This window comes from Xiphophorus maculatus, chromosome 17 (assembly GCF_002775205.1).
Source record: "Xiphophorus maculatus strain JP 163 A chromosome 17, X_maculatus-5.0-male, whole genome shotgun sequence".
Classification (NCBI taxonomy): Eukaryota; Metazoa; Chordata; class Actinopteri; order Cyprinodontiformes; family Poeciliidae; genus Xiphophorus; species Xiphophorus maculatus.
The window spans coordinates 7,293,318-7,535,550 of record NC_036459.1 but is presented as its reverse complement, the minus strand read 5'-3'; the positions used below and the strand labels follow the sequence as shown (position 1 = coordinate 7,535,550).

At 36.2% G+C, this 242,233-nt stretch overlaps 7 protein-coding genes and 1 long non-coding RNA gene across 11 annotated transcripts; 5 read left to right on the top strand and 3 right to left on the bottom strand.

Annotated features, from left to right (window-relative positions):
- The first annotated feature begins 7,049 nt into the window (after positions 1-7,049).
- Positions 7,050-78,642, top strand: LOC102231869 (diacylglycerol kinase iota). Of its 4 annotated transcripts, none has more exons than XM_023350234.1 (34): positions 7,050-7,507; positions 41,443-41,551; positions 44,854-44,949; positions 47,209-47,280; positions 47,441-47,497; positions 47,580-47,645; positions 47,726-47,794; positions 48,804-48,920; positions 49,223-49,297; positions 50,499-50,594; positions 50,684-50,766; positions 50,997-51,057; positions 52,337-52,450; positions 54,816-54,941; positions 55,187-55,265; positions 55,583-55,638; positions 56,208-56,270; positions 57,803-57,876; positions 59,371-59,482; positions 59,565-59,651; positions 60,668-60,780; positions 62,408-62,470; positions 65,904-66,004; positions 66,856-66,935; positions 67,184-67,228; positions 68,622-68,691; positions 68,766-68,806; positions 68,880-69,004; positions 69,854-69,879; positions 70,856-70,893; positions 73,237-73,357; positions 73,453-73,489; positions 73,830-73,929; positions 75,405-78,642. In XM_023350234.1, exons 1-34 carry the CDS (start codon positions 7,275-7,277, stop codon positions 75,513-75,515), a joined length of 2,916 nt encoding a protein of 971 aa, XP_023206002.1. In that variant the 5' UTR covers positions 7,050-7,274; the 3' UTR covers positions 75,516-78,642. The 4 variants fall into 4 exon arrangements, with proteins under 4 accessions (XP_023206002.1, XP_023206001.1, XP_023206004.1 ...); XM_023350233.1 differs by having other exon boundaries at positions 47,206-47,280; XM_023350236.1 differs by lacking the exon at positions 62,408-62,470 and having other exon boundaries at positions 47,206-47,280.
- On the bottom strand, positions 68,908-75,426 carry LOC111611838. The gene is made up of 3 exons (XR_002754266.1): positions 75,341-75,426; positions 73,214-73,347; positions 68,908-68,997 (listed from the first exon to the last, which is right to left on the bottom strand). It is a non-coding gene; the product is annotated as an uncharacterized LOC111611838 (long non-coding RNA).
- A 6,235-nt stretch (positions 78,643-84,877) lies between the features above and the next one.
- Positions 84,878-89,841, top strand: LOC102226257 (apoptosis facilitator Bcl-2-like protein 14). Its single transcript, XM_023349875.1, has 7 exons — positions 84,878-84,956; positions 86,207-86,612; positions 87,812-87,913; positions 87,990-88,060; positions 88,654-88,812; positions 88,918-89,031; positions 89,756-89,841. Exons 2-7 carry the CDS (start codon positions 86,207-86,209, stop codon positions 89,789-89,791), a joined length of 888 nt encoding a protein of 295 aa, XP_023205643.1. The 5' UTR covers positions 84,878-84,956; the 3' UTR covers positions 89,792-89,841.
- A 1,976-nt stretch (positions 89,842-91,817) lies between these two features.
- Positions 91,818-148,223, top strand: LOC102225999 (ras association domain-containing protein 5). The gene is made up of 7 exons (XM_014471716.2): positions 91,818-92,418; positions 103,946-104,058; positions 141,589-141,696; positions 143,689-143,862; positions 145,093-145,180; positions 146,769-146,884; positions 147,756-148,223. Exons 1-7 carry the CDS (start codon positions 91,899-91,901, stop codon positions 147,903-147,905), a joined length of 1,269 nt encoding a protein of 422 aa, XP_014327202.1. The 5' UTR covers positions 91,818-91,898; the 3' UTR covers positions 147,906-148,223.
- Positions 148,224-195,106: 46,883 nt separating this feature from the next.
- On the top strand, positions 195,107-212,170 carry LOC102225733 (G1/S-specific cyclin-D2-like). The gene is made up of 5 exons (XM_023350212.1): positions 195,107-195,499; positions 197,088-197,303; positions 201,580-201,739; positions 205,340-205,488; positions 209,676-212,170. The coding sequence occupies exons 1-5, from the start codon at positions 195,305-195,307 to the stop codon at positions 209,838-209,840; spliced, it is 885 nt and encodes a 294-aa protein (XP_023205980.1). The 5' UTR covers positions 195,107-195,304; the 3' UTR covers positions 209,841-212,170.
- Positions 212,171-213,169: 999 nt separating this feature from the next.
- On the top strand, positions 213,170-218,179 carry LOC102231607 (fructose-2,6-bisphosphatase TIGAR B). The gene is made up of 6 exons (XM_005806904.2): positions 213,170-213,225; positions 213,426-213,463; positions 214,613-214,734; positions 215,797-215,874; positions 215,974-216,084; positions 217,451-218,179. The coding sequence occupies exons 1-6, from the start codon at positions 213,194-213,196 to the stop codon at positions 217,808-217,810; spliced, it is 741 nt and encodes a 246-aa protein (XP_005806961.1). The 5' UTR covers positions 213,170-213,193; the 3' UTR covers positions 217,811-218,179.
- A 3,340-nt stretch (positions 218,180-221,519) lies between these two features.
- Positions 221,520-224,399, bottom strand: LOC102231344 (fibroblast growth factor 23). The gene is made up of 3 exons (XM_005806903.2): positions 224,113-224,399; positions 223,920-224,023; positions 221,520-222,047 (listed from the first exon to the last, which is right to left on the bottom strand). Exons 1-3 carry the CDS (start codon positions 224,345-224,347, stop codon positions 221,589-221,591), a joined length of 798 nt encoding a protein of 265 aa, XP_005806960.1. The 5' UTR covers positions 224,348-224,399; the 3' UTR covers positions 221,520-221,588.
- A 1,761-nt stretch (positions 224,400-226,160) lies between these two features.
- On the bottom strand, positions 226,161-235,958 carry LOC102225472 (fibroblast growth factor 6). Its single transcript, XM_023350366.1, has 3 exons — positions 235,219-235,958; positions 234,730-234,833; positions 226,161-230,065 (listed from the first exon to the last, which is right to left on the bottom strand). The coding sequence occupies exons 1-3, from the start codon at positions 235,559-235,561 to the stop codon at positions 229,889-229,891; spliced, it is 624 nt and encodes a 207-aa protein (XP_023206134.1). The 5' UTR covers positions 235,562-235,958; the 3' UTR covers positions 226,161-229,888.
- Between the last annotated feature and the right edge of the window lie 6,275 nt (positions 235,959-242,233).

The window sequence follows — 242,233 nt, the reverse complement described above, 5'->3', positions numbered from 1 at the left end:
TAATATTTTATTTGTATTCTTTTATATTATATATGTATGTATTTACGTTTCTGGGGAATTTGTATTTAGTCCCGTTGAGAAAAACAAAACCAAGATTAATATTAAGGATGTTTTCTCATGTTCAGTTTTGGCTTGTTTGTGTCTTTTGACAGTATTTTCCTCAATAAATGCAAAGAAAAGTGGGGGAAACACTATTTTAGCTCGTCTGCAGCTTTAGGCTCCTTTTTTATTCAGTGTCCTTCTGAGGTATTTAGGTTTGTATTTGATTAAATTTGTCTTTCTTAAAGTAAAAAGACATTTAATCATCGTAATTCAGCGTTGACCAAAAGTACATCTTGTAAACTTGGAAAAAAGTTTCTATTTTTGTAAATGTGGGTTGTTAAATGAGGAAAATGTAAATGTGTCGGGACGATCTATAATTCATCCCTGCTCTCTATTTTTGGCTCTGTTCTGTTGATAAATTATGAACGCTGGCTTTTTGAGCATTAAAGCAACATTTTCTCCCTCTCAGATGTCCTGTTGTCCTGTTTAGCTTAGCCAGTTCATCAATAAAGATATTGATGTGAAGCACTGATGATCAGTCGTGTACAGTACATTCCTCACAGTCAGTGCCTTTGGAAACAAACTGGTTCCACTTTGTAAAAAGAACTTCTGTGTTTTTGTGGCTCCCATGTAAAGTCAATCTGAACTAGTCTCTTTCTTCTTGCTTTGGAAGTGAATAAAGTATTTTCCGTAGTAAAAGCATGTTGATTGTGGCTGAGAGTTTGTTTTTTTAAAAGCTCCGACTGCTCTTTGAGGTTACTTTATTTTGTAGGAAACAAAACGTGGTGGTGGTTTTGCGATGGTCTGCTGCTGCTTTGGTGCGTCAGGATCTGAACAGCTTGCTGTAATAAATTCTGCTTTCTACCAATAACTTAAAGCTGCAAGTAGCTTTTTCTCTTTTTTTCTTTACATATTTGTTAAAATGATCACGTTGTGACAGATAATCCGTGAAAAACAAAGTTTCCTGTAACTACAGAAATACACCAGAAACAACCAATCATAGCCAGGAGGATGGTCTTAGTGCTGTCAATCATCCTCACCTTGCTTTCTTCTAAGCTACAGCTTTTTCATCATAGCTAGCATGCCAAAAATGCTAAGGCTTGTTAGCATAGCCACTGATGACAGTAGATAATCGGCTTTTCCTGAACAGTATATAATTTCTCCACCATTAGTGTGATGGATTGAAATGTGTTCATTTACATTCACTATAAGTTTGAAGTTCATTTACTATTTTGGTCTTATCTACATATTATATGCATTACAAACTTTAATTTTATTACTTACACTTGCAATGTTTGCCAGCGGTTTGGGCGAATTATTTTCCGGTTTTGACTTGGTTGATGTAGCGGCAGGATGCAACCAGCAGGGGGAGTCTAGCGCTGGCGCCGGAACTTCCTCTTCAGATACACGCTGGAGAAGAAGGAAAGTCTCTGTTATTCTTTTATTGAAATATTCCCTTTTTTCAGGTACGAGTTTTTATATAAACACACCTGTACGGTTGTAAGTTAGCTTATTAACTGTAGGAAAGCTTGTGGTGCGTTTCTGACTATACACACTCCGTTGTTAGCTACCATACTGTTGTTTCAATTTGGGATCGTTGTGTAGGTGTGTAAGCTAACTCGGACAATACACGCTGGAGCAGAAGAAACGTGTCTGTGATTGTTTATTGAAATATTCCCTTATTTCAGGTACGAGTTTTTATATAAACACACCTGTACGGTTGCACGTCAGTTTATTAACTGTAGGAAAGCTGGTGAGTATGTTTCGTTGTTTGCTACCATATTGTTGTTTCAAGTCTGGGATTGTTGTTGTGTATGTGCGTAAGCTAACTGAGACAAAACAAGCTGTATCATAAGGAACGTGTCTGTGACCTTATTGTTGAAATATTGCCCTTCTTCAGGGCTTTTACATTGGCACATTTAGCAGTGACTACACAAAACGATTGATAGCCAGAGCCATTTCTCCTTCTCTGATTGGTTGTTTTTGACCGGGAGCGGTTAATTTATTCAGACTGCAATAGTAGCTCAGGGAGGAATGAGAGAAGATGGATCTTTTCACAGATTATCTGTCTAATATTAACCTGACATGACATAGTGAGAGTTTTAACATCGGTCATTTGAAAACTGCGCTTTGTAATTACTTAACAAATGGGAAAATTGTTTCTGTAAAATTAGTCATCTGCTTTTGAGATTTGAGATTTTATTCCACCTTCTTCCCGTGCTGCATGTCAATGTGCCCTTGAGCAACACTTGGCATCAAGATATCCACTGATTTGTGTATTGTTGCACAAAATGGCTTTAAGTGGTTGTTATGGGGAGAAAGTTTATTTATTTATTTGTTCATAATGCAAAATATGACTTGAAACGTTTCTCTACAATCAGCAGCTTTGAACGTTTTATTCTCAGACTCTGAAAATGACATTAAAATGGCTCCAAAAATAAAATTTAGATAAATTATTTTTAAGACGCAAGTTAGAACTTTTTCTGCATCCTTTTTCTTCAACTTTTAGGATAATTCAGCCTACAGCTGATGGATTGCAACACATTTTAACTTTTATTTTAGCCCATACACTTTATATAACTATAATTCAGTTTATTTGCTGCCACCTCTAAGCATTTTTCTCCCGTTTTTTGAATTAAATTAGGCCCAAACTTCGTTAGACAGGCCTGAGTTTCTTGGTTTACACGCTGGCAGATAGTGGAGCTTTTATTTTCCCAAAATAGGTCAACAGTTTCATAATGAGACGTGTGAATTGCTAAGACAGTCCCAGGATAATACGAAGTCCCAAAGCGTCATAAACAATTCCCTCACATAGTAACACAGCGAACAATGAGCTGCAGCAGCAGAGCTTTGTTTGAATGCAGCCTGCTGCCATGAGGCTGATAAAAATAGCTGGAAACAAAACATGCAATGAAACAGTTAAAGTTACAGTAAAGGCAAGTTGTTAATTATAGATCCCATCACCATCCAGTTGTGTCTGACCAAATCTGAAGAGCAATAATCCATAAAAACGATTCTTTCTTTTACTTTTGTTTAATGCAACAATGAACTCAAGGCAAAAATAATATAGATGTAGAGCACAATATGTCATGTTTTGATTTAAAAATTGCACATCATGTTTCAATCAAAGTAAAATGTAGAGTTTGTAACTGTTGGACACGGCGGTGGCAGTGCCATGGTTTTTAATGCTTTCTCATTTTGGAACAGTTGAGAAAAATATACAGTTTATGTTGCTTTAGCAAAGGTTTTATAGCAAAATAAACAGAAATTTTGCAGAAAACAATGCAACAAGAATATCTACCAAGGCGAAGTTTAATCTGATTAACTAAATCCAGGAAAAACATTGATTGATGAGCTTTATGATATGAAACCTGCAGCTTTTATTGTATCCCAACAGTCAAATATTCTGGTTAGATTTCCATAACTGTGTCTTGGCTTTAATAAAAACTAATTTTATCCCTTCGATGCTGATAAAACAAGTTGAATACAAGAGAAAGATGTTTTCAAACTTAAAAACACTTAGCTGTCAAGTATGGTGGTGGCAGCATTATGCTATTGGTTTTTGTTGTTTTGCTAATGTGGTCCTGGTGGATCATTCAAAGTTTATGGCTTAATGATGGAAGAGGAAAGCCTCTAAATTGTTTAACTTTACCTCAAATGTGTGGTTTTTGAAACCTCAAACCTTCATTCAAGTTATTCATTTAGACAGAAACCAAACCAGTAACTCTTTGCAAGTGCATGTTGTACACCTAACGTCTTTGTCCACCATAATTTGATCTTCTATTAAATCTCCAATCATTTCTCCACCCTTTAGCAGAGAATTCATACATTTCCGCTTCTACAAGTTAAATATTAGAAAATCTTCCACAAACATGGCATTATTGGTACATTTGGATCCTCAAAAATATTGTTATCTTCCCTCTTCCTTCCAGTTATTATCTAATTTCATTATATTCAAGAGGAATACAGCAGGTTTTGGATCCAAGCTCTGCTGTGTGGACATCGGGGGAGTTCGCGCTGTGCAGGCTAAACACAGATTCAGCAGCTGACGGACAGACGAGTGTTTGGACCTGAATGTCAAGACTGAATTTAGCTCAGACACGATGGCATCCTGACCAACAAACAAACCTCTCAAAACAGACGCTTCATGCTTTGTTTAATCTTTCAGTCCGGCAGCAGAAGTGATGGATAACTTGTGTACATCAGAGTTTATTTGTTCCGGAAATTCCCTGGAAATTCGATGCATTTCAGACGAGAAACACTTGGAAAATAAAACTCTTTTGTTTGAAATAGCCATGCCCAATAGTTGTAAAAAGTTGTAAAATTAAATGTTTTTTACTGGTAACATTTAAAAACATGTACAAAACATGGTAAAATCACACATGAAACTCTGTATACAACTACATTTGTCTAAAAAACACAGTTATAGACGGCAACAGGAAAAAGGGGGAGGAGCTGTCAGTTACCGGTTGCTATGGTAACCACCAACCGTCAAGAGGAGCGTAGCAGAACTTATAAAGCCATAAATGTCAGGAGAAAATATCTTTTTGGCTAAAGAAAAAAATGAATTTGAAGAATAAATAAACCAATTTTGACACACTTTATGTCCATGTAAAGTTAAAAGAAAACCTTTTTATGCATATAAGGTCCATCAACAGGGTTCAGCATGTTGCCAAAACACTTGAGACAAAAGAGAAATTGCAAAAAACTCCAAGGTATATAGTATCAAGACATAAGCAGAAGTTACATTAAAATGAAGGACAGCGTTTTATTATAAAGTCTTGGGGCAGAAGAGACTAAAGTAGAAATGTAGGGTTAATGCAGCGTTTTTATGGTCATTTAGCAGTGGCGCACCCTAAGGGGGGGGCCTTTGGGGGCTGTGGACCTCTCAAATAAAATGCTGGCCCCCCAGAGAATCATATTTATGTCATAGAAGGCCATGCAGAGTCATTTTTCTTCAAGAAGACATAAATGTAAAACCCAATAAATAAATAAAATTATATATTTATTTTATGTTTAGTTGTGCACCACTGTTTACTAGATTTGTTTGGTCATCCTTATGAAAATCGTTTGTTAAACAATACCAAAGTATTGTAGAGTTAAAATGATTTTGACAGAAGCAGCATTCAGCTTCTATTCACCTCAAATCTGGAATAAACTGAAAAAACAGCTGAAAGTTCCTTTAAATCAAGGATAAAGACCCACCTGTTTAGAGATGCTTTTGAACCATAGTAATTGTAACATCGACCAACATATTTGATGTATATTGATGATTTTTAAAAGTAATTTTATTTATATATCACGTTTTCAGCAACAAGGCAATACAAAGTGCTTTACAGGATTTAAAAGGAAGTACAAACAAAATAAACCAAAAGAAAGAGCAAAAGCAGAAAAAGCCAATAATGTTGATGCAAAGTAAATAAACTAGATACTCTTATTCAGGGATAGTAGATGGGTATAAGTAAGTACCCTCTGGACTTCTGGGATGCTAGATAAGTATAAGTATTCTCTGGACTTCCTAAGTGTGCTCTAAATTTGTCAAAGTAATGAGTCCTCCACAGTTTCTAAGTAATAATAAAAACTAAAGCAAACCCGATTGATTAATTGATTGATAGAAAGCCTGAAAAGAAAAGAATCAATTGTGGTCCAGTGAAAATATGGATGTCAACCTGATTGAAATGTTGTTTTAGAGGAACGAAGTTATTAACATTTGAGGTTGTACAAGCATTGATTGTGTCTTCTTTTCCAACTATAAAATGTACAAATAGAAAAAAAAAAATTCTAGTAGGGGTTACAGATCCATGTCAACATGAATGACTGAGAGGAAAATCTCTTTAGGTCAGTGGTGATTTAGTGACCCTGATGCTTAAAAAAAACTCCACAGCCTGCCAGATGTGGCTGATGGCTGCAACATGTTGCGGGACTTGTATGGTGGAGGACGAGAGATGTTAACATGATGGCAGAGATAATGACATGCAGACTCAACAGATTTCTCTCTCTGAGTCTTTTCAGAGGCAGATACTGACAGCAGGCATGTGGTGGTGGGAGTACTCTCACTCTCTGCCCTACTTTCTGACTGATGAAGCAGCACAAAACCAGGAGAGAGAATACTCCACACTGCTGGATGGATGGATGGATGGATAGATGGATGGATGGATGCCTGTAAAGCTGGGTGGATGTTGGATTTAGAAATATTAACTGAACACGCTTTTTGACGCGCTGCTCTCAGCTTGAAACACTTGTCATGCCACAAGGAATAAAGTAGCAAACTTCCTGTCTGTTTACGTTTCAAATTAAAAGTTTTAATTTGATGACTGTCGAACTAGGTTGCCAAGTTATAAATTCTGAGAACATCTCGTTTTGCTTTAGAATAATTTTGAAACTGAATACCTAGATAAGTATCTTGATATTATAAAACACAAAGATTGGACAGAAAGTAAGAGAAATGTTTGAACAAAATAGTCAGTCATTACACTTAGTGTGGAGAATACTTGATTACAACAAGAAACCCTTTAGAAAAAAAAAGAGAAAACAATAGAGTTAGTTGACAAATAGATTAATTAAGATAAAATATGTGTAAATAAATACATAACAGTAGATTCTAATAGTTTGAGTTAGGAGTAATTATCCGTAGTCCAGTTGTATAAATTTATATTGTAGGTTTATAATTTTATAGATTATTTTTGTATTTTTATCTGAGAGTGATTTTGTTATTACTCACAAACTGGTGTTCAGGCCTTTATTTCTATTAATTGGGATGATTTTTCTCTCAATATTTAAAATTGGAATTTTACCTCCAACAAATAAAATAACTATATAGAGATATTTTTTATTACCATAATAAATAAATGAAAAATTTGCGGATGTTTGAAATTATATAGAAACACTACTTTTTTTAAACAATAAAAATGCTGGAGCTTGTTTTATTTTGTGACCGATTCGGTCTTATTTTGAAAGGGCTTTACTCCTTTTCCGTTCTGAACGTAGCAACTTGACGTACGGATCTCGCTTGCCAGTTGGTCCAGGGGCTCGTGAGTGTAGCTCTCTCCGTCCTGCCGCATATAAAGGCGGTCAACGGTCGGAGACCTCCGCGTTAAGGCAACTCCAAAGGAGACCGTCAGGTTATTTTATTCCCGCTGACATTTCAGTTCCCGCTTCCTTCTCACCACCCGCCTCCGTGTCCCGTCACAGACTGGCGAGAAAAGAGGGGGGTCCATCACGGAGTGACCAGCATGGACCCCCAAGCGAAGAGCCGCACTGGTCCGGCGGCGATGGCGGCGGGAGGGAGCTTCGGCGGTCGCCCGGCCTCTCTCGGAGCCGACGGGGGTGACTCAGAGTCCGGAGCGGGATCCGAGGAGGCTGCCATGGGCTGCAGCGACACATTCAGCAGTCTGCCGGACATGGAACAGGAGTCTCTGGAGGAGAAATTACGCGGACTGGCGTTCAGAAAGCAGACCTCGTATCGGTGAGTGGAGAGCAGAGGGAGGATGCTGTGGCAGGATGTCGCTCAGAGCAGGATGTGTTTAGGGATTTATGCGTTTTTCCTGCATTTAAGTATATTTTTTATGTACCTGCACGCAAGAAATTCACAGTGAAGCCTATAAATAGTAAAAGAACATAAAAGGTGAGGCTGTATTGTTGGTTATAAAGCAGATTTCTGACATGGGAATGCTCTGGCTCGTTCAGGCAAGCCACGCTACGCTACGCTGCTGCTAACTGTCACAACATAAATCCATGCAGAGCACGAACATTTGAGCCCAAATCAAAACATTTCTGCATGCACACAGTCGCAGTACGTGTGCGGATGCGAGTGCATGTCACGGTGGTGTAGTCCTGTTTTTGTAGCACCCTGTGAAGGGGGAGGGAGAGAACCTGTATTGATTCGTGAGCAATGTGTGTTTATGTGAATGCCAGCAGCAGCCTGACACCCCAGTGTGACTGACAGCTGCTGCTGATAGCACACAATCACATATCTCCCAAACTGTATCTAATCTGAAAGAATCAGTACAAAACAATGGGATTTAGAGGTCAAATCTGGGGGGAAAAACTCCAATATTCCTGCATATTTATGTTTATTATTTCTGCATGTCACGACTAGCTGCCTTCCTTCTAATTATTAACTACATTTTTATTTCCTTATTTGTGGATAAAAGCGTCAGACAAAAGCGTAAACATAAACATATAATTCATAAAATGCATTAAAGTCAAGAACTTCAACTGTTTACAGTCATGAAAGCATCAACACGTACTTTAAAGCACTTTGGGTAGGAACATTTGCTTTCGAGATCATTTTGTATTTTATTTCCAGATGGATTCAAAACTACCACATCAAAGTACCTATGAAGCATTTTTTCTCTTTGATGTTTTTCATACCTTAGGGAAAAAACATTGAGCATCTGTGTTTTCCTTATTTGTAAGCACAGAAAACTGCAATAGTTTGAGTTGTTTTCCTCTGAATAAGTGATATTTTCTTGAAAATGGAGACCCCAGATCAAGTATCTGCTGTAATTTCAGCCCTAATCAATCATTTAGTTTCTTTTTTGTTTCTGATTTACTTAAACAGCTTCTTAAATTATAGAAACAACCTAAATCTGGATCAGATACCTAAAAAATTAAAAGGTTGTGAATGAATTTAATGAACACCAAAACGTAGTGGTTTTTTAAATGCTTGATATAATTAGATTAATTTAGTTTGTGAAGGGGTTTTGTTTTTTAATCCTCTTTGAAGACATTTACCAGAAGACAAAGTTGTGTATTTTTTATTTTTCTGGGAGTATTTGTTGTTTTTTATTTGGTGGATTTACTGTAATTCAGACGTTTTCAGAGCTCTTTCACTTTTTGTTTTCGTTGTTAGTTTTTCTTCCTCTGGGTGTTTCCTCAGCTTTAGAAGAAGAAAAAAGAAAATAAACATTGTTTATGTTCTTCTTTTTTCAGTTTTATGAGTTGGCCAATGGCAGGAGTTTTGTTTGCTTTAACAAATCGGTTTCTAACTCAAAAATACCTATAAAGCCAATAAAAGCTGTTAAAAAATAGAGCATTCAACAAACTCCACATGTTTACGTTTGTCATGGTAGGAGAGTACGTTCAGGTCAAATGGTTGCTAGGGTTCCTCACTGTGTTGTGATGAGATTAACTCAAAACCTCATCCAGCCTTGCTTGACTCAGATGTTTTACATATGTAAATATGGGCAAATTACGGCAGTCGTTATTTTGTTGTAAACATTTTTCTGTTTTACAAAGTTCAACTCCAAGGTTTCTGTTGTGGCTTTGAAATGTCTTTAATCTAAATTTTAGGTCTTGAAAGTATTTGAATATGTCCAAATTTTCCAGATTAGGTCTTAAATTACACTTAATTACATAGTAAAGTTTTTGCTGAAGCTGGTTTATTGCATGTTAGAGTAGATGTAGAAAGTGCATTTTAATGAGGTTTGACTTGAAAGTAGAGAATTCAGTATTTTGTTAAATGCATAATGAATTACAAAGCTTACTAAAGGTAAGAAAGCTTTAAACTGTAAAAGTCTTCCTTGTATGAGAAAAACGTAAAGTTCTTGCAGTTATGTTTAACTAACTTAAGTTAATATGCGTGTGACAAAAAATCTCTAAAGCTACTAAAGTCAATTTACTCAGTTTATGGTACTGGACTTTTGTAAAAATAAAAACTTAAATTAATTTGTAGGAACCTTTTCATACACCTGCTTTGGCCGAAAAGTATGTTCTCTTGTCTTTTTCCCATTATTTTCCTTTATTTATTTTCCTTTATTTAACCAGGTAAACCCCGTTGAGATCTAGATCTCATTTTCAAGAGGGACCTGGGAATGTTGAAGTGTGGTTGAGAGATTTTCAAGCTATTTCAATAAAATGGAAATAAACATCAATATGTTAAAAAGTGGCCAGTATACCAATACTGATGTCAGTGGTGATTAAGACTGAAACGATTAATCGCGATTAATCGATTATTGAACTAATCGTCAACTAATTTATTAATCGATTAATCGCTAGTTACACAAAAATAACATATTCAGAGCAGTAGTTAAGCCAAAACAGTTAAAAATTATATACATTTTGCACTTTCTCTAAATCTGTTCTACTCAGAACTCCTCAAGTGGCATAGTTTTAGCATTACCTGGTTAAAATGTAATATTAAGCACATTTTACTATCCAATTAATAAGCTGTTAATGCAATTAATGTACAAATTGGTAGATAAAACATTAAATGATAAAAAAAGCTATTATATTGAAATTTAGGCAATAAAACTTTTACTTTATTTGCATCTTTTGATGTATTTTTAATATTGTATAAAAAAACTTTAAAAAAATTTCAGAATGTACCAATTTTTAATCGTCAGATTAATCGACTAGTTGTCCAAATAATCATTAGTTTCAGCCCTAATGCTGATGCATCATGTATCTCTAGTTAAAATGTGATCATTTTTGCTCTCATCTTGTTCTCTGTTTCCTATCACAACATCCAGTGTGTGTATTTAGTCTACAGCGAGAGTGTTTTCCCTTGCTGGATTAATTTCATTTGGAAAGAGGAACATTTGGCTCGTGTCGCAGCAGAGACGGTTTGTTACCGCTGACTATTCTGCTGAAAGAGGAATGTGGAAATAACTGCTCAGATGGTTAGAGAAGATACCACTTTTTTTTCTTCTTTTAATAATGTTTCACAGTTTAACTTCGTTGGATTTTGTATTTTTAGCCCTCAACTGTAGATACCTATGAATGCGTGACAAAATAAAAACAGATGAATGTATGTTTGTGTTGTTGCTGTTGGATCTTGAATTGTAGCGGCATTATTTTTGGTTCAGGTGATCTGTGAACCCCCTACCTCCCTCCTCACTGAGGAGGAATCAGTCAGCCGGTCAGAGGAGGAAGGTAGTTTACATAGCTTTGAAGTGGCCAATGCTAAGAAATGAATCACCATATGTGGCTATATGAGGGAGAGAGAAAGCTGATCAAAGACGGGGTTTGGACGAGTTTTTCTGCTGTATTGTGTGCTAGCAGCAGCGTGAGGCACGTGAAACTTATCTGCCAGAACTTCGTCACACTTTATGTGTGTGTGTGTGTGTTTTTCCTTTTATCTATTCTTAGATGTCTCACCCATCTGGCTGCATGGTAACCCTCACTGGCTGAGGAACACTCTACCTTTGTCTGTCTGAGGCAATATGGCAACTTACGAGTTCTGGAGAAATCTGGAAGTTTATACGTTTATTATGGATTAATAAGAAAACAAGAGAAATACTGGGATTTCACGTCCGTCCGTCCATCCATCCATCCATCATTCCATCCATCATTCCATCCATCCATGTCTACGTTTGTTTCCTGCAGTCCACCAACAGGTCATCAATTGAGGCCGAGATAATGAGAAACTTTTTAACGTTGCCTACATTATTGCAAAAATAAGAACTTCCTTTCACTTTTGAAACATTTCTTCATAAGAAAAATTGTTTGAACGGCACTGGATAAAGATCAGACAACTTTGCCAAAGGGTTAATTCTGTAAAAGTGTAATTTGGAAACATGAGGAATATTTATGAACCTTGACCAATGAATCTGTAGGAAATTGCTGTAATTAACTGGTCAATCAGCCTGCTGGACCCACAGTTGGTAATTGAACTTCCTGCCTCTCTGTGACAGCCGGTCATCTCTGTTGTTCATTTAATCTCATAACAAATGATAAACATCTAAAGTTCTCACAGCTCAGAAACACAACGAGCCTCCTGTTGTGTTTCTGAGCTGCAAAACAAAACCAACAGTGAAATAACAGTAAAACACTCCTCTGTATTCTTCCTGCTGTCCAAACCTAAAAGCTTTTACGTACACAGTACTAGAAAATTTTAGTCATAGCTGATTGATGTCTACATTTAAATGAATGCATGAAATATTCAGCCCAGCTAAGAGCTACACTTCATGTGGAATTACTCATGGAAAATAGGGGATATATTAATTTTATGAAGTAAGATTGAAGAAAATAATCCTTTATTTGTCTGTAGGTTGGTAAACCAAAAGACCAAATAAAGGAGAAAGCAACAAGAGAAAATTAAAAGTGGCTGAAAAAGAATAATTTACTAAGAGAGATGCTAGTTTTTATCCACTACATGTACACTTTATAATAGAAAAAAATGCACAAAAAAGCAAGAATTATGTAGCAGATAGTGTTATTCTATAGTTTATAGCATATGTAGTTTATTTGAAAATAATGATTTCTCAGCATTGAATCTGCCTTACTATTGCTTTGCATATTGACATATTGATTAGAAGCCACAACTCCTGCAGTCTGGAAAAGTTAAGTAATTTTTTGAATTTAAGTTTTTGTAGTATTCTGGAAAAATATGTCAACAGGTTTACCGCAGTGTATTATAAGCCTGGTGGGCCACCAGGCTTTACTTCTGTCTCCACCAGGCTTAGCATTGTTAATTTATTGGAGTTTTAAAAAATCATTTCCTCTTTTAAAGACTTTATAGTTGGTGTTTCGGTATTAATTTTCAAGTCTTCCAATAGTGCAGACTAGTGATATTTTCAGGTTTCCTGTCAATTTTATACACTTTTTAACTCAAAAACATGGCAGGCGACTGGATGACTGCCCTAGAATCCCAAGCACTGGGCTTAGCATGTTTTCTGGGATCTTCTAGAAAATCTCGTTTCATTTTCGCATTTGATGCCTTCCTACCAGTCTGTGGTTTTTCAAGGCTCTATAGAAAGTCTGAGAGTTTATAAATTTACTGAAAGTTCTGAGAAAAATTGTGAATTTTGACATGAAATGTGTTTGAATCCTGTTATCAGGTTCTATGTTTGCAGGAAAACCAGTTATCCAAAACACTGGTAAATCTCTGTGACTTTTTGGTAATGCTTTTAGCTGCTGCTAAAGAAATAAAAGCCATGTTTTATGATTGGGTTTGGACACCTTCATGATAATTTAGATTCTGAGAAAAACGGATACTCATCCATGGTGGGTGTTGCTGTGGTTCACGTCTTTTTTTTGAGTATAGAGGTGGAATAAATGCATTCTGTCCATTCTAATGTGGTGTTTGTTACCCAAAAGTGAAATGTTTGTCTCATTTCAACACAGCACAAAGTTCTGGTTAAAGTTCCAGTTGCGTTTACCAAAGTCCAGATGTTTGTGTTTGTGATTGTAGGACACAAATCAGATTTTATTGAAAGAATTCAGGTGTTTCAAGATTGTAGAATTGCCATAAAAGACTGACCCAGTTTTCATGGCGTTTAGAGGGGAAGCAGGCCCACAGCATTACAGATTCTCCACTGTACTTACCACTTTTTTACATATTTCTCAGTCGTTTTGACATTTTGTTGCCAGTTTTCTGAGAAACAAGAAGTAGCTCTTTGTTTTTGTTCAGTTTTTAAAGCCCTAAATAGGAAAATTGTTGCATTTCTGTCATGTTTTAAGCTGAAAATATAGATTATTAATCATGGTTTGATTTGCTAACTTTTTCTTTCTATAAATTATTTGACTCAATAGATAGATTCCCCTTGAACTCCCTTCTTTCACTCTTGTATTTATATTAACATAGAGGACTTGCTCAAACCACAAAGAATTACACGTTTTGCTTCGTCACCAGACTTCTCGTGTGGTCAGACTTTACTTCAGCCTTCTAGGGAAATGTTGCAAAACGAGCTTCCACACAACGGGATTTCGCAACGTTATCCTTCCACTATTTACAGCCCACTTTGCAAACAATAGATGTGTCCACGTGCTGGCGTTTACTGCAGTTTCATCATGTAATCTAACAGACCGTGAGACAGCGTTCAGCATGCAAAGAGAGAAATGCGGAAAAGACAAGAGGAGAGGAGAAACGGTAAAGAGACGTGAATGTATCTGGTATGGCTGCTGCTGCTGTGCACCACCTGCAGGGGTAAACAGTGATCAAAGCACTTTCATCATATGATGCTGGCAGAATATAAAACTGTATTCAGCTTTCAATTAAGCCAGAGCACTGAGGAGACTGGGAGAACAGAGAGATGAAAAAGACGACCAGGGAGGGTGAGAAGAGGAAAAAAGGCTGAAGGCTTGATTCAGAGTCAAAGGAGAGTCATTACTCAAGAAATATAAAAGAGTGAAATGGGTAATAGTGAAACATTATATTGTAATTGCTATATTACTCTTGCATAAGGTGAAAATTTACAAGTCAACCTGCTGTAAGAGTGAAGGAAGATTGCTGAGTGGTATAAAAACATAAAAAATCTTATTCAGAGCCGTCGGAGTTGCAGTTTGATTTGTGGCGAAGCTTGTGGCCGATTCTATAACATGCTTACCTTTTAGCTCTTGGAGGCTTTCATGAATTTTTAAACTTTGTAATCTGCAGCTAGTTTTGTACGAACAATGAAACAGCCTGAAGGAAAGAGAGATTTCAGATTGAGAAACCGACGTAATGTCTCTCTATTTACAGTAATTGTGTAAGCAGCACACCACAGTGCAGCACAATGGCCCCAGCTTTCCCCTGGGAAATTATATCTGAAAGGGCAAAATGAAGAGAAATACCTGGTGCACACAATAGGGTGTGCAACGCAGTTCAAAACGGACACAAGTAACAGCAAAATAACATTTTATCCCATTATATTTGTTTGGCATGACACAAATATGCAAAGGTATTGTGATCCCGGGTCACGTTGGATGAATTTGTTCCCAAACCTAACATCTCCACTCCTTAACTTCTGCCTTTTATTTTTATTTCAGTGCTGTTCTCTGAACACTACATGTGGCTTTTGTTGCGACGATGATCAAAGTTTAAAAAACATTCCTCAGAGTCTTTATGACTCAACATCTCTCAGTGCACCAAAGCTGCACCGTGTATTGAATTGCAGTGGTCATCACATAATGAGTGCATGCAATTTTGCAGTTTCAAAGGACTGCTTTGGTGGCTATAATATTTCAGCTGCTTGCAAATAATACATTTAGTCATGTGGATGGATTTACAATGTGGCGAATGCACTCAGTAGACATGGATCTTGGTGAACAATATCATAGAGCGAAGGCAGAACAACGAGTAAGAGTGAGGAAAACATGGTTTAAGTAATTTATATCATGATTGTGATACCAAACAGTAAGATAATAGCATTTCCTACCACCCTGCTACTGTACTGCATAAAGTTAGAGCCGTAAAAACACAAATATTGACCTAAAGTATCAATATTTCTCCTATTGAAGAGTTGACAAACTGTTAAATGTTTACTTTACATAAAATAATCAGATTTATAATCTTACATGGGGGTTCACTTTTTCCTAACTGACCGGAACCTTCAACGACACATAAAGACAGTTAAAAAGTCAGCCTTTTAGCATCTGAAGAACATTTTCAGGATTGAAGATCTAATGTTCTAGCAAAATCTAGAGAAACTCATGCATTCGTTGATAATATAGTCAAACTGATTAATGCAACAATGTTTTCACAGGTCTGCATTAAAGTGGTATTCGATTGATAATAACTGGAACATTAATCAACATATTTGATGTATAATTGTGCAATGATTTTGATGGAATTTGACAAAATGTAATGTTGATTTCTTTTTCACATTAGATCACTCTATGTTGTTTTTATATCATAGAGTGATATAAAATGTATCAGCAGTTCACTGAGTAGCTGTTCAATCAGTTTCTGTTTGAACTGCTTTTTTGCTGTTCAATCAGAAACGTTTTAATATTCTTAAACAATTTCACAATTAAATTTGTTTTAGTCACACCTTTGTTTGTCTCTACTGCTCCTCTACTGCTTGCAACCAGATGTGGTTTATAAAAAGTTTAAAAATTGATGTTAGATATGTGCTGCAGAGGATTACCCATTCATTTTTCTTTTGGCCATCTCTTCTTTTACTTAATTTTGTGTGTTTTTTTTTTAAAATTTATTTTGCTTTCTCGTAATTTCATGAAATATTTCAGCAAGCGCTTGATGGATGGACTCAGGCGAACACACCTTTCACCTCCATCTCCATTATCCCTGATGGCTGAAGAGCATGCCGAATAAAATCGATGTAAAATCAGAGCTGTAACCTGAAAACACCTGCAGAAGGAGCTTCTCTTTTATGTTTTTCACAGCCAGAATATGAGCTGGTTTAACAGAGAAGCTTGTGATATAATCCAATGAAACGCTTGTCGCACAGTCCGAACAGCTTAAAGATACTCATGAATTTTTAAACAGATGATCAGAGCAGCAATTGTTGATGAAACGTGAGGCTTACTGACACAATTTCCTCTCTTTTCTTGTCCTCAGATCAACAGACGTACATCCATATTTATGATTTTCTCTCCTGAGTACACTGAGCTCATGCAAGATATGTATAATTTCTGCCAAAATGAGTATAAGAAAGTCAGTGGAAAAAATCTGCCATGAAGTTGTAAACATTGACTTTAGAGATGATAAAATGGAATGGCGTGCCGATCTATTACCCACTAATTATCACTTATTAGCATTATTTTTGGCATGCAGAAGTGGTTGAGAATTGGTACAGTTTGTTTTGTTTTGTTTTGCAATACCAGTTGCTGTTTTTGAGTTTAAAAATGTTTAAAGTTGACAAGAAATTTGAAAATATCACTTGATATTAATGCTCTATTGGAAGACTGGAAGATTAATGCTTAAACACCAACTATAAAGTCTTAAAAAAGGCAATAATTAAAAATAACTAAAATAAACCAATGATATCATGCCTGGTGGGCGCACTAGTAAAACCTGGTGGCCCGCCAGGCTTATAATACACTGAAGGTAATCCCTCAGTGTATTAACATAGATAATGACATAAATAATGACACTGTTTTTGATGCAGGAGGGACTAGTGCACTTAAAAAAATAAATGGCATGTGAAAATATCAAAGAAACATCTCCAGGACATCAGCCACAGAGTTAAAGTTTGAGCAAAAAAGGGTCTTCCCTACGTATAAATGACTTAAGGACCCAAAGTCATTGTTTTGATATGTTCATATAAAACATTTTTGTTAGGAAGAATGTAGCAAGTGTCCAGCAAACTATGAAAATTGTGAAATAATATCAAAATACTAAAATTTTTAAGATATTAGGTTAAAAATTCAATGAAAATTTGTTTCTCATTTTTCTGATTTTGAAGCACTTTGTATTGCCTTGTTGCTGAAAATGTGCTATATAAATATAATTATCTTTACCTTTGATTTTGGGCAAACAAAAATAATTTTGCGAATTCTATCTGAAAAACTTAATCGGATTTCAATTGATATACTTTATCTAGAAATAAACAAATTCCACAAAATTACAATTTTTAAGTGGATTTCTCCTGCCACATTTCATGAGTTTTCAGATGTAAGATTTGCTGAACTTCAATCTTTCACAATTTACTGCAAAATCACAAAACTAAAAATAGAAACCGCTGAATTTTTCTTTTTTTCTTTCCACTAATACATTAATTATTTTTACTTTCTGTTTCTAAAATAGTCGTCATTTTGTAATAATTTACAAAACGAGGAACAAAAACCCAGCAGCTTCCCAGAAGCTCACCAGTTTCACGTTAATACATCGCTTTTTCATGTAATTCTCTACGTTTCGTACCGTTACAGTCTTCGTTTCTGTACGTATGCTGGCGCTATGTGAGCCTCTTAATCACAGTGAAGTGTTACTCGTCTACATTGACTCACTCCTCCCGTCTCTTGTCATATTTACTACAGCCAAGCAGGGCATTACTACATTCCCCCCACCCCCTGCTCTCTGTGTTCCAGTTGGCTGATGATGTGTAAGTGTTCGCTTATTCATATCTATCTAAAAACACCTCTGACAATGTCTTTTTTTGGAATGGCAGGTTTCTCTTTTCTTTCCTGGCCTTTTCGGGAGTGTTTCAGAGCTCGGGTGTGTTGGCGTTGGGGTATTTTACCCATAATACAGCGTGCTGAAGCATTAAGAGGGATTGGCTAACAAGAGCTGCTCCTTATTAGTCGTCTGGCTAGCTGTAAGAGGCTTTTCCTGCTTGGAAATGGGGTTAAAAAAAGAGGGCAAAAGCAAAAACAGAAAAGAGAAGTAAGTCTTAGCTGGTTTCAGAGAGAAGATGAGGAACCTGGCAGAAAAAAAAACTTGTTTTGAGAGATTAGTCAATTACTTTGTTTCCCCATCAGTTATCTGATTGTAGCAGGAGGTTTGGTTTCACATGTTTTTAACAAAAGACAGTCAATACTGGTGTGAAGTAGTGGACTCTTTAATCTGAACATGTTAAAAAAGAAGAAAATATTTCATTTTCACCTACAGAGTAAAGCTGATTGTATAGAATTATTACTAAAACTGCAACCAGAGTGGAAGTAAACCTACAACATCAGTTATCTGAACATGCTAGATTAACTTTAAAGGGACTAAAATAAAAAATACAGCAGGACAGAACAGACTGCCTGGCTGCCTTTTCTGCTGTGGGTGCCTGTTTACATTCGTCAGACGTAAAGGAAAGAAATACAAGCTCATAAATTGATTAATTTCTTAAACCTTGAAGTTGGATGTGTCTTTTATTTTATATAATCAGCAAAATGATTACATGTTTGAAAACAGCTTTTAATGATGAGATTTTTTAATTTTTTGATACTTTTGGTTTGTTTCAATCCAAAGAGTTTTTCAAACGATAATTTACAAATAGCTGTCTCATAGTTTTGTGAAATTGGCAAGAATATCTTCCTTCAGAATAATTTACTATCCTGTAAAAGTTTCCATAAGAGGCAGCTACTCTGTCTGAAAATGTGATAATCTGGGTCAGATTCTAGAGTCACTTTTTGTTTCATTTTCTTCATTTCTGTCTCACCTAATGACTTAAAGTCTGGGTGAAACAACATATAAATAGCCAGACCCTGAAATCATGGTTTTCATGCTTTCCCCCCCCCCATCTTACTCTGTTTATTTGAGTGTTTCAACACCAGAATAATCACCCATAAATAACAGTGACGGAAAGGGTTCAGATGAAATGAAACAGAACTTTGCAAACCAAACAAACCGGGATCAAATATGATCGAGGAACTGAGAGGAAACCAGAGGCTGGAAGTGTTTTCTTTGTACGCTTTTCTACTTGAAAGTAGCACCTCGTCTCTTTTCCAACAAGCCCATCTGTCTCGATAATGAACCTGTGGAGTCGGCTGATGAGGTGACAGTGACTCCATCACTGGTTGCTACATAATTCCTATACAGTCCAGACAAATCTGGATTTTTGTTCATTCCACGTCTAAATAAGGGCAGAAGATCAATCCAAGCTAACAGGCAATTAATCAAGTATTTATTCTCATTGGTATGGTCGTCTATAAAGCTATTTTTAGTGGTTTAGCGATCTGCAGTTCTGTTGCCAAATGATTCTGCTGACTAATTTGGTGGAGCGCTCAGCCAGATGCTTCATGCTTTCATTTCTGCAACCGCTCCGTTTTATTTCCTGTTTTTTTTCTCTCTCTCTTTCTCTTCGTTTATCATCCCAAACCAGTCGGTTTCTGTCATCCTAAACTGCTGTTTATCGGTTCCAGTTGGGACACACACACAAACATACTTTCCCATGTCTACAAACGAGTTTGTGCCGCATGGATTAAAAGCCCTGTGGTTAGTCTCTTGTTTGTGTGGTGTGTGTCTATGCAGGCAGGATTACCCAGCTCTGATCATCTCTCAGCACTCAGAAAGATGAGTCCCCACTCAAAGCTCTTTGTCTGCTTCACACACACACACACACCCCCACCCCCCCACACACAAACACACATTATCTTAATGTGACTCTCTCTAAATAATAATGCTTTTCATTTAACATTCCCTCTTTTCTCTTGACTTAGATGCTTCTGTTGCCTTGTGTGTGTTTTTTTATGTAGTTCTAGTCTATGATGCACACACACCCACACACACACACACACACATGCTCCAACACACACTCATGTCCCTGCAGACCTCAGCTGCAGAGACATGCTATAATTAGTGAGACAGCATCTTTATCTCGCTCTCGCTTTCTGTGTGTTTGGGAGCGCTAATTGCTCAGGTTAAAGAGCCATCAGTAAATGATTAATTTTATTAGCCAGTTGAGCCCTCAGGTTATACAGGCTGTAAACTTTATCTCTTTTTGCTGCAAGTGTTTCACTTTAAATTCTCTGCTTTCCAGTTCAGTACATTAGCAGTATTACGGTTCAGGAGCACAATAAAATACAAAACCTAAAACGGTTTATAGAAACATTGGCCCAAATATTAGGCGTTGCAGTGAAAGTGCTAAATGTATTTTTAGCTTAATTCATCTTTTGGTTGCTAATTTTTAACCATTTAGTCTTCCTATGTCCAGCAAGACAGCAAAAATTTAAAAAAATAAAATATAGTGGTAGTAATTGGTAGTTACAGTGACCCGACGATTTAATTTACTGTTTTTCTAATTCCTGGGCTTATTTGTATCATGATATTTTGTGGTGCTCTTGCAATACCAATAAAAATTATGATAAAAAAATCTATCTTTCTGTTTTTTAGGTAACTGTATTTCTGCGAACCGAAGACACAGAAATCATATCACCAAAACACAAATTCTGCTTTTGAGAACTGAGTGTGATCATATTTTCAAATTTATCGCTATTTATTGATGCTGTCTTTGAACAAAAGTTGGAGAGAATAGTAAAAATAACAGTCATGACTGTATGGACAGTTTTTAAAAACATAACTGGAATTAATTGGAATCAATTTTGGAATTGATAATGCTTCATAAAGCCAGACTTTAATGACTTAAAGTCATTAAAGTGAAACTGCAACAAGCACAAAATATAAAATAGCCAGACCCTGGAATCGTGGTTTTCAAGCTTTTTTCCACTTTAGTCTGTTTATTTGAGTGTTTCAACACCTGAATATATCAGAACAATTAAAATCAAAATTAACATTTTAATTATTATTATTCAAAATGATTATTTAATTCTTCAAAATGATTACCATGATAGGAAATTTGTCCCGGTAAATAATAAATAATATAAGAATTTATTTTCCTATAATTCAGGTGAATCGTCAAATTTTCTATGAATAATTTGGAGTTACGTGAATAAATAGTTGGTCCTCTGTATTGTAACTAGCTGGATCGAGTACTAACAAAAGGATTTATATTTCTGTTAATCCAGACAGGTAGTTTAGTTATTTACATCTCAAACTCTTGATTAAAATCTTCATTCTACTGCTACTGCCTTGTTCTCCACATGTTTTATCTCCTCTCATATCATTCTTCACCGTCGTCTTTGTGTGTGTGTGTGTGTGTGTGTGTGTGTGTCTATTCGCCGTGGTAAAGGTCAGATACAGATGCGCAGCGGGAATCTAACGCCACCCACACATTACACGCTCGCTTTCACACGCACACAGGCGCCCTGGCAGACTCTATAATTACGTAGGAGGAAGAGGAGGATGGGTGAGGAGAGGAAAACGGTAGTATCGCTGCCATCATCTGGCTCAGGTTCATGACACGTTTTAATTGACTGTAAGCACCAGAGCAGATACTGTATCATCATCTGACTGTGTAGAAATGTGTCGTCTTTCAGCATCACTAAATCAAATCTTAATAAGTTGGGGGAAGAAAAGTGACACTTAATTTTGTATAATAACTTGTAGATGAGGTTGGTTTAAAACCTTTAGAGTTGGTCGTTGTTAGGCCTGTCATGATGATAAATCAATTATGAGAGTTCACCTTCTCAAAGACTAATGAACTTTAATTTTGTGCAGAACACTCCACTCTGTAACTGGAAAATATTGTAAATATCTAAAGTAACACACATCTACCATAAACGATAAACAAAAAGGAAATGAAACACAATTAAAACCATAAATAAAACAGATTATTAAGTGTCTGTAAACAAAATTGCCCTTCAAAAACTATACTAGTCATCAGAAAGGAATTAATTGAGCTCATTTTAATTTATCATGCAACTAATTGATTAATTGCTTATTGTGACAAACTTAGCTGCAATTTTTTATTTTTTTTTTATTTTTATTTTTTTACCAAGTTTCTAGTTCTTAGTACATTTGAAATAAGACTTTAAGCAAGATATAGCAACTTGTTTTAAGTAAATAATTTCTTAATATTGGTTAAAAAGTACTAGTTGCACTGGAAGATTATTTCACTTATAACAAGATTTTGCCCATGTTATAAGTGATTATTTTATAACAATGATATTATACAATTCAGTCTTGTTTGTCACTCCAGTATAAAAATACCAGCTTGATCTCATAAGTAAGGATCATTTTGAAAGTTTGCGTTAGATGTGATAATTCATTCAAAATGTTGGTTTCCTGGTGATGATTAGGTTAATTTTAACAGCTTTGTGTTTTTATTTGGGACGTTTATTCAGCGAGCTTCTCTCTCCATGAACCAACCTGTGAGTAAATACAGTAGACTTAATTTTTATCTGTTCAGATCAATTTGCATCGATTTGTATTTCTTCTTTTTGCATACTCTCTGCCTCTCTAGTAGATTTCTCCTAAATGGTTAAAATATGTGAAATCAGCATCCAGTAAGGGGTCTGGTCTGCTTTCTGTTATAGACTCTAATCAGTTTATAATCATTCGGAGGTTTTGCTTCATGGAAGTATGTGTGTGAAGGGTTTCTGGAAGCTCAGTCGGTGTGTGTGTGTGTGTTCACACTGTGCTGTCACCTGCAGTTCTGCCATCACCTGTAGGGATTACCTGCCTGTCATGCTGCTGTGCTGAAGTGCAGCTTGTATCAAGCTCAGTGTTTTGTTATTTTAGGTTCATATCAGTTTTAGTTCAGTTTGTGGGAAAAACATTTCAGGCTTTCTGAGATCTGCAGCGCCGCCTTCACCATCATGGTGTCACTTCAGAGGCGAGGAGGCATGTTGGATGTTCATCCGTCCATCCACGGAAGTCTGTCGTCCAACCATCTGTCCAGATGATAGACTTTCATTGAGATGGACGGAAGCCGTCCTTCCATCCATCCATCCATCCATCCAGCCATCCGAAATTTATCCTTTCATCCATCCATCCACCGATCCATCCATCCATCCGAAATTTGTCCTTTCACCCATCCATACATAAATATGTAAATCCATCTGAAATTTGTCCATCCACCCACCCACCCACCCATCCATCCATTCATCCATCTGAAATTTGTCCTTTCATCTATCCATCCATCCATCCATCCATCCATCCATCCATCCATCCGAAATTTGTCCTTTCACCCATCCAACCATCCGAAGTTCTTTCTGCCATCCATACATACATATATACAGTATATATAAATCCATCTGAAATTTGTCCATCCATCCATCCATCCATCCATCCATCCATCCATCCATCCATCCATCCATCCATCCATCCATCCATCCATCCATCCACCCATCCATCCATCCATCCATCCATCCATCATGTCTGTCATAAGATGATGTAGAAACTCTGTTTTGGTTGTTGCTGTTTTTAGTTGCTGGTCTGCTGAATTGATGACTGTTAGCTGTCAGTTCAGACAATCATTCTCCCTCTGCTTTTAGAAACAGAGTGGGTTTTCTGAGTGGGCCGTTGGAGAAAGAGACTTCGCTGACAAACACAAAACAGGGAGATGCTTCCAGTGCTTGGATCTAATATTAGTTAGGAAATTAAAGTTTGAACGCAATTTATTCGAAATGTACCAAGAACATAACACTGTAAAACAGTAATTTTATTAGTCCAGCTGGTCTGTGAGCTATTTTTGATTTTGAATAAAGAAAAAAGCTGAGGTTTGCAAAGAAAAATGTTTATATTGGCAACCTTTGCATTTCCATGATGTTTAAATTGTTTTATTGGACAATAAGGGATATGTAATGCTTTGGTTTTAATTGAATAAACCCGTGTTGCATCCCAATTTAAACTAATGTTGCAATAAAGAGCAGGGAAGAGTGTGAAAGTGTGAAGGAGAGATGATGAGGATGAAGAGGAAGAGGAGGAGGAAAGCCAAGGCCTCTGGGCGAAGCCAAGACCGCCCACAGACTCACTCTCTCTCTCTCCTTCTCCTTCTTTGTTTCTCTCTATTTTCACACTGTGTCCCTCTCTCTCTGTCTCACTCTTCATGTGTCCTCCTGTCTCTCTTCGTCGTTTTATCCCCCAGCCCATGTTTCCCGCTCCTCCTCCTCCTCATCTACTCACCCAGGAGATGTAATGTAGGGCAATGAAGGAGTGAACTGAAGGACAGACTCAACCTTCAGCGTATCCAGAGAAAGACGTGCGTTCTCCTAATAACCTGCTAGAAATCATAAGAAATATTTATAAACTACATTCTGACTGGAATAACAAAGGAAGAAGGCTGATGGTGGCTATTATTTGAACTTTTTAGTTATTGAAGTTAAGGCAGTTGTAGCCTTAACCCACATCTGGCTTAGTGGAAAGGCATATTCTCACATATTTCCCAGTTTGAAAATTGGGGTTTTGTGCCACATCGTATTTATACCCCTAGTTGTTCAGTGCGACTAAAAAACTTCATTTGAAAACTATTTACAGCACTGGTGTCAAACTCATTGTGCCAGATTGTACAGATAAAATCTATTAATTTGCTACATTATCAATAAATAGCTGTTTTAGCATTCAATAAGTGTTTCTTAAAATTAAATAATATTGAATGTCTTTTCACGCTGATCAGTCCATCCAGGATTTTAATTGTTTTTGTGGGGTTTTTTGCAATCAAAATCACAGATTTTGATGTGCTAATTAAAAAATATTTGTAAGGAATTTTTATGATATTTGCACTAATGTATGATGTTAAATGTGACTTTTTATTAATCGCTGTATCAGTCACTGATAGTCACTTTCAGTAGAATCTAAAAAAATTTGGGCATCTGTTGATTTTGTGTGAATTTTGCTGATTTGTGAAAAACTGGAGGGATTTATTGATGTAATTTGGAGTCGAGGGCCACATAAAAAGTTATGGCGGGCCACATTTGGCCCCCGGGCCTCAAGTTTGACACATGTGAATTACAGGGTTCTGGAATATGTTTAAACTTCGATGTCTGGAAGAGTAAGGAAGATTAAAATTAGAATTTCCAGACTTTATTCTCACTCGAAATGTGGAAATATTTGTAGACTTCCTTCATTTATTATTTCCTTTCGTCCTTACCTCTATCTTTCCTTTCTTGTATCCTCGCTCCTTCAACGTGTCCTACCTCCTTTTCTTTCTCTCTCCTACCGTTTCGTTCCTCTGTTGCCGTTTCCTTCCTTTTTTCTCTCCCCCGTTGCTTCCAGTTTCTTATTTAATTTAAAGCCCTAAAACCTTTCTTTCCATAAACTTAATTTTAAGTTGAGCATCTGGAAAGGTACATCTAACCTTAAGAATTTGAGTTAAAGTAAAAAATATATATTATTCTCTGGGCCAGATTCCTTTTTAGGTAGTTGATATGAAGGAAAATGAAAAAAAAAAACAACATTTTTATACCTCTATTTTTCTTTGTTTTAATTCATATTTATGTTCTAATTTGATCCTAAAACAGTGTTTGACACAGAATAGTTGACATTACTTCTGTTAAATAAACACTCATTGACTTGTTTATAACAAATATTAAGAGACTTGGCATCTTGTCACATGTTAAAATTAAAACCAAGCAGATATTCAAATGAAATGCTTTGATTTGTAGCTTTGAAGGAGAAAGTAGAATTGGATGAAGTGCAACCGGTGGATCTTTACTTTGCGGCCAAATGAGGTAGGAATAACATCAGTTTATGTCTAAAAATTAATTTCAAATAGAGTTAGAACAACTCTGTCAAAAAGTTTCTTCTCTGAAAATAATTGTTTATAAAATGTTTTTAGCTCCTGCTAGTAAAACAATGCAAACTATTATAGCAAAGCAAATAACCATACACAAAGTGGTGTAAAATATTTATTAGGCATGTGGATAATAGGGACACAGAGTGTGGAGAGGCTGAAGTTGACATGCGTATTACTGAGACAGACAATGCTTATAAATAGAGGGAGGAAGGTCAGAGGGAAAGAGGCATGCTTCCTGTACCAAGCCTTATAAACGGATACACACACACATACACACACGTGGACAAAAGATATGACGACACAATTATACATAAAATTTGAGTGGATAAATCACCAAATGGTAATTAATTCTTTTCCTCCACGTTTCTTCTTTGTGCTTCCAGGTTTTTAAAGTGTTTAAGGTCCTTTTCTTGTTTCAATAAATAGTTCAATTAGTAGAAAAGACTCAGTGTGGTGCAGCTAATAAAATCCTCACAGCTCAGATTGAGGACACAACCTGCAGAGAAAGAGAAAAACACAAACACATGCAAATCAGCTTGTGTGCTGCAAGTTGTCCCAAACCAAATTCTCTCAAATTCATAATGAAATGATAAAGGCAAATGTCCACTGTACAGGTTAGGTAGTTTATTAACTTATTATTATTTAATTTAGTGCTTTCTGATTTTTGACGCTGTTTAAATTGATCCATAGAAAATGTAAGAGGAGGAAATCTGAAAAAAGTATTTTCTCCTCAGATTTTTTTTTTATATCCAAATTCTGTCATTTTATTTTCTTTGGTGTTATTTAATTATATTTTATTAGAATTACATCTTTTGGTAAAGTATAGACCATATATTTTCTATGTTTTATATATATATATATATATATATATATATTTTTTTTTTTTAGATTTTTTCTGACACTTTATAAAAAGTGTCCGAAAAAATATATCTTAGTTAAAATAAATGCCATTTATCTTTAAAATTTAGCATCCTAATAGTAAAGCAGCCAAAAAACAGTATTAATTACTACGATTTGGCTTTTGATATGTAAATAGTAACAAGTGGCTAATTTATTTGTCATTTAAAATATATTTAATTGTACAATGAAATAAGATTTCTGTTCTCCAGCGGGCATTAATGATATGATTCAGATGTAAAGATCAAGCAGGACCTGAGAGGATTTGCTGATGTCAGCAGCATCTCGCTAACACTGGCCTGCATTTTAAAGTTGCCATGGTAACGGCATTGTTAGGGGGGTGAAAACGCTTCGATTTTCCAATCTGTTAAATGTTAGATTACTCCTACATATGAAATAATTCCAATAATATTGAGGATTCCCGTCATATTTCCAACTCTTGGCTTTTATTTTGAGCTCCGGGGGAAATTTACAAAGCTTTGCAGTTGCTCCTTCTTTTGCACAAGTTTTCTGCTGCATCTCTGGTTGAAGATTACATGCAAACAACCGCTAAGTCCCATACAAGTGAGCAATTTGCATGGTTTCAATGCAACGCTGCAGATTTTACACTATCTCCTTACCATTTTCATTTATTTTTGGTTGTTCAACGGATGTTAATTTATTTATACATTCTTTTCCTCCAACAACAATTCAAAATTGGTGCAGAAAGGGAAAAAAAAGCATGTTAGTCAGCTAACAGACTGTTTATAATCCATCATCTCTACTTTCTGCTTTGCTTCCTGCTGCTGTTTGGACACATGATCTTCTGTGAAATTGTTCGTATGAATTTCTTCAGCTTGATTGTGACGTTTCTGCCTCTTTTTCTCGGCATATTTGTGCATGCTTGTTACTGGCCAGTGCATTTGCAAGAGCGGAGTGTTTTCCAGAAGTGGCTTCATGTTAACTTAGCTTTGTGTGAAGGCTGTGATCTAATAAGAGTTGATGGTGTACCAAACTGCAGCTGCTCTCACACACCCACTTGCTGTCAGAGACACACAGAGAAGAGAGCACGCTGCAATTAAATATACTTATTAGTGGGAATAGAACTAGATGAGTCAAAATCAACCATGAGTGCAGGAGGAGAACGCTAGGAACCAATTATTTAAAGTGATTAAAAACATGTGAAAAACATTTTTAGCACTTGCAGTCAAACTCCTGATCTTTTACGGCATTTAGCCTAAATCTGAAAATACTCTGAAAGTTTTAAAACCAAACACCCGTTACTATTCAGGTAAGCAGCTGCTTCCCTCATGGCGAATCTGAGACTGTTTTAATTGATCTGCATGTTGCAGCCGGCCTTTGCAATGCAGCAGTTCCTGTTTTAAAAAACCTGAACCTTGATACGCTCGACTCTTTCAAAACATGACATGCAGTAAGCGCTTATGTTGTGGTGTGGTGCTGGATGTTGTTTTATATTTAAATCCTCTCTTGCTGATTTATTTTCATGTGTGCTCAATTTAACAATTTTCACAAATCTAGCAAAACTTGGACAAATTCAACATACTTCCTTAAATTTTATTAATGTTTTGGTAAACAATAAAGAGAGAGAGCAGCACCTAGTGAGCTATTTGCACATGCAGCGCTGTTTTAATTAGGGCTACAACTATCAATTATTTTAGTAATCAATTTTAGATATCAATTATTGTGATGATTACTCGATCAGTCGTATAAAGAAATGGCGAACTCCACCAAATTTTTTTGTTTTTTAACCACTTTTTATACAATATTAGAATTGCATTAAAAGATGCAAATAGACTAATAATTTAACTCTTTTTTTAAATAAGAAAATAAAAATGTTATTGCCTAAGATGCAATAACATGCATCTACAGACAAATGTGATTTTATCTTAAATGCAAAATGTATAGATTTGTTCCACAGTTTTGCCTTATTTGCTGCTCTGAATATGTTATTTTTTGTCAAATGATCTGTTTTTAACGATTACTAAATTAGTTGACAATTATTTCAATAATCAATTAATTGTAATTAATCTGATTAATTGTTTCAGTGCCTGTTTTAATGTTTGTTGCAAAACAATTCAGAAGTTTCAATGTTTTTTTTGTATCAGTTGCATCAGATTTAGTAAAGAGTTGATACTGTTATTGTAAACCCATATGGCTGCGCTAAAGACCAAAAGTCACCACATGTTGCCCCTCTAAAATCAAACTTTATAATTTGACTTATTTTTAAGTCTAAAGCATGCCTATTTATTTTTGCACAGGTTCTTAATAAAGCTCCATGTTTGCTTGCTCACGTCTTATTCAGGTCACAGTGGGAGCATGACAATCTAATCTGACATAGGGACCATCTGGAAGGACATGTTATGTAATGTGATCCAGGCGTGAGCTTGCCAATTGTGCCAACAGTGCAGGTTTATTGGTGGTCTGCAGGTGTGTTGAGCATTTCATTCTGCAGATAATCAGTTCGGCTCTGCAGGATGGAGGAGCAGTCAGGTTAAATCACTTTGGCTTGTCCTCCTCTGCCTGGTAGCGATGCCTCCAAAGCTAAACTTTCTTTCCTCCACTACTGGACTCAGGTCCTTCTTGTGATAAAAGTACAGACATTCAGGGAGGAAGACAGACAGACATAGAGAAGAATGCTGCATGCTTGAATAAAAGTGGGAAGGAAGTCTGAGTTTCCAAGTCAACAACAAATTTCACTGCCTACCCCCAATACACAGTCACAAAAATACACCAAAAAGTCCCAAAGTAGAAGATAGTTAATAGTTTGAGTGTGGAGATAAGGAGCGTTTTTGCAGATTGATTAATTACTCCACACCAAATACGGTTGTTCACAATCTAACTTCATTCTTTGCGTCTGTGTGTTGATTTCTTCCTGCTATTGTCGGTTTTGTGTGTGTGCAAAAATGTTTTTGTGTCTATTTTAGAGAGCATGAGGTCAAACTGAGGCTGAAATAAGAAGTCAAACTGTGTTATGAAACACCTGCTGGCTTTGACAGAGATTGCTTGTCGCAAGAATTTAAAATAGAAAAGAAACATTTATAATATCTGTACTCATTTGAAAACATTTCAGTGATAAGACTTTATGTCAATACTTATGTAGTCATTTAAGTTTTATCTTGAAGATTACAAGATAAATAGCTGAATCCACCAGAAACCATTCAAAGCTTTGCATTGCACAAATGTTTAGCACCACATTACCTTTAGTTTGTAACTTTACTCCTCTACTTCAGAACGCCTCGCTGTTATGCCTGTGGTGCTGCTGAAATGATGCAGGGCTCTTGTGCTGAATAAAGCCTTTTCAATCTTTTATAAACTACTTTAGCCTGCCTACAGTGTCTGAACAGTTTTTCAGCTATGGTATTGAATTTAAGGCACCTGTTTTGTGGTGTTTGGTCACAGTCAGAGACTATATGTGCCCACCTTATTGAACACTGAATGTCACTGATGTACAGTAAGAAACAAGTGGGAAGAAGTTGAAGTTGAGAAATACCAGACTATGGGGTTTGAAAAAGCCTTGTAAAGATGTGATTTTTCAACCTAAATGTCACTAAGAACACCTGTCTGCAGGTTCAGGTACATAATTCTGCCAATGTCAGTAAGACACACTTTATATGGGTGGGCGATCCTAGACAAGCCCCCTCTTTGTTATGCTTTGACTCAGAGATATTAAGAACCAGATTAAAGCAGTTGAAATTGCTTCCTCTGTAGTGTGGTCAGACTTAACTTTAGTAGTCTTGAGTAGCGCTGTCATTTGGAGTTTGGAGAATAGTTAGTTGAGGTGGTTTTGGTGCCTATATGTTCTTTCTAACCTGGAAATATCTTGGGATCGGCCACAATAAACTGAAGAGTGTCACTAGGAAGTGGAAACTTAAGTTATTAAGTAAGAGCTCCTCAGGTTCAGATCCCGGACGAGCCCCCATTTTCCAAGGTTTTGTCACAGGAATACACGTGAGAAACTCTACAAAATGAATGTATTTCATGGATAACAAGAGAAAGAGAAACAAAAAGGATGTGGACAGCTCCCAGAAAGAATCAGTTCTTACAAGTTTTCCTCCAGTTTTAATAAACATCTACTAATCTGAACCACTGAACTGCAAAAATGCACACAACTTAGGAATACTTGTGAATAATACTTCAATTTCCAATTGATCTTTTAGAATGATTAAGAAAAATATGTACGATACCTTTTTCTAGTTTGAATTTGAATAAAAATGTGACTTATTTCAACAGAAAAAATACAATAAAAAGTCTGCACACCTATGAAAAAGACTAGTTTATTTGAGAAAAATATAATTGGTACAAACCAATCTAACATAACTTGTAGAAAAACGTAATGGTGACAGAGTGACAAAAAGCTGTGGTCCGGGACAACTTCAATTAATTATCTCAATTTCAGTTCTTTTGCTACAACTTCCTCTGGGGCTCTTGACCATTATTACATTTAATATTTGTATATTCTAAGGTTTGAATACTCTGAAAGGCTTAAAGATTATGCATATGCGGTGGAGAAACCACAACCCTATTGTTGCTCCTCCTCCTGATATGTTTGCATGTAGGCTGAGAACAGCCGCTGTCTGTCATACATCATTACTTGAGGCCCGTAGAGACACTAACTTATCTTCTGTCTCCTGTGTCTTGCACAAATACATGCATGCATACTCTCTCTGAGTGTGCTCTGTCACCAGGGGCAACGAACAAGCCTTTTCTTCCTGACCCACATACAAGCAGAAAGGAGGGAAAAAATTTGGAGATTGAAAAGAGCAGATGAAGAAACTAAGGTGTAGCAGTAGACAAATAAAAAAGGACAATTGCAGGGCTCTACTGAATAAAAAACAAGCTAAATGCGTCTGCCAACATCCATTAAAGCATTCATTTGTCTGCATAAGTGGTGTCTCTACAGTATATAAGAATTAATTCTTGATGCAACATTTGTTTTGATAAGCTTCTGCATTTTTATGATGCATAGGTGAAGTACTAAGTATGCTGAGTCATGGGACGTCTGGTAATAATAAACAAATGGGTTTTATAAATTAATTTTGTAGTATTTTAAATTGGTAAAGCTTCATCTCAACCCAGCCTGAATTATTACTTTATATGCAGATGACATCATGGTTAAGATGCTTCTTCATTCCAGTAAATACAACTGAATATATATATTTTTATAAGTTCTGTTGCAAAATCAAACTGATATAACTAAATTTGAAAAGTGTTATTTATGGTTGTTTTAAAAAGTTGTGGTCAACCACTAAAGTTTTCCATAATTTTCTGTTTTCATGGTGTACTGCCAGTCGGACACTGTAGATATTTGTTTACATGTTTTGTGTAAATATCATGATGGTATTTTACTCTAGGCTGTTAGATCAAAGTATTTCATCAGTTATATATTTGGATTTTTATAAAATCCAGTTGGTGGTGCTATCACCGCTACTACAGTCTATGATGGATTTTTGTTCAATTCTATGGTACCTGTTAGTGTCTAGAATTTACAGGGTTTCCGTTACGCGCAATGACCCACAGTCACTCGCCGTTCGTGATTCATTAATTTTAGACTTTTATGCTATCTCAGGTGAACTTTAATATGAAAATTTATTAGGATGGGATTCAAAATGAATTTCTCCAACTTTCCTGCTGTAAGTGGTGATTAAATATTTAGATCAGGAGCAGAGGAGATGTAGCACAGTGACTGCAGTTGCTGTGAAACAGTACTTTACAGTTTAAGATGTTGAAAAATTGGTAATGAAGTTGACATTTGAAGCTGTCTTGCATCTTAGCAATTAGCACAGTTGGCATGACTATCATTTCTAAAACAGTTTTCTTTGTGCACATTCTATAAAAAACTGATTCTTACCTTAACTTTGAGATTTTCAAAAGGTTGTGTTTTGCTTGAAATGATAAAACTTTATTGTAATACATTTGTCTTTCCTGATATTTGTTGAAAGTTTAGCTCTCTCTCACCCTTTCACAGCTTTTATAAATCACAGTTATACGGCTTTCTTTTATTTTACTTTAAACACAGAAAAGACTAACATTTAGTTGTTTTCACTCAGTAACAACCTTCACACAGAAGAGTGTTGTTTTAGTTTTTAGTGCTTAGATATAGATGCCTTCAGAATTTTTTTAATTTATTACATTCAGGGAATGTGATGTGAGAGTTTTTTGCTTTAGACTATCATTTTCTGTACCCAGTTAATCCTTGTTGGGTCATATTTGGGTTGATATTTATCTCCAGTAATTAAGGGCTTTGCTGGAATTGAACCCATGACCTTTCACCTTTGAAAACAATAGAGCTTTGGAATGTGACGTCACTGCTCTAGACATGGGGTATGAGCGCCATCTTCAGGGGCCATAAATATTACAGACTAAAACGACTGTCTCACAGATATTTTGAATCTAAGTTACTTAAATTATTTAGCAATGGTTCGAACTTGCTGCGTTATTGGATGTAATGTCCGATCACACGACTGAACCGGTCAAAAGATGGAAAACAGACTTTCGTTTCACTGTTTTCCTGCCTGTAAACAATGGAGGGGGCTGAGCTAACGGAGCTAACGAAAAGGAGACGAATAGCATGGGTATCAGCGGTGAGACGTCCTGATGTTGCGTTCTCCAACATCTCAAGATATCTACAAGTTTGCTCCAGACATGTCCATTCTGGTGAGTGTCTAAATTCGCTTTGTTGATGTTGTGTCATAATTTTTTGCTATGATTTTGTCCAGGTGCACTCATGTTCAGTTATGTTGAGTTCATTTAAGTGGGTCAACCTTGTTTAGGCCGGGCTTATATTTTTTATGTACCATAGTCCGAGTTTTGTCAGTGGACATCAAGGTTATTCCATTATTGTGAAGTAAACTATTTAAGTTTTCAAGTGTTATCAAATTTACAGTATTAATACTGATGTGTGTTCTAATATGTCCTCATCAAGGCAAACCGAGGTATGAAATGGATTAGATCAATCCAGACTGAATCTGGGTCACTGCGAGGTAAACGCCACAACATCGGACCGGCATGCACGTCAATTAAAGAGGCAATGCAGCAAGACCGTGGTGGATCAACAAGTGGGGGAGCAAGTTACAAGGACTGTGTTTTCATTATTTACCCCAGAAGAGGTAAATTATGAAAACACAGTGGAGGCTATAGAAGAGGAGCAAGTTCGAGAGGCTGAGGAGGAAACCCAAGGAGAGGAGCTCAGCAAGGCTCTGAAGAGGAACATGAACCATTTGTGTTGAAATATATGTACAGTTGGAAGTGGCTGTTTTCTCTCATTTAATGATTTAATGTGGTAAACATTCATGAAACGTTTGTTTCAAGCACTTCAAGTTGCACGTAAACAGGGGATGAAATGAATCACATTTTAAGTAAAAATTTGATATTTAAAATATTTCAGGTAATAAACATACATGTAATAAAAGATTATATTTTTAAATAAACATTTTATGTGATTAAAGTAAACAATTATATAAAAAGACATTTTGCAGTAAACATTTAATGTAAACAATCAAACCAGATGAAAGAACCCATCTTTAAACATTTAATGTGTAATTGAACAGTTCAGAGTAAACAATAAAGGTGACAAGTAAATGTAATGAAATAGATCACACTTTAAGTAAATATTTGTTGTATTTAACATATTTCAGATAAGAAGTGAACATGTAATGAAATAGATCTTGTCCTAAAATTGTATGTAATTGAACATTACAGGTAACAAATGTGATGATCATCTGAGGTAATACATTTTATGAACATTTTTAAAAATATGTTTTAAATATAAAATTAGTTTAAAAATTAAAAGGGGTCAAAATGTAATAAAGATGAGTGTGCTTCATCTGTACAGTCTAGTAGAACAATTTTACACGCACAGGATTTGGAAGCTATTGAAGAAAACATATTGTTTAATATTAAAATTATTTAAAATATTGAATATGACTTAAAATCTTAATAGAGGATAGTGTGCCTCATGTAATAGTATGAATGACCACTTTTTTGTATTAGTTGGTCACAAGGCATTTATCTACAGGAGTGTTTTCTATTTCTTTCTTTGAATAAATTCTCCTTTTGTTTTAAATACTTTATGTATTTTTCCTCCCTTACATTTTAATCATTTATAGCAGGCTGCCAAGGCTTGCTGTTAAGGTACTAAAATCATCTTTAAATCTCCACAAGTCTTGAAGATTTTTTCCCTTCAGCCTGAAATTCGGGGATTATGTTCTTGTCTGCCTCCTGTTACCACCGTCAGGTTATTTCTTACATAATGTCCTAAAAATAGATTGTTCTCACCTGTAAGGTAGTCGAGAGGGGAGGGAAAATGGTAAATGGAAAAGGAGAAGAAGAAGAACATGAGTTTTTTTCCAGCTTAAATTTTGACATGTAGATCATAACAAAAACTTTAGTGTTGCCTCATTATTCTGTGTTTTACTTCATTGAAATAATTTATATTCAGTTTAACAGAAAAGAATTGGACAAAAGAAACGCTGATGATTGATTAGACGTGTAGAGAGATTCAGTGTCACTGGACTGGGCTACGTTGACGCTCGTTTGTGTTTCTTTGAATATTTTAACAATCGTTACTTCTTAATCTAACTGTCTTTTTTGTGTGGAAACAAGTCGTTGCTATAAATAACTTTAATCTCAATCAGCTGGTTATAAATTAAACTAAATAAACACACACACACGCATTGCTGTGTAGGACAGAGCTCAGGTGTCTGGTGTCAGGTGTCTGTAGCTCGTCCCGCTGATTGACATAATTACCTGAGCCGTGCTGCGAGTTTGGAAGCACACGACTGCTTAGATTTGAATTTAATGCTTAAAAACACCAACGATGGCTTAAAACAGAAAATCTTTAAGAATAAGGATGATAAATATTGAAGCTAGTGGACCAGCAGGGAGGAGGAGGAAGGGGAAAAAAGTGCGATGGTTTCACCGGCTTTTCGGCTACAGGTGAGTGAAACCAGAGATAAGTTTGAATCTGGACTGAAACAGGTGTTGTCTTTTTTAACATGCTATAAGAAAAAAGAAATCCTGAGAAGTCAAACTACCATGCTGTAAGCAGTCACTGACCTTTTCCATGATGCTATCCAAATTGTATTGAATAGTTTACTGGCAAAAATACCAGCAAACTCATACAGTTTAGAAGGTTATTCCAGCAAATCCAGCCGTCCAGTCACTGTTTTTCCTGGTTCCAAATGTAAAGCTCCCATCAGCGCATTTGAACTTTTGTATCTATAAATTATGCAATAAAATCCGGGTGTTTGCACAGCCTTAAAAAGTCTTAAATTCATGTATCTAAAAACAAAGGCTTAAAAATACTTAAATTCATTTTTTAAAAGTAAGTTGACATAAATACGTTAATCAAAGATCTTACATTTTATCACTCAGATAGCTTCATCATGCTTTGTTGCAGCTACCGCTAACTCACCGCTAACATACCCTTGCTAGCTAGCTTTTTTGCGTTTATCGTGGATAAGTGCAGATTTATTGAGAGTTGGCTATACATACTGTAGGTATATGTAGGTCTTAAATTCCTTTCATACTGGTCTTAAAAAGTCTTAAATGTGAGTTTGGTGGAACTTACAGAAACCCTGTAAAATGATTCCTGGGAATTTGAGGAAGAAAAAATGTCTGGAATTTTGCCTTGAAATTCTGTAGGACCCCTGTATCGCCTTCAGCAACCGGCTTCTCCCACGTAATCACATCTTCTCGAGTCAGAAGATGTTAAATTCGATCCCTCCCACTTGCAGCTGCCTTTTTATTTTTGTAGCTATTACTTTTGTTCTATCAGCCTTGACTATATCCACAGTTGTTGCGCTCGGCGCGAGAGAGTTTTAGAAACAAGTTAAAGTAACTGTAGCATAATATTTCAATCACCCGAAATGTCCCAAACAGTTGACCTCTGAAGATCTCTATTTAGACAATATCTGAAGAATTATTCTGCATGCGTAGGAGGTGAAATAAAGATATGAACCCGCTGACTTTTCTTTCCCAAGTACACGCGATCATCCCACAGAGTGTGATAAGTGTAACTGCTTTCAGTGTAAAGTCGCTGAAACACACGAGACATGTACACTAAAGCAGATTCTCTGGCAGGATAATTAGTGGACAAGCTGCCGATGCTCCCACTGTGTGGTCGTGATGGCAACGCTGACAACCCACCTCTGCAGGAGGAGTAGGAGGGGAAGGCTGAAAATAAGGAAAGGAGACAAGGGGGCGGATGAGTAAGAAGAGCAGGGGATGAAAGGGAGCGCAAGGGAGGAAGATTAGGAGGAGCAAGGGTGGGAGATTCAGTGATGTGGAGAAGATCAGGGAGAAGTCAGTGTGATGTGTGGTTGTGGCGAGAAGACATGCAGCAGGGAAAATGGAGGACGGGAGTGATTATTTCTTTAAAATGCAGAGGAAGAAGAGCAAACATATTTAAATTGTGAAGATGGGAACTACGGGAGCAGCTGTATCAACTCCACCATGCTGGGCCCAGTTTAATCTCTTTACTTTAGGGTTTAAAATCCTGCTGCTTCATCTGTCTTATTCAAACAGCCCACATCGTGCTCATTAGTGGTCCAGCGCCGCCAAGCAAAAAACAGCAGCAACTCAAAATATTACCAAGTGTTTCTGGTCTAGTTCCTAATGCAAATACCTTACTACACTTAAAATAAGACAAAACTGACTTATCAGCAAAATATATGAGCTTGTTAAAGGTCAGGCGTGTTAAACTCATTTTCCTTTTGGGCCAAATCAAGATCATGAATGCTCTTAAAGGGCCGGTTGTGCCAGAATGTATTGATAAAACTTGTTCACAAATTGTTAAAATATCAATCAATTCTTAAAATTAAATATTATTTATGCTTATTGGTAAATGCAACCTTTATTGCTCTCTGTATAGATCATGGAGTACAATCTGACGTCATTTATGGCTGAGGCAGTTGTTTAGTACAAGTAAAGTTTTTGACAATTTTTGAGAAAAATCTGCAATAAACACCCAATTGTGTATTAGCGCAAAAAAGGGCAGGGATTTGTTGATTTTGTGTGAATTTCCACCGTAATTCTAAAGAAACTGGAGGGACTGATTGATATAATTTGCCAGTAAACGGATAAAAACTGCATTGACTTGATTGATAACATAATTTTTAAGCTCACTTAGTGTTTAGTCTAGAATCTATAGGGCCACATTAAAAGCTATGGCGGGCCGGATTTGGCCCACGGGCCTTGAGTTTGACACGTGATTTAAGTCAATAATTCCTTAATATGGATGAAAAAGTTGTTGTTTAATTAGCAGATTATTTCACTTATAATATGACAATCTGCAAATGGTACAAGTGCCTTTTCTGAAGTTTTAAAATAATTATTTATTTAAAACAAGCTCCTATATTTTGCTGAAAAGTTACTTATAAGTTAGTTTTACCTTATTTTAAGTGTAGTAAGATGTTTGCACCGGAAACTAGACTAAAATGACTTGGTGAGATTTTGTTTTTGCAGTGTTATTGTTGAATTCGTCTACGATAAATCTCGTACTGCATCCTGTGGGAATATCTCCAGGATCCAAGCCTCGTATTCGGGCCTGCATGCTGTTTCTGTTCCAGTTCTGATCCACAGACAGGCTCAAACAAGAGAAGAATGCGTTAAGATGAAGGCGTTGACCTCATCTTAGACCAATTACCCCAATGTTTGCGATTCAAGTTTGGACAAAATGCCACGTCTTTGTTTGTAATGCCAGGATTGTGTTTTTCCGTGCTTGCTGTGGGTAAAATATAACATTGCAGCTCAGTTTTTTAAAAAGAAAATCAGCTTTTCTCAGTTCTGATTGTTCATCTCTGATTCTGAATAACATAAATTTGCAACTTTGTCTCTACTTTTCAAGTTTTTTAAACTACATGTTCATGAAGTGTGTTTCATCAGTTTAGAGCAGTCCTCGCCTCTCGGATCTACAGTAGTAAATAAATCCTTTATTTTTTTAAGCTGTCAGATGTTCTTTAAGGATAGATGGGGACAATAAGTCATTCTTCATGTTCTCCACACTTTAAAAGCAGAAAAAGTAGTGAAGCCTTATTCAGGAGGAAGTCAGAGTTCCTTGGAAAATTATGAATCCAGAAGTATGGAAACATTTTTTAATTTAATATCCAAATACCCATCCATCCTTTTGTACATTTACTTTAGCATTTTTAAAATTTGTTAATGAATAAAAAGCTGGGATATTTTGTGTGTGAAAAGTCAAGGTTTTTTTTTTAACAGAAGTGTTTTTTCTATTTTTTTTAAAAAAAGCACTAAACCTTACATTTAGTCAAATTTTATCAAGAAAATTTACATAACCTATGGAAAAAATACAAAACCTTTTTAAAGATTTGTGAACCTTAATTATGTTATCTAGATGCATTTCTTGCCCCAAATATTTAAACATAAGGGCATTTTCAAGTCATATTTGTCACGATGTGCACTAACCCCACTCCACCCGCTTTTATTTTAATTTTCTTTTATTTATTTATTTATTCTTGTGAAAGGGGATTGGGTTCGTCTTAAGTATTGTTGACTTGTTTTTTATCTGTTCTGTATATGTGTTATTCTGTACAACATTATAAATAAAATAACCTAAAAAAAAAGGTAAAATTGACATAATATATTGATTAATGTTCCAGTTACTGCTAATCAAAGGCAGGTGGGGTTTTAGCCTTATTTAGATCAACTCAGTGTTTCGGCTGTTTTGCAGATTTCTAGAAGTTTGTCCCAGATTGGAGGAAGTTATTTTTATAAATATTTAAACCTGTTTATGTTGTACGGTTTCAGCAGAAGCCGGCTCTTAAACAAGTTGTGTGATTAGTAATCATTTATGATTTTAATTTTTTAGATTTCCTGGACTGAATTTGTGTTGTTAGGGTTGGGGTGTGTCTCTGTGAGTGTAGCCCACAGGTTTCTGTGGCTTGTGTCCAGTCACCATGCGTCCTTGCGTTTGTTCTGTTGTTGCCCACGCAAAGCTATTTTTAGCTCCAGGGTCGTGAGTACATGTGTGTGTGAGTGTGTTTAGGTGCGATCAGGTTGCACGGTGTGTAAGTAGACTCCTCTTTGTCCTGTGTGATCATTTTGGAGAGACGGCCACTAAAACTTTCAGCAGCGGGGTCAGATGCGTCGGACTTTTCCACTCGTTTGTTTTTCATCTGGAGTCCAGAGAGTCGTCTTTAATTTCAGGAAACCTTCAGACCTTTGAAGGTTTGTGCTGCCAGAAATTTATGTGGAAACACTTTAACTGTGTTGCACATGCAAATAATTCAGTTCATATTCAATTAATTTTGATATAAATTACATTTAGTTCAATTAAGCTCAAATAACAGTTAAAAATAAACTATTAATTCCTTTGTGAATTAGAAGTAATTATAGTAGATATAAGATGTGAACACAATGTTATTAGAGCATAGTAATTAATTAAAAAACGTTTCCTCCTTAAATTTGATATATATATTGTATCTTATATATTATCATAAATCTATTTTGAATTTTAGCTTCATAAATGCAAATTCTGTGTTATGTAGGCCATTATTAAACTTGAAAACTGTCCTGACCACAAAATCCTTTAAGTAGATGTGGGAATTTATTGTATCGTTTATGATTTATCGTGGTAAATGTATTTTTATAAGAATTTTGATTTGTTGTTGTTACAATAATGATGTTTTAAAAAAACAACCTTGAAACTGTCCTTATTGTCAGGATAATTGATAGTTTTACTATTTTCTGCACCGTTTGCGCAATGATAGTTGATAAATACTAATACATTTGAAAATACAGTTACCATGCGCAGGTTAGTGATACAAATCACACTTCTTTATGTCCTAAGGCAGTGTATTACAAATGGGAATGTTTTTCAATAGCAGTATTTGTATCAGTGGGGCTATAATTGATGTTGCAGCCACACTGTTGTCACTTTTACTGGTATCTAGGCCTGTCGTAATAATCAATAAATCAGTTAATTGCATGATAAATTAAAGCAAGCACAATAATTTCCATTTATATGACTTATCGTTTTTGTCTTTTCTGTATTTGGTCTCAACTAGCCCTTAATAATTTTGTTTGTAGAAACTTCAACATTTATTTTGTTATTTAAATTGTTTTGTTTATTTATTTGGTGTTTTTTTTTATGTTTATCAGAGTTTTAAGTTTATTGTTCTTTGATAATCTGTTCCTCCATTGCATAATATTACTTGAAATTGGACTCAAAGCAACAATATTATCGTTTATCGCAATAACTTGGGACAATTCACCATCCAGCAATATTTATCGTGACATATCATTATCACAATAGTGCTGCAAAATATTTTGATACAATTTTAAGTCCATACTGCTTAAAGTAAAAAAGACAAAATATAGAAATGGGCAAAACTTGTTACTGTCTTTTTCAATTGTTGGTTTATAGAAAAATATATTTTTCCAATATTAGGACCAAAATATCAGCATCATGCATAAGTAGAGTTTATCATAGTTTTATTTTATCACTGCAGGAGAGACAAACGTATAAAGATGAACTAAACCTGAGCGGGTAAAAAGAGGAAGAGACGCGTGCTGAGTCATCCGTCTTCGACTCTTTTTCTCGTCACCATGAAGTGCTGCTGGCAGTCTCTCCACCAAGCTGTTCCCAGTCCGCCTCAAACAAATATCTGCAGCTGAGCCGGAAAATTATGAATAAATAATTTACGGACTAAATCACGCTGAAACCCTTCAAGTCCTCACAGTTATTCATCTACTCTGTGTCATTATGCGAGCGTGACAGTTCACTTCTGCATTGCCATCAGTGCAGCTTTTCCCATTATTATTATTATAAAAATGATAATATTTTAAAGTGTTAATTTATGGTTGTCTTTCTTGACTGCAGGAAAGCCATCTCCAGATCAGGTCTCCATTACCTCGGCCCGCCTCAGCCTTCGCTCCCTCCAGCATCCAACGGACCAAACAAGGATCTACGAACCTGCGTGGACTGGACGGTCAGACACTCAGCATCACAAATCTGCTTAGCAACATGCATTTATTCTGTTCATTGTGCAAAAAGCTTGTCTAGGTTTAAGTTTCTCCTTTGAGTCACTGCCTGACATTTACAATCTCAATTTATCAGCATACTGTATGTTTCTGTGGAGACAAAAAAAACCCCAGCGGTTTCTCTCCTCTTCTTTATTAATAATGCAGGACGATGTGTAAGCAGCGTGGGAGAGAAAGTTTTATGTGTCACCGTTTCTCAAGATATGACTTTTCCAGCATCTGTTTTTTTCCAGAGTTTAATGGATTTTATTTACAAAACATGAATCACGACGCTGCAAAGCTGCTTTAAAACGAAAAAATGTCAAGAGGCAAAGAAAAGCACTCGAAACACAACACATTAAACCGTCCAAAAGTTAAGAAAAAGTTTGAGCTGATATTTTTAGTTGCAGGTAAATCCCATTAGCTTTCACTTTCTAGAAAGACGACGCTCTAAAATCTGAAGTGTGTGTTTCAGCTGTGATGGCAGTAATCATGAGGTTTTGTCATATTACAATTTAAATGTGTTAAATCTTGTCTGAAATCATATTTTCTATAATTAATATCAATGAAATGTTGAATCTACCCTGGTGTTTATTCACTGTAAAACATTTGAAGGTGGTTTAACTTGGAAAACGCAATTTAAGTCAACAAGAAAATTGTTTTGGTTTTACCTCAGAAGTTAAAGTTCATGAAGTTGATTTAACAACAAGAGACAAGTTGTCTTTAAGTTCATTAATATTGAATTATGAGTTTTAACTTAATGCTGCAATTTAAACCAAATAATTAGTTAAATAGCCACTTTTCTGTATTATGTTCACTCACAATTTCAAGTGAAAATAACAACTTATTTTACTTTAGAATAATTAAAATTCTTACTTCAAACTGCAGGAAGAAAAATTCAGATCTGATAAGGAATTTTACTAAACATCACAATGAATTCAGCTCAGAAACAATTAGTGTGAACAGGACATTAAAATAAACACAAGAGTCAGATCAGTGTAATGAACTTCCAACTCAGGATACAACAACATGCTGCTAAGCATTCTGGGAAATAGTTCCCACTCCTGTCTTTTTTTTCTTCCTGTTTTTTTTTTTTAAAGCCATAGTTTACCCTTGGAGGTCTGACAAAATTAATAGATAAACTTTTTACTGTAAGTTTATCTTTCACAAACTCACACATTTAGGTTCAAAATCTGAAACTTGCTAAATTTATTTGACATAAAGAGTAGAAGATAGTAGACACAACTAAATGCCGCTCAAATGTTTTACAGTGTTTTACTTCCTCCTTACAAAGTGATTGATTGTTGATTAAAAGTTTCAGAAAAGTGTAAGAAATTTGGAAAAAATAAAGCATGAATATCTAAAATGCTTCAGTGATGCAGGAGGATGAAAACGCCACAAACTCCATGATGAATTTCTAGAGTTTTACTTGTATTTGTCGCCCTTCTGTAATCTGTCCCTTCCTGACTAAACTATTAAAAATAAAGAATTTTCTCTCTTTGATGACGTCAGGAAACAAATTTCCCCAAAATAATATAAGCATTTAAGGTGTAAAGCCATTTTTAAATATGTTTTGCAGTGAATAATTCAAATCTCAAGGTGTTATATATCATTAATAAACTGTAAATACAAAGTGGTTTATTATTGATGAGAATGTGTAAACTGTTATGGGCTCACATGGAGCGTCCTGCAGAGACACTTCAGCACATCCTCACTAACCTTTAAATCCCTGCATGATGCACACACACACACACACACACACACACACACACACACAGCATTACATAACTATAAATACATATATAATTACCTTTTATATGATCAATGAAACTGATTGGACAGCTTTACAGGACACAACTTTCAACAGTGAAGAATTGGTAAAATGTTATTTTCTTGTAAACAAATCGGGAAAAAAATTGAGGACTAAAAATAATTTAAAAGAAAAAAATCAACTCTTATATGGAGTGGATGCAAAATGAATCAATTTATTGGGTAAAACAAATTGGCATTTTTTTTCCCATATTTTCATTTTAGCCTTTTTTTATACATTAGAAACAGATTAAAATGTGTAAAAAAGCAAGTAATTTAATTCCTTTTTCAAGTAAGAAAATAAACAATAAATCAGAATAACTATAGTCGACAACTAATTTATTAATCGATTAATCTTTTTTAATTGTAAAAAAGACAATTTGCCAAAACTGTACAAAAATAAATAGATTTTCCTTTTAGAATAAGAAAAAAACGTTGTAAATATGTTTTACCCAGAACTACTCAAGTGGCAGTTTTAGCTTCACCTGGTTCAAATTCTGTTTAAAAACATAATAAAATAAAATAAATGTCTCCCATTTAGCAACTTTTGCTCTCCAATTATTAATCTGCAAATCCAAAAAATAACCAACAGGTCAGCCCGACACAGATGCGTTCATTAAAGGAATGCTGCTATTGCATTTTAGGCAATAAAATGTTTATTTTCTTCTTTAATAAAATAAACATAGTTGTTTATTTGCATCTTTTAATGAGTTTTTTTCTATTTTTGTGTAAAAAAGTCTTAAAAAATAAGCAGAATGTGTGTTTTTTTTTTTTTTTACCAATTAATTGATTACTAAAACAATCGTTAGTTGCAACAGTTGCTTCAACCAACAAGGACTTTTCAGTTCAAATTCAATTTAAAAATATTTTAAAGGGAAAATAAATGTTTTTGTAACTTATATCATCAGTGAGCAGGAAGATCCTTACACTGTTGCTGGAAGACTCTCCAGTAGCAGTCAGAATAGCAGCATATGTGAAGAAGCTTCTGACTGAAGACTTGCTGTTTACCAGAGTCATGACTGTCTGAATATGCAGACAACAGAGACGATATTTCACAGTAAAATGTCCTGTTGTTGCCATGCATTGCTAATCCACCTCATTTGCTTTTGCCATTCCTTGGACGTCTACTTTTTAACTCCTCTGGGATTGAATCCAAGTCTTTTCTGTTAAATTCCCACCATCACAGGTTTGTACAGGGCCGCTCTCTGAGTGCTGGACGTTAACCGCCACTTCTGGAGTGTTTTGATTAACACCTCAGATTTCCAGACGCCGTGAATTACCCGCCTACTCAGCAGCAGCAGCGTTTATGCACTCGACACACTCACTGGCCGTAATCTCCTCCGAGGGTTTCTGTGCAGTTTTATATACGACCAAACAACAATCGCTTAAAGAGGGAGACGTGCAGACGGACGGCGGCGCCTTATTAAGTGATAATTCAACCCTCTTTCTTCTCCTCCTGCAGGAAAACGCAGGGAACGGAGATCACTTGTGGATGGAGACGAGTTGCTCAGGAGAGCTGTGTTACCTCGGGGAGGATGCGTGTCTCCTGAAGACTGCGGTGAGTAGAGACTGATCACGTCTCTGCAGGAGAGAAACAGGAACGAAGGAGCAGGTGCTTCTCCTAGGATTATATTTCTGCTGCTATCTGGTCCGTTAGCCGCCTCTTTTTCTTAAAGGAAACATTCCACTCTCACTAAATTATAAATAATTTCAACTTGGAAACCGTCTGAACTGAATACTAATGCTGGGAATACATGAACATTAAATCTGCTCTGAGCTTAAAGAACTGTTTTATCTTTATCGCAGTTTTACTTTTTGGAGCAGAAACAACAAAACGTCTGAGATTTGATTTAAATATTATTATGAACCGGATCAAGATGGAGAAAGAAATTTATTTTCAAGTTTTTTGAAAAAAGCTTGTTTGAATTAGAGTTAAGTAACACTTTATTTGAAGGGCTGTGCATAAGACTGACATGACACAGCATGAACATAAGGGAGTCTTCATGAAAGTTTATGACTGTTGTAATGAAAGTAAATAATGACAGTTTTAATACAACTTCTAGTAAAACTTTGCATTAGGTGTCATTATTTATCAAATAATAACAATTTTAATACAAAGTTTACACTTTTAATGGACTTTAAATGCAGGTTTTAATACATCTTTGCATTGGAAGTGTCATTGTTTACAAAATAATGACACTTCCAATGCAAGTTTGAGTAAAACTTTGCATTCAGTGTCATTATTTACCAAATAATAACAATTTTAATACAAAGTTTACACTTTTAATGGACTTTTAATGCACGTTTTATTGTAACTTTGAATTTAAAGAGTCATTATTTGGAGAATAATGACTCTTTAAATGCAATTTTGCATTAAAAGTCCATTAAAAGCATCATTACCTTCACCACAACAATCTTAAACATTTTGAAGACTCCTTCATGTTTGTGACAAGTGTTAAGTCAGTCTTATGCGCAGCATTTAAAATAAAGTGCTACCAATACTTCTCACTGTTTAATGGTTTAATTTTCATTCACATCATTGACAAACTGCGCTTTAGAGGATCCCTGACAGCAGTGAAACATTCCTGCTGAGACGTTTACGTTTAAATTATAGGCCTTGTGAACTCTGTCCTCTGGCAGAGAATAGCAGCTATTAGCATGAAGAGCAGAGAAATAACCTTCACTTTTCACAATAAAATAATAACACATGAGCATTACAGCACGGTACTTACAGTATGATTAGAAGAAAATGCTGTGGCTCACTGTGAGATTTCTCTGACATCCAGGTGGATTTGTGTTTGTGGTTTAAATAAGTTAAATAAGATGAAAACTAAATGTGAACGTGAATGAAACTATCCTTTTTTCAAATGTGCAACAAGTTTAACAGGCTGTGGTAGGAACTATAAAATGTTCTCAGGTATGTTTGTAGTTAATTCGGAAAGCAGCTCAGGCAGCGGTGTCCAAACTTTTTGCCACATTGACCACAAAGTTTTCTAAGTAAAAACTCAGACATGTTTTGTTCCTGTGTAACAATAAACCACAAAACTGCGTTTTAGTGAAACAAGTTGCCATTTTTAAGGGAATAACATGGGAATAATATGCTTATTAAAAGAAATGCACACAGTTCACACATTTTTGAGGCGTTTAACTGACCTTTAATGTTTCCAACACGAGAACAGAGCTTGAGTCACTATTTTTTTTGATAATGTATTTGTCCAAGTTTAGTAAATCAATTAAATACAGCTGTTCTGTTTATTATGAAATTAAAAAGAGAGAAACAAGGCTGATTATTAAAAGTTTAATACTTCGCACACAAAATCTTACCAAGTATTTTTAGTCTAGTTTCCTGAAATAAGACAAAACTAATATAAAAGTAACTTTCCAGCATAATTTTAAGTCAATAATTCCTGATGAAAATGTATTAGCAATAAGTGAAATAATCTGCCAGTTAAACAAGCTGTTTTTCTCTTTATTATGAGTTAAAATGTCTGATTCCTCTGGTGGTTTATTTCACCAATAACTAAGGTGTTTTTATTAATATTAAGGAATTAATGATAATTAATAATTAATTTTTTGCTGAAGAGTTTGTATTATTTCAAGTGCAGTGAGATACTTGCATTGGAAACTAGAGTAAAAATGCTTTTATTGTACCCAGGTAGTACTAGTTAATGAAGGCAACTTGGCCTCTGACATCTGAAGTGTTTGTGTTTTACCAGACACACCAGGTGATAAATGACTCGTTTTTTCCTCACTGTTTGTATTTTCAGTGGCTTTGTGTCTCACTCTGCTCTATGCTCCCTGTGTTTCCTTTAAGAAGTCGGCCCCCAGGAGGAAATGCGCCGCCTGCAAAATCGTAGTCCACACCGGCTGCATAGAGCAGCTAGAAAAGGTGCGGCACACAAACACCAACACGCTTCAGCGGCTCATCCTTCAAGGCCGACGTTTATTTCCTTTGAATTAAATTCAATCCAACCTTGTTCCCGTCAAATTCTGTCGAGCCGCAGATGAATGCTTTCAGACTCACGATCACGGTTTGTGTCTCTGTTAAGATTAACTTCAGATGCAAGCCGACCTTCAGGGAGGGGGGGTCCCGATGCCTCAGAGACGTGAGTGTTTCTTGATGTCAACATGTGTGTATGGCTGTAAAAATGAGGAATCGCAGCTCTGAGCGCCGTTATCTGCCAACAGAACGTACTGAGACACCACTGGGTCCACAGGCGGCGGCAGGAGGGGAAATGTAAACAGTGTGGGAAGGTGGGCTCACTCACACACAGAAATGTTCCTGGAGTCCTTATAAAGAACCAAAAACCTACTGTCAATGTTTGTTTTTTCAGAGTTTTCAGCAGAAGTTCTTCCACAGCAAAGAAATAATCGCCATCAGTTGTTCTTGGTGTAAACAGGCGGTAAGGAAACTCATCATTCGTCTTCAACAAAACTGAATAAAAATGAAGTAGATGAGAAACAATAGGCCTCACTGTTGTGAAATTTACAATTCCTAAAGAATATTCCTACTTTAAATGGAACCTATCATGCATCATTTACATTTTGCATGTTTTTATTCTTCCATTAGAGTCTCTGCTGCTACCAAAAACAGCGCAAGCGCTTTAAAAAAACACCCAAACGTTTTTCGGCAATAAGTTTATATTTTTTGATGTCTGAAAAATTTGCCATTTTAAAATCCTCCTGAATATTCAATGACATTCAACTGATACTGCATCGTTACCTAGCAACCCCAGCAAAACCCAGCCCGTCACCTAGCAACCCAAGCTGAGCTCCAAAATGATTGGCCCGCTGGTTTTACTGTACAAAGAAAAGAGCGGAAAAGACAAGTGCTTTATTGTTGACTTGCCTTCCAGAAACAACTTGTTACATACTCGTTTGTTGTGCAGCAGGCTCCATTTCTGCTTTTCAAAGCTGTATGTTTGTATAGTTGGGTGTCTGTTTGCAGCTGTTTTCACATGCAAGTGTAAACGTTGAGTGAAAAAAACCAATAAAAAGCTTTTTAGGATTTAAAGTGACCAAAAACTCACTGTCAATGTTTGTCAAGACACACTAATACAAATCAAATTAGGCAAATCTAAGAATAATTTTGTGCAAAGAATGTGACCTGTTCAAGGAAGCTTAACAGGTCACCTTTTGGCATTAAGTTTATGTTTTTTGGTGTCTGGACAAGTCGTTTCAAAAACCTCTCAACTGTTAAGTCACTATGGACGGGCACTGTGCTGTTGCCTAGCAACCCCTAATAATTTAATAACGTCGTTCTTTGCTAATGTCTATTTGTTCCAGACTTGAGGCAGGTGATGCATGCAAGTGTTAAGATTTAATTACGCTGATCTATTCGTCTAATACTCAGATGAAATGAGTTTTTTTTTGTTAGAGATAAATAAAAGCTAACGTCCGTTTGTCTTCCAGTTCCACAACAAGGTGACGTGCTTCATGCTGCACCAGATCGAGGAGCCGTGTTCGCTGGGGGCCCACGCCGGAGTCATCGTCCCTCCCTCCTGGATCATCAAAGTCAGGAAGCCACAGGTGAGAAAGAATCCCTCCCTCCAGTTGATCAAGTTCACCCGGTGACGATGATGCAAAGCGACCTCGTCGGGGCTAAATTTGAAAAGCGGCCTCTCAGAGGCTGGTGGGTGTGATGCGATGTGATCCGACGTACGTCTGATCTCCGAGGGAAGCCTGAGTTTAGGCCTCAGTTTGAGTCTCCCTCACGCACCAGTGCAGAAAAATGTCTCCCGCAGACACGTCGCACGCTTCATTGCTCCTCTAATCAGCGTCAGCGTGGATGCGGTGACAGCGAACTAACATCTGAACTCTCCGTGTCCCAGAGCTCGCTGAAGAACTCAGCCAGGAGGAAAAAACGGACGTCTTTCAAACGAAGGGCGAGCAAGAAAGGACTGGATGTGAGTGAGAAAACGCTCCTATTGATCCAGTGACTTTTAGCAAACAAGCAAAGAAAATGTGTTTATGGTTTTAAAGTGTGTGTGATTACACAGAAACAGGTTTTTTTAAATCTTATTTCAGTTTAGAAAATGATTTAATGTCTCTTTAAATCAGTTTCTTTCTTCTCACACATTTTTTCTCCGTTTAGTTTTAGATTTAATGTTAAAATATAATTTCATCAGGTTTAAATATGTTCTTTTTAAGTTTTTAAATTGTTGTGTAAGGTTAACATTTTCTCCGCTTTCACTGAATATTTTAGGGCTGAAATTATTAATCCGGTTAAGCGTGATTAATTGGATTAATTGTGATTAATCGATTATTAAAAATAAGCAACTAATTTCGTCATTGAGTATACAGAATTAAAAAAGGTTTTTTACTGGAAGAACAACACACTCATTAACACAGTAATTAATCAAAACTATACAAAAACTTACTTACATTTCTCATTTAAGATAAAAACAAACTAATTTGTCTGTAGATACATTTTAACCCGAACTCTTCAAGCCACAGTTTTAGCTTCACTCGGTTCAAATTATGTAAATATAATCTTTTTTATGCACATTTTGCTACTCAGTTATTAAAATTAGCTAATAGAAAAAATTGTCTTACTTTTTCACATGTTCATGTTAGACATATTTTTTTTAAGTGTAGATTAATTTTTTGCTACAAATGATCAAACATTCACTAAAGGAATGTTGTGTTATCGTCTTTTAGACAATAACATGTTTATTTTCTTAATTTAAAAAGAAATATAACTGTTTATTTGCATCTTAAATGTATTTCTAATATTACTTAATATTTTTAAAATACAATTAATTGATACATTAATCGACAACTAAAATAATCGTAGTATTATTTTTATATCTGATGTATTTATATCGATGTTTTGGTGAAAGTAATTGAAATACTAACAACTAATAATAATATAAGTGCAACTCAGCTGTGTTCACAATCAATGCATCACCTGAATCAGCGATTGGAGGTTTCATAAAACTTTCAAACTTTTAAAAGTGACAGTATGTAGTTATTGATTAAGGTGAAAAAACCCATAGAAACCTTTTTAGTTTTTTTCTTAATCCAGATGTGGTGAATTAACAGGGATTTCCCTCTTTCTCCTTACCTGGACTTCTTTTATTTTTAAACTTTTCTCTCTGTCTGCAGGACTCTAAATGGCGTCCGTTCATATTGAAACCGCTTCCTTCTCCTCTCATGAAACCCGTCTTGGTTTTTGTCAATCCCAAGAGCGGAGGCAACCAGGTGGGTGAATCTTCTTACACCTGTCGCTCGCTAGCAGCACCTGAAACGCTGCTGTTAGCCTTCATTGTTTCATACGTCTGCATCTTCAGGGTGCCAAGCTGTTGCACATGTTCATGTGGATCTTAAACCCCAGACAAGTGTTCGACTTGTCACAAGGTGGACTAAGAGAAGCGTGAGTAATCTTTTCTTATCTCTAGAAAGAAGATCTGAATCTCCTACACTGAAACAGTGGCCTGAATTCAGATTTTTTTTATTAAATGAGTGGAAATCTGTGGTATATTTTAAACACCAGCTGGACAGGATTTTAGGTTTTTGAGTCTGCAGAGGAATTCAATCTCGACACGGAAAGGAACCATTTTTTTCTGCAGCCGTCTCTCATTCAGCTGCTGTTTCAATTCTCAGGTTGGAATTGTATCGCAAAGTGCCAAACCTGCGGATCCTGGCCTGCGGTGGAGACGGCACAGTAAGACTCTATGCTCATTTTTTAACCAGTTCTTATTATTTACCAAGATCCTGGAGATTTCTTTACCTCTCTATAGGCAGAGGTCGGTAAAGTATCCAGAAATAATATTTTTTTTACATATTTTTACTCAAGTAAAAGTAAAAACGTTAAAAGGCAGTTGAGTCATGAGTAACTGATCGAAACATCTGATTTAATATTTGAAAATGATGTAATCAGACAGACAAAAATGTAAAATTAAGGCCACAATCTGGTATTTTAAAGACTGAAATAATATATATATATTTATATATATACATAACATGATTACAAATTACCAGATTTAGGCAGCACATTTAGAAATCATCAAAAATTATGAAACGGCTAATTATGATGAACCAATTATTGAAATAGTCGTCAACTAATTCCAGTAACTGATTAATCGTTAACTGGAGCAGACAGACCAATTGGTGAAAAAAAGAAAACGTATTCATAGCTGTAATTATGCCAAAATGTACAAAAATATATACGTCTTGCATTTAAGACGTGAATATGTTTTAGCCAAAACGCCTCAAGTTGTATAATTTTATTTTCACATGGTTCAAATTCACTAAATTAATGCTGTGTTTTTAAATTTCAGGCAATAAAATATTTATTTTCTTATTTAAAAAAAAAAAAAATTAAAGCAAAAAAGAAATGAATTGTTGGTTTATTTGCATCTTTTAATGCGTTTCTAATCTTGTATAAATATTAAGTGTTTTAATAAGAAATCTGTAGAATTTATCTACATCTTTTATCCAATTAATCAATTAATTGACTGAGTAATTGCTAGAATAATAGATTACGATATATACTTAACAGCAAAAACACAAAATTGCAAAGTTATAAATTAAACTCCCTACAACCAACAATTGAACAAACATTACATTTTGATGAGTGACATCACCAAAATTATACATATTAAATAAAATAAAGCAATAAACTAATACTTACAGTCAGTAATAGATACTGCATGTTAGAACAAAATAAAGTTATTCCAAATGGCTCAGCCAGTGGAAAATAACGTTAGAAAAACAAAATTTTAGCGCAAGGGTGAGTTTGTATCTCATTCATTTTTTGTTTTATCTTAATTTAGTGAAGTTACTCACAGTGAGTAGAGTATCCACTGTAAAAAGTACTACACTTTTAGTGTAGTTTTTGCACTAGAAATACACTAAAAGTATTTTTTTTTTTTTTTTTAAGAAAAAGTTACTCAGGTAACTGTAACTAAGTGTAGGTATTTACTACCCACCTCTGTCCATAGGTGGGGTGGATCCTCTCCGCTCTCGATGAGCTGCAGATGAATCCCCAGCCTCCGGTCGCTGTACTTCCTCTGGGAACAGGAAATGACCTCGCCAGGACGCTCAACTGGGGCGGGGTGAGTTTCCAGTCTTGACTCATGTTGCAGAGTAGACGGCAGACGGGGTTTTATTTTATCCTCCAGTTATTTCAGTACTTTTTTTTTTCACACAGCAGGTGAAGTTCGTCTGTTTTTGTCTCGCGTTCTGAAAATAAATGAGGTGTTTGTGTCTCCAACGCCTCTGGGAGTTTCAGGGAAACCCACATTCCAGGATGTCTGAGCGCTCTTCCGGAGCATTTCAAGCCTTGACCTCTGTTTGACCTCCTCGAAGCCGCTGACACATCGAGCACAGACGATTTAGTTACAGTTGATCTTTTACCTGTTTCCTTTCGAAATATTCCGCTTGTTCTGAATGAAATCCCCAGAAGTCAAAAATAATTTAAGAATGTTAAATAAACAAAACAAAAAGTATTCTTCAGTGGTGAAATTAAAGACACCATGATGGTAAGATCTGTCAAATCAGATTCAGAAACCGTCTTCCCACAGGTTGCTAATTGGATTTCTGAACTTTGACTAGGCCATTTTACAGCATTTGTACAGGTGGTTCAAATTCTTGAAAATACTTGAGTTTCAATTAGATTTGGAAAGTGCTTGATATTCTTACTGCACAATTTTAGAATAAAGTTCAATCTAAATTTGGAAAATACTTACAGTTTGAGTTAGATACTTTCATACGCCTCATAAAGACACAGACACATTTTTTTTCTCACTGTCTGAAGTTAAATCAGACCAAAATGTTCTTATTTTAGCTTAATTAGAACTACCTCAATTATTTCTGTTTGCAAAATGCCAGAAAACTTGGCGAAAACAATTTTTATTTTATTTTTGAATGTTTATTATTTCTAACTGCTCAGTGACTTATAAATCTGTGTAGTTAAAATAGAGGTTGGCGTATATTTTAGGCATTACATGTGACTGAAATTGAGGATTTTTTTTTTTGTTAAATTATTTTTTTGTTCAGGTTTATAGAGTGGGTGAGAGGAACATTTCAGAAACATTGAAATTTTGCAATATTTTAGTTTACTTTGTCTCTGCTGTATATTATAAAATATTATCACAAACATTATTAATAACAATGATAAATTATATTATACAATAGCGAATTTAAAGTGTTTTTTTAGTTAATTTGTTTTGTTTTTATCTGAAAATTGTGATGCTGGAAAAGTTGGGAAACTTACATAGGAAGTCCTTGAAAAATGCTTGACTTTTACAATTGGAAAAGTATACACATCCTTCCCTTAGCATGATGCTGCCACCACCATGTGTTCAGGGTACAGTAACAGCTTTCCTCCACACACAATGCTTCAAAATTTGGTCTAATCTGACCAGAGCATTCGTTAAACAATTGACTTAGTTTTTGTCAATCTTCCACTTAATCTGGATTTGTGGGACTATTAAAACTCCTTTCAACGCCTGAGCTGTGGCTCTCTGCAGCTCCTCCAAAGTTACTCTGAGCCTCTTGGTTGATGCAAAAGTACAGATGAGACAGTTTCTGCAGTTTAACTGATTTGTTTTACAAAAGTCCTCTACCTTTATCCATTCTTTATTTTTATTTTTTAATAAATCCACTGGAAGCGTAGCAGTGCTTTATTTGTCATACTTTCTCAAATGAAAAGGCAAAACATGGAACATATCGCTGCATAAGTAGACATATTAGTCAGTAACTAGGAAGCATTAGTCAGCAGTACAGATGAGTTTTAATGATGGCCTGTGAGCAGAGTTTAATTTCTAAAGATTCAGCTCAATAAGAGCGAAGCTGTTTGATCTGAAGTGACGCAGCGAGGTCGTCCAGATGACTTTGAGATACTTCTGATCCACGGAGAGATTGACGCTTCCAGAGAAGATTAGACCGAGACAATTTCTAGCTACCATATGTGCAAGAGCTCTGCCCTTTTCATTCTCTGCACACGCCTGACTGCTGTTCTTTCTTTTTTGTCTCTTTTTATCTTTTTCCATTTCCTAATCCCTCCTTGCTTCATTTTCTTCATATTTTTTTTCTCCTATCCTCTTTCAGACGTCTGGTTTAATGCTCTCGTCTTTATCTTTTCTGCAGGTCTGTGTTAAAGTGAGGTTGTCCTTTTTAGCTCTCTGCAATCAGTGTGTCTGAGGAAATCAGAAAAAATTGACACATTTTGCATTTAAGCTCATCTTATATTAGAAAAGATGCAAACGATCAGTTTATTTCTTTTTTAAATAAGAAAATCAACATTTTACTTCCTAAAATGCAATAACTTAGCACTCCTTTAATGAACGCTAAATCATTTCTAGTTCTTTCTGCTTGGGGATGCAACTAACATTTATTCATATTTAAATTTAAATTCAGATGAGAAGAAACCAAGTTCAAACATCCTGATTTCTTCCTGTTGTTTCTGTTTTGCTGCAGGGTTACACAGACGAGCCCGTGTCAAAGGTTTTGTGTCACGTTGAGGACGGTTCGGTGGTGCAGCTCGACAGGTGGAACCTGCTGGTGGAGAAAACTGCGGTCCAGCCAGAAGAAGGCACTCAGAAGGTCAGGGGTCAAGGGTCAAGCCAGAAAATGGGCTGAATTTATTCCTAAACATGTTTTTCAGAACAAGGAATCTATAAAACTGTTTTGTTTTTGTTCTAAATGTTTTTATTTTTGCATATTTTATGTGTAAATACTGATTATGTGTTGCACCAGTGTCTCTCTGGCAAATTACTTACTTTGCTATAAATTTCCAATTATAAACGTTTGCACATTGATATTTAAATATGTTTTTTGTTCCTTTTAAGCTTCCTCTGAATGTTTTCAACAACTACTTCAGCCTCGGCTTCGATGCTCATGTCACGCTGGAGTTCCACGAGTCCAGAGGTCTGTTTCACAAATTCCCTTCGCAAAAGTATTCACACCCCTTCAGACTTCAATTTTTAATGTACTTTTGTCAAATTTATGTGCTAAAACATTTAAAACCACACTTACACTTCAACATAACGCACTTCTACATGTTTAAATCCCAATAAATACACTGTAGTTTGTTTCCAAAACATCACAAAATGTTAATATTCAAGGGATGTGAATAATTTATCAAGGTTCTATTGTATTGTTATATCAAAGCCCTGAACTCTCCATGTTTTCTGCACACATTGATCGAATTTTCCTCCGTTTTTCGGCGTTTTGTTCTCTTCCAGAGGCCAACCCGGAGAAATTTAACAGTCGCTTCCGCAACAAGATGTTCTATGCTGGCGTAAGTGTCCTCCATGACAAACTGTTTAAAAACTTTGACTGGATAGTTTACATTTGTCTTCAGTTTGCTGTAATTCTGCCTTAATGACCCTCACACAGCCTGCAGGAATGAGGAACAGTAAATCAAGGGAAATTTATCTCAAAAACAACTAAACATTGGCCTTTATGAGAAAGTGGTTTCCAAGTTATTTATCAATAATGAGCAACCTGACTTGTGCAATATTCATCCAGAAAGCTCACAGAGCAAATGTCACGTTCTTAATAACTAATCTGACCTTAATCCTGAGGAAAAACCTAACAAACCTGATAGAATACCGCTTTGTTTCCAGTGATAAATTTAACTGAAATCAACTTGAAAGTGATGAACAGATGTTACAAAATCATCCAGCCGACTTTTTTCTGCAAGACATGAGCTGAAAGTCAGAAAGGATGGGCGGCAGTTGAAGCGGAAACGTACAGAGGAGTTATCTCTTTTTAATGAGGGAAATGTAATGAACTGTAATTCTGTTTGATTGGCTTCTTCTGTGTGTTTATCTGCCTGTGTGTGTGTATGTGTGTGTGCGTGTTCAGGCTGCATTCTCAGATTTCCTCCAGAGAAGCTCCAGGGACTTGTCGAAGCACGTCAGAGTGGTGGTGAGTGTTAACACGCTCTTCCTCTCTCGGCTCGTATCGTCTTCCGTGTCGACATGTCTGGGTCGGGTGATTAAACGCGCCGTCCTTCAACTTCTCTTTGGGGGTTGACCCTGAGGAGGAGTCCCACTGGGGTTCCTCACTCACATTCACTTCATGTTAAAACAAATAAATAGATCTTCACGGCCAGAAGGCAGGTTTAAATGGGATCTATTATTCAAAACTTACATTTTTTTGTACTTCCATTTGGGTTTCTAGTGCTTCTGAAAACAGTCCAAGCGCTTAAAATGCACACACAGACATTTTTTGTCAATAACTTCACTTTTTTGGTGAAAAAAAGTTAGCAACCCCAACGGAGTGACGCCTGTTACCTAGCAACACCAGTAGAGCTCCAGCACGTTTGGTCAGCTGGTTTTACTGTGCTGTACAATGGCTGCTAGAAAAGACAAATGTTTTGTTGTTGACTTACCATGGAGAAAGCACTTGCTGCATTCTTGTTGGTTGCGCAGAAGGCTGTACTTCTGCTATTCAAAGCTGTAAGGTTGTGTAATTAAGCATCTGTGTGCAGCCGTTTTCGCTTGCGAGTGTAAACATTGAATTGGGGGCGTGGCCAGTAGCTGCTTATTTGGATTTAAAGTGACAAGAGGTCCTAAAACAGCTCGAAATTTGATTATCTAAGAATAATTTTGTTTTAAAAAATGGAAAGAATGTTTTATGACACCCATAGACCTGTCCTAACCCTTAAAATGGTTGTTTTGTCCAGTGACACCAATGAAGAAGAATTACTTTATTCATCCCAGCAGGGAAATGAGGACAACACGTTATCTTTGACACATTCATTAAGCTGCCTTACTGAATTAAACCGGGTGGTTTCCATGTGACGGATCCCATCAGGCAAACGACCAAATTCATTATAATTTCAGTCCAGATCAGATATTTTTCCTTATTTTATTCCACAAGTTATATATTTTAGTTAGATATTTTCACTAGAAACCAGACTAAAACACCTGGTAAGATTTAATGTTTTTGCAGAGTGTTTACTCTTGACACTAAATCCAAGCGTAGTAGTCGATGTTAATGCCATCTTTATTGTTCCCAATGGGAGCCATTACTGTTTTTTTTTACAGATGCTCCACATTAACTCCAGCTTGGAGTAAAATAACGCTTCAAATAAATTATTAAAATCAATTAATTAGCGTCACAATTATGCCCACGAGGTGTTTATGTAATCTTCTGACTTCAGCTGTGTTTAACATCAGCATAAAACCATCCCCGTCCCCTCACAGCTAAAACATTAAATCTCTGCTGCTTTAACAGTCATAACAGTTCAATTATCTCTTGTTATGAGTTGAATTAAAAATATTTCACAGCACCAATTACTGGTGTTTAGGAACCCCTACTGTGTGATCTGACAGTAGAAACCAGGAAGTGAGCTTAACGTTTGAGCGCCCTGTCAAAATAAAAGGCGGGTCTCTGGTTCTGGTTGGACGTGGTTCTGCTGTGCAGGCGTGACTCTGGCTCTCTGCTTTCTGCAGTGCGATGGAACGGATCTAACGCCCAAAATCCAGGAGCTCAAGTTTCAGTGCATCGTGTTTTTAAACATTCCCAGGTGGGTCGGTCACAAACGCATCCAAACTGATCGAAGGTTTTACAAATATTTTCTATATTGGAATTTTGCTAAACTCTTCAACATTTGCATAAAAGGCAATCTAACCTTTTATGCAAATGGTTTTATGCAAACTCCACCTAAAAGATGAAAACTTTCTGTAGTGAGGCTTCGACTACAGCACATAAGCTTCAGTTTATGAATTTTAAATGTTAAAAAGAACCTTTTCTGAAATGAACAAGCTTGGCAATAATGTGTAATTACAAGTGATGTGTACTTACTGAGCAGGATACATATGTGTATATTGTAACCTAATATACAAAATATAAATCAGAAAATATTCAGAAAAATAGCAACTTTTTAAATAAGTACACTAAATTCAATATTCTTTCTATTTTATGTTGGAAAAATTTGTAAAACATAAAACAAAATGCCAAATTTTATTATTAAATCACACAATAAAATTATATATAATGAATTTAGAAATGTATCTCTTCCAGTTTTATTTTGTAACATTAAATTTTTTTTAATAATTACAATAAATAAACAAAAAAATCTCCAATTTATATTGGTTAGGAAGTGCTGCAACACAGCATTATAAAATAATTAAATAAAAGTTATAATTAAATCTTTTAAAGTAGAATAAATATTCATTTTGGCATGCTTTCACATTAACTTTATTATTTGAACATTTAAATAATAGATAAATGTATACATTTATTTATTATCAAGTACACATATTTTTATTAATGTTTATATGCTCTATTAATTGTTTTTATATATTTAATTTTTTTTAGTTTTGTATCTAATAATGAATGTATTTATTAAATTACTGAAATCATTACAGATAATATTTTTTTTATTTTGCTTGATACAGAAATATTTATTTAATGAGCACAGAATCATTAAATATTTAATACAATATTTAAACAAGTTTTTCCATTTTTTTCATGAAAGAGACCATTATTATATTATATATTTCTGATTAGTATGTTTATTGATATTTTTGCATACAGTGTTTGCATATACCAGTGCAAAACACCTCCAAAAAAGTAAAATAAAATAAATATGCACTAAAATAAATAAAAAATAATACATTGATGCAAATTAATAATCCATATTATTTAAATCAATTAAATATTGATTTAATTATTTACAAGTTTATAGGATTTTAGGAAACGTTTATTAATTTCTGCTACTAATTTTTTTATGATATTTTTATTTCTTGATGCAAAAGGACACATCTGATGTTTCTAACTTTCTAAATGAGATTTTTCCACTTGATTGCTGAGGCCTCTTAGAAACGATGAGACTCTTGAACCAGAGCAGGATCCTAGAAGTGTTCTCTGTTAATTGGGTTCAGTGCTTCGACCCGTCTGCTGCTGACTCTCATATCTTTGGAGATGATTTCTGTCCTCAGAGGAAGAAGAGCAGCTTCCTCTCTGGGTGCATGAAGACGACTGTCATAGCTGCTGGTGTTTGATGTGTGACATGCAGGTACTGCGCTGGCACCATGCCGTGGGGAAACACCGGAGACCACCGAGACTTTGAACCGCAGCGCCACGACGACGGCTGCATCGAGGTCATCGGCTTTACCATGGCCTCTCTGGTGAGAAAAACACTAAAAAACATCAGCCGACAGAAAAACCTTTATGTTCTACTAAACCGTACATGTCTGTGTCCTCCACCAGGCGGCGCTACAGGTCGGCGGTCACGGTGAGAGGCTTCACCAGTGCAGAGAAGTCGTTCTCACCACTTACAAGACTGTACCTGTTCAGGTAACCAACATGGATGTAGTTGCATGTGATGACCAGCAGGTGTCACCGTTGTGAAAATACAGTTTGTTTAAAGTCTCTTATTTCTGAGTCATTTAATGTTTAATTACTTCCCAGGTTTTATTAACAGTAAACCTTATGAAGCATTATTATTGTTTTTCAACCCTAACAGAGCTGAAAATAAAAGCATTTAGTGAACATGTACCACGTTATATTAATAACTGACTAAAAACCTGTAATCTTTTGAGATGGTCTGGATCAATATATGCCTGTTTAGTCACAATTATTTTCTTTTGGATTTTAAAAACTCTTTCACACATTTTTATACCTTTTTTGTCTTTTAGGCCACTAAAAAAACATGAGTTAATGTGTGAAACATATGACAAAAAATTGGATACGAATTTGATTATTTTTTCTGTTACTTCTCTCTTTCTCTGTTTCACCCTCTCTCTCTTTCTTTCTTTCTCTCTGTCTTTAACCTTCACTACTTTTCCCCTTCTTTTCTGTCTTTCTTTCTCTCTCCCATTTGTCTCTCCATTTTTCTCCTTTTCTCTCACTTTTTCTCTCTCTCTATTCCTTTCTCTCTCTCTCCTGCTCTGCAAGATGATGCATTTAAATTTTCCTGAATTTCCACCTTTTGTTTTCTATCCATCCATCCAATAAATTGATATTTTATTTAAACTTCAAACTAGGACTGCAGAACGTCAATACAATTTCTAAAACTTGTGTTGTCAATACAGTTCTTTTTTTCTATAATTAAATTTGTCATCACAATTTTCTTTTAGCTTTAACATTTCAGCTGCTAAAAACATAAATCCGCTGCAAGCATCAAAAGCAGTTAGACCTTCCAAAATATTATATTTTCACAAAATATAATATTTGTGTAATGATGAAAATAGTGATGTCATATATTGAGTGTCTCTACTTGCAATGTTTTTTATTTTACAGGGAAGTCTTGAAGAATAATAATGTTGTGTGTGTGTGTGTGTGTGTGTGTGTGTGTGTGTGTGTGTGTGTAGGTGGACGGCGAGCCGTGCCGACTGGCTCCTTCCACTCTGCGCATCTCCCTGCGAAATCAGGCCAACATGGTCCAGAAGAGCAAGAGACGCACGTCGGTGCCGCTGCTCAACGAGTGAGTCAGCTCCTCTCACACACACACACACACACACACACACACACACGCCGACACACACAGATAGAGATTGAGACGGATGAACTGGGCCAGCCGTGTTGCTACAGAGAGACCGGGCTGCAGCTCACACTAACCGAGTCACACAATCTGTTTGGTGAGTTCACTGCTCTCAGCGTCGCTCTGCAGATTTGACCCAGTCAAAGGAGGGACATGTGCTTGAATAAATGAAATCATTAGAGATGTGGAGGTTTTACAGATCAGGAGACATTTTGAGGATTTAACACTCTCTGTCTTCTCCCTGTATTTAGTATATAAATGTAAATGTGAGTCTATTTTCTGCTTTTCGTAGCGAGCTACAGTAGATGTGTGTATGTGGCAGAAGGGCTGGGCGAGAAATAAAGTCTAAGATATTTTTATATTTGATCCGATTTTCGATTTCTTAAACTTTTTTTCTCACGTTATTTAAAAAAATTTCTTTTATTTCAGTCATCACTTCTGTGAGGGTTAGTGTAGAATAAAGATTAAATCCTACTAGAAAAATGTCTTAAAACTATAAGGAAAAACTTGTTTTATTGGAGAAAAAAAAGCTCAGGTAATTAATATTTAGTCAATTTATTTTTTGTGTCCGAGTTCTCATAAAATTACTTCTTTATTCTGCAAATATTAAGATTTTATTCTGGTGTTATTTCAACTTTATTCCTGTAACATTATGTACAGAAGTACACCCGCACATTAGGGGCATTGGAGACAAAAAAAAAAAGATTTTGAGATTAATTTCAGAAATTTTCTAGAAAAAAGTGGGACATTTCTGAGTTTCGAAAGTAAATATTTTTCAACTTTTGGAACTTAGAAATTTTCTGGGTTTTTTTTTTCTAGAAATAATCTAAACATTTCTGAGTTCTTTCTAGCAAATGTTTGACTTTTGAAATTCAGATATTGCTTAGTTTTTTTCTAGAAAATGTCTGAAATGAATCTAAATATTTCTAAGTTTATTATCAGAAATTAATCTAAAATGGCCCTAATACAGCACCGTACAGAAACACTTTGGGGCCACTCGAGAAAAAAAAAAATTCAGACTTTTGATCTCAGAAGTCAAAATTCTGGGGAAAAAAATTAGCTTTATTTTTAATTTTAAAAATTATTTGAATAATAATAATAATTATTGACCTGAATAACTAGGTCAACTAGTAAATAGAAACGGAAAAACAATAAATAAATAATGAATAGAAACGGAAAAACACGCTTCTCATACAAGATGGCCGACAACCCAGGGAGCACATTAGTGGAAAAAAATCCAGATTTTCCCCCCAAAAATGTAATTTTCAAAAGATAAAATCTGTTGATCGCCCAGCCTTTTGTGGTAGAAAGAAGAGTAGAGACTTTAGCTTCTTGTTGTAGTATTTAGTGTCACTGCTATGGGACTGTGCTATCAATGTTTTGTCGACTTACCTTTTGGGATTTTCTCCATCTTTTCCTCCTCCTCTCCATCCTTTTCTTATTTTCTTCATCCGTCCAACACACTTACCCCACCTTTTCTTTTTCTTTCTTGTCGTCTCCTCTCTCCACCTCCATTCGTCCGTCCTCTCTCCTGTGTTTGTCGTATTTGTTTGCGTTTGTGCGGCTGTAGTATTCAGAAGGTGTGTGCAGCTGATCTGCGCCGCCTCTCTGCTCCCCCCGACTCCTTCTCTGTGTAAGTACCTCTAACCCCTGTTCTGTCGCTGGACGCTCGCGTGTCTCTGTGCACGTCGGCGCGAATGAAAAGGTGCCGTCACGTTTTATCCGTCAAGTTTGGCCCATATTTGAAGGCCGTGTCACGGAAATCACTGCAGCTTTTTCTACAGTTTAGTTTTTAGCTAATCATAATGTTCTGAGCAAAAGTCAAATCTGATCAAATCTGAGGAAGGGATTTCAGCGAGGAAAACCTTTTGGGTTAGTTTCCAGGTAATAAACATTACAGAATTTGAAATAAAAAGAATCTCAGTTTAAGCGCACTCACTTCAATTAACAGTTTGGTAAACAGAAAATAGTATTTTAGCAGCAATAAGATAATTCCTTAAGAGATTTGTCACAAAATATTAGAGGTGTCAAACTCATATTAAGATCTTAAATGTTCTTAAAGGGCCAGTTGCACCAAAATGTTTTGATAAAATCCATTAAAAACTGTTAAAATGTCAATAAATAACCATTTCTGCACTCATTAAGTATCTTTTCACATTTATCAGTCTCACCAGGATTTTGCAATAACAATAAAAGATTTTGTTCTTTTTGCTAATTTAGAAATAAATACAATTATTTCTGCAATATTTGTGCTTATCTATGACAGTAAATGTGACCATAAACATTCTGGTAGATTTGAATGTTGTGGTGCCATTACAGTCTGGTGTAATTTTGTTTATTTTTGTGCATTTTCTTTGCAGAGCTGAAACAATTAATTAGATTAATCATTTAATCGTGATTAATTGACATAATTGTCAGCTAATTTATTAATCAATTAATCGTTAACTGGAGTACAAACTCTAAAAAAAGCCATTTGCTGAAGGAACAACATGCTCAGAGCAGTGATTAGGCCAGAACTGTTCAGAACTTATATAAATTTTGCAGTTAAATAAATAAAAAACTTTCTAGGTTCTACTCAGAACTTCTTAAGTGACATAGTTTAGCTTCGCAAGTTGATAAAGTATTTTATAGATGCAGATGCGTCCATTGCGTCTACAAATACTAAATCTACACTATGTGATTACATTTTAGGCAATAAAATGTTTATTTTGCTATTTAAAAAAGCAATTGAATTATTTATTTCCAACATTTTAAGCTTTGATTAAAAAATCTGCGTTTTTTGTCCGATTAATCGTCAGCATAATTGATAGATTATTTGATAACTAATATAATTGTTAGTTGTTTGTTTTGTCTTAATCAGTTCAGAAGAATCAAAACGTGTTTAGACCAGAAGAATATTGAAGAATTTAGTACAAAAAGACCAATTTTAGCTTTAGAGTTTATGAAAATGTTTCTTTTATGACTAAAAACAATAATGTTTGTGTTGCAACAGCACAAGCTCATAAGTTTGATGGGAAAACGTACACATTTTAAAACGTAAAGCAGGTTTTTTGTATATATATATTTTTAAAGCATCAAATATGGGTCAAACTGCTGTGCTGTGTTGAATGTAAGTGTCTGTTTGTACAGGAAGTGTTTACTAAAGCGAGGAAGTGTTTGGCGGCATGCTGACGTCTTCTCAGTGTGCTTCTGCCTCGTCTTTATTTTTTCCTGCTGTCGTCCCTTTAATTTTACTGTGAGCTCTGCTTTTATTAGATCTCCCCTCAATGTGATGTCTTTGCTCTTTCCATACAAAAATACCTATTTATATTATATCTGAGGAATAAAAGTGAGTTGTTTTTTAAAATTCTGTAACATGTTGAGGTGCAGGGACAGTTTCCGATGGTTTTTTGTTTCTTTTTCAGCATCTTTTGAAACATCACCAGAGCTCAGACTTGATATTGTGCTGCTGAATTAGATTTAAAAACGTTTTACAGCCTCCAGTTAGTCAGACTTTATCTTTTAAGGCTCTAACTAAGAGGAGAACCAGACAGCAGGAACTAAACGTTGCAAAATTGTCAGATTTAGTTGTGATTTGTGAGTGTCTGTGTGTGCCTGTGAGCGTAAATACAAAATGCATACAGTGCCTTGCTAAAGTATTCAAACCTCTTGAAGTTACATTACAACCATAAACATCAGTGGAGCTTAATGTGAAGTGGAAAAATATATAGGTTTCAATATTTTTACAAATATAAACCCCCAGTTACTCATGAAGTCACTTAATTAGATAGTTATTATAAAGATTATTGCACTGATAACATTCTGAAAATGTTATAGGTTAAAAAATTTGTGAAACTATAACTTATTTATCAATATTAAGGAATTATTTAGTTTGAACAAGCTCCTATTTCTGGCTGAAAAGTCACTGTTAAGTTAGTTTTGTATTGTTTGAAGTGTACTAAGATACTTGCACTAAAAATACTTGGTAATATTTTGTGTTTTTGCAGTGTGGAAACAGGGAATGTATCTACATTCCCAGACTTTATTTCATCATTTAAAAGATTAGAAACTGAGTTCCTAAAAAATAGAAGGTAATTTCAACACTGGGTTTCCTTAGGTGGAAACTTCTGAAATTATTTTTTTACAAAGTGCCTTGATATGACATTTGATGACATAAACTGAATTAAGGTGAAAGGTAAAATGTAATACACAAAACATTCCTTTGTTTTTTGGTGTTTAACTGGACCTTTTCAGGTGAGTGTATAAAACACACACTGCTATTCCTAGAGCTTCAAATATTAAATTCATGCATTTTCGACTGAAACAATAATTAATCATGATTAATCAATTAATAATAGATTTTTTAAAAAGTCATTTTAAAAAATAAACTCCTATTAAGGACCTTTTGCTATTAATTAATGAGTGAATTCAAAAATTAGTCAATTAATCTATAAAAGATCAAGAGTTTACTAAAGGAATGCTTTGTTTTTGTGTTACGCAATAAAGTGTTTATTTTCTGAATTATTTGGGGGGGGTTGCATAGTTAATGTATTTCTAGTAGTGCATAAAAAGGCTGAAATGGTTAAATACAGAATCTGTGAAATGTTCCAATTTTTAATCGATTAATCATCAACATTAAATATAAAACATAACATAAACTAAAATGATAAAGTTGCAGCATTTAAATGCATTTTAAGTCCTGTCCAAATTTTTTATGCACATTTGTCCAAATGTAAAAAAAACAACAACAAAAAAACTTTTATCACACTGCAAAAATGGAGGCCATCTTTGTTTCATGATGAGCAGAAACATGGTGAATATTTTTGTTCTTAAAAATCCATAAAACATTATTTTAAAAAACCCAGATTGAGTTTGAAAATGTCTAATATTTTTTTTATTATTCATAAAAACATTTAAAAACCACGTTAGATTTTATTTCCTTTTCCCAATTTGAATAAACAGACTGAAGTTTGTGGTTGTAAATGTGAATACTTTTCCGGGTCGCTGCTCCGTTTCATGTGTGCGCTGCCAGCTTGTCTGATCCGTGCGCGTGCACGTACATGCACTGGCATGTTCTTCCCTTGCAGCCCTCATGCGGTTCCGGACCGTCTGCGGCTGCGTGTGAACCGGATCAGCCTGCAGGAGTACGACAGGCTGCAGTACGACAAGGAACGACTGCGAGACATCTGTAAGGCCGGTTAAAATAATCATTTTCCTAAAAAAAAAAAAATAAATGCAATATTTTCAAGAAAAATTTGAACACCTGAGTAAATTTTCACAAAAAAAAAACTCAGAAATTTTGTGATTAATCACAAGTTTGTAAAAAAAAAAAACTTGTGATTTTTTTCTGGAAAAATTTGACAAGTTTTCTTGACATTTTTTAAATAAAGCAGTTTGAGTACAAATTCACCAAAAACTCAGAAATCTTATGATTAATCACAAAATCACTTGGAAGTTTTCTAGACAAAAATTTAAAAGAAAATTTTCTAAAAGTTTTTTTTATATAAAAACTCTATCTACAGGATTTTTTTCCCCTAGAAAAATTAGAAGAAAAAAACAACAACCTCTTTCTTGCAAATTTCCAAGTTTTTTCTAAAACATTTTGAGATTACTCTCAATTTCTTGAGGCAAAAATGTGCAATTTTATTTTCTTTGCATTTGTAATAATACATGGTAGCAGATTTTGCATGTTTGCTGTGTTAAACTGTATTATTTTCTGTAATAAGAACAGGATTTGGGCCACTTTGTTCCAAAATGCTTGCTATATTTAGCCACATTTAAGAAACAATCTTTTATTAAAACTTGGTTAGAAAAATACTTTTTGTTGTACTTCAATGTACAACACAAGAAAAGAAAATTACATTGGTAATTTTTACCCTCATTACAAATTAAAAGTCTCCATCTGGATCTAAAAGCCAAATTTGTATCATTTTTGAATACCAGTTGGGGACCCAAATGGCCCCCGGGCCGCACTTTGGACACCACTGCGCTAAGAGGAAGTAATTTAATGTGTTTTTTTGTGTTTGTTGTGTTTCCCAGCAATCCCAGTAGGCATTGTGGTTGTGAGGGGCGACTGTGACCTGGAGACCTGCAGACTTTACATCGACAGATTACAAGAGGCAAGTTTTCATCTTCATCATCATCGCCGTCTGCTCTCTCTCCTCTTCTGTTGCTTCTTCCTCTTCTTCTTCTGTGTGATCCGGGTTATTTATATTCGGGTCGGCGACCTCGGAGCGCAGCGCTGCTTATTAAGCTGGTTGCCTCATGTGCTGGAAGCTTCTTGACTTTAACATGTGTGGAAGTTTGTGTGTTTTGTTTCTTCTTCGGCTGCTTGCTAACCTTCAAACCTGTCTGCTGTGCCTGCAAGGATTTACACCAGGCGCCATCTACTGGCCACAGAGTGCACTACCAGGTACTTCGCTTGGAGAGGGACAGAGTTAGGGAATATTTCTAGACATTTGGGCCTTTAAGTAGAGCTGGGTGATAAATCCAATTGTTGTTTTTTAAAAATTAAAATTTTGGAAAATCTGGATTTTTTTTGCCAATTTTGTTTTACAGCTTCTGTTTATTTAAATGTTGAATTCAGCTAAACTCTACAACAAAATATAAGCCAGGCTATGATTTCCTTCATTTTTTATATAAGAATAGAAAATAAAGTCAAAATAATATGACAATAAAGTCTTAATATTACTAGAATTAAATATAAATATTAGAAGAATCAAGTGATAATTTTATGAGAGGTCCAATACAAAAAAAAACAAGAGTTTTTCCTCATTTAAACAACTTTCTTCTTGTAATTTTAAGAAGTTATTTTGGTAAAACTGCATCTTTATTCTGCTAGTGTTATAACTTTATTCTCGTGATTTAATACAAATTCTCTAAACCTCTAACATACAAATCACAGAAGGAAGGTTTGAAATATTTATTTTTTCTTTTGTGATTAATTTAAAAAAATAAAATTCAGATATGCTGTAAGAAAAATACTGAGGTTTTACCTCTTAGTCATATCGCCCAGCTCTATTTTTAGGTTTTGATTTGTTATACCTTTCATTTGAAAAATGTTGCATTCTTTGTAATGATTTCATTTCATTTTAGTTTTTATTTAATTCACCGATCAGTAAACATGAACAGTTCAAGTAGCAACTAAAATAAATCATTAATGAAAAGGAGCAGAAAAAATATTTGCCCCTATTTATATAAAGACTTTAACTTAGAAAACTAATAACTACACAAAAAACATCCAATAATTCATCATAAAGACTTTTTAAACTTTCTTTTAAATGCAGTGAGAGATTTAGTTTATCTCGTTTGTTCCATAATTTCCGTTCTGAATTTTTTTTTTAATCTCTGCACCTTTAAGTTATATTCTCTTTTTACAAATTTGTTTTGAATATTAAGTATACAAGATATAAAATTTCCCAAACATCTTTCCCAGCTTCATATCCTTGCTTCTTAAACTTAGAGTTTCAATACTGTCTGGAAAAGTTTGGATTTTATATATTTTTCAGATTCTAAAAAAATTACTTATATTTACAGAGATTATTTCCTATTTCATTTCCTAAATGCTGTCCTTCCATCCTTCTTGTTTCTCATTCATTCGTTCTTCCTTCCCATCCTTGCTTCCTTTGATGCCTTTATGTTCTCTACTCTTTCCTTTTCTGCTTACTTTTATTCCACCTTGTGTGTTTTTATCCGGAAAAGACTATGCAAAACAGCTTTACTGTATCTATCTATGCATTCTTAATTGTTAGTTCAATAATAAAATAGTTTGTTTTTGATTTTTTGTTTATTTTTTTTACCTGCAGGATGAAATCAGAGGCGTCCCCATAACCAGTTCAACCAGTAGGCTGTCTCCTAACTGGAGCTTCCTGGACTGTGAGTTTCAAAAACACATTTAATATTTTGTATAATCTTATTAAGCAACTTGTTTTTGTTTCTTATGATTTCAGCGACATCAGCTGATCGTTTCTATCGCATTGACAAAGCTCAGGTAAGGGTGGCAGTCAGACGTCACCACACCTGGTGGGAACAGGTTCTTATTTCACTCTGACTGTTTTCTGCAGGAGCATCTTCACTTCGTGACAGAAATATGTCAGGACGAGGTTTTCATCCTGGACCATGAGGGACCAGTGGGGAGCCAGGCGTCGTCGGCTGGGATGCCAGATCTGGTGGTTGAACCTGCTGCAGGGTAAGAAAGCAACTTTTTTAGAATCATTTTAAAAAAGTTTTATTTTTTAGTACTATTTAGTAGTTTAATGCTTCAGACTTCAGAGCAGGGGAATGTTTTAATGATGAGGTCTGAATACATTGAGGCGTTAAATGTGGTTGCAGTTGCTTTTGTTGACCACCAGATGTCAGTAGATGACAGATTTGTAATACATTGGGTTTTTTTTATTATTATTATTTAATGGGTCACTTTTTTGGTAAGAGAAATACATTTTTAAGGCACTTTCAGAGTTAATAATTTTAGAAAAGGTTTGTGTTTAAATATTTCCACATCTGTATAAGTAAAGAAAAATACAAATATTATCAAACTTTATTGCCATTCAATCATGGTAAAGGATTGAATTAGTGTAGAAATATCTGTTTTATCTTCATGGTTACCTTCTGTGTTATGACTCCAAAATGGACAAAAGTCTGAAAATTAAAGCCTGGAAAATAATTTTTATCTGAAAAGTATTTGTGAATGTCATTTTATGTTGCCTGTGAAATGCTGACTTTGAGTTTTTCTTTGCCTTTGCTGTTTTTTTTATATCATTATTATTGTTTATTGCTTATTGTAATTAGAAACATTTAATTGCACTCACCAATGCAAAAGTTTAACAATAGATTAAAAAATTGCATAAATATGCCAAGGGGTTGCCGTGGCAACACAACAGAGCCTCCAGTATCACTTTAATATAGCACAACTGGAAGGAAAGCCTGAGTAAAAATAATATATGCTAACCTTTTCTTTTTTTAAAATAACCAGATTTGCTGCTTGGGAACATTTAATGAAAATTTTTTTCATCTTTTTTATGGTTTTTTTTTTTTTCAGGGCTCCTCTGACACCTGATGAACAAGGTAACCCATGGCAACCATATTAAATAATGACATAATCCAAACCTACATAGCAAACATATAGTTTTATGGTGTAACATATGTGAAGTTTTAGATTTTTTTGAAAACAAAACCACTACCACTCAAGAAAATTAATCTGAAAAGGCAAAAACATTCAGTGAACAGAATAAACATCATTAAAATGTAATAAATTAATAATGTAAACTTTTCTGAATTTTTCATATTTTTTCCACTCGACTTTTTGCAAAGTAAAAATCTGAGTGTTTTACTTTTTGTTACTGCTTTTCCCTTCATCAACTCGTTATGCATTAAAACAGTTTCAACTGATCAAGATAATTTCAAGAGGTTATTTTTGAATCGTGACGCATTAACCAGAATCATAAAATATTTCCATATTCTGCTTGTTTCTGGTGAATTAACTGAGACATGCCTGGACTTGTCTCATTAAAAAAGGAAACCCTGGAGCAAAGTTTAGTTATTTACAGTCAGGAATTCCCTGAACTCTCTGTTACTGCTAATCATTTCACTCTTTATTTTTCTGCACTGCTTTCAGTTTCACGTCATAAAGGTTAAAAAGGAAATTTCTGCACATTTTCTTCTGTGTTTTAAGCTCCAAAAACCACTTATAAACTCAATTTATAACTTATTTCTTTTACTTTCTGGATGTTTTTGCATTTTAATTATGCAATTCTGCATCAACATTAAAATTATCTAGTGCCACCTCCAGGTAGATAATGATCATTTAGTGCCTATAAAATCATTTTAATGTGCTGCTGAGGCCACTTTTAGAAACACATTTTATCCAGGAGTCAGACAGACATGTGGTTTATTTCTGAGACAACAGGTTTGGATCTGTTGAACCTTTTAAATCACGATGAGTCAGATGTTTTTACATGTTCTCTTTCTAATGAAATTCTCCAGAAATCATGTGAGGAGATCTTGTCGTGACTTCGCTGTGTGTTTTTGTGTTTTGTTGCAGCTCTTCTAACTGCTGCCAGTACTGGAAATCTTCTACTGGTACGGTACTTTCCACTGGGGAAAAAAAAAAGATTTAAAAACTCTAAAGCCAGTTCTGCCTGTTCGTTTACGTTAGGATAGAGTTGCATGAATGATCCACAGGGTTTTCCAGTCTGTTTAGGATTTCTATTAAACAAAAGCACCTGTGAGTCATTAAATTAATTAAGTCTGACACATTTTTCATTCCATAATTTAAAATATTTCTCTGTTTTTGTACAACTTTGTATTGTAAACTGAAGTATAAATCACCTTGTTTTATAAAAACACAACCCATACATACAGAAACCAAAACTCTGAATCTCTGAATATGAAGTTATTTTTAACAAGCTTCCTATAAAACTTCTCTTTAAATCTATGTGTCATAGTTCTACCTGCTTCATCTTACATGACTTGTCTTAGCTGAATTTTGGGTCTCCGGTCCCTAAGCTAGCTTTTAGTCCACAATTGTTTGACTGTATTTTAGTTGAGATTTGAGAAAACTATTCCAGGTTTGATGATCATGTTGCTATCTGAAACAGTCATGTGCCTTCATAATTCTGCCCACTTCGTATATTTGTCCAGATTAGATTTAAATGTTTAGCTTCCAATAATTTCCACACAGCTCTTTTAATTTCGTCAGAACAAAGTTTTGAGCTGCCTTACCAGAAGCAGGTGAGGCAGAGATGACATTGCACAAAACAAGTTTCACTTTTGCTTTCCCAAGTAGCAGCAGACCCAGGAAGTGTATAAGAGAGAGAGTAGTGGTTATGTTATGGCAACAACAAAGCTAGCTAAAAGCTACTATGATACAGCATTTATGAGCTCCTTGATCCATAATACAAACAAAAACTTGAGTTATCAGTTCTGGGATGCAGAGGCCGTGTTTCACTCTGATTTGTCCTGGATGAGTCCATGTGTTGCTGACCGAGGCTACGTTCACACTGCAGCCTGAAGTGACCCAATTCCAATTTTTTTTGTCAAATGAGATTTTTATTTTTTTATTTTTTTGCGTGGTCGTTCATACTTCCAAATACATGCGGCTTGTATGTGATCTGTAATGTGAACTGCAAACGACTGAAAGTGTCCCGCATGCGCAGTAGAGGGCGCAATAACGTCACATAATGTGCTCAGTAGGGTTCTACCAACCGCCATAAAAAAGAAGAAGTGGTGCTCAGCGTTTGCGGAAGTGAACATGGATGCGAACGGTAGAACTTAGCTTACACATTTGAAGTTGTAACTACTTAATCTTCATTATGGTCTGCCGGGTTGTTGATTTTCTTCCCGCTTGCGAGCATCAGGACTCAGAATAGTGACGTTTGTCGAGTATCAATGATGTTCAGGTTGGATGAATGCGATCTTCTGAGATTCAGGTCACATTTGAAAAGATCAGATATGTATCGGATATCTAAATGGCCTGGGTCGAAAAATGTCCGACCTGTGTTGTTCAGAATGTCATGAAAAAATCAGCTACCGGTCGCATTATAGCAAAAACAAACAAAAATCGGAATTGGGTCACTTCAAGCTGCAGTCTGAACGCAACCTAAAACTCCACCAAACATACTTCTGCTCAGTGGCTCAATATTTGTCTTATCTGTTTACAAAATGTTTCTCTGAACGTAAGTCGATTTGGCCAGGTTTGAATTTTAATCGATGTTAAAGGTGTTGATGCAACATTGGGTGTTCCATCCGTTTCCAGTTTCTCGAAAGTTTGTGGTTCTTAAACTGCACCGGTTTCTCATAAACACTTCCTCTTTTTTCTAAATCAAGTTTATTTGCATTGCATATTTCAGCAACAAAGCAGTTGAAAGTGATATAGAAATATTGTCCCGCAAAGGAGAAATTCAGGTGTAACAGCAGCAACAAATATAAAGACTTGCATCATTCAGTGTTCAATTATGAAACAAGCAACAAACATAACATTTTGTCAAAATCACCAACACATCAAATATGTTGATCAGTGTTTCATTACTTCTTGTCAAAGGCAGCTCTAACAAGGTGGGCTGAAGTCAGTGTTTCAGCTGTTTTGCAGTTTTCTGAAAGCTTGTTCCAGATTAGCAGTGAACTGCTGAACGGCTTGGCACTAACCCGGTGATACGCCGGAAATGAAAGCCTGGAAATGTTCTTCAGTTGGTAGAAGGCTGACTTTGTAACTGCCTTAATGTGACTCTGAAGGTTCAGGTCTGAGTCCATCACTCTGACTCTGGATTGTTCCTCTATAGGTTTGGATTAGAAATTTAAAAGCAATGATCCAAAGTATGCCTGAAAGCACTTCTTAAAAGTGGCATGTGATTTCAACGTATTTTTTTTTCACTTTCTGCATAAAACCTGAAGATTTACTTACATTGTGGCATATTTTCTGTCCAGCTGACGGATAGTGTACGTCGAGGAGTCAGCTTGTTGGTGAGAGACTCTGGCGGTTGTTCTGCTTTACATCTAGCTGCCCAGAACGGACACACAGATCTGGTCAGCTTCATCCTGCAGCAAGGTGAGAAACTGGACTTTATTCTAATACATTTGGTAGATAATGTAGATGATTTTTATGATATTTTATTATTAATTTATTTGTTTCTTACTCTGCAGGTTCAAAAGTTCTCCTGGATTTAACCGACAGAGACAAGTAGGTTGGAAAATATGTTCACGTTGTGTATTAATTATGAAGATTTGCTGATGTTAAACTCCACTAGCATGTTTCTCACCAGCATGTATAGTCACTCCATTCACAGGAAATGTGGTTAGATGTCAAAAATGTGTTGAAAACGGTCCATTTTTTATTCAATGGCATTTGACCCAGGTAAGATATTTATAGTTGGACATTTGTGTGAATTCACACCAGAAACCAATCTGTGTCCTGCTAATTGTTGTTTTCTGTCAGTTTTGCGTCACTGTTGTCTACTTGTTAATGTCGTCGACTATCAAACCACACAGTTATATTTAGCTTAGCCTTCCTGTGTCTGCAGGGGGGAGACCGCCTTGCACAAAGCCGCCTCAGAGAAGCAGCATGCGGTGTGTCGGATGTTGGTGGAGGCCGGCGCTTCGCTGGGGAAGACAAACTTCCAGGTAACCAACAGATGAAATGGCAGAAATGAAAAGACATGAATCAGTTTCAGTAACTCCAGCTGAATAACTTCAGATCAACAGGACATGTAAATGAGTTACCCAGAAGTTGCTTTGCTGACTGTAAGGGCGTGTCTCTCTTAACTTCTGGTGCAGCCTCAGTTTTAGTTTCATGATGTTTCATTTTAAAATAAACCAGCAAAATATGGTTTGTTTTAATATAGCAAAGGGAAAATTGATGTGTAGTTTGTAATTATTTGCAAAAAATAAGTCAAATTCAGCTCAACCTGTGCTTCTGCATTTAAACCTGATTTTGGTTTAGCTTGAAATCCTAAAATATAAACTCTGTGGTGGAAGCAATTTATAATCAAAAAAGAAACCGAAGATGCTAACTGAGGCGGGGAAGCACACTTTGGTTTTGTTTTGGTTTTTTTCATACCATTTCCCTGAGAAACCCTTTCCTGCAAAGACAGGCAGCTGTTGAATGTTTCCCACTTGTAAACAATGGACTTCCGCATCAAATTATTTGGAAATAACCTTATAACCCTTCTTAGACTGATGTACAGGAACACTTCCTTCTTTAAAGAATCATTGTTGATGTCTTTGTTTCCTGGCATTGTGCTACAATACACCTGCAAGCTGCTGAGCAGAAACAAAGGGGGATCACAGTAAAAAAAAAACAAGCTGAAAGTTTCCCCACAGCTGCAAAAGTTGTTTTGTTTTTATTAAATAGACATTTTTGGGGGGATGGGGGATTGTCAAAGGTGACCTATTATGCTCCTCTTGTCATGTTAAATTCAATTAAGTTACTGCTGGCCACTCCCACTAACGCAATGTTTACACTAGCATGTGAAAATAGCTGCAAATAGACACAAATGTACATTTCTGAAAAGCAAATGTGGAGCCTCCTGCACAACTAACAAGAATGCAGTAAGTCACACGCATCAAATCAGATCTAGACTCTAGGAATAGAACATTCAAGGTTACAGTTGTGTTTTGAAATATTATGCTATCAATTATCTGTATTCTGCTAAATTAGGTCAAAGCGAAAAGATGTTTCACTTTAATTAAATTCAAGAAGTTCTTAATATAAAGTTTCATCAAAACTTTCTGCCACGATCTTCCCTTTAAAGACATTCCTGATCTTGATAGAGCGATAAAACCAGCTGGTCAAATGTTCTGGAACTCTGCTGGGGTTGCTAGGTAACGGGCATGTGACTTAACAGTTAAAAAAGTTCATTTTCTGGTCACCAATAAACATTAACTTATTGCCAGAAAACAAGTCTGTTTTTTTAAAGTGAGACTCAAATCAAAGTACAAAAACATGCAAAAAAAGTGAAATTTGCAGAATAAAACAAGAAAATGTTTTCTGATTTTGTGTCGGACAGTGAGAAAACGTTTGGTTTCAACATACTTTTTGTTGAATGATCTACAGATTGACGTTGAGTTAATCTCCAATCCTCGTTGTTTATCAACAGGGGAAGACGGCGGTGGACCAAGCAGCAGGAGACTCTGAGCTCGCCGTCTTCCTGAGCTCCCAGCAGCAGACGTCATCCGGCACCAACGAAGACCTGGAGACGGCCGTCTGAGGCGCTGACGCTCCGTCGCTCTCTCCCGCCGGACTCTGGACTCTGCACCGGCCCGGAGCAGAGAGGAACCGGGAGGGAAGTGTCACACCTGTGCCAGATTTCACTCCGCAGGTGCAGAGGAGAACCAGGAAACGAACTGCCTCCGAACGCGGCAGCGTTGCAGCAGAGATTTTAACGCTCGACTATTTATTTATATTTATTTATTCTATTTATTGGTTGTGCTGGTTGATTAACTTTTAACAATTGCAAGTGCAATTCGTCTTGTAATGGAGTTGTTTTGGTCATATTTTGCAACTATATTAAGTCTGGAAAATGATCAGGATTGCGATCAAAGCAGAATATTTATCCCATAAACCTGTGTGCCAAAGACATTACACTGTTGTGGTGTCATATCTAATCCAAATAACCACCGTTTCATGAATCCAGGTTGGATTTCCAGGTGAACTCAAACCTGTCTGTCACATGCTGCTGTTTTCGCCCGATGAGTCATAGCTCATTATGACTCGAGTACAGAAACCAAACTGCAGCGCTCTATTTCTCCCAAACAAAGATCTTCTAGGAAACAACGGACAGTGTTATCAGAGAAGGTTTTTAAAAAATGTTTTAAACAAAAGCGTGCTGTAGGATTTACCTTTCTCCTTTACATACGAGTCAAAACAGCCAAAGTGGAGGTCACATGTTTGATGTGAAACAATTACCACAAATCTTCTCTGAAGCAAAACAACAAACTAAAAAAACTGAATGTAGCTCATCTGTACATTAGGTTTCATTTTGCGTTGGTCGTCCTGTTCGTGCCGTCCATCCGGTCTGGAGTCAAACCAACATCATCAACACGACTGAACTTGTTTGTTTTACGAACACATTGACCTTTCACCCAGTTGTGCACATGCAGACATTAATAAGCTGATCTCGTCTGTGACGTTATAAACAGAAATCATCCACATGTACAGACACCCCTGGTAAAATGCTGAGAAGACCTTTAGAAAAATTTATCTTTTATTGCAGCAGCTTCATTTTGCTCTGTAAGAAAGCTGAAATTCACAAATTTATTCATTTTTCATTAGGTCTGCAGACATATAAAAGCTGATTTTTGTCCATTTTAGTGTTTATTTGGCAATAAGTTTGGATCATTATGCTACTAAGACACCCAGAAATAAACCATTTTCAGTTTTCTGGCTGACTTTTATTTAAAAATTACCTCATGTTTAAATAATTTGTGTTTCTTGAGGCTTTAAGGTGAGAAACTGTACACATTAGGTGTTTTTTTTCCACATATTGAACATTTATTTTATATTTCAGGTAAAATCCTGATAGAGTTTAGCAGACTGTATATGTCTCTTTTTGTGATTATGATTTCCAAACCAGTGGAAATCACTCCCTGCATGGAGTCGAGATAAATGTTTTGTTTGTTGAGGTCAGGCTGCTCTGTGCTTCTGACGCATGACTTACTGTAGATTTGGACCAAGTTAAAAGCATAATTGTGTTTTTATAACCATGTCCTGACTTACAAAGAGCCTCGTCTGAATCTCTGATTTATTAAACCTTAGAGAAACTGCAAGTCAGGGATTAATAAACACAAGCTTTTATGCATCCTAGATGTATACTACTCCTACTGCAATAAAAGATAAACGTTATTAAAGGTTATTTTTAGACTTTTGTACTGCGGGTGTCTGTAGGTGTTGATTACAGCTTGAACTTTTGGACCACTAATGCAAAATTAATCCGTTTTTTGCCTGAAATGTAAATATTCTAAAGTGTTGCTTGTTTTTTAACACATTTTTTAAAACCTGAAATATATTAGCTGTTCTGTTTCAACAAAACCCATTCCTTAGGGTCAAATTCACTATTTTCTTAGCAAATCGTCATTGATTTATTTACCTGTCAGGGTAGAAAGGTGAGGATATGGCAGGCTGTTTTCACATAAAATCAGTTTCAATACACTTATATTTCAAATATCTGAAGTTGGTTTAGGATTAGATGTATTAGTAAATACATTCTGGCTAGTGTAAATTGTGTTATTGATTTGTAAGGAAGCTTTAAACCAACAAATGCAATTAATTACAATAATTATAACAACTTTCAGGTATGAACGATTAAATTATGACTAGTCATAAAATAATTTAAGATGTCTCACTTTTTATTCTGACTAGTCATAACTCTAAAGATATCTAATAACACAAATATTAAAAATATCATAAATGTATTTTTAGATGGGAGATATTGCAAATGAAACTGAAAGCAAATAATGTTTCTCAATGTCCCAGAAAAAACAAGGAAATTTATGAGCTCCAAAAGTTGGAAAAGTAGCTAGAAAAAAACTGAAATGTTTAGATCAACCTCAGAAAGTTTCAAGAAATTTAAATATTAATGTTCAGACATTTTATACTTTTACATCTCAGATGTTTCCAAGATTATTACAAAAAATCTGAAATTAATCTCAAAACTTCTGAGTTTTTTCTGGCAAATTTTTAACTTTTCAAGCTCAGAAATTTCTGTATTTTTCCTAGAAAGCTTCCGAGATTAATCCGGAAATTTACGCTTCTTGTTTTACAGTGTAGCACAAGGGGGCAATTCTTAATTCAGATATCTAAACATTTTATTTTTAATTATGTTCAAGATGCAGTATCTTGAATTGTAATTACAAATAAATGACAAACCCAGTGACGTAACTTGAGGTATTTTGAAAGGAATTGAAAAATATAATTGAATATATCTTGAATTATTATAGTCAGAATTTCAGTTTAGTCAAAATGCATTTTTAGGTACCTGGATTCTAATTACGGATAGTCAGACGAAACTGATTTTATGCTAAAACTGCCTGCCATACTTTAAGACACCTGGCTTAAAGGAGGAAATGACCTGAGCTGCTGATGTATTTCTGTTGATCAGCGATAAAAACAAGGAAATATGAGTCTGGGATCTCCCAGCAGCTTTATTACTTTGAATCAAACCGAAACCTGTTGTGATTTTTTATTGGCTCGTCCTGAATCATAAGGCGTTTCCATAGAAACGTGTAGCAGGAAGATGTGACTCACAACATATCCAACAAAATAAAAAAAGTGTACAGATTAATTTATCCTTCACCACAAGCAAAGTGCGTTTGCAGTATTCGTCAAAAAAAAAAAAACAGAAACCATCTGAGCCATATTCAGTAGAATATAAAGATGTTTATTTTTGTTTTTATTTCATTTTTTACATTTCTCTGTTGGTTGTTTACATTACATTAATGTTTAACACAGTCGAGCATTTAGCACCGAGGAGTATTGAATGTGCAATGTCGAGTTAAAGTTTCATTTCTTTTGTATTTTAGAGAAATTAAACAACTTTACAAGGTTTTCTGTGAAATTAACTAAAATGTTCAGGAAGTTTCGTGTATATTTTAATTTACTTTAGTTTCTAGATTCCTCCTTAAATTGGCCTTATTTTGATCCAAATAATTTAAAGAAAAGATCTAATCTGAAAGCCACGATGATTTTATTTAACTTAATTGAAAGGTTCAAAGTTTTATTGTTTTCGTGTGATTAAAAGTTACATTTATTGGCAGCCCTGGTAGAAAGCCTTAAATATCATTCATTGCAGCAGCATAAACTGAAATTTTATGTTTTGTTCAATAATATTCCACACAGCTGGAGCAAAAACATATACATTTTTGTTAACTTTTTAATATGTTTGTTATAAATTGGGTTGAATAATTACTTTCTTAAAATGTCCTTATTTATGAAAATTCAAATGGCATGAATTTGTCATATATTTTCATCTAAAGCCAACATTTGCTTCAAACTAAAACGTTTTCTAATTTGTAATATTTGTTTTCTCTACTGAATAAATGTACTCAAATTAAAAGGTGGACTTTTGTGCTGCTGTTTTGAAAAGATTTTTTTTTCAATTTAAAACATGATTAAATGTTTTTTTAATAATAAAAAATGGTAAATGCTGGGTTTTTTTTAAACTGAGACACTTTCTAATTGCTAATGCTAATGATCAGAATCTGCAGCGGCATTATTTTTGATGACATTCCTGAATCAGGCTCTTCTGTCTTCCTCATGACATTCTGCAACTTTTACCAGAAACTTTCTGAACTAATTTTACTTTTGGATGACGACAAATGTTTGTTGCGAAATGCAGGACTCCTGCGATGGCTTTGGCTGTCCGGTTTCCAACTCAGAGCGCTTCCTTTTGGGATTATAGACAAATGGGTTTTATGTGAATGATTCTAAGAGGTGACTGTGTGAAAAGGTCCAGCCTGTTCTGAACGACACAAACACATCTCACTTGTGCATGACGTTTTCTTACCTCTTTTGGGTCCGTTTTCTGGCTAATAACATAAAAAAAATGGCATTATTGTTGTTTTAAAGTATTACATCATTCTAGTTTTGAAAATTATAGATGAGTTTCCTTCAAGTTTGGGCAGTACTTTTGTTCTGCTTTTTACATTTCATTTTCCTGCTGCTGAGATTACTTGAGGTTTATTTAAAGAACTGGTGATTCTTTTTGTTTCTGACCTCAGTTGCTGTTTGAGTGAATGTTGGAGGAAAGTTGGTGATTTCCTCATTGATCTGCAACAAAAGTGCTTGTCATTGGACATCTAGATGTAGAAGGGGCTCCACACGTCTTGATTTCTGTGTTTAATTCTGCAACAAGGAGCCGACTGAAAACCACTAATGTATCGAAGTTATGCGGTTTAGTACGTGTACAGTATATATGTAAAGATGGTCATTACAGTACAAAGTCCATATTTTGTCAAATAAAGTACATCAAATTTATTTCAAGCTCACCAAACAGACTTTATTTGCAGATGTAATTTGTGCTAACGATGCTAACGTGGTGACTGCTAGCATCTACTAGCATGCTACAGCGAGAGTGCAACCACATCATTTTCCCATTTGTTGAACAGGATGTTAGTGCTAATATTTACGTCAAACTGGTAACTATCAACATATAATACAACTTTTACATGTTTAATTCGTAAAATATCTGTTAAAGTAATATGGTAGTAGCATTCTAGGCTAACTCAAAGATGCTAATGCTAAGTTTAGTCAATTCAGACTATCATTTATTTACTATATTTCACATTCAGTATTTTTTGCCATCATTACCCTTCCAAATATTCACTTAATATCTATATTATTTTCAGTGTTGTTTATTAAGTATTGGTATAAATACACATAAACCGAGTACATTTACAGTTTTGGTCAAAAGTTTACATCCACTCATCATCATGGTCTTGATTGTTTTTAAAATCATTTGATTATTGAATGCAACTTGAAATAGGAGAGCAACACAAGATTTCCTTTATTTGGGATTTTCTCTAAATAAATGTGTCCATACTCCTTCATTTATATTTAATTTAATAAAATACAACTCAACTACACACTTTGTAGCTACAGACAAGCTAATTCTGTCTGGATATAGGAACACTCCTCTTGGCAAATTTAATGGAGTTACTTTAATTTGATTGGTTTAATAACACAAACCCGGTCCACTGATTTTCAAAATGTTTCAGAATAATATATTAAAAACATTAGAATTTTCTAAACATTAACCAGCTTTATCCATTCCAAAACCAGCTGGATGTGTCTTTGGTAGCAACAGTCAATTCAGTCCAGATTTTATCCACTTATTAGCTATTGATTTAAGGTAAAGTTGGGAAAATTCAGTTCTTTCGTATTCCATTCACTTTTGCAATTCAAAAAGAACCATTGGCAGCTCAACATGATGCTAATGTTAGTTTATAGCAATCTAAATCAGCTTTTTTGTTTTACTGAAGCTTGTTACACATATGTAAACAATCACCAACATAATCTCATAAGGAAACACTTTTAAAAACTGTCAAGACGTGCAATAGATAGAACATCTTTATTATTTTACCGATATGTTTTCTTTGCAGCTTAATAAATTGCTAATTAATCTAGTTATCGTTATATATTGTTTGGTTAATTGCCCTTAACCTTTGACAAATATGCCAACAGGGACACATTGCTGTAGATTTTTTCTGTTAGGAATGCAGAAATCCCAACTTCCAGGTAGAAAACAGGCGCCGCTGAACTCCCTGTAACCTCAGAGTGCTATCTGAAAAATTAGTTTCCTTTTGTTTACTTTTCTTTCTTGCCAAACTTGGTCAATAGCAGCCAAAGCCACAAAATGGGAATGACTTCAGTGAAAGACAAGACGTCAATGAAGACTTTTTCTCACCGTAAGTGGAGTTATGGTAGAAGTTTGCCTTTTTTTATTTCCAAATATATTAACCAATAAAATGAGTACAAGGACACAGAGATTTTTATGCTTTTCTGTCATTCAGTGACAACTATTTTTGATATAATTTTCCTACAAACACTGTCTATAAACCTGCCAAATGCTGTGAAAAGCTCATCTGGTTCCAGAAAGAAAGGAGTGAAGTCCAGAGGCAAGGAGGACGAATTGCCTTGTTTGGTTCCTGTTTCTGCCAGTGGTGGTTCTGTATTTGCCATTTTGTTCACTTGCTTCTGAATTTCCTCGCTACATCTATGACATCCTCCTAAGTCTCATCATTGGCCAACAAGATAAAGTTCTTCATCACTTAATTCTATTAATAAATATTGTATTGTCATTCTAATCAGAGTGACTGCTGTCATTTCCCATCTTTGGATTTTTTTTCTTTGTGAATTTTCATTGACTGATGTCTTCCAGTAAAGTTGAGGATTTAGTTACTTCCTGTTACTTCTGTCAGCTTTTGGTTTGGCATTTAAAGATGTTGAAGTGTTGTGCTCTGTTACCATGCTGATGTGTGTTGTGAGTCATTCACCCCTTCTTTTAGGAACTGTAAATAACACAACTCCTGGGAAGTCCATTACGTGACCACGCCCACTTCGGGTTTGTGACCAATCACACAATATTTCTCTCCCTGAGCTCTTTACAGTCTAATTAGACCCACCTGGGTTCATTTTAGTAATAATCTGCCTCATCTGGGTTGCTTCCCTGTGTATCAGTAAGTTATACTTGCCTCATTATTACTACACAGAATATGATGTAAAATCTAATTAAAGAAGTGATATTATGCTTTTCTTTAAATTAAAAACAAGGAAGTTTAGGATACAAAGAAAACCAAAATATATTATGACTCTGACTGAGGATAATTTTGAAGTCTCGGGATATGAGGATCTCATGATGTTGCCATTGGCTTTACTGTTAATGACATGAAAGTCATGTGGATTCCTTGTGACAAACGGGCAAAGAGCAAAATTTTCTACCACGAGTTCATTTCTGGAAAGCTTGTCATGATAAATAACGCGATTGAGCTTTGAATTACAAAAAAAACAGCATTTAAATCGGTTTAGCTTTATCATTCAATGAGTAACAAAGTGGCTAAAGAACAAACCGTTGTAGTGTGAATATAAATAAAGGCTAAATGTGAAAAGGTTAATGGTCAACAGGACGGAAGGAAAATGTTTCAACATATTTAACGTGTGAAGTTCACAGAAGGACGTCTTCAGATTTTATCCAGAAATATTAACAACCGCTCAAATCTCACGCTACTCCATTTTTGTTTACATTTTATGAAGAAAGAAGCTGCGTTCATATCTTCTTCGGAGGTTTTCGTGCCGCTTCCTTCAGCGGTTCTTGATGCAGCGCCACCACAGGCGAGGATTGGAACAGGATTTTCAATGAGTTTGGATCAGCGTAGCGTTAAAGTACGACTTAGTGTTAGGGCTATTATAAATAGAAAGAAGATTGAAATTTCCGCCCAAAAAACTCAGAAATATTGAGATTTCGACTTTTGAAACTCAGAAATGTACAATTTTTTCTAGAAAACTTGTGAGATGTAAAACCTTCTGAGATTTTTTTGGCTGTAATTTACAACTCCCTTTTTTTACACTACGGTATGAAAAGCTGTAATTCTGGTCCCCAGTTGAACCGATCTACCACACTATCAGGTGTGAATATCTTCAGACACATCTGAGAGCTACAGCCAAACAGAACGTACCACACCATAATTGTTTATCATACATGTAGCTATAGAGCCAAAGAAATAAACTCAGATTTATATGATTCTTAAAAACAAACATGTCACATGCCTTAATACTTCTGAGTCATCATATGACTAAGTAAAAAAAAAAACAACATGTTAGTTGAGTAAGTTGGTATTTCAATGGATGCTTCTAGACTTTAGATCAGTTACTCAATGTTTTGAACCGTTGGATAATTTGAATAACTGTTGTGCCTGAGGTTTAATGGTTTCAAATAAACATATTTTGCATTATTCATTTGTAAGCATTTCCAGGCCACAAACGTATGAAGAAATTTGAATAAAGCTGTTAGTGTACAGTCTATTACCCTTTTAATGAGATATACCCTGAACAACTGAGCTAAAAGCAAACTGCTGTTAAAGGGAGGCGTATAAAATAAACAAATAAAAACTATTTAATCCAGTGCTTTCTGTGTTTTGTTTGATACATATCTAACATCAAATATGGCGACCTTATTAACCAGAAATAACTTTAAACTACCCTAGCAGAATTAAATGATTTTAATAATATTTGCCTGATTTTGCTAAAACATAGTTTGCACTAAGGTCACGTAGAATCAAACTATTCTCATGACAGAAGGATAAGTCTGGAAAGGGTAAAAAAATCAAAAATTATACACAAAACCTGATGTTTACATACATTAAATAAGACACTTTCCAGATCTTTTGCGTTAAATCAGGCTAAATTGGCTCCGTTTTAAGTTTGTGGGAAAAAACTACCAAATAATTAGATAATTTTTTTAACCATATTCTATAAGTTTACGTATACTTCTACATGCTTTAGCTTGGTTTTATTTAGAAGTAAATTGTGTTTTTGTCAAGGTTCATAGTTTTTATGAGCAGTTTAAATGAAATTTTCTTGCAGGAGTCTTGTCTTAAACATGATAGGAATATTTGTGGTCAATTGAAGTTTCAATTTGTCACAATCTGTTGAACGTAAACAACTTTTTCAAGGTAAGATACTGAAATTAAAGATCAACAGTTAAGTTGATTTTTTATTTTGTTTAATTGTATTCGATATGTCACATTAAATATATCATATTAAATGTTGATTAAGTTTTTTTTCTTCATTATCATTTGTCAATGTATCACTCTCAGTTTTTTTGAAGATTTTGATTTTGCGTTAAAGGGTTATAAAGTTTATAGCGTAAACTTCTTTTTTTAAGATGGTAAAAATAATGTCTGTGTTTTTTACGGGGGGTTTTGTTTGCGATTTAAACAAAATGTAAAAGTAATTCAAAACGAGACTAAAGAGCAACGTAAGTCGTCAAAGAAGGTCAAACATACAAGGAAATAAGCCTCCATGTTTTTTAAGTTGGTTTGACGTCGACGTGAATGACGTCATCAACGTTATAAAAAATGGAACGCAGCTCACGTACGTTGCAGTTGGTCAGTTGAAGTCGGAGGACGAGAAGAGGACTTTTTATTGCTCGAGAACTGTAAGTACTTTAGCTTTCGGCATCTTTGGGTTTTTTAAAATTAGGTTTTATCATTTATAACGAGACTTAAATACGTTTTTGGTTTAATTTCACCGTAAAAAGTTAAACCTCCGCGAAAGCTGACCGTAATGTGACCGCTAAACTAGTAGAAGTACGATGTTTTTTTCCTTTTTACTGAATAAGTAATACATATGTCGAGAGTTTTTCGTTTTTTAACTTGTCTAATTTTGTCTTGTCACAGTTCAGGTTTTATTGAGTGTCGTCATTCAAACAGCTGTTTGAAGAAACTCCGTCAACATGTCCCAACATGAATTCAGTGAACTTCCTTAATCAGAAAATACATTTTAAATATCCAAAAATTAACTTAAACATACAAGAAAATTAATATTACACAGGCAAAGTCGGAGTAGGATGCATTTCTTGAGTTCATAGACATGTAGTTTTAGGCTTTTGTTGTATATTTTTTAGCGAAAGTACGTATGCGTAAGATTAAACTTTTTTGTACAACAACCCAGATGTGCCAAAAAAACCGAGAGCGATTTTCTTTCGTTTTGTTTTGTTTTTCTTACATATTTAAAGTTTCACAATACAAAACTTTAGTTTATGGTAATTTATTTATTTAATATTTTGGCCAAAGCATCAACTTTACCTACGACACTTTCTCAGTGGTGAAAAATAAGGAAAACAGTAAAAATGTGATATGTTTTTAATATAACTATGTACATTTTTAGATTTAAAATGGATACATGAATATATATATATGTATATATTAGATTAATAATATAGTTTAGGTATGGCCAGTGTAGGTATGCAGATTTTTTAAATTTCTGTGTCAGACTCTATTTAGAGTTGGAATAATTAAAGAATAAAAATGTAAATAAACTCATGTTGAACTTTGATAATAATCATAAATATACTTTTTTTTTTCACCCCATTTATGAACGGAGATTCTGAGATTTGCGTATATAAGAAAGAATATTTGTTTATTTTTTTCTAAATTGTAATTGTTGTTTTTCATTTATTACTAAGGAGTTGATTTTGTCTATTATCATCCTTGTCTTTGGTTCTGCGGCTGCAGAAATCATTTCATTGATAACCAAAGAAAATAGTTATTTGCATCTTAAATACAGAAAATTAAAACGTGAGCCTCTGATACTAAACGTTCAGCTAGAGAAAGGTTAAACTATAACTAAAATTATTAGTTTTTTATTATTTTGATAAATTAATACAACTTTGATATGTTTATGCAGATGGAGAACGGCAAAGTGGAAAACCGCGTCGCAGAACCTATCGACAGCACCACTCACTTGGACTGTAATCTGAACTCTGATAAAGAAAACATGGAGGACACGGTGGAGTTCAGACTCATAATGGCGTACGCTCAGAGGCGGCGGCCAGCGAAAGCCAACACACCCAAAGCAAACGGCTCGGCCGCAGAACAAACGCTGACTCAGACATCTGGAAAGACTGAAAACGAGGAGGAGGAGGTGGAGGAGAAGAAGAAGAAGAAGAAAAAGAAGATATGGAGGCATCTGAAAGTGATTTTCAGGTGTGTTCAGCCTCAGACAGTGGAGCCAGAATCACCACAGGATGATGACCTCAACGGCCCCATGTACCGACACTTTGTTCCTGAAGACAAAGAAGATGAGCATCACGGTAAAACTCCTTGTTCAGATTCAGATTTAATTTGTGCAGAAAAAAATCTGAAAACATCTGAAGAGGCTTTTATGGTTGTAAAGGTAGAAAAAAAATGTTTTTGTTCAGTTCAGGACCAAATAATGTAAAAAAACAAACAGAAAATCAACTTACACTTAAAATTAACTTAGTTACAATTAACAAGCAGGAGTAAAAACATACTTAACATTAACAATTTAGCTTGTAGCTTAATTACTTGTAAATTATGATATAAATATTGTAATTTAGCTACAAGCTTAATAAAAATGTTTGCTTATACGGACAAATTAATAATTATAAAGCGACTGATGTTGAGCTAAATTATTTGCTATTAGTATTATTGAGCAAAATAGTGAAATATTTTTTTAATATTGATGTCAAATACAGTAACTCAAATTCTGAGATGGAAAAATTATGCCTATTTGTTAAACACGTCTGGTGAAGATGTGGAATAAGTCTTTAAATAAATTAATCTTTTATTGCAGAAGCAGATTCGCATTGTTAAATATTTATATTAATCTAGCATTTAATTTGAGTATAATTTATTCAGCAGAGGAGGAAAAATCCCGTAGAAAATATATTTTTCACTGACTGTTTTGTTTTTTGGAAATTCTATTATTATATTTGATTTTCTATCTGAACGGTGGATTTCAGAAGTTTTCAAACTTCATTTACCAGTTTAAGTTTTATCAGGTTACAACCACAAAACAGTTCCTTGGATGTTTTTAGTGAACTATATTTGTCGTTGTTTTGTAGAAATAGTTTCACTTAACATTTGAAGTGTTTTATGGTCAAAAAGTCAAACTTTGTTGATCCTGGTTGGTTTGTAAAAGCAATAAGAGGGTGAAACATCCAAGTGGATGGATACTTTTAATAATCACTGGAAGTGTGGTAGAGAACAGCTCAACGTTTGCTCTTTTTTTTTACCATTGAATGAATATAATCAAATTAAAGGTTGAAATTTTATAGGAGAGTTTATTTTAGACGTCTTTACTAAGTGTGCCATAAATGTAACAAGTTCTGTATTTCATCTTCTACAAACTGCAACCTTAAATCTGATGCTTTGTCAAAATATTAGACTGACATAATTAAAAAAATAAAGTGAGCAGCAACGGAAACGACCCAGTTGATGTAATTTTTCTGCTTGTTTTCATTTCAACCTGATAATTTGTTTCTTTTAGCTGAAGATCAGGATGCGATGGAGGAAGTGGCGGACCGAGTGATCGGGATTGCCGATGAATTTGATTTCACTCCCGAAATGGATCCGTGCATCGAGTCCGATGGCAAGTCCCTGATTTCTAGTTTGAGCCCTAAAATGTTCTTTTGAATTAGAAAAATAATTTCCTCTAAAATCTTTAGCAGGGGAAGATGATGTGGAGAAGATGATTGGTCTGTTGCTGAGGGACCAAGGCGACCGGCTGAACGACGAGGTAAGGAAATGACAGTAAATCGAGTTCTTCCAGGAAGTCCAGCTGCACGTGACTAATGTTCAGCATTGTTATTATGCAGTGGAGTTTCCAGTTGGACTCAACAGTAAAACTAAGACTCAGTCATTTATGACTCCTCCAGAGTTCATGGGTTGAATTATTTTCACAGTTTTATCAGAAGCTGGAAAAAAATAAGCCAATGAGAAAATATCAAAATATAAACAAAAAAGACCCAATATTTCTCTGAAATATTATTTTTTGATTTTAGCTGACTGTGAAATTAAAATTAAAGTTTTTAAAATTCCATCAAAGTGGGCGGAGCCACATGACACAGGGGGGCGTGGCCAGGTTTAGAGATGAGTGGGGGGCTAAGTGGGTTTATCATCAGAAGCATTGTTGCTTATTTATAAACTTTATCACTATATTCAGCAACTTTTTGATTAACAAAAACCAACAATTGATAAATCTTGTGATGTTTTTCTGTGTTGTTGGAGACTTTTATGGAGACAGCACTCTAATTTTGGTGGTTAGTTACACATTTAAAACAGTTTTTTTCCCCCCAAAACTAACCAGTTTATTTTTGTGTCCACCCACAGTTTGACCTGGCGCACATTGCTGCAGACCTTTTTTTAGACTACAGCTTCTTCGCGAGGCTTCTCAACAGATTTCTGATCAGGATCGGCTTCAGGAGACCGGACTCTGACGCCTTAGGACCCCAAGCAGCCAACAGAACCCAAATTGCTGCCGCCCTAGAGGTGAGAGCAGCTTCTTGCTCCACAGCTTTGCAGCTTGTACCTTTTAATGCCAGTATTTTGACTCATACAAATGTTTTTCTTGTTTTTGTTTTTTTTTGTCATCAGATAACAAGTCGTCTCACCTCTGTCGAGGCATTGCCCAAAGTCAAGTTATATAAACATGGAGCTCGATATTTGCAGGAATATTATTCATCGTGGGCTCAAACGCAGGGCGGATACGTAAGTACATCCTCACTTCCTGTTTTAAATAATCAGAAAAAGGGCGAAAACCATATTTGGGAATGACACAGTTGCACTCCAGAGCTGTAGGGGGCGCTATTTAATATTTACTGCAGTCTCTTTTATTTTTGTTTCTGTCGTCATCCATAAAACAATAAAATCAAAGGTCTTTGCTGAAATATTGTGGGAATAGGAATGACTGCAAACATACATAAAATGCATCTATATTTTAATTTTGTTTAAGAATGTTTGTAAAATATTGTGTTCAGAAAAATAAAAAATCAACTACATCGAGTTCGTAATGTTTTAAAATAAAAGAAGAGTTTCTGTTTGTGATGGGAAATGGCGCCCCCTTTAGCTCTTTACTGCCATTATTTTTTAAGTCTATTAATAATAAAAATGAAACACAGATTACACTCAAAATAAAACATTCATTATAAATGATACTTAATAAAAATCTCCATTAATTACAAGAGAAATGAAAGAAGTAAGGATTACATGAAAAGCTATTTTACATAACTTAGAAAAAAGCATTTGTCAGCAATGACTGGAAATAATAAAGATTTCAAGAGAAAAAAACTGTGGTTGACAGAAAATAGCGCCCCCTTTAGTTCCAGAGTGGTTCCATTTCCTAATATGGCACCACTTCCTGTTTTCTGTATCTAAGTAAACTCACCCAGTTCTTTCTAAGCCTTCTGAAACATGTTTGATCTTTCTCCAACAGGAGGCAGTGTTTCCTGATGAAGAGGAAGTTGACTGATTAGGAAGTTGATTATTCATTACAAGAACAACAACAACAACAACAAAAAATATGTTAAAATGGAAGAGAATCACTCAGGACCTTCATCTGTTTACAAGGAGCAGTTTTCTCTCTGCTTGGACTAAAGTTAAAGAGGAAACTATTTTCACATCAATTTAATGGAAAGCATTTATTATACAGACTGCCATCAACAAAAATTAATTTATTTAATTATGTAAAACGTATGTCTCATTAACGCACTTGCACTTTTATACAAAATAAGAAATTCTTTAAGTTTTTATGTTAATGTTATTTTGTTACCAATAAGTGTAAGCATTAAATTATATTTTTGAATAAAAACTTTTTGTGGGCAATATGTCAGTTTTCTTATTTCATGAAGATAACAAAAGAAGGTTTTTATATCTACAAAAAATGCCAGAGTCGAACACACGGCCAAAAAAAAGGTTCACACACTTGTTTTTTTAACCACACTTAACTTTTAATTATAGCTACTTTTACTGTAATATTACTTTAATAAACGTCTCCAGTTATCTTGTACTGAGTATGAGAAAATAACTGAAAACCCTCCCCTGGAATATCTACTCAACTTGTTCAAATTAATTCAAATAAGAACATAGTTTTATAAAATGAGCCATAAGTCGTGTTGAAGAAAATGTATGCAAAACATAAATGGTTACTATTGGCACAACTACCAACTAAAATATAACTTTCACTGCAACATTTTGTTAAAATCCATTTTAAACCTAATTACTTGATGTTGAGGGTAAAATATTCGTTTTATATACTCTGTATATAAAATTACGTAATGCAGAAACTTTTCACTGTAACTTCTGTCTCTTGTAAAGGGGTCTAATTATTCTCATGGCTAATGAGACCTCATTACAGCAGCGCCGTCATGAGGTCATAAGATGAACTGCAAGTATCTAAAGGCGTCGATTTAACTGGTTTTTGATTTTTTTAAAATTAGAATTTGATCGTAATTTAGACATGATTTGCTTAATTTAATATCAAGTATGTTTACAGAGGGAGCAGGATTAGACTTGGTTAATATGCGCCTTAACTGTTTTGGAATCTGTTTTTATTAAACATTTAACCTAATATTTAAGTGACTTACATTTCTAACACATTTACAAAATAATATAATTTGATTATCTGATTTGCAAAGTTTCACAATGAAAACTACAATAAAAACTTAATGAGAAGGTTAAAAGTCTATTTTTTCAGGCTAACCTTTAGAATGGAGAGTCCTTTATTTAAGTGAGTTTATTACTTTTTGTAAAGTACATTTTATTTCAGGAACAGAAACTCGTTTCAGGTGATCAATAAAGGAACTAAAACCGCATAAATCTTGCTTTAACTTTTAAACATTTATATTGACCTTTTTCTATGTATTTCTATGAAATGTACGGTTTTTTTTGTCTTTCTTTTCAAAATTAATAGTAGGTTTATTTGTTTACAAAAGGTATTTTGCATATAAAACTACATTTAAAACCAAAATAAAGCAGACTGAATTATTTTTTGGAGGCTTAAATTTTAAATATGCAGAGTGGGTGATTTAAGATGCCTTTATTACTGTGCAATTTTTGTGAAGACCTTTAAAATTGGCATTTTAGTTGCAACAGAAACTCAATTCAGGCTGAAACAGCGCCCTCGTGTGATCAGAATCGGAACTAAAACGTGTCAAACTGCGTTTTTACATTAAAACTGACATTTAGATTTAAGTTTTTTCTATTCATTTCATAAAAATTTAAAGACTATTATTATTCTTAATTAACCGTAAGATTATTGACTTTACTTTACAAACTGTGTTTCACATGATAGAGAACTACAAAACAAGCAAAAGCGTGATTACCAATTATTTTTTGGCAGTCCTACCTTTTGCATAGACAGCGTGGGTAATATAAATTGGGTTTTATTACTTTGCAGTGTTTGTAAGGAACTTTAAATTTGCATTTTTGTAAGCGGAGCGTGTCATGCTGGCCGCTGTGGAGTCTGAAATGAGATCCAACCCGTTCTCCGGCAGATCAACCTGCTCTCCGACAACCAACGCGGACTTTAAGCGGCAGGACGCGGCTCGGTGTCAGAGACCCGCCCGACCCAACCGAGCATGAAGGGAATAATGTTTAACCCCCCGCCTCGGAACCGTGAAAACGCCCCCAACGGTGACTCGGCAGCGGATCCTGTTCGCATCAACACGTCCCTGCTGAGCCCGACGACCTGCGAGGCTCCCTGCGAAACGACGTGGCCGCCGCCCGGAGCCAGGATGCGGATCTCCAAGGCCAACAAGGGCGCGGTGGTGGTGAGAGTGGTCCGGCGGCATTCCTCCCCGCAATCGGCCAGCCTGGAGGAGGTCTGGAGTCCGAGAGAGGAGAAACCCCGGAACCCCGAGAGGAAGAAGCCGTCGGAAGCGGCTAAAAACGGGGTTGAAGGGCAAGGTGGGGGGCCACCCCGGAGCAGGAAGAGCCGGTTCCGAGCCCCCGACGTGAGGACCATCTTCTCCCCCGGAGAAAAGGACCCCAGAGTGAAGGAGGAGACCGGGGAGGGACACACCTTCGAGCCCGGAGGCGAGAACAACTGGTGCGATGTGTGCTGCAATTATATCCTCCAACACGGACTCACCTGTGCAGGTAAGAAGGTGGAGGTCCAAACTCACTCATCAGACACAAACACAAACCTCAATGAGTTTGGATTTTAAATAAGAGGTAAACAAAAGGTAGCGCAGTTGGTGAAACAGAAATTACTTTCTTTTTTTTTTTTAAAGGGAACAAATCAAACATGAAACCCAGTTTGTAGAGCCAAACTTAATCTACGGCTGTCTTTTTGATAAATTTACCCTGTACAGAAACTAAAAATGTTTCCCATCTTTCCTTAAAAAACAGTTAAACTCAGATTGAATGTCTTGATTATTCAATTGGATAAAAGTCTTCAGGTCTCAGATCTTTAATAGTTTCTAAGAGGTTTTTTTTCCTGGATCTTCCAGGTGATGAAAAGCCTCCCCCACAGCTTGAAGTTTCAACATAACAGCGTTACTTTTTCACTATACAATGTGTTGAAATTAGGGCAGAAATTTAATTGTTGGTCTTCTTCCATAATGTATTTTTGGTTTAGGCAAAACGTTAAACAAACAGGACTTCTTCTTTAGGGCTACCAAGGGCTTTACGACTTCTTCCTTGATTAACGCTAGTCTTGTCTTGCATGGTATAGATAGCCATGTCTTTGTAAATTTGATTTAATTAAAATGCTCAAAAATCGGGACATCGTTTTATACCCTAAATCTGCTTTAGACCTTTCAACTCAAGGAAACCCAGGCCTTCAATGATAAGCTCCATTTATACTTATACCAGTTACCCTGGATTTTATTCAGAGATATCAATGTAAGGCTTGAAAACAACTTACTAATTAATGGCAGTTTAGCTTCTTTGAACAGTTTGTCTATGTTCATCTTGTTTAAGAACCATGGTCTCTCCAGCAATTTAATAACTGCACAAAACCTTTCTTTGTTGTTGCTGTAAGTTTAACTCGGAGCCTAAACTCACAACTTCATTTTGTCATCCTGTGAATTGTATCAAAACATGCATTAAACAATTTAATCTGAACATAACAGCCGATCTGTATTCGCAGCTGGGATTGAAATACTTTGTAAGAACTGATTGGTATCAAGATAAAGTCGACATGACAGCTAACTTAGTTTGGTGTTTGTAAAGACTGACTGCTCAGAAGTTGTAGCTATTAATAGGCAGGACTCTGAAATGCTCAGTGTCAGGAATGTGGACAGTATGCAGGTGAACTAGTTCAGGTTTAAAAAAAAAAAAAACTAGCCTGATTGACTCGTCTACAAACATTGGACTTCCCTCTCTGTATGTGATGTTATCTGACAAACAATGGGAGGAAGTTAAGAAGAAGAAGTTTTGTATTATTCTTTTATTTTGAACCTTTTGTCACTTGGATTTTGATGCTATGCCTTTTCCTCTCCTGTTTTTAGCTTCACTTTCAATATTATTTTTTATTAAAATAATTAATAACCAAAAATATGTTCTTTGTAAACATAGACAAACAACATAGCACCAGCTAACTAGCTTAAATGCTATAACATAGTGGACTCCTGCATTTGAAGGAATGTCAATTGCTTAAATCCACAAATACTTAAGTTCCCTCTAAAAATAGAGGGACTGCCTGTTTTAATAGTACAAAACACTAAATATACTTTCATATGCAACAATAAACAGTACAAATATGTCATAGCACTACCACATTAAGCTAACATCCAACTTCTTCCTTATGTTAGCTCATGTAGCTAGCCAATCAGAGTCAAGGAAAAAGAACGTTCCACTGAAAAATCCTGGAATAGGTGAATCCACAAATGCTGAACCGCAAACAGGCTGATGTCCACTGCAATCAATTTATTAGCTAAACAGAAGATGTAAGCTGATTATACAGGAGAAACCAGAAACACGCTTTCTGATTTCCTGTGCTTTGAAATTGACTAATATTAGCTAACAGGCTAGCAAGTTACAGCTAGTCTATAATATGTGAAAAGCAAACATAAAATGCTTTTCCTGTCCAAATAAATGAAATAGATGCACTGCAATGATAAAAACCTTAGTGCAGTCCATTTGAACTGGCATATCAACAACCTTAATAAATGGGGAAAACAATTACGTTTCTTTTGTTTTATGAAGCTAGCTAAGTTGCTAACTATTTAGCTAAGTTGCTAACTATTTAGATTCAAATCCTGTGTTTATATTTCCCTACTACTTTGACATTGAAGCGGTACAAACAAAAAGCTGTATTTTATTGATGTATAAGTTATTGAATTTATTGTTGCCATAGCAAAGTATTACATAAATTGTGAAAGCAATTATTTCAGCTTCTGCCTTTTTTAATAACGAAAGCTAGAGCTAGCTAGCTAACAAGTTGGTGTTAGTTTATGATAGCCCTAAATCAAACATCTAAAATTAGAAATTTTTTATTCTAATACTTTTAATTCAGAAAAACTTAATATCCCCACTGTTTGCTTTATTATCTTATGAATTTGACTTGTTCATTTTAGCTAGTTTACACTTTGCACACATTATTAATATTATTTATATATTATTTTTTATTTTTTACAGAAAGACAAGTTACAAAACACAATGTCCCAGAAATTTCTTTTTTTCTTTCTCTTTTCTGCTTAACCTCCAGCAAATCAAAGAAATGAATAAGCAACTACAAGAATAAACATTAAAGGAAAAACTTTATAGGCTTATGATTTTTGTCTTCACTGCTGATATTTACATTGGTCACTTATTCACTTATTATCACAAGAAACAGTCACTTATAAGCCAGCAAGAGCAGCAGTTTTCCTCTGTTGAACATTAATTTTTCCAGATGAGCAAGTCTTCTTTGGATATTGAAATATTTTACATTTTGCAATGTCTTTTTGCTCGAGTTTCTCTGTACCTTAAACTCTCCTGTTTTGTTGTTCGATAAACAAAGAATTCACTGTTCAGCAGGCTGATTTTGAAGAAGCAAGACAATAATAATCCAGAATATATGGACAAATCAAGACAGAAACAATTTCCCAACCTTAGAAAGTTACCTTTTTCAAATGAATCTCACAACTCAAAATGTAATAAAATCTGAGATGAGTTGTGCTGTAGATAATCCAGGATTTATTGATTATACAGAAATTACCGCTAGAGCTTTAATGAAGTCAGAAACTGGAATTAGACCAAAAACTGATTGATGCATTTCTGTTAATCAAAGGTACACACTGCCAAAAAACAAAATCTTACCAAGAACATTTTGTCTAATTTCTCGTTTAAATATCTTAGTCCACTTAAAATAAAACAAAACTAATGTAGTAACTACAGCAAGAAACAGGAGCATTTAAACCTTAATAGTGGTTTAAATAAAAGTACTAGTTCCACTCACTGATGTTTTTCCACTTGTAACAAAATATTTTCCATATTTTAAGTGGGAAAAAAAATATCAATGGAACTAAAACTTTTTAAAATCAATATTAAGAAGTTACTTGTAAATTAGTTTTGTCTCATTTTAAGTGTACTAAGTTATTTACACAATTAAAATAAAATACTTGGTTAGATGTTGTGTTCTTGCAGTGCAAAGCACATTTTATATGATATAATAATGTTCTATATATTGCAGTTCTGAAAGCTTTACATATTAAACTTTATTTTCCATGTTTTTAATGTATTTGTTTCATAATTTGAGTTTTGGCGCTCCTGTTTCAGTGTTTGTGCCTCTGAGTGTGAGGACTGATGGTCAGTGTTGTATAAAGTACTGAAATCTCAGAGTCAAGTAAAAGTACAAGTACTTCTCCAAAATACGACTTTGGTAAAAGTCGAAGTCACTGACTGAAATGTTACTTGAGTAAAAGTCTTAAAGTATCTGAAACTTCTTGTACTTAAGTATGGGAATTACTGTAAAAATGGATGTACTCAAGTAATGTAATGAAAAGTACAAGTAAAAAGTAAAACAAGGCAAGTTTGAATGACATTTCTTATATTTTGGTAAACTTGTCAAATAAACTTAAAATAATGTACCCAACCAAGTGCAGGCAAAATGAAACCTGCTAATAAATTGTTCCAGTTTTAAAGAGTAGCACATGTTAATGGTTTGTGGCTTAGAACTTGCATGCCTTTCCTATATTCGTTAAATTCAGTCTAAATTGCTATCGCTATGGCTTCTGTCCCCCATTGAACTAGGGTGACCAGACGTCCTCTTTTTCCCGGACATGTCCTACTTTTCAGACCTAAAAAGATGTCCGGGGGGAATTTGAAAATTGTCCGGGATTTTGGTCAACTGCCTCAAACACATTACATAGCTTACAGTGCATTATAGGGCACGACGCTGCGTGTCACGTAATCCCTGAGCCGCGTCAGTGCGGGCAGCACGCTTCTCTGTTCGACCCTCCCGCTGCAAGGTTTTCTGATTTCTAATTTCCCCAACAATGGGAGAAGCTAAGCAGGTGTATCCTATTGGTGGTGATGAACAAGCCCAGGCAAGCAGGCTACGGACTTTGTTCGGTAGCCTGCTTGCTACTTGCTAATCAGTAGGTGGGATCAAAACACTTTGTTTCTCTCTCTCGCTTTTTTGTAACGAGTAACTAAACCACACATTGAAAATGTATCGGAGTAAAAGTACGCAATTAAGTTCGGAAATATAGTGAAGTAAAAGTGAAAGTCATCAAAATTTTTCATACTCGAGGAAAGTATGAAGTACTCCAAAATATACTTAAGTAAAGTAGTGAAGTATTTGTACTTTGTTACTATACAACACTGCTGATGGTAGTCTCTCTCTCTCTCTCTCGCTCTTTGGTTCTTGTTCTTTGTTTCTCGATGAAGTGCAGTAACAGAAACCTGCAGACAGAGCAGGGATCTTTGTTTGATTGGCTTTAATGTTGCATTAGAGCGTGTGTTCATTAGCCAAGAGGCGGTTGGGAGGCATTTCTGCAGGACACTGGAGCTTTGGCTCACTCTGTCCACTCTTATTTTCATGGAACAAGTCTCTTTAATGAGCCAGTTATTTAATTTTGAACTCTCATTGACAGCATCAGTTTAAATTTTGAGAATAAAGTCTTCATATTCTGACTTTATTATGAAAATATTACATCATTCTCATATTATTACAACTTTATTCTGGTATTATTTTGACTTTATCCTCATACAAAATTTACTCTCTTAATATTCTGACTTTATTCTCATGATTTTATTTTTTTAATGTCGAAAAAATACAAGAATAAAGTCGTAGTAATATGAGAAGTCGTAATATAGTCTTGATGATAAAATCATAGTATTATGACTTAATTATATTATTACGAATTTCTTCTAGTATTATTTTGACTTTATTTAATATTATGACTTTATTGGTGTATTATTTTATTCTTGTAATATTCTGAAAACATTCTACCTTTATCTTTATTCTTGTAATATTATTATTTTTTTATTTTTGTCTTAGTATTGTCCTACACTCCACCGTAAAAAAAAAGGAAATAAAAAGAATTAAGCGATTAAATGAATATTCTACAGAATGTGGCAGATTTTAAAAAATCCAATTAATCAATTAATCGTCCGAATATTCAATTGAATAATTGATTACTTAAATAATCGTTGGTTGCAGACCTACAAATGGATTCAACTGATTCTTCAAACATCCATCCCAGCATCTTAGATGGAAAAACATATTCCTTATATGATTTTGACTTTATTAGAGGAAATCCGCAGTGAATCCTCTCTCAGCGCAGGGACTACTTTAATTATTTAAGTCCCATTTTGAACCTCTGTGAGAAATACCGGAGCTGATTGTCGGAACCGCTTCAGTATAATCCGACTCCATCGGCTCTCAGTGGGCGTCTGTCAGCTGCCGGCGTCTTGTTTGTTCAGTGGCCCTGACAGTTTGGCTCCACGGCCCCCACGGACAGATAATGACCCGCAAAGAGAGCCGGTGGATCACCGTGGAGTGGACGCCGCCGCCGGCCGAGAAGCGTCTCAGGGAGGATGATTCTCCGGATCTGGGCGTCTGTAGACCGGAGTTATCTTTCAGAGGTGGAAACATCCGAGCAGAGTGTGAGGCTGATGGGGTTTGTTGAATACTTTGGGAGAAGGGTGAGGGGAATATCCCGGTTTTTCTGCCGCTTTCCAAAGCTGGTTCGACGCTCCGCGGGTCTGGAAGTTGGTCCGCTTTGGAGAAAGTCGGGTGAGTTTCGACGGCGGAAAATCCAAACTAGTTTTTATTATTTTCTTGGTCATAACTGGTGTGCTCGGTGTCCAAACCAAAGATATTTGGTTGAATGTTTACTTTTGGTAAAGAACTAGCTTGGCTAGCTGTCTGGACTTTCTTCCATTCACTTCGATTCTTTCCGGTAGAATTTCAACCAGGCCAATCAGAGAGCAGAAGGAGAAATCATGAACGATGACGTCGATTTTCTGCCTGTAGTTTTAGCAACAGCAGTGGAGGAAGTGAATGAAGCTGTTTCCTTCCAAACTAGTTTCTTTCTTTCTCTAAAAACATGTTTTATTCATTTTTTCTGGCATTTAGCAGAAAGAAAGGGATTTGGTAATTCAACAGATACAAAACAGGAACTTTTTACCTGATGTCATGCAGGACAGTGAAGAAAAAACAGTCTATTTATGTAATATATGGAAATATGTGGCGCCTGAAAATCTCGCTCAAATTTGCAATTGTTACATAATCTCTTGGATTCCCCTAAAGTAGAAAAAACAACGGCTCATTTAATATACACAATGTTTAACTGTAACATCTACTGTTATCATTTCTGAACGCCGTGTTGATGAGTGAATCTTCAAACGTTTTCAAACATAGTTACAGTAAAAGATTAAATGTACATTTTCTCTAGTAGTTTGAGCGTTTGTAACGTGGTCAGCTCCAGTTTTAGAGCCACTTTCCTCCATTTTGTCTCTGGGTCAGTTTGAGGTCAGAAACGTCTCAGCAGGTAAATAAATGTTGGAGGAGCTGAAGCCTCTCTGTTGCTCTCTCTGCAAACGCAGACTGAATTAGAGACGTGGTGCCAAAAGAGAAAAAAGTTTGACACATGTCTAAAAAAAAAAGAAAAAAAAAAAATCTCTCCTGCCTGACGAGTTTGACCTCAGAGCTGATCCTTTCACAATAAGAGCTCATGTTTTACTGAAAACAGCCACGAGGAAAACGTGATACTTTAACTACAACACAGTTTTTCTATTAGATACTTCACAGATTGATAATATTACTGAGAATATTTAATAAAAGTAGGATTTTAAATTATTATTAATAAAAAATAGAATTAAATAAACATAATGGAATAAAAAATTAACAAAAACATATATTATTAATAATAATAATAATAATGGCATATTTATAATAAATGGTAAAATAGTACACTGAAATTACTTGTGAATTTCTGTAAAGTTACAGTATTTACGCATAAGCAATATCAAAAAGCAAATATTAAATGAAAATAATGAAAGTCATTCATATTTATTCATATTAATATTTATAGTTGCATTTCCATTAACCATGTAATTAGTGTCCTAAAAAGCACTATATATGTTTAATTTATTATTATTATTATTATTATGGATAATAATTTGTCATATATTATTATTATTGTTATTTCTAATAACAATAATTAATAATTGTGTTGTTAATTACTATTAAGCACACAATGCAAGATTGTTTTTTCAAAGTTAACAGAATATCAACAAATTTTTGCAAACATTTGTCATGAAAACTCCTCTAATGATTAGTAAAAACGTACTGCGCTAACTCATTACATTCAAGTAAATTCAGATTATAAATATTAATTTCTTTAAACTTTATGGCTATATTTAAATCAGGTGTTTTCCATTCTTTATAATCTAATCCAAAGTAGTGATTTACTTTTTTTTTTTAATTAGTAGAAATGATGCACCATTTGATTTCAACATAATCTCATAGGAGGATTCTTTTGCAGTCCAGAAAAATTTTAAATTATTTCCTGTGTCTAAGTAAGTAAGTAAACATCCGTCCATCTGTCGCCTAAATTCAAATAAGTTCTATATTTAGTCTTTTAGATGTGAAAAAAGAAAAGGTCGGGGTGTTTTTTGGTCCAAGCTCATCTCTGTCAGGCTGATTGTATCTGATCGATTTGCAGCATCAAGGAAGCTTTTATCTGAGACAGCACTATGACTCCATAGAGCGAAGATGAGGGTGAGGAAGAGGAAGAGAGGAAAAGCAAAATGCTCCACTGGAACTGAATCATGCATTTTAAATCTGTGCAGCATTATAGCACAATTAACATTTTTAAGTATTAAAAACTGTGACCTGACAGCAAAGACAAGCAGGAATTGCTGCATATTTTTGCCCAAAGATTGAAAATAGTTCTTTCTCCCATAATTTTCTCATGCTAGACATTATTTAAGATCATTCATGTTGCATATTGAAGCTTAAATACTTCTTTTAGTGTTGTAGTTTGGCCGCCATCCAACAGAGGGCGCCGCTGGTCATCCTTAAGCGGAGCCGTTGATGCAGAAACAAAGATGGCGGACGGCGCGCCACGTAGTAGGAGAGACAAACGGTCCAAACAGAGTTCGGTGTGGGATGGAAGACGTTATTTAAACGGTTTCCACTCTACAAGTTCCTTAAGTTGTTTTGAAATATAAACATTCGACAAGCTCCTTAAGCTTCACCTTAATAGCGCTAATTTAGCCGAGCTACGTGACGTAGCAGCGCCAACTTCTCAACTGAGAATGAATGATGAGCTATGAAGGTGAGGATAAAAAAAAATGTAATGTGATGGAAAAAATATGACGCGAATAAGCAAGATAGATTTTGAACCCTAAGCGGTTCCTGTTTTGTTACATTTTATAAACATGTCTAAGTTTAACAGTACGAGAAAACCACATTTTTCTGTTTATTCTGTCAGTATTTAACACAACTGACACAAAATAATGCTGACAATTAATGATTTTCCTGTCAGATTTTAATATTAAGAGTAATTTAGTTCATGTTAAGGAAAGCTCAGGTTTTTAAGAAAATTGCTGCTTATCAATTAGTTGATAAGATTAATCAACTTTAGATTAACTCAATATATAACCTTCATCCCTAAAAACTAGTACAAAGGTGACAGCGACATGGATGTTTTGCTTTATTGCTTTAAAGAAAAGTGAAAAACAATAAATAATGCAAATGGAAATTATTGAGCTCGTTTTAAAATATCATGTTATTAATTGATTTATTGCGACAGGCCTAAACAGAGTTGAAAATCTGACTTAGTTCTCGAAGGAGGAACTAAGTCAGCAAATTATTGTGAGAAGTTTCTGGGAGAAACTTGACCCAAGTTGTGCAGTTTAAAAAACAATATATGCAAAGACCTTTCTCATTATTCTGGATCATAGTTTGTGTGTAGAGGGTTTTGTGTTTCCCACTGTGGATCCATGTGGATGATCTGATGTTTGGATGAATGGACGGATCGGATTGTTGGATTACAACAAACTGCGTAAGTGAGGAGAGAGCTGCTGGAGATGACTGAGTCAGCAGTGCTGTGTCCATCCGCCGCCTCCTCCCTCCTGCCCTGTCTGTGTCCATCACACTGTGGCCTCCATTTGACTGTTAAATCAGCCACTCAGCACAACAACACAGGGGAAGAATGGCAGCTGCGCACATCCGAGGTCTGATCAGAGGCAGACAGACAGCAGAGCGAGGAGCCGAGCTTTCTATTGAACAATGACGATGAGGTCTAACAGTGTTTAAGTTGGGAGATGGGAGCAGCCATGTGCAAACTGTCGTATAAAGTTGGACAGCACATGAGGAAAAAGTCGGCAGGTAGGATTGTGGGATTAACTAAGTGTTTATCAAAGGATTTAATCTAAAACATCTGTTTATGTATCCTGTAGTTCACCTGTTATTGATACAGATGCTTATTTTTCACAATTAAATGCGTAAATGTCAGGAAATGTAAATATAAACTGCTTCTTGTTTTTAAGAGTGTTCGCATTGTCCAATGTTTTTAGCATTCAGTTTTAATTCTCAGTTTTAAGGATGAAAACTGGATTGAACACAGGATATTACTGGAATTTCTTCAAAACGCGTAAAATGAACTTTTTTTCCTATAACTTAATATTACTGAAGAGTTTTTTAAAGCATGTTTTTACTAATTAAGGACTAATAACATGCATTTTAGAAAGGTTTTTATTCTTCATGTATGTAATTTTATACATGTTTATGATAATTATATTGATAATACTAATATTATAACATAATTATTTATTCACATATTGAATTCCAAATTAAATTGACCATAAAATAGGTTAATTTTATTAAGTTACATTTTTAATAATCCAAGTTATTAAATAATGGAGTATATATGTATTCATTTTACTTTACATATTTACAGTGTAATATCAAAGTTAATTATATTTACTTATTTTATTTTAATCTTAAATTTATTTAAGTTGCTCAATAACTATTTCTTAACTCAAAAATTAAAATAAATTTTTTTCCATTAAAGAATTCAATATAAATTTTATGACTTCATTTATTTTTATGCTACAATTCAGCTACGTTTTTAAGTTTTGTTAAATAAAACTATTCTTTCCCACTGTCTTATTGTATTCATTTTGTATTCACCTGAATAAATATCAATCTTTTTTCACAGCTTTTGTTTTTGTTACAATTTGAATTATTATTCATTACAATTGTCAATTAGTTTAAGCATGTTTTTAACGAGAAGATAACTTGACTTTTCCCATACAGTTCTTACTCTTCTTATTGTCTGAGCAGTTTACAGATTAAAAATGAAATATGACTTTAGAAACTACACTGCTCAAAAAAATAAAGGGAACACTCAAATAACACATCCTAGATCTGAATGAAAGAAATATTCTCATTGAATCATTGAATACTTTGTTCTGTACAAACTTCCATTTGCACAACAGCAGGTGAAATTGATTGTCAATCAGTGTTGCTTCCTAAGTGGACAGTTTGATTTCAGAGAAGTTTGATTTACTTGGAGTTATATTGTGTTGTTTAAGTGTTCCCTTTATTTTTTTGAGCAGTATGTAATTGAAAAGTTTTTTTTTTATCTGCTTACTGCGTTACTTTTGTTTTTGTTCACCTAATTTAAGTGACTAAAATCAAAGAGCTTTTGAATTAAAAGGTGTTAGTAAGTACTTATTGATTTTAGTGGAATTGTTGTAAAACTATAATGCGTATTTTTCACATTTATTCTCTCCCAGTATTTTTTTCCTTCCATGTAACAGATATGAAAATAATCTGTGGACCAATACTGTACTCAATTTCCCAGAATGCACTTGTTTATAAACAGAAAACATTCGGAATGTTTCTGTCTCAATCATTTGTTCTTTTCATGCTTATTTTCCAAGTTATTTTATTGAAATCCTTGCTGTTTGTGCATTATTATTAAAATGTTAGTGTGTCCTGATGAATTTTATTTTGAAATCTTTCCTTTTTTATAGTTTGCTTATCTCAGAATTTGCATGACGTTGGCTTTATTTGCAAAATGGGATCTACGAGCCCAACCGACAAGCTGTCGATTATCAATGGAGGATTTGCATACACCTTGTTTCTGCATGTCTGTGAAGCTCACAAATAACATCTTCCTCTTATTGTTTTGGCTCTCATGCTCTTTTAAGCTGATGCAGACTCATTTCCCTGCAGGTTGTAAATATGCTTGTCATGCTGAATGTCGAGAGAGAGTGTCACTCGACTGCCATCCTGCTGCGTCGCCTCTCAGTCAGGACCATCTGAACAACAACAACACGCCGCTCCATGTGAGTAAAAAATTAGCCGACGTTTGTTTACCTCAGCAGCTGTCTGTGTAAATGTCTTCACGGGTGTTTTTTTTTTTCACAACATCTACACTTTTGCTTGTACATATGTGTATTTAGACGTTTTAATCATACTTTTGTTTCAAATCAGTTCCTCTAATTAGTCATATTTTAGAGGACGTTGCTGCATTTTCCTCCGTTCTATTTCTGTTAACATTAATGGAAGCGATAAACAATAATATTTTTGTTTTGAAACCATTTTCAAGTAATATAATAATGGCATTAGAAAGCAAGAACATATCCTTAAAGATAAACTTTAAATTATAATGAATATTTAACACTGGAACTGGAAAACATTTTAAATGTCCAAAATAAATAAACAAAACAACAGAAACAACAAATAAAATTAATTATGAATTCTCTATAAACAAAACTGTCCTTCAAAAAAGAGCTAGTTGAGACCAAAGCACCAAACTGAAGACTTTTGTCACCCAGTTTTTGGTAGAAAAAGAAAAAAGATGCAAATGGAAATTATTGAGTTCATCTTAATTTATTGTGCGATTAATTGATTTATTGCTTATTGCAACAGACCCAATCAGCTGTCTCAAACACAGCAGTGAGATGCATTTTAAACTTTTACAGTGTGATTATTTCATATTATTTGCTTAAATTTTTAGAAACCAGAGTAGATTAAAAGAATTTATTAAAAGTAGAAAATGTGTTGATTAAGAAGCATCCAGATTACATTTCTCAAGAAGATGTTTGGGTGCTGCATCTTTCAGGGCTTCAAGTTTATACTTTGTCAATTATTTATCAGATAAAAGGTCCAGATAGTCAAATAATGTTGAAACTAGAATGAAGCTGGTATAATTTTACTAAAATTGAACATTTTGTAGTAACCGGGGTCGCCACATGATGGTGCTGTAGTAAAACATTCTGCCTCGAAATTTTCACCATTATCTTCTGCTTTAACAAGCAATACAGTCGTTGTATATTACACAGGGGGGAAAAAACGATAATTTTACTGAATCAGTAAATATTTTCAAAGATTTTAATTTTGCTCACCAACAACCACAGACAGTTTTTGAAATAGTCCAGCAGTCTTAGAAATGAGAAGATGCAACCATCAGGAATTGTGTTGAACTTTTCCAGAAAGTTTTAGTTTATTGTTTTGTTATTCCGGTCATATTAGCAATAACTGAACCCTGCTTTAGCATTTCTGCAGCACATGTGCAGCAAATCAGGTTTTAAAGACGTCGCCATCCGTATAGCTAACACAGCTGCCTGCAACCACACACCCTCGCACAACAAAAGCATATTTTTATGAATGGACCACAATGCTGCACTCAGCATTACTCAGCACGGTTCATGAATGTGTGCAGCTCTGATTGGAAATGTGCTGAGATAATCTTGGTTCTGGAATAAAACCACATCAGTGTTGAGCAGCAGCAGAGCCAAAACCACAGCAGGCAGATCAACGGGTTTGATGTGTTGTAAACACAAAGGTGAAACGTTGGTCTCTAAGGTGACAAATCATGTCAGGACGAGGTAATGTGTGAACTCTGAGACCTTTTAGAACCTTGTTCGATTCTAAATACACACATTTTTCAAAAAGAACACTTGAAAGAGACCCTTTAATTGCAGTTTTTAGTTAAAAATCCAGACCAGAAAAGTAATGGAGGCAAATCTGAGTTACTGAAAACTGTAGTATAGTGGTCAAAGTAGATCCTCATGTTTTGATGTGTAATTTGTGTATATGAAGATGAACTATCTGACTTGAATTCTTGAATGTTGGTGTTTCTGTGTGCTTGTGTCACACATCCTGCAACTGTTTCCTGAAAGGACAAGAATCTCAGCTGCTTATAAAAGAGCTCTGATGCATAAAATAACTGCTAAAGTTACTAAAATTAGCTAAATGTGGCTGTAATAGAATAGTATGAGCTGCAAAACTATGCCATAATAAACCAGAAGGGATGCATTCCCAGCTGTCCTTTAGGAATTAAACACCATTCTTATCGTGTGATGTATCCTGGGTGTGTGAGTCAGAGTCAATTATTCTTATACAGAATTTACTTCATAAAACACAGTTTTAAATTCAGCCAAATTCTTTATTTTTCTCTCTGCTTTTTGATGTTCCGCCAGTATTTCCATGTAAAAACCCAATAACAGCAAATTCTCATAGAACCCATCACAAAAAGTTAACAGTAATTTTAAAAAATAACATATTTTATGTTATGTGTTTTACTTTAAACCAAGTTTTGATCACAAAGTTTGAAAGAGAAACACAAGGAATTCATGTTAGGTGTGAAATATGAAATTGTCGAGGAGAAAAGACCAATTCTGGGCCTTTTGAAGGTTTTGTTGGGTTTGCTCTGTCTTCTCCACCTCTCTTGCTCCCCCTGTTGCTTCATGTGGCTTTTACCTAAACCCATCCGTCCGTACAGACAGGCAGACAATAGACTAACAAATTATCCAACTGACGATCCGACCAACTAACAAAATAGGTGGTCGAATGGTTGATTGGTCGGTCCAATCAACCATTCGACCAACTAAAAAATGATCCAATCAACCATCTGACTGACTTAGAAATTATCCAACAAGTCTTCCATCCATTCAACCAAAACTCCGACTAAGCGACCAACCAAACACACACCTATATATATCTGAAGGATAAGTAAATCGGTTGTGCTCTCTGCAGTATGTGAACATCTATCAACACTTGTGGATTTACACTTACGTATATTCACACAGACCCGTGTCAGTTTACTGTAACTGCATGTATGAAAGTCCCGTCAGTGTTGCTGTATTCATGTTAAGAACTACAGTGTGACTCTTATATCACCCTTAAAAACCCATCTGCTATAATTTAAAAAACATTCTCACGAGATCCAGCAATGAATCGGGCTAAAAATAATTTAGCTGCAAATTAATAAATAGAACTGCTACAATAAGCAACAAAGTCAGCCATTATGCAGATACAGTTCAAAACGTTGATCATGGTCCATTAAACCTTGTTAGGAGGAAATGTCTGCTTAAAATAAACCACTAACAGAATTAACTGTCAATTCAATCATCTGCCTTCAATGTGCAGCACATGAAACCTGAACACAACAAATACTGAGAACACAAGGATACATAGATGATAACTCATTTTAAATCCTGGAAATTATATTAATTTATATATCACATAAAGTCACAGTCTACAGCTGTAGCTCTTCTCCACTTTGACATGTCCCCCTAAAAATACAGCATTCCTTTAATGGAGGTTGTTTATCAATTTAATACGTTTTTAAAAGTAAATCTAATGAAAATATACTAAAACCTGTGAAAAAATACAAATGTAATACTGTCCGATATTCCTCTCCTGCCATACGATTGGTTTAAATGCAGGCAGATCCTGTAAATAATTGACAAGGAGCCCAAAGAGAGACTCAAATTAACTTCCTGTGAGCTGGGAAAGACAAGAAAGAGAAACCAAACCCATCACAGATTGGAAGAAACAACGAGAGTGAACACAGAGGGAAATGTCCATGAGTTAAAAAAAAAGTCTTTTAGTTTGGTTGCTTAATTTATCTGAGTCTGGAAGTGATTAAAAAACTCTGGAGTTTTCCAGGAAAACAACAGAAAACAGCACACAAAACTCTGTTGTTAAAAATTATATTAGTGGTTTGTACAATGTTAAACATCTGATGAAATACTTAAATAACCTGGCTGCTGTTGGATTTCCTTTAGTATCTCATGAGACCTCACCCAGCTTTATGGCCTGTGTGCCAGGTTCTTGTCTTGTGGGAAAGAACCCATCAGTGGGAAAGTATTGTTACGGCGTAATTGATCACAACTTGGACAGCAGAGCATCTGTTAGTGCTGCTAATGTTTTCTAGTGATTAAAATTTTCTTGAAAATGGAGAATTCAAGTCTGCAAGTCAAGCTTTTGGTTTAACATGAAAGAGATTGCTAAACTTTGTAAGAGTCAACTTATAAATCAACTTATGAGGTTACATACATTGGTCGACTGGTGCAAACGCATAGCAAATAAAACGCACTGCAAACGTATGCATGGACAAATTTAAAAACGCACAAATACAGAAAAATACGAACAAAACAGAAAAATGCTGCAATCTCAGAAAATAGAAGCAAAGAGCTCTGATCAACAGCACAAATGCACACAAAGAAATGCAGCATTTTGCCTACATTTTGAATTTTAAAGCTCATCATTCAACTTGGTCGGGATCCAGTAGTGCTGAATGAATACTTGTAACTTTTTCAGGAGTAAATGTTACATATATATATTGATACTAAAACCGAATGTGAATGTGGATCACTACATTAATAATACTTAATTGCTCAAAACTCGGGAATACACCAAATAAAACTGCAGGATACTTAGAGAAAATTCATCATAAAACATCAGGAAAGCAGGCAATACAATCTCAAGTGGCTGAGTATCTCATCATCTTCTCCCTTCACTATCAAACATCTGAATTCATACAGACATCCCTGTAAACAAACACCATCACCATGCAATTATCACACTGCTCTTCCTTTCGGTATATCTCTTCCAATCTTCTCTTTCCTCATGTCTACTAATCAACAACCTGTTGTGTCACTGGAAACTAGGAAGATTGAGCACATCACCCGTTCTCCATCTTCCCTGAAGCTTGGAGTACAGGCTTTAAAATACTTGTACTAGTTTATAAATCACTGAATAGCTTAGCACCAGAATACATTAAAGGTATTCTGGTGACCTATTGTGCTTCTTTAAACACACAAAACATGTTCATTACATTTGTACTCAATACTATACGTCTTTGAAAAGCAGCAGTGGAGCTTCCTGCACAACCAACAAAGATGCAGAAAGTGGTTTCTGAGTAGTGCAAAGTCAACAACAAAACGCTTGTCTTCAATGGTAAAACCAGCTGACCAAAAGTGCTGGAGCTCCACTTGGGTTGCTAGATAATGAGGCTGGGCTTTGCTGAGGTTGCTAGGTAACGACACAGTTCCTACCAAATGTGAGTTAGCAATCGGGAGGTTTTTGAAACAACTGATTTTCCAGACACCAAAAATTTTTATCTTATTACAAAAAAAATGTTTGGTGTTTTTTGTAAGCTATTGAGCTATTTTTAGAAGCAGTAGCAACCCAAACGGAAGAACAAAAATGTGCAGAATGTGAATTTTGCATCATAAGTTCCCTTTAAAGACCTGCTGTTGTATCAACCTTCCTGACTATTCAGATTTTCTGGTTCTATTCTGTTCTGAGTCCTCAGAACCAGAACCAAACAGGGAGAAGCAGTTCCAATATTTGATGATTTTGTTAATGACATTAGAAAAAAATGTCACGTTTATTGTTTGTTTTTGTTTTATGCTTTTATTGTATAAAGCACCATGAATTGCCTTGTTTCGCAGAGAGGGAGAAGTAGATCTGAGAAATTCCTGCTAGTACATGAATTTAAACTGTATTTAGTGTTTTGTAGATATCTAGTCCTAAGTTAAACTGATCGTATAGCCTTTTAATGGTGAGTCAGAACCCCTGTAAACATGTGTTGGAAAGAAAAACATTTCCAAATCCCACAAATTGTTTTCTAAATGAAGCAAGACACCAACGTTTCCACAGAAACCAAATATTCTGTGTCATTAGGAAGTGTGCAGAAATATGTGGGCTGTTTTTAAAATTTCCAAAAGGCATCATTCTGATGTCCTTAAAGAGATCCAGTTCCTCTGTTTTGGCTACTTGAACAAACGTATTGTCTCAGCTAGAGACAAGAGAAAAGAGAAAAGAAAAGTAAATTTAACAACTTAATATAAACCAATGATTTAATTAAAACCACCAATCTATGCTAGCATCACTTTCATCTACAATCACCTGGAAAACAGTTTATTTTGCTGATCAATTTTCTAATAATAGACAATAAATTAGAATAAATTTTTAAACTGCAAAATTAAAGTTAACATTTTAAACAATTAGTTGTCTAAGAACTGTAATAAAACAGAAAATACATTTGGAAAACAGCAGAACAAGTGACAGAGATGAAATGTAACACTCACTTTTGAACTGTAATCTTTTATGGATTGTCGGGATTAAATCCTCAGTCTGACAAACAAAGCTCTAACATCATCATCTGAAACAGGACACCCGTCTACAGCTTAGAGACCCACCAGCAGATGGGTCCTTCTGATTTCCTCCTCAGTTTGGGGAGCTAACATTTGCAGCATCACCAACTGTTATTCTGAGATAAAACATATGTAAAGAAGCAGAGAGATTTTATGATACATTTGTAAATCTTTCTTTAACAGTAAATATACAGTGTTTCATTTTGATATTGTCAGCCATTATGTTTTCATAGCTATTGCTATTTGCCCCTACATTTATCAAATCTTTTATAAAGATTTGTTTTTCAGCCAAATAGTTGCTATCTGGTGAGCTCATGCTTTTTCTTTTAGCTCTGTAAATATTGTTTTCATCAAATCCAAGTTCTATCGCAATTTATAGAACTGCAGTCTAATTAAAAATAAAACAACCAGTCCCTGTTTGAGGATCCAGTCCTCCAAGGTAGGCAGGGAAATTCGGGTAAAAACTGACTCAACCAAAGAAGAATGCGTGAAGTCCATCAACAGGGGGTAACCGCGTGTGGGTTCACCTGTTTCATACAATTTAATGTTAAAGGCATGAAGATGTCCATTAAGATCCCGGACGAGCCCCCATGTGTGCCATTGTCACTGTGTGCTAATGGATGCTTTTTACTGTCTAATTAATGTGAACCAAACCACTGAGAATGTAGCTTGGCTGATTCATGGTATCCTGCAGTTTGACTGTTTTTTTTATGTTTCTCTTAGCTTCAAGAATATTGTTTTTCACTGCTGCAGCCTTCTTGTTGCCATATGTGTCTTTTGAGCCAATTTCAAGTTATTAACCGGGAAATCTTTATTACAAATTTTCTATATTCAGGTCTTGGACTAGCCCTAAATAACTTAATGTCCTTTCTAGTATGCGGTGGATGTTTAAAATCAAGAAAACAATAAAGAATTTGTTGAATTTAGTTCTAAATTAAACTGAATAGAGCTGGATAGAAATTTTCACAACAATGTTAGAGTAATGAAGGGCTTTTATAGTTGATATAATGAAATGAAAAAAGGCTACATAACAGCACAGAGAAAGCAGAATTTACTACAACAGAAAGAACAATAGAACTGAACAAAAACACAACAAAATATGTTTCATGAGCATGGTGTTTTTTTAATCTTCTTTATAACATTATGTCTTTCTGCTGTCAATAATATAGAATTTCAAAGGTTCGTCTATATATGAGCTAGTATTAGCATGTAGCACAACTAGTTGCAACAAGAAGTTAGAAAAGTTTGGAATTCCAGCTAGTTATATTGTTCTTTATATCTTTTTTATTTCTTTGTTAAAATAAATGTAAGCAGATAATTAGTATAATTAATATGTTTGAGTATTTTTGATTAGTTAAAGCTCCTATAAAAATAGTTGTTGCAGCAATAGGTAACTAACCAGTCTAAAGATGTAAGATGCAAGGTAATAGTTATGCAAGTTGTATTTAATGCTTAACCTTTCTCCTCAGATGCCGTGTTTACATTTATTCTTTGAAAAATTTCTCAAACTGCCTACTGGGAATCTACAAACTCAGATCTTTTTCAGTTGTGTTTACTTGCTCAGGATAAAAGTCTAAACCAGATCTCCAGATCTGTCAACTCAGACAGAGTTTTGAGTTTTTGTCAACTCAAAACTCTAACCCAGAATATTCTCTTTCACATGAATGGAAAAAGTATTTTTGTCTCGTTTTTTGTTGGTGGTTCAGAGGAAAACTTAGATACCCATCAGGGTGGGACTCCCCAGTGAACTGCTATCTGTCATGTTGCACAGCATTTGTTTGTTTGTGCTTAACTCAGGTCCTGTCCTTATCCTGTTGGATGATCTCTATCCAAGAAACCGACTGGCGTTGATAAGAGTGCACTGTAAATGACCCACATTCAGCATTCATTCAGGCTTCTTGCACCGTGGTCCTGCTGTCAACAACATAAAGTGCTGAATCCACGCTTTCAGGCTTCAGACTAAAGCAACAAGATGAAACCAAAAAGAAGATATTTAAATAAAAAGGCGTCTGTGTTTTATGATAAAGCGACAGAAGGGAAAGAACTAAACCATAAAGCTAAATTTGCTTCAGGTGTATATTTTGATAAGTTTTATTTTAAAAAGTTGAAATTCCTGATGAAGAGCGTTAAAAAGGGATAATAAAAGATTGTGTTGGGAGAGTCAGAAATGTTTATCTCGGCAATAAGTCACCCGCAGTTGAGTCTGTGTGTGTTTGACTTTTGACTTAGAGTTTTGCTGTTTTGGTGTTACTGCACTGAGACTCCCTTCTGCTGTTTCAGTTCAGAGCTGCAGCTTTTCTTCATCAAAAATCAGTGCTGAGCAGAAAAAAACAACAACTTTGTTCATCTGCTGTGTAGGCCTGAAATTTCTACCAGTATTTCTTTCTACTATCTTCTTCAATTACAGCAGAAAATGTTATGGAGATTTTAAAATGTTTAGAAACTCTGCCAAACTATTGATCAAGACCAATTTAAAACACTGCAACAAAGGTTGCCATGTTGGATGCTATTTGATAATTTAATAGGATCTGTCTATTGCACCACTATTTAAATCCCACAAGCAAAGAGCAATGCAAACAAAAATTGAATTGTCAGTGTTGTAAATGTCTGGTGGCCACACAAGTGAGAGTTAAACTGGTTTGAGAAGCTTCACCCCAGACTTGCATCACTAAGTGTTAATCAAAGCGTCGAGTGAAGTGGTGTAAAACGATTCCTGTACACTCCAGAGTAGTGAAGATCTGTTCTCCAGAGGGACAAATCAAACTTCTGTAGCTGCGTTTCCATTATAAAGGTGCGCAAATATTTGTTGCTATTCAGCTAACATAAAAAAAAACACAATTTTGCAATTGCTGAGTTGCGATTAAATAAAACACATAATTAAAATCACACATGAATAAGTTTGTTCACACAAATCATTAAAAAGCATGCAGCGCCCTGATTCTCGTACCACTTCTTGTTGTCTTCTTCTTCATTGTCTTTCCCAGTGGTAACATCAGGTTGTTGAACACATGACTCGTGATGCAAACAAAATTGTTTCCATTAAGCAAATTTTATTTTCGGATTCCAGTTTGTGCAATTAAATGGTCAGTGGGAACCCTGCTTCTTTCTGGAAATGCGATGGATGAATTTGAGGTTAGCGGTTGTCATAACAACGGCAAGCTTAAAGTTCGGTGAAAAGATGATTAAGGTGTGGGGTTGTTTTTAGGAGATTTGGAAAGTTTGGTGTGGTTTGGTTGGCAAACCAAGTAGAATTAGAGTTGAGGCTATATATCATCCAACATCAGTGTCTGACCTTACAAATACACTTCTAGAAGTAAAAACACATCTAAACTGTAGATTAAAAATAAATCTGTATAGGTTTTTTGCCCATATAGGTGTGTGTCTGGTTACAGCTGTACATCTAATCTGTTGTTTCAGTTGGTTGGCAGTTTATAATACGCGTTAATGCATCTTTGCTCTCAATGCACCTTCTTCTCCAGCAGCTGTTTGTGTTTAATCTTTCATCTCTGGCTCTCTGTCTGTGATTATGTGATACACCAGGCCTGCTTGTGATCCTCCAGCAGCATTCCTCTGCTCTTTGATCATGAGACACACAGTGTTTTGTCTGTCAGGGTAAAATACTGGGCTGCACACCCTGCAGTAGATCACAGTGTGCTGGGACACGTTCAGAAACCACAATCAGTCCAAATTAAAAAAAGGGATACACTGCAGGCGTCTTCTCACGTTGAACAAACCGAATTTATCATGTTTGATTTATGCAGTTTCTGAATCTGTCTGAGACTCGGCACAGAAATTCGGCACTGATCAAGGCCAGACGGATGTGCTAAAGAAAAAATTTTATTGAGTTAAATGTCTCAGATTAAAGCCAATTTGAGACATTTGATGCAAAATCAAGCTGTAAAAATTCAGTGCATCATTTAATATCCTGACAGAGGAGCTGTCAATCCATTTGGGTGTGACATCTTCATACCTCACGTGTTAGTGTGAGTGTTTAAATATTATTTTGAGAAACAATACATAAAATATACAAAAAAGTTTAAAATCTAGTAATAAATCCTGTTTTCATGTTGTTGTTTAGATTGACTTATACTTGCATACATATTGAAGAAATGCTAAAAAAAATATGAAACCTATTTTTAAAAATGTTGCTTTGAACTCTTCCAGATTGATCAAATGCTTAATTTGTTTAAATAAATTAAACATAAACCCTGTTGAGAAGTCTAAAGCTATCCCTATAAAAACGTGACCTCTCTGTTGCAGTAAAGACAAATTTTTATGAGGTCTAATTCCTACAGCATAAAATAGTGTTAATTATTAACTAAGTGAAAGAAGTTGAGGGAGTTCCCTGAGTAAAATCCCCATCTGTTGTTTCCCATCTTTAAAGCAGCTGTGAGGGACTCAACCCCCCAACCTTCCTACCTTTTAATTAGACCACAAACACACCTTCCTGCTGAAAAAAGAAACCACTCCCCACTAATAAATACTCCTGAACACAAAGAGCCTCACAAGGTAAGCTCTTAAACATCAGGGTCGGTATGCAAGTTTGCCGACCCTGATGTTTGTCTGTTTGTAGCATAAACCACAAACCTGGTTAGAGTGGGGAATATATTTCTAGATTAAATGATGGCCAACCTGATGAAAATATTTACAGTATTTTCAGATTATCCACCTTAATTATATTTATTCACCTTGTGCAATGCACCTGTACCTCCAGTTTTTTGTATAAAATGGAGGACAGTCTGCCACAAATCATGTTCGAGGCCCAACTGACAGATATGTTGTCTTTTCCCCGCTTTCTATTGCCACTCTGGGCAACTGCCCATGTGGCCTGGAACAAAATCCAGCATTGCGTGTGATACATGTCTTAAAGTTTTAACTCTTGAGTGAAATTGAGTCTTCAAATTTCACCCACTGCACCCCAGAAACATTTTGTATGAAGCGAAAATTATTAAAAAACAAGAGCAATTTCTTTATTAGTTGAGAATAGCTGCATTTCCATTACAAATGTGTGCAAAACGTTGTCAATATCCCACTAGTGTTGGAAAAAAGCACATTTTAGCAATTGCGGTGTTTCGATTAAATAAGAAACACAATTAAAATCCCACGGGAATAAGTTTGTTCATTTTATAAGTTGCTAGAAAACATTCTGCGCCATAATCTTAATACTACTTCCTGTTTTCTGCCTGTGGCAACATCAGGTTGTTGATCATGTGACTTGTGTGATGCGAAAAAAGTGTAATCATCGAAGTTTTTTGGAAAAAAACTATTTTGATGATGAAAAACCAAAACATTTTCCAAAAAAAGAAAAAGTTTTTTCGAAATTTGTGTCTTTCTATTGCCCAAATTTATTTCCGAAATGTCAAATTGTGTAATTGTTTGGTAAGGGGAAACAGCCAATAACATGTTACATAAAGTAAACTTTCATACATTTTTGTTCCGTTTAGGAAATCAATTGAACAGAATACACATTTTTCTATTCTAAACGTTCAGAAACAAGTATATAATTACTTTCCTAAATTAAAATGCAAACCCATTCATTCCTCCCAACTTCCTCCTCCTGGAATATTTATGAATTAAAAAAAAACATGATGTCATATCCTTTGGTTTCATTGTTATTTTTGTGTTATTGACTTTGAAAACAAATGCCGCAAATAAATACATTTTAGATATAAGGAGAAAAACGATGTACAAGAAGAAGAAATGTAGATTGACTTTCCCCTCCATGAAAGCCAAAAGGAATTTGACTTTGTTTTGTTGAGAAAACTGCCTTGTCTTGGTTTATTGCTTTATGTCAACCTGGTGGTTCTACGTTGCTTTCTGTCCCATCACCCAGGACACAATGAGGTCTGTCTGCTTTTAAACCGGATTAATTTGTAACCAGACATTTAGCCACTGACTGCTTTTCCCACAGGACCTCACTGCTGTAACCCAGAAAAAGCAGAATTTAGACTTTAAAACACTCCAGAGAAATCCAAACTGATGCATCTTTAAAAAAAACGTTAAAGGTTTAAAGTCTATGTGCTCCAAATTAGCCAATATAGGGTAATTTAATCAGGCAGCAGATGCAACAGACTAGATAAACTTAATTTAAAAGCAGCCAAATACAGTTAAGGGCTGACATCTGCTCCTGAAAACCTTCTGTACATTAAATTATTCAGATATTTTGACGTTTACACTTGCAGAGCTTCAGAGAAAAAACATGAACAGATTGTTCCCCTAAGGAGATCCCAACATATTGTACTGGATAAGTCAGACAGAAAACATTAAAATCAAAGTTGCAAATAGTCCTTGACTTATTCACTTTTGTCAGGAAATGAAAAACTGATTAAATAAATAAATCCAACAAATTGGATGAACAGTATATGTAAAAACATCAAAAAATGACTGACGACGCACAATTAAATTCTTTTCAAGCCAATTTTACAAAATGTCTATTATTTTTCTAATAAAGATGTAAAAATACATATTGCACTACTAACTTAGTAGTGTCATTTGTCTGTTTATAGCATAAACCAGAAAAATGTTAATTAACATTAAAATACAAGAAACTGATTTGATATTTAAATCAACACAGAAACCAATTTCTCTTAGCAACTCCTCAAAACAGGAAAGACAAGAGAGCATAACACTTATATGAGGTGGATGTCGGTTAATCTTCTTGAGCTCTAAAATATCTGAACATTTTAAATAAAAATGTGGCAGAACACAGAATTATACAATCGTACATCTTTGAAAAGCAAAAGTGGTGCCTCCTGCACAACCAGTGCCAAGTCAACAATAAAACACTTTTCTTAAAACCAGCTGACTAAATGTTCTGGAGCTCCTCTTGGGTTGCCAGGTAACCGGGCGGGACTCTGCAGGGGTTGCTAGGTAACTGTGCAGTGCCCTTCAAATATGACTTAACAATTGACATGACGCCAGCTTCGCCCCCATGCTGACTTAGAGCAATACTCCCCCAATCATTCCAAGGAACTTGTCAGCAACTGACCAATCAGCGTCGACAGCGCTGCAGTCAGAGAGATTTTTAGGAAAATAATAGATAATCACTGTCCAAGTTGTCAGTGAGTAATATGCAATCCCGATAGCCTTTACCCAGAACATGTACAGGGCGGAATACAATTTATTACATTTCCAAAAACCAAAAAGGAGTCTGGAATAACACAAGAAATGGATCACGGACTGGAGTCCACCTCACGTCTAGTTGAATGAAACTGAAGGACGGGAACTACCACGTTAGTCAGCACCATGAAGGCAACTGGGAGTAAACATCCCAGTTTTTGTCATAACGACACTTACTGATAGCTCCGTGCTAACGACTCACGGCTCCTTACAAACGGCTCAGGCTCCGTGCTAACGGCTCCCTGCTAACGACTCACGGCTGACAGCTAAGCGTCAAATAAACACAACTCAGTAAAATTAAAATAACAATTCTAAACATCTATTCATTTCCAGATCAATAAGTGAAGGTAGTTATGCTAGATTTTATGCGTGTAGATTCCAACGGTAGCTCTATGGCAGCCTGAAAACAGACTGCGCTAACTGCTATATTGGCATTTAAACACCGTTTCATACTACTGTTTATTTTTAAACATTTTCCTGAAGGCAGATTTTCACAAGCCGGTATTATTTCAGTCATTACTCACACATTTTGTACGTGCAAAGTGCGTCACACTCACATCCAACCAGACTTTGTGTTCCTCATTTTTCTCTTGGGCTTTATTGTTTATTTCTCCGTTATTTCCCGCTAATAACCTTATAGACCTGACATAGGCCTAGTTAGAGAATTTTCTTGCCTGCCGTCTTTGCCTCAGTGTTGGTTTATAAGACAAAAATGACTCAAAAAATGTCTCGGGTAACACATTGAGGTCCGTTAGTCTGCCATAACAGTTGTCTTGTTAGAGGACAGCTCTTCTTCCACAAGGGGGCGGAGCCAGCATCATGTCATTTCGGAGGTTCACTTTCCAGTCACCAAAAAATATTAAATTATTGCTAAAAGAACATCTGGATGTTTTTTTAGGCAGCTGTTCTGTTTTTAGAAGCAGTTGAAACCAAAAATCGTGTAAAAACTCTGGATAAAAGAACATGTCATTTCCTCAGTTTTTATCTGATTAAAACTTAATTACAGCGTACATCTAGTTTTTTCAACTAAAATCCTATCAGCACATTAAAAGTGAGCAGAAAAAGTCTAATTTCTGCTGGTTTCTTAAACCTTGAGGAAGTGATTGGTTGGTGACTCAGGTGCAGCTCAGTTTCACCGTCAGTCTGTGCTCAGAGCTGCAGGCTGTGTTGGAAACATCACCGGTTTGTCAGAAGAGGAATGTGTGTAATGTGTAACTGAAGGAGCTACAGATCATCTATCTGACCTAACAGCATTCTTATGTCCAGGCCTCTTCGTCACTACGTCTCTGAATACATGGCTGAGTCACGTTTCAGTCTTTGTAGCAATGTTAAGTATGAGTAGAAATCATAAATAATTTCTCAATGGTCCTTTGTGCCTTTATGAAGGCCTTTCGTAGTTTTTATTTGATTTGATCGGTCCTTATCTCGTTTTGGGGATCCCAGATTGTTTCCAGGCTGAAAGTTTGATCCCACTGATCCACATTCTCTTCTTTAATCCACCGGTTTCTGAAGTCTTGTAACCTTAAGATCGGTTTCTGCTTCAACATCATAATTTAAATAATTAGGTCATTATCAGAACTCTGCAGAGCATGGCTGATTTCTGTGGATGTAATTCAGGTATTTAGTCGATCAGATTTGTTAGACAAAGGATCCATCTAAAAGTAGAAGGACACTGAGTTTGAGAGCTTTGTTATCGTCTGAAACTCAAAGTTTTTCCACTTTTGTCCTTTTGCTCTAATAATGCTGCACAGCTACATAAATATCTAAGGTTATTGGTCTGCACTTTTGGCAGGTTTAATTTTTTTAGAACTGGACACTATAGGGGCTTGCTGTGGTTGGAGGCCTTAGACCCGCGGACGTCGCGGGTTCGACTCCAGGTCCCGACGACCTTTGCCGCATGTCCTCCTTCAAAAATGGCGCCGGCTCAGCTGGCTGCCTGCAGACGCAGCTCCCGTCGTGTGTGTGTTAATCTCTGTATAAAAGATTCTTGCTGTAACTGCGAAATAATTTCCCTGCTGGGATGAATAAAGTAATTCTTCTTCTTCTTCTTCTTCTATATAAATACCTGCCATATATTTAGAATCAACTGTGCTATTTATTCTCTAGAATTAAAGCAACAAATGGCCATTCTCACCATTTTGAGGCAGTAAAAATAAACTAATTTTGACCCAAAATGTAAACAAATTGTGAGGGAATTTTTTTAGTTATTTGTAAAGCCTGGACATATTCAAACCAATTTTACCTAATTAGGATTTCTCTGTAATATTTAAAATGGACACAAAAGAGGAATAAATAGATGGATGGAAAATGGTTTCGCAAAATTAAAGCTGTCAAATGATTTACATTTGAGACTGTAAAGTCTGTCACAATATGGAATCAATCACATGATAAACTAAAATGAGCTTCATCATTTTTATTCTGATATTTTTTAAATGGTAATTTTGTTTACGGAGACATAATAATTAATTTTATTTATGATTCAGGCTCTAAGTGGTTTTTATTACATTTTATTTATTGTTCTTGGTACTTGTGTTTTATTTTTGATATTTAAAATATCTTACAGTTAAATGTTAAGTGTGCTCTACAAAATGTAAAATTTTTTGGTGGGGTGAAATTCCCAAAAACCAATAAAAAAAAAAATAATAATAATGATAATATAGTTATCATTATTAGCATAATGATTTAGAAAATGGTTTAAAAACAATAATATTATTGCATATTGCAATACTGGCTGGGACATTTTATTGTTGAGTACCAAAGTTTCCCTCAGAAAACCTGCGCACCTGCGTGTTTGGGTGCTAGCAGTCATTCATCCAGCGGCCCGTCGTGTTTTTCAGTTAAATTGTTTTGAGTTGACAGGACATTTGAAAATATCACTCAATAATTGTGTGTTATAAAAAGATTGCAAGATTGATACATAAATACGAGAAATAAAGTCTTAAAAAATTCAAACATTTTAAAAAGATTTTCAAAAATAAGCAATGCTTAGCATGGTGGGGGCACAAATAAAGCCTGATGGCCCGCCAGGCTTATGATGCACAAGGGGAAACCCTGAGTAAAATGTGTTGTCGTCTCAGGTCTGAGATTGTGTTTAGCATCTTGTAGCGTTGCTGTTTATTCCTGGAAAGTGTCTGTTTCTACCTAAATGCTGAGTTTTCCAAAAGGGCAACAGGTTATCATCCACTCCAGTGTATTCTAGTTAACGGCTGCCTTTACTGGAATTTGAGTAATGTTTAACCCGACTGGCTCCAGGCCAACGTCACTGAACAGCAGATCAACACAATGAGCACATCTTCATGCACTTCTCTGTTTATCGGGATTGCACCGCTAGTTTCAGCTAAACTGGGATTTCCTGAATATTTATGAGTAAAAAGCTGCTAATGAATGAAACAATACCAGGAGTTTTTAGAAGCTGATTCCAGACGTTATGTTTTTGTGCACAATCTTAACTTCTTTGGACAGTTAAGATGAAAATTATTCTGTGGTAATTAGAGCTTAAAATCTGTTTAACTCCTGGATTCATACTCTAAAAGCTATGAATTATTATTATTTAACGAAAGAATGTCCAGTGAAGTTTTTATGTCCCGCCGGACGCTGGGCGGTCCACTGAAGCAATGCTGATCTGAGCACTCTGATTGTTTTGAGTAGATCTCTGCTGTGTTGCATTTCAAAAGACCAGATTTTGGTTTGGCTGACCCACACGAGGCATATTTATTTTGGTCTCTTTTCTACCCTCCCTGGTTTTAAATTAGCGCTCGTGTGCGTGTAACGCTCCCTCTGCTGTATGAGTGTACATGTGTGAGATTGGGTTAGGCCTGATGTAATGCAGATGTAGCACAGATTCTGCATCTGAATCTTCTTTTCTGATGTTTGTGGCTTTTTTGCAGCTGGGTGGGTTGCTACACAAACAGTTTAATACCACATCATGTTCTATAATGAATAAAGGCGAACGAAAACAGAGCAGCTTTAACTTACCTCTGCTGTTGCTACGTAAAAATGTCACAGGAGGCTTTGATACAACGTGGTTAAACATAAATAAATCCCTGATGTGATTTAAACCACTTAAACTCAACAGTAAGTGTACCTTCTCACTAAATGTTATGTAACTTTACTATTTTGGTGCCAGTTTGCATTTTGTTAATTTAATTTATGACGACATGTGAGGTAGCAATATTCAGAAGACAATCATAGTCTATTAAAAACTTTTTTCAATGATAAGAATTTTGATTTGCTGTCATGATAAATTTCAGCTATTAATGGTAAATAAAAAACAAAAGTGACAGTTTGTTCTGGAATTTATTTTTGCTACTTTCTCCATTGTTTGGTCCAGAAGATATTTGTGTTTGTGGCGCTGTAAATGCTGTGCCATGCAGTCACAGTCATACAGTTACCTAAAAAATAAGTTTATTGTTATCACAGTAGCACCACAAAATATTGCAAAAATAAAGTCAATTTTGCCCACCAGTAATTAGCAAAATATAAAGGAGGATTATGTTCTAGGGGTTGAACGACTACATATTTTTTAAGGTCGACTACATCATGATAATAGTCGAGTCGATGTCGACTAGTCGCGGTGACGTCATAGTGACGTAAGCGCAAAAACCCTTCACAACTACTTGGAGGCTTTATTAGCTATTTTCACGGCAAATATTGACCCCCCCCCCCCCCACACACACACACACACACTCTCCCCTTCTCCTGCTTTTACTAAGTCTATTATGGAGATTCTTCGTGAGCAGCGGGGAAAAGTTTGTTGCACAAAGTCGGGTCTGACTTTTTTTTTCTAAACACCAGCTGATGCTGATGATCTCTGGATAGTTACTATAGGAGTCAAATGATCACACTGACTACATGGTGCTTTTGGAACATCACAAGCCGAACTTGTTATGAACGGATCCCGTTTGGTTACAGCTGAATTCAACGAAACCACCTGCTTCTCCTCCGCCCGATGCGCGGCAGGAAGTTCTGCTGACTCAGCAGATTGAACGATTTAAGATATTTTCTAGTCAACGTCAACATGATAAAAGTCGAGTCGATGTCGAGTTGACTAGTCGTTGTGACGTCATAGCAACGCAAGACGCAAAGCTTTGGAGTAACGTACAGGCTTTATTACCCGTTTTCACGGAAAAATACGGCATTTACACAGAACAGCAACAAGTGAAACAACAAAACATCGGGATAGTTTATGATAAATAACAAGTTGCTGGAAAACCAACATTCAAAAGGAAACGCACATCTTTTAGATGGCATGTAAAAACAATAAAAAGAGGTGGCACGGGGGCGGGGGGTAAATAAAGTTCACTCGCTGTCAGTATTCTCTTCACTAAGAGTTGTTGGGGTTTTTCTTGGTTGACATGTAGGAAAACAAGGGCATCAACATGAGCCGGATGAAGGCTTGCCCGCTTCCTCGTAATGGTATTCCCAGCGAGAGAGAAAATCCTCTCGCTGGGAGTGCTGGTTGCCGGAACAGCTAAATATTTTTAATATTTAAATATTTTAAATTTTTTCGTGACAAAGACACTCGCGAGCCGGCTAAGTGACATCCTTAGCGGGAAGGGGGCGAGTTTTAGACGGCTCCTGTTTTGTAGTGGACTGCAGCTGCAACTCCATCTCCTTTTAAAAACACTGTAAAACCACAAATATGCATCTATCTACATATCATTTAAACTAATGTATTAACTTATTTTTCTTGTGTCTTGTGACGTATACTGTGCTGTCAGATCAGCACAGGCTGTCACCACCGGCAATCACATGACTGCGACTAGTCGACATGAAATGTAAAAACTCGCGAGACGTCCTAGAGTCGACTAGTCGACTAATTGGTTCAACCCCTACTATGTTCTAATAAATTCAGGAACTGAAACTGAATCTGACCATCTACCTAAATGAAAAATGTTCCATTTCTGGTTAAACCACAAATAAATATTGTATGAAATGTTTAAAAATAATCTATAATGTCATCTTGAATCCAAAGAAGGCAAACAGATTAAACATTCAGACACAAGTACCTTTTGAGTTTTTAATTTTGGTCAAGAATGGGATGAGAAAAAGCTTGCTTCAGAAGAAAAACTTTTGTAATTATGCAATCAAGGTAAAACAAGATTTTATTACCTTTCTGTTTCCAAAATATTTGTCTTCAGTCCTCTCCTTTTTTTAATGTAGCATTTTTCAGTAATATAACTTTATACTTTTTCTGTTGGTAAATTTTATTTAGGGTTGTCTGAGCAAATGGGGCAGAATAAAAATGGAAACCCCTCCCTTCAGATTTTCACTTTTTAAAAAAATAAAATCATTATCCTCCACTCCATGATTGCTCTCAACAAAATGTGAGAACATGTGCTTGTACTGCCAGTCAGTTTTTCCAGTGAGTTTACTAGTAACATTATTTTATTTTATTTTTTCTTTGAGTTGTGGTTTTATAATAATTTAATAAATTCATTTAAAGAATAGCTCAGTTCTATTAAAATTTGATTTCAAAAATACATTTTAAGAAGAAAAAATATCCTAAATTTAAGTATATTTTCACACCCATTTTGTTTTGAATATTTAGCCAGACTTAAAATAGCCATCAAATCCGTGATTGGCTGTTGCTTGCATAGGGCGGGCTTAGTAAAAATGTTAAGACAGGTGATTGGTTTGTTTTTTGTAGTAGGCGGGGCTTCACTGTAGCTCGCTGGCTGTCACAGGGGAGTCGCACATTCAACAGTCAAACGGGCGGAGACGTCGAATGATTGGAGATTGTCGTGGTTTTCCGCTTTTCTTACAGTTAAAATTTTAGGTTATTTTTTACTCAGCAGAGTATTTTTTCGCAACATAAGTCAGTTGGGTTTTTGGCGTTTTAAAATGGGACAATTTCAACGAGTTTCGGCCATACCGGCGGACTTATTCCAGTGACCGAAGAAGAGGCAGGGAAAGAACTGGGAGACAGTAGAGTGGATTTAAAGGAGGGAATCACCAGTTGACGGAGCCACCCACAGGTCTGGCGTCAGGAGCTTGTTTTTAACATCAGCTGCGGGGGACTTTATGTATTTATTTTATTAGTACTGTTATTTCAAAAGGGGAGTTTTGATGCGACCGGGTCCGCGTCGGGAAGTTTTGCCCGCAAATGACGTGGAATAGCACGATGAGCAGCGGCTACAGCAGCTTGGAGGAAGACTCCGAGGAGTACTTTTTCACCGCCAGGACATCTTTCTTCAAAAAACCTCCCGGGAAAGTCAGAGACAGCAAGGTAACCTCTGAAATACTTGCAGTTTATGCCGGGAACACATGAAAAATAACTCTTTTTAAGCGTCCGCCCACCTGTTGTGCAAGTTTGGTTTCACCTGACAGGGAGATGAGAACCACCTGCAAACCTTATGATTTAAGCTGAAACTATTATAGCTATAAATATTCAGTGCTTTTGTATTCTACCTATATTATAGGCTTCCCTTTAACTGTAAAACCACAGAATAGTTTTAATTTTCACTGCGGTTTGGCAGCGAGTTTTACAAGAACATTTACGCTACGAGGTTTCACGTTTTCCAAGTTTGGTTTCGCTGGAACTTGACCAGTGGTCCCAGTTTGGCAAGTTTTCACTCTTAAGAAATAATGATTTCTTAAGAACGGTTTGGACTGAGTGCCGAATTGCAAAATCTTTCACATATAGTTACAAATACAAACTTCGTTGTATTTTAATTGGCAAACAAACTATCCTAGCAGCAACATTGTGGTGGCAGCATCATACAGTGGTGACCAAGTGGGGACATGACGGCTGTTCTTAGTTGAGGGGAAGATGGATGGAGTTAAATACAGGGAAATATGAGTTTAAAACTTAAGAGGCTAAACGCAAACTCATGTATCGGTTTTTCTGTCTCTTATTTTTAAAATTGGCATTAAGTTGAATAAAATGTATTGAATTCAGTGGTTGTAAGGAACACAATGTGATTTTTTTTTTTAATCGCTTGCAAGGTACTGCATGTCCTTGAGTTGGTACTCTTCCTCATAAGTTGCCCGGCTTGTTTCAGCGTTGCAAACACAGCTGGTTTGTTCTCCTCCCTGACAGCTCAGCATACTGTAGCAGAATCAAGCCATTCACCCTCTCTCTGCCCATTTCACATTTGTCTGGTTCTGTCAGACTACGCTTGCATGCAGATCCTGCAGCCTTGCATGACCCTTCACCTTTGCGCTTCGGTCGAGGGACAATGCGGCCCATGCAGTGCTGCAGCGAGGGGTTGTGACATTAAACCGTGGCTCTGGAGCTGCAGTGGGGTGCTGCTGGTTTCCCACATGCCAACAGTAATTACAACTGGAGGGGGGGCTGCCCCCAGGGAAAGAATGTGTGGCACTGCTACACGAAACCACAGCTTGTATATTTGCAGAACTGGAAGGCTACAGTTTAAATGTGTATTTATGCTCACTATTGTGTTCAGTATAATCTTTTTAGAGACGGTAATAGTTTTAGTAAATGACTTCCTGCCAAATGTATTGCTTATCAGTAGGTTAAAGGTGACCTATTATGACTCTTTAACAAATTAGGACAGGTCTATAAAGCTACACAAAACACATTAATTCGATTTCTTTTCCCCATAAAATCATTCTTAAGATTTTCATCTGGTCAGGTCAGCCTATTTTGAGCTGTTTTAGGGACTCTGTCACTTTAAATTCAAATAAGCTGCTGTTGGCCACACCGCCAGACTCATTTACAGTAAAAATGGCCTCAAACAGATGGGCAATTATTCAGCTGTACATCTTTGAAAAGTATTAGTTGAGCCTCCTGGACAACCAAGAAGAATGCAGCAAGTGGTTTCTGAATAGTAAGTGAACAATAAAACGCTTTTCTAGCAGCCATTATACAGCGGTAAATCCAGCTGACCAAACATGCTGGAGCTCTGGTTGGGTTGCTGGGTAACGGCACAGAGCCAGTGGATTGTAACTTAGTAATTGGGAGGATTTTCAAATGGCTCGTTTTTCAGACACAAAAAACCCTGCTTGGTGTTCTATTTTTTTAAGTTCTTGGATGGTTTTAGTTGAGACCCAAATGGAAGAATAAAAAGTTGCAAAATGTGAGTTTTGCATAATAGGTCCCCTCTAAGCTATCATGTTACAAGGCATATCTTTAACCCACATATTTTTGACTAGAAAGCAAAATCTGGGTTAGACTGAACAATACAAAACCTTCAAAATGCTTCAAATTAAGCAGAAAAAAGTGTGCCAGTAATTATATCCAGCTTTGTGTTAGACTGTTATTTTCTTTAGGAATTGTCTAAAACTCAGAGGACTTGTTCACACAGTTGTCTGCATGCAAATGAGAAAATGGGGAAGTTCTCTGTGTGAATACAGAGAACATGCATTCAGGCTACTTTAGAGTACCTGCATGAAGGAGAAAGTGAAGTTTAATACAGTTTGACAAACATGAAGAAACACAAGGACTGACAGCTGATAGGCAGACTCACAGTAGCCATGTCTAAGCGGGATTTAACGGCCTCGTCTGTGTGTGAATGGCAGTTTGTGTCTGGAAATGTCACGCTGACCACATGAAGAACCACGCTGGGTTAATCCCACCCAACCCCCCCCTGCATCAATCATACATGCACATATGCGCAGTGGACAACTAAAGCAGCAGCTCATCTTTAATTCAAATCAGTCTGGTAGACTGTAGGCTTAATGTGTGGCTGATGTCAGCAGCCATGTTGCTGCAGAGACGCTTCCTCTAGCATGAATTAGTCTGAACAGTAACAATCTGATGACGACTTGCTCAGTTTGTTTGATACTGCAGAGTGTTGGCTAACACTGAAAATGTAATGCAGTTTGCACTAACAGTGATTGTGTTGACGTTTGGATGGATGTCAGCAGCTGCTTCCTTCACTCACCAGTTCTGGCTATAGATTACAGGTTTATTTTTTATTTATGAAGAATCTTTGGAATAAATGTGCAGCTTCAAGTTTCAATTAAAAATTATTTACTTCTTTTTTTAGCTGAATGAAACCAGTAAGTTGAACATTACTGTTTATTTACCATTTTGTGGAACAGGAAAATAATGTATCATCATCAGATGGCCTTCCTTTAAAAGTAGAGTGGATCCCCACCAATAAAAGCTCAGTATTTGTGGATTTTTCTGTGTAATGTGACTTCAACTTATTTCCGAATAATTCCCCCATTGACCAATTATAATTTTGAGTCTTTTGTGAAATGACACTATATAAATAAATTGAATTGACTGGCATTTGCAAAGCAGCCAATCCAGGAGCACTATTCATTTTAAAACTGAAATGATTAATTGTATTAATCGTGATTAATTGATTGTCGAAATAATAATCAACTACTTTAGTAATCAATTAATCGTTAACTGGAGTATACACATTCAAAAGAAGACACTTCGCAGAGAAAACGCATTTAGAGCAGTAATCAATCCAAAACTGTACAAAACATATTAAGGCAAAAACAATTAACTGGATTTATTGTGATTAATTGATTATTGAAATAATCATCAACTAATTTTATAATCAATTGTTAACTTGAGCATACAGGCCCAAAAAAGGCCATTTGCTGAGAAAATAATACATTCAGAGCAGTAATTAATACAAAACTATGCAAAATATACTAGGCCTGAAACAATTAATCGTGTACAGTCGGTTTTTGAAATAATCAACAAACTTTATAATCGATTAGTTATTAGCTGGATCATAGAGACTCAAAAAAGGCCATTTGCTGTTGCATATATATGCATTTAAGATAAAAACAGCTTTTGTTGGTAAATATGTTTTAACTCCTCAAGCAGCAAAGTTTTAGCTGAAGGAATGCCATTTTGGCAATAACATGTTTTTCTTATTTGTAAAAGGAATTTAATTATTTGCAAGTTTACAATGTTTAATGTATTACATATATTGTATATAAAGGCTTAAGTAGTTTGATAAAAAATCTGTAGAACGTGCCAGTCACAGATTTTGTTCACACATACTCCAATGATCAACAAGTCATATCAAAACTAAATGTAAACATGCTAGCTTTAGATTTGCACTTTGAAAAACATAATTCACAAAAGCAAAATGTGAGTTCAGTCCAAAGAAAAAGCTAATAGTCATTGTAGACGCCAACACCTGCTATAACTTGTGGTTTATTTTAGTTTTGTTATCAAAACATCCCTAGTCAGTTTAACATTGTCATGTTGCTGAAATAATTCATATTACTTCCTCTGGATTGACTTTTTCTGCTTCCAAAGCAGCTTATGACTTCAGGAGCTGTACTTAGTTTCAGGTACAGAGTTCACTCGGATGTATTTCTGTAGAGGAAGTAGTAATTCCTCCTGATCTGCATCCAGCCCGTTTGCCTTTCAAATGGGTCCAGGACGACTGACATCATTGTGTGCTTGACAGAGTGCGATAAAGGGTTTGTTTGCGGATCCTCCACTGCTGTTCAGCGCTCGCTTCCTCTGCCTGTTGGCTTATGCTTCATTGTTGGTACCTGGCTGCAGCCTGCGCCTCTCTGCTGGTGTTCAGCTCTCCTTTCCGTTTGTTGTCACAATCACTTTGTGTCCTGTTAGACCGGTCTTTTCTGCATCATTACGCTCATTTACGTTAGTCAGACTGAGTTGAAACTTTCTTTAGAATCCCAGCTAGAGTTAAAGCAGAGTCACGGTGTTTGGACGTTAACTTCCTCATCTGCTGCTGTGGGAAAATTGCCACTTAGTTTTTATCTGGAAGGCCACTCTGAAGTTGTGGTGGAGATCTAATCTCTCTTAATTCATTTATTCTCTCATATTCTAAAAACAGCTTCATAGCGTCACTGCTTGACCTACTGGAGACATTTTTATGTTGTTTGCCAAATGAAAAATCTTTTATTCTTACGAAAAAGCTGGTCCTACTACTAAATATTGAACTTTTGGATATTTTATAATCAATTGATCACTTCAGTGGTTATTTGTGCACCATTAAAGAACAAATTTGAGCCATATTTTAAAAGAAAATCATATTTTCAATTCTGTTAACGTTTAGGTACGAGTTAGTATAGAGAATTTTGAACATTGGGAACAATTTTTGCTTTTCTTTTTCAATTTTCTCTTTTACTTATTTCCAAGAAAAAAACATACACTAAAATGTAAGTAAATGTTTTTTTAAAGCCTTACTTTAGTCGTTTCATATTTAGATGTAACCAGAGGATACAGCTGCTAATTTGACTGTATATTTAGTTGTTTAATTTTTTTTTTTTTTACTGAAAGTCATTCCCATGTTTTTCCATCACTAGATTTCCTTCCTTTGTCCAACTTTGACCTGATTTCTTACTTCCTGAAACTTCACTTCCTCTCTGTTTTCAGTTTGCTTCGCAACAGCAAAATCCAGGTTTTTACAGAGTCTGGAAAAGTCTAGAATTTCCTAAAAAATATTTGTCAGAACTTAAATATGGAAAACTAATAGAAAATATTGCTGTGAAGTTTCATTCAGTCCAGTCTGAGGATGGATCCTGCTAACTCTGCCAACCACTAAATCACGATTTTTGTGGTTTTGAGCTCAAGAATAACAGCTGCTGGATGCAAAGCGTGTAACATGTTTAGTCTCATGATTAAGCTAACTTTTTGGGTTTTGCATCCAGATCTCCTGGCTGCTTTGGTAATATTTTGAAGCTCAAGTCAGAGTTCCTTTTTGAGATTCATTGCATCATTGTGATGTGAAACACCGCTTTTCCTTTATTCTCAGGATTTTATTAGACTCTGCCTCTCCAGTTCTGTGTGTGGCCTTTGCTATCTTCTAAAACAGACCCAGAGGCCTTTAGGCGCGCACACACACACACACACACACACACACACACACACACACACACACACACGCACACGCACACACACACACACACACAGAGCTCCTTCACAGAGCAGTGTGTTGTTTTATAATAAGATAAATCTGTCTTTGAAAAGAACTACCTGCGTCATGGAGAACAGTGTTTGTCAGGACTGGGTTGATGATAAATTGCGCCTAAACACGGCTTAGTTTAAGATTATCTGCAAAAGAGAAACTCTACTGAGAAGCAAGCAGTGGGAGAACCTAATAAACTCAATAGTGTCCAAACTTTTTGCCATGTGGACCAAAATCGTCAAGTCAAAAGTACTCACAGGCCAAGAAAATAATAATAAAATCAAGCAAATAAAGGTGTGCAATTTTTCCTTTTTCTTTAGGAAAGAGATGTTCAGTGTAAATACAAATCTTAAAAAGAGTTCAATATGGTTGCTGCATTAAGAATCAATTAAACAAATTTATTCTCAGTTGTCAGAACAAAAATAGGTAATTTTCTTTCAAAACACTTGCTATATTTAGCCAAGTTACTGAATTAAATAAAAGCTGTTTTGGGTGCAGAAAAGTCAGCTTTCTGGTGAAAGTTTCCATTTACCGTAAATGTTCGGTTATAAAAAGACAAACACTTTGTGTCATACTTAACATTTTTTCATTAAAAGATCATTTTTTAAGTAACAATTTTACCCAGATTAAAAATAAAAGGTCTCCATCTGCAAGCTGGACAGGCAAGATTTGTCATTTTTGAACAGCAGTTGGGAGCCGCACAAAATCAGCTGAAGGGCCACAAAAGGACCCGAGCCACAGTTTGGACACCCTGGTTTAGGGGAATAAACCGGACTGAGCAGAGATGGTGGGTTCATTTGGTTTAATCCACTTTGTTCTGAATCAAACGCCTGTTTTTGCAGAAAACTCAACATAAATCAATATTGTATTCTGACTCTAAAACAGGCCAAAACAGAGTGAAGTAAATTTGATTCTGACATAAAAAAAAGATGTTTAAGAGTACTCTAATAAAAGACCATGGTGATGTTGTTCTCAGCTTCTTAGCAGCTCTGTGAGGTTTTAGGGACGTTTCTTATCTTCTTCTGTTGTATTTGTACTTGGTACAAGGTCACGTTGATGCTTCCCGTGACAGATAATCAGACAATTCCCCAAACACAGATGACTGCTGGAACTAGAACCTGATCCCAAAGTAAATGATCTTCATGTGACATGAAGCAAAAGGAATGAGGTGCTGTTGGGTTGCCACCGTGCTCCGTAAGCGATTCTATCTCCTCCTGCTCTGCAGCCCAGAGCTCATCTGGGAGCAGTTTGAGCGACTGTGATCTCCACGCTGCCATTATCACCAAAGCGCAGCCGTCTTTGAGGTGGTCTGCTGCTCGCTTTGATGTGTGCAGAGGAGAGTGAAAGTAGAACAATGAAAAATTATACAGATCCACAGGAAGTGAGAGACAATTTATTTAAGCATGGTGAAGTTCTTCAACTTTGCACAATATCTTGTAGGCTGAAACGATTAATCGGTTATTGAAATAATCGTGAACTAATTTAGTAATTGATTGATTAATTGAATAGACTTTAAATAAAACCGCCATTTGCTGAAAGAATAACATAATTAAGCCAAAGTTGTACAATGCACACATTAAACACTTTTTTCTGTAAATATGTTCAACTAAACTCCTCAAGTCAGAGTTTTACCTTTTCCTGGTTCAAATTTAGCAAAGTAAATATGCTATTAAGGATCTTTTGTTATCCAATTATTAATTGGTTAGCAAGTTAATCACTTAATAATTGGAGCTTTTCACATGTTGATGCTAGAGGTATTTTCTTTTAACTGCAGCTGCATTCTTTACTAGAAATGATCAAGCGTTTGCTAAAGGAATATTGTAAACAAAAATACAATTTTGTTTTTAAAAATAAATTTAATTTTGTTTACTTGCATTAAAGCTTAAGTAGCTAATTGAAAATCTGCAGAATGTTTCAATTTATCCGATTAATCGTCATAATAATTGATTACTAAAATAATTGTTAGTTGCAGCCCTGATATTTTGAGCATTATTTGATCTCCAAGGTTTTATCAAAGTGTTGCTTCAGGTATGTTGTTGTGGTGTACAGAGCATCGTTGTGCAAGGAATGCAGTGAAAGTGATCCTGTGGTTCTGCTGAGGTGTTTAGTGCAACCAAAGCCTCATTGGACTTTTTACTTTAGCTGAAATCAGCTTGTGACTCTAAATATAGACGTAACAACAAATGCAAGTTGAAGCTTTTCAGTATTTAGTGGAATAAATTGCATTCTATTGTATTGTGATAATACAATAGATTTTTTATTTTGGAAAAGAGAGATTTAAAGAGTAGTTGCAAAAGCAAATGAGGTGGATTAGCAGTGCTTCCCAACAGCTCTTACTGTGAAATATCATCTCTGTCCCTGGATGTTGAGCTGATAGCAACTGTCTTCAGTCAGATGCTTCTTAAGATACGCTGCGAGACTGGCTGCTGATGGAGATCTTTCCAGCTCTTAGCATCACCATCTACAACTTCTCTTTGAAGAAACTTCAGTTTTTATTTCCCTCTGTGATGCAAAACTGTTATTTAGTTAAAAGCATCAGTGAAGTAAGTTTAAAAAAATATATATCACTGTATTAAAATGTCCTCCAACCTGTTTATTACGATAAAAGTCGTTCTATATATCCAGTTTGTAATTTGAAACTTGCCTAATTTTGGGTTTCTACTTAATGACAGTATCTATAACCCGTCATTGTTTGTGTGTGTCATAAAAATAGACTGTGGGTGTTTGCTGTGAAGTCAGTGTCATTCTGTTTGGCTGATTATCAGCCTGGGTTTTGATCAATTTGATGATAGGCAGTCAGAGGGTTATAAATATATAAAGGGATTTTCCCCTGCAGTCGAGGTGGAGACCATATACAGTCATGCACATCTCACAGGTATTGTTTCCTGTCTTCTCATGATCAGACTGCACCCAGACACACCCTCCTTTGTCATCATTGCAGCCCTGCAACAAATACAGAACTATGATGCATCATGTAATTTAAAGCTGCTCTTTTACTGAGCTCTACTTCCTCTGCAGACTGTGAAACCTCTGGCTGTAGGATCCTTGTTTAGTTAGAAGCTAAAATGAGATTATTATAATAAGAAATAAGCTTTTTCTACAGCAGATGATAGCTGAACTGGGTGCACACCTTGTAAAACCTGATGAGTTGGTTTGATGTGAATTTCATTACAGTTTCTCTCTATAAGAGGTAGACATGTTTAATATGGATGGATGGCTTCCAAACTTCTTACTATAGCAAAAGTAATCCGGTAAACATTCTTAGGATGATCATGCAAAAACAACAGCAACAGATCTGAATAAAACATTTCTAGATTTGCTAAGTAGGGAATGATGATAAATCAATTTTATTAACTTAAAAAAGTTTTTGTTTTTTCACCAATGCAGTCCTCGGGTTTCCGTAGTTCAGAGGGATGTCAGCGCCCACGGCGGCCATCTTGTTTGGCAAGCGTATCTTACAGCTTCTATTTATTTGGACTTTGAATTCAAGTCAACTCTACAACAGGTCATTACGGCCTGCCTATGATTTTTTTTATTAATAGTACAGCCGTAATAATAGAAAAATAAAGTCAAAATAATGCGAGAGTGGAGCGTTATTACCAGAATAAAGTTGTAATTTTATGAAATAAATCAGACACAAAAAATTTAAATGAGGAATATTGAGCGTTTTGTGACGTTACACTTTGTATTGGTTTTACAGATAAAGAAATACTTAATCTTCCAACACATCAGCATCAAATTTTTATCCAGAACAGAACTTTGAAAAGATTGTGAAAACGACTGAATCTGTTTTTTTAAAACCACACAGACTCACGTCAGAACTTGATGACTCTAGAGGCTCTTTTCTCATTCAAACTACTTTTTTTTTGGTTGTTGTAATTTTAAGACTTTCTTCTCCTCAACATTCCACATTTTAATTTTTTACTTTTCGTGTAGGCGTAATATCTGAAATCTTTATTTCACAACTTTATTCTTATAATATGAGTTTTTATTCTTGTAATTAAAAGAAAAAATTGTAGGCAGGTCCTAATAGTTTATTTAGTAGAGTTGATATAAATTCAAAGTCTAAATAAATAGAAGGTGTAAAACATGCTTGTCAAACAAGATGGCCGCCCTCGGTCACTCTGAACTATGGAAACCCAAATCAATTTGTCGTCCAGCCTTATCTTACCTATTCATTTTGCATCCAATAATAAAGACTGACTCACTCAGCGTGAAAATGACGCAAACGTTAAAGCTACAGAAGCCCAACCTTTTTTCATTTATGGGAAAAAACAAAATGTATGGATGAGGTAAAGCAGGAGAACATTTCAGATCTTGTGCAACTGCAATATTACAGCTCAGGTGTCGATAAATTACAGCTGAAGGTGTCGTAATGTTACACTCCCACTGTCCTTCAGGCTAAACTCGACGTGTTTTCAGAAAATAACCACACGTCATAAAAGCAACCCTTCCTGTAGGAGTCTGGCAGCTCAGGGTTTATTTAGTAACCAAGATGACAGATAACACTGATAGTTACTGTGTTGCTTCACTCTGCTGTGAACTTTGCTGCCAGTGCTCTCCATTATAGCTGCTGTTTGTTTGCTGCACCTTTCATTGCTTGACCTTGTTTAGAGCGTGTTTAGTCTTTTAATGGCGCCCAAACACTTTAACCAGCTCACTAAAAGGTAAATTATAGTCGATTTGTTTAGGATTTTCTTTAAAAAAAAACCCAACCAATCTCAAACACTTTACTGTACAATCGTAGAGTTTAGTGAAATATGGACTAAAACAAAATAATAAACCAGAAGGACAACCAGTCTGCGTTAGTGTTGCCTCGCTGTCTGAAAACGCACAATTTTTTAAACTCTTTTTCCAAGGTCTGAACCATGAAGTTTTGTAATCTTCGCCAGCAAATACTTACTCACACACACCTCTCAATGTTTGAGTGTGTTGCACAATATTCAAGTTAACAAATACGCTGCAAACAGCCATGACTTCAGAATTAGCAGATCAACTGGAGCTCTGGTCTGGTTGTATACATCTGTTTCTATGGAAAGGTTTGTTGTAAAGAAAGCTAATGGGACTGCTTCTCAGCAGTTTTGTTTTTCTTTTATGGTATTTGATAAACACTGAAATTGTTTTGTGGTGGGAATGTTTTTATTGAATGCAAAACTTGGAAGGAGCCGTTTCATTGTAATTTTATGGGATTTTCTTGTTCTTTTCTCCCTGCTGGTTTGCATTGGATGAACCCATCAGCCTTTTTCTCCTTTTGTGTCATTTTTTTGTTCCACATTTTGCAGCTCATGTTGTCTCATCTGTCTTTACTTCCCCTTCTCCTCCCTCTGCTGATCTTGGTAATGAACTGAGCTCCATCTTTGGGTGGCCTCTGCAAACACACTTGTTGCGGTTTCATGACAGAGTCCTGCGACGCAGACTGGATACCTTGTGTTCTCCGTGTTGTACCACAGTGGAAATGTGCAGACAGTTCTGCAGCTCGATGCCGGTGTGGTCCTCATTACTGTGAGGAAATCTGGCTCCGGATTCCTTGTGGTTCAGCAGGTTTAGTCTGCAGGTTTTACTCGCTGGTCTTCAAACACAAACCTCTGTTTTCTCTACTAGGAAATCTGTGTTTTTCTTCCTTTTTTTTTCTTTTAAATTACATCTTTTGATCTTGGCAAGTTAAAATCGACTTTGTTTGCGACGTAGGCAGAGGAAAGTTTGACTGGTTTGCCTTGTTGGAGTTTTCATTGGTAAAATTACTCATTAGTGTCGTAAGTGTTTAGATTTCACATGAACAGGCTAATCATCTAAATCCTTACAGATCAACTCCTTCAAAGCTAAAACAATTTGTTTGTTTTTCCCACATCATATTATTCCAGTATTCACCTTGCATTTCAGTGATGTATAAGATATGCAGCTTTACCAGGCTGCAACTAGCAATTATTTTAGAAATATGACGATTAATCGAACAGAAAAATTTTGTACATTCTGCAGATTTCTTATTTAAAACTTAAGCTTTTTTTTTTTTACACAATTTTAGAAATATATTAGAAGATGCAATAAGCAAATAAATGAATTTTTTATATGAGAAAATCAACATTCTATTGTCTAATTTGCAATGACATAGCATTCCTTTAATGTATACTAAATCATTTGTAACAAAGGCTGCATTTGCAGCTAAAAAAAACAGTGTACTAATCTTTATATGTAGGTAAATAGATATACTCCTAATATATTTAGTACAGTTTTGACTTAATTACTGCTCTGAATGTGTTTTTTCTGGCAAATCGCCTCTTTTGTTCATTCTCTATGCTCCAGTTAAAAATTAATCGATTACAAAACTAGTTGATTATTTCACTAAAGGATTAATCGTGATAAATTTGATTAATCATTTCAGCCCTACCTTCTACAATTAGCTTTCTGCAGATCCGATTCTGCATCATGTCTAAGTTGACTCCAGCTGAACCACACTGAAATTTTTTGTGGGATGTTTTAAAAGATTTTGTGGCATTGCAGACAAATGTCACAGAAAAATCCTGTTAAAACAAATAATTCTTACGCTGAAGATTTACTTACAGTAACATATAAAAGTTTGAAGCATTTATATGCTTCAGATTCATAACATTACTATAATATCTTTGAGAGCCTCTAGACCAAACTTTTTTCTCACATGGACCAAAATTGTAGAATCAAAAGGACTCACGGAAAATAAAATAAAAACTAAAACTTGTTTGTTTTTTGTGGTTTTGTTGGAAAGGGATGTTATTCATCATAGATCCAAAACGTGTTTGCTGTATTAAAAGGAAGGCGTCCAGTTTTAACATTCTTATGGGTTCAGTTGAATTAATTTACTCTGTTATAACTACCGTATTTGGGTCACTTTCTTTCAAAACACTTGCTATATTTAGCCGAGTTTAATAAATTAGATAATAGAGGATTTGGGTGCAGCAAAGTCGGCTTTTCAGTAAAATAATCTGGATCAACGTGGTTTTACTTGTTATAAAAGTAGAATGCTCTGTTCTACTTAATATTTTTCATTGTTAGAAAATTATGTCAGATTGATAAATCTTAAAAATAACATTTTCCTGTGAATAACACACTATTTGGGTGTAAAACTTCACAATCAAAGCTATGTGTAGGATTTATGAGTCCATTAGTCCCAAAAGGTTCATTTAGAAATCATTTGAAGTGTCTGTTTCTATTTGCACCAGAGGAAAGGTGTGAGCTGCGCTTTAAAGCACATTGTTGTGCTTCTTCACGGGGCCGTTTGGTCCCATTAGTGCAGGAATGCCAAGAGGAAAGGTGTGGCTCGAGTAGACTTCCCCCTCGATTCAACAGGAAGTCACATACAGAGGAACAGGCTGCAAGCCAGGAGGGGCAGAGAAATAAATACTAACAAATAAAAAACAAGTCATAATGGAGCTTATTAATGTATTCACTCCAGATCAGAAAAGCGTTTAAAGGAAGGGTTCTCAAAGTGAGGCATGAGGGCCATTTGCAGCCCATAAACTGAATTTGTTCGGCCCACCAGACCACAATTCAAACGTAAATTAGGACAAAACTATGAATTTTAAGTTAAAATCTACTTACAAAAATATTTGATGCAACACAAAGTGAACATCTTTTCCATGATTTCCATGGTTTCCTTCTGTTGTCATGGTAACTAGACTTGTACTGTAAAGTACTTCTTGTTGTGCTGAAATCTCCTTTTAATTGCTGTATTAAGACTTTGCTGAATACAGAAAGTGTTTCCAAATGAGCACTGACCCACATTCTGTTTCTATTGTTTTTACACAGAAATAATATGGGTTTAATTATAATACTGCAATATTCAGCTAAATTGTAGCTAAATCCGTGTGTTTAGTCTGGGCCCAGAAAAGCCCAGACTCCTCCTGCGGTGATGTCACATATTTACAGACGGAGGATGTCAGACGAGCGTGACAGAGGTAAACGGAGGCAGGAATGCTGCAGGTGTGTGTGATAAAAAGCTAAAGAAAGAAAAAACAGTCCTCTGACAAAACTATGGTTTTCTTTCTGTTCTGCTTTCGATGTTGCAAAGTTCTGCTTTTTTTTTTTTTTGCTCTGTGCAACAAGTGAATTATAACTCCACCTAGTTTCTCTCTCTTGATCTGAAATGTTTAGTAGCTTGATGCAATGACTGAAGGGAGCAACTACATCTTTAGAGATGAAACATTTAGTTTGGTTAAAGTCGAGAGAAAAGACACCTTCTAGATTATAATAATGCGTTTCTTGGCTGCTGCTCCGTCGGTTTGGTGTTGATCTTTCGGCCTGAGTGGGAGGATTCGCTTTGTTCCTGAAAACGGACTATGACCTCATTGTGTTGCAGCACTTCTCTTCTCCTGTTTGTTTAGATCCGGTCGCTCTTATCCTTCCAGTTCCCTTTTAACTCCATCTGACCACACTGTAAAGGTTCAGCTTTTTTACATTTGTTCAAACACAGACTTCAGTGAATTTTATTGGGATTTGGTGTTTTACACCAACTGGTACTTGGCAACGTAGAAGAAAACATTGCAAGTTTTCAAATATTTTCTATGGTGAAAATTATGAAGTTATGTATTGACCCGATACTTTAACTTTGATTACAGCTGTTAATCTTTTGGGGTAAATCCCAACCAGTTTAAATAGAAACTGAAATTCTAACCTGTTAATCCAGACTGGATTAAGAACGTCTGTAGAAATGTGCAAACAGAACCTCTTGGTTTCTTTCAACAGCAGCTTTCTTCTTTCTGCTCCTTCATAAAGGAAATTTGTGGAGTTCAGGATTTGTGCAGCTCCTCCAGTTACCCTGGGCCTTTTGATCAGCATGCACATTTTTGGTTGATATTTACTTATAGAAAAAAAAAATAAAAGCCTAAAATCACATTACCCACTTCACTATTGTGCACATTTTGTTGGTCTACCACATGAAATTTCAGTAAAACAAGGTTTGCGTTTGCAATTTGGAGAATTTCAAACCATGCAAATACTTTTTTCTTCTGAAAACAGCCCAAGCACTTAAAAAAATTATTAATTTTTAATTTGAGTGTTTTCTGGTGCCTGAAAAATCAGGCGCCTCCAAAACCTCCAGAATGTAACGTCACAAATCAGCAGGCACTGTTGCCTAGCAACCCATCAAAACTCCAGCACGTTTGTACTGCAGTTTGACGGCTGTACAATGGCTGCTGGAAAAGACAAGTATTTTGTTGTTGACTTACCATCCAGTAACCACTTGCTGCATTCTTGTTGGTTGTGCAGGAGGCTCCACTTCTGCTTTTTAAAGATGAACAATTTCATAATTGACACCAAAAAAACATGAGCTTAATACCAAAACAACGGCTAGCCGTTTTTTAAAAAGCATTTGGGCTGATTTTAGAAGCAGTAGAGACTCAAATGGAAGTATAAAACATGTAAAATGTGAATTTTGCGTAATAGATCCCCTTTAAGTTGCCCTCATTCCTCCACTATAATAAACTGGCATGAAGGTCCAGCTACATAGGACCTGAGTTCACCTGCTTGTTGAACTTTCCCTTTCCTCACGAGGCAGATAATCTGCTTTACCTGCCACTTCCTGGTGATAAGCTTTGTCTCGTTAGAGCCGGTCACAGCTTAGAGCTGAGATTAAACCATGACGGGGAAAAAATAAACAGTTTGACCAGACAGATTTAGAATCAATGAAGAAATCTTTAAAGCTGATTGATCTTATTCTGGTTCTATTGTTAAACATCTGATGAATCAGATGCGTTTCTGTCTTCATGTCTGTCTTCCTTCTTTAATCCCGACGAGTTGCTGTATGCGGACTAGATTTGATTAAATATTCAACTTTTTAGAAATATTGTTAGTTTTTGATTAATGTTATTGCAGCATTCAGTGGTTCTGAGTCATAAAAAATAAATTAAAAGTTTTCCACAATTCTTTTTAGTATTTCAAGTTCTTAAGCAGAATATAAGACTTGAATAAGACAAGCTTGTTTAAAATAAAGTAAGTTACCGTATTTTCTGGAGTATGTCACACATTTTTGCACAGCTTCATTGCAACTTATAGTCCACAGCGACTTTTATGCTATTTTTTGACTTATGCTGCTGATAATCAAAAAAACATAGTACCTAAACATTGAAGACCTATAAATAATTTAGGTTATCCAAATTGACCTGTCTGTGTATTTTTATGCAATATTTATATATTTGGTTTCAGTTGCAAATGTATACAATCATGAATAAGTTGGAAAAGGTTTTATTGTACTACTGATCAGGTCTGAAACAATAACTAAAAATAATTTCATAATTCTTTTGATTATTTTAATATTCTATTTATTTTTTATTGAATGAATTTTTGTAGCTCAGTGTCATATCTTCCGATTGCTTCACGCAGAAGAATTGTATATGTTATGATACAAAGTAGACTAAAGTTAGTCTAGTTTGTATTTTTTAGATTTCTCAGTTTAAATCGTTTTAACGTTTTTAGAGAGACTGGGATTCCTGGTGTTTCTCAGAGCCATAAACCTTTTGACTCGTTACACTTGTTGCATTGGCACCTCGGGTCTTCCTGCAGCATTGTGTGTGTTTTCCATATAAGGGTGCTACGGAGGCTCACTGGATTCTGCACTGTGTGTATAAATGTGTGTGTGGTTTTTAATAGATGCAGAGGGGAGCAGCACTATGCCCATTTAAGCACAGTATACACCAGAGAAAGATAAAGAGTTTACACTGGGATTTACATGCTGTTGGTCTCTTTGAATGATTTTATTGAGTTTTGATCGTTTGAGTTTGTTAATTTTCCGGCCTGAAAGCCTCTACTGGTTAAAAGAAATGAAGCAGTTAAACTCCATATGCATGTGATTACCTAATTTTAAGGACTCCAGCCAATTTCTAACAACATTACGCTCAGTCAGTTAATTGTTTTTAAAGAGTCATATCCCCATTTTCACTCCAAAGTAAATATGCTTATTTTTTATGAAGATTTATTGATGCTGAAGTTTTAGCGGCACTTTACGACATGTTTTTATGAATATCTGAGCTCCTTGGAGTCATGTTGGCTATGTAATAAAACATTTAATTACCTCTGAGGTCAGAGTGCTGCGTATTTATGACTACAACATAGTCGCCTGCTACATGTGACCGGAGTTATGCTTTGTGTGTTTTTTGAGTCACTGACTACATCTGTGTCTTGTTTCGAAGTGAGCTTTAATCAAACTAAAAACTTTTTTAGGCTTGTGTTTATTTCCAGTCATATTCCTATGAACGTGCTAAAATTAGCAGTCAGTCTCCTGGCATGGGGCTGATGTTTAAGAGATTTTGGTCTTGGGTTGACCCTGAAGCAGAAAGGCCTCTCACAATGTTGCCTCTAATGGAAGAAAAACTCAAATGACTCATATTGAGTGTTGGGCGCAATATTTGAATCGTACAAAACCTTAGATGGCCTTGTTATTGTTGTCTGAATAGATTGATTTGGTATATCTCTTCACTTGGCGGCTCACGTTTTCGTTTTATTTCCCCGACTCTTGAAGGATGTGGAGAAGGAACGAGAAGTACGGACGGAGTTCAGCAGGGAGGAAATCCAGCAGAAAATTGACCAGTACAACTCTCTGACCAGAGACTACCTTAAAATGACTCTGGTGAGTAGATACCTTACCGTATGATGCTAAACATGAAGAATGTTTTTCACTTTATCTTAACGTCCCCTCTTGAAAATGAGATCTAGATCTCAACGGGGTCTACCTCGTTAAATAAAGGAATAATAAAAAATAATAAAAACATGTTCTCCTGTGTGAAGAGAGTTAAAGCTGGCCTTTGTCTTTGTAAGTTAAAAATAGTAGGGATGCACCAATCCAAAACCTGAGGGTTAGTATGAGTCTAATAAAGAAAAACAGTTCTAAATTTACTTGAAACATTTCTTTTTTTAACACAAACATAATGTACTGAATTACAATTATTTTTGATAACTCTTCACCGTTATACCATACTTAAATACACCAATAGCTTCACAAGATCAGACATGTAAAAACAACAACTTTAATTTGTTCACTCAGCATATTTAGGAGTATAACAGCCTATGTAAAATAACCAGCACTCCAAAAATATAGAAAGGCTTTCATAAGAACTATTTCGATTTTATGCTGCCTTTTGGGTCTCAGCTGCTTCTAAAAACAGTCGAAATGATTTAAAAAACAAAACACCTAGCTGTATTGTAGCAGCAAGTTAATGTTTTGGGGAGTCTGGAAAATGAACCGGTTCAAAAACTCCCAAAAGTAACATCACATTCCATGGGAATTGCGTAGTTACCTAGCAACCCCAGCCAAGCCCAGCCCGTTACCTAGCAACGCCAGTGGAATACGAGCATGTTTGGTCAGTTGGTTTCATGGCTGCTGGATAAGACGAGCGTTTTACCGTTCAAAATCTCATCTTGAGATGACTGATTTTCTGTAAAAATTTGTAATGAACGTGTTGTATATGGGCCACAGACCTGTCCCAAACTTTAAGGACTTAAATTAGTGCTGAAAACTTTTAATTCTGCTGCTAAACGGCGGTGTCTTTTGATTCAGCACAGGTGGATTGTGCAGAAGGTAACAACAGTTCACGCTCGAGGTTCCAGGTTGTTGCTGGTATTTCAGCATTAAGGCCGGTTCCCTCCGGCTCCCTGCATTCCCGAACACTCACATCAGACCGTGATGTTATTCCTGCTATTGTTCTCCCCTACAGTGTTTCCCTTGGCACTGACAGATGTGTCTGAAGTTGTGTTCACTGCTAAAATGGTGGTGCTAAACTTTTATAAGGAGTTTTGCCTCTGCCTTCTGTGAAGTAAAAAAGTAAAGAGTTCAGATTAAATATTTAGCTTCATGGAATAAGAAACTATAAAAGTTTACAGATTTTTTTTTCACTGAAACTGCAGTGATTTGCATTTTTTCTAACTAGGGCTGAAATGATTAATTGGATTAATAGTGATTAATCAATTATTTAAATAATAATTTACCAATTGATTATCATTAACTGGAGTATACAGACTCAAATACCCCTGAAATATTCAGAGCAGTAATTGAGACAAAACTGTATAAAATATACATTTTGCATTTAAGATATTAACACATTTGTCTGTAAATATGTTTTAACCAATAGAAATAACTTCACTAAAAGAATCTCACATTATTGAATTTGGGCAATAAAATGTTTTTCTTATTTAAAAAAAAAAAGAATTTAGTTATTTGTTTGGCTATTTTAAAGTATTTTTAATATTATATAATAATAAAAAAGCTTGAGGTTAAATGAAAATCTGCTTATTAATCATCAGAATAAACAATATAATAATTGATTATTAGAATAATTATTAGTTGCAGCCCTATTTCTAACGATTTGGACAGGAAACCAGCAGATCCTCATGGTTTGTAGCTCCTTGCTTCCTGGAAATGTTGAGGCGATTTATAAACAACTCGGACCGGATTATTTTCAGTCCCATGACAAAATATTCACCGACACCAGAGCAGTTTGCTGCCACACCTTATTTTGTCTTTGCTCTTTTTTCTGATTTCTTATCTCTGCTCTCCTTTTTTATCTTGAAAACTCCCGGGACTCCTGCCTGCAGTTTTGAGCTGACGTAACTGTCCGTCTTTCAGAGCCCTACTGGTGTGTACACTGGTTTCGTCAAGGTCATGATGGATCTGAGGCGACCGGTGACGGTGCGCGGAGGTCAGAGGGCAGCGGGAGGAGCCACGATGGGAGAGGCCTTCTATCTACCGCGAGGAGTCATCAACACTCTCCACATCAGCTCTGAAAACACGGTCAAGCAGGTGGGGACCGCACACAGACGCACTTTTCAGCTCACGGCCACCTGGGAAGTTTAATGAGGATCTGATGACATACGAGATGAAGTCAAGGTCAGAGAGACAAAACAGAAAGTTGCCTCTTATGTTTCACTTTAGTCCAAATGAAAGGCAACAAAACTCTAAATGCTTCACAAAATTTGACAGATCTGATAACTTGGTGCTCAAAAAAGGGTCTGGGGGCCATTTGTGGCTCCTGGACTGATTTCTTGCGGCCTCCTAACCACAATTCAAGAGTAAATTTAATAACGTTAATAAACTGTAGGGCTGTTCACTTGACAAGTTTCTGATTCACCAATTAATAATTTGATATCTGAAGGATTTTTTAAATAGTAATTTAAACCAGGTGAAGCTAAAACTACTTGAGTTTTTGGTAAAGTATATTTACAGACTAAGGTTTTTCCTTATTTTATATGCAAAATGTGTATTTTTTAAATAATCGATTATGCTGACAATTAATTGATTAAACTGATTAAAAAATTTGCACATTCTTCAATTTTCTTTACATAATCTCTTGAACCTTTTATGCAATTCTAGAAATATACTAAAAGAGGCTAATAAACAAATAATTAAATTCTCTTTTTAAATAAGAAAAGAAACATTTTATGCCTGACATGCAATAGATTATCTTTCCTTTAGTGAATTTTAACCAGGTGGAGCTAAAACTACATAACTTGAGGAGTTTTGGGTAAAACATATTTGGTAAAGTACAGATAAAGGATTTTTTTTTTTTATCTTAAATGCAAAATGTCTATGGTTTTTGTAAAGTTTTGACTTAACACACTCAGAGCGGCAATTATTTCAGCAAATTAACTTTTTTGAGTCTTTTAGCAATTAATCAATTACTAAATTAATTTACGATTATGTCAATAATTGATTAATCACGATTAATTGTTTCAGCTCTAACATAACGCAGTGAACGATTATGAATTGAAAAAAATATTTTAATACTCTTTGTACCCAATAAAAATCTGAAAAGTGTGGCGTGTAACTGTTTTAAGCCCCCTTGACTTAATATGTTGTGCATATTTATATATTTTAATATGTTAAGCTAGTAAAATCTGAGTCTGGTGCATTTTAAGATGGAAAATATTTAGAAGAGTTTCCCAAAATAAATCCACAATTTCACCTAAAGTTGTAAAATCTTTGTAGTTTATTAAAGTGTTTATGAGTAACTTTTTGTTTTTGTGAGTTCAGGTGATCATGGCGCTGCTGAACAAGTTCACGGTGGCAGACAACCCGGCCAAGTACGCGCTGTACAAGCGTTGCCGTAGAGACGAGCAGGGTGAGTCTTCCTCGCCGTTTCGCAGATGCAGTTTCATGCCAGGCGCAGTATCAGATGCTTGAGCTCTACTGTGTGGAGGCCTCGCCCTCGTGTTGAATACCACAGGGTTCACCCAACTACGACAACACACCAGGGATACCCAGGAATACACACACACTGTGTATAAATACTACACACACACACACGGTGTAGGATTTCACCTCTGTTTGAGTCTAGTTAACAGCTCAGACTGAGAAGACACTTTATCACCCACAAACCTCCAATATGAGCTTACAAATGTTTATCTTCAAAGCTATTTATCAGTAGAATATTTATATGGATTCGTGGAGTTTCTTTTTTGCGGTTGTTTTACGATAATTACTGGAGTGAAACCGGGTCTGCTAATTAAAGGCTGTGTCTAGACAGAAATGTATGTAAAATTTAAAGGCTTCAATTGGACTTTTAATTAGAAAGTAAACATTTTTACTGTGTTGCGGGCAAGAGACGGAGGAATGTTTTAGGAATAAATGCTTAATTTTTTATAGATTGGTTGTCAGTGTTTGCTTAATTCCTAAATATAAATATATATATTTTCCTCACTGTCTGGTCTTAAATCAAGCTAAATCTCTATTTTAGGACCATTTTTAAACTATGAATTGAGTTAAACGTTTTGAATTTCCTTCTGCCATCATCTCTCAATAATTTTATGTAATTTTGATCCATTCCTCCTGACAGAATTGGTGTAACTGGGTCACACAGCTTTTCTTAATTGAACAAATCAAAATACACTGTAAAAACACCAAATCCTACCAAGTATTTTTCTAGTTTCTAGTGCAAATATCTTAGTATACTTGAAACAAGACAAAACTAATTTATAAGTAACTTAATAAGGAAATAAAAGCTTGTTTCATGTAAAGAACGCCTTAATACCGATTTAAAAAGCACTAGTTCCTCTGGAGGATTATTTTACTTTCAACATGGGAAAAAGTGTTATAAGGGAAATAATCTGCAGATGGAGCTAGAACTTTTTCATCAATATTAAGGAATTTTTACTTAAATTAAGCTCGTATATCTTGCTTAAACCTTACTTGTATGCTTGTTTTGTCTAATTTCAACTAATCTTAGATATTTGCAGTAGACACTAAACAAACATACCTTTAAGATTTTTCGTTTTTGCCGTGTGACACCTCTAGGCATCTGTAAATTTCACTTGAACCAGAACTGATGTCTAATATCTTGGCTTATTTCTGTTTATTTTCCCATGACGAGGCAAGTTCTGCCATTAAATAAATCCGGAGGTGTGGCTAAGATTAACTCTGATGTTGTGAATCAGAAGCTTTAAAAGAAATTACATCATCACATTTTTAAAACACCCTTTTAATGTCTTTTCACTACATTTAAGCTTCTGAATTCCAAGAAATTAACCAATTGTTTTAGGAATTAGCAAATAGGAATGATTCAGGGTTTTAACATTTCGGCTGGATGTTGAACTTTGACCCCGGTTTCTTGTAGAGTTGGTGGTTGTTAAAGTGCCACACCCATCCAGGTGTGTTTATACCGTAGCACCTGTATGGATGTGTGTTGACCTTAACCCCCCTGTGTTTTGCAGTGTATGTGTGCAAGCTGGCGGACGTTGAGAAGCCGCTGTTCCTTCGCCTTGTGGCCGGACCCGACCTCGACACGCTCAGCTTCGTTCTGAGAGAACAACAGACCGGAGAAGTTATGGTGGGACCAGCTGGACTCTTCCCAAATCTGTTCCCACTTTTTTTCCTGTTCTTCCCAGTCGTCCTCTGTGTTCTTTAATGTTCTTCTTTCATTTCAACCTTAAAGGGAACCTGTTAGGATTTTTTTATATTTCCATTTGGCTCTCAACTGCTTCTTAAAACAACCCAAGCGCTTAAAAAATATATATTTTAGCTTTTTTTGGGAAGGCAAAAAGTTTATGTTTTTTGGTGTCTGCAAAATGAGCCATTTCAAAAACCTCACAATTGTTAAGTCGCATTCCATGGTCACTGCATCGTAACCTAGCAACCCCAGGCAAGCTCAGCCCATTACCTAGCAACCCAAGCTGAGTTCCAGCATTTTTGGTCAGCTGGTTTTCCCCTTGTATGCACTGTACAATGACTGCTGGAAGAGTTATCAGAAACCACTTTCTGTATTGCTGGTTGTGCAGGAGGCTCTACTACTGCTTTTCAAAGATGTACGATTTTCTGCAGCAACTTTTATGTGTGGATTTAAACTTTGAGTTTGGGGGGGCGTAGCCAGAAACTGCTTATTAGTGTTTAAAGTGACAAGACGCCCTAAAAAGGCAGAACTGAACAGAGTAAACTCTCATCAACTAAGAATAATGTTGTGCAAAAAAAATTAAGAAATATGTTTTGTGTCACCAATAGCCCTATCCTAACCTGCTCAAGTAAGAACTATAGGTCAACTTTAAAAAATGTGTACGCTACACTTTTCAGATTTTCATAACCTTCCTTTTTCTGAGCAGTTCTCCACGTCTTTGTTGTTGTCCGTCACATAAAATCACTTTGAAACCCTTTGAGTCTTTGCAGCGTTCCTGTAGAAACATAATCTTCTGTATTTTCCTCTCCAGTGGGACGCCTTCTCCATCCCAGAGCTGCGAAACTTTCTCCGGATACTTGACAAAGAGGAGCAGGAGCAGAAGGAGGCGATAATTCGCCGCTATGAAGTCTGCCGTCAGAGACTGCAGGAGGCCATGATGGCGGTCGGATCGCCTTCGTAGACGATTTACCCTCCATCAAACCAAATGGACGTTGTTTTTCTGTTGTAAATCTCCTCGGAGGTGAAAGTGTTGGTGGAGGGACGGCTGTGAGTACGGAGGGAACCAGCACCTGGACGGACGGAGGGATGGTTTGGATAAAAGACTTGAAGGACAAATAAGAAAATAAATGAACTTTTAGACTTCCTTCACTCGCCAAAGATTCATTCACATGCCACATTATTTCCTCTCAACCATCCCTCGTTCTTTTTTCTTCTGCTGTCACATAATTTATCTTGATTCCTTTTTGTTTCTTTCACTTTATTTTAACTAGTGAAAGACTTGAGGCTGTATTTTTTTAATTTAATGCCTTTGTCTTAAAAGGTTTGTAAATATTATTTCTTAATTTATATGGGGAAAGCTTTATCTTTGTTCTCCTATTTTTTTTTTAAAAAAGCGAGTCTTATTTTATTTTGTTTCGAGGAAGAAACAAACGTGTTTTTGACGCAGACAGAATAGTTTATCAGGGCTTTTACTAGATGATGAGTCAATCAGATGCATGTAATTAAACAAAAACTCTGAGGAAATAAGAAATGTAAACTAGATGTAGCTGGAAATGGAGAAGTATTTCTATAGAAAAAGTAGCTTTTTACAAAACATATGGAGTCCCAGATGTGCCAAACTCAAAAACGTATACATTTATTTTACCTAAAGAAGTGGTTTATATTAAATGTCTTGAAATGCTTTTATGTTTTATTATTTTTAAAAGATCAAAAATGCAAGATCCACATGTTGATATCAAATATTTGATTTTTTTTTTGGGTTACATTTATTTTTTTTTTAGTTCAATATTATGTTCAAGTCATTTTTTTCTTTTTCTTTGAATTTCGGCATGATGTTAGAGCCTGACCACTTTTTAAAAACATGAATTTCCGTATATAATTTAGTTAGCTGTAATATTAAGATAAGTCATCACTATCAATGATTATTAAATATTTTAAGGAGAAATTATTGTTTTTATATTTATTTTAGCATATTTCTTAGACAAAATTATCTGAAAAGTTATGGAATACAAGTATATTTTGCTCAGAACATTATCACTTTTTTGTTTTGTTATACTTGCTGCTTATAGTTTTAGATTTGGAAATAGTAATATATTACTGGTTGTATTTGAAACCTTATAAAAAGTAATTGAGTCAGTTTTTTTATAACATTGATTTTGGCACATTTTGGGCTCCATAACCTGTTTGACGCTTCATAAAGCAAATATATGGAAGCACATTGCTGCCTTTGCAAAGCAAAATATTGTTGTGTGAATTGTGAGTGGTTAAGTCTTAATTTTAACCTTCAGATTCCTACTTTTGATGTTCTGTCACAAAATTATGACATGAAATACGGTTAAGTGTTGGTTATAATCTTCACTTTTAGCGTTGTAATTATAGGATATAAAGTTAAAATTGTGAGCTTTAGTCATAATATTGAGTTTTACTCACAATTATGACATAATTGAAGTTCATTTTTATTATTACACCTTTTAAAGTCTTAAACTTTACTTACAGGAAATACACCATTTTATTTCTTTGCACTGGCAGGAATGGGCCTCCAAACTGGTACAGCTAAATCTAAGCACGGGGTACTGAATGTAAACATATTTTAGCAGAAAATGTTATATTCTTATCAAGTTAGATTTAGTAGAAATATTTTTCAGTACAGTGATAGTAAGAGAATCTAGTTTGTGCAGGAAAAAGCGACGAGACGCAAATAGTTTCTGGAAGTCGACTGAGTGAGTTTGAGGAAGTAGGAACGAAATATGAGATGTTTGCAAGGAAGAAAACATAAGATTGTTGAATGTCAAGTTGAAATATCCAGCTTCGACCCCTTTTTATCGAGCCGAGATACTCCAGAGGGAAACAGAAAGTGAGGATGGGAAAAAAATCCTAAGAAAAAGAAGGTGCGAAAAGTTTTACTGGAATGTTTAATTATAAGAATTATCCACTTTTGGGAGATTTTTGTTTGAATTTATTTTAAAAAACACAATCAGTCTTTAAAGGAGTATTAAGACAATAAGGATTTATGATAGCTGGTGTTTCTTCTCTGCTGACGCTGAATGACGTCACGCTGATGGTGCTGCAGGGACTGCTGTACAAGGCTGCCCTCTGGCGGTCATTTACCGCAACTATTTTCTTAAATCTGTGTCAAACATGCATTGCTCATCTGATAGATTTATTCTTTCTGCTGTTTTTTGTCTTTTTTGTTATAACCAAAGATATTTGTGTGTTGTTGCCAGGAGCAAAATGATACCAGTGGCCTCTTCCCAATTCAGGGAACGATTTATAACATTTAGAGTTTTATTTAAAGGGTACATTAACCCTGATATATTCTTATATCAAACACTGGGTTGAGTTTATGGAAGGAAAAAGGGGCTTTTGGAATTTGAATCTTTTATGTAACTGAATAATTGTAAAAGTGAGTCAGAGAAAAGGTTGTTTTTACAAATTAAAACTACTTGAGTGAATTTGGATTCAAGATAAATTATTTTAGCAAAATTAAAACATCTAGAGGGAAAATAAATGCATGAATTGGTCATTACTTTCTAAGTTTTTTTAATTAGCAGTTTTGAAAGATAAATAGGTTCTAATATGCAATTTCTTGTCAAGACAAAGTGGTATTTTTGCCCCTTTAATGCCTCCATATTCTTTGATTGAAAATGATGTGAAGGTCTGCATGGAATTAAAAAAAATTAAAGCCTTATTTATGTTTTTTGTGTTATCAATTTTATGACATCAAACCAGGCTGGTTGTTGCTTTAAATTCAGGATAATTTTTTCAATCTATAAATATTTTTGCTGTTTAATCTGAACCACTGTCACACTCTGCTGTATCTTAACCTTTATTGGAATATTTTTTGTGTGAAGTTCTGGTATTAATTACATGTTTTATGTTAAGTGTTGAATTTGCTTTATTTCCTTTTTAATTGAGTTGTTTCTCTGCACTTTTTGGGCCTCATTTCCTGATTTCTTTTTAACCCTAACATTTTTCAATACCAAGCTAGGTTACCATTTATCACTCAGTTTCCTACCTATTTCATAAAAAATGTGTGGAAACACTAAACCAAAACCTACTAAGTTATATTTTCTCTTCATATTACAAGGTAAATTTGTTAAAAATGTCTTGAATTGCTCCCTCAAAAGGAGGGTGTCTACAAAATGTGGATTTAACCCCAATCCTTTTTAGTACATGTACCATTCCAGTAGATGCATTGCAGCACTTTGCCTCCGTCTAGCGGTCAGTTATACGCTATTAACCTTAATTTTGCATTTATATATACACTGCCTGGCCAAAAAAAAAGTCGCCACCAAGAAATGGTCACACTCTCTAATATTTTGTTGGACCGCCTTTAGCTTTGATTACAGCCTGCATTTGCTGTGGCATTGTTTCAATAAGCTTCTGCAGTGTCACAAGATTTATTTCCATCCAGTGTTGCATTAATCTTTCACCAAGATCTTGTATTGATGATGGGAGAGTCTGACCACTGCGCAAAGCCTTCTCCAGCACATCCCAAAGATTCTCAATGGGGTTAAGGTCTGGACTCTGTGGTGGCCAATCCATGTGTGAAAAAGATGTCTCATGCTCCCTGAACCACTCTGTCACAATGTGAGCCCGATGAATCCTGGCATTGTCATCTTGGAATATGCCCGTTCCATTTGGGAAGACAAAATCCATTGATGGAATAACCTGGTCATTCAGTATATTCAGGTAGTCAGCTGACCTCATTCTTTGGGCACACAATGTTGCTGAACCTGGACCTGACCAACTGCAGCAACCCCAGATCATAGCACTGCCCCCACAGGCTTGTACAGTAGGCACTAGGCATGATGGGTGCATCACTTCACCTGCCTCTCTTCTTACCCTGATGCGCCCATCACTCTGGAACAGGGTAAATCTGTACTCATCAGACCACATGACCCTCTTCCATTCCTCCAGAGTCCAATCTTTATGCTCCCTAGCAAACTGAAGCCTTTTTTTCTGGTTAGCCTTACTGATTAGAGGTTTTCTTACGGCTACACAGCTGTTCAATCCCAACCCCTTGAGTTCCCTTCGCATTGTGCGTGTGGAAATGCTTTTGCGTTCACAATTAAACATACTCCTGAGTTCTGCTGTTGTTTTTCTTCGATGTGATTTGACCAAACGTTTAAGTAATCGCCGATCACGATGATTCAGGATTTTTTTCCGATCACATTTCTTCCTGGAAGACGATGGTTCCCCACCATCCTTCCAGTTTTTAATGATGCGTTGGACAGTTCTTAACCCAATTCTAGTAGTTTCTGCAATCTCCTTAGATGTTTTCTCTGCTTGATGCATGCCAATGATTTGACCCTTCTTAAACAGACTAACGTCTTTGCCACGACCACAGGATGTGTCTTTTGCCATGGTTGTTTAAGAAATGAGGAGTTACTCATTGCATCAGCTGGGGTTAAATAACTTGTTGCCAGCTGAAAGATAATCGTCAATGCAGTACTTATCCAATAGGAGGCTTGTACCTATTTGCTTAGTTAAATCCAGGTGGCGACTTTTTTTTGGCCAGGCAGTGTATATATACAGTATATATACATTTAGGATTAAAGAATAAAACAAGCCATAATGTTAAGCTGTAGCTGATGTTTTTATGGGATATTTAAATGAAAATCCTTTCACTTTCTGTGACGCAGGGTGACTTCCGCTGACGGGTATGGCGGACGGCATATGGCGTATGGCATTAAATTATTTTAGTGGGGCAGAAAAATATGAGAAGACGAAAGAAAGCCAAAGTTAAAGGTAAGACTTTTGTCCGTGACCTGGACACTTCCAAACCCTCAGATTTTAAGAGGTTTACAAAATGTAAAATCATACATTTGTTCCGCTAGCTTGGTCAGCTAAAAGCTAGCTGGTTGTTTGGTTAATAAACCGAGTTTTAGTGTTTTAAGAAAGCTAAAATAAAAATGACACGCAGTGCTTGAGTCCACCAGTTGAAGTATTTTCACCTAACAATACTTTAGAATTACATCAGGTCAATTTAAGTTTAGTTTGTGTTTTATAAGTATTTTACGTACTAGAGGTCATTTCATTTAGCAATCAATGTGATTTATGTACGGAAGGAGATGAGGGCCATAATGTTCCATAATGTTATCAATTTTGAGGTCAGAATTCTGAGATTACTGACATAAAGATATCACAATTTTGAGATTAAAGTCATGAGGAAAAACAGTAAGAATTCTGAAATTAATGTCAGAGTTTTTTGGCCCTAATTTTCTTTTTCCTTGTCTTACTCTGCCACTTTTATTGTTTTGCTACTTCCGTCCTATCGAGAGGGGATCTGTACTGCTAATGCTATCGTGTACGGCTAGCTGTAAATATTAGCTTAGACAGAAACAGTGAATTTGAGATTTAGTTTCAGTTGCATTTATACATAAAACTTCCTAAACTGTCACCAAATAGTAAAAATCCTAAACGGATTATTTTTTAAGAATCCTGCTTCATCTCACAAAATATATTGTGCTAATGCTAAAACTAGCTTTAACATAAAAAGTGGGCAAAACGGTGATTGAGATTTTTAGCTAGTTTTTTTTATTTCCATCCTGCCCTTAAAATGTGTAATAAATGACATTTTTAGCATCTTTGCTAAAAATTTGCATGATCAGTGCTATGATTATAGCCATTTCGTTCTTCTGTCTAAAAATCTGACTTTAATTTAGAGCAGTCTCTTTCAGAAAAACACTTCTTTAAAAAAACAAACATACACACATCTAAAACAAGATATTGCATGACTTACATTTTATTTGACCGCTTTTAGAGCGGCTTTTAGAGTTAAAGTTGAGATCTGACTGAAAACATTTAAAGCCCTAAAAGCTTGATTCCCAATGACATCATGGAGCTTTTATCCTCTGTTGTTTGACAGAAACCGCTTTAGATCTTTACACAAAGCCTTATTGTCTTCTCCTCGGTCAAGTTTAAAGTCTAACAGTCGCCGTGTTTCTTGCCGTTAAACTTTTGAACCTTAAACAGAGGAAATCCACCTCCTTTATCATGTCTCTGTGCGTGTGCGTGTTTTCTAAACACGTATTTCAGTTTTAGTGTACTTCATTCCTCTAAGAATCATAAGAATTTAGGAATAATTTTTTTTAACTTAATTTGTGGCGTTATCTCTGTTTTATTTGATATTCGTTTCTTGTTTTAGCTACAGTTTTCATGCTATGCCATTGTTTTTTAAGTTCAACCAGTTAAAAGCCATGAGAGGAAAACTTTAAACTGCTGCTGCGCAAGTTACTCAACTAACCTACTCACTCTTTGGTTACCTGGGAAAAATGGCAAAATGCCAGGTAATTTGATTGCAAATCTATTGTTATTGTGATTTCTGCTTTGGTTTATGGAAATACAGCATGTTTAAATGACATTACTTGATTTAGGTACTGAAAAGTAAGTAAAAGCAAGTTGTTGTTTTTTACTTTTTGGGCATTTCTTTGTTTGTGTGTTGGGCTACAATACAAATGCACAAAATTTTACCAAGTATTTTTGGTATAGCTTCTAGTGCAAATATCTTAGTACACCTGAAATAAAACAAAACTAACTTACAAGAAACTTTTTTCTTTTTAAATAGGAGCTTGTTTTAATTTTTTATTCCCATTAAAATCTCTTGTTCTAATGCCAGATTATTTTACGTACAACTACATCAATATTAAGGAGTTATTGACTTAAAACAAGCTCCTATAGTTTGCTGAAAAGATGTGGCTCATAAAAGAAATAAATATTTTGTGTTGAAATTCAAATTTGTACCATTATTAAACCTCAGTTGGGGGCCATGTTGAATTATTCCAAGGGCTGCAAATGGCCCCTGGACCGCACTTTGAACACACCTGGACTAAAGTATTTACTCTGCCTACATCCCCCAGAATGCTGTGCGGTTCTGCATCAAAATTCAGTGAAATTATTTAATTTTCTATTATCTATTGATATTGATCACATATCTATCGTGACATATATTCCTAATTTCCAATCTTAAAGGCTGGTAGGTGCAGTTTGTGACAGTGACCAGGAGATGGCGATAATACCTCAAAGCATGGAAAGTTTTCCCTTCAGACCACACACTGTGAACACACTCACATTGGGGGTGGGTTTGAAGAGAAAGCTTAACTCAGATATTTGAGGGGAATACCAGCAAATGGACTCACTTCCTTCTCTATGCTGCTGTTGCATTTATTTTCTGAGAACAATCCACAAAAAACAGATTTTTGTTCATTTTATTTCTCCTTTTTTTAACTGCTGTTTGAGGAAAAACTCATTAGTTCTGAAATGCTTTAATGTTTCATGCGTTTGCTGATGTATCACCAGGCAGCAAGTGTACACAGTCAACCACAGAGTATAAATGCTCTCTACAGAGCTGCTGAAGTTTCCCACTTGCTTAGCCAAGAGTCTGAGGACCGTGTGAAATGGTTTCTGTGTGCTGCAGAGTGGAACATGTCTGCACAGTGCCAGAGGCAGCAGGCCCCACGCTTAGTCATCTCAATGCTGTGTTGCTCAGATTGGAGGTATCTTCTCATTTCAGGCTCCAAGAGATGTTTCTTGATCTGAGTCAGCTGTTTTCAAAAGTGTTTCTGGCTTCAGGTCTTCGCTGTTCATCTAAGTCTGGAAACCATCCGACCACTGCGTTTTACCGACGTGCTATAAACAGTTTTCTGCGCTGTCTTGTAATCTGTCAGAGTGAAAAAGTCTTCCATCATTCCTCATTTCTTTGAGGGTTGCATTCATGAAGCCTGAGTTAAATGGAGTCTGTAAAAGTGGTTTTGATCAACAGTTTTTCAGGTTTTCTTAAGGTCTGTTTTAGTGCTGGATAATAAATCAATAACAGTATAAATTAAATTAGACGCGTGATCAATATTAATAAATAAAATGTGTGATGGAAAAGTCAATATATAGAATATTCACTGAACGCCGACCCAGAACCGCACAGCATTCTGGGAGATTTAGGCAGAGGAAAGAATTTAGCCACTAACTTCTCACAGCTAGCTAAAGGTTTGTGGCATCAACTAACTCACTCTTCGGTTACCTAGCAACTCACTCACTCATTCTTTGGTTACCAAGCAACAGCCTATTGAGTAACTTGCGCAGCAGCAGTTTAATGTTTTGCCACCGTGTCTCACAACTGCTTAAAAATAAAAAGCAACGCTGTTAAATAAAAACTGTATGAAACGGTAAAGGTCACACAGCCAGTTTTGTAGTATTTCAGATATTTAAATGAAATACTAATCAATAATTATCGATATCGACTAATATGAACCGCTTATATCATGATACGTTTTCCTGCGTTTTCCAGCCTTTGATATTTTTAAGTGTTCTTTGGATCAGTGGCTAATTATCTCTTGATTTTATAAGCCACATGACTGACATAATTATGTACACAAAATATTTGTGTACATAATTGTGTACAGTCAGAAATATAAATGCTCTTTTATCTTTTCTTTCAAATATTTCATGTATGCCATTGAATAACCACAAATAATTTGGAATTACGCTGCACAAAATAAATTCATAAGGTCGGCTGTGTATTTGCACTGAAGGAGAAAAAAATATAAACTTCCCAAATACTGCTGGGAAAATTATTAATATTTATTTTTCTTATCCAGTCTTATAAAAGTACTTTGATACCCAAATATTCACATCAATCCATAACATTCTTAGAGGTCCTTACTACTTTAACCAATCAGATTTTTAGTCAAAAAGCAAAATTACTACAATAATTTTCATGGAAGGTGTGTTTGCTTGTCAATAGCAACAACTTTAATTTTAATGCCCCGGATTAAAAAAAGAAAAAATTCCCAGTTGAGTTCCAGTTTATTAAAAATGCCTATGAGAATATTAGATATTTTTTCTACTTTAAATATTCATAATAGTGCTAATAATATTATTCGGATGTCAAATAGATGAAAAAGCATCCAAGGAAACTTTGAAATTTGGGAAATATTAAAAAATCAAAATTTAAACTTTTACACATCACAATTACTTAAAGTTTTTGTGGTTATTCCTTTCAAACATGAAGCATTTTGTCTGGATGAACCATAATGTGGCAGTTGTGGATTAAAACTTTTTAATTATTTATATGACAACATATCTGACGGACATACTGTGTACACTAAACACTCCCAGCAGGTGCAAACATTTAGATCAGGATGATAAAAAAACATCCAGCTTTTCCAAATGTTGATTATCACTCACCTTCTGTTTATACTGTAAATTAGCTCCACCTCTTTCACCAACAAAAAAACACCAATACTGATTCTTTCTGTTGATACCATGCATGCAAAGAAAGCCTCCAATTCCCGGAAACGAATGCTTTTGTTGCGAACTGTTAATGTTTAATTTAGCTTCTCAAAGTGGAACTAATGAGACTCTTTCATTTTCTGCTGTGTAGGTTCATTCATGACATGCTTCACGTCATTTATTGATTATCTAAATTGGCCTCTAACTAGCCGTCATTGTCTTTCAGTTAAAAAGGAATCTGATAGAGTTAAGTTGAAAATCGAGGAAGCACATCAGTTTAATTTCTATTTTTTCCAACCCAATTAATCAAGAAGTTCAGATGTTATGAATAATGAAAAAAATAAATCCATAGTAGACTGGATTTCCATCTCCAAAGGGTTGATTTCTCCTCTTTTTCGGGTTTGAATTAATCGTTTGTAATCTCAAGCACTGCAAAAACAGAAAATCTTAAGTATTTTTGGTTTAGTTTCTTGTGCATATATCTTTGTACACTTGAAATAAGACAAAAGTAACTTACAATAACTTTTCAGGAATAATTTAGGTCAATAATTCCTAGTTTAAGCCTGGCTAATTCCCCTCTTATTCTTCTCTTTTTCCATCTCGGCTACATTAAGTACATTAAAATCTGATGTCATTCCATTTTTGTTTACATTTCGTGAAATAGGAAGTTGCGCTAGTTTACTTCAGAGGTTTTGTGTCATTTCATTCAGTGGTTCTTGGTGCAGCGCCCCCACAGAGGAGGAGGGGTATAGGTTTAACAATTCTAGTTGAAAATGTAACAAATGTTGCAATTTTGGTCCCCAGTTGAACCAAATCTACCCAAAAATGTTGTTTTATTGTGGGAAAATGTTCAAATTATGTGAAAATGTTTGAGAAACTCTGTTCTAGATAAACCCAAAAGCTCATATTGAAGTTGTACTGCATAAACTTCACAACTTGAGGCTTTGCTTTGTAAACCCTTTAAGTGAAAGCAGGAGGTCTTTGTGTCATTTCCTTCACTAGTTGCTGGTGCTGCGCCCCCACAGGCAAGGAGGGGAACATGTTTTCATGTAGTTTTGACAGTGCACTGAGAAACTGAACCGCACCAGCTGAAATTGTAACAAATGTTTCAACTTTGGTCCCCAATTGAACCGGATCTACCCTAAGATGTTGTTTTATAGTGAGAAAATTTTCAAGTTATGTGAAAAAGTTTGAGAAACTCTGTTGTAGATAAACTCAAACCCTCATAATGAAGCTGTACAGCGTAAACTTCACACCTTGAGGCTTTGCTTTGTAAACTCTTTAAGCGAAAGCAAAAGGTCTTCTGTCTATTGTTCGGCAGAGCAAAGGCCTGTGGGTATGGTTACTCACACACTTTATGGTGCATCATAATATCGGCAATAATGCCCTTTATCTTGGTCATGTGTTTGCTAGTCATCCAAGGACACCTTATGATGTTTTGTTTTGCCGTATTGTTTCTTCGACGGCGATAATGATTGACACAGTAAATCAGTAAAACCACAAGTGAACCAGATGTGAAGTGGAGGTCAAACAGGCTGCAGTTTTCTGTACCTCAACACGTTTGACTGATTTTGTTTAATTTGGACATTTTTTTTTATGCTTTCGAGTCAGTGTTGATGTGTGTTTACCTGTTACTAGGTGAGCATATCCAATGTAATCCATGGAATCTCACTGTTTGAAAGCACTGTTGCATTTTCTCCTTTTTATGAGGATTTCACAAGATAAACTCCTACGTCTGACTTTATCTTTTAGCAAGTTCCAACTTCTTGCTCCAGAAGTCATCAACATTTTATGTTCTTTGGGAAAGAGTAGCTCTTAGATCTCATTTATAATAGAAAAGCAGTTGAGTAAACGTGTAAAACAAATGTTTTGAGAGATCCTGGTGTTACTTTTTGCTAATTCAAATGCATTTGGCTTGCGTGCACATTTGATCATTTCCGGCATTTTGGTTTTTGACTTAATACCTGCAGAAATGTAGCAGATGCACAGCTGATATGATGCTTCACCCTTTTTCACCCAATGTTTTTGCAAAATCTCTTGGAAAAATTGAAAAATGTTTATTATTTTTACCTTGCAAATAATGGAAAATCGTATTGAGGTAAATGAAAACATGGCACAGTAAGAACTGGACAACTGTAGAGATGGAAAAACACTTAAAACTGCCCAGATTAAGTGTTTTCCAATTTAAGTTTTATTATAAAAATAGTACATTTGGAAAATTATACTGCTTTAGGCCTGAAACAATTCAAAAGCAACTGCTTTTCGTTTCCATTACATGTTATAAAGTCTTTCATATTTTTTGGGAAAGGTTTAAACATTAAAGACAAAGATGGAACAACAACGAAACAGCTTTAAGGATGTGTTAAAGTTTTAGGATCAGTGTTCAGTGGCATTTATTTTTAATATGAAGCTTAAAACCAATAAAGTAGGAGCAAAGTTCTGAAGAATAAAATAAAACAAACCAAAAACAATAAAACACAGTTCAGTAAAATGTAACAGTTAAACTTTATAAAGCTGAACAAAGTAATTTAACAGAATAAAAAGTAAGAGTGTCTCCATTGTAACGGTTCCTGCTGATGAACCGGAGCAGCCATGTTTTAAAGCCTCAGGAATAAAAACTTAAAATTTATTCTTTTACCACCAGGAAGTGAAAGTAGAGAAGACAAACATCATAATATAAACATTATTCCTCACTGCTGTTTGTAGATGGCCAGCTAGTTTGTTCATCTTGCAGATGGCCAAGAAGTCTGCAGAGAAATATTCGGCGTTTCCATGACGATAAAGGAAAATTGGTTTTTAAAATGGATAGTTGTGGAAAAAACATGGAAATATTGATATTTCCTTTTCTGTTGTCTAAAAGTTACATCCATCTGTTCAACCAACCATTCATCCATCTGTCTGTCCAACCATCTATTTATCTAGTCATTTGTCCATTAATTTATCTTTTCATTGTTCATTCATCCATCCGTCCGTCCGTCCATTTATTTGTCTGTCTGTCTATCTATCTCTATAGTTTCTCATAATTTCTGCTTGTCTTCATTCTCAGTTCAGTCTTTTGACTCTGAATTTGAGTTTGGAAAATTGCATCATTGTACCTTTAAGAAAGCGTCGCGGCTCTGTCATGAGGGACTCCACGTGTTAACAGAGCTGCAGTTTACACGCTAATTCTCCTTCCAATCACATTACAACTTACAGTGAAACACACTTTTCTCCGGTCAAACTGCATTCAACAAATAAAAACCAGATCTTAGCTCTGACTAATTTGGATTAAAACAATGCAACGTGTTCTTCATTCATAACTTCTTCATTATCGCATTCTCACAGAATAAAGAAGTAAACATTTCCACTCCGTCTCTCTCACTTCTCATTTTCTGCACTCAGTTGACTGTGGAAAGCAGCTATTTTTGCACTAGAACCAAAGAGATGAACGTTTCACCCATATTGTGGAGACAGATACCCTTTAACAAGCCTCATCCAAACTCTTCTGATCCCTTAAAGATTACTTTATAGCAAACCTCTGGATGTTTAAGAGGTGGTGAGGCTGGTTGTGCAGTTTTTCTTTGGTTACATAATGAAGCAAATAGGAAACGATTCCCTTTTTGCTCAACATGCAGGACTGGTGACCATGGTGAAGTCTGCTATGGTAAATACCAAACAAGAACTGAAGGGAAATCTCTGCTGCATGACTTAGATTTTTCCCCTCATATAAAACAAAATTGGTAAATCAGATAAAGCATGGAAGAGAAAGCTGACAACCGAATTCTGCTCTGTACAAAAAAATCCAGTTTTTAAAAAACCGGAAGTTATTTTGGACAGTTTGCCGAAAGTGATTTCATGTCAAGTAAGATGATTCGTCTTTTCCATGAGCGAATAAAATGTCCTCTCAGGAGGAAGAAAGGGGAGTCTGGTCTTCCCGTGTTCACTCGTCCTCCCAGAGATTCTTGGCAGTGTCAGAGTAATAAACAGAACATCTGCTGAGTTTTCTAGGAACCCGGCAGAGTGGATTCAGATTTGGTTTGGAGCTGAACCGAGGTTGGGATTAAGCCGCTTTCATCTGTCTCAAAATGGCAAGCGATACTGCTGTTTAGTGGCTAATGATACATATTCAGTCTCAGTTATTACTCTGGATATTTATATTATTGTAAAGTAGACTTCCAGCAGTGCAGAGCTACAGATGTTGTCCTTGCAGGAGGTAACTGCAGGGCCCTTTGGTAGCCCTTTTGCCCCACCCTTGCCTTCATGAGTCCAACGTTACTCTTCGGCTATCACCTTATCTGGTCTCCTTATCTTCAGGCTCAGGATCCAGGGAAGATCAGCCGCTCATGTTGCACTTGAATTTTCTTTACTGACGGACTCTTGTTTGTCTGAATGTTTGTCTTTAGGGCAACAACTATGAAGGAGTCAACAAAACAATGAGTGGTGTCTTAGGGTGCAGTGACACCAACCCTGTTTAGTCTGCTTTAATCAAACTCTGGTTTGTTTGTCTAGAAAGTCCGGTTCGTTTTGTTTGTAAATGCGTAATCGTAAAAACAAACCGGTCCGCTTACAAACCTCGTTCTCGGTTTGGTTGAATTGAACTCTGACGCGGTTTGAGTGCATATGTGAACGGCGAGCAGACCGTAGAACCCTCCAGAAGCAGGAAGTGGACTATTGTACAGGGCATTCTGGGTAAATACAATCAAAACAAATGCGGGCGTCAAGCGCTATAGCTGGAGAAATACCTTGTGGTGTTTTACCAAAGACAAGAAATCCTATAACCTCTAAAATCTGATTCTACTCCATGTTTGTTTATATTTTACAATGAAGGAAGTCGTACTCATGTCTTCTTCAGTGGTTCCTGGTGCAGCACCACCACAGGCGAGGAGGGGAACATGTTTTTCAATTAGTTTGGGTCATTTTACACAGTGTAGTATGAAAGCAAACCAATTAGCTGAAAATATAACAAGTGTTGCAATTTTGGTCTCCAGTCAAACAGAATTTACTGGACTATCAGTACAGAAAACACCCATAAAGAAATAGTTCAGAATCTATTCTATCGATTAATTAAATAAAAATATTGGAACATTCTGCTTAGTTTTTATTTACTACTTAAGTCTTTTTTTATACAATATTAAGAATGCAGTCAGAGAAGTAAATAAACAATTCAATTTCTGTTTAAATAAGAAAACATTGCATTGTCTAACAGCATTCCTTTAGTGAATTTGAACCAGGTGAACCTAAAATATGACACTTGACAAGTTTCAGGTAAAACTTATTTACAGACAAAGATGTTTTTATCTTAAATATAAAATGTAGCTATTTTTGCAGTTTGGGCTTAGTTACTGTTCTGACTATGTTGGCTTTTTTGAGTGTGTTTCCAATTAATTGATTACTAGAGTAGTTTATGACTATTTCAATAATCAATTAATTGTGATTAATCTGACTAGTTGTTTTCCAGACCATGTTCATGATGTATCTGTGTGTGGTGAGTCTTTAAGCTTTTATTTCACCTTGTGACTCTCCACTTAATTATTTTTTCATAATGTTTGCAACATTTTCTGCTACAATTTTTCCTTCTACTTAACTTTCCGTTAATGCGCAGAACTTTGTGAACAGCCAATTACTTTAACACTTTACTTTTGACAGTGACTTTTTTAAAATGTGAAGTATTAGATTTTTAAAATATGTTTATGTTTTATGTAATACGGATTTTTTAAATTACATTTTTGGGTTTTCATAACACTTGGTGAAATGACTCCGTAGAGTAACTGAGTTTGATGTTGTCAATTGAATTACTCAAATTAATTAACTTTCCAATGTGATACTAATGGATTTAAATTCAAATTTATGTCTTTAGGTTAATATTCACCAACTCATAGTAATTGGATGAAATTTAAAGCTTTGCAAAGTAGCGTTTGGCACAAACCACATTGGTATATTTGAGATTGGAGTTGTCTTCAGATGGTAAAAGTCTCCAGGACCATGAATGAAGACACCAAAAGAGCCATCATTTAATCATGTCCAACTATCGGTTTAGTAAATCTTTATCACCTTCCTTTAAATTAAAATCCAGTGCTGGTTGTCTCTCAGTCGACAGGAATGACTGGAATTGCACCTCGAGGGTAACCAATACCTCACCGTGTCAGCCTTCAGCCAGTGATAACCTCAAAGCAGCCGGTTAAATGCTTCAGCTTGTGTATGCATGCCAATCAGTTGCTACACCACTGCTCCAGTTAATAATTTCTACAGTAGACACGAAGAAGTCATAGCAAAACTCTCCAAGATGTGAACACTGTCATTGTGCTTCGAGGTCTTCCTTGGTGAACCTTGTAATGCTTGACCCCTGCTTTGCTGTTTAATCACTCTTTTATTTGCACCGGCCACCTTGAGAAGCCGAGCCATCCTTTGTCAGACCTCTTTGACCTAGCCTCTCCTATTTCCGCACAAAGACTCTCTAATGCCAGGTAGCTGGTGCTGGCATTCCTGATGCATTCCAATATGTGGAAGTTGCTGGGATAGGGATGAAAAATGCCAGAAACAAAGGCTTACTCTCATTCACAGGGTTTAGAGTTCTGTGGGAAAGTCCAGGCCGGACAGAGGTTGGATGGCAAAGGAATGCATGGCTCTCACAGTCTTTGTGACACAGACCTAAAGACACATTGACAAAGAAGAGGTCTTCTTACACGGAGGAGTCTGCAGACATGAAAGGGGACGATGGGATTCAGGATAACAGCGCTGCATGCTTCCTTTCTCATGATTGCACATGGCAGTTGGGTTGTCCATTTAGCTACTTGCATTAAATTGTGTGGGAGTGAGTTTGGTCTGAACCTGCACAGGTTTCCCTGCAGCAGGAATGAAAGAATGACACGTTACTAGGCGTGGGCCCCTAAAAATTTATGGTTTGTGGACGTGTGAATCGAAGATGCTTATTTAGTTTCTGGTTAAAACCATATTTATGTGTAGATGGAGCTGCGTTCAAGAGTAGAAAACCATGTGAAAAAAACACACCAACGGTACTTGTAAAAACGAAAGAAAATATGTTTATTGTGTAACTAGGCTTAAGGGAGGAGACATAAAATGTGGATGTTGTAGTTAAAGTTTTTTCAGACTTGGAAAGTTGCCATCGTAAATTCTTCTGCTGTGTTCTTTGATCCTCTTTCAAATAAAGTTTAGTTTCCAAGTTGCTACCAAACACAGATTACCAGCTGACGTACGTCAAGGTCATTGATTGATGAAACGGAGATTTCATCCTCAAACCTATCCAGAACTGTGAATTATTATCCATTTTTAAAACGTTTTGTGTTTTAAACACTGGGTTTTACCTTGGCTCTTGTGGATCTTCATTCATTTCCCAATCTTTAACTTCCTGGTTGATATCTGGAGTCGTTGCTTCAATAATGTTCATTTTTCCATGTTGCCATATATTTTATGAAGTGCCCAAGGGACCCTCCTGCAGTTAAAACACCAACTAAACCTAATACTCCCAACTCCGTACCACACAAATATTTCCACCAAATTGAACAATAGCCACTTCCTGAGTGTGTTTAGCAACTGTAATCTGGATATTTTGTGTTGCTTTTGAATTAATGGCTTCTTTCTCGCTGAGTGGCCATTCAGACCATGTCAGTACAATGCTTGTTTTACTGTGGATATTGACATTCTCACTGCAAAAACATAAAATCATACCAAATATATTTGGCCTAATTTCTAGTGCAACTATCTTAATACACTTGGCTAACTTACAACTAACTTTTCAGTCAGACATAAGAGCTTTTAAGTCAGTAATAATATAGATTAATATAGATGAAAAAGAATAGTTCCACTGGGAGATTATTTCACTTATAGCATGGGGAAAATGTCTTGTTACAAGTGAAATGACCTGATTAGGTAATAAATCCTCCTTCATAGAATCACGTTTGACACCAGAAGTTTGGATAAAAACGAACTTCCATCAAATTTCCAAGAAAAACAATCCTGCTAAACAGGAAGTTTTTCAGTCTAAATGCAAAGGAGTGTTTATTTCTGTTGTTGAGCCGTTTCAGACATGCCCTAAAGCTTTCCTTTTGCCTGCGAACAATACCTGTCTTAGCATAGGAGTGACAGCTGACAGTTTTTAGAGAGCCTGAAAATGGTTTCCTTTTTCAAACGGAGATTAAATCACACCCAAAACAATCAAAGCTGTTTATTCCCTGTGCTGCAGCCGTGGCTATATATTATTCTCAGAGTCTATATGTAGTGTGCGGTTGTGGGGCGTTGGAAATGGAGTATGTGGGGAAATGAGAGGAGATCTGCTGCAGCCCACAGGCCCCTTCTCACCGTCTGATGTGGCTTCATGACTTCCCAGGAAATGCAAGGCCTTCTGGGATACCGCTTAAGTAGTCTCTTGAGTTTTGCGAGCATGTTCCTGCATCTTCGAGCATTTGAGTATCCTCTCAACGTTGCTCTTAAACTCTTACCTTTGATGTGTGAGAGTGCAGTTGACTTTCCAGGGAAAGAGGAAGCGTCGCTGCAAATCAAAGCACAAACCGGGTCATATAGGTGACTTTTTTTGAGGTTGTTGGTTGCACATCTCTCAAGTGCAGGGAGCTTAAAACAGAAAAACGTGCTCAAAGTTTTCCCATGAGGTCTTATCTGAGGTATTCATGCAAGGTTCTGGCATGTATTAACAACTGCAAAGTGATGCACACCTAATATTTTAAACGATAATAGTGAGATTAGATGAAGAGAAAAGTTCCCAAGTCTTTAAGATTAATTTCTTAAAGCCCTTCTGCTTTGTGTTAAGTGAAAGGGGCTGCTGAAGGGGCCCAGCCTCTCTCATCTGCAGCCTGTTATGGCGTAGCGGGGGGATGACATCATATTGGTCTCGCAGCGGCGACTGGTAATTGGCCCGCTCTCCTCCTCCAGCAGCACGGGCCAAACAGAACACACAAGTGGAGCCAGGCAATGCAAGTCAGATGCAGCGGGTTTTTCCAGAGTGGCTGACAGGGCCTCAGTGCAGAGAGGCTCAGTGCAGAGAGCCAAGAGGCCTCGAAGAGGGGTCCACTGGTCCAACTGTAAATGTCAGAAAATGAATGAAGGCCCTCAACCCCAGATGAAATCTGATATTGCGTGCCCCAGGCTAGCCCGTTTGATCCGATGCACAATCCGCCGTTCAACTCGTCCGGATAACTGCGCCTATTCTCCTTGATATGACATTGCAAAAGCGTTTTCATGTGGAAGGCCTGTGAGAGCCAACTTCAATGAACTTCTCGGCCCACACAATGTTCCATTACTGCGGGGCTGAGCGACTACTCCTCTGGGGCTGCAGAGGAGCAACAGCCAGCGACTCTTTGTCATGCTGAAACCCGTGTGCGATTTCTCAGCTTGCAATGCAGTTCTGCTCCAAGGTGTGATACTGAAAGTCCCGACATAAGTGGGATCGATCAACGTATGAAGCTGAAGTTTTTTTTCAGATCTTGTTGATGATGGTACTATTGAACTTTTTGACAATTGTATGTGGTTATATTCTCTTGGAAGGTAAACCTCTCCCCTTGTCTCGTTTAAAGTTGCATCTTTAACTCCAGCTCTGCTTAGTCAGCTTTAATCTAACCCCAGTTCGTTTCTCTAGAAAGTCTGATTTATTTGAGGAGGTGTGAATGCATAATCAAACACTGATGCAGACCAAAAAAAAGAGAATTCTAGTCCTCCTAATGACCTAGGTCTCGGTTCAATTAAAGTGAACTCTAGTGCGGTTCGAATGCATATGTGAATGCCAAGCAGACCACAGACTGCTCCCAAAGCAGGAGCTGAACTATGGCACAGGGCATTCTGAGTAAATACAACCATAACAAACATGTATGTCTCACTCTAGCGGGAGACATGACTCTTATTCTTTTCCCCAAAGACAAAAAACAAACCATACAACTGCTAAGATTTGACGCTATTCCATTTTTGTTTACGATCTGTGAAGAATAAAGTTGCCTTCTTCAGAGATGTTGTTTTTAGTTCAGTACCACCACAGGCGAGGAGGGTAAGAGGTTTTTCCAGGGGTTTGGTTTTGGCTGGACAATATGGCTGAAAAACGTATCACAATATAAGCATTTCATTTAGTTTATATCAATAATTATCAATTAGTTACGTGTTTTAAATAGTGAGAAATAATACAAATCTAAAATAATACAAACTGGAGACATGACCTTTCCTTTTTCATCTACAGTTTCCACTCCATGCTGCTGTTTTTTATTTTTAAGCAGTCGCGACTCACAGTGACGAAACCTTAAACTGCTGCTGCGCAAGGTACTCAACAGGTTGTTGCTAGGTAACCAAACAATGAGTGAGTTACAGTTGATGCCACCAACTCTGCTTAGCTTTCTGTGAAAGCAGCTAAAGCCTTTCCTCTGCCTACATCCCCCAGAATGCTGTGTGGTTCTGGGTTTGAGTTCAGTGAAATTATTGAATATTCTACATTCTTACCATAACCCTATATTCTGTCACGGTATATATTGTTGATTTATTGTCCAGCTTTTGGTTTGGTTTGTTTGACTCAGTGCAGTGTGAAAGCGATCCACAGCAGCTGAGAATGTAACAATGTTGTAATTTGGTCCCCAGTTGTACCGAGTCTACCGGACTATCATCCCTAAAATGCATTGCTGCTCAAACATGCCTGAATCAGGATGTCAACTCCTCAGCATACCAGCAAGGTTTGCTAATGTCATATTTATTTACTTCAGCAGTGTTGAAGAAGGGTTGCATCTATGACATGAAACAATGTGTATGGATTTAATGGATAATAAATAGCGGTTAACACAGCCGTAAGCAGAATATTTCCTGACTTAAACCATGTTTAATTAATTACAGGAAGATAAGATACTGAGAAACTGAGATTAAAAAGAGGTGAATACAAACGCAGACCCTATCTGTTTACTTCAACCTCAAATTTTTTGCACTACTTTGTGTTGGTTTGTCTTGTATAATCAAAATAAAATGCATGGAAAGTTTCTGTTTTTACATAGCAAGTTGTGAAAAAGCTAAAGGAAACTGAATAATTTTGTAGGTATTTGCATATATAGGCCACAAAAAAAAGGTATTTCATGACAAATATGGCAAAGATAGACCTAGTTCATTTCAGTGGATCTGTAACACCCCATGGCCAGACCCTCACACATCATACGAGACATGGCAGGGCTGTTTGATACGCCCGCTCTAATAAAGCGCAGGCGTTATCTTTTATAGAGCTTGCTCAGTCATGCCACCATGTTTCCTGCTATGCAAAGATTGTACACAAAACAGAGTCCGCTGATCTTCTGATTACATAGCCAGAACGTCTTTTTTTCCTTCATTGTTGTTGCAGCCAGTGTGGGAAAGCATGCGTTCTGGCTTTGTGAAAATAGGGTGCAGCGCTCTGCATGCTGGCGCGTGCCCGTCCGCCCGTCTGTTGTCCATTGCTGTTTACCCACATGAGCGACAGAGAAGTGAACGCCAGTTGTGAAATGTCTCATAGTTGTCAAATGTCGATTCTGTAGGTGGTGAGAACATCAGAGTTCCTGTCGGGCCCAAGATGCAACTCAGCATCTGTGGGTGGAAACGACTGACTGAGCAAGAAACAGAAAAAAAAAGAGAAACACGTCAGACAAGCCACTCTGTTGGAGACTTTGAAAGCTTTCGCTCTCAGTGCTCTGTCAGGTCCTGCACTGAGTCGTGAAGTTATGTACTGCAGTTACTCTGTGTAGGTGGTGTTGTGATTGATGTCATGATGAGGCAAAAAGATTATTTGAAGGCAAAGAGTCAAAGATTTTACCTTTACGTGACTTATTCTACTTAAATGTATATACAATGATGTTAAAATTCTTTACTAAGAAATATTTAATTTTAGACTTACAGAATTTACATTTTGAACATTTTTATACTTCCATTTAGGTCTCATCTGCTTCTAAAAAGTCCAAGCGCTTAACAAAATTTGAAAAAACATCCACCTGTTTTTTGGTAATGTTCATGTTTTTTTGTGCCTATAAAACAAGCAGTTTCAAAAACCTTCAGAATATTAAGTCAGAATCTGCAGGCTATGCCAAGTTTCCTAGCAACCCTAGTCGAGCCCTGCGCCGTTACCTAGCAACCCAAGCGGTACTCCAGCACGTTCGGTAAGCTGGTTTTGCTGCTATTTAATGAGAAAAGACGAGTGTTTTGTTGTTGGCTTACCGTCCAGAAACCAGTTGCTGCATTCTTGTTTATTACGAAGGACACTCTTCTTCTTCTGCTTTTGCGTCTTACTCAGTTTCTAAAAAGATGTACTTCAGGAAGCTATAAATGGGAGTTTATGAGCAGCAGTTTTTTAATTTAAAGTCCCCCAAAACAGCACTTTCTGAAAGGAGTTCAAAACAAGCAGAATTAAGCAAAGTGAAATCTCACTATCTGAGAATGGTTATGTGCAAAATAAGTAATGAACATGTTTTGTAAAGACCTTGAACCATAATTAGTCACCTTTAAATTATCCCTGATGTACAGGTAAACATAAAAAATTATCTTGTTTAACTCAAGACATTAAACTGTATTCTAACTAGTTATTAAAATAGTCAATATTGTGATATAATCAATACTAAAAAATTAATTACTCAGACTCTCATTTGCGTCAAAACTGATACAAACCGACCCATTAGCATTAGCCCAAAATGTAAGAACAAACATTAGGGCCCGACTTGTGAATAAGGGGGCTCCACAATTACATTTTAGACTTATCTGTCCAAAGAATATTGTTTCAAAAATCATAATTTTTGTCCACAATATTTCTCGGACAAACTTTATCCTGGATTCTTGTTTATTCTAAATAGCAAATTTTACTTCTTTATACACCTCCAATGAAAGTTAAACCGGCGAAGTCTCTTTCTGACTGTAGACATTAACAAGAGTTTAGGTCCCATTAAGATATTTTAGGGTTTCTGAAGGCTTCATTTAGCTTCTTGCAGTCTGCTCTCAGGGTAAAGTTACTTGGATGGCCAAACCTGGGAATCTTGACTATTTCTTCAAAGTCCCTCACTTTTTATTTTCTGTACAGTGGATTGGCTACAGAAAATAAAAAGTGAGGGACTTTTAAGAAATAGTCAAGATTCCCAGGTTTGGCCATCCAAGCACCTTTATCCATGGTCATGAGCTTTGGGTCATGACCGAAAGAACGAGATCGCGGATACAAGCAGCTGAAATGGGTTTTCTCTGCAGGGCGTCTGGGCTCTCCCTTAGAGATAGGGTGAGAAGCTCAGTCATCCGGGAGTCTTTAAATTATTTAAGACCTCCTTAAGTCCTTTACCAGACTCATAAGTTCCAAGCTATATATATATGAACTTCAGACAAATTTATATTAGATATTTAAATATATATCCAAATATGTAAAGGAAAAATACGAAGTGCATCATAAGCGTCTGAGGTTTTGGTCTTCATGCAGCAGACAACTTGCAAGAGTCTGTTGTGGTTTTCTGTTTCCATGTGGGGACAGTGTCAGAAATAAGAGAAACGACCTCCAGTGCAAATCAATCTGCACACAGGAGAACCTGGACAGCTAAGGGTTGCGTAGGTTTTGGCCAAGAGATGAGTCTTAAAGGTCCACAACGTGTCGCAGAAATGTCTTTCAGCAGCACAAACTCTGAGTAGTTGTTTTCTGTACGACTTTATCGGCCTCTCACATCGCGGTGGAGGAGCTTTATTCCACTGTTGTTGTAGCATTGTTTTTGTTCATTGTGGTTTGAGGGTATTTGTTTTGACACAAAATCAAGATGAGGTGTGAACTTTGACTGGACCAATGTAACACATAAATTATTTTCTTTTTCAGGTATTCTGTTGTAGATTTGCTGTTATTTTTGAGGTCATTGTTGTATTGATGACTCTGCTTGGGAAAACTTTAGCTCTCCCAAAGGAGACATGTGTCAAACTCAAGGTCCGTGGGCCAAATCCGGCCCACAGTAGGTTTTTATGTGGCCCTCTAGATTTTAGACTAAACACTAACTGTGCTTAAATATTATAGAATAGAATAGAAGTACTTTATTCATCCCAGCAGGGAAATTACTTCGCAGTTACAGCATATGTTGTCAATCAAATTAATACAGCTTTTATCTGATTATTGCCAAATTATATCAATCAGTCCCTCCAGTATTTTGAGAATTTCACACAAAATCAACAAATCCCCACACTTTTCTGAGCTAATAATTGGGAGTTGATGGCAGATTTTTTCTTAAAAATTGTCAAAAACATTCTTACTTGTACAACGCAGCTGCCTCGACCATAACTGATGTCAGATTATAGTCCATGATCTTTACAGCGACTAATAAAAAGTTGCATTTACAGTCATAAATAAGTGCAAATATTTCCAAATTACTACCACAAACACTTTTTATTGCAAAAAAAAATCACAAAATACTGAAGGGACTGAAAAGATATTCAATAATATTATTTAATTTTAAGAATTCATTGATATATTAACAGTTTGTGAACAGGTTTTATAAATACATTCTGGCACAACCGGCCCTTTAATAGCATTCATGATGGTGATTTGGCCCAAAACAAAAATGAGTTTGACACCGCTGGTCTAGAGCAGTGGTTCTCAAATGGGGGTACGCGTACCCCGGGGGGTACGTGGAGGTACTGCAGGGGGTACGTGAAGCTTTTCAAAATATTTTTAAAAAATCAGTAGGCTCCTCATAATAAGTCTTGGGAAAAATTATTTTGTAAAAAGTTTGATAAAATATAAATGTGTGTTCATGCACTGAATTTTATATTCAGTATTTAGTTTCAATATCCTTTAAAATAAAACGGACCCCCCCACCAAGTTAGTTTGACCCATGGACCCAGGGCACTCGTCAATGACCGGTCGTTATCATGATTACACTGTAACTATGGAGACGTGGCTAAAGCGTAGCAGCAATGCTGCTGAAAGTACAGATAAAGTGAAAAAGAAGGCACTGTACCTCTTTTTTATTCCAAAAATGTTTTGCCCGTGTCAGGGGGTACTTGACTAAAAATATATTTTTAAGGGGGTACATCACTGAAAAAAGTTTGAGAACCACTGGTCTAGAGGATGTCCGCATCCTTAAAAAATCTTAAAGTCATGTACCTAAAATTAAGGCCAGATCTTAGATCCACTTAAAAATGTAAGTTGACCTTAAATATGTTAATCACAGGTCTTAAATTTAGCGTTGGCAATCTCATTTTTTATTCTTCTCTCCAGCAGACGTTTGAATCACAGATAGATATTTTTATTGCGTTCTGTGACTTGAGGCAGTTGATGCTACCGCTAACTTGCTGCTAACATAGCCTTGCTAGCTAGCTAGGTTTCTTATAGGCTAAGTGCATTTTGTGCAGAAACGCTTAGCACTACTGGGGTAAGGGTGTAGAGAGCGTCACAAAATGTGCGATTTTCGTCTGTAGATTTTTGTCATGAAACAGGTCTTAAATTTTATTCACAGTGGTCCTTAAAAAGTCTTAAAGTTTTGTTTGTTAATCCTGCAAAACTAGAACTCTGATATAAAAAATATTACATTTACAAATAAACACAAGATTCATCAGTTGTAGAGAATAGAAACTCCCCATGTACATGACTGAAAGGAATTAATTGAATATATAATAAAAAATAATTTCAGAATCACAATATGAACACTTCAGTTAAAAATGGAGTGATTACACTGCAAAAACACAAAATCTTGCCAAGTATTTTTGGTTTAGTTTCTAGTGCAAATATCTTAATGATTTACTTGAAACAAGCTCCTATATCTTTCTGAAAAGTTACTTCAAGTTAGTTTTGTCTTATTTCAAGTGTCGTAAGACATTTGCCATAAAACCTAGACCAAAAATACTTGGTAAGATTTTGTGTTTTCACATCTTTTTTTAGGCACTAATGCAATAAAATATCAAGTAATTTCATTTATATGTTTTCTTATAGGTCAGTATCACATTGGTAAATACACATAAAAATAACTTTGTTGCATTAGCCTGGTTCTGGTCTCGGCAGTAGGCGCAAACAACAAAACTTGCTGGAACTTAAAGAGTCAATGAAATAAACAAAAATATTGGATCTGAATTTTAAAACAAGTGGATCAGATCAGTCTTTTGGCTCTCTGATTGTTCAGCATGTCACTCTGTATGGTTCTCCTTGTGTTTCCTCAGAGCTCATAAGCCCTTGAGGAATTCAGGAAAGCCGCCATGTTGCATTTGATTGTTGTTATGTTTTAAAGGAGACAGTCTAATTCAAGGTTACCAACATATATTAAAAAGAATAAACATTAATTTGTTTCAAAAGCTTTTCCAGTTTAAGGGTCATTACTCTATGGAGCATTTTCTGACAAGCGTTCCAATAAACAACATTTCATAAAAACACCTTCATTGGACGTGGTGTAAAAACTCCAGGATCATCAGCAGGATGGTAAAAATCTTTCAGCTTAATGTGAGGTCATAATGGTCAGCTTTTTGATGCTACAGAAGAGGACATATTGGACTTTTCTCACCTCATCATCCCTCCACCACCATCTAAACTGTTCTTCTTGGGCATATGTGCTGATATGTTATGTATAGTTTTCTGCAAACATGGTGATTGGCTTTATGACCAAACATTTTATTTTAGTTTCCATTCTCCAAAGGACACTAAGGACACTGATCCACAGGTCTTGTTGTTCGTTCTGGTGCTAATTTTTATGTTTCTGCTGACGACCAAATGCAATTATTTAACATCATAACTGCATTTCTATTACAAATGTGTTGAAAGCATTTTCAATATTTTACTAATGTTGTAAAAACACAATGTTGTAATTACGGTGTTTCAATTAAATAAGAAATGCAATTAAATTCACACATGAGAAGCTTGTTTGTGTGATAAGTCATTAAAAGTCATGGCGATGACAGATGTAAACACTTACATTAGACATATTTATATTTCGGCGTTGGCGCTCGTCACCGTCTTCTTCAGGCGTTGGAGCAGTGAGCTCCTTGTACTTGGGAGCGGCTGCGTATTTCTGCAGCGATTTTTGGAAATTGTAGTTGGAGATTTTACAGAAGAGCGATGGATTCAACACTTTCAAATGATAAACTCAACTTTTGAGGCTGAGGCCTGCTGTGTGTTGCTGCTGTTAGCAAACTGGTGTGATGCGAAAAAAAGTGAAAAAAGGTGTGAAATACACAAATTTTGATACAGCTGAAAAATCTCCTCATCCAAGTGGAAAAACTTTTTATCTAATAACTTGAGTTGTTTTATCCAAAATTGGAGCATTTCCATTAAGTGAATTTATTTTCATAATTCCAATTTATACAATTTTATGGTTGAGGGAAACGCAGCTAATGTCAAACATGGCGCCATTCGTTGGTGCTCCATGTTTTCAGGGCCACCCATTGGTCCGGAAGACCTACTGCAGCGCTTTCAGTGGTGCTTCGTCCTGTCGGGTGGACGCATACTTTTTCTTAGTCATTTACAAAAATGCACTTTGTTTGTCTTTGTGTGTACAGGGCCCAAGACTTGTAGGCTCCTTGACAAATATCTGGGATTATCAGTCTGAAAGTCATGACTTCAAGCATTAAAATTCTTCCCAAATTGTTGAGTTACGACAATTACTTCTTCTCTTTGTTGTTTTTTAGCTTAGTCCTGCATGGCCTGCATAAGAATATTGTCTAAACTCCTGATTTTACAGATAATAAGTTAATTAAGTCATAATTTACTGCTTTACTACTGTTGGTGCAACATTATACTCAGATTTTACCAGCATTGACAGTCATGGAAATGTTCCCATAACTGTGCAAAGGGAGGCACAGCAGTGCAATTAAACTGTCTCCCATTGTGATTTCAGTACATTGTTGCGCCTAATCCGCCCGGTAACAGATCACTGATGGACATAAGATCATAATACCACCTGACTGTGGTAGGTTAGGCGCCTAACATTTGGTGAATAGATAGTTTTACTGCAGAATTTAGTATGTCTTGTCAACATTGCGAGATGTGAACAGAAGAAGTTTATAGAACTTGCTAAAAGAAGGTCAAATTTGTTCTGGTTTCCCTCAAACTAATATCCCTTTTACGACATATTCCAAATCTGCAGCTGCGTTTATTTTTTAACCCAGTCGAGGGAAGCTTTGTTGATGAAAGTCTAGTCATGTTTGAGGCTGGCGTTGACTTCTTCCTTCCACTGAAAACGGATGGAGCTCACTTCTCTATTTTTTTGAATGAGATTGGGCTTTTTGTGTGTGGGTGTGGGTGTGTGAAATTTATTTCATAACTTGTATTACAGTATCTTGGCCACCAATTAGAACAAAATGTTACAACATTTGTTTCTGTCTTGTGACTTAAAATTAAACAAGAACACCTGAGAAAAGTTACAAAAATTGTGGATCAAACCTAATAATTGGCCAATCACACATTTTATTCAAAATTTTAGTTACATATGTTTATGAAAGAGTCCTCTTGATACAGTGGACCTCTGCCTATCTGCAGTTAAAAAATTTGGTTCCCAACTATTCACAACGTTTTCTTAATTCCAATTAATTTGTGGAAAATTCAGTTGAAACCAGAAGTTTACATACGCCATGTAAAACCACAGACACATTTTTTTTCCCTCAAAGTCTGAAGTTGAATTGGACAAAACTTCTCCTGTTTTACGTTAGTTATAATTAATAAAATTATTTCTATTTGTCAAATGCCAGAAAATTTAGCAAATAGATGTTTTAGAGATTTTTTTTTCTTTAAAGTTAAAAGAGATTTACTTGTTTGTGAAACCATTGAGTGCTGAAGTTGCTGCTGCAACTCTTCTGAGTTAAAATATTTCCCCCATTGTTCTTCATGTCATGATTTTACAGCATTTCTTATGTTTGCTTTATGCTCTGTAGTGTTTAGGTTGATTTTTATTGTACTGCGCTTTGTCAAAAAGTGGTTTATAAATAAACCTACTTACTTCAAAGTAGCTCACATTCAAGCGGATTAGATTTTCATTAGAACTTTGTATAGGCCATTACAGCACGCACCTTTGCTTTAATCTAAACTATCCTATGTTATCTCTGGCTGTATGTTCAGTCAAAAAATATAAAAATAAATACAAAACTCATTGACAAAACAAACTCCCCTATCATATCCTGAATATCCTGTTGCCTATGCTTCTTTGTAGCAATGTGCTGGCAGTTATTTTAGGAGTAACAACATCATTAAGCATAATTGTCCTTCTGTTTGTCCCTAGGTGTCAAATATCAGTCTGTTGCTCCGCCCACTTTTCCCAAATATGGCCGTTTCCTCTTCCTAAAAGAACAATAGGGCATGCAGAACTCTATTGCCAAAATATCAGGTTAAAAACCAGTTTGTAACGACACTGTGGCTACAAGGATATTTGTAGACATGAAAGGTATGCGGAAAAAGTAAATATCCTGAAGCAAACACGATAATTAGGACTTTAAATGAAACTTGTTGGCTTTGAATGGATTTCTCTGACATGTATGATTGTTAAATTACATACAGAAACCCTTCATCTACCTGCTTTGCGTTGGTGGAGGAGGTCAAGAGGCATGGGAAAGTATTTATTTAAGCTGTAGATCAGGATGTTTTGCTTTTTATCGCACTGTGAGTTTCAAAAGACATTTCTTAAAAGTTAAATGTGAAGTATTTTAGTGACAAGTAAAATCATGTCCCAAGTGTGTGACCTCTTATTAGTCAACATCCAGTCTTTGAAGGGCAAGTCCAAGTTGAGGTCCAATTCACATCAGCATATTTACACCACCAGAAAAAGGAAAATGCATCTATGTTTAAAAAATAAATGTTATTAATAGGACTTAGCGATATGGCGTCAAAATAAAATCTCTCTTTTCAAACCAGATCTGATTTTAATAGGGTTTTTTTTTCTCGCTTTATTTTCTAAAATAGAAAGCACACACATAAAATATCTTCAAAAGGTGGCTTTTGTTTAAATCATCCCTTCTGTGAGTTGAACAAAAGAGTTTAAGGGCCAGGCTACTAAACATGTTTTTGATCATATTAATAATAAGATCATAATTTTACCAGAATAACATCCTAAATTAAATTTTAATGAGGAAAAAAGCTTTACGAGGTCTTTACGTGTGGTTTTCTTTGAAATAAACAGTTGTTGGCACAATTGTTTCAAAATTCTGCTACTGATGATAATTTGATGTTGATCTGTTAAAAGATCAAGTATTTCTTTACTTGTTGTAAAGAATGGCTTTACAACATGCTGAACATTTTTTTATTTTTCATGTCTCATAATATTCTCGTAATATTACGACTGTATAATATGACTTTATTCTCGTAATTAAAAAACAATCGCAGCTAAAAAACAATATTAGCTACGACTAATAATCCGTCGTAGGGTGGACCTGAACTCAAAGTCCAAATAAATAGAAGCTGTAAATAAAAACACTCTTGTGAAACAAGATGGCGGCTTTGGGCCATTCACTCTGAACTAACAAATTTTACTGAACAATAAATTCTCCCAGCCGTTAAGGCGATAAACAATAATGTTATTGTTTTGAGGCCATTATAAAGTCTCAAAATGTGAAAAAAAGTCTCAAAACTTGACCAAATGTTAAATGTTTGATTACATTTAACATTGGAATTGGGAGACATTTGAAATATCCAAAATAGAAAAACAAAACAACTGAAACAACAAATAAAATGGACAGTAAGGGATTTGTAAACAAAATTGCCCTCAAAAATTAAACTCATCAAGCTCGATATCATTTAGTATTTGCATCTTTATAGCTTTTTAGCAGAACCTAACTATAAACTTTTAAGAGGCATGTAAAGGCCTGCAGACTTGCAATGCTAGATTTTCATGTGTGAAAACATTTGCAATCATAATAATGTCTCAGCTTTTTCATTTCCTGTCCCAGTTCATCTGAGGACAAAGAGCTCAGTTTTGAAGGTTAAGTTGTTATTCCGCTCAAATTTGCCTGTTTTACTTAAAGCTATATCAATGGTGTAAGTTATCAGGTCGCATACTTTTCAGCTTTTGTTTCTACTGATGCACATTTTGCAGCACATCCTCTCTTTCCCCTCAGCTGGAAAGCTAGCTATCGAAGCAGAAACTGCGCCTCAGGGAGGAAATGATTATAGCATAAGAGAATGTGCTATCATTTTCCCTTTCTTGTGTATTCTCCCCTCAACCAGCTGAATGTCATGCATCTGTGTTTCTTATCTGTTCGAAGTGAAACCACCACATGTCACAACTTGGACAAGAACAGCTCGATTTTTCTGTTATACTTCAAATATGGACATTTCCGTGTGTCGTGTCAAGATGATTAGTCCAGACGTGGTGGTGAAATATCAAATGTCTTGAAAGCTGTTGTGTGGCTGCACAGTGGAGGAGACTGTATCATGTTCCCCATCCATCAAGCGCTGCTCTCCGGAGGAAGCAGACCCAGCTGTTGTCGGCCATTGATACCCTTTTGTTGTTCCTCTCTGTTGAACCGCAATAGACCCAGGCATCAGCTGCTGCAGCCTTGTTAGTTCACTTTTATGTTCTGTGTACATGCCAAAAAAAAAAGATTGCCTCATTCTTTCTTACACGGAAAGCTACATTAGCTGACATGCAATCTATAACCGCCATCGTTAAAGGAAAGTAATCTCTCTTTCAGTTTGGAGGTTTTCACATGTTAGAGGATTATTAACGTGATCTTGTCATTATCACGTTCTGAAAACCGCAAAACAGTACAGTACACAGTCTTAATTTATTGAACACAATCGATCGAAAATTAAAGGGCTGCTTGTGGAAAAACTAAATGTAATTCATAAACTTCTATAACTTTTAGCAACTCTTTCACCTTCTTGAAGCGTTTGGATCGACTCCTGTGCAGAAAGCATCCAGTGGCCCACCATGTTTTTGAGCTAAAAATTGTTCAACGTTGACAGAAAATTTGAGAACTTTGTATTAACAATACTTAAAGACCAAGTATAAAGTCTTTAAAAAGACAAACAAAAAATAAAACAATTTGTTGGCTTTTCTGTTGTTTAATTCTAATTAAAGTCTCCAAGATTTTTTGGACCTTGTGTTGATGACTTGTTACTTTATTTGCCGAAGCGTGTAGATCAGTAAAGACAGAAAGTGGTTACGGAGTTCCTGTAAATTAAAAAATAGACACCTGACCTCAGTCTCCCTATGTGTACACATACTGACTATGCTATGTTGCCATTGCGCTTCCATTTGTTTCACAAAAGAGACTCTTTAGCCTGTCTTCTCCATCACTTTCACTTCAACTTATAAGCCTGGTGGGGGGCAAGTCAACTAGAGGAAATCCTGGCAGTTGGGATTCCTCCATTTTGTTTCATGTCATTGTTGACTTGATGACTGCAAAGAGTTTCAAAACAATCCCCAATCATCACCACTTCATCACCTTGCTTAACTGTTGTGTTGGGTTTGGCCTTTTTTTGTCACCTCTTCTTTGGTTGTCAGCACCAGCTGAAAATGTAGCAATTGTTGCAACTTTGGTCCCCGGTTGAACCGAGTCTACCAGACTATCAGGTGTAATGGCTATAGACCTAAAAGTTGTTATCTAGTGTTTGTGCTGTTCTTCAAACATGGCATTGTGCATTGTGACCAAACACCAGTTCGCTGTACAAATAAAATAATGTCCAATAAGTCTTACGGTTCATCTGGATGCAATTTGAAACTTAAGATCCATGTTCTTTTTTTCTTTTAAAGGGAAGAGGCTTTTCAAACCAGCCATACCTGTTCAGTCTCCATCTAATTCTGTTTCTATGAGTTTTAACACTTGGCATGCTTGCTGAGGCAGGTACAGTCTGAAATGTAGCTCTTTGAGTCTACATAATCTGACCTTGGGGTAAATGTGCTGGGACATATTCCTAACTGATTTAAATGTTTTCCATGTTTGATTGATCGTTCTTACTGTAATTACTGTGTTCTTAAACTATTCAAATAGTTTGGAAAAGCCCTTGTGACCCTTCCCAGAAAAATGGCTGCTCTCAGGTCATTGTGTCATCTCTTCTTATTGATGTTGTGCTAACAGACTCGTGGATGTGTGTGTTAACAGACTGTTGGTCCAGTTTTAATTTTTTTTTACCCTGGTTTGGTCCTCTAGGGCAGATTCTGCTATATTTAAATTTAAATTAATATTTTGAATGTTTTCCATTTTGGTCTCAATTGTTTCTAAAAACAGCCTTACAAAAAAACAACCATATGTTTGTTTTTTTTGTAATAAGTTAATTATAATTTTTTTTGCCTTCCAATTGTAGCAAATCAACAGATAATGCCGGTTACCTAGCAACCTACGCTGAGCTCCAGCTAGTTTTACTGCTGCATGCTCTGTACAATGGCTGCTGGAAAAGGCAAGTGTTTTGTTGTTGAAACCACTTATCATCCAGAAACCACTTGCTACATTCTTGCTGGTTGTGCAGGAGGCTCTACTTCTGCTTTTCAAACATGTACAGTTGTGTAATTGCGCATTTGCTTGCAGCCATTTTCACGTGCGAGTGTAAACGTTGAGTTATAGCAGCTGACCTGGATTTAAAGTAACAGGAGGCCCTATAACAGCTCATTCTGAAAGGAGCTCAAAAGGCAGAACTGAGCAAACTAAAATCTAATTTAGAACATTGATTTTGAGCACAAAATGTAATGAACATGTTTTGCATAGCTTACAGACTGATCCTAACATGTTCAAGGAAGTGTACTAGCTCACCTTTAAGATGTTGGATGCTTGATGACTTACAACTACATGAGCGCTAAACTGAAACTAGAATACATCTGCAAACATGCACTGCCCCCTCCACTGCAAATATATGTGCAACTGTAAATGGTGAAAAGAACAGACACAGCATGAAAGACCTGGCAGCTTGTCTAAGAGACGGCTACATGTGTATGACCTCGCCTCCCACGCTGTACATTTTATACATTCCTCATGAACGTTTTTTTTTTGTTTGTTTGTTTGGTTTAGTTTTTTAAAACCAGGCTGGGAGAATGAATCCAGAGCTGCATTGTGTCCTTCTGGCAGCATTTTTTGTTCAGCTTTTGATGCCGTTCCATAAGACATTTTCGTCTTATGCAATTCATTCTTTGCCAAGTCATCAGTTTTTCTGCAGTCTGATTGGAAGTCATGTCTCTCTCTGAGTATTTATGTCTTCATAGACTAACCATAAAGATAGCCTCCCTGCACTTTCATTTCCTCACTGACAGTGGGAATCCTTACCAAGGGCTTGAGCTCTGGCCCAGGCTCCAAACATGACATATTCCCTGCTATTTCCTGTTACCGGGGATCACATGAGGTTTTAAAACAAATCCAACATAAGTTGTCTGGAGATCAGCCAATTTCAGAATAAAATAAGTTCAATAGTGACAATAATGGAAGTAAGGCTGCTCAATAAATCAATGATATATTGTAATAAATATATGATCAGTATCAATAGGTAATCCGTCTAGTAGAGTATGCAATAATTTCACTTCAATTTAGCCTTCAATCTCTCATGGCTAGCTAAGCAAAGTTGGTGGCATCAACTCACTCACTCACTCACTCACTCACTCACTCACTCACTCTTTGGTTACCTAGCAACTCACTCACTCTTTGGTTGCCTAGCAACAACCTGTTGAGTAACTTTGAGGAGCCAAAGGAGGAAATGAGTAAAACAACTTGAGAGAAAACTTTAGATAAAAACAAGAGTGGTCATATCACTAGTTTGGATGTATTTTAGATATTTAAAACAAAAAGCAAAGCATTGATTGTCGACATCGGTTGAAATGAAACACTTATATCGTGAAATTTTTGTCAGCCATATAGATTAGCCCTAAATGGATGTGCAGCAAAAGATGGTACATTAAGATATGTTTAATAACTGAAATATAGAGCAATTAATCAACGGTTTCTCAGAAATGTTAAATTCTGCACAGTGTTCGTCTTAATATCTTAAGGGTATCATATCAGTCGATATCCATAATTATCAATTAGCTTTTTATTTTAAATATCTAAAATACTACTAAACTGGTGGTGCGACCTTTGATGTTTTATCTAGTTTTCCTTCCATGCTGTTTTTTTAAGCAGTTATGAGGCAAAGTGGCAAAACCTTAAACCGCTGCTGCGCAAGTTACTCAACAGTCTGTTGCTAGGTAACCAAAGAGTGAGTGAGTTAATTGATTCCACTAACTTTGCTTAGCTGACCATAAGAGGTTTAGCGGCTAAAGTCTCCCCTCTTCCTTCATTTTATACACATTTAATATTCAATATTCTATCAGACATATTATCTATTTATTATTATTATTATTATTGATTCATTGTCCACCCCTAGTTCTATACAGTTTATGTCAGCAAGTTGTTTTTCATCAATTGAAATTAATAATTCCATCATTCGTTGAAATAAATTAAAAATGTACCTAACTTTTTGGCTTCAGGTTAAATCTCCCTCATTTTAGCAGACTTTTGTACACTGCTGCATGAGCATATTTTTTTGGTTGTTGTAAAAACAATTTTTAGGTCAGTGTTGCAGTAGCAAAGTGATACAAGTTGAGCGGCGCTCCCTTGGGACGAGGCCTCGGTCCTGGGAAGCGGTGGCCTAGGATCAAGCAGAGCACTGCAGCATCAGGTCGCAGCAGCACTGGGAAACTCCTTCTTTCCCAGCGTGGTCTGTCGGCTGACATTTGAACAGCTACTAGGATTAACTCTGTTCCTCCCAGACTTTCGGTGGGAAGCACTAAAGAGTTTCTCTTCAGGAAAGGATTTTATTTGGGGTGGTAACTATTATTAATGAGTGTGATTGGCTGCTAAACAGGGCAGTCCTTGTGGGAATGTTTAGTTGAATCGAATATCCTGTTTCCAGGGGTGTGAAATTGTTTTGTTTTTCTAGTTATAGCATGTTGTATCACGATCAGTCTGATCCTCCTCTTGTAGCTTGGGGGGTAACAAAGCCCCGGTATCTGGTTCTGTAAGCTTGTTATTTGATTTGGACTAAACTTTAGATTTTGGTTTCAACGAGCTTTGTCTAGGGTGGAAGTATTTTTTTTTTGCTTACTTTCGGTGTCTAAATTAACGTTCAGCCGGCAGAACTGGATTTTGAACCTTTGACTTATAAAGGACTGCACCCAGAGCAATGTTTAGAAAGAGAGAGATACAAGAAAGTACCTCAAGTAACTCACTGTACATTGATAAATTGAGTAAGAAGTCTGAAGATACTATTTGTCATGGTGAGGAAAATGCTAATTCCTTTGTTAGTTTGTTACTCAATGCTCAAACTCAGTGTATGGGTAACATAATCTGCCTCCATACACCTGTAAATATCACGAATGCAACCTAGTTTACAAACATATAATCTCCTATTTTTTGTGATAATATTTATTAGATGTTTTCCTAATGCTTAAAGCATGTATTAGCATGTGCTAAAACTTGTATTTGTGTTTAAATATTCTTAAAAAAACCAAAACATGCTCATAAATAAGCGTTTTGTCAGTGAAGATTAAAACATTCTAACAGTTAGCCTCTAAGTATTAAACGATCCAGACGAACTAGCCAATTTTGCGGTAACGTAACTCCTCCACACTTTGCGCAATCTGAAAAAGTCCAACTGTTTCTGAAAGGGGAGACTTTGTGCTTTCCTTCCAATATCGGGTTATTACGATAATTTCACCCCCGGCGTAGCAGGGAGTGAAATTAATCTGAGGGGCGCCCTTTTAATAGATGGTAAAAATAACTGCTAGCTATCAAAAGTTCCAGTCGTTATGGATAAATAGGCAAATATATTTACTCACAGGACATTTAAAGAACTTTGTACAATTAAAATAAGCAAAAACTATCCAGGCGGAGAGTTTAAATTTGGGATATTAAGGGTTAAGATTACATTTAATGTGTTTTAGCATTTTCTAAATCTAACCTTTGAGATAGACTGATGTGGGCGGGAAAAAGTGTTTCCATGGCAGTTTCGCGAAATACGCTAATTTCGATTTAGTTGAAAAACCACCTCGTCCTATCCTCAAAGCAAATTTATTTTTGTAATTACATATTACGCAATTATATGGCCATTGGTAAAAAATACTACATCTCAGTATTTTTTACTGAGTTTTTGAAAGAACGTGCGGGTTGTGGATAATAGTCCACTATTGGAGTCAAATGAGACAGATCCTCTGGTATGTGAACTTTCCTTCCACTATTTGAGATGGGAACACCCAATGTGGACCATTGCTGATGGTCTGCATGATGGCATGCATGCCGGTGGACTGATGGACTCCTATGCGCCACTGGACCCTTTTGTTGGCGCTCTGTGGGACCCCCCACCCAGTGCATGATCAAAGCCCCGCCGGACGTCAGGGGACTGCAGGAGAACGCCGGTGTCACCCACCCTTGACTACGCCATCACCATGCTAACTCATATCATGGCATTTCCTGCAGATAGGCCTGGTATGCCGCTGTTTGTCTTCATTCTTTTATTCTAGGGCTCTCTGGAATGTCGAATTACACAACATGCAAGAGGGAAATATTGGATTTCGCCATCGCCAAAGTGTTTATTTGTTGGGTTTACATTGCTACCAGTAGCGGTTAGCTGAATGCAGGCCTGAGATCTGCCAGACAATTGCCCTGTGGTTTAAGTGGTGGTGCTCATTTAAATCACACAATGCTATGAAGCTTTTAGGTTCTGCAATTCACTCACTTTTCTCTTTGTAGTCTGTTGAAAATTGAATAAGCTGTTGTCATTTTCTGTCCAAATGTTTTGAGGAATTTCTTCTGAATTCAATTAGGCAATCAGACCAAAGAGGTGAGGCAAGCTAAGTCAGACTTACAGAGGCCTCTTTATGCCACTGTCATAGTCAAAAGGGGCCCAAGGTTAGCATGCATCACACATAGGAAAACACCAGGCAAGCCCCCAGACAGTCCTGAAACCCTCCCTGCTACTCGTTTATAAGGCCTCGCTAGCACCGCTTTCAAAGGGCTTTCCTTAACTTTTCGAGGCCCCTCATTTCCTCCCGTTTCTCAGGAGGGAAATGTAAGTGTGTAGGAGTGAAAATGTTGCAGAGCCGAGGGGGGAAATGAATGGACGAAGAAAGCGATGTTATTTGTGGAGTTGGGAGGCCCATATGCTTAAAATAAACTTACACAAAATGACTTACTGGAAACTTCTCGGTCGTCTGTTGCTGATTAATGCCTCGTTTTTCCGCAGGCCTTACAGATTGTTTGAGAGCAAGACATAAAGAGAAAGAGAAGCTTCACTTTTGTTCCACCAAGGTCATTGAGTGGCCAGCTGCAGGGCTCTCTGTCCACCGCTGGGATCCGTCTTCCTATTGGACATCCTGTCTCTGATGAATTGTCACTCTTCTCATTGAGGATCACAAAGAGGAAGCTGGTCCATGCCAGGACTCGCCCACTTTACCTCACCAGCCAATCGTAGCTCTCCAGTTGCCCAGCATCCTTTGCACTCGAAGACACAGCTGCCACTGGAGCTCCTCTGCCGGATTTTTTTTTTTGTTTGTGTCCTTCCCTCCATAATCTCTGACTACACACACTTGTTCGCTTGTGACAGGCAGCCACTGCCTTTTGGCCACGGTCCACTTCAGTCCCCCCCGCCCGGGTTTCAGCACCGCCCTGAGACATGTGTGTTGTGTAGCAAATGAGGAGGAAAGCTGGGGGAACTTCAGAGTCAACTGTTGGAACAGGACAAGTGCCCCCCCTCAGCAGAGTTATATAACAAAAAGCAAGCTGTATGCGCACATCAAGAATGCCGCTCTGTCTTTTTTGGGAACACAAGTCTGTGTTTTCCATGGATGCTCAGGCGTCCAGAGAAACTGGAAAAGTATCATCTTATCCAGGTATCAGAGTTACTTTATAGTTCAGTGTGAATTGGAGTCTATTCAAGCTGCTACTTGTCACTTATGAGTTAACCCAGGCTTTGTGCAGAGTGTCCCTTCTGTGCTCCTCACTGAAATATGTCCTTTGAGAACTTTGGGTTGAATTTTTGCGTATAGTTGAAATATAAGATACCTAACCTGTTTTTTTCACCTTGTCTAACAACAAATGGGACTAAACATTTAGAAATTTCTAAATGCCAAGTTAAGAAGTGACATGTTTTACTTTCAACAGCTCAAAATGTACATTATTCCTTAATATTAGGTGAAGTTTTAAAATGTAACTTGACTCAAACAGTTTGGGTTTCCTCAGAGTTTTCTCAGTAGTTTGCTGGACCCCACTACCAGGGGGCCCCCTAGAGCTCCAAGCTGGCGTTATAAAAAATATATATATATTGAAAATAACATGGATTCATACAAACTAAATCCTATTACTCATAAAAATGATTTATAATAGGTTAAAGTGGCAGTATTATGTATTTTACTATTCATTTAGTGCCATTTTATAGCACAATCTAGTAGTTATAAAAATGCAACATATATCAAATATGACTTAAAAGACATTTGACTTTGTAATTTAACGCCTTGAAATTGGGCCTCTGTCACTTTAAGAAATTCCTCCTCTTTCTGAAACTCCCTTCAGGAAGTCATCACAACATCGCTTCTCTACTAACTCTTCAACAACGTTTATACCAGCGTTGCACTGAGAAGCAGCACCAGGTGTTTGCTAATTGCTGCTGGCTAGTCTGAAGGAGCTGAGGAGGGAAAGGAGATTCATCTCAAAGACCTGTTTGTGCCCAAACCTCACATTTCTGGCTTATAACTTGAGATTCTTCTTCATTAGTTTCACATAATGTTCTTTCCTCTTGATGTCGTTTCTTTTTCAAGGATCAGTATCAAAACATCCATGCAACATGATGCTGCCACCGCCATGCTTCACAGTAGGGATGGGTGTTTTCATGCCTTGCTTTACTCATTTTCCTCCAAATGTAACATATATCATTACAGCCAAATGTTTCAATGTTTTAGCATTAAACGTGGAATGTCGTTATCGTGTAGCAACAATTCAACGTTTTATCCTATTGTAGGTGAAAGTTTCCTGGAGTCGTCAGAGCAGACAAGTTGCCAGTCCATTCATTTCCAATCATGCATTCATCCGCTCAAGGTAAATACTATGAGTCACTATTTAACTTATGTTTGCATTGACCTGTCACAATGAAAGATTATGGTGGATCACAAATCGTCCTGGTAATTTCTGGGATAAACAATAACATTGTTTTGAGACCATTTTCAAGTAAAATAATGATAATGCAAGTTAATTCTCTCTGAGAGAAAGAATATCCGACACTACATATTTTAAATATCCAAAATAAAATACAACAAACAAAAATTTATAAATAAAAACACACAACAACAATCATAAATAAAATAGATTAGGAAGTCTCTGTAGACAGAATTGCCTTTCAAAAGATATTAATCATCAGAATAGAAATTATTAGCTCAGTTTAAGTTATCATGCAATTAATTAATTGCTTATTGCGATAGCCTTACATATAGATATTTTGAAAAGATCAGGAATAAAACAAATATTTGCAAATTGATTGAAAGCATCAGAAAGTTAATTGCAAGTAGGGGTGAGAATTAATAACATTGTGTATCATCTATTAATATGATTTTTCTATGAATTTTTATTTATTCTTGTTCCAAATTATGATTTTAAAACCATAAAAACTGTCTGTATTCTCAAGATTATAATTTTTTACTATTTTCATCATTGTTTGTTCAATTAATTATAAAATATTTGTACCAGTCACTTCTTTATGTGACTGGTGTCCTAAAGAAGCGCATTACAAATACGTTTGTTTTTCAGAAGCGGTATTTGTGTTTGTGGAATATAATTGCATCATAGAGTTACATGACAAAGAAGTAATAAATAGTTGTTATCATAGAATATTGTGAGATAAAACTTTAAGCCTATATCGCTCACTCCTAATTGCAATAAATATTTTTACCATAATCCACACTGAGACCTAAGGGTCTTTGTCTGGTAATTTCAAGACACAAACATCAAAGAATGTTTTTTTGTTTTGTTTTGCTACGAAATATTTTTACTATAAAGGGACGGTATTATGTAAAATTGACTTTTTTTGAGCTTTGCATCATGTTATAATGTTTATCATTCATTAAAAACAGACCAGGAGTGTTCATGCCTGTTTGAGAAATACTTTAATCTCCATGGCAACCATTCAGCTGGGCAAATCGCCTGGGTGGCCTAGCTCCGCCTTCGAGATGCAGCTTCTCCTCTTCAGCTCCTTCAGACTAGCCAGCAGCAATTAGCAAACACCTGGTGAAACTGAACATCTGCAGAGCTCATTATAGGAGCTACTTCTCAGTGAAACGCTGGTAAAAACGTTGTTAAAAGAGGAGCCATGTTGTGATGACTTCCTGAAGGCAGAGTTTTAGAAAGAGCAGGAGTTTTTTAAGAGACAGGGACCGAATTTCAAGTCAAATTTCTTTTAAGTCATATTTGATATATGCAGCACTTTTATAACAACTGAAGGCAACATAGTTGCTTGATTGTGCTATAAAGGGGACTATGTGCTTGAAAAATACAAAATACTGTCTCTTTAAGGAACAAAAAGTGGTTTTGCAAAGTTTCCAGAGCTGCGGTATGGTCCTGCCACAAATAGATTTAAGGAAATCCCAACAAGATGTATGATTTCCTTGACAGGAACAACATCAGGACAAAGCACCCGTCAGACATTGTCAGCCTTGTTCTTTGTGGCTTTTAATGAACTTAACTTGTTGACGATGTAATGAATCAGAACATTTTTGATGCAGTTCATGGAAGGAGATGTTAGAGCCATAAACCAAGTGGTGAGCATTTTACAGTCTTCCAGCACCTTATAGACCCTCCTTTGTTTTAAATTCACGCTCATTATCTCCGCTCTTCGTCTGCTGTCTCTCCTGACTTCACGGTGGAGAATGGAGTAATGTTCTCCGGGGTTCTGGTCGCATCGGGGGATGCGATCACCGGACGTCAGACTCGTGTGCAGACGTAAAACAAGAGGGGGGTAAATTCTGCAGTGACCGAGGAAAAGAAACCCTTTTTGTGCTCGGGGCCCGAACCAGGCCCGGATGTTGCTATCTATCTCTTCATTGTCTCCTCAAATGTTGGCATTTGGGTTTGAATGATGGCTTTCAGTTTAGCCAAAACATTCCAAAGACGCAGCGGGGGAAACACCCTCCTCTTCCTGCGCTCACTCCGTTTGTTTTCTAATCTTGCCTTCGCAGTTGAGCGCAAATTAGCTGCTTGTACCGCAGATTCCAATCACATCTGACGGATGGATTCATGGTGGGAGTTACTCTGTGGATTTATGCATCCAGAAAAATATAATTAAGAACCAAAGCAGTTGTTGGGAGCAGCTTCAACACGCCTTGCTGGAATCTCCTGGAAAGCCGCTCCGCAGTGATAACAGACCTTTGATGTGTGATAAAAACCTGCCTCATGCCGCTGATAGCATGACCAGAATAGCATATGAAAGAGCAAGAACACACAAGTCAACATTTGAGTTGCCTTCTTTTTCGGTTCACGAGTGTTTGGCCCACTTCCACGGTGTTGCAAACTCCCAGAATGTGAGCATGTGACAGAAAAAAAAGCAGCTTTATCTCCGTCGGAGCAACACCAGCTATTGGTTAGCTCTGGGAGGAGCGCTCACCACTGTTCACACCACTGCATTCCAGCCATAGCATCCTCTTCTCTGCTGTCAGTAAACCCAAACAGCCAGCTTGACTCGGCGCACATGGGTAACCTGTAATCAAGCTCTGGAACTGGCATGCCAAAGTAAATCCTGTGTTTATATCCGACAGCGGCCTCCCTCGTGGAGCAACTTCCTTGATCTTACACAGGAAATGCGTTACATGATTTTAAGCTGCAAACCAAACTCCTGGATTACAGATCAAGACTGCCATCCCTCTTCCTTTGTCTGTTTCTCTTGATCATTGGCAGCCTGCTTATCTGCGGGCCCCTGTGCTCTGGTGGGTTCAGCAGACTGGTATGCAGCAGGAATCTTTGGATCAAGGTGATTTCACGCTGCTCCACGTTTTCCCAGGGTTTCAGGCTCTGACGTGTTATCACAGGACACATGCACAAACAGCAGCATTGGAGTAAGGCTGCTTTTATCTGTTCAACGCCTCAAGTGTCGGAGCTTTGACTGGCTGGCATGGAAGGCCTCATTGTCATTAGAGAAAAACTTTGACGCAATTATTTGTCAGCCTTTCCGTGGAAAGATAACTGGATAACCTGACATGAAATCTCAATTCTGAGAGCGGTCCGTTCAAAGACACTCCTTCTTTTAAAGCAGAACTAATCTTGCTAACCCTGACGTTCCCTCACAGACTGTTCTGATTCTCACTTCACAGTCTGCTCTCATAATAGCTCCACAGTGCTTTGTGTGTGTGTGTGTGTGTGTGTGGCTTTTTTTCTCAATGAAAGTCCGTATCTCATTCAGCCGTTTGGTGGCAGCTGTGAAAGGGGGAAGTTTGCAACGTGACTCAGTTTAGCTCCTCTGTTTGCTCTAACAGTAAAGTTGCCTTGATCCTAACCGGCGAGTTTAGATTCCTGTGTTGCTCCCACAGAGCTGAATCAAGCTCCATATATAAAATACACAAGTTCGCTTTATACGGAGTTGATGCTTTTTTTTTTTTAAATCCCATTTTTGTACTTCTAGATGCTTCTAGAAACAGCAAAAGTGCTTAAAAAACACCCAGCTATTTTTTGACAATAAGAAAATGTTTTTTGGTGTCTGGAAAACATTCCGAAGGCAACGTCACAAATCACCTACAACCCCAGTCGATATTAACCAGTTACTAGGTAACGGAAGCCCAGTCCGTTACCTAGCAACCCAAGCAGAGCTCCAGCAGGTTTGGTCAGCTGGATCTACCGCTGCCGAAAAAGACAAGGTTCTTGTTGACTTACCATCCAGAAACCACTTGCTGCATTCAATGTTGGTTGCGCAGTAGACTCCACTTCTGCTTTTCGAATATGTATGGTTGTGTAATTGTGTATCTGTTTGCAGCCATTTTCACGTGTGAGTGTAAATGTTGAGTTGTTATTTGGATTTAAAGTGACAAGAGGCCCTAAGACCATTATTAAACCATTGTTTAATAAAAATAAAGAAACTATTTAAATTAAATTTTGGCTGAATTTAGTCATGACTGGATTTGTTTGTTTTTTTTTAAGATAAAGATTCTCTCTTGCAACTCTACTACTCTGTAGTCCAGGTGGAATTTTATTGTAACTTGTAGAAAACAAATTATATCTTCTGGAAAGACCTCAGATCCTACAGTATGCAAATCACTTCTCCTTATAAATACTTTATACCTTTTAATCCTCTACAAACTTTGCAAACTATTATTTTAATTAAATATTTCAAATGAATAAATGTCAAAGAAATCCAACAAAAGCAGCTGAGCTTTATTGCAGGTTGATCTGATTCGTTATAGTCAACGCAAAACTCAAAAGGATTGAATTCTCATATTTAATCTAAAAGAGCTTGAACAATGTATTAGAAAGTTTTTCTATGCAAATATTTTGTTTTATCTGTTCAATTGCATGAATTATGTCAAATGGTGGGAATTGGATAAATAAACAGTTTTTTTTATTTCAGCTAAGTGTGATTTTCTCACAGAAGAAAATTTGAGATGTACTGTATATTCTAAAATTTTAATTTACCAGGACAGCCTCACAAATCTCAGTTTTTACAAACATGTCAGCAAGCATTGTTATCTTAATGTTAGCCATGAATTTCAGGTTTGCATCCAAGCCTCCTCTCATGCAATGATGATGTTAAGACTTAAAAATATTCAACATTTTTGAATATTTTGAGAGCATCATTAGAAAAGTACTTTTAGGAAACGTGTAGCTTTCTGTGAACTACTCAATATCTTTATAGCTTTTATTGCATAGTTTAAGAGCTGATCTCATTGTAACTTTTTAACTGATACCAGTTATTCCCTGCTCTCTGTTTTGCAAGTTGTGTCTTAAAAGATTACTCTGGAAAAATAGCAACCACTGAAAAACAAAGAATGTGGAACAGAAAAGACCGAGAGGTGACATATTTTAGGTTCAGGTCCTGAAAAAAATACTGTTTCTGTCCAATCATATAAGCTCATTATTTCAGTGACACCTGTAGACATATTACAGGTGAAATGATACCTATTTTATCTACATATGGTTCAATTATGGACCGATATTAACCAGTTTGTCTACAAATAAAACCTCAGTAGTTTGTGAGGCTTTTTGTAGTGAATGTGAACTTTATATTGGCTACAAATGTCAAGCAACTAAGTCAATAATTAACTTAAAAGTATTTGCATGTCCTCTTCCGGAGCAGGTTGGCTTTTCAGATAAGAAATATTTGTGCGCCTCCCGGCCAATCAATGTCCTGAGAAAATGAAGAACAAAATGTTGCATGGACAGTGAGAGTTTCCTGTCTTTGGTTTCTCCCAGACTTCCACGGTTACCTTTGACTTTTACCGAAAAGCATCTTCATGTGAGACATCTCAGCTGAACTGATACATAAAACTACCTAAAACAGAGACTGAATACTCAAAAGACATTAAACATTAGGAAGTCAGCGTATTTATTTATGCTTTCTTAAATTCGACTTGCATTTTCAGAACAGATGAGTGTACATAGTGTACACTCATCTGTACACATTGGGATCTTGCATTGAGATCTTGAAAGGATTAATCAGATTCAAAGGTCAATTTACATGCTTTATGTAACAATATTGAACCTAAATGAAAGAATTTACTTTATTGGGTTGATATTTGTCTTTGTTTCTTGCGTTTTTGTCAAAACAGCAATTGCTAAACATATCTGGAGTCTAAAAACTCAGAATGACATTCCAAGTTAATGAACAGCTTGGTACAGATCAGTGTGAGCTTCAAAATTAATACTATTAATATTACTTAAACAAAGTTAGCTGATAACACACTGGATAAATTGAACGTTGTTTGGAGTCTCTGGTCTGGAACAGCATCAATCAGCTAAGGAGGTTTTACCTTAGAAGTCGACCTCGGTCATCCACACCCAACTTAAGAGTGTTTAATTTGGAAACCCATTGGTATGTGCTAAATATTGTTGCCAAGAGACCAGGCTAACGGTGATTAGCCACACCAGCTGATGACTTAAATTTGTAAGCATTCAAGAACTTACAAATTTATCCTATCCCTTCCTAAGAATAGGAAGGGATTTAAGGAGTTACAAATCAAGAAAAAAGCTAATTAACAATTCAATCTGTCGCTATTACCTCAGTTTATGAATAAGGATCCATTGCATATTGAAATGAGTGAGAAGTGTTGTTCCATTTGTACCTGGAAGTCAAAATTTCTGAGTTGTAGGTTGGAAAAATCAACTGAAATTGAAAGAATTGGAATTTGTTGTTGGGAAGTTGTACATTTTTCACCTGCACCAACTCAAAATCCAATATGGCTGCCACACATAAAATGTACTGATATCTGCAACAGTTCCTTCACACATTTTTGATGGTTTTTATCAGAAATTGCACCTCACAGAATCAATGTAGAGACGAGCACCGTCACTGGTTGTATTGCTAAAAGTAGACCGCTAACATGGTTATCTTGGCAACTGCGTATATACGAGGTCTTTGACAGCCAGATCCAACTTAATTGTGCTTTATTTACAACTCTTGTTCCAAACCCAGCGGTATCAATGTGTTTATTTGCATTTTATGGATTCAAACAGTGTAGAGACGTGTTGAGCATCACAGGTGGTGTTTAAATGATTTAATGAGATACAAACCAACATCAGAGATACTGTCGCCTGTACATTAATAACCATGCTGGACTGAATACTGAAAAAAACTACAATTTACTTTTATATTTTTAGCTAAAATTTCTGAGTTTCTTGTTGGACTTCAACTGAAATCACATTGAAAGTTGGAACTCCATCTTGGGAAGTCAAAGTTTTTCCATATAAACAAATATGGCCGCCAGGTACATAAAAACTCTGATACCTGCAGCAGCAACATGATTCAGATGGTTTGTGTCTTGTTTGTTAAATACTTTATATAAATGCAGTTTTACAGTGTGCATCTTATTTCAGTTCCATTTATTTAAATAGTGCCAAATATTTTGAAGCATTTACATTAAGTCATAGCTAATATGCGTCTTAGAGAGAGACGCGGTTAAGCACTGAAAAATAAGGCCAGGTTTATCATCTGGAAAGTATAACAAAGGTTACAAGAGAAGAAAACAGAGAACATAAAACTGAAAGTCTTTATGTTCAAAAATACCACAGAGGATCTTTACATTATTACTGAAAGCCAATTTATTATCTCAGAGAGAAAGTAACAGACTAACAATCTGGTCAGTAGACAACAACTTCTGTTCTGCTGGAGTTTAAAAACAGAAAATTTTAGGTCATACTGGTCTCCTGGAATTATGAATAAATATAACTGAGTTTTATATGTACACATATATACATGTATAAGCTGGTAGGATCACTGTGTTTTGTTTTCAAAAAATTGTGTTGATCTCCATTGGTTATTGGATGAGAGGCAGGGTACACTTTGGACATGTCACCAGTCCATTTTACCAGGAAATATCATTGAGATTATTTTACTCTATGTAAAAATATAGTAATCTAATTATTGGCATTGCTTTTAGATCCATGTGATTTTTTTCTGTTTTTCCCCTATTTTGCACTTTATTGTATCCGTTACTGTATTTTTATTTTTGTATTTTATATTATTTAATTTATTTTTCTTATTATTTCTGTTCTAATGTTATTTATGGATAATTGCAGCTTATTATTTAAATTCTAGTTTTATTATTTTTTGTTGTCTTTTAATATTGTTTTCGTGTTTAAATTATAGGAGGTGACCCAGAGTGTCAAGAAAGGTGCTTGCAAATAAAATTTATTATTTATTTTTCCTAAATTTTTGTTCAATTTATTTACTGATATGTGGATGAAATAATTTATTTATTTATTATGTTCATTTGATATTTTTTATTCTATTTTTGCTTTATTAGATGTTTTTGTGTATCTTGATTTGCTTTTATTTTATTTTTTCATAAGACCGGATATCCCGTACACGGCTTTTACTTTGAAGGCGTCTCCGGAAGTTGTGCGTCGCTGTAGCTGCGTCCTCTGCCTGGAGGAAGGAGCAGACCCGAGAGGCAGCAGGTCGGGAGAGAACCTCGTTGCCTCAGCCTCATGCTTCGTCTCGGGGACTTCTGCTGCTCCGGTCGGCTGACGAAGTTATTATAACAATATTTATTTATTATTATTTTTTATTTCTATCACTTTAATCACACAAAAGCAGGAGAAAAGCGGCGGAAGAGCAGAAAGGGGGCCTTAGTCATGGAGCTGTATTGCCTGGAGTCGGACACAGCCGTGAAAGCCCAGCCTGACCCAAACATCCTCTATGATGATAGAGTGCTGCAGAGTTTATTAACTATTGAGGACAGTTTTTTACCTCAGTGTTCGTATTTCCAGCGGGTCCAGAAGGACATTCAGCCTTATATGAGGAGAATGGTTGCAGGCTGGATGCACGAGGTTGGTGGGAACTTTAAAGTTTAGCTAACTTCTGTAGCCTTTATTTTGCATGTTTTCGCTAAATGTGGCTTGTAAAGCAGAGATGCGGTTCAAAGAATAGCTGTTCTTGCTGTTAACCTGTTTTACAATTGAATGAGAGTGACTTACCAAAGGCGTGGGGGAGTCGGAAATTCCAGAAAAATCAGCCTCAATGTGCTTAGCTACTTATTTACATTAGTTTATAGTCACACCGTTGGGAATTTTTGCTCCATCCCGAGCTCAGACGACAGCTAAAGAGTTTATCTTAATTTACATAATCGAAAATCTGCTATTTTCCATGTTCACTAATTATTACGAATTTTTAAAAGTGACTCAAGCTGCAAGCCACGAAGCAGGCAGAGCCGCTTTCAGTTTTGTGAACAGAAATATGTCGATTTTATTCAACTTTCATTCGATTCGACCGTCGGAAACAATTCGATTGAGTGTTTTATTTGCACCTAAAAGGCTTTTGAAGGGTTTATCTATCAGAGTTTTTATTAATGAAGAAATCGACAATGAGGAAGAGGATTTGAAAAACGAGAAGGGGGTTGCAGAACGACTTCCTACTGAGCTAATTTGCTTGAACGTTTTTGCCTTTCATTCAGTAAAATGGTGTGGAAATTAGCGACTTAACCTTGAAAAAGAAAATATCCCACTTATCTACATGCAAGTGCTCTTTAAACCTATTTGTAAAAAGGCCATGCATAATTTATTACTAAATGTTCTCGTTAGAAATCAGTAATGACACTTAAAACACTTAGTTTTGAAATGCAGAATGATAAATTAAAAGTTTTGTTTTCTGTTTTTTTTGTGTGGTCAAATACTAACTATGAAAAATTAAAATTAGATTTAATCTTTTTATTTTTAAAACAATAAATATCCAACAACACCAAAGAAATGGCCCATTTTCTTATTCTGACACCGGTTTTACTAATGTATGTTCTTCAACCTGTGACGTCACTTTTTGCATATATTCTGACTGGGCTCACAAAGCATATCAAAATATGACGTTTGAAGTTCATCAAAAACTGGATCAATTATTTTATATGTTAAAGTTTCATCAAGTCCCAATTTTTATTATTATTTTTTTTTCATTAGCTCTGGGGAAATATTTGCCTAGAAAATTTCAGTTTTTAATGTAGAATTTATTTTAATATAGATTTTTTTTTTTGCTTGTTTTTCTAATTGAAAACATGATGCTTTGCTCTGATTCAGTTTTTTTCCTGATCCTTTTTCGGGATTTGTTCACCATTTGTAGTAACTTGTTTTGAGTTTTTAAGCAGGAAACATTTAAAGCAACCAATATCTTTAAGTTTGCCCCTAGTGGAAGTAATCTGAATTACACTTTGACTAAAGAACGAAAAGCGACTTGACTTTCAGACCAAACCCCATGTGTGTCACACAACTTCACTGCAGTATTTGTTACATTTTTAAGATATCATTAACCATCTAATATTTAAACCCAGTTGGTTTTCTTTTAGAGTAGTCAACACTAAATTTAATTCAGCTGGATTTGTCTTAAAAAAAAGCCCTTCTAAGTTTCTTCTCTGTGAAATTCCTGTCATTCCAGGTTTGTGAAGAGGAAAACACCAACCAAGACGTCTTTCCTTTAGCCATTAATTATTTGGACAGATTCTTAGCAGTGATGCCTACAAGAAAAAACTATTTGCAGCTCTTGGGAGCTGTGTGCATCTTCCTGGCCGCCAAGCTGAAGGACTGCAGGCCGCCATCAGCGGAAAAGCTCTGCGTGTACACAGACAACTCCATTACACCCCGAGAGCTGCTGGTAAGAACCAAGCTTTCATTCATTCATCCATGCATTCATGTGAGCCTTTAAAAATGCAGCGTCACTTTCTTTTTTTGGAGGATTTTGTAATGCTAATGGCTGAATTAGTCTCACAGGAAGTTTCCAATTTTCATCACAAGTGAAACTGTGCAACACAGCCACAATTGTGCTGTGTGTTCATGCAGACTGCAGAGGCGTGTGATGCCATCTAGTGCCAACAGTGCAATATAACATAGCTTTATCAGTGTAGTTCTCTCTGTTTTTGCTGTTTTTATAGTTTTATTTTAACACAATAGATTTTTTTGTGTTCAATCTTTTTTTTTCTTTGCATGTAGGGACTATATTTTTAACAAGAAAATGACCTTTAGGAGGTGATAGATCGAAGTAGAGATTGTCGGAGCTGTTTTTAGTGCTCAGGAAGCGAGAACACCAACAGCAAAATCTCTTTACTGCTCATCTTGCAATCACTGATCTTTCTTTTAATGTAAGCACGTAAGATTTGGGTTATGCACAGGAAACCCACGCAAATGTGAATGGTTACCGGCGTCCAAGGTGACAAAGACGCTTTTGGAAGAGCGCCAGCGGGGACGGCCCCCGCCTTATTTCAGGGTTTCACTGCTTACTACGTTTGGTTTGTAGGGGATTTGTTTCACCGTAGGGGAAGTTACAAGTCACACATATCTGCTTCTGATCATCACCATGTTTAAATGTTGAGTAGTTTTATCTGGAGTTAGCTGTGTAGTTTCTAGTTCTGATTTTAGCTAATCAAATTAAAATATTTTCCTTTGGCCTGTGCTGCTAATTAGCCATCTTGGTTGTAAACTTCTGAAGATGTCTGCCAGCTTTTAGATTTTAGGCCTTCAGACTAATAAAGGAAAGAAAGATAGATGTTTTTGTTTTTACATTTAGCACATTCAAACATCACAAACTGCTCCTTCAAGACATTCCTGAAAGCTTGTTCTGTCTTGTGACGGTGTTTTGTCCTCAGCTAGCTGTTTTCATGGAGACATTAAAGCTTTTAACATTTATCACACCAAGCTAATTATTCTGGTTTACTCAATCTACAGCCAAAGAACGCAAGGAGCTAATTTAACAATCAGCCATAAATGATCAGAGGTGACTCTTATTCCAGCCACTTTCACTATGTTTTATAAACATGGAAGCCATATTGGATTTTGAAGTGTTGGTGAGTAACCTCCAACTGTTTATTCTGTTTATACCAGATAAATGTACTTCTATTTCTTAATTCTTTACTGCTCAGAAAAAAGTAGTTGTTTTTTGCTGTTCTGCTCTCCTTTATGATGCACTGATCCACTTTTTCCACTTTTGATACCGATATCCGAGGTTTAGTGTCGGCTGATACCGATCCGATTCAGAAAATTGTGCTGAATTGATGCAATGTTTCCGTTTTTTTAAGCACAGAGATAAATGTACTGAATCACAGATTTATTTGATAACTTTACACCAGAACAGCACATTTAAATACACCAATAGCTTCAAAGGTTTGGTTAAACATGTAAGGAAAACTTTCATTTATTCAATCTGTGTAATTAGGGCTAAAACTGTCAATTTAAAATAAATAATAAAGAAGCTGAAACTGACAAAAACAATAACTTCACTACATTGGTCAAACATGTAAAAAATAAACTGCAAGAAACCTTCTTTCAAATGGTTCAAAACAAATTCTAAATATAACGTAAACTAAATAATAAAGCAAGAAGTCACTCAGGATAAAGCATAGAATTAGACTGATTTGCCCTTATTGCCACCAATATTCAATCTAGAATTGTTTTAAATATTGGGATCGATACAGACATAAAATTGTATCGGTGCAGCTCTACTCTCCCTGCAGTTTTCTAACCGTAATTTTAAAACCGCATTTCATTAATAAAAGTGTTTATGTGGTTTTCCTTTAGTTGGAAAATATGTCTTGTAAGAATATGGAATGTGCAGTAGCCTTCTTTCAGCCAGCTGACCAGCAGTATGCACCTACAGGTCACAGAGGGAAAGCGCTGGTTGCTCTGTGGTCCACATTCACTTCTTGTGAACCTGTAAACCATTAAAACTTTGGTTTAACTTTATACGGTAACCTTAATGGCATAATGGCTGGACTTTAGTATGTTGTTTACATCAGTAACAGTCTTGTAGTAGGAATCAGAAATCAGTAGATTATGATTTTCCTTCTTGAAGAAATGCAAACAAAAATGAAGTAGCATACATTTTTAGTGGTTGTAGGATTTCTATTTGGTTCTGCTAAAAGACCACAAGGTATCCCGCCAACTTGTGCTAGACTAGCGCATTTGCTTTGGTTCTTTTTACCCAGAATTCCCTGTGCTTTAGTCCACTTCCTGCTTTTGGAGGGGTCTCCGGTCCACTTGGCATTCACATATGCATTTGAACTACATCAGAGTTCACTTTAATTGAACTGAGCCCTAGAATTTTAGTCGGACTAGAGTTTGTTTTTTGGTCTGCATCAGAATTTGATTGTGCGTTCACACCTGCCCAAACGAACCAGACTTTCTAGGCAAACCGGTGTGAACCCTTGTTAATGAAGACCACTAATACCAGAAGACATAAAAAAACCCTTCAACAAGTAGACGTCCATTTAAGTTACAAATTAACCAATCAGAAGCTTGCCGACCCACAACATCATCTTCTAACTCTTTTAAAATGGTTTTAAAGTGGTTTAATCGTAGTGCATAAACACGTCTTTGAAAAACGTCATTTTTATATAAACATATTGTGTTAATATACCTTAACAGTGGTAAAAATGTGAAAACACAAGACAATAATTAATGATCCATTTCTAATCTTGATACTGAAAGTTAAAGAGATGATTGAAAGGTTGGTAAATCTTTCATCTCAGAGCGCAGTAAAGCGGAAACACAGGAAATTAAAAGGTGAGAATGCGTAGACCTGTTTTGCTGCTACAAAGACCGACTGTTGCCTGTGCAGTGTGAACTCGTAGCTGCTTGAGGCTTGTGACAGGAAGCTCGGCGTTCGCTGTCTCATTGGCAGGGCCTCTAAGCACGGCAGAGCTCGTCACATGCCGGCGATATGAACACAAAGGATGCGAGGAATGAGAAAGGCACGCAGATAATAAGACACAGTGAGGAGAGATAAAATGAAGAAATGTTACTCATCTTACAGAGCTATTTCCTCTGGGAATAAGGACTGGCTGTGATCTTTTTCATGGTCAATGAAGTCATGGCAGCACGCCACTAGAGCCCGACTGGGTGGATTTTGTCTGGAATAACAGTTTTTAAAGGGGTCATATATTGCAAAATTCACATTTTGAACGTTTTTATATTTCCGTTTGGAAGTGTAAAAACTTCTAAAAGTGTAAGAACAGCCCAGGCACTTAAAAGTAAAACATCCAGCAATTTTTGTGGCAATAAGTTGATTTTTGGTGTCAAAAACCTTCGGAATGTTTCGTCACAAGTCAGCAGGTACTGCGCCGTTACCTAGCAACCCCACCCCATCACCTAGCAACCCAAGCAGATCTCGAGCATGTTTGGTCAGTTGGTTTTACCGCTTTACAAGCAGTGAAGCTATTGATGAGTGAATAAATGAGCTTGATGATATCTATTCTGATGATATTTTTATATTTTTTGAAGGAGAATTTTGTTTCAAATTCAACTCAAAAATACTTTATTTATCCCAAAGGAAAATTAAACGTAAAATGTAAGACATTAATTCAAAATTCTTCAGTTATTGTAGATAGTTATTATTACAGAAATGTCATAATACTTTTTTGTTTATGGTTTCTATTGTGTTTTTATTTACATTTTATTTTATTGTTTTAGGTTATTGCATCTTATTTTGAATATTTAAAATGTCTTCCAATTCCAGTGTTGTGTTCTCTAAAATATTAAAGTCTAGTAGTCTTGCATTATTTTGGCCATTACCATTGACACAATAGTATCATTGTTTATCGCAATTATTCCTGTGTCAATCTATTAGTATTGTTTGCATTGCACAATGGCTACTGGAAAAGACAAGTGTTTTGTTGTTGACCATCCAGAAACCACTTGCCACATTTTTGCTGGTTGTGTAGGAGGCTCCACTTCTGCTTTTTAAAGATGTATGGTTGTAAAATGACATCTGTTTGGAAACATTTTCATGTGTGAGTGTGCAAAAAGCTCATTTATAAGAATTATTTTGTGCAAAAAATATGACAAACTTGTTTTTTATTGCCCATAGGCCTAAACTAACCTGTTCAGAAAACACAGTATGTCACTTTTAACCGACTGTTTTGTGTTTTTTAACGCTTTAGGAGTGGGAACTGGTCGTCCTGGGGAAGTTGAAGTGGAACATGGCCTCGGTCATCCCCAATGATTTCATAGAGCACATCATGCGCCGGCTGCCCCTTCCCAAAGACAAGCAGGCGATGGTCTGCAAACACACGCTGACTTTCATCGCCCTTTGTGCCACAGGTACCCTCCTCTCTGTTGCTTTTTGTTTCTCACTCGTTTGCACACTCAGTTTGCTGCCAGAATATTCCCACACATCCAAACATTCTCCTGGAGTGAGTCATCTGTGACGACTCGTCTCTGCAGGCTGATTAATCCTCCGCCTTGTTCTTCTTCACAGCCACTTAAAGCGTTTGTCCGTGTTTCTCCGTTAATATCTGATCTGTGCTGGGATTGTAATTATTTCACTAGATCTGCTCCAGCTCTGGCCGTCCTGTGTTGTTTGTTGACAGGGAAGCTTCCAGGTTTAAAGAGTCAGGCTGATCTTCCTTCCTCCGCCCATCCTGGCCTCATGTCCAAAATAAACTCTGCAAGCTGCGGGGAGAAAACGTCCCCCCCTTAGGCCTTTCCTTTATACTTTCATGGGATTCCTGTTGCCTATACTTGGAATCCCTCTAATATTTTCATATCCTGAAAAGAAATGCTATTTCATGATCATCTAATAGGCATAATATGTAGGAGTATGTCACAAGACGGCCTCTGCAGCTAATTCGATGAAGGAAACAAAACAAGGAAGGTCACCTGGGTGCGATAAAATCCCTCACAAACTTCAGCGTCTCTTTTAATGAGTCTCATGCCTCGCTCGGCTCTGCACAGCTTTCTGTGTCACTTCTTTATGCATTTGGGTGTGTTTCAGCGGTTGCTTCTGCTATTCATAAGCAGCTGCTCATATCAAAGCACAAAGCAGCCACAGTGGGGGGAAAAAGGGGAAGCCTGCTGCGGTTTAGCTGTAATGTAAATGTTTGGAGTTTTATACAGAATGGAGATGTTATTCTTATATTGGTCGCAGCTCCTCTTTTATGGACAGCTGGACTGGACGGTTTAATTAAACCCATCAGGACTTTAGAAAAACTTCTTCTCTTGACATGTTCTGCTGCAGGTAATGGGCTGCCTTAGATTTGCATCTGCACTGTTAGTTCACAGAGATGGGCTTTAGAGAACGAGAAACAAGTAGCAAGAAAACGGCTGACCTGCTGGTGCGAACATCAGATTGTTACAGCGCATTGCACAACTGTTCACACCCTTTGACCTCTCGCGCTCTGTCACATTTCAGCCAAAACCTCGATGCACTTTTATGATGGTTTTTAAATTATTTGAAGATAAAAATGTGCGTTTGTTTCTGGTATTTTTGAGATCAATACATCAACAATTGCAGAGCATGATTCTGCCACTGCCATATTTGAATATCCATACTGCTCACAATGACGCTTAATAACTTAAAATTAAAAAAATTTTAATAATCACTTCGTGTTTTAAAATATTGATGTAACAACAAATGCAGGTCCTTAAGAGTTAAAATTTATTCTGTAATATTTACATGTATTTCCACAAAAAAGGAGAAAAGAAGTGCCAGTAATATTTTATTTTGTTATTTTATTTATTTATTTCATTTTCCATCCCACAGAAATAGAACATTGATCCTCCTTTATGTTAGTTTTTATTTGAAATTCTAAAAATAGAAATAAAATTCTGTCAAAAATAAGTTGATATTGTCTAAATTTATAAGTTATCTTTCTTCAAAAAATAAAAGTGGAACTAGTACTAGAATTATTTCCTTAAATCTAGCTCTGAAAAGCTACTTGCAAGTTAGTTTTGCATAATCCAAGTGTATGAAGATATTTTCTCTAGAAAATAACCAAAAATACTTTTATTTATTGCTTTGTGATGCTGTGTATTCTCTAAAAAAAACTTTTGCAGAACATTTGTATTTGTACTGAGTCGGAGGGCTCAGGATTGCATAAGAGAAACTTTAAATTGTTTCAGGTTTGAATGAACTGAGAAGGGATTTCACTTCATCCAACCAGGTCTGCTTTAGTTAAAGTTTCTCAGACTTGCATGTGGACTCAGGGGAGTCATGCCTGGAGCTCATTGCACAGCGAGTGGGAGAAATTCCTGCTCTGCTTTTGCAATCAGAGCGGAGGTTTCTAAGAAGGAAAACCCACACAGGTTTGTTTTAGCTGCGCCTGTTGAAATCCAGACTGTGGGAAAAATCTGGAGCGTGCGCATCGGAGATGATGCAGCAGGGCCGGCGATACGGGTAAAAATTCAAATCTCATGACTGATCCTATTTTTTTTCCTGCTTTCTTTTCTAAAAAAAGAAATTACAAATGACAGAAAGTATTCTCAAAAAGTGACTTTTATTTCCGTCATCCCTTCTGTGAGTTGGACCACGGTTACTAGGGAATTTTTGTTTAATTACGAGAATGTAGCCATAATATTAGCAAAAATTAGTTTTAGTGAGAAAAAAGCTTTGAAGTATTTCCTTATCTGTAAAACTGATACCAAAATATAACTCAACATTCCTCATCTTATTTTTAAAAAAAATTATTTTTCATGCTTTTCAAATTATTATTTAATTGTATTACAACTTTATTCTGGTAAAGTAAAGTATTCTTGTAATATTATGATGCTCGTCTTCAGTTAATGTGTTAATAAAAAGAAACCGTCTTACCCTGGCTTTAGTCCTAAAGTTGACCTGAATTTAGAGCCCAAAGAAATAGAAGCTGTAAAACACGGTTGTAAAACAAGATGGCCGCCTTGGGCGTGCTGACATCACTCATTTTAAACTCGGAATCCAAATAATTAATCAAATTATGATTAATTGTAGATCAATTGTTTGTTAGATTAAAATTAGTTCCAATTGATTAACTAATAGCGGCCGTTACTTTCTATTAGTGTTGCAGTTTGGCCGCCATCCAGCAGAGGGCACCATTGGTCATCCTTAAGTGGAGCCAGTTGATACAGAGACAAAGATGGCAGAAATGGTCCAGAGTCGTAGTAAAATGTAATGTATGCGGTTCTTTGTGGAAATATAAACACTTGACAAACTAATTGAGTTTATTTAGCAAATTATAAAAAATTTAGCCCTTTATGTTGGTAGAAGCCCTTCATACAAGCGACCATTTTTTAAAAGAAAATAGTTGCTTATCAAATTATCGATAAGACCAACCAACTTTAGATTAACTCTTTAATCAGTACTGCAAAAGCATCATTTTACCAAGTATTTTTGGTCCAGTTTCTAGTGCAAATATCTTAGTACACTAGAAATAAGACAAAACTAAACTTTTCATCAAGATATAAGAGCTTGTTTTAGTCAAGTCTTGATATTGATGAAAAAGTACTAGTTCATTGGCAAGAAGTTAATGTTGGTGTCAAAAACCTCTGGAATGTAACAACAAATCAGCAGGCACTGCGCCGTTACCTAGCAACCCCATCCCGTCACCTACCAACCCAAGCAGAGCTCCAGATTACTTAACTTATAACATGGGAAAAATATCTGGTACTTTCTCATCAATATTAAGTAATTATTGACTTGTAGCAAGCTTGTATTTCTTGTTGAAAAGTTACTTGTGTTAGTTTTGTCTTATTTCAAGTGTTCCAAGATGTTTTCACTAGAAATCAGACCACAAAAACTTTGTAAAATGTTGCTTTTGTGGTGAATAACTTGCATCCCGACTCTGAATAATGGAAACCCAAGTAGCGGGTTGGTCGATTTGTCGTCCAGCCCTGTGATTGCGTCACTGCCACCTGCTGCGATTTCATTCAAACACCTTTCCTTGACAGACGACCGTCTCGCCATGAACCCTCCTTCCATGATCGCCACCGGCAGCATGGCGGCTGCGATCTGCGGCCTCCAGCTGGACCACAGCGACCAGAGGCTGAGTCGGGACAACCTGACTGACCTGCTGGCCAAGATCACCAACACTGAAGTGGTAAGCGTCACACCAACACAACAGTTACTAGCTGGGATTGCAATATCGCACGCAAGCAGCATAAAAGAGTCCTCAGTAAACAACAGTGACGACTTGAGTCGCAGCAGACTGAAGCGATTTGCTCTTCATGGAGAGAGAGAGAGCGTTCTGGTTGCTGGTCGGGCAGCCAGGCTGCTGCTATAAAGAGCAGCGGCTGGGGGAATGTCTTCTTAAAACTCAGAGCCCACATTCTTGTGGTGGGACGCATGCAGTTTCTTTGCATGCCTCCCACTTTAGCTGTGGACCCCTCCTGGTGGAGGAATATGTTTGCAATGAAGGCGAAAAAAAAAAAGCAAAAAACGTCCTCGGTGGGTGAACGTTGTCCAAACTGTCGTCGTTCTGTGAATCTGAGCAGAGGACCTCTGCTAACCCGAAACTAAAGTTTGGGCAGTAATTAAGACCATGTCGTGATTTTAGTGCCGTCTCTGAAGGTTTGGGCTTTTATTTGACCGATTTCCGGGTTTTAATCAGTCAGACGTTCACCAGTCCATCTGGTGGACTTTACTGTCGTCCGTCCACTTTGTCCTCCAGGAATCTGTCTTTTTGTCCATCCAACAGTTTGTCCTCAGTTTGTTTCTTTGTCCTTCTTTCTGCTCATTATTCAACCGACTAGCTTTCCCATTTTCTTTCGTCCATTCTTTTTCTGTCATTTGTTTCTATCTTTGTTTCTTTCGTCCTTTTTTAGTTTTTTTGTCCTACCTTTCATCATATCTTTTTCCTTCTTCGTCCTTTCTTTCTTTTGTCCATTGTTCTTTCGTCCTTTCTCTCCATTTAGTCTTCTTTCCTTTTGTTCTTTTTGTTCTTTTGTCCATTCTTTCTTTCATCCGTTTACGTTCTTTCTTTCGTCCTTACTTTTTAGTCTTTCGTCCTTTTCCCTTTGTTCCTTTCTTTCACTCTTTTTGTTCTTTTGGATCTTTCTTTCATTCTTTCTTTTGGTTTTTTGTCCTTTCTTTCATCATTTCACCCTTTTGGTTTTTCATCCCTTTGTTTTGGTTTTCCATTGTTCTTTTCATCCTTCTTTTTGTTCTGCTTTTCTTTCTCTTATTCTTTTTGTTTTTTATCCTTTCTTTGTACTTTTTGGATTTTTGTCTTTTCTTTTGGTTTTTCACCCTTTGTCTTTTGCCCTTTGTTCTTTCTATCCTTCTTTTAAGCTTTTCTTCCTCTCGTCCTTTCTTTTTGGTTTTTCGTCCTTTGTCTTTTTTGTTTTTTTGTTCTTTTTTGTCCTTTCTTTTTGGTTTCTCATACTTTCTTTTGTCCTTTCTGATCTTTCTTTTTGTTCTTTTTTGTCCTTTCTTTTTGGTTTTTCATCCTTTGAGTGACTGTGATCTCTCCGTTGTCTTTTAATCGTCTTTAACCTTAATGAATGGTCTGCTCTGGTGCTTGTCGAGGTTTTAATTAAATATCAGTTTTCTGCAGTCGTCTCTCTAAGCTTCCACATTGTTTTATTCCAATAATATTTGGTGATAGGCTCTAAACAGTGTTAAAATCAACACAAACGTTGTTGTATCCAAGCTTGTGGTTGCGTTGCTACGGTTACGTGGGCCCCCCAGCACCGCCGTCATAACAAGCGCCCCCGACTGCAGCCCATCGGGTTCCAATTATTGGTGCGTTTTAAAGGAATGCTGGCCTTTTTTCTCTTTTTTGCGAGCTTCGGCTCGTTCTTTAAGGGTTCAGACCTCCCACATCTTCAGACCTGCAGCAGGAGGCGGGGGGCCGACGACGCAGAAAGGATCTTCTTTCATAGCAGAAGTTTTCCAAAAACATCCGGTCCCACTGTCCTGCGTTCTGTTTTAGGCCCAAACTGTGAGGGGTCAAAGTTCAGTGGGTCAAAGCCATTTCCTCTAGGCCTCCACATGAGGCTGAGTGCGCTCGAAACCCAAAGTACTGGAAGAACGAGACGCTCACGTTTACTTCTGCTCATCTTATTCGTTCTTTTTGTGTTTCTTCTATTCCTCTGTCCTTTAGTTCTTTCTTTCTTTTTTGTCCTTTAGTTCTTTTGTTTCGTCCTATTTTTGTTCTTTTGTACATTCTTCGTCCTTTCTTTTTTCCTTGGTTCTTTCTTTTCTTTAACTCTTCTTTCTATTTGTTTTCTTCTCTCCTTTTGTCCTTCCTTCATTTGTCCTTTTTCTTCTTTTATTCTGTTTGCTCGTTCATTCTTTTTTATTCGTTCGTTCTTCTTTCATTTGTTTCTTCCTTCTTCCCTTCCTTCCTTCTTTTCTTCATTCATTTGTTCTTCATTCGTTTGTCTTGTTTTTGTTCTGTTCGTTCTTTTGTTTGTTCCATCCTTTGTTTTTTTCCTTCTTTGTCCTTCATTTGTTCATTTTTGTTCGTTCATCCCTTCTTCCTTCGTTCATTTGTTTGTCCTTCCTTGCTTCATTCCCTTTCATTTGTTCATTTTTTGTTCTTTCATTCATTCTTTTGTTTGTTCGTTTATTTTTCCTTTCATCCTTTGTTTCGTTGAAGTGCTGCAGGATCTGTTTAAATGGTTTCAGCTCTCTCTCCGATCCCTGACTTTCCCTCGTTTTCTGGTGCGTGGCGTTGTGGGTCATGCCTGTACCGCCGCGTCTCGATCGCGGCTCTGCTGGTGTTCAGAGTTCGCTGGTACTCATTGTTCTGATCATGATGGACCACCTACCTCAACACATATAATTCCCCTCCGGTATGCCAAGCATGTGAATAAAAAGGTTGAACTCGCATGACAAATGGAGCAAAATAACATCCATTTAATTGTCTGTGAACAGGTGTTGAGAACCACAGAGTCGTCTTTAATCATCTTTATTTTATCTTAAATATTTGAAAGTATAAGGTTTTATTTTATTTTTACATTTTTAACCCGTTTTCTGTATTTGTTGTTGGGATTTGATGTGATAGAGCAACACTCGAGTTGTGCAAAATCGTGACACTTGCGCTACAAGGACTTTTGTTTTTCTTTTTACAAATCTGAAAAGTGTGGTGTGCACTTCATTTAGCTGAAGCACCTCTCACTCATTTACACTTGTAAACCTTTTTAGATATTTCTCTTCCAGCTTTGCACTTCAGTTTATTTCAATTAGGTATTTTCAAGGCCTAGAAAGTTATTGATTTCTGTAAAACAAAATCCTTGAAAGTGTTTAATAGTTCACAATAAAAATGCAATCCAACGTTTGATGCTTTCATACACCTAATAATAACATGGATACATTTTTTTCTCACCGTCTTAAGTGAAATCAGACCAAATGTCTCTTGTTTTATGTCAGTTATAGTTAGAATTTATTTTTTAGATATTTATTTTCTAACTTTCTTGAATCCAGAAGTTTGGAGAAGAAGCTGTACTGTGTCAAGGATTTAATTTGAGCAGAAAGGCCATTTACCATAACCATTGGTTTGCTTCAATGTAATGAGTATTTATTAGATTTGAGAGACATTTCAAAACAAAATTTTGTTACATTTTTGTTAAATATGTACTTCTGTAGAATGTAGCATACATCACATTGTTAATAACGGTAATAAATTATATTATTTAATAGTGAGTTGAAACCAGGGTCATATTAAATTGGGTTTTTAATGTAGTTGTGAGTTTTGTCCAATTCAGTTAGTTTTAATTAATTTTTAGAGTGCATTTACTTGATTATATTTATTATTTGTTTATTTTTATGTTCATTTTATTAGTTATTGTAGTAGTTTTTAATTTTTTCCTACTTTGGTTAATTTTGTAGGTGCAGAATTCAAAAAGGTCGATTCATCAGTTGGGTAATCCTTAACAGAAGAATCAATTTTCAAAAAATGTATTTAATTATTGTTGGACAACCAGCTGCCTGGTATAAATAGATAATAAATAGATTAAAATGTACAGAAACAAAGGATATTATGTAGAATTTAAGTATCTTTTAGTTCCAGTTAGTTTTTCCCTATTAATTCCCGTTTTTATTTATTTCAGTTAACAAAAATGTTTTCTCAATTTCATTTTTTATTTTATTTTGTTTTGTTGTTAGTCAGAGGCTTCTTAAAATTTGCTGTAATACAGACTGCTACAGCAGAACCTTCCTGCTCACAGCCACCACTTATCAACAATAACTCTGAAGGATTTTGAGTTAATCTGAGTCACAACATCTAAATTCAAGCATTTTTGAATTTGAATTAACCACTGTCGACGTTTCTTGTCATTGCAGGACTGTTTGAGGGCGTGCCAGGAGCAAATCGAGCGTGTGCTGGCCTCCAGCCTGCAGCAGGGTCAGCAGTATGGACCCGACAGCGCCGTCAGAGGCGGCAGCAAGTCCCGGGAGCAGCAGGATCAGTCGAGCACCCCCACGGATGTGCGCGACGTCAACTTATGAGCTGCCATCGCCGCCTGACTCGGCCGCCGCGTGCCTGCTTACCAATGAACTGACAGGAGCGAGACGCTGGAGGGAGAGAGGGGGCATTAACTGCCAGTATCTATTTTAAGTTGCCCCCTTCAGTGATGGTGCGACAATCTATGAACTTTTAGAAACTAAGAAATTTGTAGTTTTTCTCCTTTTTTTTTTTTTTTTTCCCCATTCACACCTGGTTTGGGCCTTTTTTCACCTTTTTTGTACATGTCTCTAGCTATTTAAGAAAAGAAACGGACGAATAATTGTTGAAGACTTGATAGTGCCTTAGGTTCCAAAAACCTGAAAATATTTTTTCATACTTGAAAATTGCATAAATGTATGAGATATACCGAATGATGTATATTTAGCCAGCATTTATCACTCTTTAACCAGCTTTAGTGAGTAGTAGTTATCGATTTACAAGAGTTTTCCTTTATTTGGAATTCCATATAGCAGTAATTAAAGCAGAGGAGCGCTACCATAGCTAGCGGCTCCGTCTATCATACTGTGCACCTATAGCACTGCTTATTATTTATGCAGAGAGGTGCTGGCTCAGAGTGGGCTGGGCCTGCTCACAGAGGAGAAATGAAACAGGTTTGTGGTCCGGAGCAGTCGCTGCTGTTGACTCCATGGAGTGGCGTTTGAATTCACCAAAGCCACGTTGTTGTTGATGTTGTGTTCAAGCACATTTAGGAGTGTTTTAAATGTGTTTAAATAGCTCAGAAGGGGTTGGCATTGATGAAAGAGTTTTTAAAAAATAAGTTTTTGCAAGTTCTTCAAGGTTTTAGAGGCTGAGCAGTTTGTGGGAAAGGAGAGTCGAAAGCAAGTGGAAAGTGATTGAAAAAGTGAGCAGAATGTGGGGTGAAAGAGAAAGCAAGGAGGATTTTGTTTAAGCTTTATGATGTTTCTGCAGGATTTTTGTTTTGCAGAAAATCGGCGAAATGTCGTTTTTGGGGTTTTTCTCCTGTTATCAATTACACCATTGGGCCTTTTGTAGAGAGGGCGACGTGGAACGATATCAATGCACTTTTAAAACACACTCCTTAAGTTTCGGTAAGGGGATGGTTTGTGAGGACAAGTTCGGAGGGGTCATTTGTTTTTATTCTATCTTTTTCTTTTAAATTATTTGGGTTTTTTCTGGGCTGGATTCCCATGGGGTGAAGCATGTTGTCTTGATTGCTTTGCCTCAATTGGTGAGTAGACTAATAAAAATCACCCTCCTAGTGTAAAAGTTTATAAATCAAGGCAAGCCACAGGTAGACATCAGTGCGCTTGTGTCATCCTAAACTTGAATTTATTCCATTTCCAGATTTAGACCCATTCCATTAGATCTAATAGTTACATCCTTCTGTTTTGTGTTTATTTCTTATTTCTGATCTGCAGTTTCTTTCAAAGGTGCCCCTTTGACACGTGTAAATAACCAACAAAAATGCTTGAAATCCATGTGACATTTTAAACCCGAAACTGTTTCTCGTTTGTTCTGATGCCTTTTTCGATGTGCAAAAAAAAAAAAGCCAAATTGTTTTTAAAAAAATGCTTTAAGGTTGAGCATGTTTAATGCTTTTATATGTTTTTTTCAAAGTAAAAAAAGAAATAATCTACAACATTCTTTGCTGCTATTAAGCTTTTTCTTTTCTAGTCTTACACAAAAATGCCTTATTGTCATTCACTTGTGTGCTGCTATATTTTAATATGTTGTGTATGTAAAAAGTCTGCTTTTCTCTGTCAATGTACCAGAGGGAAAAGGAGCAGTTTGGTGCGGGACTGGAAATCTGTTTTGATCAGCATGTTTTATTCATTTATCGTTGTAATCTTTGTTCTATCTTCATTCTGTCAATATTCTTGCTGCTTCTTATGTACCTCAGGATAATTAATCGGATAGACACAGCGAGAGGCCATCTCACATTACCTCATCACATGTCGCATCACACAGTATGACTTCACTCCTAAATCGTCGGACGGGTTTCACTTTTTTTTTTTGTTTTCCTTTTTTCTTTTCCTGTATGTTAATAAATCCACCTACCAGATTCCACTGATTTTTAAAGTGCCTCCAGCCTACTTTAAAATGGCTAACTTTCATATCTGGTGCTAGTTAAAAATTAAAAGCCTTTACTGTGTTTTATATTTGTCCGAAAAAATCCATTCGGGGATCAGTTCAATGAAATGCATTGTCCTTTATTTTTATCGAGGTACCCATTTACTCGATTCTACAATTGTTTGCTGTGGTTGTTCATACAAATCCTTTTCCCATTTATCCCCATGTGCAACCACCTGTGTACCTCAATAATTTGTTCTAAATAAATTGGCTAAAATCACTGGTGTGGCTTGTCCTTCTGTTGTAATGCTTAGCTGCCACCAGAGGGTGCTAGAGCTGTCAGAAATAATACAATAGAGAGAGGAAAAGTGAGAACTGGCTTCATTATTAAAATAGTAAAGGTCAACAGAAGTAATGCAGAGTAAAGTGAGGAAGGAGCAGAAGAATCAGAGTCTAGAGGTCAATAATCTATAACAGGTGAGTGGAAATCGAGAAGAGACGTCGGAATTTCAACATGGCGACGCTAATAAACGTCATTTTAAGCCTTACTTTCCATAGGCAAACGCCACTTTTACTTTGTTCAACTTAGAATCGCAGGCGTTACTTGTAACATTGATTTTAGGTGCATTTTTACACGCCTGTCTTGCAAAATAAACACGTTTCTACCACATCTTACTGCTGTTGCTGCGAGAAGAAGCGGCCATATTGAATTTGAAACGCGAAGTCCGCCTTAGAAGTCGTAACTGAGAGTAGTTGGCTGCTCCGAGTTTTCCACTGACAGATGCGACTTCCCGTTGGAGGAATTTCCAGTTGATTTTTCCAACTGAGAAGTCGGAACTCATATTTTGATATAAATCAAATTACATGACAATTTAAATATTTACTAACGCACTTTTGATATAATTGTACCTAACATAGTTATAAAATTGCAGTGTTATAAGTACGTTAGAAATATATATTGTATTAATAATTTTTTTTCACCTGCTTAAAAAATATTGCGTATTAGAATAATTACCTAACCTATATCCAGGCGTATCAGTATACACAATCAATTTCTCTTACAAGTGAATAAAACTCATTAAATCGTCATAATAGATAAATATATATTTCAATTATTATTTATTTAAATTATTTATTCGTTCTTTCAAACCACATTATGTTTAAATTACTTTATATAGTCATGCAACGTTTAAAAATCGCATTTTAATTTTAGACAGCACCACCGCAATGCGTCATGACGGAGAACGCTACGTCCTGTGACGTATGACTCAACCAGGAAGTAGCTGGAGAGCAGCCGGTGAAAATGGTAACGTTCACTCTAACGTTCATACGCCAGTAAGTTGGTCTTTTAACGGCTCGTTTCTGCTCCCGTTGTTTGAATTTGCAGTTTATATGTGTGGCAAAGACACATTGAGTTATTTTTACGAGCTAATTGGTGAAATAATGTCGACTAATATGAAGTTTGACTTTGTTCTCTCACTAACTGCCTCAGAATAATGTGACCCATTTAATTCATTCACTTTGTTCTCAAACAGTGGGGAGACTCAGTACAACAGAGACAAGCTCCTGCAAGGTGAGTAATACTAATGAGGATTTATTTATTAAACTCTATTTAAAAAACGGCTTTTATGTGTAGGTTGCAGGAAAATGGGGTTTATTTAACATGTTCAGTGCATCTGCGGGCAAACAAAGGTTAAGAACTGTGAAGGAATGAGCCGGTTTGGGCATAGTTTTATCCAAAGATAAATTCACAGGGATGGTCCTGTGAATTATCCCGTTTTCAAATAGGTTATGGTTTCTAGTTGCGTTTCCATTACAAATGTGCACAAAACTTTGTCAATGTCGGAAAAAAATACCTTTGCAATTGCAGTGTTACCATTGAATAAGAAACGCAATTAAAATCACACGTGAATAAGTTTATTCATGCGATTAAACATTAAAAAATACTGTCAAAATCCTACTACTACTTCCTGTTCGTGGTTTGCGCCAGTGGCAATATCTGGTTTTTGACAATACAACTCCTGCATTGCGAAAAAAGTGTTTCTATTTCAGTTTTGAGAAATAAACCAATTTTGATATTTTTTGTTTTTTCTAAATTATCTGTTTCCATTAACCAGATTTATTTCTGAAATTATTTGGTCAATGGAAACAATTAAGAATGTTAATAATTTCATATTCAAAAAAATCTACAAAATTAATTGAAAAAGTGGTGGGGGAGGGAATTGGGTCTAAGAAGCTGGAGGTTGGTTTGACTTGAGAGAAAAGTCTGTTTAGCTATTAAAATGGTTGCAGGTAGGGCGTGCTGTGGTGGCGTAGGGGATAGCGAGACCCACGTTTGGAGGTTCGATTCCCGGACCCGGTGATATTTGCCGCATGTCTTCCCTCCTCTCTCCCTCCCCTTTTCCTGTCAGCCTACTTTCACATAAGGGACACTAGAGCCCACAAAAGACCCCCTAGAGGGGAGAAAAAAATATATTTATAAAAAAATAATAATAAAAAAAAAATGGTTGCAGGTAGAGATGGGATGATGGTCAAATCTACCTATTGAGCCCCATTTATTTAGCATACGCTAGCATATACAAAAAATCTCAGCAAAAAGAGAACTGTTTTTATCTTTTAGGCATTCTCACTTTTTACAATGGAAACTTGTAATTTGGTGGATTTTTTCCTGTTTAGTAATGAAGTCTAGCTTCTCATCAGGCTGAATATTGTCTGCTTTCAGGTCAGGGAGTGGACACGCCTCTGTCAGAAACAGGTGTGCAGCAGTCCAAAGCTGTGGGACGATACCTTACAGACATCAAGTTCTGCAAAGTCTTTGTTAGTAACCTGCAGCGAGCTGTGCAGGTAAGACTCTATGTCAGGGGTGGGCAATCCTGGTCCTCGAGGGCCGGTGTCCTGCAACTCTTGACTGTCTCCCTGGTCCAACACACTTGAATCCAATAGTTGAATCGCCTCCTAAGTGAAGTCAAGTTGTCCAGAGTCCTGTTAATGACCTCATTATTTGACTCAGGTGTGTTGAAGTAGAGATACATCTAAAAGTTGCAGGAGACCGGCCCTCGAGGACCAGGATTGCCCACCCCTGCTCTATGTCCATCTGTCATATTTTGGAAATGTTTCTGATTAAAACAAGAACGGGAAATGGTCTTAATGTGTGACTCAAAGCCTAATGATAAGTCAAATGTGACAATATGAAACTTTTTCACCTCCCAAAAAAATCCGATCTGTGCCACTTCCATATGTGGGACTAACTCTGCTCTCTTGGCTCTGACTACAGATTTTTCTACAGAAGTTGTGATCGATGCTCCACAAGAAGCCGTTGTTTAGTTGTGTTTTATTTTTCTTAGCTTTCTTCGTGTTGCTATGATCTTGTGACAATATTATTGTCTCCAATTGCAGAATAAATTTTAAAATCGATCTTCTGCGCACGCGGGTCGGTTTGGGGTCTAACTAGTAATATGAACGACCACGCAAACGAAACAAAAAAAATTGGATTTCAGCACAAAAAGTTGGAATTGAGCATTAAGACCGGCTGTGTCATTGAAATAGCAATGACTTGGACAGTCAAATAGACTGTTTTTGCTCAAAAATCCTCCAATCTACAAGGAGATTCTTCCTCCACAGATGATTTGATTAACCATGGATCAGCAACATAAAGCATGATTCTGTTATTTTTTACTAATTCCTGCCTATTCCCGTCATCTTCATGGCAGCATCCATGGAAAATCAGTTGAAGCTCATGTATGTCTCATTAGCAAGACAGAAAACAGGATGAATGACTTATAAATGAAATAGTTGTTTGGACATTCATGTTTCTGTGATTGTTTGACTCACTGCTGCTTAATACTGTCCAATCCAGGATTATATCTTTTGAGTCATTCATTTCCAGGTTGTTTGTCTTTTTTCTAGACAGCGGAAATAATTCTGAGGAACAACACTCACTCTTCTGGTATGGAGATGATTTTAGAGCCCTTACTCAGAGAACGGGTAAGATCCGCTCAATTTACGATAAAAAATAAAAACTGGATGTGTTGAATTATTGCTTTTTTCCTGGGTTCGGTTCTGAGCTGAGTTGTTCTGGTTCAGGGTTTTGGCGTGGCTGAAGGCCGTCACAAAGAGTATCTGAGGAACATGGCGAAAGCAGCTGGTCAGTCCTGTCGTGATTTCACGCCGCCAGGAGGAGAAACTTTAGACCAGGTGAGTCAGAATTTAAGAGTCAATTTACTGCAAAACAGCAACACGTAGTGGCCACCTTCAGGTATTGCAATAAAATAACTTAGCTATTCTCTTACAGTTGCTCTTTAAGTATAGAACAATACTGAGAAATTGAATTATTCCATGTTGAAATATAAATTTAAAGCATCTACCTTCCTGGCTCTCGAACATTTTAGTTAAGGAAATTTCTCCAAAAAACTCCATCTTGACATACATTTTAAACTGCAGTTTAATAGGTTTTTAATATGTTTGATGGGTTTCTGAGCAACTAATGCAATGTGGCTAATCAGTTAAAAGAGTATAAAAATGACCTCAAATGAAGGAAACTGAAGTTTGAATGTATTTACTTGATGGAAGGGAGGTTGACGCAACAATTGTATCAACATATTTTAAGTATAAAAGCTCTAAAAAAGTTTTTTACATGAGCAGAAAGAAATAAACACAAATAAGCAAGGCATCAAGATATTTATGTGTTAGAATGGCCCAGTCAAAGTCTAGATTTAAACCCAATTCAGAATCTGTGGAAAGAAAGATGTTGTTTTGTAAGAACAGGCTAAAATCTCAGTGTGGCTCTGTGCAAAGCTAGTAGAGACACACCTGAAAAGGCAGCAAAAGTATTAAATGAGAAGACCGAGAAGGTTTTTTCCCCCACACTTTAAAATTGTTATTTGTCAGAAATACTTGAAACCATGCATCATTTGTCTTCTACTTCACAATTATCCACTACTTTGTGTTGGTTTCTCAGATAAAATGCTAATAAAATGAAATTGTAACTTCACAAATGGGAAAACCTTTAGGTGACTTGAGTACTGCAGCGCTGGAAAAACACAAAATCTTACCAAGTATTTTTGATCTAGTTTCTAGTTCAAATATCTTAGTACACTTGAAATAAGACAAAACTAACGTACAAGTAACTTTTCAGCAACAAATAAGATATTGATGAAAAGTTATGCCATAAGTTATAATTTGGAGAAAATTGTTCTTGTTCTAGTGGCAAATTATTTCATCAACATTAAGGAATTATTGATTTAAAACAAGCTCTTTTTCTTTTTTTTTTTGCTGAAAGGTTAATTATAAGTTAGCACATTTGATTTGAGACAAAACGAAGTTATTTGCAGAAGAAACTGGACCAGAAAAAAAACTTTGTAAGATTGAGTGTTTTTGCAGTGTGCAATTCAAGCCTAGCAACTCTTTTTAAGCTTATGTTTTGATTTTTTATTATTTATTTATTTGTTTGCTTTTCTCTGCATGTAAAATCCCTAATAAAGAGAATAAAAACAAAGACTCTGCTGAGTTTTATTCTCCTCAGTCATGTTCAACTTTTAGCTTCCCTGTTGCTTGATTCCAGGTGAAGCAGAGGTTCAAAAATTTCCTCCAAGTTCTTTTTAAACAAATGCTGGACGAACAGGAAACGACCGGAGACGTCGCCTCCTCCAGTGACGGCCACCAGCGGGCCTCGGCCCACGTCCTGGTGGTGAGCCACGGCGCGTATATCCGGGTGGCCGTCAGGCACCTGCTGGAGGACTTAAGGTGCGTCCTGCCTGCAGGCGTGAAGATGTCGCAGCTGCTTTCGCCGTGTCCCAACACGGGCGTCAGCCGCTTCGTTGTCACTCTGAGCCAGAGCGAGTCGGGTCCGCTGCTCTCTGCCGCCCGCTGCCTCTTCACCAACAGGAAGGAGCATCTGGAAAACCTGCCGCCTCCTGAGTAGCAGAGAAGAAACGGAGAAGATTGGGGCTTCCATAAACAACATCAAACTGTGTTTTCTCGATAATCGGCGTGTTTTACTGATTACCAATGATGAGAATCATTTTAAAAGTTGCATCTGTAGGGAAAATCTCTCACTACATTTATAAACTTTTATAATTTAATACCAAAGTTGAATCTTTTTATTTTGTCTTTGAGTACACATGTTTCTAATTCTACATGTGCAACAAACTATGAAGACTTGAATCATGGTAAGATATCCTGTATAAAAGATTGTAAAGACTCTGTGCTACACTTTATTTGTGATATACTGTATGTGCCTGTTCGTTTGCTGTAGATCAGGGGTCTCAAACTCCAGTCCTCGAGGGCCGCCGTCCTGCAGTTTTTAGATGTGCCACAGGTACAAAACGCTGGAATGAAATGGCTTAATTACCTCCTCCTTGTGTAGATCAGTTCTCCAGAGCCTTGCTAATGACCTAATTATTCTGTTCAGGTGTGGCGCAGCAGAGATGCATCTAAAAGTTGCAGGACAGCGGCCCTCGAGGACTGGAGTTTGAGACCCCTATGGTAGGGTGTTAAATTATTACTTTTGTTAAATTTTGAAATGATTTATAAGCTAAGTGCGTGAAACGTCGTAGTCTTTAAGACAAAATCACTAAGTTAAACTCAAACTGACAACTTTCAGCACCATTCAGACATAATCGCACAAGAAAATGAAGAAATACCTCTTTAACAGATTTAGGTTATTCACTAATGAACAGATGTTGACACTCCTGGTAAAAATATATAGAATGCCTTAAAATAAATAAATCTTTTACTGCAGCAGCATAATCCTAACGGGGTGAAAGTGAAAATTCAAACCTTCAATTTTTGTGTATTTGGGAAAAAATACACAAAAGGAAGGAAGGAAAACTCAAACACAAATAAAAAAGTTAATTATTTTCCCTAAAGTCACAAGTTTTAGATTTGTTGGTATCCTTAGCCATTCCTGTTAGAGAAAGATGCCTGACTCCTTTTTTTTTTTTTTTACTTCTATTTAACTTTCTTTTAAATCAAGTCTTTTAAATTAAGTTTGTCTCTAGGGTATGTAATCAATAATAGTAATTAATTGGTTATGAATTTAACATAATTTTTAATTAAATTTTTATAATTCAGAAAATAAGAGAACATGCCATTCAGATAAAGTGCTGTAGAAGGTAGTTACAGAGTAAACAGTCTTTTCTTGAGTTTGATTCTTATTTTCATTTTGTCAGGATGTTTTCCATCGGTTTTAGAGGCTGCATCAGATCGCAAAATCATAGTTTCAAAATATTTCTTGGATGCAATTGTCATGCTTTTAGTGCCTTTCATAGTTTTGGCCTCTGCAGTCATCTCTAATAGCCTTTATTCCCAAAACCAGATGTCTTATTAATGGTGGAAGGATAAACAAAATCATCTTCATTATAAGAATATTCAATGAAAAGTATCACAACTAGATGTTCGTCTGCCGAGACGTGAATCTGCTTTGTGATAAAATCCCAAACTGAACCTGAAGGCTCCAGGTGTTTGAGAGTCACTCTGCCCCACATGGACTTTACCTGGTGGGAGGAATATGTGGAAAACAACGTCAGTCCCTGATTCTGCCAAACTCAGGGCCTGTTTGTCTTCTAAACTCTCCTGTTTACTCTTTGAAATGCCTACAGAAGAGGGTTAGGGATACTGAAAAAAATATTCTCACTCTTCTACATCAGGAAACCGTCAGAGGTCTCAGAAAAAAAACTAGAATTTTGAGAAAAGTCAGAATTCTGATTTTTTTTTAAAAAAAATAGAATTCCAGAAAAAAATAAGAATTTTGAGATAAAAATAAGAATTTTAAGAAAAAATAAATCTTAAAGTCATATTTTTTCAGTTGTCTCTAATCCTCTTCCATAAATACCAGAGGGTTATTTTCTGGGTAATGAATGGTGGGGAAGCCACCTCTGATTATTTCTTAATATTTATTCTTGTACTTAAAAGTTACCGGTACGTGTTTTTTGAGTGTAAAACTTTGTGCTGCTGCAATAAAAAAAAAATATTTTAAGCCATTTTACATATCTTTACCAATAATTGTGAAGGTTGTTGAATGTTAATCTTAAAAGCGTTTTCACTATTTAACAAAATAATCCAAATAAAACAATAAGTGAACCATAGACGTAAAATTAGTCAACAGTTTAGATTTTAAGAACCGGGACTCTCCAATCAAACTTTTTTTTTTAATGTGAATTTCTCATTCAAGTGTTAAAAAGTATTTAATGTGATTTACGTATCACATAGTTATGATGTCATGTAGTGAGTGCAAACCTGGAGAGCGTTAAGGTAGCAGACAGATGCTGAAAATGATTCCTTTTCTCTTTATTTTGCACCAAATTCAAGCAAATCTCCATCAACAACAACTCCAGCTCATACATTCAAAAGTAAACCTTTATTTTTAATTTTTTTTAGCTTGTATGTACATTGTAACTGTAAAGCATCCATATAAATACCATAAATAACAATAAAGGAATGGATTTAAATAAATAAATAGTGTTTGGGTTGTTTTTGTTCTGCTGGGTGTCCAGCACCTGATTTTTTTATCACACAAGAGGTCAAATTTAAGCTCAAAATTATCACTTTGTTAAAGTTTTTTACCCTGTAGTCACCTTTTCAAGTCACGTATTGGATGGTGGACAAATACAGTTAAAATCAACTTTAAATAATTGTTGTTAAGGTTTATCAAGTCACAAAAAATCTGATATGTAAAAGCAATAAAATAAAACCCCAACTGTACTAGTAGCTGGAGTACAGCTGGAGTACTATATATATATATTTATATGTTAGATTTTAAGCGATGCCTGGCTGGCTTCACACCAGCAGACGGCCTTTTGGTCCTCCAGAGGTAGGATAAGTCAGGCTTCTGTCTTGGGAAAACATCTTTGTGGGTTTGTTAGTGTGGGAAGAAAACCCACAAAGTACACATTTACATTTGAAAATATTATTTCTACTGAGCTTTGTTAGTTTTGAAAAAAAAAAAAAAAAGTAAATACATGGAATATAATTTACATTTTGGAAATTTATCAAAGTATCTAAACTACTATTTAAAAAAAAGTTGAATCTAAAGATCTGATTTTGGTGAATGTTACAGATTATTTAAATATAATAGAAATTGTGCAAAAGTGATTGCAACTCAAGTGAAATGCTCCACCTTCAGTGTGTAAACACTGCTTTTCTAAATCATTCACCAGTAGTTTGGCCTAATCTAAAGACTTTAAAGTAGCAGAATGTAACTTTTATAATTAAAAAATGTTTTTTTACACATTTGTTTAAACTCTCTCCATGTTGTAACAGTTTGTTATGAGACAGGTAATCTACGGAAAGATCAATCTCCTCCATCTCTTCCCTGGGCTACTATGGCCATCTGAAGAAATGCAACCTAAACCAACAAATCAGAGCCAGGAGGAGGGTCTTACTGCTGTCAATCATCCTCATGTACAATGGTAAATGCACTAATGGAGGAGAAACATCGTACTGTTACAGGAAAACGATTTATAAGCAGTCATTTGTGTCATTAATGATAAATAACATTAGCATTCATGCAGAGGGGTGATTGACAGCACTAAGACCCGCCTCCTGGCTCTGATTGGTTGTTTGTAGTTATCTCTGGAAGAAGACAGATGAGCCAGATTTTTTTGTCTCATGCTGTCAACAGTGTCAACAAATATGTAAAGATATGTATTTTTAATTAAAGTTCCATACTGCAGCTTTAAGAGTAGTTTTCCCCTCTAAGCTCATCCCACGGTGCCGATGCTCCAGGGGCCAGCCTGTCTGGAAGACTGCACGTTCCAGGGGTCGTGGTTGGACAGAGCCTGCTGCGGCGTCTCCCTGGAGACGACCCTGTCGTCCCCAACCTCAATCTCCACCTCCGCCTCCACCTCCAGGTCTCCGTCGTCCTCTCGCACGGCCCTGGAGTCCGAGCCGTCCTCGGTCTGCCGGGTGAGGGCGTTGTGTGGGTCTGAGGGGTCCACCACTTGGTTCCTCTTCCCCCTGTGCAGCAGGAGGCGCTCCAGCGGCACCGTGTTCTTCTTCGGCAGGAAGAGGGCGGTCTGCGGCAGATTCTGACCCACTGCGTACACCTGCCGGGAGCCCTCCAGGTTGAACAGGATGCTGTTCCGGGTGGAGTAGTATATGTCCCGGTTGTTCTCCAGAAGCTTGTGGTTGAACAAACATTCCTCCCGGAGACAAACAGACTGCAAGACGAAGAAGGTTTGACATTAATCATCACTTTGGTTCGTTTTGATAACCGGGTCAGAGGAAAAACTTCAGCTGCGTAACCTCTAACGGCCAGCTAAGCTCGGTTGGCGCATTCGTTCTTTGGTTACCTAGCAACAACTCACTCTGGTTACCAAGCAACTGCCTTTTGAGTAACTTTCTCTGTAGCAGTTTAAGGTTCCTCTACTCTGCTTCCTAACTGCTTAAAAATAAAAAAAAGAACGGCGTGGAGAAAAAACAGGAAAGGTCACGTCACCAGTTTGGTAGAATTTCAAATATTTAAAACAACAAAACTAATCAATAATTATTGATATCAACCAGTATCAGCAATATCGTCCAGCCCTTTGATGCAGTACAAAGTTTTTCTTTTATCGGTCTATATTGTAAATAATTGTTGGATAGAGTTACATTTTTGTCACTAAAAGTGCTAATTTTAAAATATATATCTTAGTTCGTAAATGAATCAAACAGTAAATTCTAACAAAATATGTTGTAATTCAACCAAATTCTATGGTAATGTCTCTGTTGGTTGAGTAAGTTTTACAAATTTCAGAGTTGAGTTTTTTTTATTAGCATACACAATAAAAATGAATTTTGAAGTTATGAAGTTTAGTCATTTAAATTATTTTAATTTTAACCACGTATTGTAGTTGGATGTTGAGGCCAACCAGATGTGCAAAATGTTTTTAATGCTAAAAAAGAAAATGGTAAAGCTTCAATCAGTAAATATAATTGAATTAAGTTTCTACAAGCTAGTTTCTTATTTAGTTTATTAAGTTGTCAAACTAAAATAAATGTAATAAATTAACTTGGATAGACTTCTTGTTATCAATTGAAGCAATAATCTAAGTTGGATCAATTATTTTTTCCAGTTTAAATGGATAGAATTTAACTTGCTTTGTTCAATAATTTTAAACATTTCAAAAATTTTAATGTCTTTCAGAAATTAAATTATAATAATTTATTGAATAATTGTTAAAGTCTGAAAATAAAATGTTTACCACCTGCACCAGCTTTATTACTTATTTATTAGTTAAATTCTAACCATTTTTTTATTAGTGTGAGCTGAAGAAATTTAATTATAATTTACTTTTTTAATGTTTTTAATAAAAGTTATCTCCATGAAACAGCTGTACAATTTTATTTGACTTTTTTTCTACTCCCCCCCCCCCCCCCCCCCTGTGATGAACGTTTCTTTACAGCACAACGAGTTTGAAAGAGAAAAGTAGAAAAAATAGTCAAATCAATCAATGAAAAGTTCTTGATGTTTTCTCAGAGACATTGCTGGAAATCCACAAATTAATTCTAATTAGTTCAACTTCATTTGTTTAATAACAGTTATAAAAAAAAAGTACCAGTAAAGGAAAGTTATATTAAAGCATTTTAATTCTTTTCGAAACGCAGAAATGTAAAACAATAATTGGCCTGAAACTTGGCAAAAACAGTATCTTCGAATTGCAATAATCTTTAAACAATGTTTTGTTGTTGTTTGCGCAATTTACAGTTAAAATGATGATGGGAGTGAGAATGTGTTGAAATGTCCTACTGAAACTACTTTTGTGTACCGGAGTAGAAAACGGCGTCACAAGTTGTGCGTAAAGTTGTGCCAAACGCGCACAGCACGACGGTTTAAGCAGCTGTTGAATGAAATCAAATGCGACAAATTATATTGTGAAGCAACAATTAAAGTAAAAATATATTTAAAAACGAATCAATTAAGATGAAACGCAGCGATAAGAAGTGCGTCAAGGTAGATAAATTGCGCAAAAACAAGCATTTAAAAGCAAAATTTACTGAAAAATCCGTTTTTCTGAGGTTTAGTAGTGATGTAAATGACAGTGGATACTTACCGAAGTGTAGGGGTTGCCCTCTGAATCCATACACAAGTAGCGGTTGCTTTTGACTCCGAAGATCGCCAGGCGCTCCCGTGTTTCAGCTTTCAGTAGAATTACACCTGCAGGTGAAAAAAAAAATCGACTTTAATTGTTAAAGACTGATATTTTTCAGCCTTAAAGGGACAGAATCATGTAAAGCAGAGCTTACTGTATGACGTCCTGGACGTGGCTCTGCGCACCGCGCCGTCCAGCCTGATCTCCAGGTAGAAGGTGTTGAAGTCGGTGGAGGTCTGCAGGTGGACGTATCTCCTCGGGTTCCCCCAGTTGGATCCAGCCAGCGGGGACGGGTTCGGAGAGGCTTCCCCGATGGGAAGACCCTGCAGGACGGCGAAGAGGAGCGCCAGCACGGTGTTCCTCATCCCCGGTCGCTTGCTGACGTCCATCCTGCTGGTTTCCACTGGGAGCTCTGTTGCGCCAAAGTTTGCAGACTGCACCTTTTTAAACCCCTCGGAGCGCCACTCCTGCTAGGAAAAAAAGCAAAACAGTCGCCCCCAAAGATGTGCGGGCTGCTGCAAACGGAAGGACCACTTCCACCTCGGTGTGTTTATCCCAGAGCCGTTGGTCAAACACGACTCGTATTTTTGGTTACACTTCTTTCCTCCTCCACTTTAAACTGTTTGTTAATAATCCTCCGGTTCAGGTTGTCATTTAGAGTCACTTTGCAATTATAACAAATACTAAAAATTGACCTGAAACCGTTTAAAATAAAATTACGATTTTTTTTTGTGTGATTTTAGATTAAAATCAATACTTCAAATGACATTCTTGGCAACTTTTGCTCAAATGTTATATACGCACTTTGTCCGTCCTATTTCTTACTTTAACGTGCACCTGCACGTCTCCACGTTTCCACTATTTCACCAGCAGATGGAGACATTCCCTTACTCAGGATTAATCCCACAAAAGAGGCTAAAAAGTTGCATCTTTTTGAAAGAATGCAGAGACACAGGAAACAGTAAACTGGCTATAATTATGTTTTCTAAAAAAAAAAAAAAGAAGCATTAAGCTTCTGTTTTTCTGTAGAAATTTAAATATTTTCCACATTTAACTTGCTTACTTCTATTAACCTAAATAAAATTGTGCAAAAATATAAATAAAGATGATTTTGAAAATAAGAATTGGCAGCACAAGTTTGACAGTTTGATTTCACTGTGGATTTTTTTCTTTCTTGGTGATATTTTCTACTCTTCTGGGCAGTGAATTGATTGATTTCTTCGGATTCGTGCCACTTTTATGTATAATTTGTACATTTTTCACCATTATACTTGGCAGTTATTGTGTATTGGAAAACCTCATCTTTACTACTGCGAACTTTCGTTGAGCCTTAAAACTTTTCTCTAGAAAGTAGTTGGCTTGTCCAGATTTACAATGTGGATAGCAATGCATCCTTCAGCGTTTTCTGAACAGTTTTAAACATTCAAACTAATTTTCTTTCTTCTGAGGGAGATTATTGGGGATAAATTGTTTAAGCTTACACAATCGAGAGTTAAATTATCCCAAACGAACATCAACATTTGTTCATTATTCTTTAAAATTGCCTTTTTTAATGCCCCAAAATCCCGGTTGTGTTAAAAATTTGCAGATGAAGCATAAATGTTTTGTCAGTTCAGAAGTTTCTTGATGGAAAAGCAAAGCAAGTCGCTTTGGACTTTGACTTTTTTGTGACCCTCGTTTTTTAAAAATTGATTGTTGTTTAATGCTGTATGTAAACTTTTGAGCAGCACTGCGTTTTTTTTCCTGGTTCTAGAAAGAATGGAAGAATGAAAATCACTTGCGTTTCCAGATTCGGTCTCATTTCCTGGAAAACAAATAACATAAACAGTTTGTATTGTCTTTTTATCTCATGTTGTTTGAGAAATGTCTGCAGCGGTTGCTTACTGAGCAACTCTTAGATTTTCCCAACAAAGCACCGACTCTAAGACAAACCAGAAGATGTCAGCATTAACTAGTCTGTTTCAGGGCAGGGAGCATAATTGTTTAATGCTGTGTGCCAGATATAAACTCCAGCATTAGTTCATCTTCTTATCTAATTTTAGATTAAAACTATAAATAGCGCAGAGCTTTGCCATGAGCGTCATGGATGTAGTTTGTTGACGAACTCAAATGTCCTAAACAAAGTCAAATTCAGTGGTTTTAATTGTTTTTTCTACAACCTTTAACTTTTGAATGTGGACACAACACATCATCAGCCACACGTTTAAAAAAAAAAAACTAACTTTTATTATTTCTTGTCTCTGGAATACAGTAGATTGCTGTGCACAGCACATACGTACAAAAATAAAAGGAACAAAAATAATTAGCAATGTCTGCCCACAGAAACAAATCACTGCAGTTTGTTTCTTCTTGTTTTACAGTGATCAGCAAACCAAAACTAAGGCAGGAGGTGAGGTATATGAGAACAGAGGAATCGAGAACACATGAAGCACGCGCCTCAAAACTCAGGCTGCTGCTGTAACATTCAAACATAAAATGACATTTTCCCTACCTTCACTTAAACTCAAAATAAGATGTGGAAAGAAAAATAAATAGCAAGAAAATCTTTTTTTTTTCTTTTTCCTTTTTTGTTTGAATAAGATTTGGATCAAAGCTGAACGCTGAGTTTTAAGTATCAAACACATTTATTTGCTGTTGTTTACTGATCAAGATGTCCGCTTTAAAGTGCTACTAGAGACATCAGACTTCTTGATGTGCAAGTTTAACTTTTACTTTCTTAGCCTAAATCAAATTCCAAGGAATCTCCATAGGAACTAGCATGCAGCCTCATCTACAAATTCGTATCTTTGTTTCTTTTAGGAAAGTTTCTTCATCCTTCTGAGCTGAAGCGGTTTTACGTGCGAGGAGACATGAGTCCAAACGGCGTGTCAGCATGAGGTCAGGACAGACGGCGGGTTTGCAGCAGCAGAGGTGAGCTCAGCATCTGCATCATCACAGACTGCATCAACTCTGCAAAGGTCCTCGCTACAGAAACACCACCGCTTTGAGGAAAGAGCAGGAAACATGATAAAAGATGCGTTTTTAGCAGTTAGCAGATGAAATCCGTTGGAAAAAAACAAAACTTCATCCAGTTCTTTGTGAAATTATTCAAGTACCTTCAAATTTGACGTATGTTTCAGTGTTTAACTGGGACTTTATGTGATAGACCAACACAAAGTAGCACAAAATTGTGAAGTAGAAGGAAGTAGGTGCATGGTTCTTTTACAAGTCATCTCATCCTTCACTCTGCAAATAAAATCCATTGCGATCAATAACCTTCTGAAATTACCTTATTAGTAAATACTTGGTGAAACAGCATCAAGAAGACCAAGGAACAACGCAGACGGGTCAGGGATGGAGTAGTGGTAACGTTTCAAGGGAATCTGTTATGTAAAATTCATATTTTGAATTTTTTTGTACTTCTGAAAACATCTCAAGTGCTTAAAAAAAAAACACTCAGCTGTTTTTGGAAATTTTTTGGTGTCTGGAAAACGAGCCGTTTCAGAAACTGTTGAGTCACATTCACACAGATGGAAATTAGCTTATTAATGTTTTTTGAACCTTGTCTCTATTTTAAATAAGTCAAACTAAACATCCAATGGGCACTGCACGTTACCTAGCAACCCCAGCAAAGTCCAGCCCGTTACCTAGCAACCCAAGTTGAGCTCTAGCTTGTTTGGTCAGCTGATTTTACTGCTGCATGCGCTGTACAATGGCTGCTGAAAAACAGAAGTGTTTTGTTGTTGATTTACTATTCAGAAACCACTTGCTGAATTCTTGTCAGTTGCGCAGAAGACTCTCCTAATGCTTTTCAAAAATGTTTGGTTGTATTATTGCGCATCTGTTAGCAGCCATTTTCACGTGCGAGTTTAAATGTTGAGTTTAAAATGACAAGAGAAGCTCAAAATAGGCAGATTAAAATCTCATTAAGAATTATTTAAATGTAATGAACATGTTTCGCGTCTCTCATAAACCGATTCTAATCTGTTTAAGGAAGCACAATAAGTCACCTAAAACAATATTTCAAGGTGTGAGCATTACAGCGAGCTCTGTTCAATGCATCATCTGAAAAGGTAAAGAGGATAGCACAACTACAAACCTACAAAATATGGCTCTCCATCAGAACTCACAGCCAAATTCAACAACAAACATGAATCTTTTTCCTTCCACTTCACAGTTATTCTCATTTGCATTGATATCTCACATATAGTTTGTAGATTTAGCAGACACGTGAAGCGACATGAGCACTTTTAAAAACATGATCTAAATTCCTGTTGTGGACAACAGACCACCCTGACCACAGGCTGCTCAGTGACTCTGACCTTGAACTAAAAAAGGCTGAAATGAGAGGAGGAAGCTGACAGGTTAAAACTGGAATCTCAAAGGTTCCTCCCTGCAGCGGGTGAAGGTTGGGGGTAGCAAACAGGCAGAGGTGGACAGCGCAGCCTGTCAAGAGTTCAGGTATGTGGGGAAGCGCCCCTGTCATCCCGGCAGACCCGCATTCCTGCAGGGGAGGGCCGGTTTGACAAACAAAGACAGCATGCACACGTCTTTCCTGGGTTTAAATATTCCTGCTTCCTGTCGCACAGGAATGAAGCAGTTAACAGCTGCAGGAACTACAAGTAGATCCACTCCGGTGGAGTCTGGGGAATTCAGAGAACGAGGCGAGAAAAACATCTTTGGAATACTGAACGAGAATATCCGATTCGTGAGTCGGCAAAACGGCCTCCACCTTCTGCTTTGTGAACAAACTGCTACTATTTATACCTAAAGCCCCTCCTCCTCTGTGGAGAAATAGTTAAGCCTTAATGTAGGTGCTGAGCACCAAAATTGGATTTAGGTCTGAAAAAGACAGAAAGGCTGCAAATAAAAATCCCAAAAAACACAAAACCAAAGACAAACCGAGTGTTTTAAGTAGCATCATTGCTGGTTTCTTGTGCAGCCTTTTGTATTTTTTCTGCTACAAAAACGTCTTCTTTTAAACTTGCAGCTATTTACATTGTTTTCCATTTCCTTTAGCAGCTAAAAGCTTCGCATTTCCAAAAAAAACAGCAGCACACTCTTCTGCTATTTGCTTCGTCCGCTCAGTCGATAATTGTGCAGAAGCAAGCCAGGTCCGACCCGAACCGTTCCTCCATGCTGTGGCACATATGGATTTCCACCCTGTTTTCTTAGCTACACAGTTAAACAACTGGCTTTGCGCCAGCCTCCATGGCCGACCGTTCTCCGGTCTCAACCACAGATTGTTTATTACTTAATCGATCTAATTACAGAAAAGAAAATAAACCAGAGATAGCTGGCCCCCTCCTCCCTCGTTCCCCCTCTACTGAGGCCCTCTCTCCGGAGCGTCAGCCCTATTTCTGACTCGCCCGGGTGTCTCTTACACAGAGGTTTAAAGGGGGCCAGCAAGTGGGAACACCAAGGCACCTTTAAATCGTGCAGGAACGAAGTAGTGCATTTAAATTTCTCTCTCCCCTCCACTGCAGGACAACAGTAACCGAGTAGTGAACCGTCAAGCATTTAAACGTTTCAATAAAACGATAAACTCAGCGGATATTTGAGCAGAAGTCCATGCAGTCCTTCATCTAGTGAAGTGGTTCGTTGAGGTAATAAAAAGTATTCATTTCACTCTTTAAAAGCACAGCATTTAAGCTCATCCTCCATCTCAGAAAAGTAAGTGGCGTGTAGTTCAGTTTCAGCAAGCACCAAGGTAAAGTGGGATAGGGAAGGACTTTGACTCGCCCTGTCCAAAAAAACAATAAGCAGCAAAGTTTGGCATACATTTACAAACACAGCTATCCAAATATACACATAAATATGTATAACAGAATAAATATTTGTGTTTTCCTTCGCAGTTCATGGGTGCGTCTGTCATGACTTTCCATTTCTACATATTTGTTACCTGGAGGAACATCCACATGTGCAAATTTCTCTGAAAATGTCAGCTTCTTTCATAGTCGCGGGAGGAAATGTGTGACAGTCATGGCGGTGGTCGCCTTGTTGCCTCGCTTTACCCGGCCGTGCTTGCTCAGGCCGATGTAGAAGCCCTTGTAAACAAAAGACTCGTAGGCGTTGTAGTTATTCGGCAGCAGCGTCTCCTTGAACTTGCACTCGTCCTTGAAGAGTCTCTGGATAAGAAACATTTACGTCAGTAAACATCACAAACCAAATGTTAACACGCACTGTCTAAAAAGACACAACGTTTTTTCCAAATTGGTTGCATTAAATGTAGATTTGGTAGTAACTAGTTACATTTACTGGAGGAATGTTTTGGAAAAGATGTACTTTTAGGAGTATTTTTACTACTTTGAGCCTGAAAAAAAGTCTTACCAAGTATTTTTTCTAGTTTTATACATTTAAAAAAGATAAAACTAACTTGTAAGTAACTGTTCAGCAACATATAGGAGGCTGTTTTGTGAATAAATCCCCAATATTGGTGGGATAATGTCTGGTTATGAGTGAAATAATCTGCTAGTAAAACCATTACCTTTTAATCAATATTAAATAATTGTTGACTTAAAACAAACTCCTATATTTGCTGAAAAGTTATTCAAGTGTACTAAGAAACTGGACCAAAAATACTTGGTAAACATTTTGTTAAAGTGTACTTAAGTAATTTTATCATGAAGTATTGCTACTCTTACTTCACTGAATGAATAACAAAATTATTTTGACCAAAGATTCACCAGATACGGGTTTTTTTCAAAGAAATTGATTTAGAAAATATTTTCATTTTGGTCTTTAAACTGCCAAAATTTCCAGATAACTTTATATTTTTGTCCGTTTGATGATGTACTTTTAAATTAGTAAATGTTTTGATGATGTCTCAGTAACTGAGGAATTTCTTGTCAGCTACTTTTTACTTTTACATGATTAAAAATATGTTGAAGTAGCTCTACTCTTACTCGAGCACAATTTTTTGGTAATTTTTCTTTGAATGGTAGAAAAATCAAAAGAAATCAGCAAAATCCTGATCCTCAAACAACGAGATGTGAGTTTAAACACTCTGAGAATGTTGAGGTGCGTTCTATGTCTCAGAAATTAACTTATTTTGCTTTGGGATTTAAAACAAAAGCTAAAATCCTTGTAAGGATGATGGCTGACACTGATTACAGAGTTATATTATTTGTACCAGCATGGATTGAAAAGCCAATCAGAGAGGAAGAAGAAAAATTTGTTTGGAAAAGCACTGAGGTTGCATTTGATTTGTCTCAGACGTTACAGAACTGGAAACGATGTTGGCGTTTGTTTTGTTGCTAAATACTGTTAGCAATAAAATCCAGTAATTTTTTCCAAGTGTTCAAACACAAAGTAACATGTCCACATTGATATTTTACAGCATTATGTGGGGTCACTTGGTTTAATGAGGTGCAATCTATTAAAAGTGATAATAAATAGCAGCTTTTACAATGTTCTATATATAGTTCAGCCATTTTGGGTGCTGAGCTGCAGATTGCCCTGTGACTTTCCCATTCAGCGCTCTGACTCCAGTTCTTTATAAGACTGGAAACGGAGAACATTTTGACTTCTGAGTCACAAGTAGTGAGAAAAATACTGAGGTGCAACTGAGTATTTAGTATTATTAATCAATAAATATGTATTTTTATTATGTTTTTGAGAAAAAAGTATCAAATTTGCCAGCAGTGCCTTGCAGAAATTATTATTATTGTCAAACTCATGGTTCAGGGGCCAAATTTGGGCCACCATAAGTTTTTATGTGGCCCTCTAGATACTAGGGAGACACATAAATAGTTCCTAAATATTGTTTTGCCAATTAAATCAAAGCAGTTTTAAATCTGCATTATTCCAAATTACATCAATATAAAAGAGTTTGGTATTATTTAACTGAAAGAAGTTGTCATCGAATACAGACACCAATTTATTCATATTTTAGCAGTTTAATGTGGAGTATTATCAATGCATTTTGCCGCATCTCGTCCTTTGACCCCAAATAAAATTGAGTTTGGCACCCTGATCTTAAACGTATTCACATTTTCCATGTTGCAGTCACAAAGTCAATTCATTTCATTAGGATTTCATGCCACAAACAAACACGAAGTAGAGCATAATTTATTTTACAAATGATAATCTGAAAAGTATAGCGTGCATTTGTATTCACCCCCTTTTACTACGATACCCCTAAAAGAAATCAAGGGTTATTTTTGCTCTTTGAAGGGGCGAAATAAGTAAACAGGCTCCATCTGTGTGGAAATTAATCTCAGAATAAATCCAGCTGAATATTAGTGAACTAACAGCATCATGAAGAATAAGAAACCCAGCAGACAGCAGTGAAAACATCATCAAAAATCAAAAAGTATTACAGCTAAATTTCAGCCAACGCATTGTGGGAAATTAACTTACAAGTAACTTTTCAGCAAAATATAGGAGCTTGCTTTGAGTAAATAATTCATTAATATTGATGGCAGATTATTTCATTTACAACAAGACATTTTCCCATGTTATAAGTGAAATAATCTCAGTGAAACTACAACTTTTTCATCAATATTAATTAATTATTTATTTAAAAATAAGTCCTTTATCTTGCTTAGTTAGTTTTCAAGTATTTGCACTAGAAACTAGAATAAATAAATTGTAAGATTTTGTGTTTTTGCAGTGAGGGCTCAACACCGTGAACAAACCATCCCCACAGTGAAGAACGGCGATGGCAGCATCATGGTGTGTCATGCTTCAGTTAAGGGGAAGGAGCTAAAAACTGGAGGTCTAGAGAGGAGGGAAACAGCCCTAAACATTAAACCAGCTACAATCCAATGGTTTACAATCAAAGATAGTCAGGCATTAGAATGGCCCAGTCAAAGCCCGACTTTAATCCAAGTAAGAATCTTTGATCAGACTTGAAAATTAATGTTTTGTCTGAAATTTTACACACATAGAAAACTGGTAGAGACATGCACCAAAAAGACCTGCATCTGGAATTACAACAAATGCAAGTGTGCTCCACACTTTTCAGATTTTTATTTGTAAAAAGGTTGAAACCCATAAGAATTGTGTCTTTTACTTCACAGTTATGTTGATCTATCTGATAAGATTTCTTTAATATCTGCTTTGCTACGTTTCTAAGGCCCTATATGACATGTAGTGGCTTTTTGACTGTTGACATTTTTAAGAGAAACTTAGGAAATATTTTCCAAAACCTTCAATTGTCTCAGTTTTATATTGAGCTTTAACAAGAAACCAACGCAGAAATGTCAGAATCTTCTTCAAATTTTAATTTTAAAATATTTTTGTTATTGTTTTACTTGTCTTTCAAATTATGCATATAGATTTATTTTTAATTCTTTCAAAATAAAATCATAAATTATAAAACAAAGTTTTATGCCAGTACGTTTCTTACAAATGGAATGACAATAATAAAACAATAATGTATCCATCTTGTTTCTTATTGTGACATTAAATGTGACCTTGACTAACTTCATTAGTCATAAATATTTTAATTAACTGTGATTTATGACCCAAATAATAGTAAATCTGTAGTTTTTATGAGCAATGTATGTAATTGATATTGTGACTGAAAACTAATAGTCATCACGTTTTGGCATAAGGTCTAAACTGATGGGTTTATGGAATGTTATTGATATGACAAGTCCCCCAGTTTAAAAAAATTATTTTTAAAAATACTGAAAATAACACCATAAAACAAAAATATTGCAAACTATTCAAGTACAACTGGAAATAATTGACAAAATGATGAGTTTTGCAAGAGTTTGACTAAATTTGATGAACTTTTTAGAGATGAGAGATTTTTTAAAACTCAAAGTCAAAACTAAAGTTATATTTCTGTGTAAGGAAACCAGAGAGCAGATCAATTTTTACTTTTAAAAAAGCAATAAAATATAATATTTTAGAGATATAGAGGCATATTGATTCAGTAGAGTGCAGTGATAATTAATTATTACAAAGATAAAACATACTTTTCTTTATTATTATTTTTATAAATGCATATTGTCTGTTTTGTGTTTAAAGATGCATTTATATGAATTATTGATTTATCTTAGTTGCTTATTAATTCACTTTTGAGAGAAATTACTTTTTTTCTTCAAAATACTCCTTTTGTTTACATCAACATTCAACATGTTCATGTTTTACTGTAAATGAATAAAATAAACTTTTTCACATTCATTTAAGCCTTAAAATCCACATCATTTAAAATATTTCAGTATTTTGGTTATTTATTAAGAACTTTAAGTTCCTAAATAAACATTTGCAACCATTTTGTTTAATAACAGTTAAATTACATTTCAGCAAATATTCTGTCTTAACTAGTGATGCACATTTTAATTGAACCTCCCTCTTATGTCAAATTGAACCGTTATAAAGTAAGAAAAAAACCCTCAAAAACATAGTTGAAAGTATTTTTTGTCTGTTTGAAACTTAGTCTGTTTACTTTAATAAGCATAATCAGCATATAAAATAAAAATGGTTACAATTCCCCACACCTCTCTACATAAAAAGAAAATTTTAAATAAATCAATTTCTTGTACAATCATTGTTTTTTCTGTGTAGGTTCTTCTGATGACAGTAAAAATAAAATAAAATGCATTTTTAAATGAAAAACGAATTACAGAAATCAAAATAACAGACGGATTAAGCATTAAAAATACCATAGACTGTGATATTTGCAGCATAGATTGTACAGCTCATTGATTCCCTCTCCTCTCCCATCATCAAGATGTATTAATAACAGAATAAAGCACCGGATGCAGCAGCAGCAGCTCTGTGTGAACTCCGCTTACACTCAGCAGAATGTGGGACTGAGTTGCGCACTGTTACGTACCGTTCCGTACAACCTTCCTCTGCTGTTCATTGCGACAAACAGCTGACTCCTCACCCCGAACAGGCTGATCACCCCTCGGTCCACGGTGGAGATCTCTATCAGACCTGAATGAGACACAATGTTAGAAAGAGGCAGGGTCAGTGCGACGCTGCGCTTCGGGACAAGTTGAAGTGGCCTATGCAGCAGTGATGGGTGTAACCTTGCAGGTGCACTGCGACTCGGATGATGCTCGGTTTTGTGTGCCGTAATCAGCTTTATGCATGTTAGACATTGCGGGTGGTTTACAGCGTGCTGAGAGCAACATGAGTGTCCTGCAGCGGGGTAAAAATAAGTCAGCGTCATGCATTCGTGTCATGTTTTCGAGCTGCACGGTGCTCTTGTTTTTGCTTTCGGAAACTTTCAACCAAAATATCATGCAAGGAAAAACCCGGCTCTAACTTTCACACGGCTACACTCGCTTTTGGATGCATTTTGCAGGATTCAACTCACTGTATGGGTTTTCACTGTGCACACCGCTTATCCTGCCATCCGGGAGCACCTGCAGGTGAAACCCAATGCCCACGTTGCAGTACAGCCGCCGCACTCTTTTGATGCCCTGCAAGTAGTCGCTCTGCCAGTTCAGCTGCGATCTGCCCCCGTTTACACCCAGATAGGAGCGGGAGAAAAGCGTCTCCCACTTCCTTTCTATCAAAGTGGCGTTAGTCCTGTTCGGGGTCGGGAAAGAGGAAGCGATTGCCCACAGAGAAGTCCACAGAACAATAACTGTTGGCAGCGTCCAGTGCGTCTCGGCCCCGCTGCGCATGCTGTAGTGACACCTTTGCGCAATGGCCATCCAGTTTACCTTTGGGGCACCTGGTTAAAGTTACCTGCCCTAAAAAAGCAACTCTTCTTATCTTCTGTCCTTTGGCATGTTGACGATGAAGGTTCAGAGTTTGTGGGTCAGAGTAGATCAGGGCCCCATGGCCCGAGATCTGAGCGAGTGGAGAACAGAACGCGTCGGAGCTTGGATTGGTGCCGGTGGCGATGACCATCTTTCGCCGCTCCGCGCCTTTGTACAGGCAACGCTGGCCGTGGAGGGGGGGCACCACTCACTGCAAGATCAGCTCACCTTGCCCCCTACTCTCTCACATCCTCAAATGACATCACTGTGACTTCAGCGCTGCGTGCAGCTCCCCCATTACGAGTAGGAGGTGGGAGGAGGAGAGTGCTCCTGGACCTCAGCAGCACCAGCAAGTCTGATTGGAGTGATGGGGGGGCTGCACCTTCACACCAGCCTCAGGCAAGTCGGAAGGACTTAGAACCAGAGCTTTTTCCGGTGCTTTTCAAAATAAAACCCTCTGCTTGTCAATGACTGTGCAAATATATTGTTTGCACACATATTTCTACAGTTTCACGGTTAAAATCAGCAAATTGATATCCAACAAAATTAATCAGGTAAAAACAAAAAGCAGTTTTCAAATGATTTTATTTAACAAAAACTACAGTATGTAACTTTTTTATTTTTAAATAGTTTTTTCATATTTATTAAAACTGTCATCATGTCACAGTATAATATGAGACAGTGAATATGGAAAAAATCAAGCTATTCTACCTCCTCCCTGAGATACTACTGTGCAAAAATGGCAAAAACAACCAATCAGAGCCAGGAGGAGGGTCTTAGTGCTGTCAATCATCCTCATGTACTCTGTGGAAATGTACTAATGTTGGAAGAAAACTTATGTTTATGCCATTGGTGGCTATGCTAACTAGCCTTAGCATTAGTGGCAGGCTATGTTGTGGTGAACAAGCGGAGAGCAAGTGGGAGGTATGAGCATGAGACTGATTGACAGCGCTAAGACCCTCCTCCTGTCTCTGATTGGTTGTTTCTGACATAGTAATGTATTTTTTTTAGAGTTACTACTGGGAGCACTGGGAGAAGACAGAGGAGTTAGAGTTTTTTCAAAGATTATCTGTCTTATACTGTCACAACATGATCATTTTAAACAAATGTATAACCCCCCCCCCCCCAAAAAAAAACCCCATATTTTTGTAAAAGTCAAATGCCACTTTCCAGCCTATATGATCTTGTTTTAATTCAATAATTCCTCAATATTGATGAAAAATGCAAGTTATAAGTTAAATAATCTGTAAGTGGAAGAAAACATTTTGACTTATGGTAAAAATGTCTTGTTCAATATCAGATTATTTAATTTATAACTTGCATTTTTCAGCAATATTAAGGAATTATTGACTTAAAACAGACTCCTACATCTTGCTGAAGAGTTACTTCTATATCTAAGTGAACATTTCAAATTTTTCAAATACTTGAAAAATGTTGTGTTTTTTCAGTCCACGGTCAGCTTTCTTTCAGCCAGCTGACGGGCAGTCTGCTACAGGGTATGAGAAACGCTGCATTATTAAACTTTTTCCTCCTTATTTTGAATGGAAACCAGCCTATTTTTCCAGTCTTCCTCAATATAACAGAGCTAACTTGACCTAGATCCTCCTCACATGGGAAACCTTCAGAGGGTGTCTGTGAGAGAGAGAGGGAGAGTTTGGCTTTTATTGGCATTGAGCGAGCATTGGAGAGATGGATGGATACTGTGTCCAGGGCCCAAATTGGGACGGTGGTCATATGTCCTGGCAGCATGCGGCCTTATTTAGAAGGAGGTGTAAAAACAGTCTCGGGGGAGCAAATGGCAATCCTGTCTGACGCTTCCCTCGCTGTTTGTCCAGGAAGTTTACACAACCAAAATATTCTCCCAGGTCAGATTGCATATTGTTATTATTGTTATTGTAACTAGCGCACTCTCCAGCACGAAAATACAACCTGCATGGATCAAATTCATAGAATACTTTTGTGTTTAGCTCCACAAACCAAGTCAAAATCAGACGTATAGACAGATAAACGCCAACCTGATGAATATTAAGCAAAATGTAACCACAACATGAAGTCCATTCAATAATTATTTTAGCTAGGATCACTATATATAAATAAATATATATTTGTTTATTTATTTTTGACTTACTACAGACACCTTATCATTATTATTATGGGAAAAAATTATCTTCTTTTACAGATAAATAATAAATATTTCTTAAAATATAAATCAGTCAATATTTAGTTATACAAAAAATGAAATAAAAGTATTTTAAAATGTTTTATTAGTCAATGATTGTGCAGATTTCTTTTTAAACAAGCAATTAAAAATTTGCCCACATATTTCTACAATTTGTGCGTTCATTTTCACAATTTTAGATCATCAAACAAATTGATATCCAACAAAGAGAATCTGAGTAGACATAAAAATCAGATTTCAAATAATAATTTCATTTATTAACCCTCTATGGCATGACTTTTTATTTTTGTGGGGAAGAAATATTTTCCTGCATTCTTTGGGAGCTTGGTGGTCCCTAATTACATGTCAATCATAAAATCGGACTCTGACACCTCCTGGAACCAGATTTGGGTTTGTTGCCTCAGGGTAACATTGGTCTAGAACACCAAGATTGTCTACACTGATTATGAGAAATGAAATACAAATCAAACAAAAACTATATTCATAAAAAAACTTTTTTTTGGACAAAAATATGTCAAAAATCATGCCCCCCAAAAAATAAAATAAAGGAGCAATGTGAGGTACAGCTATGTGGTTTGTTGCCTGAGGGCAACGCCATGCCATAGAGGGTTAAGAGTAAAAAACGCTATTCAGACCAACCTAGCTCTATCTGAAAAAGCATTGCTCTCTAAACTCAATAAAAGGTTGGCAGCTTTTGTGATGACCAGTCTTTAACATCACTGTGGAAAGATTTATATTTATGCATTTAATTAATATTTACTTTTAAAAAATGTCATCCAAGTATTTTTTAAAGATATGTGCAGTAGCCTCGGTGTAGATAATTAACTGAACATTCTTGTTTACATGTCAAAGGTCTTTGGGAGATCTATGATCCATAAAGCCAAACAGTCACAAAATCACTTTTGTAACTGGAAGAAAATTGCTGAATTTAGAAAAACAGCCAATTAGCATACATATGTACAAAACAAAAGATTTGATCAAATATAAATGCTTCACGGTGAAGCATTTATATTTGATCAAATCGAGAAATGGGTAGAAATGGGTGAAGCTTTCACCCATTTCTACCTGTGATATTTATCTGCAGAATCTGAAAATAATCCCCTATCATCTTAAAATGAAAAGTTTATGACACTCTTTAAGTTTTGACTTCCTTTGAAAAGTTATGTGGGCAGTAAGGATTACCACTGAGGAGTTCCTCAGGGTCGGGTACTCGGTCCTTGGTTTTTTCCTAAGGTGACACATGTGAGCTAATTAGGCTCATATATTCACTTGTGTTCATTCTTTACTCAGTAACTTTAAGGATTCCATTTTTTCCATCACTATCATGATAGACACTTAATCTGAATGCTTATTCTGTAATTTGGGAATTATAGCATATTTTAGTGCATCAAAATCCAAAACTAAAAATTGTTAGAAGCTGAAATGTTTGTTTTTCTAGACACAGCCTTTACAATATCAATTTATTTTCATTTAACAGTAATGACATGTGTAGTTGGTATTCTACAACGGAGCTAAAACCTGGTAGTTAAAATTTCCTATTCATAGTTTGTACAAACCCGACAAGTTTGTTGAAATTTGTGTTTTAGTCTTTTTTTCCCCCAAGGGACAAACTATCCAGATCGCACTGAGTAACAAATTAATGAGACAGGGTTTTTATTTGCTGCATCAGCACATGTCTATGCTAACCAAGGCAACCAATAGCCTGAATAGACAAAACTACTGGGTTATTGACAGAGTGGAACCTAAATCAATGGACAGTGTGGCTGTTAATGAGACGGTGCTGAGCTCTTCAGATTAACTCAGCTAATACTGGGGTGATGCTGATGCTGCTCTTCAGTCATGACTACTTTCAATAATTAAAAGAAAGGTAATTAGAAGTAAACGCACTCTGATGGAACGTGACATTTAGATATTATATTTGCACATACTTTAAGAACGCAGATGAACATGACCAGAAATGGACCCCCATCCTAAAAGAAATTAAATTATTACCTAATAAACTAGAAAACATTGTTCATACTTCCTGGAGCAAAGCCAGAGTTTTACATCTGAGTCCATCCCAACGTCCATCAGGTTTGAAGAGCTTAAAATAACACTCAGTCTGTGTGTGTCAGGTCCATGAAAATGACCAAATATGCATGTTCTTCAGGAAATCCTTCTGTTAATTCATCTGGTTTGGCCTGAAGGTCGTCTGTATATGAGTGCATGTGATCCAGACAATTTCTGCTTATTTTTCCTACTCCCATTATTTTATTACCTAATTAAGAATCTGCATTATATTCGGTTATAACTTGCTTAAATCGTGAATGCTTAGGAATGTTGAGGTTTTTATTTTGTACTTATCTCTAAGGTTTAGAACTATTTCCATCACTGTTTCAGTTTCAGTAAAACAGAAAGGCTTTTATTTTGTAGAGTTCGTTTAAGTCTTTCTTTGAAAATCCAAAATAGTTGTCCTTCTAGGTTTGGTTCAGATCTATTAGTAATAAGGGATGTGCTTTCTATTCTTAATTCACTGCATTTGTTGTTAACATCTTAAAAAAATAATAATAATTACAGAAAACTGAGGTTTTTATTTTTGCAATTATCTGCAAGCTTTATTGTGAAAGGATATTGTAGACCCATTTCCATCAGTGTTTCAGCAGAACTTTATATACTAATTCTCCAAAAAAGGCTTTTATTTTGTAGAACATGTTTAAGTTTTATTTTTGAAAGTCCACCAGAGTTGCCCTTTTAGGTTTGGTTTAGCTATAATAGTGACACTAGACGCATTCACTACTTGAGCTGTTAACATCGTAAACACTGAATAACTGGAAAATTAATGCTTTTATTTTGACAAGTAAACACTTCCTAGTTTATTGCAGTTTATTCAGTGGTAGATTTAGGGTCAATTTAGTCTACACATATAGCAAAGCAGTAACAGAAGAGAGAAAGATGAAAGATGCAAAGAGCTTTCAATCAGCGTTTTATTAATGTATGATTTGGAAAATGAAATATTAAAACAGCAGCTGGGGAGACGCAGACGAGGGGGTTTCTCTGGCATGACTTCAGGATCTACCAATAATAATCGGCACAGCTGAGCAATAATTCATGATGCTGCAAAGCTGCACAGACGCACGCCTAGAGACAGAGAAGCTGTTTATGGTATCAGCAGCAACATGTCAATTAATTACATTAAATTTAGGTAATTAATCAATGCGATGCATTAAAATGCCATCCTAATGAGTAATGAGAACAATAGATGGCAACTGAAACTCTGACCAATTAACTCAGAAAATGTCTCATAAAATCTTTGTTTGCCACAAAGAAAAGTGATAAAATGGACGTTACAGCTTTAAATTTAATGGGATAACAAGGCATTGTATATTAAAATGTATTTAATGCAAATTACTGTTCATTTAAATGATAAAAATGCATCATTTTTATTTTTTCCATACTAAGTAGAACAGAAAAAGATGTTCAGTTATTTTAAAGCTGTTTACAGTGACCGGATTGACAGGGATTATTTGTTTGCAGAATAACCAAATAACAAATTAGTGTAAAATTTGCAGCGTTTTTATTGCTGCACTAATGGAAAACATTTTGGTTCAGTAGCCACAGTCGTAAAGTGCTATCAAAATAAAATCTGATTGATTGATTGATCGATTGACTGATTTGCAGTTATAGGTTCACCAGCTTAAAAATATTGTTTCCAGCCAAATAAACTGCGGGATAAATTACTGTAAATTAAAAGTTTTAATTTAAAATATTGTAATATATTTTACAGTTGCAGTACATCCATCCATCATCCATTCATTAGGTCTGTCTGTCTGTCTGTCTGTCTGTCTGTCTGTCTGTCTGTCTGTCTGTCTGTCTATCTATCTATAATGAAAGCTTTATTGTAGATCATTCCCAGTTATTGGTTGGTTATTTAATGATTGGTATTAAAAGAGCGGCAGCTTGTTAAACACTGATGTTCCCCCATGAAAGAGACTCTGGGTTCAGATTTGTGCTGAGCCAGCTGATGAATAATTCAGCAGCCAAAAACTGCAGATGGTGTTCCCCCTCCTGCTTCATAAATTTGTGACCCAAGAAAACCCAGCCCGCCTCACTGGAGCGTAAACCCAGCAGACTCTTAAAGACGGTAACCTGTGTGTGATTTTATGAAGTATTTATGAAAGAAATCTGTTTCTGTCATTGTACGTTTGTCAAGAGCGGAGCTGCAGGAGGAAGACAAAGAGCCGGCTGTCACAGGGGAGGCTTCCCAGTAAAAATATCTCATCAAGGGTACAGCTTGTGCACCTTGCAGAGTAAGATGTGGCTGCTGCTAAATCGGGCCGGGAGTGACTAAGGGGGGAAAAAAAGCCCGGCAGAGGTGACTTTACACCCCGGCAAATGACGCAGCAGTTTTTATGCTCAACTCAGTGATGTACTTTAAACAAAAAAAGACTGCAATCCTTTAAATGTCA

Bases quoted from the DNA above. Each gene is read 5' to 3' on its own strand.
- LOC102231869 (XM_023350233.1), top strand. From the start codon at position 7,275: ATGGACCCCCAAGCGAAGAGCCGCACTGGTCCGGCGGCGATGGCGGCG. The intron at 50,595-50,683 runs GTGGGTGAATCT...CTGCATCTTCAG, and splicing joins CCAAGAGCGGAGGCAACCAG to GGTGCCAAGCTGTTGCACAT. The intron at 68,692-68,765 runs GTGAGTTTCAAA...TTATGATTTCAG, and splicing joins TAACTGGAGCTTCCTGGACT to CGACATCAGCTGATCGTTTC.
- LOC102226257 (XM_023349875.1), top strand. From the start codon at position 86,207: ATGGAGAACGGCAAAGTGGAAAACCGCGTCGCAGAACCTATCGACAGC. The intron at 86,613-87,811 runs GTAAAACTCCTT...TGTTTCTTTTAG, and splicing joins CAAAGAAGATGAGCATCACG to CTGAAGATCAGGATGCGATG. The intron at 89,032-89,755 runs GTAAGTACATCC...TTTCTCCAACAG, and splicing joins CTCAAACGCAGGGCGGATAC to GAGGCAGTGTTTCCTGATGA.
- LOC102225999 (XM_014471716.2), top strand. From the start codon at position 91,899: ATGAAGGGAATAATGTTTAACCCCCCGCCTCGGAACCGTGAAAACGCC. The intron at 92,419-103,945 runs GTAAGAAGGTGG...ATTTCCCTGCAG, and splicing joins ACACGGACTCACCTGTGCAG to GTTGTAAATATGCTTGTCAT. The intron at 145,181-146,768 runs GTGAGTCTTCCT...TGTGTTTTGCAG, and splicing joins TTGCCGTAGAGACGAGCAGG to TGTATGTGTGCAAGCTGGCG.
- LOC102225733 (XM_023350212.1), top strand. From the start codon at position 195,305: ATGGAGCTGTATTGCCTGGAGTCGGACACAGCCGTGAAAGCCCAGCCT. The intron at 201,740-205,339 runs GTACCCTCCTCT...TTTCCTTGACAG, and splicing joins CATCGCCCTTTGTGCCACAG to ACGACCGTCTCGCCATGAAC. The intron at 205,489-209,675 runs GTAAGCGTCACA...TTGTCATTGCAG, and splicing joins AGATCACCAACACTGAAGTG to GACTGTTTGAGGGCGTGCCA.
- LOC102231607 (XM_005806904.2), top strand. From the start codon at position 213,194: ATGGTAACGTTCACTCTAACGTTCATACGCCA. The intron at 214,735-215,796 runs GTAAGACTCTAT...TCTTTTTTCTAG, and splicing joins ACCTGCAGCGAGCTGTGCAG to ACAGCGGAAATAATTCTGAG. The intron at 216,085-217,450 runs GTGAGTCAGAAT...GCTTGATTCCAG, and splicing joins GAGGAGAAACTTTAGACCAG to GTGAAGCAGAGGTTCAAAAA.
- LOC102231344 (XM_005806903.2), bottom strand. From the start codon at position 224,347: ATGGACGTCAGCAAGCGACCGGGGATGAGGAACACCGTGCTGGCGCTC. The intron at 224,024-224,112 runs GTAAGCTCTGCT...TTTCACCTGCAG, and splicing joins CACGTCCAGGACGTCATACA to GTGTAATTCTACTGAAAGCT. The intron at 222,048-223,919 runs GTAAGTATCCAC...TTCGTCTTGCAG, and splicing joins AGGGCAACCCCTACACTTCG to TCTGTTTGTCTCCGGGAGGA.
- LOC102225472 (XM_023350366.1), bottom strand. From the start codon at position 235,561: ATGGCCATTGCGCAAAGGTGTCACTACAGCATGCGCAGCGGGGCCGAG. The intron at 234,834-235,218 runs GTGAGTTGAATC...TGTCTCATTCAG, and splicing joins GCACAGTGAAAACCCATACA to GTCTGATAGAGATCTCCACC. The intron at 230,066-234,729 runs GTACGTAACAGT...TTTCTTATCCAG, and splicing joins GAGGAAGGTTGTACGGAACG to AGACTCTTCAAGGACGAGTG.